Consider the following 288,358-nt stretch of genomic DNA (forward strand, 5'->3'; position numbering starts at 1 on the left):
TTTAAAAATATTGTGTGATGGTCACCAATGTCATCTTGTAGACATTTGTTAAAAGAGGTGGACATTCTGACAACTGCATCACGGTGTATGTATTCCCTCATGGAGTTTGTTGTAAATAATCCACTACAATTCAAAAGAAGCAATGGTGTAAATAACTGATATATCAGAAGGAAAAATTATATTTATTACTCAGCATGAAGGTTGTCTGTAGCACAAAAAGGAAGCACAATGCTGCAACTAAAGTTTGATCACTTACTCAATGATATAAAATGTCTAATAGGCAGAAATGTAAAATTTGAAAGCAAACTGAAAAAGTTTCTTGTTGATAACTCCTTCTATTCTGTAGAAGAATTTCTACAAGCATCAAAAAAGTTTTGCATCACACCAGTTCCCAGAACTCCTGAAGATAGATGTTGGCTGTGGATATTGTATCACAGGCACAGTCCCTTTGACTGTTCAGAGATGTCACTAAACCTGATATTGTATCACAGACACAGTCCTTTTGACTGCTCAGAGTTGTCACTCAACCTGCCCAAAGATGTATACGACCATACATGAGCAGTGCCTATGAGTTGGAGGGGGTCTGATAGCCAATCAGTTCCTGTCATTCCACAAGGAAAGGAAGCAGGTACATGGCTCATGTTGTCTGCAGTTAAACCATGCCTAGATGGTCAATACTGCAGTTCAATTCCATCCACATTGTTACTTTGTGCCAGGAAGGGCTCTCAACAAGGCAAGTGTCAAGGTGTCTCAGAGTTAAACAAAGTGATGTTCAGACATGGAGGAGAGACAGAGAGACAGGAACTGTTGATGACATGTTTCACTCATACTGCCCAAGGGCTACTACTGCAGTGGATAACCTCTACCTACAAATTATGGCTTGGAGGAACCTTGAGAGCAATGCCACCTTGTTGAATAATGCTTTTTGTGCAGCCACAGGACATCATGTTACAACTCAAACTGTGCCCAATAGACTGCAGGATGCGCAACTTCACTCCTGGTGTCCATGGTGAGGTCCATCTTTGCAACCAAGACACCATGCAGCATGGTACAGATGGGCCCAACAACATCCTGACTGGACCAACCAGGACTGGCATCATGTTCTTTTCATTGATGAGTGTCCCATATGCTTACAACCAGACAATCGTTGGAGTCACGTGTGGTGGCAACACAGTCAGGCTGAATGCCTTAGACACACTGTCCAGTGAGTGCAGCAAGGTTTAGGTCCCCTTCTGTTTTGGGGTGACATTATGTGGGGCCAACATATACTGCTGGTGGTCAGGAAAAGTGCCATACGGCTGTACGTTATGTAAATGCCATCCTCCGATTGAAAGTGCAATGATATTGGCAGCATATTGGTGAGGCATTCATCTTCATGGACAACAATTTGTGCCCCCATCATGCACATCTTGTGAATGACTTCCTTCAGGATAATATCACTCGACTAGAGTGGTCAGTATGTTCTCCTGATATGAACCCTATCATACATGCCTAGGGCAGATTGAAAAGGGCTGTTAATGGACGACATGACCCACCAACTACTCTGAGGGATCTAAGCCGAATTGTCATCGAGGAGTGGGACAATCTGGACCAACAGTGCCTTGATGGACTTGTCGATAATATGCCATGACAAATACTGGCATGTATCTATGCAAGGGGACATGCTACTGGGTATTAGAGGTACTGGTGTGTACTGCAATCTGGACCACCACCTCTGAAAGTCTCACTGTATGGTGATACACCACGCAATGTGTGATTTTTGTGAGCAATAAAAAGTGCAGAAATGATGTTTATGTTGATATCTGTTCCAATTTTCAGTACAAGGTCCAGAACTCTCGAAACCGATGTGATGCAAAACTTTTTTTGATGTGTGTATTATTGTGTGAAAGGTGGGCAGTAGGAATTACTCAGATATGTATATTTAACAATAATAATAATAATAATAATAAGCCTTATAAACATTCAGCATGCAAAATAATTTGCAATATGAATGTAAGATAACTCACTCCACATTATTACAATTGAGCATGAAAATGATTCATGGAAAATGAAACTAATAAACTGTCTCTCAATCAGCAGCTTTAACAAGTCTGGTAGTTCTATTTGACACGGGAAAGATCCATTATAAACTGAAACATGTAAGATTTACTACACTGAGCTAAGTTATTTAGACTATTATATCATAGACAGGTAAACTAAATATTACTATAAAGGAGAAGATTAAGCATTTGCCAGAGCGTAAGTTAAACAATGTGGTTAGAAAACTGCAAATGACATAAGAAACACAAATAAAAGGCTTTACTCTATTGGATTTAGTGAAACAAGCAAATGTCACAAATGATTATTAAATGGTACTACAGTTTATAGATTCACATGTGGCAGTCTTATGGAAAATTGGCAAAAAATGAGGAGAAGTATAACACTCCCTAAGATAATCAAAAGGAGCCCACATACAATCATTTGAAGTATGGTATTCTAACCTTAGGAACATTTTCCCAAAGAACCAAAGCAACATAATAATGTGGCTAACAGAGCACTCTGTAACTTATATGGTTAGTATGAAATGAACAATTTCATTCATTTTCAGCTACATATTGAAAAGAGTATTACAAACTAATATATGTCAAGGATCGAAAGAAAACATGTTGAACATTATTTTCACTAAACGGGAATAGGATAAGCAATTGTATTAGGGAAATCTCAGGAGCTTGATAATAAGACATGGGTTTAGAATGATCACAGCCAGTTTAAGGCACAAGTGATGTGAACTGCCATTGGAGTGCTAAGCTGAGAGCAGCTCCAGAGGCACCACAACTCTAAGATTTCTATACAGGTTGTATCACCATTAGTAGTGGCTGCTTGGGGCACCAAAATAAGAGAGCACCCAAGTGCAGGATTTTTGTACTCTGTGTATCACAATTAGTAGCAAAAACTTACACAGATTAACGTATATGAGGGAAAAGGGGGTACCAAATATTATGTTGCTTATGTGGAGAAGTTGTTCTTGAATTAGTTCTGAGTACAGTGAGGACTCTGAGGGTACCATGGCTGCTACAGTGGCCATAAAGGCCCACACTCAACTCTGAAAATGGGAAAGAGGAATTTGTAAGGGCAAAGTGATAATGCAAACTGATAATGCAAACTGATAATTAACAAGAACTGAAAATTTAATATACTTCTGTGCATTTCAAATATTGTTTTGTACTTAATATTTGATTCTGTTCTAAACATTCATGTTGATAAAACCAAAGAAGATGAGTTGTCTCAAGAGACAACCATTGACAATGTTCATATAATAATAGCTTAAATCACATCACAGAGCCTAAGGCATGAAATGACTAAAAATGCAGAAAGGTCTAAAATGAAACATAACAAAAACTGCCATCTGTATGACATCAGCCACCAACACCAAGACTGAGGTCTAGAGGAAATTTTCTGGGCAGTACAAATTCTTTATATACTATTTAAAGTGCATCTTGATACCAGCTATGGTGAGCTAGATTCATCAACCTACAGAACAGTCTGTTCTAACACAGCTCTAACATGAGTTGGTAACATGGATTGGAAGATTGGGAAATCCCTTATCTTAAGTAGCAGAGTAAGAAGTACAAAACTATCTATGATAAGATAGAGCCTCCATGGTGACCAAATCAGTCTGCGAGTCTGCAGAGAGCTGCAAACTATCCAGCACTTGTTTTACTGACTGTTTTTGTCTGACAATGTGTATAACTGGGAGATCATCCTCTTGCCTAAGACAATGATTTTTACTTTGAAAATTTCTGATCCTAAAAAAATTAATAGTTTTTCACATGTTACTTAGCACCAAAGTTTTAAACATTGATTTACTAGTGTCACTAACCACTTTCCTAAACATTTTCTTGACACTGTTTAAGCACTCTGGCACATGTGTAAATTATAATTGAAATACTTATTGTCTTATATTAATACAAAATATAATCTGTAAAGCTACTGTATACAAAATGAAATCAATCAAAGTATTACATACATCCATTGCCTGCAAAGAAATGTCTACAAACAGAGAGACTGGAATATTGTTCTATCCTTCATTTTTCACTTCAGTGATTATTTTCCAAAGTGGGCATGTTACTTCAGCAAGCCTTGACACATGATGATGTGTCTCCAGATTTAAGTTTTTATGACATATCAGCTAAACACAGCTTCACAGTTTTTTGCAAATGCCTAACAAATATGAAGACATTTAGAACATATAACTGAAATGTGTCTTCTGATTAACAGCAATGAAAGAAGACCTAAAGTTAATTAAGTTTTTACACTGCTCATAAACTAGTGTTAGATTGTTTTAGGAATGTTAGATGACTTTAGATATATGCACATTGTTTCATAAACTATTGTTTGTTAGAACTGAATCTTCATTTAAAAAAGTTACTTCAGATATGCATTCTACATATTAGAGAGATGTGTCATTCACAAGGAATCCCAGCAATAGCTTTATATAATGATACTTAAATAAAATTTATTTATTGGAAATGTTCTACAGTGTTTTAATTTTCTTTCATCAATAAATGTTTCAGTTATAAATTAAGGCACACACAAAGTTAGAAATACATTACATTTTCAGTGACTGCATTTCACTCTATAGATGTTGTGAAAGCTAGTTTCCATTTGTTACTATGTATACCAGTTCTTAACTCAAAGAAAGTAAATATTTCAAGCAACTATTTAATCATGTGTTCCTGTAATCATCTTAGGTATCATTTAGTTTTTTTGTTGACTGCCAATACTGAAACATCATCTTCTGGTACAACAAGGGAATTGCATTTGCTGATGTCTTATCATTGGTTTTCTGTCCTCAAATGTTCTGCAGCTCTATCATAAAGAGAGTTTGGGAAATTAATAGTAAATTACAAAGATGAAGCAATATAGAATCTGTGTTGAAATTTTTATACATTGCTAATTTTTGGTTTAAATGTAAATACTAAACTTGTTCCCACTTTTGTAGTGATTACTGCACAATTTACAAGAATCACTGATTTCAATGCAATTGTGTTCTGTACTTACTACTATAAAAAAGTAATCTTTTTCACTAACTGCTGATTTATAGCTGCAACTGAAACAGTTTTAACAGTTTCACCAAATTTAAATTTATATTTATGTTGCTATATTTCTACAACATAATGGCCTGGTACTACACCACTGTTCCATTCTTTGCTTAAGGCAATGTTGATCCGTAGTGTTTAATGGGGCTTTGAACAGAAAATGATCTCCTAAACATTAATGTTCATTGCCAGTTGTCTGCATTACATTGAATCCATGTTGTTCATCCTACCAGTGGTGGTACTGGTCCTTGGTCCTTTGTATGTTAGTCACACACGCTGACTATTCAGCATGTAGACAAACTTGAAATTTATATGTTTCACCAAATTCTTCTAACTTACATTATTGTGTGTCTAGCTACAATCCAACATGGCAGATCTTGCACTGCTGACTGAGTACTTCTTGATAACATGAGTTATGCACCATGAAACCTATCTTATTGTCAAAATTTTACATATTATAGTCTCTTTTACAAGTACATACCTAGACCTTTTATTTTAAAGCAACTTCATGGAAGATTTCTTATGTTGGTTAACCAGAGAAGGATATGCTTCTTTCTCTGTCTGAGCTTCTTACAATGTGTTCCTCTCAATTTCTTTCATTTTATAGTGTATTTACAGTGTTTGTTTTGTTGTCTTTTATGAATAAAACAAGCAGAAATTATATAATGTGTAAACAATTAAAAATTTAATATTTGGCAAGAGCATTCTTCATGAGAGTGGATAAAAATAACCATAATTATGCCATCTGTGTTGTCTGATTAACACATTCACTACATATTTTTCTATAACTGGAAACATCTCTCAGACAAATACAAGGATTACAAACAATGACACTACCTTTGCAGCATCCTAATGATGTTGACATGACAGTTCAACAACTGTTAATTTTATCTTGAACTGTAAAAAATGCAGATTTATTAATTACAAGCATGTACTTTCTTGAATTTAATTCACAGAAGTTGCAAATATCTTGAAATAAAAATAAAAACAGAGCAAGGCAATGGTCATACCACTGACATTTAAAGTCCAAGAATGTTACACTAAAACCTTGAAAATGAGAGAAAATTTCACTGCAGTATATAAAAAGCTCTGCACATTCACCACACATTTAATCATTTCATCGAGTTTTTCACACTTGTCTAGAGATCTTTGTATGTAAATGACCAGATTTTCTCACTTGCCTCTACTCTGACCAATCTTAAGTAAACATGTTGGCACAGGTTGTAGCACAGTTATAATTAACCATACAGCCAGACAATCTCGATGTGTAGCCTAAACATACTTGAAGAAATTTTTACAGCAGCAGCATGTGTGTACGCAGAGGGAGGGGGAGAATCCCACCCACTAGGAATCATCACACTGCTTCAATAACATTTATCATCATGCTTTAAACTATTAAGAAATGTTCCCTTTATTTTAATAATCAATGTAATACTCATATCAAAATTATAATTTTTGTGAATGGGCCTATAAGTACTTTTGTGGCATTTGAAAATATCAATTATTTACAATAAACGTTAACTTGGAAGCATTTCTATCATAAATATTTCCAGTTTTCAGGCATTTAAAAAACTATTATAATTTGTGATCAAAGAAAGCTGAATGATTACTGGCATTTATCACAAGCAAAATGCCAAAGGGCTCTGTAGCTATTTTAAATATGTTTGATACTTTCAGCCCACTTTTAAGAACTGTGTTGTTGGAAATATTAGCTGAATATATAATTTCATTACTTTATCAGACAAAATTCTTCACTAGTTATTCCCATGCTACAAGTACTTTTTTGTGCATTTTTAGTTGGCTACTCATCAGTGACACATATGCATGACATTAGCCACCCTATCTTTCTTCTAATACACTTTATGCACAAGTTCAGAACTGAACCTTGATTTCATATGTTTCATTCACAAAGACAATGATAAAATGGCAATATATATCTGCAGAAGGTTCATTATTACTAAAATAATAATGTCATCTTTTTACTGCTGGCAAGCCACCTCACACTACCAGAACAGCATTGACACACCTCCAAAAGACTAAAAGAGCAAGTGTAGCTACAGCATATTTGAATCATAACTGGTGCATTATGGCAAAATTCTGTAACACTACATTTCAGCCACTTTATGTGAAAATAAACTATGACAGACACATTGGATAAACAGCACAAGCAACCACTAGGAAATGGTGGATATTTATTCACTCATTTCTCTGTAACATTCTTAATACATAACCTGACTTTCTCTTCCTTGTGGCAATATCCATGGAAGTGATGTGTTAATTAATAAGTGATAACTGATCCAGTACATTAGATTAAACAGATTTGGAATTGAGTGATTCTTATTTTTTAAAAAAATGGTTCCTTTTGCCACTGAATAGTTTCATTTCTTAGCCTAATTATTATAACATTTTAAAAATATATATTTTTAACTAACTGAAAGTTTTGCTAATGTCACATTATTAGTCTTATCCACATCAAAGAACACTAAAAAATTATTTTAAAATTAACACTAGGATGAAAAAAAAGCAATATAATGTATTCCCTAAAAAGTGAGAAAAGCTCGTGTGTTAGTGTAATGATTTTCCTAACACACAAGCAAATTACACTCTTTAAAAAATTATTTACAAACATTGGAAATTAGCACATTTACATACTTTTATATTTAGAGTACAAAGAACACTTATGTTCAACCACATATCACAGATACCTACTTTATTAACTTGCGTTCATGGTCATTCTGCAATGAAGAAAGGACTGTATCCATTTAATGGATCAAGAGTTTTTGTCTCACAGAATATTTTGATAGGAGTGGGTGCACCCCGCACCTCCCCCCCCCCCCCCTCCCCCCCCCCTTCCCCACATACACACACACACACACACACACCACACACACACACACACACACACACACACACACACACACACTTTTCTGTTGTTAGAATTGGTCACCGTAGACCAGTGTCAGCAGTTTTCAACACCAACGGGGCAAACACCATGGTTTTCTCTTTTGATGCCATTTGACAACCAGTTCACAGATCCAACTCAGAGCGCATAACAACATTGCAATTGACAATACATGAATGCACAGCTGATAACTGCCACTGCCATCTCTTAGGATACCTGTGAAATTAAAGGAGTAATAAGTATACTGGATACAGTGTTCAAATTTTTGAAGTTTATAAGTACAAATAAATATTTGATGCAAACAGTAAAGTTCTTTTTGGCTTTTGGTTATGGTTTTCTGGTTTAGTACTGTAACTATAGTTTTTGTTGATTAGAAATACTGTGTTCAAACAGGTGAGAAAATTTGTGATTAGCCATCAGTGCAACTAAAGAGGAAGAAAGGCAAATGAGTTCAAAAATATTCCCTTGTAAAATGTCTTCTGCACTGGACATGTTTACAGAAAAAGTCAATATTGTAGTTTCAAATATGTGTGGAATGCAATAAGACCATTTAAAACAAAAACTGTGGATTCTTAAGTACAAACTTTTGAGAGAAACAATAAATGCTGCTCTCAAGTGCTGATATGTGTAGGTATATTCTTCAAATCACTGGGAAATGGTGTGACTAATGGAATACATTAAGCATTCTTCATCCACAGATGTTGCATGCAAAAAGTGAGTATTTGCATGCCTATCTTCTGCTTCAAATTATTTAAAATCATTTTTCATAATTGCTACAGAAGTGACTGATATAGAGATGCAACCAAGAAAAGTTGTAGTACTTAGACCCCAACAACAAAATATTTTTAGTAAACGTTTGTGAGATTATTTCATGTCTACGAACATTTCTGTTTTTCTGTAAGTTACTATACCCTAATGTAACTTGTGATTACTCATGTTCATATTCTCTGTGCATTTTACATTTCTGCTGAAAATCCACACACATTTGTCAATTATTTCAGAAATGCAATACAAATATTCTAGACCCATGTTATCTATAAATGAACTCTACTTTTGGAATATCTTGCTAACTTAAGCATAAATACATCTATATTATTCCTTCCGGGATGAAGTGAAATTTTTAATATTAAATTACCAGACATAAATTATGTGGATTATAATTATATCAATTATCTGCATAACATTGTTTCAAAACATTCATTTACATGTATGAGGCACATTCAGAAATGTAGTCTACCAATGTTGTTTCCTTTAAAGTAGATGTATTTAGCTAGAAAATTGTGCAGATGCAACAGATCTATGATGTGACAATCAAATGCTGGTCAGATAGATCCCATCTAGTGCCGGTATTGTGAAAGCAGTGTCCAAAATGGTGTCTGTTACTTATTCTTCTGCTCCCTGTGAGCTTTGGTCAGTCCTTTTCATCTTTTGGATACAGTTTGACTACAAGATGCATTCCCCCAGCATATTACTCCATATGAGTGTATGGCATCATTGGCTGGGAGCCCCCATTCGGGGAAATTTGGCCGCCAAGTGCAAGTCATATTTCATTTGACACCACACTGGGCGACTTCCACATCAGCGATGAGGATGAAATGATAATGAAGACAACACAACACACAGTCCATGAGTTGAGAAAATCTCCAACCTGGTCGGGAATCATACACAGGCCTGGCTGCATGGGAGGCAAGCACATTACCACCCAGCTAAGCAGGCAGAAACTCACTGGAAATATGCATAGTATGCTCTTCCTGTTGTTTTTTCAAAGTTTTGTCACATGCTTATAAAAATGCAGTTTTGTAAAACACAAAAAACTTTTTCAAGTCAAATACAGGGTGGTGCACGAAATGTGTTACCATTTTGTTTTTGAACATGAACTTTATTGGGGCCAATTTTGTCCATTATTGAAGCGACCAGGAAACCTGGGTGAAATGATCCGCACGTCGAAATGCTCATGTAAAAACTCCAACACAGGCTTTGCAGTATGTAGCCTTGCTCCATCTTGCATGAACCACTGAATGTTGAAGGTCAAGGCAGTAGCTAGAAGCTGTGGAATGAAGCTATTGCAAAGCATGCTCAAATAATGCTCGCTGTTCACAGTTTCTTCAAAGAAAAAGGGTCCAATAAGTCTGTGACTGGAAATTGCTGCCCACGCTGTAATCCTCGGAGCATAGTGTTGTTGTTCATGAAGCACTTGTGGGTTCTCAGTGGCCCAAAAGTGCACATTTTGTTTGTTAATCACACCATCTAAATGAAAATGGGCCTCGTTTGAAAACCAAATGTTGTTGAAAGTTTTTTCCCTATCCTCCACCCACTAAGCAAACAGTAGTCTCCACTGCTTGTGTTCTTGAGTGAGCTTCTGTGCACAGATAATCTTGTATGGGTACATATGAAGGTCACTTTTAAGAATGTGTTGAATGGAGCGTCTGGATATTCCCAGCTGCACTGCTGCCTTTCTTCACGATTTCCCGGGACTTCTCTGTACAGCAACTCGTACCACTTCAATATTCTCCAGCGAACAAACAGGCTTAGGCTGAGGTTGCTTTGCTTCCAACACTGTTCCTTCATGTACAAATTTTATCATACAACCTGTGGATGGTCTCCTTGCAAGGGACCCATTGTGTGTTAAACTGTTGTCGAAAATGCCTCTGAGTCACAACAAGGCTTTTCGTTTCATGTAAAAGTAACACAATTGCAGATCATTGTTGTGTCGTCAGTCTTCCATTGTCAGCCATTGCTGCTTACTAGTCTCCTAGCGGCAGTATCATGAATTACACGTCATTTCATAACTCATTTGTTTTTCCAAGCTCTACTGGTACTGCTGTAGAGATCCCAGTGGGATATCTAATGTGCATCATAAATTGTGAAAGAAACAATTGGTAACACATTTTGTGTGCCATTGCTATTGTGATAGTGTTTAAACTTTTTACCATCACAAGTATAATTTACAGACTATTTGAGAACCAAAAGTGCACTTTGTTTATTTCCTTTCACTGTTAATAAGTATTGGATATTAAATATGTAAATTATTTTGATAACATCATTCCAATACATTCTTGAACAACGCAATTTATTATAAATACCAGGACTTGGCACCAAAATGAGTGCAGTCATATTTCATATTTATCTGAGTGACATATTGTGTTCTTCACTCTCTTTGTTATGCAACAGTTTCAGTATTGAAATGCTTTGGAAGTACTTTGGAATTTTGGAGGTAAGAAATGTTGTTGAGACTATGTTTTCATCTACGTAACCCAATATATTCTGAAAACAATCAATTGCTATCTTTTGCATTTGATATTAAAACAGCCTGAGGATCTCAAGAATCACCTTGAAGACAATGACTTCCACAAAAAGATTAAAAAAGATGAGTATTTTATTTTCTGCTTTGAAATGGTACTCTTCAGTATTTCCATAAATGTAAAATATCATTGTTGCTGGACTGAGGAACTGCGTGAGTATCAATGATTTAACTTACTTTATTTAAACAGCTGGTAACAGTCTCATTTCAACTGAATGTGAACTTTTGTGGGAGACCATATCTGACTGCAGTCTTTTCTAATACCTATGTTGTTCATAAAATGTTTTCAATGGTTATATCTTCTTGAAGAACAATTTTTTGTTGCCATTTGGTAAGACATGATGTAATCCATTCATTTGGAACACCTCTGATTCCCTACATTGCCAATGTATTTAGTAAAATAGCATGATGTATACAGTCAAACAGTTTGGATAGATCCAAAAATATTACAGTATGGTAGCCATTTCATTTTTGTATATAGCTTTTAGGAATGCATGCAAGTATTCATAGACTTAGACACAGTTTTTTTTCTGCATCATCAGCCTTCTGTTTGGACTGGTTTGATGTGGCACACCATGAATTCCTCTTCTGTGCCAACATCTTCATCTCAGAGCAGCACTTACAACCTACGTCCTCAATTATTTGCTGGATGTATTCCAATCTTTGCCTTCCTCTAAAATTTTTGCCCTCTACAGTTTCCTCTAGAATCATGAAAGTTATTCCCTGATATCTTAACAGATGTCCTGTTACACTGTCTCTTCTCCTTGTCAGTGTTTTCCACTATTCCTTTCCTCTCCAATTCTGCAGAGAACCTCTTCATTCATTGCCTTATAAGCCCACCTAATTTTCAACGATTGTCTGTAGACAACATCTTAAATGCTTCAATTGTTTTTTGTTTCAGTTTTCTCACAGTCCATCTTCCACTACCATACAATGCTGTGCTCCAAACGTACATTCACAGAAATTACTTCCTCAAATTAAGGTCTGTTTTTGATATTAATAGACTTCACTTGGCCAGGAATGCCTTTTCTGCCAATGCTAGTCTGCTTTTGATGTCCTCCTTCCTCCATTTATCATTTGTTATTTCGCAGCCTAGGTAACATAATTCCTTAGCTTCATCGACTTCTTGACCATCAATCCTGATGTTAAGTTCCTCTATGTAGTCATTTCTGCTACTTCTTATTACTTTAGTATTTCTTTGATTTACTCTCAGTTTACATTCCATACTCATTAGACAGTTCATTTCATTCAGCAGATCATGTAATTCTTCTTTAGTTTCTCTCAGGATAGCAAAGTCATGAGCAAATTGTATCATTGATATCTTTTCACCTCGAATTTTAATTCCTCTCCTTAACCTTTCTTTTATTTCCAGCATTGCTTCTTTGATGTACAGATTGAACAGTAGGGGTGAAAGACTACATTCCTGTCCAATATCCTTTTTAATCCAAGCACTTTGTTCTTGGTTGTCCACTCTTATTATTTTCCCTCTTGGTTCTTGTACATAATGTACATTACCCATCTCTCTCTATATATTACCCCTATTTTTCATAGAATTTTGGACATCTTGTAGCATTTTAAATTGTCAAATGCTTTTTCCAGGATAACATATCCTAAGAACATGTCTTGATCCTTTACCTTTCCTAAAGCCTAATTGATCATCATCTAACACATCCTCATTTTTTTTCCATTCTGCTCTGTAGTATTCTTTCCAGCAACTTGGATGCATGAGCCAGCTCTTGCAGCCTTTGGAATTGTGTGGATGATACTTTTCTGAAAGTCAGATGCTATGTCACCCACCAATGTGAATTTTGTTGCCACTTCCCCCAATGATTTTAGAAATTCTGATAGGATGTTATCTATTCCTTCAGCCTTATTTGATTTTAAGTCTTCTGAAGCTCTCTTAAATTTTAATTCTAATACTGGATCCTATATCTCTTCTAAATCAACTCTTTTTCTATCACATCAGACAAATCTTTCCCTGCACAGAGGCCCTGAATGCACTCTTTCCACATGCCCACTCTCTCCTCTGCATTTAACAGTAGATTTCCCATTGCACTCTTAATGTTACCACCCTTGCTTTTAATTTCACTGAACAATATTTTGACTTTCCTACAGGCTGCGTCAGTCATTCCAACAATCAATTCTTTTTTGATTCCTTTAAATTTTTCATGCAACCATTTCATTTTAGCTTCCCTGGACTTCCTCTTTATTTCATTCCTCAGTGACTTATATTTCTGTATTTCTGACTTTCCATGAACATTTTTGTACTTCCTTTTATCATCAATCAACTCAAGTATTTCTCCTGTTACCCATGGTTTCTTCACAGCTACTTTCTTTCTACCCATGTTTATGTTCCCAACTTCTGTGATTGCCCTTCTTAGAGATGTCCATTCCTCATCAACTGTACTGTCTACTGAACTGTACTGTCTACTGAGCTATTCCTTATTGCTGTATCTATGGCCTTAGAGAATTTCAAGCATATCTCGGCATTCCTTAGTACTTCCGTACCTCACTTCAGTGCCTATTGATTCTTCCTGACTAATCTCTTAAACTTCAGCCTACAGATATACAACAAGCAAACTAATACTTCTCAAGGGGCAAGAGTGTGGGTGATGTGAAAAGTGGGGGGTGGGGGTTGGCTGTCGCCACCCTCTACCTTTTAGGGAAAGTGAAAAATATAATGTAGTCAGGTGTTTTTCTTTCAAGAAAAGGACTTAAAAGTCAGTATTATGTAGGTTTTTAACAGGGTTGGAACTATAACTTCTTTATGCTTACTTACAAATCACCATTTGTCTTCCAAAATGTTACAAACAGTCCACACTCTCAGGTCTAATGATCCCCCAGCCCCCACCCCTACTTCATAAATTTACAGAATGACACCTTTCATTTCATTACATGAGGCATAATAATTTATTGTTGTAATAACAATTTATTATTATACATCACATAACAAAGTGAAGTGTGTCATTCTGTAAATTTATGAAGTTTACAGCTCTGGACGGAATGAACTTTCATGACTTACACTGTAGTTACGTGTCACACAATAAAACATGATATCAGTTGGTAAAGCCAAATACAAGTAGTATGTGAGAGGTGGAAGTTGGAAACCTCTTACTCAAATATCTGGTGAGAGAGAATGAGGATGCTGACATATTAATGGGTTACAAATGGAAGCATACAAGAAAGCTCTATAGAAGTGCTTTGAGAATGGTAGACACTTGGTGTCTAGTGGGAGACAATGAGAACACTGTAATGTTTATGGGTTACACATGGAAGCATACATGAAAGCTCTATAGAAGTGCTATGAAAGAATGGTAGACACTTGAGCCCCACAGTAAATGATATTCCTGATCATGTAATTAATGATATCAATATAATAGAGGGAAACATTCCACGTGGGAAAACTCTTTGTCTTTTAAATATGTCTGCTTGTGTCTGTATGTGTGGATGGATATGTGCGTGTGTGCGAGTGTATACCTGTCCTTTTTTCCCCCTAAGGTAAGTCTTTCCGCTCCCGGGATTGGAATGACTCCTTACCCTCTCCCTTAAAACCCACTTCCTTTCGTCTTCCCCTCTCCTTCCCTCTTTCATGATGAGGCAACAGTTTGTTGCGAAAGCTTGAATTTTGTGTGTATGTTTGTGTTTGTTTGTGTGTCTATCGACCTGCCAGCGCTTTCGTTCGGTAAGTCACCTCATCTTTGTTTTTATATATAATGCCCCAAACTCTTTGTCTTTTAAATATGTCTGCTTGTGTCTGTATGTGTGGATGGATATGTGCGTGAGTGTGAGTGTATACCTGTCCTTTTTTCCCCCTAAGGTAAGTCTTTCCGCTCCCGGGATTGGAATGACTCCTTACCCTCTCTCTTAAAACCCACTTCCTTTCGTCTTCCCCTCTCCTTCCCTCTTTCCTGATGAGGCAACAGTTTGTTGCGAAAGCTTGAATTTTGTGTGTATGTTTGTGTTTGTTTGTGTGTCTATCGACCTGCCAGCGCTTTCGTTCGGTAAGTCACCTCATCTTTGTTTTTATATATAATGCCCCAAACTCTTTGTCTTTTAAATATGTCTGCTTGTGTCTGTATGTGTGGATGGATATGTGCGTGAGTGTGAGTGTATACCTGTCCTTTTTTCCCCCTAAGGTAAGTCTTTCCGCTCCCGGGATTGGAATGACTCCTTACCCTCTCTCTTAAAACCCACTTCCTTTCGTCTTCCCCTCTCCTTCCCTCTTTCCTGATGAGGCAACAGTTTGTTGCGAAAGCTTGAATTTTGTGTGTATGTTTGTGTTTGTTTGTGTGTCTATCGACCTGCCAGCGCTTTCGTTCGGTAAGTCACCTCATCTTTGTTTCTATATATGATCATGTAATTAGTTAGTTGATGATTGTAAGCAGCTGAGAATCACCCTGACTACTGTTGAGCAACTGGAAGATGCCACATATAGTTGTGTTGGGAAGGCTACCAAGGATCATGTACCAGATATACCAAGGTACCTCAAGTTCTATCCTCTCCTATGGAAATCTACCACTATTTGTCCACTTGAGTGTGAGAGGCATGTCAATGGCTGGTCTAGACATTACGTACAGGTGAGGCAGGGTGAAGGAAAACTCAGTAAGTTACACCATCTCCCTATCTAACAAGTTCGACATCCTGCCTTTCACTGAAACTGAAAGTGAAACTGTTAGAAAATCTACTGTATCCCGTGTTAATGGGAGGCAAATGTAAAAGGTTGGGTTTGTTAATCATTCAAACATATGGTGAGCAATGGTACCTCTTAGGGAAATGGCTACAATTGATGGGAAGTAACACCAAGTGCACTCATTGAATATGCCTGAGTCCAACCGACTGAGAGTTGTGCATGGCGGAGGGAAAAATATCTGTTGTCTGGGTTCCAACATCATCAATACAGTGACCGAGCAAGATGACGCAGTGGTTAGCACACTGTACTTGTATTCAGGAGGACGATGGTTCAATCCCGCGTCCGGCCATCCTGATTTAGGTTTTTGTGATTTCCCTAAATCACTTCGGGCAAATGCCAGGATGGTTCCTTAGAAAAGGCATGGCTGATTTCCTTCTCCATCCTTCCCTAATCCGAGGTTGTGCTCCGTCTCTAACGACCTCATTGTCGATGGGACGTTAAACAGTAATCACCTCCTCCTCCTCCATCATTACAGTGCTAGCCGATAAGTCTGAGAAGAAAAGCCTTGCTCATGGAATTTCAACAAAGCTCTCAATCTGCAGTATTATCCTCAGAATTGATCATGTGCCCCTGGTTCTGACTCGAGCAAATAGCTTGGATCAGATATTTCAAAGTTTCCGGATAAGCTAGTCTGCAAGATTATTTGGGTGTGACTCAGCATCAAGGATGGATGTAAACTTGCAACTGGATATTTGTACTGACCAACAGAAACACTCCAAGATAATCAATAACTTTTGAGAAAACCTCAGTTCGCTAGCAAGTAAATTCCCCAGTCAACCCACCATCATTGGAAATTTTAATCATCCAACAGTCATATGGGATGGTTACTGATTTGTGGGTGGTGGGCAAACAAGACGTCCTGTGAAATATTACTAAATGCCTTCTCTGAAAATGATCTATAACAGGTAGTTTGGAATTCCATTCATGATGGAGGTATATTTGATCTAAGGCAACAAACAGAGCTGATCTGTTTTAGGATGTTCACTCTGAGACTTTAATCAGTGGCCATGGGGCAGTTGTAGCAACAATGGTTGCCAAGGCATAGAGGGCAGCTGAAACAGGTAGAAATATTTGAATGCTCAGCAAACTAGATAAAGAGTCAGTCATATCATATCTCAGTGATGAAACCGAAACATTTTGATCTGGGCATGACATTACAGAAGAAATGTAGCTTAAATGTAAAAGTAGTTGACCATTCACTTAATAGACATGTACCTACTAGAAAATCTGATGATGGGATGGATCCTTTATAGTATACAACAAACTTCTAAAGAAACAGTCAGTACAGAATAAAGGTGTGAAATGAAGCAGAGTGATACCAAATGAAATGTGTTTGGTTCTCAAAAGGGTATTTCCCAAATTTATTTCATCTACCACTGCAAAAATGAATGAAATATATGTTAATGGCAGTGGCATTAAGGAATGGTTGGAATTGCTAAGCAAAGATCTAGGCTCTACTTCAATTCCTAGTAGATTCTATGTAGAACTTGCAGCTGAGGTATGTTAAGACTTACAAAGATAATAGCAAACAAAACAGTCCATGTGCATTAATGAAATTTCTTCGTTGTTTGCTGTTTTAATAATGGGTGAGGACTATCATTCCTTTTCAGTCTTGTGGATTACAATACATATAAATCCAGAAATAAATGTTATGTTCATGGCAAAAGGCTTTGTTGGATACTTTACTACAAGACACACTTGCAAAATACTATATTTTGAGAGCCATAGATATCAGTGTTAAAAGCCATGTCCTTATCTGCAAAATGTCTAAGGAAATGTATGATACACTTAATGAGGTATATCAGAAGAACACAGACCAGCAAAAGACTCCATTACTTGGAGGGATTTACAACTTTGAACATGACAGGAATCTGAACATGATGTATAATATTGTTTAAGTTCAAACTCTAATATTGAGAATGAACTGCCTGAGGAAGGATATTGATGAAACAGTACTGATGACAAGGATAAAAATAAGATTGTCTGACTGATATAAACATTTTGGAAGTGCTTGAGACTTAAGTTCTAAGAAGGAGGAAACATTAAAAAACCTGAAATCAGTACTTCAGTCAGAAGAAGATAAAATGAAGAAAAGTAAAGAACAAATACTTGTTGCATTCAAAGCTGCAGCCACAATATCAGAATAAGAAAAATCATAAACCAGTGAAATGCTTTGGGTTGTAACAAAGCAGGGTTTTACACTCCTTCAGTAACTTTGTTAAGCAAGGAACTTTTATTTTTTTTTCATTTTCACTATTCAGATTACGACTACAGATTCTGTGGCCTTCAGCCTCATAGTACAGAATTCAGAAATAGTTTAAATAAGATTCCCCTAGTGAAATCTATTATTTCAGTACATTCTAATGTCTATTCTAAAAGTAATGAGCTAATTCGTTTTATTGGAAATGCATCCTATTAAAAGTTATGAACAATGACGTATATTGGACAATACATATTAAGTAAAACTCTAGTGAGCTAATAGATTGAATTCAGCTATAAGAATGCATCCAAAAGAAAGCCTAAATTTTACTGATTCCAGCAAAGTGTTTAAATTAACCTAAAGTCTATTAGTTAAATAGATATTAAGACTTGAAATCTGTAGCCTGTATGACTTTCAATTCAATTCAAAACTTTCAGTGCCTATTGTGACCAAACTACTAAATAATTCTGAGATCTGTTTCGATACCTTTATTTTTCTACATAAAATGACTCCAGTCCAAACTTTGAAAGTTCATTAATTAAGAATTAAGTAAATTTGAAAAAGTAAAAATTATGGTTCAGGAGGGCTGCCATGGTTATAAGTCGGGAATTCCCACTGCGGATGCATAAGTTAGTGCTGCGTATTTAAATTGATACAGCTCACTCATGTTATTTAAGTAATAAAACCCAATAGTTAACTTCAAAACCAATTACAAAGGATCATTTTAACCTTAGGAAATTATAAACTATATAAGGTCCGAGCTGGTGCAGTTCTCAGTTAGTTCTCAGTCAGATTCTCATGGAGCAGAAGTGTGGCAAGTTGGTTAATTTTTCCGGTCGGCACATCATCCAGCAGAAAACTGTCATTACAAAGATGAATATGATAAGATGAAGAAAGCACCAAAAATAGTTTTCCTTTCAGAATTACTTGTGACAGAAAAGCAAGAATAGAAGACTGGTAAAACAGATACCAAGATTGCTGTAGACAATGGAAGTAATGAGCACATGACACGTGAAAGAAAAATGATGTCAAATGCAAAGAGTTGTGAAGATACTAAAATTAATATTACAAAAAAGGGGGAGTGGTAATACTGACACGAAAAATATGATGAGTGTAAGAGATGGAGATACTATATTGAAGGGCAACAAATCAGAGAATGGACTATACATAATTGAAATCAGAAGTGACAGGGGAAAAAAGAGAGAGAGAGAGAGAGAGAGAGAGAGAGAGAGAGAGAGAGAGAGAGAGAGAGAGAGATTAGCAGCACAAAAAACTACATCTGAATTTCAGTTTCCTAAAGAAAATACCAGAACTGTGTGGCAAAAATTGTGTTAGAAGAGGACATGGCTTGTTGTGAAGTATGTATCATGGCAAATCAAATAACAAAATTATTCAACCCTGTGTGGTACAGAGCAACGAGATCTCTTGAGATTATACACACTGATGTAAGCTATGTGGTAAGGTAAGCCCACCAACTTATCTCAATAAAGAAAATTGTTTAACAAGTCTTGACACAAAAGATGAAACAGAAGACCACATCAATGAATATGTAGGTGAAAGTGAAGCTAATTTCAGTCTCAAGACAGAAAAAATATGATCTGACAGAGGGACAGAGTACAAAAGTACTGACTTCAAGGAATGCTGTAAAAATAAAGGTATAGCGATTGACTACACTATTTCTCCTTAACTGAATGGTAAGGCAGAAAGAACAAATCTTACTATTTGTTAAGTTCAGAACTTGGAAACAAAATCTGGGGTTATGCAGTTTTGACTGCAGCTTATCTCAAGAGCAGAAGTCCTGCTACAGCTGTTCATGTGACTCCAGTGCAAGTGTGGTGTGGCAGAAGATCAAATTTGTCAAGACTGGGCATGTTTGGATTTGTAGTGTCTATAAAATGACTTGGGTATTTAAAAAGACTGAGCGTAAGGATCAAAAGAGATGTTCTTGTAGGATATGCAGACAATGGCTGTGCCATATAAAATCCTAAGACTAGAACATTTTCTGAAGCAAGTGGTGCTGAGTTTACTCATCAATAAGGAGGCAAAATTAATGAACCAAAGAAGAAGGGATACATCTAACGGTAAAAAACAAGATTTTTAAGAAATAAAAGAAAATCCAAGAGAAGGAGAGAAGAACAAGAAGAAGAAAGAAGAGAAGAACTGGAAGAAAAACTCCAAAAGAAGATCAAAAAATGTATCAGAAGCAAAGATTTCAAACACATTTGCTAAAGAGATATGATGATAATGTCAGCCTCACATACAAGGAATGTGCTGAAAGCAAAGACAAGAAAAATTGGATAAAGGCTATAAATGAAGGAAAGAATCATTTAAGAAAAATGAAACATGGTCTCTGGTGGATAAAGAAATTGTTTATGGAAAAGAAAGAATTACATGAAAATGGGTTTCAGTATATAGGCTAGTGGAAAGTACAAATCTAGGCTAGTTCAAGGGGACGTATACAAGATCAAGCAAAACTGGATTTTATTGATGTTTTTAGTTCTGCTGCGCAAACCAATTCTGAGAGATTCCTATTTGCACTTGCTGCACAAGAAGCTTTGATAATTATGACATATGATGTCATAACAGTCTTTCTTAATGGTGATCTAAAAGAAAAAGTTTTCATGGGAGTTCCAGAGAGATACAAGAAACCTGGCAAAATTTGGCTGGTCAAAAAGGCACCACATGTTATGAAACAAGCTTCTTTGCAATGGAATAAGAAACTGGAAAAGTTTCTAAAAGTGAAAAACTCCTCCAACTGAAATTTGACTGATGGGTTTACAAATCAGACATTGAGGAGAAAATGTATTTTACAGTACATGTTGACAATGACATTCTAGTTGGAAAAGAAATATGTCAAATGAAAAACCTCCTGCTAAAACTGAAGAAAAACTTTGAGATTACAGTTGATGAAAAATCAACAATATATCTTGGATCTGAAATTAATAGAATGAAAGAAGGTATGTTTATTCATCAAGAAAAATATACTAAAGAAGTAGTGAAAAGGTAAAAAATTGAAAAATCAAAGCTTTAACAAGTCCAGTTTCAACACATGGAGAAACTGAAGAAATCAAGGTAGCAAAGTCAAATTGTCCATAGTGTGGAGTGATAAACAGTTTGTTGCAATTAGCATTTTACTTGCGTAAATGAAATGTCAGCAACATGTATAGATAATATTTTAACCATATCTAAAAACAAAGATGATGTGACTTACCAAACGAAAGCACTGGCAGGTTGATAGACACACAAACAAACACAAACATACATGCAAAATTCAAGCTTTCGCAACCAACAGTTGCTTCATCAGGAAAGAGGGAAGGAGAGGGAAAGACAAAAGGATATGGGTTTTTGAGTCATTCCAATCCCGGGAGCGGAAAGACTTACCTTAGGGGGAAAAAAGGACAGGTATACACTCCATCTGTCCTATGGCCTTCTTCACACGTCCGTCCACATCAAACCCACCAACAAGCAACAGTACCTCCATTATGACAGCTGCCACCCATTACACATCAAACAGTCCCTTCCCTACAGCCTAGGTCTTCGTGGCAAACGAATCTGCTCCAGTCCGGAATCCCTGAACCATTACACCAACAACCTGACAACAGCTTTCGCATCCCGCAACTACCCTCCCGACCTGGTACAGAAGCAAATAACCAGAGCCACATCCTGATCCCCTCAAACCCAGAACCTCCCACAGAAGAACCCCAAAGTGCCCCACTGGTGACAGGATACTTTCCGGGACTGAATCAGACTCTGAATGTGGCTCTCCAGCAGGGATACGACTTCCTCAAATCCTGGCCTGAAATGAGATCCATCCTTCATGAAATCCTCCCCACTCCACCAAGAGTGTCTTTCCGCCATCTACCTAACCTTCGTAAGCTCTTAGTTCATCCCTATGAAATCCCCAAACCACCTTCCCTACCCTCTGGCTCCTACCCTTGTAACCGCCCGCGGTGTAAAACCTGTCCCATGCACTCTCCCACCACCACCTACTCCAGTCCTGTAAGCCGGAAGGTGTACACGATCAAAGGCAGAGCCACGTGTGAAAGCACCCACGTGATTTACCAACTGACCTGCCTACACTGTGAAGCTTTCTATGTGGGAATGACCAGCAACAAACTGTCCATTCGCATGAATGGACACAGGCAGACAGTGTTTGTTGGTAATGAGGATCACCCTGTGGCTAAACATGCCTTGGTGCACGGCCAGCACATCTTGGCACAGTGTCACACCATCCGGGTTATCTGGATACTTCCCACTAACACCAACCTGTCAGAACTCCGGAGATGGGAACTTGCCCTTCAGTATATCCTCTCTTCTCGTTATCCACCAGGCTTCAACCTCCGCTAATTTCAAGTTGCCACCGCTCATACCTCACCTGTCTTCCAACAATATCTTTGCCTCTGTACTTCTGCCTCGACTGACATCTCTGCCCAAACTCTTTGCCTTTCCAAATGTCTGCTTGTGTCTGTGTATGTGCGGATGGATATGTGTGTGTGTGCGAGTGTATACCTGTCCTTTTTTCCCCCTAAGGTAAGTCTTTCCACTCCCGGGATTGGAATGACTCAAAAACCCACATTGTTTTGTCTTTCCCTCTCCTTCCCTCTTTCCTGATGAAGCAACCGTTGGTTGCGAAAGCTTGAATTTTGTGTGTTTGTTTGTGTGTCTATCAACCTGCCAGTGCTTTCATTTGGTAAGTTACATCATCTTTGTTTTTAGGTATATTTTTCCCACGTGGAATGTTTCCCTCTATTATATTCAAAATATTTTAAGCAGTTATACTTATAATGATCATTGTGCTCTGTTTATGGAGTAACCAAAAACAGCAGAACCTTGCACCAAAAAGACCTACACCAAACGCCAGTTCAGCACAGGAAATATGAACTTAGTTCCATCATAGGTTAAACGAGGTGGAGTGGGCTATATATCATAGTATTTAATTTTGCTACTTTCTTTGAAAACTTTCTACATGTTGTATGAAACTTTCCCTTACTGTACATCATAAAAAGTATGAAATAAAGTGAAGTAGTGAAGTATATTTCTGAAGGAACAAAAGCATCTAGTACAAGAAAAAGAAAGCTACACAGGAAACTAAAACATAATAAAAGTCCTGATTTTGTTACCCAAGTAAAAAATTACAAAAATATGTTTAAAAAAGTTGTAAAGACAGCAAAAGAACTGACAAATAATAGAATTATTTTGGACACTGAAAACAACTCAAAGGCATAGGCACGTAAGTGATCAAAGTGGAAACAGGTGCCCCAGCTAGAGGCCATGATATATCTGAAATCAAGATAGAGGCCAAAACCATTGTAAGTCCTGCTCAGATTTCAGACTCATTTAGGCTAATGAATTCTTTATAAACGCAAACAAATCAAACATCAATGTACAATATTACCCAGATAAGGTAAATTTCTTTAACACCAAGCAATTTGAAGGTGAACTTTTCATTATATTCAGAAAAACTACTGAAAAGATATAGAAAAGTAAAACATCAGCAGGATGGGATGGGGTACCAATAGAAGTGTTAAAAACAATCTCTAAAATAATAGCACAGCCATTATCTACAATAGTTAACCAGTCCCTTCAAGAAGGTTATTTTCCAGAGACATTTAAGTAGGCATTAGTTAAGCCACTACTCAGAAAAGGCACAACAGAGCATGTGGGAAACTATCACTGAATCTCTCTTCTTCCATCACTATCAAAAATATTTGAATACATAGTCACAATACAAATTCAAAATTTCTTAAAAAACATTTACAGTAATCTCAAAAAATCAGTATGGATTTCAAAAAGGCAAAACCACAGTGTCTGCAATAAACCATTTTGTAGATAAAATTAGCTCCTTTCTAGAAAACTCACTGCATGCTACAGGAATTTTTGTGACCTATCAGAGGCCTTTGACAGTCTGAATACTCCTTGCTACTCCATAAACTGGAAAAATATGGAATTTGGGGCACTGTATTAGAATGGTTTAAGTCCTGCCTAAACAAGAGTGGTTATATCATCACAGTGAGAAACTTATACTTTGAAATGGAAAATCATTTCACAGGGAGTGCCCCAAGGTTCTGTCTTAGAACCCATTATGTTTCTGTTTTATATAAATGGCCAACCACTTAATTTTGAGTGTCACTCAGTTTTATTTGCAGATGACATATCTGAAATCATTGAAAGGACAAGTACTGACCAAATTTCTCAAACTTTAGAAAACACAGATACCTGGTTAAATTTAAATGGGTTAAACTCAAACATGGAAAAGACACAGTTAATGTAGTTTAAATCAAAACAAGCAAGATTTACAGGAAGCTAGCTGTGTGAAATTCCTAATGCAACTGGATAAAAAGCTATCATGGGATTCACAAATATAGTACCTTTCAAATAAATTAAATAGCCTGGCATTTTCAGTGAGGATACTGTACAATGCTACCAGTATGGACATAAGAAAAACAGTATTGAATTAGTAATAAGGTACGGAATTGTATTTTGGGTTCACTCAAACCATATGTATTTAATATTAGAACTTCATGAAACCATCATTAGAAATATGCACAACCTAGGCTGAGGAAAATCATGTTGCCCACTCCCAAAAAATCAAAGTATATCAAATGTTCCCTCAATAAACATCTATGAGCTAATTATCTTTGTACATAGTAACCCTGATTTATTTGTAGCCAATCATTTTCAACATGATTACAGCATTTATGCTGAAACTCCACAGTATAAGGGTATAAAAATTTATCAAAAAGAGAATTGCTTAATATATAATAAGAAACACTGAAAAATACCTTAAATGAAAAAATAGCACAGAAATATTACTATTCAGTAGAAGAATTCATGAAAGACAACCTGAAAATTTGTGCAGGAGAGAGCAAGTACTTAGGACTGTTAATTTATAAAAGTTGGTCATGTATTAAGAAAAAAATTAGTTGCATATTAATTACACATCTAGTGCAATATATTGTATTACAAGAAAAATAGTAAACCAATTTTAGAGTTTTGACAAGTCTCCTGTAGATTGCGTTAGTGAGTTGAAATTTTATGTTATTAGACAATAAACTTTTATTCTATCCTTGCAAAACTAGACTAGATTTGGCACATGCAATGAACTATGATAACAGATCATCGAGTGATCCAAATACTCAACATCCAAATTCTGAAGAGAACTTTAAGATATCTGAATTCAACAACAAGGAGTGCAATATTCTGCTCATGAAGAAAATGAGAAATAGAAATAATGGATTACAGTGATGCAGATTTTGCAGGTGACAGGAAAGATCAAAAAGCACAACAGCTTTTGTATTTCTGTACAACAATGGTCTGATCACTTGGTCATGCAACAATCAGTGCATTGTTGCACTATTTACTACCAAAGCAGAATACATATCTACAGATCAGTGTTACCAAGAAATGAAAGTTTTGAAGAATTTCATGGAAGAATTGCTGAATAAAGACATGAAAATTACACTTTGTGTGGACAACCAGAGTGCAATAGCAATGATCAGATCTGGTCAAATGTCAAGAAGTAAGCACATTAATGTGAAATATCATTTAATCAGTGATGAACTAAATCATGGATGATTCAACATACAATACTGTGAAACTCAAGAATAACTTGCTGACATTCTAACTAAACCTCTCCAAAGTATTGCTTTTGAAAGACAAAGATAAGTCAATGTTTGATTGAAATTAAAATCTTTTGTTTGTTTTTATTAATTCAGAGACTATGGTGAAAACTGTATTGTGAAATACCATATTATTTTGTTTAAGAGAGTGTGTTGAGATTCACAAAGATCATAGTAAACAAAATAGTCTGTGTGCATTAACGTAAGATCTTTGGTGGTTGGTGTTTATAATAATAGATGAAGATTGTCGTTCTTTTTGGTATTGTGATTTTGCGTACTCTCTTAAAATACAAATAAAAGACAATCCACAGAATTTTCCAAGTTATCGTGTCAAGATATCCCCTCAGTTAACTGTAGGCCTAAGCTGCCAGTGCTGTAGATCACTCGAACAAAATAGCGTGCCCAGTAGTCGGAACAAAGCAGGTGTCAAACCTGTCTGCAAGAAGGCTAGGTAATAGAAGTGATCCACAAAACTACCATCCAATATCCTTGACATTTGTTGTAGAATTCTAGAACATATTCTGACTTTAGGCATAATGAGGTATCTCTGTATAAACACCTCCATGTTAACTAGCACTGATTCTGAAAACATTGGTCATGCAAAATACAATTTGTGCTTTGCTCACATAATATCCTGAAAGCCATGGGTTGAGGCAGCCAGGTGGACAGAGTATTTCTTGACTTCCAAAAGGTATTTGTCTCAGTACCAGCCGTATGATTATTATTGCAAGTAGGATCGTATGGGGTATCAAGCAAATTTTGTCATTTGATTAAGGAGTAGTTGGTAGGGAGCAAGAAGCAAGTTTTCATAGATGGAGAGTCATCAATAGATGTAGAAGTAACTTACGCTGTGCGCTAGGGAAGTGTGTTGGGATCCTCGCTGTTCATGTTGTGTATTAATGACCTGGCTTGTGGACAATTTTAACAGTAACTTCAACCATTATGCAGAGGATGCAGTTAACTATAATGAAGTAGTTGCATATCTATAATGAAGTAGCTGAATAAATATTCAGTCAGAGCTTGATAATGCTTTGGTCATAAGTAAGGGAAAATGCTACAGATGAATTTCCTTAATATTAGAAGTACAGCTAAAAGCACCATAAAAACTGAGTTAGGAAACTATGCTATTGTGCAAGCTCCATCCACAAAATTTCTAGCTATATAAGAGGATGACGGGGTGGCTACTCAGGCTTGGAAAAAAAATCCCTGAGAATTCCAGGTGTAAGGAGGAATATGGTGTCAAGAAGCTCCTGATAAATTAATTGGTTTGGGGAGGGGCGGGAGCTGAGGGGAGTTTGGAGGAGGCACCATGCCACAAGCCACAATAATGACTTTCCTTTCCTCTCAGTGGAGCTACATACCACATAAGCAGTAGTTTAACAGTAGTTTTTAATCATCAGTCATGTATAAGGAATGGTATTCATAAGACTAATACACTTTGAAATATTGAGTACTATAAAATTTGTTATTTATAAAATTCAGTTTCAATGCCAGGTTAAAAGTGTTGAATTCCCTGAGATTTTATGAAATTCCCTTAGATATCCCTAATTTTTCCAGGTAAAGTGCAATGCCTTGAGAATTCCAGGTTTTCCAGAAGAATTACTGCCCTGGATGAGCTCTTGAGATGGGAGAAGCATCTATAATTTTTGAATAAAAAAATAAGTAAATGATGTTATGTGCTAAGAAGGCTTTGGGACTGCTGAAGCACTGAATCATTTCTGAGTGCCTACTACGCTTAAGTGAACAGATCGCTTAGCTATGACATGATCTTGGGAAATACAGGTATAGAGACAATGAGAGCGATGCAGGGAAATACAAGGTGTGGCACGTAAAACCAGCAGTCATACACAACGATAATGTTCCAGTGCATGCGTGTGAGCAATAAGAATGTAAAACGAGAAACGCAGTCCAAACAGTCGTGCACGAACTAACCATTTCCTCTGATGTACCGACACTACACGGAACTTTATTTTTGTAAAAGGCAGCTGCAACCATAGCCAGTGAACTTGAAACCAGTCGAGAAAAAGGTCTCGTTGTGTAAAGCTGGGTTAGTGTGAGTGTGTGATAATGCCGTATTCGTTACCCGAGAGTGCTGCCATTGTTGAACCATTCGTTCAGAGTGGATCTTTTGTGAAAACAAAGAATTGGTTTCAGGAGAAATTTCCAGGATGTTCTGTGCCAGCAAAAAGCATTATACAGGAGCTGACTGAAAAATGGTAGTGTACAGGACTGGTTCAAAATACTCACCGGAACAGACCACCACCTGGCTGCACACTTGAATTAAAGAGGCAGGTGTAGGAGATCATGACAAGAAGTCCTTGAAAGTCAACCAGGAGACTGAATCAACAGGTTTATGTGAGTGACAGAAGTTTCAGACGTGTTGTAAGGGGACTGAAGTTAAAACCGTACTCAGTAAATGTTGTGCACAAACCGAAGGAGCCTGACCTGCAGAAGAGACTGAATTTCTGTTCATGGCCGCTAAGAAATGTTGCCAGTGGTGTGTATTGGTCGACAGAAAATCTTCATGTGATCCTCCAGGTACCCTTGCATGACGAGAAGATTGGTGTTTGTTGTGCCATTTCCACCAAACGCGTTATGGGGCCCATATTCTTTGAGACGACAATGAACAGTGATGTGTATATGGGAATCCTGGAGGAATTTTATTCAAACTTGACAGAAGATGTGCATCTGTTATGTTAATGGGTCGGTTTTATGAGCCGCACCCTGTATTTAAAGAATTTAAAATAATGTCACTTTTTGGCATATACATTTATGAATGTTTGTGCTTCCTGAAAACTCATTAGGAATTTTCAACATTAAACAACCAGATTCATAACTACAGAACAAGAAACAGAAATGACACCCACAGAGACCCCCCACAAAAAAACCTTAAAAGTGTGCATTATCAATCAAAAATGCTTTATAGTGCATAGTCTGCTAAGATAAATAAAAATCGAAGAATTTCATAAATTCAAAGTAGAGCTAAAACACTTTTTAATAACTAACAGCTTTGTCTTGAAGAATATCTGAATATGAAACAACAAAATTATTTACAGATACTGATGTAAGATGATTGTAGTTCTGTATAAGATTGTAAACAACTTAGACATAAGAAATTTTATTGTAAGTAGCCCTGGCTATGAAGTGACTACATCCATAAAATGTAAATTGTTAATAGATGAATCAGTAAACTCAATTGAATTGACCTGATAAAACTTGTTGCCTATGCCTACAACGTCAGTGAGTTGCAGTTGGAAACACTCTGCATGGATAAGTACCTGGCTTTATCAATTTGTGGGGATATAATATGGAAAAATCACATAGGCCCAGTTGTAGATAAACCACACAGCACACGTTGCTTCATTGGTAGAACACTACAGAAATACAATCGTCTGCGAAGGAGATTGATTACAAAACACTCATGTGACCCATCCTAGAATATCAGACTACTTTTAAAATATTTCTCAATTATGTGGGACCTGCATTAACTAGGACTAACAGGGGATACTGAACGTGTACATAGAAGGGCAGCACAAATTGTTTCAAGTTTTTTTGATCCATGGGAATTCGTGATGGAGATGAAGAGAAAACTGAACTGTGAGACGCAAACTATTTTCAGAAAGCCTATACACGAAATTTATGCGATGAATCTAGGAACATATTACAACAGTCTACATATCGATGCCAAAGGAATCACAAAGACAAGATTTGCCTAATTACAGCTCGCGCAAAGTCGTTTAAGCAATAATTCTTCTCATACTCGATACCCTTGAGTGGATTAGGAAGAAACACTAATAGCGGGTGAAATGGGAATTAACTCTTTGACACGAACTTCATCGAGGTCCACAGAGTAGAGATGTAGATGTAGAGCAACTATCAGACATTCCAAGCGATTCGTACATTTAGATACGTGCTACTGTTGAGAAATTGTTGCAGGTAGAGGCATACTGTTTCAGCCCAATCAACTTCCTCGGGGAAAATATTGTACTTAATTTCAGTAAATTGCCACAGGCGTATTCCTTACCGACGAGTGGCCCAAGTATGACAGTGATGAGGCCGTTGATAACCATGTACAGCCCGTAGGCGGCAGGGAATCGCTCGAGGCTGCAGTATTCTGCGACGGTGAGGGACAGGTTGACGACCATGGCGCCCCTGAAGAAGCCCACGACGCCAGACATGATGGCAAGCCACGTGAACCCCGTCACTGACACGAAAGCTGTGGATGACACAACACAACAGCCCACATGAAATCACTCTCTAGGGGTGACCGAATTTAATCAGCGAAGGAATGATTAGGTAAGGTATTAAAGCACAGGAAGCATTTGAGGTAAGAAATAAGATTTCTGTAATTAGTGGTTAATTTTATTATAAATTTTATGTGTGATGCAAGGGCAAACGAGAGATCCTAAATAATTATTGATAATATACGGGGTGAGTCACGAAGGAATGCAGATATTTTAATATGTTATTCTACAAGTAAAAAAAAAAAAATGGTTCAAATGGCTCTGAGCACTATGGGACTTAACTTCTGAGGTCATCAGTCCCCTAGAACTTAGAACTACTTAAACCTAACTAACCTAAGGACATCACACACATCCATGCCCGAGGCAGGATTCGAACCTGCGACCGTAGCGGTCGTGCGGTTCCAGACTGTAGCGTCTAGAACCGCTCGGCCACCCAGGCCGGCTACAAGTAAAACTAAAGAAAACGTTCATATAATCATAGGTCTGGTTACTGAATTATGGCTAATAAAAGATTTTGCCTGAAATTTAGCAACTTCGCTAATAAGAAGCTATCTCAAAACTGTACAAGGTTAAAGTAAAGAACGATTTCCATTTATTTTGTTGTTATTGATCTGGTGAATCTAATAAAATATGTCCCAGACGTTTATCCGCAGTAGTTTTCCAGAATATCCAGAGAAGCAAAGAAGTAACTTCATAAAATTTTTAATTTATTAAATACTTGACCCAGTTTGTTTTTTAAATTCCATACAATTGCACAAAGTTTTCAACTGGGAAAAATGAGGGTAACAGCGTTAACTGAAACTGTATGAATGTGTCAGATAATCTGCTTTTGTTAACACCATAACACACATGAACTAATGCTAAACTGGAAAAAACAAAGCTCAGTGTTAAGAAAGTTGTACTCGCGTACACACAATTTCACAATATATTCACAATAAATGTTCCAAAACGTTTCCACCGAGTTCAGTGCGATTAGCTGCACGTGTATGAACAGATTTTGTTGCTCGTTTCAGTTTCACTGGGTTGTTCTTAATTACTTTTGTTGCATTCATAATGCGAGCAAGTAATGCCTCACTTGTATTGATTTTGTCCTCATAAACTAAGTCTTTTCATCCATCCCCGTACGCAAAAATCCATTGGTGTTAAATCGGGTGATCTGGGTGGCCACGACCAATCCATTTCTGGGGAAAATGTTCATTTAAATGTGTAGTAACGGCGCTGATGAAATGTGGAGGCGCACCGTCATGTTGAAAATACATTTGCAATTGCGAAGCAAGCGGAACATCTGCGTGCAAGCGGGGCATTTCTTCTTGAAGGAATTGTAAGAACGTCGCGCCAGTTACACGTCCTGGGAAAATGAATTGTCAAAAAAATGTGTCTGTTGATTATTACACACCACATATTTATGCTAAATCGCTACTGGAAATTGCGTTGCACTGTTGCATGTGGGTTTGCTTCATATCATTCGTGTGCTCGTTATGTAAATTGTTTATACCATCCCGTGTAAACTGGGCCTCATCAGTAAATAAAATGTATTTGTGTAACTGCCGATTGCTATTCAAACAGTTTCACAACTGCCAGCGAAGAACAGGATCTCCCAGATGTAAATGATGCATTTTTTGTTTATGGTAAGGATACAGATTATTGTACTTGAGTGTACGCCGTACCTTGGATTGTGAAATGCCTAATCGTTGAGAGGTACGTCGTGTACTGGTACCCGGACTACGTTGAACAGCATCCTTAATATCCTCCTCATTGTCTTCACGTATCGAGCGCCCGTACTGATTATGAACACTAGGTAGAGAACCTGTCTCCCGTAACATTCAAAGTACTCCACTAATGGTTCTTGCATTCGCAGTCCTCCGAGTTGGATAACGTACGCAATATTCGTTAACTGCAGCAGTAGCATTACCAACACATTTGCCATAAATAAACACCATATCGGCGTGTTCCTCTGTCGTACATTTGAAAGGCATCCCTATTTCATAAATAATCTACAGGCTACAATACTTACTATGTGGTTTCGGTTAAATACAGTTGTTATTATGTTCTTTCACTGAACAATATAGAAAACAAACTCGTTTCAAGGCTAGGAAACGACGGAAACAACTCACTAACGGTTGCCAACAATGACAAACGTTTTTACATTCTGCAGATACACGTTTGGGACATGTTTTATTAGATTCACCAGACCAATGTCCGGCCCCGGTAGTTGAGTGGTCATCGCGAGAGAATGTCAATCCTAAGGGCCCTGGTTCGATTCCCGGCTGGGTCGGAGATTTTCTCCACTCAGGGACTGGGTGTTGTGTTGTCCTAATCATCATCATTTCATCCCCCATCGACGCGCAAATCGCCGAAGTGGCGTCAAATCGAAAGACTTGCACCCAACGAACGCTCTACCTGACGGGAGGCCATAGTCACACGACGACCAGACCAATAATAACAAAATAAATGGAAATCGTGCTTTACTTGAACCTCGTACAGGTTTGCGATGGCTTCATATTAGCGAAGTTGCTATATTTCAGACAACGTCTTTTATTATCCATAACTAAACATTTGCGGACCTATTTTTACGTGCACTTATTTTTTAGTTTTACTTGTAGAATAACGTTTTAAAATTTTTGCATATCTTCGTTATCACCCTGTATACGTATAGAGGTATTTACCTATAATTTTTGAGTATCATTATTTCATTCAATTAGGAAGGTTATAATTTTCGCCAACATGGCGTTTTCCATTAAATGTAAACCCTTGTTGATGCTTATTCGCGCATGGATACACCAGAGAGGCGGCTTCAGCCGTTGAGAGGCAACAGTGTCGGCAACCTGACGGGTCTAAGCAGCTTTTCCGAAGTCGCGGCTGTAGGAAGTAGCACCCTTTGAACAGTCGAATTTTTCCTTTGAGTTTGGAGATTTTAAATTGCACCCTAAGCTAAAGATCGGTCTTATTTGTTGGTTCGATCCTCTACAGGCAACATGAGTCTTCTATGGTTAGTACAGGCAGCCTCTTCGCTACATGGACTAAGCTTTGGTGCCATGTTGCACCAGTTTACCAAGTACGTAAGGGCTGAGAACGTCAGGAAAGGTGCGACTTTTGTCGAATAAAACAACTTACGATCTTGTTGCTCTCTACTTTTGACAATTAGATATACCGGAATTACGGTGATAACTCGCAATTACGACTACATGCGGACCAGAAATGCCATTCTACTACCGTGTACCATCATTAGGCAAAATCTCTCTTGCTCGGCTTCAGTTATCATATTTGATTTCTGTATTAGTATATACTGACGAGCCAAAACATTACGACCACCTGCTTAACACTTGAGAGTTGGGAGGCCGCCAGCGGACACAGCAGAGATGAACAGCATATCTTTGGATCAAATACAAGTATATGATTTCAGAGACCTTTTCAAGGCTCCAAAATCTGTGCTATATACTTGAAGACTGAAGCAACAAATGCAAATTTATATAAAGGCCGGGACTCGAACCTGATTCTCCTACTCACTGCGCAGATGCGCTAACCACTACACCACCTTGGCACACTGGCTTCGCACAGTTGCACGAGCCACTCTAGCACGCCTCCCTCCCCAGTCCAAATTCTCATTCACGCCTCAGCCCACTTGATTTTCTCCCTAAATCAACAGCACAATAGAGGAACTCCAGCTGTGTTGGAATAGCACCTCAGCATCAACTGAAACGAGGGATCCTCCAGTCTAGCTTTATACATCATAGACGTTTAAGACTTAAAGAGGTCTCTAGAACCATACCATTTCATTTGATTAAAGCACCTTTGTGTGGGTTTCAGGCAGAGTCCACCGTTTCGTTCGATGCTAAAGTGCTGTTTCAATACTAATTGGAAGACTCTGCAGTGCTGCTCTAGATTAGGAGGAATGCCAAGTGAGCTAAAGTGTGCAAAACCATTGTGCCAGGGTGGCATAATGGTTAGCACATCTGGCTAGAGAGCAGGAGACCTGGTTTTGAATCCTAGCCTTGACACAAATTTTCATTCGTCGCTCCAGTCTGCACGTATACATCATATGTTTGGAAGCCGGCCGGAGTGGCCGAGCGGTTCTAGGCGCTACAGTCTGGAACCACGCGACCGCTACGGTCGCAGGTTCGAATCCTGCCTCGGGCATGGATGTGTGTGATGTCCACAGGTTAGTTAGGTTTAAGTATTTCTAAGTTCTAGGGGACTGACGACCTCAGAAGTTAAGTCCCATAGTGCTCAGAGCCATTTGAATCATATCTTTGGATAGCATGTAAAGTTGCAAAATAAAGTTCTAAACGTTGACCAAGATATTGTACCTGATTTCCTGGACAGCGGCGTCAACGCGATTAAGAAATACAAATCAAAGCACAGTGCTGCACTGAAGACTGTACTAAACATAGGAGACCCAGTGGCATTCAGCTGGCACACTTTGCCAGGCATTAACTTATGCTGTGCTTACCGGCGGCAGCTTCGTGACAGTCGATATGTTAACAGCGTCTTGGTCCTCCTTTGGAACGCAATACAGAAGCGATTCTCCGTAGCATGCATTCCACAAGTCATTGGTAGGTTTCTGGTCATATGCAGCACCAGGTGCCAGCAATTACCGTAAATTATGAGTTGGTGGTTTGTGAGCGCAGAGCTGGCGACTGACTGCGTGCCAGATGTGCTGCATCAACTCAGGTGAGTTCGGTGGCAAAAATATGAACACGGGTTCACTATAATGCTCCTCAGAGCACTGTAATATGATTCTCGCTTTGTGGTAAGGACAGTTATCCTGCTGGAAGGTGCCTTCACCGTCGGAACGACATCAAACATTAAGGGATGCAGATAGTCGACAATAATGTTCACGTAGCCCACAACTGTCATGGCACTGTCAGTTACTACCATAGGTCCCAAGGAAAGCCAGGTGAATGTCCTCCATAGCATAGTTCTACCCCCACTTTCGCGCATCATGAGACAGGGTGCATGTTTCGATCAGCCATTCACCTGGGTGACGGCTAGTCCGGACACAGTAATCGAGCTGGTGTAACAAAGATTTAGGCGACATATCGCCGTCCTTACATAGTCCAATGCCTGGCAACGTGTGCCAGCTGAATGCCACTGGATCTCCTATGTTTGGTACAGTCTACAGTGCAGCACTGTGCTTTGATTTGTATTTCTCAATTACGTTGACGCCGCTGTAAAGCAGGTGTTGACAGATGTGAAAATTACCGAACTATCAGTTTAATAAGTCACAGCTGCAAAATACTAACGCGAATTCTTTACAGACGAATGGATTGTAGACTTAGAGAAAGCTGACTGGAATACTCTCTTTCAAATTCTAAAGGTGCAGGGGTAAAATACAGGGAGCGAAAGGCTGTTTACGATTTGTACAGAAACCAGATGGCAGTTATAAGAGTCGACGGGCATGAAAGGGAAGCAGTGGATGTTATTCAAATGGTTCAAATGGCTCTGAACACTATGGGACTTAACATCTGTGGTCATCAGTCCCCTAGAACTTAGAACTACTTAAACCTAACCAACCTAAGGACATCACACACATCCATGCCCGAGGCAGGATTCGAACCTGCGACCGTAGCGGTCACGCGGTTCCAAACTGGAGCGCCTAGAACCGCACGGCCACACCGGCCGGCGCGATGTTATTCAATCTGTATATTGAGCAAGCAGTAAAGGAAACAGAAGAGAAATTCGGAGTAGGAATTAAAATCCATGGAGGAGAAATAAAAACTTTGTAATTCTGTCAGAGACAGCAAAGCAGTTGGAAGAGCAGTTGCACGGAATGGACAGTGTCCTGAAAGGAGGATATAAGATGAACATCAACAAAAGCAAAACGAGGATAATGAAGTGTAGTCGAATTAAGTCGGGTGATGCTGAGGGAATTGGATTAGGAAATAAGACACTTAAAGTAGTAAAGGAGTTTTGCTATTTGTGGAGCAAAATAACTGATGATGGTAGAAGTAGAGAGGATATAAAATGTAGACTGGCAATGGCAAGGAAAGCGTTTTCGAAGAAGAGAAATTTGATGACATCGAATATAGATTTAAGTGTCAGGAAGTCGTTTCAGTAAGTATTTGTATGGAGTGTAGCCATGTATGGAAGTGAAACGTGGACGATAAATAGTTTAGACAAGAAGAGAATAGAAGCTTTTGAAATGTGGTGTTACAGAAGAATGCTGAAGATTAGATGGGTAGATCACATAACTAATGAGGAGGTATTGCATAGAATTGGGGAGAAGAAGAGTTTGTGGCACAACTTGACAAGAAGAATGGACCGGATGGTGGGACATGTTCTGAGGCATCAAGTGATCACAAATTCAGCATTGGAGGGCAGTGTGGAGGGTAAAAATCGTAGAGGGAGACCAAGAGAGGAATACACTAAGCAGATTCAGAAGAATGTAGGCTGCAGTACGTACTGGGAGATGAAGAAGCTTGCACAGGATAGAGTAGCATGGAGAACTGCATCAAACCAGTCTCAGGACTGAAGACCACAGCAACAACAACATGGTACAATCTTGATTATCCAGTGCCCACTGGAACCGTAATTGACAGTGTCGTTGAGTCAACATGGCAATATGTAGGAGTCATCTGCTGCAGATCCCCATGCATAACAATGTGCTCTGAACGGAATGCACTGAAGTACTTGTGCCTATACCAGTACTCTGTCGTCATGTCTGTCACAGATCGCGACCTACTCTACAGTGTGGGCAGGCTCCGACCTCCATGTTCTGTCATGAGGTGCCGAAGTCCAACTTCTTGTCATCTGCTCATACGTAGTTACATCATCCTTCAAACACTTTATGTTGACAGTCAACACAGTACCTAGCGAACAGCCAGCTTCCTTCGCTGTTTCCAACCAGCTTATTCCCAGTCCGTGGCTGTAACAATTTAGTCTTCTTCAGAGTCGCTTAAGTAAGTGGATTTCCCCATTTGCGGCCAGGTAGCACAGTCACTGAGTGTAGGGAGTTAAGAAGAATGGGGTACAGCGGTCGTGCAGCTCCTCATAAGCTTGAGATGGTCTATAGAACGATGGTCTACAGTGAATGAATGGAAACGAGTGGCGTGATGTTATGAATCACCCAGCGGCGTTTGCGTAGAGTTGTCAGTGCTAACAGACAGGCAACATTTCGTGAAATAACTGCAGAAAGCAACCTGGGGCGTACGACAAAAACGTATCCGTTAGGACAGTGCCGCGAAATTTGCCTTTCTGTAACAGCACAACATTGCCTGCAGCACCTCTCCTGGGCTTGTGACCATGTCAGGTGGACTCTAGACGACTGAGAAACCGTGACCTGGTCAGACGAGTCCTGATTTCAGTTGGTAAGAGCTGAGGGTAGAGTTCGAATGTGGCGCAGACCCCACGAAGCCTTGGACACAAGTTTTCGACAAGTTTTTGTGAAAGCTAGTGGTTGCTCCATAATGGTGTAGGAAGTGTTTACATGGAATGGACTGGGTCCTCTGATCCAACTGAATCGATCATTGACTGGAAGAGGTTATGTTCGGCTACTTGGGAACCATTTGCAGTATTTATTTAATTTATTTAATCGTATGGCTAGGGCCCTCCTCTGGGCAGGATGTTCGCCGGGTGCCGGTCTTGCAATTTGACGCCACTTCGGCGACCTGCAGTCGATGAGGATGGTAGGATGATGGTGAGGACAGCACAACACACAGTCCTTTGGCGGAGAAAATTCCCCGACCCAGCCGGGAAACGAACCCGGGCTCAGAGGACTGACAATCCGCCACGCTGACCATTCAGCTACCGGGGGCGGACAGCCCATTTGCAGTTATTCATGAACTTTATGTTCCAAACAATGATGGAATTTTTATGAATGATAATGCGCCGTGTCACCGAGCCGCAATTCTGCACGATTGGTTTGAAGAACATGCTCGACAGTACGAGCGAATGACTCGGCCACCCAGATCGCTTGACGTGAATAGCATCGAACATTTAATTCAAGAGGTCAGTTCGTGCACAAAATCCTGTACCGGAAACATTTCCGCACTTTTGAACAGCTGTAGAGACAGCAAGGCTAAATATTTTTGCATGGGCTTCCATTGACTTGTTGAATCCTTGCCACGTCGACTCGCTGTACTACACTGGCCAATAGGAAGCCCGACGCGATGTTAGAAAGTAATCCATGACATTTGACACCTTAGTGTATAGTGCACTCCGTCATAAAGCAGCAGTCTGTGAAGCAGCGATCTGTCGACAATAACTACAAACTGCGAATGGATTGGCCTGCTTATAGTCCCGACGTGAACCCTATGGAACACTTTTGGGATGACCTTGAACGTCGACTTCGTTCCAGAACGCAGTGTCCAACGTCGCTACCTTTATGGTTCGGCTCTTGAGGGAGAACGGGTTCTACTCCTCCACAGACAGTCAAACATCTCATCGTAAGTGTCCCCAGAAGATCTGAAACCATTACAAATGCCAGGGGTGGACACACTCCAATTTAGCGTCCACTAACAGGTGTCTGGATACTTTGATAAGATAGGTTATTCTTTAAAGGGTAGGCTATTATTAAGCATTTTCATTGTCAACACAGTTCTCAGTCAGAGATCATTCGTAAGTACTGTTCACTTTTCACGCAGGTCAGAGGTATGTCGATGTCAGCAAGAAAAATGTCTTTTTTCTGTCATCTTGGGAAATGGATGAGCTACGCAGGATAATTTAAAATGCCTCTGATGTTTCGGAAGGTGGCTGTGCACAAACTACAACTCATTCAGAAAATAGGCATATCAGTGGATGTGTCATCTCTTCAAGTTTTTAACTCACGTTACTGGTGCTCAATGTGGGCACTGTTCGTGATGTGTCAAACGGCTGTACGATATCAAAGTCTTATTGTACACATTGCAATGCGTCACGGTCAGTTTCAGTGACCACTTTAATTAGCATTCCTTGCAACTCTTCCAAATTAAGCGGCAGTGGAGGCAGATAAACGCACTCTTTGACACAAACTGATAAGCAGAAATCACATTGAGCTAAGTCAGGTGACCGGGGGGTGGGGGGGCAATGAAGAGGAGAGTGTTGACGGGAAGCATGTCCAGTCCAACGCTTTGACACAAACTGATAAGCAGAAATCACATTGAGCTAAGTCAGGTGACCGGGGGGGTGGGGGGGCAATGAAGAGGAGAGTGTTGACGGGAAGCATGTCCAGTCCAACGCTGCGACAGTTCGACGCTGAGGCAATCACGAACGCCTGAAAGCAACTGTGCTGGAGCAACATCTTGTTACAGGATAAAATCTCCACTGTCTTGCACTAGTAGTGACATAAGTTACTGCTGCAGCTTGCCCAGGTACACGAAACCAATCGTAATTTACTCCGCAAAGAAAAATGGTCCGTGAAGTTTTGAAGAGCCCGTGGCACGAAAGACATTAACTGTAGGTGTTCCACAATTACATGCGAATTCTCTGTGCTTTAAAATAGATATTATTGTAATTCACCTTTATAGATACATGCCGCGAATCTTTGTCGCTGGAAAACAACTTCTGTGAAAGACGATCCTCTATCAGCACCCACTACAAGTCATTGCAAAAATCAGAACGAAGATCATTCTCCGGAGTAGTCAGTGCAAGCAACAACTACAATAGGATGCTCTAGACAAGTGACTGCAGTATCAGCAGTTCCCTCCTCGCACGTGCCGTCTATTTCTTCAGGTTCCTGATGAATAATAACTATACACTGTGGACCTTTTCCGCTGACACCCCCGACCAGTCTGTTTTCTCTGCACCACATAAACAGTGAGTCATATGAAATGTGTTGTACCATCTATGGGCTGTATTGTCTGTTAGAGCTTTTATCCGATATTTGTTATGAAACTGTCGCTGAACCACCGCAAGTGATTCACATTTAGCGAATTCTCACAGTTAGCGAATTCTAAGACGAAACGCACACACCGGTCTATTATGCGGCATATTCTGACGCGCCTGCTGCGTATGGTGGACTCTACAACGACGCCATGGGGCAAATCACGAATAGAAACTTAGACAGATACTCTACTCACTTATAAGTGTCTATTTTCTGTATGTCTTGCAGTTTTCTTGGAGTCAGCTTCTGAAGTCCCGGAGGTACTTACCAATAACCGTGTACCGAGGATCTGACGTGAGGGGAGGGCAGGGCGTAAGCGGGATCTTGGAATACTCGTATTATCCGCGCAGTGAAAGACGAAATAGCCCCTGGCTACACTTAATACAAATCAATGTCGATTACATGATCTAGTGAATAAAATGAAATGAGCGTATGGCATCGTTGGCCGGGAGGCCGCCTAGTGCAAGCCTTATTTTAGTCGACGCCACACGGGGCGACTTGCGCTCCGGTGATGAGGAAGAAATGATGAGGAGGACAACACAATACTGAATTGATACGACTATTTGTTAGATAGGCAGGCTAATAGTTGAGCTTTTTGGGGGGAAAAAAGTTCTGAGTCGAGCAGGAGAGTGGATCTTGAGACAGTTGCCCTTCCCTGCCAGTCACCAGGAACACCATTGCTCAAATACATTGGGAAAAACTAATCTCACAGAGTGTCAGGCGAAAAGTCTAATCGTGTTGAGTATATTATCTAAATACCACAGTGATGTCCGCCTGCTTGGATGGGTGGTAACATGCAAGTGGGCCCGGGTTCGATTCCCGGCCGTGTTGGAGATTTTTCTCCACTCGTGGAGTGGGGGTGTTGTGTTGTCCTTATTATCATTTCATCCTCATCACCGGCGCGCAAAGCTGCTTGGCCTCTGTAATAAAAAAAAAAAATTGAATGGAGGGATCAACAAACGAACTTGAACGGATGTCGTGTGGCGTCCGCAATGACCAAACACAACGATCAACAACGAACAAAACGCAAAAAAAGGAAAAAAAAATGTGGCGTAGAATGAAATCTGACTTGCACACTTGGCGGCCGAACTTCCCTGGATGGGGCCTCCGGCCAGCGATGCTGTACGCTCATTTCCATTTTTACCCAAACTGATATGAAGAATCTGCTTCTTGAATTGAATGAGAGACAGAGACGTTTCTGGTGACTAGGCATAGGTAGGACTCACAGTCTGATCGATGGGACGCTTCATCTCCGAGGTCAAGCTAGTACTGGGCCAATCGCCGTGTGAAAGCAGTACTGTCAGTAAATCAACCGACAGAATAGCAGCACAGCCAGGTTAAGTGCCGTGGGCAATTATACATTAGTGGCTCATCAGTTGAGATAGCAGATTGGACCCTGTGCAGCTCCACCTACCCGAAAATATCCGTGGCGGTAAGCGGGCCCGAGCTCGGGTCTCCTGATTGGCAGCGACGTTCAGTGACTGGTGAGCCCTGGAAGTTTGTGAGCGTACTGTCAAACCACCGGCTGTTGAAAATGCGCCATACAGAACACAGGCGAAGTACGAATCAAGGACTCCCGATTGAAAACTTATACATTGTACGCAACTCATTTGGATCCGACAAACAAATTCCATCCATGTCAACATCTGTGAATCCACAAAGTCCCAGACAAATGACAACGCCAAACAGAGCCGCTACTTCAGGTGCAATGTATGCCGAACTCATAGAAACAATATCGTGCAGATTACACCGACCCATAGGAAGACTCTGACAATGACAATTCATAATTAATGAGCGACGCAGAGGTTGAAAAATGGAGCGCACATCATCACATTAGCAACTGACCGACTGACGGCTGACTGCAAACAGACGATAAAGTGACATCTGCAGACTGCAAATAACCATAACCGTGCTAGCTTGTGACCTTGGTGAACGACATCATAGATGCCGCTCTATGCCTACAATAGGCACGTTAAACTAGATACAGGTAGAAACGAAATATAGTAACCACACACATAGGACAATACAGGGACTTAGATCAGTTAGAATAGAGTACAATAGAATAGTACGTAGGCTTACGGCAGCGGCTCACGTTAACTTAGAGATGCTTCTTTACAGTCAGCGAGTCAATCACTTTGATTAGAAATCGATACGCGACACAGAGCCGAATGGCTTGATGTGTACTACATCTTGAATGGCACCGGTTGAGGGATCTTACACATTCTATAGGGTTTTCTTTGTTTGTTTTCTTCCTTATCAGATTATCTCTATGGTATAATTACTTTTCTGGTTTCTCAGATTGACGTTATTTTTAAATTTTTATTTATTTGTTAAGGTCATAAGAACGAGGGGCTTCCAAAGGTAAGTTACAAATGTCGTCCTACGATAAGGTTCAAAACAATGCTTTTACCTGTACATATTATTTACTGTAAACTTGTTAAACCTTACGCGGTTTACGTGAGTATGGAAATAAATTTACGTGTGGAGATTGCCATGTCGCGCATGATAGCTTGTAATGTAGTATTAGACAACTAGCCTAATGAGGCATGTTATTATATGTTGTTGTTGTTGTTGTGGTCTTCAGTCCTGAGACTGGTTTGATGCAGCTCTCCATGCTACTCTATCCTGTGCAAGCTTCTTCATTTCCCAGTACCTACTGCAGCCTACATCCTTCTGAATCTGCTTAGTGTATTCATCTCTTGGTCTACCCCTACGAATTTTACCCTCCACGCTGCCCTCCAATACTAAATTGGTGATCCCTTGATGCCTCAGAACGTGTCCTACCAACCGATCCCTTCTTCTGGTCAAGTTGTGCCACAAACATCTCTTCTCCCCAATCCTATTCAATACTTCCTCATTAGTTACGTGATCTCCCCATCTAATCTTCAGCATTCTTCTGTAGCACCACATTTCGAAAGCTTCTATTCTCTTCTTGTCCAAACTATTTACTGTCCATGTTTCACTTCCATACATGGCTACACTCCATACAAATATTTTCAGAAATGACTTCCTGACACTTAAATCTATACTCGATGTTAACAAATTTCTCTTCTTCAGAAACGCTTTCCTTGCCATTGCCAGTCTACATTTTATATCGTCTCTACTTCGACCATCATCAGTTATTTTGCTCCCCAAATAGCAAAACTCCTTTAGTACTTTAAGTGTCTCACTTCCTAATCTAATACCCTCAACATCACCCGACTTAATTCGACTACATTCCATTATCCTCGTTTTGCTTTTGTTGATGTTCATCTTATATCCTCCCTCCATTCCGTTCAACTGCTCTTCCAAGTCCTTTGCTGTCTCTGACAGAATTACAATGTCATCGGCGAACCTCAAAGTTTTTATTTCTTCCCCATGGATTTTAATACCTACTCCGAATTTTTCTTTTGTTTCCTTTACTGCTTGCTCAGTATACAGATTGAATAACATCGGGGAGAGGCTACAACCCTGTCTTACTCCCTTCCCAACCACTGCTTCCCTTTCATGTCCCTCGACTCCTATAACTGCTATCTGGTTTCTGTACAAATTGTAAATAGCCTTTCGCTCCCTGTATTTTACCCCTGCCACCTTTAGAATTTGAAAGAGAGTATTCCAGTCAACATTGTCAAAAGCTTTCTCATCATAGGATATTGCTATGATGGCTATTATTATTTCAGGATCGCACATGTAATCCTAAAGCCCTCTCCCTCTACATCTACGCCTGTCTTGCCTAAAGTTCTGCGGACGGCCACGGTTAGCAGTGGCTGGTGGGAGGCTCCTCGGCTCACCTGACCGGGCGACGGCCGACGTGATGCAGCCCAGCATGTACATGTTGCGCGCGGAGAGCTTGCACAGCGCCGCCAGCCAGGGCAGCACGAGCCTGGCCACCACGTCGGTGGCCGCCGCGACAGACAGGCACGTGGCGATGTCGCCGCCCTCCAGCCCCTCCGTGTTGAGGAAGAAGGGCATCAGCGTGAAGAAGTTGGCGTCGCTCAGGAAGGAGACGGCCAGCCCCAGCGCGATGTTGACGTAGGTGGGGTCGCGCAGCAGGTCCAGCTCCAGCGCCTCGGCCGCCTTGCGCAGCCACTTCCTGGAGCGCGGCGCCGCCGGCTGGATCATGGCCTGCGTCGACGCGCGCATGTCCTCGCTTTCGTCGTCCGGTATGTCGTTCAGCAGCGATCGCTGCTGCTGGTAGAGCGCTGTCGTCGGCCTCGACAGCTGAAACGGAGCCAGTACCTCCAAGCTATCAATCAAAACATGAAAGCACGCTCTGTTGTCTACAAAAACGCCACCTCCAGTTCTTTAAAGAATCGAACTCCCATGCATAAAAGCTTCGAACGTCTGATTACCGTACAAATGAGCTAAAAAACCTTAACGATTGTAGTAGGAAAATGCTAATTATACTCCTTTTATTACACAGAGCGATAAAATTGAAGACCCACTTTCTCGAAACCCCGTAACAGCCTCTCATTGCAACGCATAGATTGTATCGCCAGAAATTTCTACACCGGGAGAGTCTTGCGGCTGCTGTATCGCCTGAGGGTTAGGCAACTACTTCAACACCCCTTGGGAGGGGTTTGCCTACATTCAGGCGATAGAATTGCTGTCGAAGTTACCGATAGGTACATTTTCAATGCGAGCAACAATGTTGCGAGGAAGGTACCGAGGGTGTTGCCATACTGGGGGGTCTCACATGGAACCTCTACCGTTTTATTCACGCACATGTTAATATTGCACTCCAGCGTAAACATTATGAAAAATCATAATACCCTTTGCTCCTTTGGATCACGTTCAAATTTCGTCGAATAGTTTTGAATGGTCCCTAATGGTTGCAACATGTACAAGAGAGCAATAATTGCGGCTACTCTGCACTCCAAATGGGTGAGATGACGTTCATTGCAGATGCAGCCTCACAGTGTCCTTAAAGGAGGGTTCAAACGTCCGAGGGAGTCAGCTGTGTTAAATGTTGTCAAGAACATCATCGTGGTGCTCATCGCACTGCGAAATGTCGATTTTCACCGAGAAATACGAGGGTTGTACAGAAAGTAAGTTCCCATCGGGCGACATGGAAACCACAGTGAAAACCAGAAACGTTTTATTTGCAACAGTTAGGTACACCTTCCACCTACTTCTCTACATAGTCGCCGCTGCAACTTCGAGTTTTGTTGTAGTGTTGTATCAACTTTCCAATATCCTCGTCATAGGAAGCAGACGCCTGTGCTTTCGTCCAGTTATCTGCACTGGTCTGCAGCTCGTTGTCTGTCGAAAAATTCTGTCTTCATAACCAGCGGTACTTGCTAGCTGAGATGAGACTCAGGGGGAGCCAATTACGGACCGTATTGTCGGTGATCAAACACTTCTCATCGGAAACGCTGCAGGAGCATCTTCATTGCCCCTGGAATGTGCGGCCGAGAATTGACATGAAGAAGGAACTGCGCGGCAGTTGTGTTATGTGGGCTGCATGACACAGGTGAAATCTCTAACTAGGCCCTCATACTTGGGGGGAGAGGCTATTCGCTACTCATCTTTACGTGCTCATTATTCACTCAGAACTGAAAAGAGCGACGCGACACGATCGACGGGCATACTAGAGACACTGTCCAACACATCTGTGCAACGCTTTACCGGATTTTCCCGGTGGTTTTCATTTCGCGACCGATCGGACCTTACTTTCTCGACAACCCTCGTATGTGTGAATGAAAGACCCAGTGAAAGGGGTGGCTTCATTGACACCCGTTATGCCATCCCCTGAGACTTTCTCGAATCGACTCTGATCGGTGGTGTGTCTGAATTGTTTTCCTCGGCCACCCATAGGAAAGTCGCGAGATTTCCAGACTTTGCGTCGCGGTTCTGATCTCCACCGCAGAGACATCAAAAGAAATGCTGAAATTTGGGTAAGAGGAGCAGTGACGACCTTCTAAGCGCGTGTCAGGTCCACGGTTGCGTTGGGCAGAATTGTGGTGAAATTTGGTGCCAGCGTGACGTCATTAACTTACCTTACAGCTCACGTGAATTTCCGAGCTGCGACTTTATTTTTTTATTTATTTCGCCGCATGTGACGACACCTCGCTGTTTGACGCGTCGCCGACCTCAAGTGTGTCGTCTCAGGGCGCCATGCTTTTGCACCTTTATAGAGGAACGCTGTAGGCTCCTTTGAGTCAAATTTCGAACTTTGGCCTATGTGTCACAATGGGAGGCAGTTACGGGGTTTCGAAAAAGTGATCCTTTAATTCTTTTGCTCTGTATAGTTTCGTATTATTCAACCAAAGACTAACTAAAAAGTTTTGAAAAGCTTTGAAATTACATGTAAAGTTTGTTTTAGTTCGCTAAATGCTCCCATTGACAGATATTGGATAACTCTGTGAGTTACGCTGTGTCGAGACATATACACAGTTCGTAATTTTAACACTTGTCTTATTGTATTAAACCTTTAACGCAAGATTATGCCTTTCTGTGAGTAGGTTAAAACAATGTTTTAATTTTTTTCATTCCGTTAGTAATGATAGGTAATGCAGAAAACCAAATTTTTATTGCCTCTGAAAACCGTACTATAGGTAACACGCGGCTGGGATCGTGCACCGAGTTCCGTGCACCACTTTAAGCATGTAATAGTACTGACAGTACTGGATGCCTACCTAACAGCTTCCTGGGGAACACAAAATTTAATTTTATGCACTACATGCAATTATTGGCCTTGTTTTAAAAATTTAAAATGCCGTCATACTCTTTAAGAGGTATAGTTTTACGTTAAAGGTTTAACACAATAAGACAAGTGTTGAAAGTTAGAAAGTTGTATACGTCTTTAGGCAGCGTAACTAATAGCGCGTAAATTATCCAGACTATATTCATCAAGTGTTTGAGAATGAGAACACTTGGCGACTTCCAACAAACATAGCACATAATTTCAACCTTTTTCTAAACTGTTTCATTACTCTGTGGGTGAATAATGTGAAACTAATGACACCAACATAATTAGGGGTTTTCATCTTCAACGATGAAGGTTTTACGTGATTAACGTCAAATATTTAACACATTAACTCATTTTTGAGGTTTTAAGTAGTTTTATACATGGAGATCGATTTTTTAAAGAACTGATGATGTGGAGGTTATTGGTGTTGTTTTAGTATAATTATTATTATTTTATTTTGGCATCTGACTTGGACTCATTCAGCTATCATCTTACATGTAAGGTTTTACACATTGGAGAGCAACGTACACATTGGATTTAATACGTTTCACACAATCATAAGCATAAAATTTCACTAGAATGATATCAGAAGTTTACCCGCTCTTCCAACAAAAATACATATAAAATGATACATGTTTTGAAGTATTTCAAGCAGCGTGGTATGGTGAGAAACGTCAGAAAACATCAACAGACGGTGACCAGACGTTGTAGGTGTCTTGTAGCGTTGTATCTGTTCATACAGCCCAGAAGATGTGGCATTCTCTTCTTCACCATATTCGCACTGTAGCGATGCACCCAGCACAACAAAATTTAGATGCTCCCTCCAACAGCCGTGGTTGAATGTGAGGCGCCTTGTGGTGTTCGTGAGTCTTCTGCAGAACCGATTTTTCTCGTGCTAGAGGTTAGGAATCAGCACCGGTTTATTTTGGCATAATTTTTGCCTTTGTGTTTGGAGGTCTCTTGCAATTCTGTGTTCAACTTTTCTCTCATTGCTGATTTCGTAAGATTTAAAAATCTGTGGCTGTTGATTCCACGTGTCCCCTCACTCCTTCATAGACGGCTGTTTTGGCTAGCTTGTCTATTGTTTTACTGTCAGGTATGCCACAGTGTGCTTTTACCCAGCACATGCTAACTTTCTGATTCCTATTTTTGATCTGTAACATCAGATTCATGATGTCATATGCTATTGGACAGTTGGACCTTCGGCTGTGCTGATGTCTTAATAGTTCAAATGCTGATCTGGAATCAGAAAGGATAACGAACTCAGAACTCAAGTGCTTCACGGGATATTAAAGGACTCGAAGAATACTCAAAAACTCTACTGTCATACGCTTGGTTTCCTTAGGGAGCTTGAATTTCATTCCAGGAAGCCAGCTGCTATGCCAATACTGGTGATGTTTTGATGAAAAATTTACCAATACGTTCATATCTGCCTGAGAAACATTGCTGTCAGTGTATGACTGCATGAGTCAATGTACGAGTACAAGGTCTCTACGACGATACGACTGAAAAAAAAATTCAAGGTTTCAGGTACACAAAACATTTATACATGGTCTAGTGCTCCTAGACAATCGTCAGACTGTAATTGACCGCCATGTACTTTTGTTTACAGGGTGCGCATAAAATCACTTGGTCCATATTTGTGCAGACGGCGCAGAAGGGAAGAGAAAATGGTGGTAATGTGGCCTTCTTTGTGAACGATACCTGTGAGTTAGGGAGGGTGTAGTTCGACAGCTGAAGCCTACACACAAATGTACGAGGTGTGTGAGAAAAATTATGAGACTAACACCAAAGCGAGGGATCTGGCAACGCTGCGTTGTTCCACTTATCTAGACGGTGTATTCATTTATTCCGGAAGCTCAATCCGAGTTTCAGCTGCGTAAGGCTATCTCGTGATTTTTGAGAGCACCGTCAGTGAAGTTGTATTTCGTTGTGTGGTACGAAAACGGAACAGTGGAATTTAGAACAACGTTATGCCATCAAGTTTTGCGTTAAACATGTGGAAACGGCGATTGTGACCTTTGAAAAGTTGAAACAAGCCTGCGGGGAACATTCCTTACCAAGAACACAAGTTTTTCGCTGGCACAAATCATTGTTGGAAGGCAGAGAATACGTTGAAGGTGAACCTCACTCAGGGAGACTTTTGGCTTCAAAATCCGACGAAAATATCGGACGTGTCGAAGATAAGACAGAAGTTTAACAATAAGAATGGTGGGAGGTCTGTCAAACAGTTTCACCGTACATCAAATTTTGGCCGAAGATTTGTACATGTGAAAGCTTTGAGACAAAATAAATAAAAAAACTTAACAACTGAGCTGAAAGGCAGTCGAAGAAATATGTGTGTTGACCTCCTTGAGAGGTTTGCTAATGAGCACGAATGTTTCAGTCCTGTGATCACAGGCAGTGAATCCTGGATTTTTGATATGATCCTGTGACAAGGCAGCAAAGTGAGGAGTGGCACATTGAGACATCCCTTCGACCGAAAAAAAGTTCGAATGATCAAATAAAAGATCAAAAGAATGCTGGTTTGCTTTTTTGACAGCGGGGGTACCTTTCATACGGAATTTGTTCCTCCAGGACTAACTTACAACCAGGTCAAGTCTCAGGAAAAGGATGAATCGAGTGAGACCGGACGTTGCAGACAAGCGGATGCTGCATCATGACGACGCACCATGTCACACGGCCACTTTTCAGTTACACTTTGATTCCCTGTAAGCCTCACATGGAGCCGAGCGTTCGTGAAGTGTTGTGGACAAGGCGACTAGTGCGACGTCACAAGTTCGTTGCAGTGGTGACGTCACAGCCAGTACCACGGCTATACACTGAGGTGACAAAATCATGGCACACCTCGTAATGTTGTGTCGGACTTCCTTTGGCAGGCGTAGTGCAGCAACTCGAATTGACGTGGACACAGCAAATCGTCTGGAGTCTCTTGGAGAAATATTGAGCCATGCTGCCTCTACAGCTCTCCATAATTGCGAAAGTGTTGCCGGTGCAGGATGTTGCGCACGAGCTGACCTCTAGATTACGTCCCATAAATGTTCTGTGAGGTTCACGTCGGGTGATCTGTGTGTCCAAATCATTCATTCTAATTGTCCAGAATGTTCTTCAAACCAGGCGCGAGTAATAGTGGCCTGCTGACATTACGTCGTTGTTTGCTAGCATGACGTTCATGAATTGTTGCAAACGATCTCCAAGTAGCCGAACATAACCTTTTCCAGCCAATGATCAGTTCAGTTGACCCAAAGAATCCAGTCAATTCCATGTAAAAACCATTATCGACCCACCACCACCTTGCACATTAAGTTGTTGACAACTTGGCTCCGTGGCTGCGCCGTACTGGAAACTTACCATCACCTCCTACCAACTGAAATCGTGGCTCATCTGACCAGGCCACGGTTTTTCAGCCATCTGACGTCCAGACGATGTGGTCACGAGCCCAGGAGAGGCGCTGCAGGCGACGTCGTGATGTTAGCAAAGGCACTCGCGTCGGTCGTATGTTGCCTTAGCCCATTAACAACAAATTTCGCCCCGCTGTCCTAACGGATAGTTCATCGTACGTATCATACTGATTTTGTGGTTATTTAACGCACTGTTGCTTGTCTGTTGGCACTGACAACTCTACGCAAACGCCGCTGCTCTCGGTCGTTGAGCGAAGGCCGTCGGCCATTGCGTTTTCCGTGGTGGGAGGTAATACCTAAAATTGGGTATTCTCGGCACACACCTGACACAGGGGTTCTCGGAATATTGAATTCCCTAACGATTCCATGAATGGAATGTCCCATTCGTCTAGTGCCAACTAGTATTCCACATTCAGTCTCTTAATTCCCGTTGCGCGGCCATAATCGCGTCAGAAATCTTTTCACAGGATTCCCCTGAGTACAAATGACACCTCCACCAATGCCCTGCTGTTTTATACCTTGCGTACGCGACACTGCTGGCATTTGTATAAATGTAAATGGCTATCTCATGATTTTTGTAGCCTCATTGTATAAGAACTACAGCAGCAACTACATGGCGGCAGGTACACTTTACGTGTCGAGCAAGCTATGTAAGTTACTCAGAACAACTATCTATTAATGCACATCCATACACACTAGGCTTCATATTTTTTTGAATCTTTATCCACTGCCGCATAGGTCGCTAAAATAACTGTTACCCCGTTGTTCAGAATTACTTTATTGGTGCGTTTCGGACATTGCCCATCACCAGAACATCAAAGATAAAAACGAAATCTTTATACAGAGTAATGGAGTCATGTGTATCAGCCATCACCAAATGAACTTAACCGAAGTTAAGTTCTAATGCGGTGGTGTCAGTTGATTGTAACGTTCATGATGATGTGCAAGTCGGTCATGGAAACGAAAATTTTGATGGCGCTAAGTAATAATAACTTTAGGCAACAAAATGAAGCTACTAAATATGCTACTGTGAAATGTTATGAGAATCTCTCACAAAAAACTGATACGATTTTTCAGAAACATAATATTAAAATTGGCTATCAAGCTGTCAACATATTGGGTTTAAAATTAGGCACAATATTGTGGAAGGGAAGAACTACTTGTAAAATATGGTGTACGAAGGATAATTTGCTACAGTATGGGGACATAGGAGGCTTCTTATTTGAGAGAGGTTTTGGGGGCATACATACTATAATGTTGTCGTTGTTAGTTTGACAATAGTACGGAGACTCTGCACTTAGCCCTGAACAGTAAGACTTCTATATGTGGGTGAGAAGTTTGAGATATTTATAGGAACTATCATACATTTATTATATTTATAGGGTTCATTATACAACTAGCTGCGCTCGCATATCAGTAGTTTTGTTGGGATGAGTGATGGAAATTAAGTAAGCTACTGAATGTGCAATAACATCAGCTGCCCTCACTTGTCTGCCTGTTTGGATAAGAGCAGCTCGTTATGCGGACTCCAGCTTCCCAAGCTGTCGCAACACAAGATGCGTCGGCATGCGCAGTGTTAGTGGCGTGCAATGCGTACAGAGGGGCATAGGCGGGAGTGCGCATCTATGCATCTTGCTACTGACGTAACTATACGTTTGACAATGTGTACATTATGCAACAAATAGTGTGGAACTATGTTTTAAACACACTGGAGATTGTAGAAGCATTGTATTCATTATCTTGAATGGTGTCGTGTGCCACATTTCAAACAAGACAAGCATTTTCACGGATGTTGTAAAGTTCAAAAATGTCAGGAGTAAGAACAAATGTGTTTCCCTAATTTGTGTAATATTCTTCGGATCAGTAAGTATACTGTACTACACAATTTATAACGTAGGCTATGTTCATCCTCAGGGTTCAACGTATCTCCAAACCCAATTTCCCTGGAATCGATTCTGCGGGTTAGTAATAATAAATTAAAACGTGGTGTATAATGCGGTAGTTTTTCATCCATCTCAGTGTTTATGATGTCATATTTGGTGTCACCGCAAGGCACCACACTTGCTGGGTAGGTGGCTTCAAATCGGCCGCGGTCCGTCAGTACACATCGGACCCGCGAGTCGCCACTGTCGACGCTAGCAGACCGAGCGCGGCCACTCGGCTTGTCTTACGAGACAAGCTAGCGCACTGGCCAGTTACAAAGCCGACTTTAATGGGAATGGTTCACTTGTTATAGCTTCAGAGATCTCATTTGCAGAGACGCTTGTCAGCAAAGCCTTCAGCTAAGTCAGTAGCTGCGACCTAGCCAGGCGCCACATACAGTTTATGCATTGACAATTGATCTATATACGTGAAGCAATCAGAATTGTAAAGAAGTATTCGCAGTTCAGTCTATAACTGCACTTGTAAATATTATTGTACAAAGGCAAGACCGACGTTCATCGCTGATGCTGAATTAAAGCTAAGTATTTAATTGTATTGCTGTCTACTAACTTTCTAATCACCCAAGATGTTCCAGATACATCCCGTCAAGTATAGTTAATTGATCCTCACGTCAGCGTACGTGATCAACGCGTGAAATTAAATGCCCACACCTCGTGATCAGACTAAGAGTCAAATTACGTGACTCAGCTGGGTCACCCTTTCTCCATGAGGCCCATTTCCTCCTCGTACATAACATCATATATCTTGAACAATGTGTCACATAATTTTGCAGGTACATTCAGTGGTATATGTGAACACTGTCTATAAAAGTGTCAGGAATATAGTTAGTAGTAAAGCAGTCATAAAACGTCAGGCTTTTTTTACTGTACGAACAGCTAAAGTTTAGGGAGCGATAACTTTCTTCCCTTTATAATTTTTTTTTTGGGTGGGGCGGGGGGGGGGGGGGGTATGGGGGGGGTGTCAGTGAGGAAAAATTTAATAAAGGTTTGCAGTTACTTATTGGATGTCACTAAGTGCTCTCGTTCTCAAATACCGGATGAATAAAATCTGGGTATTCGAGCGCAAAGGCCTACACTTTTTTTAATCCCCAGCCGCACCGATTCTATGCGTAGATGGTTCTTACTCCAGAGAGTTTCATGCCATTCACCAAGTGATACGTGTACCAAGTTTAGCTGAAAACGATCCGTTAGTTTCCGAGGAGATGTGGAACATATAGATATATACGAGTGTATACATTTTTGTAATCTGCAAGGATATAATTTTTCCCTAGCCCTGTTTCGATGAAATAAAGCCTATACGGTGCCCAGAACTATGCTCAAGCTACCTTCGAAAGCCCGACCGGTTATAGTATGAAAGCTTTCACGACCGGATGACATATCTTCTGGTAAACCTCTCAGACGTCCGACCCGTCAGTCGGCAAGACTCACCGGAGGAGAAACACCCCTCTGAAGATGTCCAGAGCAGCTCTGGACGAAACGTTAGGAGCAGAAGAGTTTCATGGACCACGACCTTACGTCCGAGCCGAGAGGTCTAATGCACGGCTTTCCGGAGCGGGAAGGGGCGCGTGGTCTCCGGCACGAATCCTTCCGGTGGACTTGTATCGAGGTCCGGTGACCCGGCCAGTTTGTGGATAGTTTTTAGGCGGTTTTCCATCTGCCTCGGCGAATGCGGGCTGGTTCCCCTTATTCCGCCTCAGATACACTATGTCGGCGATTGCTGCGCAAACAAGTTCTCCGCGTACGTGTACACCACCATTACTCTACCACGCAAACATTGGGGGTACACTGGTCTGGTGTGAGACGTTTCCTGGGGTGGGGGGGCGGGAGGGGGGGGGGGTCCACCGGGAGCCTAACTGCGCAATAACCCTGGGTTCGGTGTGGCGCGGCGGAGGGATGAAGTGGACTGCGGTAGTCGTCGTGGGGTTGTGGACCACTGTGGCTGCAGCGGGGACGGAGCCTCTCCGTCGTTTCTAGGTCTCCGGTTGACATACAACATACCTTCGAAAATAGCTTTGGAGATTATCGTATTCAAAGATGAGCAGACAGACACAACAGTTTTACAATTTGTTATTAGTATACACAATTTTCTGAGTATTGCATACAGAACAACTGATGAAAGCTGAAGGAAACATGTGGCTAAGGAAGCAGCTCACCCTGCGGCGGGAGCGCCGCTGCATGATCTGGACGATCTGCTGGTCGCTGGAGGCGGCGTCGGCGCCGGTGAGTGCGTTGTCGAAGGCGACGACGCCGCTCGCGAAGTTGGTCAACGACACGGAGGGCGGCCGCCGCGGCGCGCCCGACGCACGGCGCAGCTCCGGCTCCGCTCCCCTGCAAAGCGACGACGTGACGCAGGCGCTCAAGTGCTAGTGCCGACAGCCTCGCCACGGCAGCCACAAAGCTCCCTAAAGACGCTTGTCGCTTACCTTTTATGTCGAACTCAGTATCTGTTTACCAAGTCGATCGTAATCACTATTTGTTTCTACGACGTTCCTATTATAGAATTTTGCCATTTGGAAGACCCATATATCTCCTCAACCATAAACCTCTTGTCTGAACAGCACAGCTTAAATACTTGCTCTAATCATAGCAAAATCTTTTCTATCCCACTTCATCACTCAATCGATGTCGTCCATATTTGTGTTACATGCAGTGTTTGACAAGAGATGAAAGTGACATAAAAGGGAACTCTAGATGGCCAAGCCGCGAGTGTCCTACAGGGACCATCCGACCGCCGTGTCATCCTCAGTGGAGGATGCGGATAGGAGGGGCGTGGGGTCAGCACACCGCTCTCCCAGTCGTTATGATGGTATTCTTGACCGAAGCCGCTACTATCCGGTCGAGTAGCTCCTCAGTTGGCATCACGAGGCTGAATGTGCCCCGAAAAATGGCAACAGCGCATGGCGGCCTGGATGGTCACCCATCCAAGTGCCGACCACGCCCGGGCCAAGCCTTTAGGAAAAAAGAAAAGGTAGCATTTTTGCCGTGAGTCGGGCGATGCATAAGCCATTCATGTTATCATTGTTCCTAGGCAGCGGTTGGAGTAGCAGAAAGAGTACAGAATAGTATTCTCAGATTCATCGGCTTCAGTCTTTTTACGGAAACATTTTTATTATAAATTTTTGCTGTGGTACATTATGTTAACTACTTAAGCCCCATCTTATTCCATTATTTGCTCCTTTGAACGTGAACTCGTTAAGCAGGTCTCGGAGTCACTCATGTCCATCTAGAAACTATTTACTGAGGTTAACGAAGGCGATGTTGGCCTGATGTACTCGACGATGCCCCTTAGCTGCACTGTCTAAAGGATCATCCTAAGAAATACCAAATTAAGATCAACATGAAGATGCCTAAATAAAGTGAAACGCGAAGTTGATAAAAAAACTAAAATTGCAACCAAAACTGTTTTCAACTAATACTACTAAATACTGGTTTGCTGATTCATGCCACAGATGGATTGGAAGAATAAGTTTTTGCGTTACTGACGCTTAAATACACCGTAATAATGGTCAATATATTGTATTTATTAATATCTTCGTAAAGACTCGCAAGCAAAGGCAAAGGAAAATCTGGGATTGCAAATGGATTTGTAAGAAAGGATTGTAATTGTAGTGTACAGGACTTCGTATTCGATTAGTCCTCGGCAGCTGCACGTGAACAGAAGGTTCCTCGTGCAAGTAAAATCGACCCATAGAGAGAAATAACGAAATCATATTCCGACAGGAGTGGATCAACAGCTATGCCCGCCAGTATTTAAGGAAATGATACGTTACGCGTTGTTTACTTCCAAACTTTGCAATGAGAGAGAACCTTTATGAAAGGAAACCAGGTTCATTTTCCCATAGAAAGTTAACCATGTAACTGTAGAAACGCGGCGTTTATAACGTGTGCCGAAACAGTTACAGCTTCCCCTGTTTTAACGATGACTATCACCTCAGCGCCGGCCGCTGTGACCGAGCGGTTCTGGGCGCTTCAGTCTGGAACGGCGCGACCGCTACAGTCGCGCGTTCGAATCCTGCCTCGAGCATGGATGTGTGTGATATCCTTAGGTTAGTTAGGTTTAAGTAGTTCTAAGTGTAGGGGACTGATGACCTCAGATGGTAAGTCCCATAGTGCTCAGAGCCATTTGAACCATCACCTCAGCACGTGTAAATCATCAACTGTGAAAAATAAAGGTATCTAATTTTGTACAAGAGGTTCTCGTGTACGCCCTACAGTTCCTTCCCTGAAACCTATTTGCAATCCTTGATTTTCCTCTGTCTTTCCTTTTCATGATTTTTATGAAAATATTAATTAATACAGTATACTGAGGATTATATCAGTTCAGTAACCGTGTAAGTAACATAAAAATCGAACATTAAAAAATATAAAATAGTTTCTTATACAGGGGCATATACCACGAACCTCAGATTACTATCTTCTACTCTTTCCTCTGCACCAACAGCTACCTCTTAACTAGGCCAACATATGTTCTCCGCGCGTCCCCCGATACACCGCAGAAACGCTACTTTTTCATAACGTTTGGCCATCTGGATTTCCCATTTTCGCCACTTTCATTTCTGGACAAGTCCTGCGTCTGGACGAAGTCACATACGGCGACTGAGCGCGGTCGCCTTGTAAGCTCTTTTCAGCAGCGGGAACAAGCTCTGGAATGATCTCCCTCAATACACGAGAAAGAGGAAAAACATACCAACCTTCAAAAGGCAGTTAATGGCATTTCTACAAAAGCAACAAATCATTCGTCTGCTTTTGATCTGTACACACCCCTTACAGCTAAATACCTGCCTTTCCCACTAAACCTCCCTCATTTCCCGCATCCCTTAGCCGAAGCAGTCAATCTAAATGACTCTCTCTTAGAACAAACTCGCTGCGGAAAAATATCACTTTTGTACGCCCATCTATACGAGCGGACTTCAAAAAGTAATTTATGGATTTTTAGCTATGTCATGTGACTTGATGTCGTTGCTGTCACAGTCGACCGAAAGATTGAAATGCACTCTATGACAGTGAATTTAAAGGGGCTGGCCGCACCGCGAGTGTCCGACGCTCGGACCTTCGAACTCGAGATCCACTGGGCGTTTCAGGTGACTCTGCATCAAGGGTGTGCTGTGACAGCCTCGATTCGGGTAAACCGTCACCGAGAGTGAGCTGTCTTGGCCATAAGCGTCTTAACGATAGGGATCAGTACAGAATATCGCGGACTGTAATTGTTCAAATGGTTCAAATAGCTCTGAGCACTATGGGACTTAACTGCCGAGGTCATCAGTCCCCTAGAACTTAGAACTACTTAAACCTAACTAACCTAAGGACAACACACACATCCATGCCCGAGGCAGGATTCGAACCTGCGACCGTAGCGGTCGCGCGGTCCCAGACTGTAGCGCCTAGAACCGCTCGGCCACTCCGTCCGGCCTGTCATTGTTGATAGACTAGCCAATTCTGTCATGCACGACATCATGCGGCGATCTGCCGCAACAGCCACAACCTTCTTCGCTATGGAGTACTTCTGATGGGACAACTGATTGGTCGATTGTTTTTTTGTTCAATCGGTTTTTTCCGTCGAATGCAACAATTGAGTGGAAGTAGTCTCTATGGCCATATTACCTACATGCTGTTTTCACTCATTCACCGGGTATGAGTGGTTTCACTCAGTGCGCGACAGCCGAAACGGTTCAAATGGCTCTGAGCACTATGGGACTTAACTGCCGAGGTCATCAGTCCCCTAGAACTTAGAACTACTTAAACCTAACTAACCTAAGGACAACACACACATCCATGCCCGAGGCACGATTGGATCCTGAGACCGTAGCGGTCACGCGGTTCCAGACTGAAGCGCCCAGAACCACACGGCCACACCGGCCGGCCGAGACAGCCGACTGAAAGAAGTTTCCATCGGTTGCTGCCATTATATGAATGTACTCACTCACTGACCGGGTTTGACTTCCAATCGAAACAACCGACTGATACAAGTGTCTGCCGTCTGAGGTCGTTATATGAATGTTTTCACTCACTCATTTGGTTTGAGCGGTTTAATTCACTGCAAGATATCCGACTGACAAATATCTGTCGGTTCCAGCCGTTATATGAATATTCTCACTCTCACCTCGAGTTTGAGTGGTTTTATTTACGTACTATTTCAACCTTTTCGGCTACTTATGAACCGTGATTAGGATTGACGACTTTTTTACAGATAAATAAAGAACGAGTATTTTATTTCAAGGGGATGTGAATAAAACGTATATTTATAATAATATTTTCAAAATGTATCTATTTACTTAGCTAAATACAAATTTTCGTACTTGTGGTATTAAATATAACTTTTTGGTTTGTTTTTAAAGTGTAATATATGATGCTGAAATATATATATATATATATATATATATATATATATATATATATATATATATATATAGGGTGGTCCATTGATCGTGACGCCGGGCCAAATATCTCACGAAATAAGCGTCAAACAAAAAATCTACAAAGAACGAAACTTGTGTAGCTTGAAGGGGGAAACCAGATGGCGCTATGATTGGCATGCTAGATGGCGCTGCCATAGGTCAAACGGATGTCAACTGCGTTTTTTAAAACAGGAACCCCAATTTTTCTTATTACATATTCGTGTAGTACGTAAAGAAATATGAATGTTTTAGTTGGACCACCTTTTTTGCTTTGAAAGAGATGGCGCTGTAATAGTCACAAACATGTGGCTCACAATTTTAGACGAACAGTTGGTAACAGGTAGGTTTTTAAAGTAAAATACAGAACGTAGGTACGGTTGAACATTTTATTTCGGTTGTTGCAATGTGATACTTGTACCTTTGTGAACTTATCATTTCTGAGAACGCATGCTGTTACAGCGTGATTACCTGTAAATACCACATTAATGCAATAAATGCTCCAAATGATGTCCGTCAACCTCTATGCATTTGGCAATACGTGTAACAACATTCCTCTCAACAACGAGTAGTTCGCCTTCCTTAACGTTCGCACATGCATTGACAATGCGCTGATGCATGTTGTCAGGCGTTGTTGGTGGATCACGATAGCAAATATCCTTCAACTTTCCCCACAGAAAGAAATCCGGGGACGTCAGATCCGGCGAACTTGCGGGCCATGGTATGGTGCTTCGACGACAAACCCACCTGTCATGAAATATGCTATTCAATACTGCTTCTACCGCATGCGAGCTATGTGCCGGACATCCATCATGTTGGAAGTACATTGCCATTCTGTCATGCAGTGAAACATCTCGTAGTAACATCGGTAGAAAATTACGTAGGAAATCAGCAACCATTGCACCATTTAGATTGCCATCGATAAAATGGGGGCCAATTATCCTTCCTCCCATAATGCCGCACTATACATTAACCCGCCAAGGTCGCTGATGTTCCACTTGTTGCAGCCATCGTGGATTTTCCGTTGCTCAATACTGCATATTATGCCGGTTTACGTTACCGCTGTTGGTGAATGACGCTTCGTCGCTAAATAGAACGCGTGCAAAAAATCGGCCATCGACCCGTAATTTCTCTTTTACCCAGTGGCAGAACTATACACGACGGTCAAAGACGTCGCCATGTAATTCCTGCTGCATAGAAATATGGTACGGGTGCAATCGATGTTGATGTAGCATTCTCAACACCAACGTTTTTGAGATTCTCGATTCTCACGCAATTTGTCTGCTACTGATGTGTGGATTAGCAGCGACAGCAGCTCAAACACCTACTTGGGCATCATCATTTGTTGCAGGTCGTGAATGACGTTTCACATATGGCTGAACGCTTCCTGTATCCTTAAATAACGTGACTATCCGCGAACGGTCCAGATACTTGGATGATGTCGTCCAGGATACCGAGCAGCATACATAGCACACGCCCGTTGGGCATTTTGATCACAATAGCCATACATCAACACGATATCGACCTTTTCCGCAATTGGTAAACGGCCATTTTAACACGGGTAGTGTATCACGAAGCAAATACCGTCCATGGCGGAATGTTACGTGATACCATGTACTTATACGTTTGTGACTATTACAGCACCATCTATCACGAAGCGAAGAAAGTGGTCCAACAAAAACATTCATATTTCTTTACGTACTGCACGAATACGTGATAAAAATGGGGGTTCCTATTTTAAAAAAACACTGTTGATATCCGTTTGACCTAAGGCAGCGCCATGTAGCAGGCCAACCATAGCGCAATCTGGTTACCCCCTGCAAACTAGACGTGTTTCGTTCTTTGTAGTTTTTTCGTTTGATGCTTATTTCGTGAGACATTTGGCCCGGTCACTATCAATGGACCATCCTGTATATACATATATATATATATATATATATATATATGAACAACCACTTTTTAACACGGTTTTATTAGGTCGGTTTTCCTGTCTAGTCGATACAAATTTTGGAGTTGATTTTGAAGTAACTTCCCCATAAGCTAGACACTTGAAACTTTCAACATAGCTGAGAATCGGATGAGAATTTAATATTAACTCGCTTTCGAGTCTGAGGTTGGCGGAGGGTATTTTGTTTTTCAGTCTGTGTGTTCGGTACAAATTTTGCAACTAATTTTAAACTAACTTCTTGAGAAGGTAAAGACATGAAACTGTCAGATTAGCTCAAAACAGGAAGACAACCCCTATACTAAATCGCTTTCTGTTCTGGTATGTGGTGGGAGAGTACTTGGTGTACTGTTGCTATTCCCCTATTTTCCTATTCCAGTCGCTAATATTTCACAGTTAAGAACGATTGCTGCTAACCTCCGTGTGGCCTTGATTTTCTCTAATTTTTACATTCATGTTCTTTTCGAAAGTTATACGTAGGAGGAATCAATATATTGTCTTAGGCAACTGAAGGGAGAACGAAATAAACCTGAAATTCACCACATGTCTCTGTTATCTCGTCAAAATGTTTTATATAAATTGTACAATTTCACACACACGAGACTAAAATGCAGAAAATAACTATTTAAATAAAAAACTTTAAAATTACACGTTTTTAAAAGGAACTAAAACGTGTTACATAATCTCTCCTAGCCCCATAAAGATTCCTAATGCCATAAAGATAGACCTGAAAATTTATGCTTGTCAGTTTTTAACAGCTATGACAATACTTCTAAGATTGAAAACCATAACCATGGGGTGCATGCTACATGTAATAGTAAGGAGTGTAGAGAGTGACTGTCGTTTATAAACTCACAGAACAGTTCATGTCATTTGAAGTGCATTCAAATTTTTAGCGACTTAGGTGAACTGTTGTTACATCAATTACCTATTGCATGCGTCCCACCATTTTCATTTTAAATTTTACCTGCATTGTCATAGCTATTAAAATTCACAAGCACAAATTTTCAGGATTATCTGTGGCTAGGACATAATATTTAATAAATTTTAGTCATTTTAAAGACGTGTTATATTAAAAAATTTTTACTTAAATAATGATTTTCAGTTTAAATTTCTTGAAGCTCTATCTCTCTCTGCCCACCGATTACCACCCAAAGTCGATTTCTTTTTCGGTAAACGCTAAGGTGACTCGAACATAAACCACATAAATACAATTTTTTGTTGTTGGTGATTGGATCAGTTGCATTTTAAGCATATATTGCCATTTGTGTGAAGTACTTCTAGAGAAAAATATTTGTCATCGTTAGTTAATATGATCTGAATTTCATTGCTTAGTGTAGTTTCATAATATGAATAATCCTTGCTGGCTGGCAAAACAGGTTCAATGTGACGGGAAATCAAACCGAGACGCTTCTCAACTTCCGAAGTCTGACATACATATACACTTCAGATAATACCTTCAAATTACTTAGTTGAATTATATTATAACGTCTTGTGCCCATGTTGAATAAGCTGAAAGAGTACGCGCTCAATGTTACCATGGTCGCAAATATATTTCAGTTAACTGGCATAGACAAAACTAATAATTTTGCAGCACTAGTTTTGAGGGCGTTCAGAGGCATTCTGGAGAGGTTTTTGTACTACTGTCTTGGGTAGACGCCGATCTTTTTCATGTTTCGGGAAATTTGACTGATTGGAAATAAAAAGAGTGTAATAAATCTTAGATAAAATCGATTAATGAGGACCGGCCCGTTGGTGGTTCCTTCGTTTTTGTCTATTAAAAACGCAGAGGCTAGCACGATTAGACGGTCTCTTATACACACATGATGTTCTAAAATGATCTTCATAACTTTGATCACGTATGTTTCAGATGTGGGAATAGGTAGAAAGGTGCTGTATGCGGCATAATGCTCACACACGCCTAAACCCGTTTTTTATACATATATTTTATTTTTACATGTTAGTTATTGTCTGACCAACCCCCCTCACCCCCGGCCCCCAGCAGTTGGCAATGTTTTTGGAACGGTTGGTACAAATCAGATCTGACACCCAGATCCTGCGGAAAACCGTTACATTTCTTTCCTTTGGGCGGGCCCTGTAGGAACTGTGAGCTCGCATCAGAGCAGCAACAGCACACGTTAACGAGGACAAGCTAGGCCGGATATGGTACGGCAACATCCCTTAGACATCCTGTGTGCTATTAGATCGCGCACACATTTATGGTGACAATCTGCCCCCCTTCGCCCACCCCACCGCCCCCTTCCCCCAACGCCCTTACTTTTTTTGTGACAGTCACAGTTTTTCTAGCTCCGTCCCGAATATTTTCAAAAGTAGTTCGGTACATCTACTTGTTCTGGATTTAACAGATTTGAAATGATTTATCCTAAGTTTGAATTCATTTCACCTCTATCAGTATGCTGGTACTGAAATGGTATTTTCCCATACAACTAATGTATGAAACAGTGACAAAACACAGTTTGTTGTAGAAACTACGAAAGCCATGTTAGTGACTATGACTTATGATGAAACTTGAGTTGAATGTTTTCATACTAAAAATACGAACATGCTGAAGAAAATTTGCAGCACTGATAAGAACAGTACGTCTGCTCGCACTCTTTCATCTTAGAAGGTACTAATAAAATATAAATTAATGGACTTTTGTGACAAATTCAAGTAATCATTTACATGTATTACATTTAATTAAGAGTTTTTTGCAGTATCAAAAAGTTGTAAAGTGTCCCAAATTTTGGTCTAAAAACATGGTCACTTTAACACGCTGAACAGAGTGGCTACGAGAATCTTACATGTGTATGAACATCACGGCGCAAACTGCAAGTTTCTAGTTTTTCCTGTTTCTGAAATATATGTGATCAAAGTCGTAAAGATAGTTTTCGAACACCCTGTATCGTTCATACTTCTTTATTGAGACAATTAGAAGCCACCGACAATCGGAATAGCGTATACCGCGAGGCCGCCTTGCCCGCCAGACAAATAAATTTTTTAAATGACATTTGCCATTTACTCATTAAGCTGTATTAAAACTGACTTAATTTATGTTCATATTTCTTACTGCAAATGAGTACTACGTTTGATCATGGGTTTCTCTCTAATGCGCTTTCATAAATGCTTGTTACTCTCGCGTGCAATTTACATCTGTTGATCGGTAGGAGGCGCGCGCCCGTTGGCATTGTCAGCACTGAAATGCAGGTGAGGAAACATTGCCCCTCTCACGACCCGCTCCCAGCGATACTTATCTTCTACAGACTGTGTGTGTCCGGGAAAATAATCCGATTTGACCCAGATGTCTGAGATTTTCAAAGTTTTTGTTAAGTGATGGCAGGACTATCCCACCGATAGGTGACCTTAATTAGTTACACGTTAAAGGCACCTGGTACAACTTAATCCACAACAGTATATGAATCAGTTTTAAATTATGAAATGAAAAATTACTCCATTTAGTACATAATTAAATTAACATGTATAATGCTTATTTTTAACTCTGACGTACCCCCTGAGATATGTCTTCACTAACCGTGGGGGTAGGGCTGCACTCTGGCTGTACAGTGTAGCACTGCTTTAGTTCAACTAATGAAGAAATTACTACAGGGTGGTTTCACTCCGAAGTGTGAATGGGTAGCTCAGTCTACTATAACCCTAAAGAGTGGTTTCAGCTGAAAGACTGAATTCATGGTTCAACCTACAGAAAAAGAACTGACTGTTTTCACTTGAAAAGAAAGAATTTAATCAACATGTAAGGTTCAAATGGCTCTGAGCACTATGGGACTCAACTGCTGAGGTCATTAGAACTTAGAACTAGTTAAACCTAACTAACCTAAGGACATCACAAACATCCATGCCCGAGGCAGGATTCGAACCTGCGACCGTAGCGGTCTTGCGGTTCCAGACTGCAGCGCCTTTAACCGCACGGCCACTTCGGCCGGCAACATGTAAGGCATACAACAGTGTCGAATGCTTTCATTCGATTGCTCCCAAAGACTGGTTTCATTCAAATGAGTCACTGAGTAGTCCAACTGACTGAATCGATTGTTTTCATTCGGTTGCACCCATAGACTAGTTTAAACCAAAAGAACAAATTAATATTTCAACCAGTATGTAAAACTACAACCGAATGAGTCGATTGTTTCCCAACAACCGAGTGAATCGATTGTTTTCATTCGGTTGTTCCCATCGCTACGGAGTACAGAAGCCACCTCTACTCGCAACAAGCCACAGAGAACGCTCGAAACATGAAGAAAGGTCATCGTGCAGTAATGAAACGTGTTTATTTCGCTGCGTGCTGATGGCAGGGAGTAAGTTTTAGAAAAACCTCGTGATTTGAAGATCCCGCTTGGTGATATGTTGCCATCTCGTATGTGTTACAGACATTGTCATGCGAGGGATCTCATTACAGATAAAATAAAGGTGGTACACTATTATTAAAAAAAAGTCAAGCTGAGTAGCGTCCAAAATAAGCATCAGAAAGACTGCATGCCGCAAAATAAAGGACATCCACTGGCGATGATGCAACCCTGGCGAAATATGCAACTAAAGCACAAATAATCTGGTTTTGCAGCGGCTGATCTTCACCAACACATTTAACTAGAAATAATGGACGAAACAGTTAAATCTCTTTTGATAAACTTTACTACAGGATGTAATACAGAAAAGGCTGGTATACTAAAACGGGGGACTCGTGCGAAACTTCCACACTTTTATAGTTTTAAATATTGACATTATTTAGAATAAGTAGAGTCGTTATGGAATAAATGTAGTGGCGGGAATGAAGCCGAAACACCCTGAAAAATGAAGTAAGCACGTTAGACCGTAGTAGCAATAGGTAAACAACAATTCAAGGCGACAATGACAAACATATTTGTCGTTCCGGACAGTATATTCGTTAGAACAGTCATCTTGCACAAGGGGCAGAGATGATGGACTAACGCTTTGTTCATGGTTATTATCTAAGATATATTTGTGATAAGATAATATTAAAAGAGAGCCTCTTATTCGTGATTAATAAGTTAGCTTCGAAAAATATAGGTATGAAGCTGAGCGTCCGTTATGCCTTTTTCCTAAGATAGTTAAAAGTCTCTTTTACGTTAAAATTTTCCGCAAGTAATATTATTGCGCAAAATCCTTATTGAATGTTAGAAGCCGGTTAATAAAACTTTCTAACAGTACCTCATTCATCCCTGAGCGATTAGTATGTGTTGAAAAAAGGTGGTGTTAATTTGAGAAATAACATATTTGGTCGAGAGAGTATAATTAATTTCAGTTTCAGAATGAGTGCCATCTACAATAAGGCGACTTACTTATGGCCTATCCAGAATCAGAGATAATAGCTGACATCATCTTAACTATTTGAAAATAAAGATGGAGAATCATATACTGGTACAGGTATACACATGGCATTATCTTTCTGAAAAGTGAGTAACAAGTGAAGATAAATTTTACGCAGTGATATTCAAATGACGCATGAAGATAAAACTCTCAACACGAAAAAAATTTAAAACAAAGAAAATTGCGTGACATGAAGATACAAGAGTAGCTTGCAAACATTCTACAAAGATATAATATCAAATATAAGGTATAAAATGAAATATAATCACCCTCACCATCAAAAATTAATTCCACTTAAATTCATGGTACATAGAGCAAAATTTATTTCACTCAGTAATAAGATTAGAAAGTGGAAATAATGGACAGCCGTATTGTAGTGATGAATGTACTGTAGTTAAGTCCCGTATTGTTAAGCTAGTTGATGAAAATTATTAATTACAATTTTTTCAATAGTCTTCTGCCTGGTTTGATTCGGCCCACCACGAATTCCTCTCCTCCGCTATCCTCTTCATTTCAGAGGAGCAGTTGCTTTGTACGCCCTCAGTTATTTACTGGATCTATCCCAATCTCTGTCTTCCTCTACAGTTTTTACGCTCTGCAGCTCCCTCTAGTACCATAAAAGCTATTCTCTGAAGTCTTAACAGATGTCCCATCATTCTGTCCCTTATTCTTGTCAGCATTTTCCATATATTTCTGTCTTCACCGATTCTGGGAAGAACTTCCTCATTCCTTACCTGATCAGTCCACTTAATTTTCAACATTCTTCTGTGGCAGTAAACCTCAAATGCTTCAATTCTATTCTATTCTGGTTTCCCCGCAGTCCATATTTCACTATCGTACTATGCTGTGCTCAAAACACACATTCTCAGAACTCTTCCTCAAATTAAGGCCAATGTTTGATAGCAATAGACTTCTCTTGGTCAAATCTTTAAAATTCTCACTCTGTGTTATACGCATGGACGCTAAAGTTGGCAACACTGTAGTCATATAGGTCATTCGTCCCCGACTACTGCAGTTGAATTCTGTCAGTGACAGCGTAAACGCGTCTGCTCTGCTAATAGTTTACACCAAGGAGGAACAGTGAGCAGTGCCAACAGCAGGCTTTCGCCACAATACCGGAACAGGGCTGTGTGACGTGAGAAAGCTTGTCGATCGAGATGTTTGAAAGTGGCCGGACGAGCAGTACACATTAAAAGGGAGCAGGACTCCCGTCAGCATGGTCCAAAAGATGCAACATGCGCAAAAGATGGCTTTCAGCGGATAGGCAAGTTATCATCGATATGGTAGCCTCTTCTTTTGAACATCAGTCACGGTTTTGTCTATCGAATCATCATCGATGGACTCAGCTTCCGATGGGTACCGAAACAATTCACTAAAGAGGAGGTCAAACGTGTTGACATCTGCCAGCACTAATTAGTCAATTTGACTTTTCCCTGGGATAGTCGCCCGTGATGAGACGTGGGTTCATCACTATGAGATAGAATAAAAACACCTCGAATCACCAAATACAAAATAATTCAAGACTTTCCATCGACGGGAAAGATTATGTTAATTATTTTCTGAGATGCAAATGGACCTGCACTGGAAGAGTACATGACAAAGGGAACGACCATCGACAAAATATTGCAGTGAATTTTTGGTAAACATGCTAGAGAAAAGCAATTCGCAGCTGATGACAAGGTGTGTTGTCAAAGATAGTATTGCTGTAGCATGAGAACGCACGCCCGCACGCGGCTACCACACAATTTAAACCATCAAGATATCGGGTTTTGAGCTGCTGGAAGACCCTCCCCGCTGATCGTATCTTGCTCCATACCTCTTTCATTTGTTTTGGTTGCTCAAGAATGTTTTGCAATGTCGTCAATTTTCCTGGGACACGAAACTGCAGAAAGCACTACGAAAGTAGCTTCGCGACCAACAGAAAGCCTTCTTTTTGCGCGGAACACGTGAGTTTGTAAGACGCTGGTCCCCCAGCGCATTAGCCGTGCGGGGTAGCCGCGCGGTCTAGGGCGCCTAGTACGCTCCGCGCGGCTCCCCCCGTCAGAGGTTCGAGTCCTCCCTCTGGCATGGGTCTGTGTGTTGTCCTTAGTGTAAGTTTAAGTTGGCTTAGGTAGTGGCTAAGCTTAGGGAACGATGACTTCTGCAGTCTGGTCCCATAAGGCCTTACCACAAATTTCCAATGCAAGGGATAAGTCCCTGCAGTCGCACTACCCTTTGTGCCCTCTGTGGCTCAGATGGAGCCGGCACGGCAGCCCAGAGTGTTCGGTCAGAGGGCTTAAAAAACTGAGTGAGCGGATCAACGAACAATCAGAACGGGTGTCATCGGCCGTCCGCCACCAACAAATTCGACGAGCAATATAGATCAAAATGAGATAAAAAAAGGTGGACAGAGCGTCTGCCATGTAAGCAGGAGACCCCGGATTCGATTCCTGTTCGGGGCACGCATTTTCAACATGTCCCCAATGATGTATATCAACGCCTGTTTGCAGCTAGGGTGTCGATTTAATCATCATTTCATTCTAGAGAAGCTACACAGTCATCAATGGTATCTGCTCTTCCGGGATCAGATACTACCTTCAAACAAAAAAAATTAATCAGAAAACTATATTTTTTCGAGGTGATCAGTAGAACTTTATTATTATAACTCGTACCTTGGAAAATCGGGTGATTCTTTTTAAAACAAAATCTCTGTAGTTCTAAGAGAGGGTAAAAATTTTAACCATGTTCGTTGTGAAATCGATCTTGCTGGAACACCCTGTAGCATGCTAGGGGCCATCTCTGGCTGTATACGGTAGTGGGATGGATACATACCCGTTGGGGATGTCCACAGGACTGTGGGCAGTGGCTGAGCCCTCCTCGTCCACCGGCATGAGTAGCAGGTGGGCTCGTGAGTCCAGCATGGACGACATGACCAGGCTGCCGCGCCGGCTCACCACGACGCGCTCGTCAAAGTCCGCACCTTGCGTGGACACCGGTGGCGTCGCACCCTGCGACACCTGCCGAAAGCCGCAGGTTGCTGTTACCTTTCGCTAAAGCCTGGCTGACATCTGTTAGCCTTATATCTTAAAATAACGTATGCAGCGTCCGTTCCTATTAGTTAATTTCATGTTCCATGGATTACGTGCACGATGAATCTTAATGATGTGGAACGAGTTATATTACATTGAGAACACAAATTAATTTGTGGTCAAGGAGAAACTTTTTCATTTTGTTTTCAAATACTACTTTGCTGTCTATCAGACATTTTATATCACTGGGCAAGTGACCAAAAATTTTTGTTGCTGCATACAGCACCCCTTTTAGTGCTAAAGACAACATTAATGTGGAATAATGAATGTCATTTTTCTTTCTGGTGCTATAATTTTGTGCAGTGGATTATTTACAACAGGCTTCATGAGGAAATAAACATTATACTGTGAAGCAGTTGACAAAATGCCCATCTCCTTAAACAGAAATCTACAAGATGATCGCGTTTGAGCATCACATATTATTATTACAGCACGTTCCTTAGCAATGAAGACTTCCTTTCTTAGAGATGAGTTACCCCAAAACATAATTCAATGTGCCATTAATGAATGAAAATTGAAATATGATTTGTTTCTCTCCAGGATTTGCTGCGATTCTGAGTTCAAATGTCGGTAAACTAAACTGTTTTAGGAGTTCCAAAACGTGCTACAGTTTATTCCTCATCTGGACACATAAGAATTTTTAAGTTTCCAACTTCTGTATTATTTCGTCACGATGTGTCACACTTATCATTGGTATAGTACTCCGAGACGTGCAGAACTCAATGTGTTGCGGCTTTTTAAAATTGAGGGTGAGACCATGCTCATAAAACCTGTCAATGATACTTTTAAGAACATTATTTACCATTTCTTCTGTTTCTGTGTGAATGCTTGGACTGATTACATCACAAGTGTCATCTGCAAAAAGAATTAACTCTGCTTGTTGTATATTCCACTGAGGATCGCTTACGTATATGAGGAATGATAGTGGATCTAAGCTGAGCCTTGCGAAACCCCAGTCCGAATAATGTCACTGGACTACATTGGGTGAATGACTGAGTACAACTTTCTTCATTATTTTAATTAGATATGACATTTTCCATTGGCTGGCTATACCATCAATCCCATAAAACTGCAAGCTGCCTAGGACAATACTGTGATTCATACAGTCATACCGAGCGAGGTGGCGCAGTGGTTAGCACACTGGACTCGCATTCGGGAAGACGACGGTTCAATCCCGCGTCCGGCCATCCTGATTTAGGTTTTCTGTGATTTCCCTAAATCGCTCCAGGCAAATGCCGGGATGGTTCCTTTGAAAGGGCACGGCCGACTTCCTTCCCCGTCCTTCCCTGATCCGATGAGACCGATGACCTCGCTGTTTGGTCTCTTCCCCCAAACAACCCCTCCCAAACAGTCATGGCATTTTACATAGGTCGCAGAAGACACCAAACGGCGCTGTTTCACTATTTAATGCTTTTAAAATGTGGTGACTAACCATGTAAATGGCATTCTCAGTAGAGCAGGTCTTCTGAAATCTAAACTGTGGTTTGCTGAGGGTAATATAGTAGCTCAGTTGAGATACTATTCTACAGTACCTCACCTCCTCATAAATTTTGGAATTTGATGTCAGCATGAAAGAGGTCGTTAGTTATTGATATATCTCCTATTACCTTTCTTAAAGTGGGTTCTAGATGCAACGCTGTAGTTAAACTTGCTAACATATTAAGAAGTCCATTGGTTCGATCTCTATTTATTCATACAATATTTTTATATATCCTTGAATTCCATTTTTACCATATTTTCTGCGTAGTTTTCTTCATTTGATTTTTAAATTGCAAGTAACCGTAAATGGTTAGATGAGCGAGACTACAGCCAGAAAACTGACATCTTTAGAGACCATAAGAAGAAAAGCAAGGAGGTGTTTAGTCTCAACATATCAAGTATTACGAATTTTGTGAGGAAACATTCTCTGGTAGTCAGCGTGGCAGCTTCGTCTTTTTAGAAACAATGTTGCCATTAAGTCCCTACTCATCATCTTCAGTCGGAGCACCTCTGCAATGTAGTGTTTTATACCTACTGGATGACAATTTACTCTATCAAGGGAGTATTGAGCAGGCTAATCGACTGCCTCCGGAAGACACGGGTAGGAGGGAAGACTGTTGAACTCTCGGTTCAAAAAAGGTAGTAGAAATTAATGTGTCTATTAGAAGATAGATGCACGAAACATACAACTTTCACCGCTATACTTTAGCGAAATACCGTGACGAGAAGCCAAGAAAATTCTAGCCCTACATAAACCAGTAAGTGGGAACAAGGCTTCTATCTAGTCACCCTTGAACAGTGTGGCGTGGCAGTACGAGTAGAACAAAACAAAAGAAAACATTTAGGTTTAAATTTCGGGTTTCGCAGGAGGATAGTACAGATGTATAGGGCGTGGACAACAATATGGAAACACCAAACACACAACACATTACCATGCCTCATACAGTGTATGAAAACCGTTGGCATTCAAAACAGCTTCCACTCGTCTCGGGAACTATAGATACAGGTCCGACATGGTTTTTAAGGGAATCTTATGCCATTCTTCCTGCAACATACTCGCAAATTCAGGTACCGATGATGGAGGTGGGTGTGATTACATACCCTACTCTCCGACGTAGACCACAAATGCTCAATAATACTGAAAACTGGTCACTGTCGTGGCCAGAGGAGATACGAAAATTCATCCTCATACTCACAGCAGCAAACCGAGACGGATCGAGCTGTGTGAACAGCGATCCTGTCGTCTTGGGACACAACATCACTAATGGGGAGCAAACACTAACGATGCGATGAACCTGATCAGCCAAAATAGTCACACAACCTTTACTAATAATGCGACCCGGTAAAGTAACCATGGAGCCTACGGAATATTACGATAAGGCTGTCCAAATCATCACCGAACCCCCGCCATGTTTCACTCTTGGGACGTAAACGAAGCCAGAAGATCGAATTGTGTGAAGAAATACTCATTCGACCAAATGACTTTCTTCCTTTGCTCCGTAGTCCAGGTTTCCTGGCATCGGAACCACGTTTTCTTTCTACGGGCATTTCCATCACAGATGGGCGGATTTGGAATTCCGGCTCACCCTGCACTTGCCAGCTTATGGAGCTCTCTTCGTGTTGTTCTGGTGCTGACAGAGTTGGCGTGTACGATATTCAGTTCTGTAGTGACTTTTGCAGCTGTCGTCTTCTTATTTTTTGTCATAATCCTCTTCACGACAGTCTGTCACGATCGCTCAACATTCACTATCATCCGCATTGTGACTTAGCGGATGAAGTTTCCCCGATTTCCATGTATCGGCACCTCTTGAAACACCAAGCCTTTCGGTTACTTTGATTGCAGAAGCATCCACCGTACGAGCGCCAACGATTTGCCCACGTTCGAATTCACTGAGCTGCGTCATAATGCACTCCCAACTACACACAACACTGTTCTGACCACAACTGACACTTGCAAAGAATTGAGGCCACTGCACAGATGCAGTTCATGGACAAATACAAGAATACCTGCAGGCTTTTCTAGTATTTGTGTTTATGTTCAAGCATGCATTTCTAGCAGTGTTTTCACAATTCTATCCATCCCTGTACCATCGTTTACACGGTGACACAGACTTCCATATGGTCGACATGCAATACATATTTCTGGCGCTGACAAGGAACTGAAAGAGTTGAAAACAAATGAGTCGGCAGGTTCGGGCGGAATACCGAACAATTTTTTAATAGATTAGTACTCGGGAATGACCTACTACTTAACTTGCATCTACCGCAAACCTCTCCTCCATCGCAATGCCCCAAGCGACAGGAAAAGTGTGCTGGTGACTTCTCTATATAAGGAGGGTAAACGAACGGATCTGCAAAATTACATACAAATATCCCTAACTTCGGTTTTCTGCAGAATCCTTGAGCATATTTGTAGTTCGAATTAAATAAATTTCCCTGAGACAGAGAACCTGTGTTTGCAAAACACCCTCGATTTAGTAAGCATCACGCGTGTGAAACTCAACTTGTCCTTTTCTCGCTCGATAGCCTGAGAACCACGAATGAAGGGCAATAGGGCAGATCTCATCTTCCTAGACTTGCGGAAAGCGTTTCACACAGTGCACCACTACAGACTGTTAACGAAGGTCCGAGCATACAGAATAGGATCTCGTATATGTGAAGGGCTTGAAGATTTCTTAAGTTAAGAGAACCGAGTTCGTTATATTGAACGGCGAGTGTTCATCAGAGACGAGGTTATCTGCAGGACAGTGCCAGGAAAGTGCGATAGAACCACTGATGATCGGTATGTACATAAACAAACGCATAGCTTGAGCTGCAATATGAGGCCAGCTGGAGTGGCCGAGCGGTTCTAGGCGCTTCAGTCTGGAACCGCGCGCCCGCTACGGTCGAATGTTCGAATCCTGCCGCGGGCATGGATGTGTGTGGTGTCCTTAGTTTAGTTAGGTTTAAGTAGTTCTAAGTTTTAGGGGACTGACGACCTCAGCTGTTAAGTCCCATAGTGCTCAGAGCCATTTGAACTAATTTTGCAATCTGCGATTGTTTAAGCTGCAGTGTACTGGAAGGTGTCGTCGATGAGTGACTGCAGGAGGATACTAAATTACTTAGATAAATATTCCATTTGGTCTGATGAATGCAAACTTGCTTCAGATGTAGAAAAATATAAGTTACTGCAGATAAGTAGGAAAAAGAAACTTGTAATGTGTAGATACAGTATTAGTGGTTTGGTAATAGATCTGCAAATAGACGCAGGCACGCCGATTAAATATGTTAGTGTAACGTTGCAAAGAGAACAAGTAAGTAATATCAGTAGTAGGGAAGGTGAATGGTCGACCTCAGTTTAATTGGCTGAATTCTGGGAGAGAGCAGCTCATCCATAATGGAGATCGAGTTTAGAATACTAGCGCGACCGATTCTGGAGTACTGCTCGAGTGTTTGTGATCCGAACCAGGTAAGATTAAAGGAAGACATCGAAGCGATTCGGAGGCGGCCTGCTTAGATTTGTTACCGGCAGGTTCGATCAACAAGCGAGGATTACTGAGATGATTCGGGAACTCGAATGGGAGTCCCCGGACGGAAGACGGCACTCTTGTCGCCGAAAGCTATTGACAAAATTTTGGGAGCTGGCGTTTAAGACTGACTGCAGTAAAGATCCTACTGTCGCCAACATACGTTTCGCTTAATGACAGTGAAAATAAAATAAGAGAAATAAAGACTTTTATGGAGGCATATTGACAGACGGTTTTCAATGTCAGAGAAACGTATATTATTTACGGAAAAATTTTAACTCAACAGTTTTCAATGGCTCGAATGAAACTTTTGTGAAAACTATCAATTACTTCAAGAAAACTTTCGGCTGTCTTCTTACGGTAACTTGAAACGTAGCAAGGTGCTGCAGCTCCGCGTTCTATAATCCTACTCCTAAAATATATTCTTTCGTTTTCTGATCTCTTTTCGTTGTTAAGTTATATATCAAGAATACCTAAAATTGCTAAACTCGTTTCCGCCCTCTGTTTCATTGAACATTCTTATTCATATATGAAGACAGTAACTGTTCTCGAAAGAACAGAATACTGTTGATGACCGTGCAGCTTTTACCTGGAAATAAATGATGACTAACTGAAATAACTGAAACCCTCAGCTGCCGACAGCTGTTGTTGATATACCTCGATGTGGACAGCTGAAAATGTGTGCCCCGACCGGGACTCGAACCCGGGATCTCCTGCTTACATGGCAGATGGATAGAGCGTCTGCCATGTAAGCAGGAGATCCTGGGTTCGACTCCCGGTCGGGGCACACATTTTCAGCTGTCCACATCGAGGTATATCAACAACACCTGTCGGCAGCTGAGGGTTTCAGTTAGTCATCATTTATTCTTATTCGTGGTACAGTCCTTAAGAGTACTGATGGTAACATTAGTTTTGGATAAAAAAATTATTTACTTTATAGTCACATACACTTCAGAATTTGACTTCGTAATTATTATTTGTTTTCGGATTGGAATACCTATTTGAAAGTCCTCATTCTCCTCTTATAAACAAACGTTTTACTTTATCCCAGAAGTTGGTATTTTAAAACACACTGCTACTCAAAATTTTCGTATTCTAGAGTATTCGAGGAGGAGGAGAAGATTAGATTTTAACGTCCCGTCGACAACGACGTCATTAGAGACGGAGTACAAGCTCAGATTAGAGAAAGATGGGGAAAGAAATCGGCCGTGCCCTTTAAAAGGAATCACCCCAGCGTTCGCCTGAAGCGATTTAGGGAGATCATGGAAGACCTAAATCAGGATGGCCGGCCGCGGGTTTTAACCGTCGTCCTCCCGAATTCGAGTCCAGTGTGCCACCTAGCTCGGTCTGCAATTTTCGAATCTTAAAATGTGATACTGTCCTAAATCCAGTGCTATAATTTTCGTATTTTTTTAACTTCCTGGCAGATAAAAACAGTGTGTCGGACTTGGACTCGAACCTGGGTGCCCTTTCTTCCAGGGGTGCTAGTCCCGTAAGATAACCGGGAGAACTTTCGTGAAGTTTTGAGGGTAGAAGAATAGGAACTGGCGGAAGTACAGCTGTATAGGCGCAGGGTGGTCCCGAGTCGTGCTCCTATAGCTCAGTCGGTAAAGCCCTTGCACGCGACAGACAAAGTTCCCAGGTTTGAGTCGCGGCCAGTGCGCTGTTTCAATTTCAAATGAGCGCACACTCTGCTGTAGATTGAAAATTCGTTCTGGAAATGTACATTTTCTGGAATGAAGTAGAAAATTTAAGTTTCCAGAAAATTTAACCTGCGGCTGGAAATCCTAGCACCCATTATAACCCCCACCTAATAAAACAGAACCTTTGTTTTTCGTAATTTAAGGATATACATACAATAGTTAAAAGAATTTAGAAATTGATGAAATGTATGACGAGATAAAAGAAATTATTCAGGTAGTGAAGGGAGACGAAAATTTAATAGTCATGGGTGACTGGAATTCGTCAGTAGGAAAAGGGAGAGAAGGAAACATAGTAGGTGAATATGGATTGGGGGGAGAAATGAAAGAGGAAGCCGCCTTGTAGAATTTTGCACAGAGCATAACTTAATCATAGCTAACACTTGGTTCAAGAATCATGAAAGAAGGTTGTATACCTGGAAGAATCCTGGAGATACTAAAAGGTATCAGATAGATTACATAATGGTAAGACAGAGATTTAGGAGCCAGGTTTTAAATTGTAAGACATTTCCAGGGGCAGATGTGGATTCTGACCACAATCTGTTGGTTATGAACTGCAGATTGAAACTGAAGAAACTGCAAAAAGGCGGGAATTTAAGGAGATGGGACCTGGATAAACTGAAAGAACCAGAGGGTGTATAGAGTTTCAGGGAGAGCATAAGGGAACAATTGACAGGAATGGGGGAAAGAAATACTGTAGAAGAAGAATGGGTAGCTCTGAGGGATGAAGTAGTGAAGGCAGCAGAGGCTCAAGTAGGTAAAAAGACGAGGGCTAATAGAAATCCTTGGGTAACAGAAGAAATATTGAATTTAATTGATGAAAGGAGAAAATATAAAAATGCAGTAAATGAAGCAGGCAAAAAGGAATACAAACGTCTCAAAAATGAGATCGACAGGAAGTGCAAAATGGCTAAGCAGGGATGGCTAGAGGACAAATGTAAGGATGTAGAGGCTTGTCTCACTAGGGGTAAGATAGATACTGCCTACAGGAAAATTAAAGAGACCTTTGGAGAGAAGAGAACCACTTGTATGAATATCAACAGCTCAGATGGCAATCCAGTTCTAAGCAAAGAAGGGAAGGCAGAAAGGTGGAAGGAGTATATAGAGGGTTTATACAAGGGCGATGTACTTGAGGACAATATTATGGAAATGGAAGAGGATGTAGATGAAGATGAAATGGGAGATATGATACTGCGTGAAGAGTTTGACAGAGCACTGAAAGACCTGAATCGAAACAAGGCCCCGGGAGTAGACAACATTCCATTAGAACTACTGATGGCCTTGGGAGAGCCAGTCATGACAAAACTCTACCATCTGGTGAGCAAGATGTATAAGACAGGCGAAATACCCACAGACTTCAAGAAGAATATAATAATTCCAATCCCAAAGAAAGCAGGTGTTGACAGATGTGAAAATTACCGAACTATCAGTTTAATAAGTCACAGCTGCAAAATACTAACGCGAATTCTTTACAGACGAATGGAAAAACTGGTAGAAGCGGACCTCGGCGAAGATCAGTTTGGATTCCGTAGAAATGTTGGAACACGTGAGGCAATACTAACCTTACGACTTATCTTAGGAGAAAGGTTAAGAAAAGGCAAACCTACGTTTATAGCATTTGTAGACTTAGAGAAAGATTTTGAAAACGTTAACTGGAATACTCTCTTTCAAATTCTGAAGGTGGCAGGGGTAAAATATAGGGAGCGAAAGGCTATTTACAATTTGTACAGAAACCAGATGGCAGTTATAAGAGTCGAGGGGCATGAAAGGGAAGCAGTGGTTGGGAAAGGAGTGAGACAGGGTTGTAGACTCTCCCCGATGTTATTCAATCTGTATATTGAGCAAGCAGTAAAGGAAACAAAAGAAAAATTCGGAGTAGGTATTAAAATTCATGGAGAAGAAGTAAAAACTTTGAGGTTCGCCGATGACATTGTAATTCTGTCAGAGACAGCAAAGGACTTGGAAGAGCAGTTGAACGGAATGGACAGTGTCTTGAAAGGAGGATATAAGATGAACATCAACAAAAGCAAAACGAGGATAATGGAATGTAGTCAAATTAAATCGGGTGATGCTGAGGGAATTAGATTAGGAAATGAGACACTTAAAGTAGTAAAGGAGTTTTGCTATTTAGGGAGCAAAATCACTGATGATGGTCGAAGTAGAGAGGATATAAAATGTAGACTGGCAATGGCAAGGAAATCGTTTCTGAAGAAGAGAAATTTGTTAACATCGAGTATAGATTTAAGTGTCAGGAAGTCGTTTCAGAAAGTATTTGTATGGAGTGTAGCCCTGTATGGAAGGGAATCATGGACGATAACCAGTTTGGACAAGAAGAGAATAGAAGCTTTCGAAATATGGTGCTACAGAAGAATGCTGAAGATAAGGTGGGTAGGTCACGTAACTAATGATGAGGTATTGAATAGGATTGGGGAGAAGAGAAGTTTGTGGCACAACTTGACTAGAAGAAGGGATCGGTTGGTAGGACATGTTTTGAGGCATCAAGGGATCACAAATTTAGCATTGGAGGGCAGCGTGGAGGGTAGAAATCGTGGAGGGAGACCAAGAGATCAATACACTAAGCAGATTCAGAAGGATGTAGGTTGCAGTAGGTACTGGGAGATGAAGAAGCTTGCACAGGATAGAGTGGCATGGAGAGCTGCATCAAACCAGTCTCAGGACTGAAGACCACAACAACAACAGTTAAAAGAACAGCGTTCATGCATAACCTTACCATTACCAACGGGTGGGAGGGTCAGGGGGGAGGGTTTCGTACCTTCACTGACTCAATATTCGTATGTTGTATCTACGTTCTGATGTGTGAACTTGTTCATTACTGCATTTACAATTGAGTGATTGCGGAACTTTTTAGTTAAGATTCATTTTTTTGATATTTATTCTCCACGGGCCTTCCAAGCCCCCCCCCCCCCCCCCCAACCCCTGCCCCCTGGCTCCGTCGTAATTTTTTATTTAATAAAATTGCAGCCAAATATACATATACAGTTACTTTGCTTAAAATTTTACATTTACATTTTACATTTTTGCATATTCATTTATAGATTTCACTCTTTTACTGCTCAATTCTATGTGATATCGTTCACAGGTTTCGTTACACAGTTCACACACACATGTTGTGGTTGGATCGTGGTAAGTTTTGTTTTTGCAAATTGGTTGATGAAAGCTGTGAATAGAAAAGCTAGTTACTACATGTCGCCGTTCGAAGTTTGGTGCTGTCCATGAGCGGTTCGTCATTGCTTCGGTGCGATAGAACTCCGGCCATACTTTCTCTTGTTTATGCTCCATGATCTTCAGTTGATTTCTGGATGCCCTGGTGTGTGGCATCATATATCGAAGTTTGATGTCTTCAATTAGGAATGTCTCCCTCGCTAACAGGTACACTAGTCTAGATCTTGTCTTTGAGAGATCTAGTGCTCTTTTTAGATAAGTGTTTCTAGATTTTTTTCTGTCAGGTGGTCTCATATAACCTCCATCCCATAGGCCAGGATTGGAAAGATTTTTGCTTTGAATAATTCCATGGCCGTTTCTAGACCGAGTAGGCGGATGCCTTTGATGTCCTTTATTGCTATTATTGCTTGGGATGCTCGATCTGTTGTATGTTTTGTGAAGCATTTGGTTGTTGGTTGCAATGTCACCCCTAGGTATTTAAAGTCTGTTGAGATTTTTATTTTTTGTCCTCTGATGTTGATTTCCGCATTCTTGGGTGTTTTGCCTCCTTTTCTGAAAATCACCATTTCTATCTTTGGCTCCGGCGGTAATACCAAGGAAAAATTTCAGGCGCTTGAGACATTGGTTTTAATTATTTGAAACGAAATGAGGTTTTGCATTGAAATTTCCAAACATATTTTTATGAAGTAGACCGGTTTTATTTTCATTTTTTCTGCTGCTGTTGAACAAGTAACATGAATGGACAACGTTTGGGTGACAGGTCTGTTGAAAGAGTGGTTAAAGAAGTCTTGAACGAATCACATTTAAATGAAAGTGAAGTGGATGATGTTGTGGAAGAAATTGGAACTGATTCACCGTCCGAGAATTATGCTCGCTTGTAGGATAGGCAACTTTCAAGGGTAGTAATATGGGCCAAAACAAAAAAAAAGTGGGATCTAAAATGTGTACCTAAAGAGCTAAGAGAACTTGTTAATCTTTTATACTGTATAATACATATTTTCTACTGTAAGCTCTTTGGTTTCCTTTTGGAAGAGGTAGTACGGAAAAAAACAACAAAAAACTCTAGTAAATATTTCTAAAGTGCGTGCCTCAAGAACCATGGTACTTCAGTAGAAGAGATGTGATTCACAGCATCAAAGATGTACAAGTGCTTATAGCTCTTTCAGTATGCGTTTTATAGCATATGTTTACTAGATCTCTTTTCTTGTTTTGGTCTACACTACCACCTCCGAACGTTGCCTCCCCTTCAGTCTTAGCAACAACAGTGCCGGTAAAAGTTTTCCACTGTCAGAGGCATTAGAAAGATTTCACTTATAACTTCTACTCGGTTGTTTCCAGACCAGGGTCCCTTGCCTCAAATTGATGAATTTGCCTTTACCCATCATCCATGAAAGTTTGTAACATCATCACGGAATCACCCTGCAGATTACGTCCACTACGCGTTACATGTGTCAACATCGTCAGCTGTATGTCCTCCTGATTTAGTCCGTGTATTACACTAGTAGCGCGTGTCTGGCAGTGTGAGGTACCTGGGCGCGCCCGTTGGGCACTGCGCGTCCGCAGGCGAGGTCGTCCTCCTCGGCGGGCACCACGTGCATCGACAGCCGCTGCTCCTCCACCGTGACCGGCCGCGTCTTCAGCTCGTGCATCGGCCCGCCTGCAGAACACACCAAACACGTCACTCTGTGTACAACAGTCCAAGTGAATTGTTTTCCCTGCAAAAGAGGTATCCAGTACTAAAGTATTTCAGGCAATCATACATTATTTGAGAAGGTTGCAAGCATGACTTTCGCCTGTACACTTATTTTTCTGCACAAAGAGCTTGTTAGAGAATGTACAAAGTAATGAAAGAGCATTTCAAACGCACATGAGTGCAACACACAGCATTTGCTATAAATTCATAATCTAATTAATTAGAAAAACCGCCCCATTGGAGAGCTCTTCTGTCATGACTGCGAATGGAGGGGTAGCTATAAAGATTTAATTATCACCTCGAAATATTCAAGCCTCGGCCATGAAACTCAGTGATGGTGTTAGTCCTTCTCTCTATATATTCAGCCATCAACTGACACATTTCTTACCACCAATGAGTGACTCAGAGAAGATCTTACTTGTAAAAGTCTGCAATTTGACTGTTCAGGAAACATGAATACTTTTGGAGCGAAAGGAATGGAAAGGAAACGAGATAGGAAAAAGATAAGAAGGAAATAATGACTTCTAGCCGCTCAGTGCACTGTGACAATTGAACAGAGAGAGTTGAAAATTTGTGCCGATCTGAAACTCGAACCCAGATGATCCGCTTTCCAAGAACGGTTGCCTTATCTGGCCACGCTTTCGGTCAGAGACAGATTCCCAACTTCCCATCTACTCCCGCCCGTTAACTCACTACTCGCAGCTTTCTGATTCCCAGAGGAGTTCGGACGTTGGTCGTGCCTCGACACTAAAAACTTTTTCATTGAACAGAGGTCGCGCCCATACAGTTACAGATATTAGTAACATCTTTTCCGTTGGATGTGTCTAACGGAACAAACGTCACTCATATCTATAATTGTGCAGGAAATGCTTCACCTCTGGAATCACCTCGTCGTCATTTTGCAAATTCTTCATGGAAAGCATAGACGATGAAGTCACTGGGTGACATCTCAGCAGTGGGGGGCTTGGCGAGGAAAACTTTGATAGCCCGAAGAGGCAGCCCGTGTGTGACGATGTGTAGACTCAGCTGAGGAATTGTCGTGGAGCAAAAATAAACAAATAAATAAAGCTGTAGTCTCATCAAGAGATGTCGCTAGTATGCTCCTATAAGCGTACTAGCATGTAAGTCCCAAAATGTAGTCACCAATACCTTGCCCATTAGTGGTTGAGTCTTCACTCTTCATCTGTTTCAGCGTTGGTGAATCCACAAGTTTCCATTGATCCCTTTGCTCCTTTGCCTCGGTATCGTAACGATACACCCAACACTCGTCCATGATGATAATGCCGCTAAAGAAATCTGGATTAGCCTGGAAAATGTATGCTGATGCTTGGGTTCGGTAGGCTTTTTCAACATGTGAGAGCAGTAGCAGATATCAGTCCACGACGTCGTTTCTCATGTTCAAAGTGTCGTTCATGATATTGGTATCTGATCTATGGCTGACTTTCAGTTTATTCACTAACACATCGATTTTGATACGCCGGTTATAGAGCACAAAAGGTTCCACTTATCTTGTGATTCCTGATTCTCAGAATTGTTTGACCACACTAGAAACATCCACGTCAGAAAAATACTGTGTCGAGAGGGAGGGAGGGGGCTTGGGGGGGGAGGAGTGATGGTGCAATGTGTTTCCATACGCTTCCAGCATTTCAGCGTTGTTCCCTTTCAGCTGCAGAAAACGTATTTCCATGCGGTACTCTACTTTATGAATAGCGTGCGCAATTTTGTTTTGGATCCCCTAGCGGCGTGCTGCGGTACTATGGCGAGGGGATTTTATCGTGTATCAGAACTAGCGTAATCTACCTTCAGACAGACAAGAAACTGATATAATACAGTACAGCGTGTAACGTGATCTGGTGGTCGTGAGATACGTACTTAGCGTCAGCGTGACAGTAGGTTGTAGGATGATCAAGACAAACATGGTAAAAGCGTTTGATAATAGTTACATCGTCGATGTCCGACACATACAACATTCCGTTGCGCTTCGTTGTCGTACGTGCCGAGCATTAGGAACGCACCATAATTACAATGACAACGGTAAATCGCCGTCGCTACAGTCTGCTATCAGGGCAACAACGACAGTAGTCGCCACCGATCCCTGCCGGTTATAATAGTGGACAGAAAGGCCACTGTGCAGTAAGTGACTTGTGAATTCAGTCGTGGACGACAATAACTATTGAACAGCCACTCTATCTATAATAAATTCTTCCCCACTCCTCGCCTTCCCCACTATGGGATAGAAGCCTCCTCCATACTCGTTCACCTCTGGTCACCTCTCGTCAAAAGTCATTGCGATTAGCACTGGCGTACGAATACCGCCTCTTGACAATCAAGGCACTGAAGAAATAACGAGCTGCGGTACAGGTTCAAACTTTCCCGTGGCTGTGTACAACTATCACGAAAATCTCAACTTCCGATTCATTTCTTCTGACAACAGGGCGCCATTTAGATAGGCGGCGAAGTATTATCCCATGGGGATCGTTTACATGGAATGGGATTGGGATTCTGCGACCGTAGTACTAGGGAAAGATACAGGAACTTACTAGTGGTTTTTTTTTTCGGGGCGTAGTAGAGTCCAGGCGCTAGCGGCTGCTATATGCTAGTCGCAAGATATCATTAATTCGTTTGAACTGGAATGTTTATGCTGCAATAAGAAATAGAACATACCACATGTTTTACATTCATTCGTAGATTGTTGATATACAAGGCGTCCCAGACCTGTTGGAACCAAATTATGAAGATGACACAAGGGCCAACATTGAGAATTTTGACGTTAACTAACTAATGGTCAGAAATGAACAGGCGCAACTCGTGCTTTCATAATGCGGAAGGTTGCGACGTATAGCGACAGGAAATATGGTCCAGGGCTCAATAAAAGATTTACGGATTGTGTTTCCTATCCTTTTCAAACTCAACTACTAAATAAAAACAAAGCTAAATTCAACATAAACTCTATAGGCAGTAAGTTTACAGGCCGACGTCATGTTACTTGATACTTTAACGCAACAAACTATACTAAAAATGACGCGTTTTGGAGGGATCTTGTTTCACTTAAACTGCATATTTTTGTAATATGCAAGTATAAAGAGGGAAACCACCAAATACCGCACTATAACTTGAATGTTTTTCGTATTTTCAGTTCTGAACTTGAGATGCTTAACCCTTTTCACGTTGATGAGTTTACGTTTATGACTTCAGGCTACGACGAAAAGCCGATTATGTCTTATTTGTCAAGGTAATTCCAGCAATGTGGTTGCGGTAGGCAGTTGTTACTTAATACAGCATAAGAATATAGCCCCACATGGCTTAACATTACCATTTTCACTATGGTGGTAATGTCACTTTTCTTGTGAACTTATCGCATGTAATTGCTGAGCTAATGATTATAATCATTTTCAGCTGTGTCAGTGATAACTACCCTGCTATGTTATCTGATATATCTACCTGTATTATTTTTTAATACCCTGGATGATATTTTTTCATTATTTTTCTTGTAAATCTGAATATGGCCTAATCTGGCCAAAACGATTCATAACAATAAAACAGACTGTACTTCATCTGAGGAATGTTTTTGATAATGTTATGCCGTCTTTGGTCACAATGTTTCCTTTTATTGTTTAAATCGAACATTTCCGAGCTACAACTTCTACTTCAATGACTACACTGACGTTTTTCAGTGTTACAACCAATTCAGTAATGTAGCAACATTCAAGGCAACACTGACGCTAGGACTTGTTTTAGAAGACAGCGTGAAGAGAGGTACACCTACGTTTACAGCATTTACGGATTTAGAGAAAGCTTTTGACAATGGCGACTGAAATACACTTTTGGAAATTCTGAAAGCACTAGTGATAAAATACACTCCTGGAAATGAAAAAAGAACACATTGACACCGGTGTGTCAGACCCGCCATACTTGCTCCGGACACTGCGAGAGGGCTGTACAAGCAATGATCACACACACGGCACAGCGGACACACCAGGAACCGCGGTGTTGGCCGTCGAATGGCGCTAGCTGCGCAGCATTTGTGCACCGCCGCCGTCAGTGTCAGCCAGTTTGCCGTGGCATACGGAGCTCCATCGCAGTCTTTAACACTGGTAGCATGCCGCGACAGCGTGGACGTGAACCGTATGTGCAGTTGACGGACTTTGAGCGAGGGCGTATAGTGGGCATGCGGGAGGCCGGGTGGACGTACCGCCGAATTGCTCAACACGTGGGGCGTGAGGTCTCCACAGTACATCGATGTTGTCGCCAGTGGTCGGCGGAAGGTGCACGTGCCCGTCGACCTGGGACCGGACCGCAGCGACGCACGGATGCACGCCAAGACCGTAGGATCCTACGCAGTGCCGTAGGGGACCGCACCGCCACTTCCCAGCAAATTAGGGACACTGTTGCTCCTGGGGTATCGGCGAGGACCATTCGCAACCGTCTCCATGAAGCTGGGCTACGGTCCCGCACACCGTTAGGCCGTCTTCCGCTCACGCCCCAACATCGTGCAGCCCGCCTCCAGTGGTGTCGCGACAGGCGTGAATGGAGGGACGAATGGAGACGTCTCGTCTTCAGCGATGAGAGTCGCTTCTGCGTTGCTGCCAATGATGGTCGTATGCGTGTTTGGCGCCGTGCAGGTGAGCGCCACAATCAGGACTGCATACGACCGAGGCACACAGGGCCAACACCCGGCATCATGGTGTGGGGAGCGATCTCCTACACTGGCCGTACACCACTGGTGATCGTCGAGGGGACACTGAATAGTGCACGGTACATCCAAACCGTCATCGAACCCATCGTTCTACCATTCCTAGACCGGCAAGGGAACTTTCTGTTCCAACAGGACAATGCACGTCCGCATGTATCCCGTGCCACCCAACGTGCTCTAGAAGGTGTAAGTCAACTACCCTGGCCAGCAAGATCTCCGGATCTGTCCCCCATTGAGCATGTTTGGGACTAGATGAAGCGTCGTCTCACGCGGTCTGCACGTCCAGCACGAACGCCGGTCCAACTGAGGCGCCAGGTGGAAATGGCATGGCAAGCCGTTCCACAGGACTACATCCAGCATCTCTACGATCGTCTCCATGGGAGAATAGCAGCCTGCATTGCTGCGAAAGGTGGATATACACTGTACTAGTGCCGACATTGTGCATGCTCTGTTGCCTGTGTCTATGTGCCTGTGGTTCTGTCAGTGTGATCATGTGATGTATCTGACCCCAGGAATGTGTCAATAAAGTTTCCCCTTCCTGGGACAATGAATTCACGGTGTTCTTATTTCAATTTCCAGGAGTGTACAAATAGCGAAAGGTTATCTAAAGGTCGTAGAAGCTGCAGCTGCAGCTGTAAGAGTCGAAAGGCATGAATTGGAAGCTATAAACGAGAAGAGAATGAGAGAGCGGTGTAGCCTTTCCCAGATGTTATTCACCCTGCACAGTGGGTAAGCAGAGCAAGAAACGAATGAGAAATTTGGAGGCGGAATTAATGTTCAGGGAGCAGGAATAAAAACTTTGCTGTTTGTCGATGGCATTGCATTTCTGCCGCCAGAAGCAAAGAACTTAGAAGAAGAACTGAACGAATTGGATAGTGTCTTGAAAAGAGGTTACAAGATGAATGTCAACAAAAGTAAATCAAGGTTAGTGAAATGTAATCGATTTACATCAGGTGATACTGGCGGAATTACCTCAGGAAATGAGACACTATAAAAAGTAGATGACTTTTCTATTTGGGGTGGAAGCCGAGCGGAACTAGCCGAGCGGTCTGAGGCGCTGCAGTCATGGACTGTGCGGCTCGTCCCGGAGGAGGTTCGAGTCCTCCCTCGGGGATGGGTGTGTGTGTTTGTCCTTAGGATAATTTAGGTTAAGTAGTGTCTCACCTTAGGGACTGATGACCTTAGCAGTTAAGTCCCATAAGATTTCCCACACATTCTTTTTTTTTTGGGTGGAAAACAACAAAATGGGCGAAATACAAAGTATATAAAATTAAAACCAGTAATAGGACGAAAAGCGTTTTTGAAAAAGATAAAGACGTTAATGTCTTTTATTTTATATTTGTATCTATATTTATATCAGTGTATGTCTGTACGTGTACGTCGGTCTACCTACTGTTCTATCTACCTTCTTCTTCTTCTATAGTCTATAAACTGAAGCCTCTCGCTGCAGTTTCTGTCTGTATGTTCGGGCTATTCTCAGGAGCTACTGTAGGGATTTTAATGTAGTTTTCACTAATATAAAGGCTTATCCACAGGAAAGTTTCTGAATATAGCTTATAAATATTTCGTGTAAATTGGTTGAACTATGATGAATTGGTATTAGCCACTATAAAAGCGGTGCCATGGATATCTAGTGACGAATGGTAGAACTGCTTGGAATCAACCACAGGAGACAGGCATAATTTGGCCCGACTGCAGAGCCTGCCCAATGCAAGTTACCGCTACTGGAGGCGCAGCGCAAACTACCAGAAAGTTTCAAAACGACCTGCAAAGAAGGACATATCAGGTATTAAGCTCATAATAACACATTTTTTTGGTATAAAGTTAAAGGCAAGGGGTGTGAGGGAAATGTGGTAGAAAGACACAGAGATTAACAGTGGCAGAACTCCTTGCAGTCATTCACAGGTGTTAGGCTGGAGCGCAAGGCTGGTGTGAGCTACTCATCTGAGGAGGTTGGCACAAGCTACCCATAACCGTAAGGCTGTCCGAATATAGCACCAGGCCGGCATAAGATATTGTTACCTGGAATGTGGCGCGAGCTACTGCAGACTTCCTCTAGTTGAATATGAACATGAGTGTCACAAACTGTTTCCTGAAGCCATTTGTATGGAGTGTAGTCTTGTAAAGAAGTCTAAAAATAACAAGCTCATACAAGGAGAGAATAGAAGCTTTTGAAATGTGGTACTACAGAAGAATGTTGAAACTCAGATGAAATAATTAATGAGGAGGTACTGATTCGAATTAAAGAAGAAATAAATATGTGAGAGAACATGACTGGAAGAAGAGATGGGTTAGTGGAGTATATCTTGAGGCACCAAGCAATCACCAGTTTGCTAAGGGGGGGAAGTGTGGGGAGGGGACTGGAGTAAAAATTGTAGGGGGAGAGAAGGAAGCAACACAGTAAGCATGTTCAGTGGATGCATGATGCAGCAGCTATGTAGAGATGAAGAGGTCTGCACAAAACAGACCAGTGTGGAGAGGTGCATCAAACCTGTCATGGGTCTGACGAGCACAACAACAAGTAGTTTACAAATTCATGGTTCACACGTGTTGCTCAGTCAAGACTAGACAGATGTGACAGAAGTAATGGGATACCTCCTAATATCATGTCGGACCACTTCCGGCGTGGAGCAGCTCGACGTGGCATGGGCTCGACAAGTCGTTGGAAGTCCACAGCAGAAATACTGAGCCGTGTTGCCTTTATAGCCGTCTGTAATTGCGAAAGTGTTGCCAGTGCAGGGTTTTGTGCACAAACTGACCTCTCGGTAGTGTCCCATAAATGTTCGATACGACTGGTATGGGGCGATCTGAGTGACGAAATCATTCGTTTGAATTGTTCAGAATGTTCTTCAAACCAGTCGCGAACAACTGTGGAGGAGAGACATAGCCCGTTATAATTCATAACAATTCCATCGTTGTTTAGCTGCAAACGGTCTCCAAGTACCCGAACATAACGATTTGCATTCAACAACGGGTTCAGGTGGAGCAGAGGACTCAGTCCACGGTCCACACCGTTATGGAGCCATCACGAGTTTGCACAGTGCCTTGTTAAAAACTTGGGTCGATGGCTTCGTGGGGTCTGCGCTACACTTGAACCCTACCATCAGCTCTTACCAATTGAAATCAGGTTTCACGTGACCAGCTCACTGTTTTCCAGTCGTCTAGAGTCCAAACGATGTGGTCACGAGCCCAGGAGAGACGTCACAGGCGATGCCGTACTGTTAGAAAAGGCACTCTCGTCGGTCGTCTACTGCCATAGCCCATTAACACCAAATTTCGCCGCACTGTCCTATCTGATACGTTCGTCGTGCGTCCGATATTGATTTTTGAGATTATTTCAAGCAGTGTTGCTTGTCTGTTAACACTGACAACTCTACGCAAATGCCGCTGTTCTCGGCCGTTAAGTGAACGCCGTCGGGCCACTACGTTTTCCGTGTGAGAGATAATGCCTGAAATTTGGAATAGTCGGCACACTCTTCACACGTGGATCGCGGGATATTGAAATCGCTAACGATTTCCGAAATAGGATGTCCCACGCATCCAGCTCCAAGTACACTACTGGCCATTAAAATTGCTACACCACGAAGATGACGTGCTACCGACGCGAAATTTAACCGACAGGAAGAAGATGCTGTGGTATGTAAATGATTAGCTTTTCAGAGCATTCACACAAGGTTGGCGCCGGTGGCGACACCTACAACGTGGTGACATGAGGAAAGTTTTCAACCGATTTCTCATACACAAACAGCAGTTGACCGGCGTTGCCTGGTGAAACGCTGTTATGATGCCTCGTGTAAGAAGAGCAAATGCGTACCATCACGTTTCCGACTTTGCTAAAGGTCGGATTGTAGCCTATCGTGATTGCGGTTTATCGTATCGCGACATTGCTGCTCGCGTTGGTCGAGATCCAATGACTGTTAGCGGAACATGGAATTGGTGGGTTCAGGAGGGTAATACGGAACGCCATGCTGGATCCCATCAACCTCGTAACCCTAGCAGTCGAGATAACAGGCATCTTATTCGCATGGTTGTAACGGATCTCGATCCCTGAGTCAACAGATGGGAACGTTTGCAAGACAACAACCATCTGCACGAACAGTTCGACGACGTTTGCAATAGTATGGACTATCAGCTCGGAGACCATGGCTGCGGTTATCCTCGACGCTGCATCACAGACAGGAGCGCCAGCGATGGTGTACTCAACGACGAACCTGGGTGCACGAATGGCAAAACGTCATTTTTTCGGATGAATCCAGGTTCTGTTTACAGCATCGTGATGGTCGCATCCGTGTTTGGCGACATCGCGATGAATGCAAATTGGAAGCGTGTATTCGTCATCGCCATACTGGCGTATGACCCGGCGTGATGGTATGGGGTGCCATTGGTTACACGTCTCGGTCACCTCTTGTTCGCATTGACGGCACTTTGAACAGTGGACGTTACATTTGAGATGTGTTACGACCCGTGGCTCTACCCATCATTCGATCCCTGCGAAATCCTACATTTCAGCAGGATAATGCACAACCGCATGTTGCAGGTCCTGTACGGGCGTTTCTGGATACAGAAAATGTTCGACTACTGCCCTGGCCAGCACATTCTCCAGACCTCTCATCAATTGGAAACGTCTGGTCAATGGTGGCCGAGCAACTGGCTCGTCACAATACGCCAGTCACTACTGTTGATGAACTGTGGTATCGTGTTGAAGCTGCATGGGCAGCTGTACCTGTACACGCCATCCAAGCTCTGCTTGACTCAATGCCCAGGCGTATCATGACCGTTATTACGGCCAGAGATGGTTTTTATGGGTACTGATTTCTCAGGATCTATGCACCGAAATTGCGTGAAAATGTAATCACATGTCAGTTCTAGTATAATACATTTGTCCAACGAATACCCGTTTATCATCTGAATTTCTTCTTGCTGTAGCATTTTTAATGTCCAGTAGTGTACCATTCGTTCAAAGTGTGTTAATTTCTGTAGCGTCGGAAATCTTTTCACCCGAATCATCTGAGTACAAATGACAGCTCCGCCAATGCATTCCCCTTTTGTACCTTGCGTAAGGAATAGTACCGCACATTTCATGACTCTTGTCGCCTCAGTGTTCTTTCCCTTTCCTTGAAGTGCCTTTAGGGTCACGTAACACCTGAAACGTCCATTTCCGACCAAGTTTGCAACTCTCTACCACCTGCACGGTATAGATCCTAATAGTTTGGGACTCCAGTTGAAAGAGCGTTGCTGGTAGGTGTCGAGTGCTGACCGTTGGCGAGGCGTCCGTTGGCGCTGTGGGGCCGCGGCGCCGGCGGCCTGCGCTGATGCCAGCGCACCGGCTGGTACAGCACGGCACCCACCACCGAGTGCAGCCCGATGCCGCCCAGCACCAGCATGGCGCCGCGGAAGCCGTAGCTGTGGAGCAGCGCCTGCACCACGGGCGGCGCGCCGATGAAGCCCAGCCCCACGCACGCCTGGCACAGGCCCATGGCCAGCCCGCGGCGCTCCAGGAAGTACGAGTTGAACGCCAGGTACGACGCCGGCACCACCAGCCCCAGGCCCACTCCTGCAACAACCGAAACACCGTGTCGGTCCGTGGTTTAGGAACCAACTAAAGCATTTCTAAAAACTAATATGTTGTTGTTGTGGTCTTCAGTCCTGAGACTGGTTTGATGCAGCTCTCCATGCTACTCTATCCTGTGCAAGCTTTTTCATCTCCCAGTACCTACTGCAACCTACATCCTTCTGAATCTGCTTAGTGTATTCATCTCTTGGTCTCCCTCTACGATTTTTACCCTCCACGCTGTCCTCCAATACTAAATTGGTGATCCCTTGATGCCTCAGAACATGTCCTACCAACCGATCCCTTCTTCTGGTCAAGTTGTGCCACAAACTTCTCTTCTCCCCAATCCTATTCAATACTTCCTCATTAGTTATGTGATCTACCCATCTAATCTTCAGCATTCTTCTGTAGCACCACATTTCGAAAGCTTCTATTCTCTTCTTGTCCAAACTATTTATCGTCCATGTTTCACTTCCATACATGGCTACACTCCATACGAATACTTTCAGAAATGACTTCCTGACACTTAAATCAATACTGGATGTTAACAAATTTCTCTTCTTCAGAAATGCTTTCCTTGCCATTGCCAGCCTACATTTTATATCCTCTCTACTTCGACCATCATCAGTTATTTTGCTCCCCAAATAGCAAAACTCCTTTACTACTTTAAGTGCCTCATTTCCTAATCTAATTCCCTCAGCATCACCCGACTTAATTAGACTACATTCCATTATCCTTGTTTTGCTTTTGTTGATGTTCATCTTATATCCTCCTTTCAAGACACTGTCCATTCCATTCAACTGCTCTTCCAAGTCCTTTGCTGTCTCTGACAGAATTACAATGTCATCGGCGAACCTCAAAGTTTTTATTTCTTCTCCATGAATTTTAATACCTACTCCGAATTTTTCTTTTGTTTCCTTTACTGCTTGCTCAATATACAGATTGAACAACATCGGGGAGAGGCTACAACCCTGTCTTACTCCCTTCCCAACAACTGCTTCCCTTTCATGTCCCTCGACTCTTATAACTGCCATCTGGTTTCTGTACAAATTGTAAATAGCCTTTCGCTCCCTGTATTTTACCCCTGCCACCTTTAGAATTTGAAAGAGAGTATTCCAGTCAACATTGTCAAAAGCTTTCTCTAAGTCTACAAATGCTAGAAACGTAGGTTTGCCTTTCCTTAATCTTTCTGAAAAAAGTACATCCTTCTACATGCTTCCACGTCACTCAAGATTCATAGCTGCAACAGCGCACATGGAGTACATGAAATGATTACATTTACAGATCAATAGCACAAGCCGTTCTGAGGTACCAGGTATCGACCCGAAATCGTGCAGACGGCGAATAGCGTCGCGTTATTCCACGCCTGTGAGCCGTAGTTGTGTCCGACTCTTCGAAAAGCGCGCCAGGCGGAGTGCTTTCGCTTTGCGTCTAGTGTTTGCGGTGGCGCTTTCGGTTTGGTGCGCTGTTTAGATCGGTACCGCCCTCTGGCGGTAGGTGGAGCAAGTGTACGGTAGCGTGACGATCGAGGAGGACGTACTGGGCCGTGACCGAGAGAGGAGGTGGCGCGAGCGGGGCCCTGCTGTTAGGGGTCGTCAACTTCTCGCCACGTGCTTTGGCCGAACTCTTGCCTGTCAGGGGCTACGTCTCCCTTACCAGCATGTACGTGGCTTATGAAGCTTAGATGCCGTGGTGCAGGAGATCAACGCGTAGGACCGTATCTCTTCTTATCGTCCGTTGAAAGCACTGGCAGCGGTTGGCTCTGACGAGCATCTGGAAGTGCGACGTGTTCCCGGCGCTGGGGTGGAGTGTAAGAAGTTGAGTACTGTTTTTATGTAACAGAGTTTGTTATATATAAGTATATGTATAAGAGAAGGTTTTCAAGTTCTAGCGAAGAGTATGAGTTCCTTCACCAGTGGTTTTGTTGGGGTCGTCCCACCACAGTTTTCGTTTGCCTGTCCGTGGGAATGTGTTAATTGCTTCTTGCTCGGGCCGTTTTCGTTCACACCTCGGTTGGGTGATTTACGGTCGGTGTCGCGGGTCTCTGTGGTTCGGAGTCTGTGCGGGCAATGCCATTGCTACATCTTCTGGTTTTGAGTAACTCGGGGAGGTGGCGGCTTGTAATGGAAGTTTTGGGGCTGATCTGCTATGGCCCTGTAGACCACCAGTAACTATTCCGCCTATTGTGATTTGGGCCCGTTTACACCTGTCATTATCTCACCGAGCTAAGAATTTTTTTTTGGGGAGCTGCCTTTAATGTGGATGTTTGTGTGCTGGCTTATTCACATTTATCTTGAAACAAATATAAGTTACGTAACTGGCGAGAGAGAATTATTTTTACTTAGTACAAGATAGCTACTTAAAGTTTTATTTTAAATTGTTCCCTTATTGATATAACTAGTTTAAAATGTTCTTATTGTTAACGTCTAACCTTGCAACATCCCTTAGATAGAGCTATTTTTAAGAGTTTTTTAACTGTGTGTGTGTGTGTGTGTGTGTGTGTGTGTGTGTGTGTGTGTGTCAAGCTAAAATCTCATTATTGGCAAGTTGTTAATGTCATAAGTGGTAATCTCCTTTTCATAATGAAAATTGTCAAGCTATCTGAAATTGTTTTTGAAATTGTTTTTTTAATAAAAAATGCCAGACTTAAAAAAATATTATTAAGTGTTTTAAAATAAAAAGGTATCTTTAGCAGTGTGTGTTGTTTCACCAGCACCTCCTGGCCCCTACTTCCACGATAACGTTTCGGAATAACATGTGTACTTGAGTTGCCGGCGTCTAGTGGCCGAGCGGTTCTAGGCGCCTCAGTCTGGAATCACGCGACCGCTACGGTCGCAGGTTCGAATCCTGCCTCGGGCATAGTGTGTGATGTCCTAGGTTTAAGTAGTTCTAAGTTCTAGGGGACTGATGACCTGAGATGTTAAGTCCCATAGTGCTCAGAGCCATTTGAACCATTTTGTGTACTTGAGTTGTTACTAGTGAACCGCCCTAAGTGACGGTTCAGCCTGCTCGACCTATTCACGTAGTTCTGTAAGAGTTGTTGGTTGACGAGTCACATGAGTCACTTCTCGTCCCATCTTATCCCATACATGCTCGATTGGAGTTAAGTCTGCAGATCGCGCTGGCCTAGGAACTTGCTGCAAGTCCTGCAGAGTATGTTGCGTTTCGCAGGCAGTGAGTAGGTGGGCATTATACTGTTGGAAAGACGCATCACCCTCGTGTTGTGAAAACGGTAATGAACGGGTCTGACAACATTCTACACATACCGAGCGCTGGTTAGCGTCCCCTCCAGAAACACCAAAGGTGAACGGGAGCTGTAGCTTATCGCACCCCAGGCAATTAGGGCTGGGGCGTGGCCAGTGTGTCTTAGACGAATGCACTTTACGGAACAGAGCTCACCAGGTCTGTGTCGTACGCACAAATGACGATCACTTGCATGCAGGCAGGATCTGCTCTCATCGCTGAAAACTACGGAGCACCATTCCAAGTGATCCTCTGACGCCACCAGTCGAGCCGTGCACGTCGATGCGGTGGCGTGAGTGGAAGACGGAAAACATGTGCGTGCCAGTCGTCCCACTGCTAATAATCGGTTCACAGAAGTTCGTGTTGACGTGTCTCGACTCACAAGCCCTCTTGTCTGTGCTGTGGTAGCTGCACGATGTTCCATTGCCGCCCTTACATTACGACTACCCTGGGGGACGACTGTGCCGCGTGGTCGCCCAGTACCTCGTCTACAGGCGTGAGAATGTTCACGTGACCGCTGGTACCAGCATCGTCGCACAACTGGTGCACCTTGTCCAGCTTATGTGACAGTTCTCCGAAAGCACCATCCCACCACTCGGAAGGCCACTATTTTACTCCCTTTAAACTCGCTCGGTTGGTGGCAGGAAGGCCGACCGCGCTCCGTGGCAAGGTTGCCTGCTTGCTTCACGCGTTTGCATCACATTGAGCCGCCTGGCCATGAGTATTTCCTTTTAAAGGGTAGACACAGATGGCGCCCTGGCAGCTATGCTACTACACTATATATTGGTGGATAATGTTCAAACCATTATCAGTACATGTAATATCCTCCAGGCGGTATATGCCGTTGTCGTTACAGGTGTACTAAATTTTTTCCACCGTTTATTTATGTGTGAGGGAAATTGTTGTCAGTTGTGGTCTTAATGTGTTCTCCAGAGTATTGAACTGACGTAAAGTTCTTGATTTTCTAGCAAAATTTTCCCGCTAATCTCTAATTCATTGAACACTAACAACCGTATATATACATTCAGTCCATACACACTACCAACAAAACTTCAACAAGCTCCTTTTCCTGACAGTGATATCTCTCCCGATATTTATCCATTCTGTCAGTTCCAACTCTTTCCTCCTATCCACCCCACATTAGAGCTCTTCGATTCTAACTTTCCCTATTTCTTTCCTATTTGTACCATGGGCTGGGGTCACACACCCAGTTCCCTATTCCATTTCTATCTCCAATCATCACCCCTTCCACCTAACTTCATCTCCTCAGTTGCAACACATCAGCAATGTTTACTTCCTCATCCTATCTACAGGGCATCTAACCTCATTCATAGAACTCAGAGTTGATGATGACTCCAGTTGAAACGTCCCCTTTGAAGAATTATACATGACTGTGCCTAAACTGACACACAATATTTTTTTTAGCGCAACGCAATCTGACTTTCAATAATCCCTACAAAAGAATGGCCCTGACTATCATTAACCTATACCTTTCACAAATCACTTACCTCACAAAAATCTTCGTTACTCGAACTACTGCAATACGGCGAGCGCCACTACTGCCAGCTAAATAAAAGATTCAAACTACTGAAGGCACTAACTACTGATAGGGATAGTTAGCAAATGAAAGATATTAATAGAGAACAAACAATGCATTTACCTTAATATCATCATATATATATATATAGCAGTTCATGACAAATTTCAAAACTCCGCCATCTCTCTCTCGACATCCACCACTGCTGGCGGCTCACCTCCAACTGCGCAACGCTACGCGCTGTTCACATCCAGCTGCCGCTGCCCAACACTACAATGGCAGACAACAATGCAAACTAGCCACAGAATGCACACAGCACAGCCAGTGATTTTTATACAAAGGTGGCGTTACCAATAAAAAAACCTAAACAGCCTACTTACACAGTTAATTCTAACTTCGTTGAACTATCAAACCTGTAAATGTATTATAAATTCATTACACTTTATAAAGTGGATCTGCAGTGATGTTCTTTAAGTTTGTATTAATCACATGATTGATTCCTTTACCTGCTATACTATGCAAAGTTTTTCTTTGAATGTCACAATGTTTAATGTTTAATATTTTTACATTTATGAAAAGAAAGTATAGAAGTACTGGCTTTAAAAACTGCACCATATTCATGTCCTACGTACAGAGTAACCACAATTTAATTTTACCTCAAATTTCTCAATTTCATGGAATGTGCATTATTGTTTTTAAGGTTTTCTCCTTTCTGTGCCACATTTTCATGTTTCTGATTTTTTACTGCTATTTTGTATAAAATTATTCACTTTTATCCTCCTACACAAGAAAATTATGTTTTAATAATTCTGAAAGCATATGTAACTGTCTCTTCTTTTCAGTTATATTGTTTCTTTTTTATGTATTTTAAACTCATTTACTGCGAGAGGGATGAAACAACAATAAAGAGAAAAAAAAGCCACCGGGTTAAGTTTATCGAAATTGTGCTACATCTCACTTCGCCTGACCGTGACGGGAGTGACGCTCATCCACACGTCACGTCATTTCCAATAGTTCACACGGGTGGGGATCCGAGTATCTATTATTAATTTTTGATAGCGGAGAAGTGAATTCATTTTCCTAACAACAGAATCGTGTCTTCATCGAAACTGCGTTCACAGGATTTAGTATACTACACTCCTGGAAATGGAAAAAAGAACACATTGACACCGGTGTGTCAGACCCACCATACTTGCTCCGGACACTGCGAGAGGGCTGTACAAGCAATGATCACACGCACGGCACAGCGGACACACCAGGAACCGCGGTGTTGGCCGTCGAATGGCGCTAGCTGCGCAGCATTTGTGCACCGCCGCCGTCAGTGTCAGCCAGTTTGCCGTGGCATACGGAGCTCCATCGCAGTCTTTAACACTGGTAGCATGCCGCGACAGCGTGGACGTGAACCGTATGTGCAGTTGACGGACTTTGAGCGAGGGCGTATAGTGGGCATGCGGGAGGCCGGGTGGACGTACCGCCGAATTGCTCAACACGTGGGGCGTGAGGTCTCCACAGTACATCGATGTTGTCGCCAGTGGTCGGCGGAAGGTGCACGTGCCCGTCGACCTGGGACCGGACCGCAGCGACGCACGGATGCACGCCAAGACCGTAGGATCCTACGCAGTGCCGTAGGGGACCGCACCGCCACTTCCCAGCAAATTAGGGACACTGTTGCTCCTGGGGTATCGGCGAGGACCATTCGCAACCGTCTCCATGAAGCTGGGCTACGGTCCCGCACACCGTTAGGCCGTCTTCCGCTCACGCCCCAACATCGTGCAGCCCGCCTCCAGTGGTGTCGCGACAGGCGTGAATGGAGGGACGAATGGAGACGTGTCGTCTTCAACGATGAGAGTCGCTTCTGCCTTGGTGCCAATGATGGTCGTATGCGTGTTTGGCGCCGTGCAGGTGAGCGCCACAATCAGGACTGCATACGACCGAGGCACACAGGGCCAACATCCGGCATCATGGTGTGGGGAGCGATCTCCTACACTGGCCGTACACCACTGGTGATCGTCGAGGGGACACTGAATAGTGCACGGTACATCCAAACCGTCATCGAACCCATCGTTCTACCATTCCTAGACCGGCAAGGGAACTTGCTGTTCCAACAGGACAATGCACGTCCGCATGTATCCCGTGCCACCCAACGTGCTCTAGAAGGTGTACGTCAACTACCCTGGCCAGCTAGATCTCCGGATCTGTCCCCCATTGAGCATGTTTGGGACTGGATGAAGCGTCGTCTCACGCGGTCTGCACGTCCAGCACGAACGCTGGTCCAACTGAGGCGCCAGGTGGAAATGGCATGGCAAGCCGTTCCACAGGACTACATCCAGCATCTCTACGATCGTCTCCATGGGAGAGTAGCAGCCTGAATTGCTGCGAAAGGTGGATATACACTGTACTAGTGCCGACATTGTGCATGCTCTGTTGCCTGTGTCTATGTGCCTGTGGTTCTGTCAGTGTGATCATGTGATGTATCGGACCCCAGGAATGTGTCAATAAAGTTTTCCCCTCCTGGGACAATGAATTCACGGTGTTCTTATTTCAATTTCCAGGAGTGTAGTTGTAAATGATAATTCCTGTCTTTAGCAACTGTAATAAAAGTCTTATTAAGACCAGACGCGTTTCGCTTTATTTTAAAGCATCTTCAGGTGGTCTGTCTAACAATATGGTTTTTTCTTGCAGTTTTGTTTGTTGTGATCATTACAATTGACTCTTGTCTGAATGTCTTACGTTTGTATTCGTCCGAAAAAAGTCAGTGAAAGTGACCACTGGCAGGTGTGCGGAATTTTTAATGCCAGCACACGAGTAATGTCAAAAGCAAACTGCACAGGTACAAGAGTCTTGTAGGTAAGATCATTACAGCAGCATCTGGAGTCAATGGGATATGACAACACAAATGCTTACTGATAGCATATCTATCTGAAACAGTGTTTATCAAGGTCGTGCAAACGTATTATTAATAATCTATTTTCTGACTACCTAAATTTTTATCTTTTCACCTCTACATAGATACTAGTGACTCTTTTCCACATGTCACGCTTTTTGTTCAGTTCGTTCTCCATCGTGAAAATGTTCCGCATAATATTTTTTTAACGATCTGTTCTTTCTAATTCTCTTTCATTTTGTATGTTTTCGACATACATTGCGCTCAGAAAGGGAAACAAATTTGAACGTTACAAAGAGTTTGTGTGCTGTATTGTATGTTTCCAACATAAACACCATGGCGATTGCGACATCTGTCGTAAAGGGTTACCCAGTTACCTCTTTCTTCTGCAGCGCTGTACTGTCTACTTCCAACATAATTACCATGGCGATTGAAACATCAATCGTAATCGGGTATCCAGTTACCACGTTCCTCTACAGTTACGCCTATTGGTCGGGCCATGTCATAAGCGTGTGAAAACTTTGTACGGCGAGTAAAACAAGTTGTTCAAGACGGCCGTAGATTTACAATTTATGAAAACACTAGCGACTTATAGGAAATGTTCAAGATATCATTCCACGGCATTTGGACAGAGGCTGTTTTATACATAAACTTTTTGCTAGGTCAGTACCCAGAATGATGACTGGCAACCAAATGCCTCGGGCAAATGGGGTCGGCGTTGATATTTCCGTTGCATTAAGAGGAAATAAAAGGAAAGTTAAGATTTAACGACCCGTTGCCGACTAGTTCATTAAGTATTTACAGACACAGTACAAGCTCGAATAGTACAGAGACAGAGAAGGCTCTTTTAAAGGAAAACCTTGTCGAACGAAGATTTGAAAGCTGTTGCACCCATATCCATCCCAGTGCTTTACAAACACGACGATGAGAATTTATCCAACAAAACTGTGACAGGCGTAGAAACACGGGTATTTTAAGAGAGAAGTAAAAATCTCATCCACAATAGTGGACACTCACTGACTCCCCAAACAAGGCGAAATAGTTCGTGCAAACATTCAGTAGTAAAACGTTTATAACAACAGCCTTTTTAGACAAAAAAGATACTTTTATTGTTGACTTTATGCCGCCAGAGGCAACGATCAATGAAGCTGTGTGCTATGACGTAATGCGAAAGTTACGAAGATCCATTCAAATCAAAGGACGAGGCATGCGGTTGACAGGTGTCGTTCTGATACGCAACAACGTTCGATCAGATGTGTTGCATTAACTTAACAACTTCAAGGGGCGAAATAGGAAGTGACTGCCCAACTACATACGTTACGTATTTGGTAAAAAGCGACTTTCACCTTTTTCCTGAGATAAACAAGTGGTTGGTCAGACGACGCTGCAGCTCCAATGAGGAACACGTGGGCTCTGTTACGACATGAGTTGACAAATAGGCGGGACACTGGTTGTGGATGGTATATGATAGCTCATTCATGGTCACAAAGAACATTTCAAAAACTGTGTTAGTTACGTTGAAAATAGTTATTGCGTTCAGGGGATAGCAACGAAGACAGGCCACTTGAAATGTACACAGAACAATTAAGCATATGGAGGGGCGGTTTTCACTAACAAGGGAAAATTTACAAATGTTAATAACGATTTTGATGAAACTTGACGAGTGTGCAGAAGGGACGAAATAGTGCAACACGCATTTTTGTTTGTTTGTACCCAATTTCACTCTTAAGGGGTAAAACACACTCCGAAAGGTAATTTGGCATTGTAGGTTTAGAGGGGGTATCTCCGAAACAACGATATAGAAAAAAATGTTTTTAATATAAAAGTTAATATGTTCTTTAAAACTGCTATGATCAACTTTTGTAATATCGAAATTTTTCAAAATACCCCACCACCATTAATTTATTTTGAAAATGGGAAACTTTTGTTACAACATAAATTAAAGAAGCTTTCAAGTCACATTCATCCCTGTGTAATAAAGCTGGTTTTTGAAATACCAGTTTTGGAAAACAAGCTGTACGCGTATGTGCTATCGGAATATTTTCATAATACCTAATTAATATTTCAAACTTCATTACTATTCTAATTATTTATTTTACTCATATTTGTTACATGTTTTTAGTTTTTATTTTACGTTTTACATTCACGCCTTTTTTTATTAGTTTACTGTTTCACAGACGCGTATTTTGTTAACGGAAAGAAATAAGCAATTCATTATTACTATAGAAAATAATTGTAATAAAGTTAATCTGTAAGGAAATGCTTAAAACATGACTTCTTTTTTACACCACACTCATAAAATGAAGTTTCCTCGCGTAATATACATGGCAGAGAAGCCAGTATAAAACAGTAGGATTTCAGGCTGGCACAGGTGATCCTCTATATATTGTCATTTGTGTCACCCATATTACAGTATATTGGTAAGCCTTTGCGAAGAGAATCGATTATGTACTAGTGACTGCAGGTTGATTGTACTACTTCTCAAGCGGAGACTGGCATCATAATCATTCAACAGAACTACGTCTGAAAGTCTACTCACAAAGTTCTTCCAACATCGAAAGCCTTGTACGTCCCACGGGTGGACCTATACTGTCGAGCTCTTTGGGGCCGTCACATGAACAAATTCCTTGTTCTCAGGTACGATTCTCAAAAATAGTGGTCGTAAAACGGAGCCCTGCGGGTCTCATGCAGCCCGAATCAAGTTTTCGTGTGGCCCGCGGTTCTCAGCCGCATTCTGAACTAATATGCATCTAGCAACTAATGGCAGAGCCTAGAAACGTCAACTAACATTAAGAGCTCCTGAAGAGTGTGTTTTTCTTCCCCAGTAACAAACAAAACCACTTACAGAGACAGTAACATTCTAAGATGTTATTAATTTTCATTAACGTTCGTGAATTCGACTGTGAGCTAGGACAAGTTTGCCGTTTACCTCAGGAGCAGAGTCGTATGCAGCGCAGCCACTGCGGTGTTAATAGCAGTGAGAGGAGAAACATTTTATTCTTTGTATTCCAGTGGTGACAACTCACGAGTCTGCTCAACTCGCACCGATCAGTTGCTAAGGTATAAATTTCAAACGGAAGTAAGTGGATTCGAAAATGTGCATCATAGAGACTGGTATCTTCGAATGTGGTTCATTTTTGTTGCAAGTAACATGAAATGAAATTAAGACTGTTGTAATACAACGCAATGACTCGAAAAAATGAAATTCTAAATATTTAGTAAACATTAGTTATAGTATCTCAGATTACAGCTACTGTTATTAATAACTATAACGTATTAATGTATACAGATTACTATCTACTGACTCATCATCGCCCAGCCAAAACCGCTAAGGATAGAAACTCGAAATTTGGAGAGGGTGTTGATCTTATACTATAGGCACCATTTAAAAAGGGATTTTTCGACATTCTAACCCTAAAGGGTGAAATAGGGATTGACAGGTTTCCTAAAAATATGTCGTTGTTAAGGCAATTTCGAAGCTAGGACTACGAAACTGGTATTTGATTTCTCATTCAGAAACGAAAAAAATGGAAATCCGAGTTTCAAGGGAATGAAATAGGGGATGAAAAATTTTATGAAAATGTTTCATAATGAAAGGGCCCAGGATAAGAATGAGCTAAGTTCAATTTTATAAATTTTGCAGAACATTAATATTCCTATTTATATCTTTTCTTGATCTTATGATCTTATAGTTATGTAACGATATACACAATTAGAAACCTTAAGAAATATTTTGTAAAAATATAACAATATTATATCATATTTATCCAAACTTACGATGCTACATAAAAATTTGAGTAAGGGTAACTTATTCATTGAAAGAAGTTCCTCAGTCCATGGCTTCATGGTAGCACAAGCATTGCTTATTCCTTCAGTACTTGAAGTAAGAATCAAACTATATTTAAAAATAAAAAAGAAATGGTTCAAATGGTTCTGAGCACTATGCGACTTAACTTCTGAGCTCATCAGTCGCCTAGAACTTAGAACTAATTAAACCTAACTAACCTAAGGATATCACACACATCAATGCCCGAGGCAGGATTCGAGCCTGCGACCGTAGCGGTCGCTCGGCTCCAGACTGTAGCGCTTAGAACCGCACGGCCACTCCAGCCGGCTTTAAAAATCAGTTCAAGATGGGCTATTCTGATTGTGAAAACTTCAAGCAGCAGGAAAACTGCCATAATATTCTAGTGTTTCTGTCCCACAGAAATCTTCCAAAATCTATAGATCCAGGTATTTCTCATGAGAGAATGGGTTAGTCTGAAAATATAAAGTAGAAGATTTTATAATTTGAAATTATATCATAGTAAAAAAATTAACCAGATTTGGAGATTATCTTAGAGTCTTAGCGGTCTAAGACAACTCAGGCAGATCAAACTCTAGGCCATTGGATCCTTCAGCTGGATGAACCGATTTCAGAGCAGCACTCTCCCTTGCTCCATTGTAAGTCATTCTGAGCCTTTTTACAAGCCCTGGGTGGGTTTTGTCTACGAGGAGTTCCTTAAGTGGACGTGTAGTAAAAGGATACTTCACGTGTACAAGGGCTTCAGATATGCTGTTGATTGGCGAAAAGTTTCAGATGTAGCTACAACAACCCCAAATGGTGAAGCTTTTGATCGAGCTGACATGAACACCTCCGTCCAATCTTTGGGAGCTTCCTTGTTTACAAGTCCCATGTTTTTATCGCATTCCAAATAAAAATGTCCTCTTATTCGAAAAGTTCCTTTCACAGTGTCAAACCTTTTCTCTTCTGTAACTAAACTGTGCAAAAATCGAATAAGCGTAATTCTCATTCTGACCAGATCGTGAATCACAAAATATGTCCAGATATTTCACAGCAATGCCAAGGTAATTCTAACAAAACGTATGAATCATTGAGGAGACGTCATCATTACCGGTTTTCTCAACACATTCGAGGTACAGGAAAAATGTACTGTTTGCACTTGATAAACAGTGTATGTTGAAAGCACACATAGACAATTGCCGTTTACACTACGCAACGTTAGTTGTAATGTTAGTCAGAGGCAGATTGTTTCCAAACTTCATACACATGCCTTCCTTTTCCATGGTCTTTGGACTTTCCTCCTTAGCTTTTTCTTCCTCTCACAAAATGTGCTGGCTTGCAATTTGTGATAATCGTGTAAAGTTTTCAAATTCTTCAATTTTTTTCAATATCTTTTACTTCTGCTACTTCGGTGCACTTTTTTTCCACTTCCAGGCATTTCATGTTGGCTGTATATTCGTTACGGATGCGCTTATATCCAAAGGAAATATTGAAGTTCGTATTAAATATGTGTGTGTATGTTTCATAAGAGGCCTTAACTGTTGAGTAAGCCTCTTTGAATAAATTGAACATTTCACTTATACCTACTACCTCTGCGAAGTATACTTTACTTGATTCTTTTAACGCATAATGACTGTTTCTACTCGGAAAGAAGCAATATGTTGCTTAATGGTATTAACTGTTTCATCAATCTTTATGACTGGATGTAGTGAGTTGAGGTTAGTCAAGAATGCCTTTAAGGTGACAAAGACCCTACTATCACGTAATAGGTCTACGAGCAGCTGGATGTCCTTTTTCCGATATTGCAGAAAGACATCGCAAGAAAGTAGTCATTGTACATAATTGCTGCGAGCGTTAATCACGGGAATGTGCAATCGTAAGAAGGCCAGGCTCTGGACGGCTACGTGACACTAACGAGACTGAAGACCGTCGTGTACAGTATATGGCTCTGCCGCATCCTACTGCAGCTGCAGCAGCAGTTTGAGCCACAGTTGGCACCACAGTGACACAAAGAATTGGTACAAATCAGTTTCTTCAAGAACCGATTCTAGTCAGATGTCCTGCAGTGCGCATTCCACTGACTCCAAACCACAAACATTTGCGAATTCAGTGGTGTCAAGTGAGAACTCATTGGAGGGCAGGGTGGAGGTCTGTTGTGTTTTCTGATGAAAGCCAGTTTTGCCTCAGTGCTAGTGAAGGATGTGTGTTGATTAGAATGAGACCAGTTGGGGTCCTGCAACCAACCTGTCTGTGTGTTAGACACACTGGACCTACACCTGAAGTTATGGCCTGGGGTAGGATTTAGTATGACAGTAAGAGCGCTCTCGTGGTTATCCCACGCAGCCTGATTGCAAATTAGGGCGTCAACCTGGTGATTAGACCTATTATGCTGCCGTTCATGAACAGCATTACAGAGGGTGTCTCCCAACAGGATAACGCTCGGCTGCAAACTGCTGTTGTAAGCCATCATGCTCTACAGAGTGTCGACATGTTGCCTTACCCAGCTCGATCAGGCATGCTTGCGTTCGAAATTCTGGCGAGTACACCGTCTGTTAGTGTACAAGCATTTCACACTCGCAATGGCTTATCTCATATTTAAATTAACCTGAGACCTTGCAACATTAATCAGTTAGAGATGTTACCCAGAAATGCCATTACTCTACATTAATTATTTCTTGGTGCAGCGATTTTTTTCATCAGTGTATTTCTGTAGCTCAAGGAGATTCTTCTACATTTTCATCTACATACATACTCCGCACTCCACCATACGGTGCGTGGCGGAGGGTTCCTCGTACCACAATTAGCATCTTCTCTCCCTGTTCCACTCCCAAACAGAACGACGGAAAAATGACTGCCTATATGCCTCTGTGCGAGCCCTAATCTCTCTTATCCTATCTTTGTGGTCTTTCCGCGAAATATAAGTCGGCAGCAGTAAAATTGTACTGCAGTCAGCCTCAAATGCTGGTTCTCTAAATTTCCTCAGTAGCAATTCACGAAAAGAACACCTATTTTCCTCCAGAGACTCCCACCCGAGTTCCCGAAGCATTTCTGTAACACTCGCGTGATGATCAAACCTACCAGTAACAAATCTAGCAGCCCGCCTCTGAATTGCTTCTATATCCTCCTTCAATCCGATCTGATAGGGACCCCAAACGCTCGAGCAGTATTCAAGAATAGGTCGTATTATTGTTTTATAAGCGGTCTCCTTTACAGATGAACCACATCTTTCCAAAATTCTACCAATGAACCGAAGACGACTATCCGCCTTCCCAACAACTGCCATTACATGCTTGTCCCACTTCATATCGCTCTGCAATGTTACGTCCAAATATTTTATCGACGTGACTGTGTCAAGTGCTACACTACTAATGGAGTATTCAAACATTACGGGATTCTTTTTCCTATTCATCTGCATTAATTTACATTTATCTATATTTAGAGTTAGCTGCCATTCTTTACACTAATCACAAATCCTGTCCAAGTCATCTTGTATCCTCCTACAGCACTCAACGACGACACCTTCCCGCACACCACAGCATCATCAGCAAACAGCCGCACATTGCTATCCACCCTATCCAAAAGATCATTTATGTAGATAGAAAACAACAGCGGACTTACCACACTTCCCTGGGGCACTCCAGATGATACCCTCACCTCCGATGAATACTCACCGTCGAGGACAACGTACTGGGTTGTATTACTTAAGAAGTCTTCGAGCCACTCACATACTTGGGAACCAACCCCATATCCTCGCACCTTAGTTAGGAGTCTGCAGTGGGGCACCGAGTCAAACGCTTTCCGGAAGTCAAGGAATATGGCATCCGTCTGATACCCTTCATCCATGGTTCCCAAGATAGCATGTGAAAAAAGGGCGAGTTGCGTTTCGCAGGAGCAATGCTTTCTAAAGCCGTGCTGCTGCATGAACAGAAACTTCTCAAGGAAATTCATTATATTCGAACTGAGAATATGTTCGAGAATCCTGCAACAAACCGATGTAAGTAAGCGTAGGCTACGGTAGTTTTCTCAGTAGCTTTGATCAATATCGTACCAGCGTTACCTATGTGTTAGGTGTGTTGCATACTTACTAGGCTTCTTAAGTAGGGCTCCACAAAATCAATACAAAAAGTCTTCTATTAAAGCTGTTATATGTATAAAGCAAAGTGTATATGCCTATGTGTATATCCTGAATCTCCTCCCTAAACTCTGAGTGGATTTCAACCGATTTTGGTACAGAATGGGCAAGCCTCAAGAGTATCAGCATTGTGTGGTTTATGATCTCCAAGCTCCAGTGGTAGTGGCGATAATGACAAATTCTTTTTTGCCACCTCTGGCGTATATGCTGACCTGAATGACAGGCATGTTGTCTGGGAACTGTATCGATCTACCAAATCAGCCCGCTTTGCAGGACAATCAAGATGCAGGGACAATATACGGTTTTCTGGACCCTGACGTATTTGTTACTGTACATGACACGCATAGTGGAGTAGTATTGTCTTACTTTATTGAACTAATGCATGGGCTACAAGAGCTGATGAGCATGGCTGGAGGTCGATTGAGATTTATAGAGCAGTTATAGACTTAGGGGAGGAGGAACTGGACAGGGAGAGTGGAGGAGCAGACAGAGAGACATAGAAGTGGGGAGGAGGAAATGGTGGATAGGGTTGGAAGCATGAGGTCGTCAGACAGAGAAAGGAAGAGGTGGCTACAGAGAGAGAGGAAGGAAGAGATATGTTCAGTATAAGCGTAAAAAGCGTACGCAAGCGAATCTGCTCGGAAAAGGCTAGTAAAACAAAAAAATCCAACCTTTGTGATAATATACACAACCAGCCCACAAAATGAACAATTTACAATAACCAGTCATCAAATGCGAAACAATTTCTACACTAAAAGTCAAGATGACCTTCAGACTTAACTAGGATCATGACATACAACTACACAATGGTCTACTACTACTACTACCACTACTCTCACCATACTGTTACCACAAAAATCTACACACAACTCTCAATCAAACTATCTAACTGTATATCACAATACATTCTTACACAGCGACACAAACAACTGATTATTCACGTAGAGCAAAAAAATGGTTCAAATGGCTCTGAGCACTATGGGACTCAACTGCTGAGGTCATTAGTCCCCTAGAACTTAGAACTAGTTAAACCTAACTGACCTAAGGACATCACAAACATCCATCCCCTAGGCAGGATTCGAACCTGCGACCGTAGCGGTCTTGCGGTTCCAGACTGCAGCGCCTTTAACCGCACGGCCACTTCGGCCGACCACGTAGAGCAAGTAACAAGGTGCATTCACTTCAGTCACTCTCAGACAGTAGTTTAAACGAAACACGTTAGTATTAATATCATTAATCGCGCTCGCAGTATGTAATTAACAGGCAGATCTGCTCTAGATCACAGAGCACGTAACTGTACTCCTGTGTGTCATCAGTAAACAACAGGAACTTGTTACACAACAACCACAGAGTTTCGAGCAGGATTTGTTGCCAATAAACCCGCCTAATGGACCACTCTTATACCACGCACTACACTATATCAACCACAAAACCATCACTGTGAAACCGTTAGTTGGAAAAGACTCAAGTAGTTTTCCTCTTGATATGCAGAATCCCTTTCTCCACTTCGGGATCTGTCTGACAGGGAAAAGACACCAACGCTCCACCAGGCTGTTGTGTCCTTAAAGCGGCCATAATCGGCGTAGACCTTAGTGACGTCTAGCTGATGGTACCGCAGCACACAAGTTTCTCGATGCCCTCGCTGTTGGTTCTGCACAGAAATCGCTCGTTCGTCTCCGTGCAGCAAGTGACTCCAACACCTTCAGACTGTATGGAGACCTTAGTCGCCGCGCTAATCTGGCTTTGACGACGCGCCTCAGGCTGTCCACATCACCGACGGCGCTGTCTTCTAGGAGACGGTGGGTCCTCTTGCTGCAGCTGGTTGCACAGTCAACTGGCCGTACTTGCTACCAGACAGGTCACAGTGGCGCACGCGACAGTCACATTCCACGCCGTCCAGGCTTCCGTGGCTTCATCGCGACGCTCTGCTCAAAACGATTGCCTGGAGGCGGGGAAAACAACCGTGCCGTTAGACACGGCACGAGGGAAAACCGCAGCTCAATGTATTCATCGTTTTGGATGTACACTGTGCAACAAAAAACGGCCCTAGGCTACCGCTGACTATAGTAAGTAAGCGTGGGCTAATGTAGTTTTCTCAGTAGCTTTGATTAGTAAATATCGTACCCGCGTTACCTGCACGTTAGGTGTGTTGCATACTTATTGGGCTTTATCTCATGTTGATCGCTTTGTTTGCGTATGCGATAAGTTTCTTACTAAATTCTCTTAGAAACCGGAAGTAGAGAACCGAATGCGAATATATCAACGCCCCATAATCTACGGAACATTTTTGCTCTCATAGTTATTCTCATCGCTACTACTTAAAAATAAACAGTTTTTATAGCAAAATTGAAATTATTGTTTAATTCAGGTTTTATTCGAAAATTGTTGATTTGTAACGTGGAACAGAGGCAATGTCCTAGTAAAAATACAAAAATATACTGATTTATCATACAGAGCTAAAGAAACACAATCTCTTCAAAAAAAGGTAAAATTAAAACAAAATCGAAAAGAAAAGTATCAAATATCGATTCAATACTACGTCGAGCTTATATAAAATATATTTCAGTTATTTCCAAACAACTTTCGAACTTATTAGTTACAACAGGAAACTTTTTGTCCCGATGAAGATAGTTCTGTTAATTACAAGATAATAACGATAATTACATAGATTTTTTTGTGTTTGTGCCTCTCAACTGTACTTGCATCAAAAGTGTTTTGGTTACATAAATGCGCAGAAGTTACGCGAGCAGCCAATATATATATATATATATATTTTTGCTTATAAAATGCAATTTTTTGTGGATATAACTACATGGAAATGAGCGGAGAAACTCCCCGACCCAGCCGGGAATCGAACCCGGGCCGGTAGGACGGCAATCCGTCACGCTGACCACTCAGCTATCGGGGCGGACGATATAAGTACATAATGGACTAACAGTGAATGATGCGCGGTTCTAATCATGCGCAAAACAGATAAACAGAAAAAACAAAGAGAAGTCGTCGGTTTCCAATTTCTCACTCACACGTTCATATTTCTTCCTCTGCTAATGCTGCTAGTACTACCCGTATCCTGCCATTTACTACGTCATTTATGTACTGTACCAAAACTACCGATCTGCAGTTTTGGTAGAGCGCAACTCTAAACACAATTGAAGAATCATATTTTCGGAACCTCGCAATTATCTTCCATTGCGACGCATAAGTTTGAAATCTGGCTTAAAGGTGCCTACAATCTTTCTCTGTAATGGCACAAAAGCGTAGTGTCCAGCGACGTCATCCGGCGACGCTCCATACAGCAAGGTGTCGACATATGCGAAAAAAAGGCCAGAGCTCATGAGTTTATGCGATGTGTAAGGTGGGTTAATGATGTCATACTGGCACCAAATTCCACCACAACCCACCCCAACGCCACCGTGGATATATCACACGATGGGAAGGTCGTCACACTCCATCTCACACACATTTCACACCATCTTTTGACGCATCTCGATAGAGGTCAGAACACCGACGCTGAGCGTTGAAATTACGCGGTCTTCTTACGGGTGGCCGAGGAAAATATTTAAGACACACTGCTGCTCAAAACCGACTCAAAAAGGCCTCAGGGGTGGTAAAAGGGCGTCAATGAAATTATCCTTTCCTCTGAGGCATTGATTTCCATACATTTCGCGGTCAGAAACGACAGTTTGCAGTGCGATGAGCAACAGGCGACGTTCTTGACAATCTTTGACACTTATGACACCTCCAGACGTTTCAACCCTTCTCAGAATTTTATGGGCCTGCAACCACTTGGAAGTGCACTGCAACAACAATTTTTGCTTTCGTCTACACATGGAACCTCCACGGACCGTGCAAACCCATTCGACAAAATCTGTATGTGATTTGAAGGACAAATGCGCACTTATGCTAAAAGCAAAACAAGGACAATGGAGCGCAATCAGACAGCGCAGGTGAAATATTATGAGAAAATGTTACCGTAAAAGGTGTTGACTAGCTTTGATATTCGGGCAACAAAGTAACTGAAAGTAAAGCAGAAGTAAAAAGGACATACAATTTAAACTGGAAGTAGCTAGAAAATCTTTCCTGATAAGGAGAAATATGTTAAAATGTGTTGAAAAGTCTTTCCTGAAGGTATTCGTTTGGAGTGTAAGTTTACACTGACAAACAACAGTCATGAAGAGAATAGTAGCATAATGGTGAAGAGGAATGCTGAAGATTTAATGCACAGATCGAGTTTTATTTATTTATTTATCAATTTATTTCTGGTCTTCCACCTGATTTGATGTGGCATACCACGGCTTCGTCTGTTGTGCCAATTTCGTCCTCTCACAGTAGCACCTACACCATATGTCTTGAATTATTTGTTCCGTAGTTATATTATAATTTTATGCAGAGGACCTGGATTAGATTCACGCTACTGCAAGGGATTTTTGTTTTGTTTGCAGGATTGTAACGTTGTGCACTCTACCTCGTGACGCAACTGAGAAGCTATTTGAGTGAGAAGTAGCAGCTCCAAGGTATAGCAAGCGGACAACAGCTGAGAGAAGATCGTGCTAAACCTGTGCCCTCCCCCCCCCCCCCCCCCCCCACCACACCTAGAGGTGTAAAACTACTGTAGGCTACCGTAAACTGTCGTAAGTAAGTGCAGACTATGGTAATTTTCTTAGTAACTTCGGTCAGGTGAACTTTTACCTGCATTACCTGCACATTAGAAGTGTTGCATGACTGTCAGGCGTCGTTACCTCATAACGATCGCTTTCTTTGCATACGTGATCAGTGTCTTCCTTGATTCCCCTAAAAACCAGAAACGGTGTGCCGTCTAGAAACTGAGTAAGGATGTACTGTATGAAGGACCAGGCAACCTAGAGAACATTTTGTTCCACACAGTTATCCTCTGGTGTTTTACTTAAAACTAACAAGTATTTATAGCGAAATTGAAATTTTCAATGTTTAATTCAGATTTTATTTGAAAATTGTTGATTTGTAAAATGAAAGATAGGGATGTTGTGGTAAAAATAAAGAAAACAATGTAATGTTGTCATATAGCTCTAAAAATGCCATGTTCTCAACAAAAATGTAAAACAAATGAAACCGCAAAACAAAAATATATCAAACATCGCTTCAAAACGTTTCTGTTATTCATAAAAAACTTTCGTGTTTATAAACATTAACAGGAATCTCATGCCTAAGATCAGAATGAAGAACGTTCTACTGAGCACGAAATAACAATAATTATATATATTTAAGTTTGCATATGTATACTCTACGCATCTGCATCAAAAGCAATTTCTTTGGTAATATAAAAGCGCAGAAACTATGCGATCAACTAATTTTTATTACTTATAAAATTCAGTCCACATACTGTAAGAAATTAAGATACTCAATGAACTAACCTGAATGATGTGTGGTACTAATTATGCGTAAAACAAACAACCAAATAAACAAAAAGGCTAAGAGAAGTCGTCGGCTTCCAGTTTCTCTTTTACATATTCGTTTACGTTTCTTTCCATACTAGTGGTACCAATACTACCGGTAGTCCTATGATGTACTACGTCATTTATGTAGTTCACCAAAACTATCGAACCGTGTGTTAGCTAGAGCACAACTCTATCCATAGTGCATCCCAATGCCGCCATCTGCAGAGGATGACACGGGGATGGGTCCGTCCCGATCGGACCATTTGGGCCAATACGCTGAGCTCTGACTTGATATTCTAATCACACGACATATTGTCCTGTCCCTTTTTGTAGTTGGTGAATTCCCTATGTTTCTTTCCTCGCCGTTTCTACTATTAGCCTCCTCTATTCTTATCTTATCTGCCCGTCTAATTTTCTGAATCCTTTTACAACACTAAACATTTTCTTCTTTTCAGGCTAACTAATAAAGAAGTATTGAATCGTGCTGCGAAGAAGGCTTATTGGTGTAACTTAACAGAAATGTGGCATGGGTTGGCAGGACACTTCCAGAGGCAGCGAGAATTAGTTAATAGGGTAATGGAGAGAAGTGTGTGTGTTTGTTTTGCATGTGATCTGTATGGAGCATTCTTCCGGGTAAGTGCTATCATTGTACATTAAAATAATTGAATGTGATTTTAGAAGAGATTGCTACATACAGCTCAAAATATTCTTCGTGTGCATTTATTTAAATAATTGGTTGTTTGTAATTCATTCGGTACTTAATTTCATTCTTAGCGATATTAAGGTAATTTGGACTATTAGTTTCTTATTTCAGGACAATTTTTAGTATCTCGTTTTCGTTTGTAGATATGGATTTACCTGTTATGATGAACCTGGATGATTTGAGAGAGGCTATGGGCATGGACATGTTGCCCATGATTTGTTTTTTACAAATGTGTGGTCTCGTTGGCGAGTATGTTCGATGTCGTGAGTGCGGCGAACATATGTGCCTCACAAGTGTATCTCGTCGCAGTACTCACGACTTATTCGTATGGCTATGCAGCAAAGATCGGTTATGGAGGTCCATTAGACGAGGGACATGATTCGAAAAATCTAAGCTCGCCTTGAGAGACATTATGAAACCACGTACTGTTGGTGTTTGAGATATCCTGTGTGGCTGCGTGTCCATGAATGTCGTCTGAGTAAGCGTACAGTTGTGGATTGGTACTCTTTTTGTTGACAAGTTTGTGGGGAATACATGAAATATAGGGAGCAGTTGGGAGGGGCGGGGGGCGGGTGTTATGGTTGAAATTGACGAGTCGCATTTTGGCAAAAGGAAGTACAACAGGGGGGAATCTCCGGTGGTTCAAAAATGGCTCTGAGCACTATGGGACTCAACTGCTGTGGTCATCAGTCCCCTAGAACTTAGAACTACTTAAACCTAACTAACCTAAGGACATCACACACATCCATGCCCGAGGCAGGATTCTAACCTGCGACCGTAGCAGTCGCGCGGTTCCGGACTGAAGCGCCTAGAACCGCATGGCCACCGCGGCCGGCAGTTAATCACAATATTGAGTTCAGATAATTATCCACAGGGGTTTGCACAAATAGCGTAGAGGGTTATTGGTCAACTGTGAAATCTCTTGTAGGGGAAGGGGAAACGCTGGATTTCCACACCTCAAAGTCACTTAGACGAATATTCATGGAGGTGCAGTATTCCCCAAACATATTGCCCGTTTAAATGTTTTGTTAAACGTGTTGGGCAGATGTACCGTTCGAAATATGTTAGCTAATTTCACATTAGAGGGGGGGGGGGTGGTTGTATGTGAGTGTCTGTGTGTGTGTTCATATGTTCATAATGTTTTGTTTGTTGTGTATGTGGGTATGTGATTTTTGTTGATGTCTTTCTAGGCGAGCTTCGGTTCTTTTAAGAAGTTGCCGTGAGGTAAGTTCAGTTTCCCATTTTGTTTTCTTTTGCTGCATTTGAGTATTTTGACGTATTTCAATGCTGTATTACACCATTACGTATGTTTTCGTGTACTCCAGTACGTAATAGAAATTTCGCAGCTGTTGTTCTTCTTTCGTTTCCCAGCACTAGCATCAGTACGATTTTTTCGAATCTGTACTAGCAATATTACAGGCGAAACGCCCGACGCAACTGAAATTTGTATCCCGTCCTCCAGTTCACCTTTACATTGACACTACCTATTCGAAAAGAACGACATACGTAACATTGATGAGATTTACCTATATATATTAACTGGAGAGCAGGATACAAACGTTGTGTATAGCTATATAGCTCAACTAAAGAATGGGATACTATTGTCACTGGCTGCGATCAAAACTATAACTTTCAGTCGATACTATTTGCATCGAAGGCGAAAAACAATTATACCCCATAGTGAAGTACGTGATAGAAATTGTGTGTGTGTGTGGCGTCTTATTGCCTCTTTGCGTAGTTCAACTGAGGCACAGGTTGCATATGTAACATACGTCCATTTCCATGTTTTCGTTAGCAGTGTACATGTATATAGGTCAACAAAAGTATGGAATACAAATATTATGTGCGTAGCTCCTCCTGCTATCGTTAGTACAACTGTCTACGTAAGAGCATAGTATTAGTGGTAGCGGAAGCGAAAGAAACAACACATGTAAAATTTGAATCCCGTGCTTCAGTTGACCCATATATATATATATATATATATATATATATATATATATATATATATATATATATATATATATATATATATGCTACAAATACTTCCATCCATTTTTCCCCTTCATTTTCCACAGAAATAATACGACACAAACACGCGATATCCTTAACGTAAAAATACTACTTGCCTTGATATATGTCAACTATATTTTTCGTCCCTCGCATTCCTTTGTTTCTGAACAGTCGTGTCAGCTCTTTCATCTGTGTAATAAATACTCTCTGGCCAACTCTGACGTCATCGGTCAAAACCGACGGGTTGTATCCCCTGCTTTACTAGACCTCAATTTTGCGCGGTAGCGTAGTCCATTTTTTTCTCAACAGATCTTGGCACGTGTTTTCCAGCAGATGACAGTGCAGCAATAAATGAACTAAGATTGTCGTTTGAGCAACGCAAGTCCGTACTGAAGTGGTACTGGAAACGCGAAAACATGATGGAGTGCAACAGCAATGGTGTAATGTATACGGAACTAGGCCACCGACACTTGTAACAGTATCATATTCGGGATAAATTTGAAGCCGACGGTATTGTTCACGGTGTGCATAAAAAAAGGTCTGGCGTGTGCAAATGAAAGATTTTTCCTACACCAAGATGGCGCGCTCAGATCACAACCACAGAGATGTCAGAGTCTACTTGGGTGAAAATCTGCCTGGACGAGGGATAGACGGAAAAGAAGCTGTCGAGTACCCACCACGGTCTTCAGACCTTATACCTCCTGACTTCTGCCTATGGGAGACCTTGGAAAATGAAGTTTATCAACAGAAGCCAGCTACACCGAAGGAGCTACAAGGAACCGTTGAGGTGTCATACGCGTCTGTCACACCAGCAACACTGACAGCTGTAGTTCAATCAACAGTCCAGCGGCATCGGCGTTTGGCTGCTAATGTGGGTCGCTTTGAACACATAAACTTCACGTCGTGTAAGAATTTTAACGGTATGTCATTTTGTTCCATTAATATTGACTATCAGAGAGTGTCTACATTTTTCTGGACCCATCTGTATAAAACTATAGACCCAGTTTTAATTAAAGCAAACCAATGTTATGAATGTCTCATTTAATAAAAGATACATTTTCTCACAGACAGAAACTAGAACAATAGATTTTATCTCATGGAAAATATAAAAGATATACACTGGAGAGAGACTTGCCTGCGATGATGCTGTAGGTGATGACGATGTGCGCCATGCTGCGGGCGAACACGGTGAGCATGACGCCGACCGTGAACATGAGTCCGCCGATGACGGAGACCATCCGGTACGTCATGGAGCGTAGCAGGCGGTTCGTCACCAGGCCTGCGGGCAGATGCAACGGTACTGGACATGTCGTAATGTTACAGTTCAAAAATATGGCGCGTAATTCATACACTCCCTGAAAAAAGTTGACATACACAGAAGGCACGGATGTCAAAATAACTTCATACACGTACACACCGTAAGTGGGTAGGTAAATGATAAGAGTTGCAATTCCCTGTGACAGGTAGAAGGGCCATCAAAGTGCATTAGGGCTCGTATTTAGCGTTGTAACTAAGCAGGGTATATGAGGGTCGTGGACAGCGTTAGATGTCGTGTGATCACTGCGAACGACACGGAGGTGCCGAATACTCCTGTGAGACGCCGCTATCAGCACCAGACGGAGCTTGAAAGGGGCCCCATTGTGGGTCCCTATTAGGCTGTTTGTTCGAATCGTGCAATATCCAGATTTGGAGGGCATTCGGACGCGTCAGTGGCTGGATGTTGGACTGCGTGGAATGTACGGGCAGTCACAGACACCATCAAGGTTCTGGTCGACAGCATCTGACAACCACGAGAGAGGGACACCGTGTTGTGCAGCCCCTTCACACCTGTGGTTGCCATCCGAAAATAAATAATAGACTCCTTGCAATTTCTGTGTCATCCTGCACCATTAGTCGAAGAATAGCAGCAGACGGACTAGGGAATTACCATCCCATGTGTAGACTGCCATTAACTTCACAATAGGAATGCGGCTGCGTTTGCGATAGTCCCATAACCAGAACACATGGACGGCAGATGGTTGGCGTCACATTGTGTCCAGCAATGAATTGCGGTTCTGCACTACCTCACATGACATCGTCGGCGAGCGTAACGGTGATCTGATGAGATGTCCCATTCTCCAATTTTTTGGAGAGGCACAAGTCTGTTACTCCTGTGTTGGAAACCATCAGCCCTCAGGTATCACCTCAGGTCACGGACGTTAGCTATTGAGGGGGCCCTGACGGGACAACGGTAAGCTACAGACATTTTGCGTCCTCACCTTTTACGTCTGATGCGACAGTATTCTGATGCCATTTTTCAACAGGCCAGTCCTCGTCCACACACAAAAGTACGTCTATCTTTGATCTGTCTGCGTGGGACAGAGGTACTCTCATATCCAGCAAGATCATCTCGGACGTCAATTCCACTCCATCCCATTGCCAGTATGCTTGATGTCAATGACCAGTTACAACAGTTGTGAGCCACTTTGCCTCAGGAGAGAAACCTTTCACAATGTAATCAGTGCATCATCTAGATCAGCTGCAACATTGTACTACAAAGTGAGCTGTTTTGCCAAATCGTCTGAAAACAAGATTCGATTCTGTAATCACTGAAATAACATACGCTCTCAACCTGCGTAGTTTCATTTCATTTCCTCCTCCACGGCCGCGCGAGGTAGTCGTGAGGTCTTGGGCGCCTTGTCACGGTTCGCGCGGCTCCCCCCGTCGGACGTTCGAGTTCTCCCTCGGGCGTAGGTGTGTGTGTTGTCCTTAGGGTAAGTTAGTTTAATTTAGATGAAGTAGTGTGCAAGCTTAGGGACCGATGACCTCAGTAGCTTTGTCCCATAGAACTTACCACAAATTTCCAATTTTTCTCCTCCACTTCTGGGTGTCTCATTTATTCGTGAGCCAGTGTATATACAGGAAGGTGTAATTTGATTTGGATGAGAAACGCTTTGCAGTAGCAATTATCTCGTCACTTGCCTGGAATACCTTAGGTAAATCATGGAAAACCAAAATCAAGAAGGCCAGATGCAGTTTAGAGGTCTCCAAGGCCGGCCAATTTAAAACAGCGCAATCTCATAACGTAGAAAGCTAGTCCAACACTGTTCATTCACTCTCATCAACATTGACTGATTACACTACACTCAGAATACACAGACTATTTTCTGACATTAGTACCACGACAATGATGTCTGATTTCAGTTGTGTGTACCGTAACTTCCAGTTTACGTGGCTAAATAACTGAGTGAGCATCGTCCTCTAATGAGTGAGATGTTCGTCTCGAAAAGCAGATAAGATATTAGCATCCATTGCAGAGTTTTGATATGTGATTTTTCAGGAACAAAAACAGCGTGAAAATGTGTTGCGAAGTGACAGATCTACCTTAACCTTATTATTGTTTCCGAGTACTTGTGTTTCACGTGTTATCCATCTCCTACTTTGCGTTATCAAAAAATGGTTCAAATGGTTCTGAGCACTATGGGACTCAACTTCTGAGGTTATTAGTCCCCTAGAACTTAGAACCAGTTAAACCTAGCTAACCTAAGGACATCACACACATCCATGCCCGAGGCAGGATTCGAACCTGCACCCGTAGCTTTGCGTTATCCTTCACAGCACTGAGTGTGTGGTCAATAGGTACTTCTTAACTATATTTTTAAATAGTTTGATTTTAGTAATCTTTTTAATCTCCTTAGATAATTTATTGTACAAATTTATTAGGAGAAAATGCTACTTTGAGTTTATGTAATTTCTTTATTCCTAAATGCAAGTTCGGTCTAGACCTTGTTTCACACTCACAGGCAGAGCTGTTTGTGTGGTAATTATCAGCGTTATTTTTGACGTGCATAACTGAATCGTAAACAACTCACGTGCTGTACTTAAGCATTTTGGACATATCTTGACAATGGGAACAGATACTATCGTTATTATGACTATTTTCTGTAGTTTGAAAACTACACTGCCAAGTCACATTAACGTGACCATCTGTGAAAAGCGTGAATAACTACCTTTTGCCTCGAGAGACTTGCAGAAAGAGAGTCAATGAGGTTGTGTAAGGTACCGACAGGGGTGTGCAGCCATGCCGACTCCATTGCCGTGGCCGGCTGCGCTAGGTTACTCGTTTGAGGATCCATGACGCGAACAACACAATCGAGATGGTCTGACAGATTATCGATTGGGTTTAAATTCGATGAGTTTGGTGGCCGGGATGCACGGTAAACTCGTCCTGGTGACCTTTGAATCACACAAGTACACTGCGAGCTGCGTGACACGTTGCATTGCCTTGCTGGTAGATGCTATCGTGCCAAGGAAAAAGAAACTGCATGTAGGGGTGGACATGGTCCCGAAGGGTAGATGCATGCTTTTGTTTATCCATTGTGCCTTCCACACTGACGATATCACCAAGGGAAACCCACGGAAACATTTCCCAGACCATAACGCTCCGTCTTCATTACAGGCTGTTTGCTTTCAGACATTTTGCGACGTACACGCCAAAGGCCATCTGTCCGATGGAAAATAAAACTTGATTCACCAGAAAAGGCGACCTTTCGCCATTCAGTGGATGTCCAATTGCCGTATTTGCACGCAAATTCTAGCCTTCCTCGTCGATGAACAATAGCCGGCATGGGTGCATGAACCAGGTGCCTGCTGTGGAGGTCCATTGCAGCATCTTTCGTTGAACGGTTGTTGATTACACACTTGGCCCGAAAGCCAATGATCATGCCCTTTTGGATGTCAGATAAATCGGTCCACTTCAGCGTTACGAAAAAGACTGCACTGTTTTCTGCTTCCGGCCGACACGCTTTATATACACTCCACTGCTAGTGCTATCACCTGCCATCTGTGATGTTGAACAGAGGCGATGGACAGTTTACTGTGACTGGACTGTGTGTATTCAAATTTGTGCATTTGTTCTTAAAAAATATTCCGTATTTAATTATAACACGTTGTTGACGCTGCGTTTGTTCATACAGTTTGCAAATCGCACCATCAGTCGAATGTACAAAAATGTCACCAAACACTGAAAACTACTGATCTGAATGGCTACTCAGCTGGAATCTGTTGCTTAAATTGTGGATGCTTCTAAATCCGGTTTTTCCATTTCCAGAAACGGCTTTTTCATTGCTTTTGGCCTCCCAGATCACCAGATATCACACCTAGCGATTTTTTTTTTTCTGTGGGGGTACATAAAAGACAGATTCCTTGTCCCACCTACAGTAACCAGTCTTCACGAGCTGGAAATCGAATGGTTGAACCTGTCGATTCCATAAACAGGGATCTGGAATGAAGTGGACTAGCATTTCGATGTTTCTCGAGCAACGCACGATGCTCATGTCGAGTGCATGGCATAGTGTCTATTCGAATATAAAACTTTGGTTAAAACAACAGTCCAGATTGCAATAACATTTGTTTCTTATGACCGGTTTCAGCTTACGTTAGAGCCATCCTCTTCGGCCCTCTTTGCCTGGTGCTGGTGCCTCCCCGGTTTTTCACGTGACACCAGGATGATTCACAGTACAAACTGTACGATTTGTAGAATCGTGTAAAAAGTCATAGAGAGCTCAAGAAATACGAATGTGGCTTTAACGTAAGCCAAAACCGGTCATAATAAACAAAATTTATTGCAATCTTGACTACTGTTTTCATCAAAGTTAGCACCAGTTCGCTGCACTCCACAGACAATGTTGTCTAAATTTATGATGAAACTTTGAACCGACCTCTATCCAATGACATGTGCAGTTTGTTTCTATCATTCATAGTTTGTAATAAACAAGTGAAACCTAATCTTTTTTTAAATCAACCTGTGTTTTTCGAGGAGACAATTAAAACTGTTCCTCGTATCCAGGCAGAACGGATTCAAGTCCTTGCTCCTATGTCCATCTTGTGTTTTCTTGGTTTCACCAAGACATTTATGGGTTCTTTAACAAGGCCACAACCGATTTCCTCCCATAAGCTGTTTCTTCTTATCTAGCACTACATGTATAATGACCTGGATTTTGCTGCGATATCAGACACTTACCCCTCTATGTTTCGACTAGACGGACGGTAATTTCCTGAGGAGCCAGTGTAGTGGAAATATGTTAGTAAGAAATTGCTGTAAGGTATTGTCAAAAAAAAAGTGTGTGAAATCTTATGGGACTTAACTGCTAAGGTCATCAGTCCCTAAGCTTATACACTACTTAACCTAAATTATCCTAAGGACAAACACATACACCCATGCCCGAGGGCGGACTCGAACCTCCGCCGGGGCCAGCCGCAGATATTGTCGAAGTGGTAAATTAACACGATGAAAAGATAGAACGGAAATCACAGTGGAAAAGCAAAATGAACCGGTCTGTACTGCAAACCTCTGCCAGTGGTTCCATGGTGGGTAGTGAGGTGTCTGCTTGCAATATGCAGCAGACTGGACGACTTACCGGTGAAGTTGACTGCGGCGGACAGCATGTTCATGATGAGCGTGGCGCCCGTGGACTGCGCACCCAGCTGCTGCAGCACCCCGTCAAACAGCAGACCGAACGAGCCGTACTGGCCCGTCGTCGAGATCTGCAAAGGCATGGGTCGTCTGTCAGTATAGAAGACGTCACTGCTCCTGTATAGTAAATGTTGTTAAAGGTGGATGCAGTGAGACTCTCCATACTGAAAATCAGCGAGTTATTTACATGAAGCTCTAGAGCTCATCACAGGATAGTCATTCATAGCATTCCATGGAATCTCTACAGAATACTACATAATGAGTTTTGCTTCATGGAGGACTCTAGTCATGTAGAAGTTTTTGAAATAAGTTTCTGCCATTCGACAGTAGATTTGTATTCCTTTATTTCACACAATCATGATTTGCCTCTGTAGCCATTCTCACGTGTAATTTGGAATCTCAAACATTACCCGACCCTCCTAAATGATATATATTCTTAGTACATATATATAGTTAAGGCTCACCGGCCACTTGACCATCTTCTTCTTCTGTGCGAATGCCGAATGCACAAACAGTGCCCGAACTCTTACGGGAATCGGCAACGCGCCGCGAGTAGTGAGTATAATGGGCAGGGGCACTACGAATGTAGTGCAGGCCAATACACTGAGAATGTGGGTTTCGCGGGAGGCGCGACAGTGATAAATCCCTGCAGTCGCGCCATTTTCTGTGTCCTCGGTGGCTCAGATGGATAGAGCGTCTGCCATGTAAGCAGGAGACCCCGGGTTCGAGTCCCGGTCGGGACCCACATTTTCATCTGTCCCCGTTGACGTATGTCCACGCCTGTAAGCAACTAAGGGTGTTCATTTCATTGTAATTGCCTCCTAAATGACATAAAATCGAATAAGTAAGACGAGGCAAATTTTACGTCGACGATGACATGTTATTTAGGCAGGTTGTACAGTTTTTTGAGATTCGAAGTTGCAGATGAGAATGGTTAGAAAGCCGAAATTACGATTGTGTGAAATAAATGAATACAAATCTACAGTCAAATGCCAAAAATTTCTTGAAAAATCTTCCTAATAATGTTCATTACTACATATGGTCCAATAAAAAACGCTTAGGTTGTTTCATCAGTGGTTGCCCTCATTCCAGTAACATATTTTATAGTTTTTTAATTTCAGAATACAAACGCAAAAGTCTCCAGTCGCTGCTAAGATATATTCTGTCATTTATCGTTTCTTCGAACTTGGGAAATGGTTTGTCAATATGAAAAACGCCAAGTTTCACAATGGTCACTGGTCCACGTTAAAGGCTAGGTCTGGCTGTGATTGTCTGGATACATCAGTTCTAAGGTCAGAATGACACAGGACCATAACTCGCAACACGCTGTGGTGTTTTGTCCAATTTTTGGGTTACAGACAGCTTCACTCATCTTCGTTATTTCCTAAATTTGTGGGAGACTCTTTGAAATGAATTATTCATACTAAAATTTAAAAAGATAACAGGTGTTAACGATGATAACCCTGTTGCCGCTACCTTGAGAAACCGGCACATTATATTTCAGAACAATTTTTCTTGCATGATATTCGATCGTGAGGGACTCGGTATAGTCCTTAAGTCATACACTGTCTCATCAAAAGTATCTGTACACCTGTATATAATGCGAAATTGACCGCTAGATGTCACGAGTGGCGGTCGCGCTAATATACACTACTGGCCATTAAAATTGCTACACCACGAAGATAACATGCTACAGACGCGAAATTAAACCGACAGGAAGATGCTGTGATATGCAAATGATTAGCTTTTCAGAGCATTCACACAAGGTTGGCGCCGGTGGCGACACCTACAACGTGCTGACAAGAGGAAAGTTTCCAACCGATTTCTCATACACAAACAGCAGTTGACCGGCGTTGCCTGATGAAACGTTGTTGTGATGCCTCGTCTAAGGAGGAGAAATGCGTACCATCATGTTTCCGACTTTTATAAAGGTCGGATTGTAGCCTATCGCGATTGCGGTTTATCGTATCGCGACATTGCTGCTCGAGTTGGTCGAGATCCAATGACTGTTAGCAAAATATGGAATCGGTGGGTTCAGGAGGGTAATACGGAACGCCGTGCCGGATCCCAACGGTCTCGTATCACTAGCAATCGGGATGACAGGCATCTTATCCGCATGGTTGTAACGGGTCGTGCAACCACGTCTCGATCCCTGAGCCAACAGATGGGGACGTTTGCAAAACAACAACCATCTGCACGAACAGTTCGACGACGTTTCCAGCAGCATGGACTATCAGCTCGGAGACCATGACTGCGATTGCCGTCGACGCTGCATCACAGACAGTAGCGCCTGCGATGGTGTACTCAACGACGAACCTGGGTGCACGAATGGCAAAACGTCATTTTTCGGATGAATCCAGGTTCTGTTTACAGCATCATTATGGTCACATCCGAGTTTGGCGACATCGCGGTGAACGCACATTGGAAGTGTGTACTCGTCATCGCCATACTGGCGTATCACCTGGCGTGATGGTATGGGGTGCCATTGGTTACACGTCTCGGTCACCTCTTGTTCGCATTGACGGCACTTTGAACAGTGGACGTTACACTTCAGATGTGTTACGACCCGTGGCTCTACCCTTGATTCGATCCCTGCAAAACCCTACATTTCAGCAGCATAATGCACGACCGCATGTTGCAGGTGCTGTTTGGGCCTTTCCTGATAATGTTCGACTGCTGCCCTGGCCAGCACATTCTTCAGATCTCTCAGCGATTGAAAACGACTGGTTAATGGTGGCCGAGCAAGTGGCTCGTCACAATACGCCAGTCACTACTCTTTATGAACTGTGGTATCGTGTTGAAGCTGCATGGCCAGCTGTATCTGTACACGCCATTCAAGCTCTGTTTGACTCAATGCCCAGGCGTATCAAGGCCGTTATTACGGCCAGAGGTGGCTGTTCTGGATACTGATTTCTCAGGATCTATCCACACAAATTGCGTGAAAATGTAATCACATGTCAGTTCTAGTATAATATATTTTGTGGTGTCACCGCCAGACACCACACTTGCTAGGTGGTAGTTTAAATCGGCCGCGGTCCATTTAGTACATGTCGGACCCGCGTGTCGCCACTGTGTGATCGCAGACCTAGCGCCACCACAAGGCAGGTCTCGTGATACGAACAAGCACTCGCCCCAGTTGTACGGACGACCTAGCTAGCGACTAGATGTACGAAGCCTTTCTCTCTCATTAGCCGAGAGACAGAATAGCCTTCAGCTAAGCTAATGGCTACGAACTAGCAAGTCGCCATTAGCCTTACAGTGATTGTAATTAAAGTCTCCTGTATATAGTCAAGAGCGATGTACCCTATGATTGATTAAAGATAAGTATTAATCCAGCTACATACTTTTCTTCATAGCATTAATTACGTAGCCTGTTCCAGACTTGACGCCCGTCGGCGTGTGTGTACGCGTGCCTATCCTACCGGCTACCTCAAGTGGCGTAACAGTCTTGTTACGTCACAACATATTTGTCCAATGAATAGCCGTTTATCATCTGCATATCTTCTTGGTGTAGCTATATTAATGGCCAGTAGTGTAAAAATAGGCAAGGAGCGTTGTGTTTTAACTAAAGAAGCAAGAACAACAGAATGGATCTGTCAGGATAGCTCAGTGACTTCTAACGTCCAATGATAACTGGATGTCACATGAATGCCAAATCAGTAAGGGACTTTTCAACTGTCCTAACCTGCCCAAATCAACTGTTGACAATGTGATTGTGTAGTGAAAACGCGAAGTAACAACCACAGCTAAACCAAGACCAGGCAGACCTCATGTACTGATGAACAAGCAACGTCGAGCGCTGCGGTGGGAGGTTGTAAGAAATGGCATGCAGTAAGTGCAAGTAATAACTCGTGAGTACCAGAGTGCTTCCAGCGTTCCAGCCACCACAGCGACTTTGCGTAGGGAGTTAAAAGCAATGGGGCACACAGCTCCTCTTAAGACACACATTTCAGCAGTCTGTGCTAAGCGACCCTTAAGGTGGTGTAAAAAGAGACGCCACAGGACAATGCATGACGGGGAACGAGTAGTTTGATCAATCACGCAATGTCCTGTGGCAATCAGATGGAAGTATTCGTGTTTGTCGAACCCGTGGGCAATGTTGCCTGCCATCATTTGTAGTGCCAACGGCGAAATACAGAGAAGGTGATGCTACTGCTACGGTAGGGGAGTGCTTTTTGTAGTTAGGACCTAGACCACTCAGTGTGCTTAAGAGAAGTCTAAATCTGGAAGGATCTGGGCAGTTTTTGCGGCACTGTGTACTGCATGAAGTAGAAGAACAGTTTGAAGGCGATTTTTACACTACAATCTATAACGTCATAAAGCAATGATCTGTGGAAAATAACATTTCTGAAAAGGCCGGGCCTGGCCTGGATCCCGACTGAGCCCAATACAACACCTTTGGGCTGAGTCAGAATGTCGATTTCGCTCCAGACTCCAAAGTCCAGCGCTACTACCTTCCCTCGGTGTGGGGGTTGCCATTCCTCCACAGACGTTGAGACATTTAACGGAAATTGAATTCAGCAAAGATGAATTTGTTACCAAGGTAAATGATGTATTCATTCCATATTCATGTCTGCTAACAGGTATCTGGATGCTTTTGGTCGCATAGTGTGTTATTTGTAGTATGTTCGTTTTCCACTGAGTCGATAACAGTTTCTCTTGCAGTTCATAGGTACAAATAGTGATTTTTTGGTTTAATTTAGGACACCAGTGTATTTACTCACCACTTTTTTCATGCATTTTGTTTCAAGTCATTCACAGAACTTTAAAGAAAAGCATTTGTCTGTTTTCCCTTGGCTCTGAGTTCATTGCAATATTTCATTATCCTGTTTCGAATTCTCGACATTCAAACGACGTCGTGTCTTCACCTTCCTCTGTCAGTGTGAGATAGCTAGGGACCATGTTAAGTCCCGTAATGGCTGCATCCTCTGCCTGTTTTTCCTGTACATTTGGCTTCAGCTGATGAATATGTTGATTACTATGTTGAGTTTGTCCCAGAGCTCTGGTCATTATATGGCAGGGTGTTACTCAATTTCTGCCTTAGATGCAACAAGCTTTCCACTTACATCTACCACATTATGCCGGGTTCCATTTATTAATCAGTATTCCGCTGCTTTCCAGTGCACGTTTAGGTCTGTCGTTTGCTACCTAGGACTATCAGGTCTTTAGTTGGTATTGTCTTGTATGCCCCACTTAGTCACAGAAGCACTCGTATTTACATTCTACGCAGAGTCGTTTCAGTTTTACAACGTTTGGGTGTATGGTGGTTATCTCTTAATCAGCTGGTCATGAGTGTATATCGCAATGTACTTTTCCACTGTAGATTTCGTTTAATACATCTATCAGCAGCGCAGCTCGGTCGTAATAGCTTTTAGGACAATGCTTGCCATGTATGTTTTCTTCTCTTGATGATTATATTTCACTCTAAATGTTCTATTCGTTACATTACCTGGATCACAGTATCTTTCAGTTTGGTAGAGGATAAGTTTTGGTAGGCGAAAACGACCGTGAACAACTTGTTGATAAAAGGAGTTGCTATCGATTATTAACAGCGGTCAGACGGAATAGAGGGCAGCAAACCATTCACTAGTTCGGTATTGGGCAACAAAAACTCGTGAGCTGCCAAACTATCCAGAACGACCTTTCCTCTAAGGGATGCAAAAGCCTTGTTAATGGACTATGTTTCTTAGGATTATTTTAAAGCACTACTGTACTTGTTTTTACGCAGTGACGGAAATCCTTGAATACTTTGACTTATTCTCTTTTTTAAAACCTACTTGAAGGTATTACATTTAAATGGAATACATCTGCAGGTATTATAAGATACATGCTTATCTTTTAATTCAAAACGTATCCTAAAAGCACGTGAATACGTCCTATTATCTGTTTCATACGTCGTGCTCTATAGCAGAGATGATCCGTATACAGCATTATACGCAAATATTTTTTCCAACAACAAAACATATGCTCAAGAAAGCTACAATCCCGATATGACATTAGTTCAGCACATCTTTGTATAAACTATAGCAATTGTAATGACAGATGCGGAAGTTTCTCAAAATGTTGATGATGAACTGACAGAAAATCATAGAGGTCACAGTTACTCAAACACGTATTTACACTAATCTCCACACTTGCTTGTGTTGTTCTCTTGACTGCATGAAATATGCAACCAGAGTTCAGAGTTTATTGTTTAAGATAATGGATATAAAAGACATGGTGAATGCCTTTAAGTTCTTCGTCACATATCTTACTGTCCGATAAAACCATAGAGGTTACTGCAAGTGATTCATAATCTAGTAACTTAATTGTCAGTCATAAGGTATCAACTATTCGGAAATGTATAGCTTCAGTAATACATTATGTTTGAGGTAACGTATTGATGAGATACAGAATCGACGTATGCGCTTTATAAACGGGAAGCAATGTGAAAGCGGTGATTAAATTACCATGTGTTTAAGTCCACGGTGACAGGTCAAGCAGCGCAATGATAATTTTCTAGTGAGGACGAAGCACAGGGGATAAAAAATATACGATTATCAAAACAAATCAAAAAATTTAAAAGAATGGCTTGTTACTATTAGCTTTTTTACTTTTTAATTACCAGCGATTCCAAGCAATCAGTATGAGGGCGTGCTGAACAGTAATTCCACAGAACTTTTTCTGTGAACACTCTTAAAACTGAACAAACGTTACTAACATTCCACATCTGCATACTTCACCCCTGCATATATGCAGCCTTCTGCAACTGGAGGTCTCCACATTGTCGTCTGTAACATGGCTGTGTGTAGCGTAACTATGTCTGTGCGTGAGAAACACCGTGCTGTAATAGATTTTCGCATTCGGAGAGTTCATCAGCATCCCTCTCTTTCAGCATGATAACGCCTGAACACCCACGAGGGCAGCAACGGCTGCAGCAATCCGCTTCCCTTCACTGTCATCCATCTTCCTGCTTGTAGTCCCGACTTGATCCCACCCGATTTCCATTAGTTTCTAAAACTTAAAGAACACCCTCGAGGACTTCACCTTGTTAGTGATGAAGCGCTGCAAGCAGAGGTGCTACTGTGACTATGTCAACAATCAAACATTCTACAGTGACGATATCGCTCGGAGAAATGAGTTTCGTCGTCAGGGTGACTATGTTCAGAAATAAATATGTTCACATGAAGAACAAAGATGTAGAATGTGAATAAAATTTTTTATTTAAAAAGCTTTAAGAGATTTCACGTTAAAAAAATCGGAGGCGTTATTTTTCAGCACGCCCTCGTACCAACCATTAGAGGAACTGGAAATATTTTCTTATCTGTTGTGTACGAGTGGCCGTCCCCTGGTGAGTAACCTCAGCAGAGACAGTTTACGTTGTTTGCTGAACTGTTTGCGTTATAAGAAACTGAAGCTGTGCCTTTAGCTTGCAAATTTTACTGAGACGTCTATTTATCAGGTGACTTAAAGTAACAGTGGTGTTCAATGCCACATTGACACAAAGAGTCTTGTCTCGGAAATATTAGTGCACAATATTGTTTGCAGGTACGACAACTCTGTCAACGTTGACATATCTGCGTATTTCCATTGCTGAAATTGTGCTTTATTGTAGCCACGCCGGATTAGCCGAGCGGTCTCAGGCGCTGCAGTCATGGACTGTGCGGCTGGTCCCAGCGGAGGTTCGAGTCCTCCCTCGGGCAGGTGTGTGTGTGTGTGTGTGTGTGTGTGTGTGTTTGTCCTTTGGATAATTTAGGTTAAGTAGTGTGTAAGCTTAACTTAGCAGTTAAGTCCCATAAGATTTCACACACATTTGAACATTTGCTTTCTTGTAGCTCTAGTCTTCTGATTTCTTGTAATCGTGCAGTAACTCCAGCGTCTAACGAGCACTCAATTCAGTCGTATTGAAATTTTCTCTGACAACTGTCGTATCAGAACAACTCTTTAGGTAATTACGACTATCTTCCTCGCAGTCGTCCAAAGTTTTACACATATATCACACGGGCGCACCACGGGCACCAAGTCTGTTCCTTATCCTATTTTTAAAACCTGCTTGATGATGTCATACGTAACTGGAATACACCAAAGATATTGCAATACACACACTCAACTATTCGAAACTTTCTTAACAGGTTGAAACAAGGTACGGTAAATTATAACATAAGAAAATAATTAAGATATGCTTTTCGTATCAAAAAATTGGATTATTGTTATTACAAAGAACCGCATGCACTCTCACATGGAGATAAACCACATGTTTTCTCAATGTTCTTCATCTGAATTCTCCGGGGTGTCATAGCTATCCATATTTCATCTCAATAATAATTTACGCGTTGCATACAGTTCAACACTCCTCAAATCACTACGTAGAGCTTGGCAAAGGATAGCTTTTGTTGTATCATCCAATGCCTGACAAAAAAGAGTGAAGCACCGACAAAGTACGGTCGGACCACAGCGTAACTTCGTTATCGGCGGATATGTACATGATTAGACATGCAGTTCGCTATGACAGGAGGCGCGCCACCAGCGAGCATTAGTTGAGTTTTGTTACCAGTTCGAGAGGGATTTGTAAAGGACGTGAATAGCTTCGCGTGATGAGTGATTACCGTGAAGGACACGGAGATGCCGTGCGCCCTTGTGATACAGCATTATCAGCACCTGACGGCGTTTGAAAATTTCGCCCTTCTGGGCCTTCATTTTGTCAGCTGGTCAAATCGTGTAGTATCCATATTTGTGGGGCATTAGGATGTCACAGCGATCCGACGTTTACGTTTCGGTCGAGCACGTCTGACCACGACAAAAGAAGGACGGCGTACTGCGCATCGCGGCTGTCTTAAACCGTTCATACGTGCACCTGCCATTCGAGAACAAGTAATCTTGCAATGGACTCCGTGAAAAATTTTTATCATCTCTCACCACTGGTTGGAGACTGGCAGCACTAGGATAAGGAAACAACTGTCCCACACGTCGGTTGCTGTTGACACCACAACACAAAGGCCTGCGCTTGGAGTGGAGTCGTGATCAGGAAGCATGGCTGTTGCTTAATGGCATTGTAAAGCACTCATCGGGGAATCGCAGTTCTGCCCTACCCTGGATGACAATCGTCTTGCGATTACTGCGACGACATGGGGAAAGAGATCCCATTCTCTTGTTACTTTAGAGAGGTACAACGGTGCTACTCCTAGCGTCATAGTGTGGCCATCAGGTATAATTTCAGGCCACGCCTGATAGTGACTGAAGGAACTATGACGGCACAATAGTAATTCACAGACATCCTGTGTCGTCATGCGGTACTTCTCATATGACAGTATCGTGGTGTCATTTTTCAACAGGATAATGTTCGCCCACGCATGGCACCTGTCTCTCTCAACTGTCTGGGCTATTTTGGGCTTCTCCCATGGCCAGCAAGACCTTCAGATCTGTCTCCCATAGAACAAGTGTGAATCCAGCTCGGACATCAACTCCGTCCCAGTGTCAGTATCAGGACATCAAGGACAGTTACGACAATTGTGGGCCAGTATGCCTCACGACAGTATACAACAGCTTTGTTACACCCTTCCCAAACGAATCAATCCACGCACCCAGGGCAGAGTGGGTGTAAAGTCATACTGATAACTGGGCTCACGGAATTAACGTCACATCCCCTCTGAATCCTTGAAGTTTCATTTCGTTTCCTCCTCCTCTTATGTGTACTTCACTTTTTTGTCGTGCATTATATATATTGAGCGTTAATAATCGTCTCACACTTCCCACAGGAAAAACTGAAATTACGTTTCTGGCGACTAAAACTGCGACGCTATAAAGGATAACAAATAACGAAGTCTTATTTATTGTGCGTATATATTATAGTGGGAAGAATACATTATTAAATTTTTAGGTGATTTGGAGGGGGGGGGGGGGGGGGGGAAACATCCTAAATTCAGTACACGGCTTTGCCACATCTGGAGGTTACAACACCACTAACCCTGCTGGGAATAAACTTGGAAGGCAGATATGAGTACGTCACTTTACGCTGATTTGTCTCTGTTAGAATTCATCAGTCACAGTGACTGAAGAGTGATAATTGCGTCTGTCGCTTGACAACCCAAGACCAAATGTTTTCAGTGATTGAGAGATGGCGAGAACGTGCTAGCCATGGCACTAATCGAACATTCTCTGTATCAATGTAGGCCAGGACAGCACGGGCAACAGGGGCTCTTCTTTTATCTTGTTGAAAGGAAACGTCACAGAGACCTCGACCACAATACAGAGCCACCATACCTAACACGTTTTAAATGTAGAAGTTTCTGTCCAAACCACTGGACATGCAAACTAGAGGTTCTCAAGCTGTGCTCTCAACGGCAACCCGTATTATCAAACCAGTTGCTAGATCCATATGAAAATGACGAATGCGATATGACAACATCCTTTCCCTATGGAGCATCCACATATGAATACGTCAATTGTGATGATGTATGCAGAACCGGAACTCATCTGAAACGACGGTGTGGTACCACTCCTGGTTTGGTGTTGGCGTTCGAAATGCCACTGTCGATGCACCTCTCTCTGCTGCCACGTCAAGGGAAACCACAGCAATGGTTACGTCAATGACAATGCATGGTATTCAGACATTGTTGCCGTTTCTGTTTGGATACTTGTCTTGCTACAGACGATTCCCCGTCTCTTGCCATGATCCTGCACAGGCGAGCTAACATTACGTCTGTCCTCTTGCCGGGAAGGAGGGAAGGAGGGGGGGGGGGGAGGGGGCGTGTAGCATTGATATCCTGCACTGTGCTGAGTATGGCCCTCCTGAGTCCATTTATTCCATATTGGTGTGACAGTCATCGTAGCAATATGTGAGCAGCAGTATCATGGAACGATAAATCAATCTCGATAGGCCTCTATCCCTTCACTGTCGAATTCTGATGCGTGTTGACATCTCTCTTTCTTTTATGAGGTACGACAAAATGTTCTCTCAAATGACCATCATTAAGATGTGAAAATCCCTCTGCGTATTTTTTCCTTGTATATGGTGATTCATCTGCCCCTATCTATGTGTTTTATGCAACCTAAGACTCCTTCAAAACGTATGCATGAGATTTTCATGAATTCTTGCCCCGTACATACAGACTGTTAGACCTGTAAAAAGAAATGAACAGGACATTGTTGTAGGAATTTTAATGTAACTAAATTTTGTTCTGAGTTATGTTTTCGCTGGAGGCAACAATTGCCGAATAACACAAGAAAAACGAGTTTTAAAGTCACTTTTGTGACATTAAATTTTCTACAAAAAGGTCCTGTTCATTTTTTCTGTAGGACTAATAGTTCGAAAGTGGCGAGCAAGAGAACATGAAAAATCTCGTGTATGATATCTGAAGGTGTTGTGGGTTGCACAAAACCCATAGGCTGGGGCAGCTGGACCACTTTGTATATAGAACTTAGATGGCATTGCTCCTACGTACTTTGTGAGGTTAACCTGAAAAGCTAATCATTTACATAGCCAAGCATGCCAAGTCGATACTTGTTGCATGCCCTCTTAACAGTGTTGCAGTTTTAATGGCCAGCTGTGTACTTCTGCATCTACGAGTGATTAACCTTCTAAGATTAGGTACTATGTTCGGCACATCAACAACTTTTCGTTTCAGACATGAATTTTTTCCCTTATCACTCGTTTATGTGGTACTGACCCTAAAGCTTTTCGAAAGTCAAGAAAACTGAATCCAACTGGTTACCTCTACTATGATACTTACTATACCGTTTGTAAAAAGTACTAATTGGTATTCTATTGTTAGTGTTTTCGGAATGAATCTAGTTGTTTTGGAGAATGTTATTATGGTTGAACTCAGTTTATGTTGAAAAAAAAAAATTAAAAATGGCTCTAAGCACTATGGGACTTAACTGCTGAGGTCATCAGTCCCCTAGAACTTAGAACTACTTAAACCTAACTAACCTAAGGACGTCACACACATCCATGCCCGAGGCAGGGTTCGAACCTGCGATCGTAGTGGTCGCGCGGTTTCAGACTGTAGTGCCTAGAACCGCTCGGCCACTCCAGCCGGCCCGTTTATGTTCCAGAAACGGATTTTAGGAGTCAGTTCTTTCTATTCCTTGGACATAAATGTGATTACTGTTCTTTTCAAATTAACTGGAACAGTTCCATGATCTAAGGATGTATGTTAAATTTTTGTTATGAGTGGACCTAATTCACATTATTTTAAGCACATGACAGAAAACCAGTTAAACCTCAGGGCCATATTTTGTTGTAGTGATTTCATCTGCTTTCCAACACTATTAGTATTACTAACTGCTGACAAGTGCAATCTAGTTGCTTCTATGCAAGACATTCAGATACGCACTACGAGCTGATTACTGAATGATCAATGTGTTCGATACTGTACAGGTACAGATTCCCATACTGTAGCTGTTTTGTTCCAGGTAATTCATAATATTTAAACTCAGATTTTGCTCTAGGAATGTGCTACAGTAGGTGAGAGCAATGTATGCTGAAAGTACTATGAAGTAGTTCTTCTTCCTTTTTGTAAAAGGGTATCATTTGTGCTATTTCTCAATCAAGGGTCTATGTATCCGGTCAACAGATCTATTCTAGATTATAATCAAAACTGGAGCCAACTAACTCGCAAATTCCACATAGAACACGATAGGTACTCCATTTGACCATGGGTTTTCCTTGAATTTTTTCACATTAAGCTGCTTTTCACCACTGCTTGTACTGCTCACTGTGCCAATCATTTCAGCATCAGTGTGGCTGGTGAACGATAGTACCTTCATTTGATATTCCTTTATGAGAAATTATTTGAAGAAATAATAAAATATTTCGACGTTTTCTTTGCTTTTTTTTGCTTTCTGTCTCGCTCAAAAGTGTCTAGACACTGATTTTGGTGTCATTCACAACCCTATTGCAATGGAACAAAGGCAGTTCAAGCACAGCCTGCAGTGTTGCCACATTACCTGTCCTCTTCCACCTCTCTTACCTACTCTCTATTCCTTCCTTTTCCCCCTCTCCCATTCCCTATCCCTCCCACATCCCCTTAGTTCCAAGGCCAATTGAATGTGGTGTAACTGGTGGAAATTCGAAAATGTGACAGGAGGAATTATCCTGTTGGCTGAGGGTACTAGCCCACTCTGCATGATGGCCAGTTTTAATCAAGTTGTTGGATCTAGTACAGCTGACAGAATTATGTCACAACCAAACATAGTGGATTCAAAATGGCAGAAGGTCACCAAGATGTAAAATGTTGCATGGGTCTGCTCAAGATCGTCCCTATGATGTTCAGTGTAGAAATAAGGCAGGAAATTGGAAAATACATATACAGTATATTAGGAACGTTTCTGCTATGTATACAGCAGTATTACATTAGAAGAACACCATAGATATTGTCAGCACTGTGCTAAATATAAGATGGAGGATACTAACATTTAATGGCATAATATAACTTTTTAGCGTTGTTAATCATAGTGCACATACTTTTAGAAACGTAAATTCTGTAAGGAATTTATGTAGGGCATGTGTATACCAACATTGCACTAAAAACATCCAATATGTCACACATAAGACACCATTAAATTACACTGTTGAGGTGGATAGCCAGACTACACTGATATCACACGATTTCACATTTAACAATTACCACAGGTGCTTATTTATGAGGTCACCCCACAGCACCCAGTGTAGTAGGAAGGAACCAATTACAACATCATTATTACAAACAATCACAACGACCAGCAAGTGTGAGCCCTGTGTCATACTGTGCTGTATCAGCTTGATACAGCCGCCACCACTGGCTTCTACCAAGCACCTTCTGTGAAGTGAGAATTGCATCAGAATCCCTGCTGACGCCCAACATCCTCTTGCTGCATCTTCTTGCTGCACCTTAGGGGGAGGGAGAGGTAGGGCTGATGGGGAGGAGAGGGAGTGGGAGGGTGAAAGAGATCTGGTAACAGTGGAGGTTGTGCTTGTACATGCTTTGTTCCGTTAGAGAAAATTTTTTACGATTTTCTGAAAGAGCTATGATAAAATTTGGGTATGTTAGTCATTGAATGCTTCCTGCTTTGACTTTCAATTAACATCTGCCTATCTGCGGATTTACGCCTCCTTTTGTAGATATTGTGCAATAGATGCTCTTCTTAGCATGCTTTCTGATATTGTCTCAGACTTTTAGCAGCTATCTACAAAGAATTACTAACTGAAAATGAAGTCTTCTTGAATATTGTGATAGAATATTCTAAACTTTCATGTGGTGTGAAAACTGACAACTTTCTTCAAATCTTCAGAAATGTAAAATTACAAAAACGCAAAAATTTAGTGTCTTATTTGTAAAATAACTTTTTTTCACCTGCAGTCACATTTATTTTTTTCCAGCGTCTATTAGTGCGACATGTTTCATTACTTCGATGCTATTATCAGATGAATAACTCATATTTATACATCAATTATTAATTAAAGTTTGCCATAAAATGCTAAAAGGTTGTTTGCTGTGTGTGACAGTGGGGTTATATCCCAAGATAATGTTGCCCCACCCTGAAAGGATAATATATGTTAGTGTGCACCATTCTGAGTGTCGTATAATTAAAATGATCTCAGCGATATTTTTACTTACACGTAATGTGAAAACATCCATATGTGGCACACAAAGCGAAAGATCTGGGCCGGACGGTGTGGCCGAGCGGTTCTAGGCGCTTCCATCTGGAACCTCGCAACCGCTACGGTCGCAGGTGTGAATCCTGCCTAGGGCATGCACGCGTGTGATGTCCTTAGGTTAGTTAGGTTTAAGTAGTTCTAAGTTCTAGGGGACTGATGACCCCATATGTTAAGTCCCATAGTGCTCAGAGCCATTTGAACCATTTTTTTGAAAGAGCTGGCAACCATCAGTCCACAGTTTCTCATACAGTTCTGTATAGAGAAGTGGCTAGATGCTTCAACTGCTAATAAACACACTAAGAGTGCAGACATTTGTTGTACAAGCACACTAGTGACCCGCCTCGGCTTTGCGCGGCTAGCATTAAGTATCTACAACTGGATGACTTGTCTGAGACTTTCGTAATTTTGTTTATGAGCTACTGCGTAGAGATATGATTAAAAACCAGGGAACAATGTTACTTACTGCATATTAACTCTAAAGTCTAGTACTGATCGTATTTGTGTAGAAAGTCTAACAAAACATGTTGCACTTAGCTTCCAGAAGAAGCCCTTACCCTATTGTTTATATATTAACTGTGCCCCTGCAGTTATTTTTATGTATATCAAATATTTCTTTGTATACTATATTGATAAGCTCTTCAGGATGAGGTGCAAAAAGGAACAGATTACATTATGGATGTCAGACGTGGCAGGGCCAAGCGCAGCTGACTAAGCGAAAAACGTAGACTAATTCTAGCAATTTTGAGCGCCTGACCCTGTGCTTTCTAAATTGTCATGCCAAAGGCGAGTTTAATGGAGGACGCGAGTCGTTTGAACCGGAAAGGTAGATCTATGCGTATCATTGGTATTCGACGTATAAAAACAGTCGGTTGGTATTTTGAACTCGACCAAAACATGTTTGAGGTTGGTTATTCGGTGTCTTGTTCCTTTGGAAAGTCGAGGTGTGTTTAAATTTTTCAAAAAGATAAATAAATAAATAACGAGGCCACCTACTTTTAGTATTAATTTATATAGCAGAATTTCAGGCAGCTTTAATGAATTCAAAAATTCAGTAAGGTAACGTGCTGCTTTCTTCAACAGAGTAATAAATTTGCAATGGAGCTTCAAACGTGGTCAGAATGAAATCCTTTATTTTATTTTGCTCATTTGAAGGTGGCAATCTAGCCCTTTTCTGAAATCGGTCAAATGTCTTAGTTGACACGTTGTTCATATCTGGATATAAGTTTGCACTTAATCTCGAGACATTTATTACAAAAAAAAATTATTAATACTTATTTTACTCTTTTTTTGCTTTCTGTCCACCATTTCCTATTTTGAGCAAGCTATTAGCAAAATGTATATTATCTTGCCCAGATGATTTAATCTATTATATGGCGTCATGGATATTATCTTTTCCAAGATGACTTCGTCTGCCCTCATCCGTCTTGAGATTGCTTGAAAGATTTGGAGGAGGTCTCCAGAGAACAAGATGATGGAGCTGTCCATAGGGATATTGTTGTTACGCAAATCTCGCGTTATTCTATATAACGCTCTACCGCATGTTTCATAGGACATCGAATACTTATCCCAAAATGCAATGACGCATCAGTTTACCAGTATTACTTTGCTGAGAAACATTACAGATGCTGTACCTGTCGTCGCCGTACAATTCATGGGGAGTTTGAATGTAGAATGAGCAGTTCGGTCGCCTTCTGAAAGTGTGGCAGCAATGCCAGACGATGCTACAGCCAGGGCAACTTTTCCACCAGTTCAGACTTTTCCAAGTACTTAATTAATTTTAAATGTCTTTCCAGTGCCTCCAGGCGTATCTAAAAAGCCTTTTGCCTTTCGTTGATGGTTCACTGATGACATTATCAGAGCTTAAACATTCTTTTGTTCGTGAAAGCGAAAACCATTTTGAACGGTCTGTAAAGATCGATAATGATCGTTTCTCGCAAATACTCCGTATTCGTTGCTGTGCTTATACTACGCAAAACAATTAAACAGTCACTTTTTCGAAATTCCGTATTTGTTTGCTAATGCGACCCAGAATCTCAAAATTTGGCTCAAAGGTGCCTACCTCCTTCCTCTGTAATGGTACCAAAGCGTGACACCCTGAGACCTCACCCTTCGGCCCGGCAACGTTTCAACCAGGGGTCGACACATGCGAGAAAGAGGCCAGAGCACAGCAGTCTAAGTGAGGTGTAACGTGGGTTAATGATGTCACATTGACACCAAATTTCACCATACTTCCGCCCAACACCACAGTGGACGCGTCATGCACTGGAAGGTCGTCACACCCCCCTCCTAACCTATATATCATCCCTTCTATTGATACCTCTACAATAGATGTCAGAACTGCGATGCCCAACGTTGAGATTACGCGACTTTCTCATGGGATGACCGTGGAAAACATATCAGACACACTGCCGCTCAGTATTGATATGAAGAACCCTCAGGTGGTTGTATAAAAGGCATCAATGGGTACACCCCTGCCCTTGGGGCGTTGATCCCACACCTTTCGCGGTCGAAAGTGACAGGTACCATTCGGATGAGAAACAGGATGATGTCCATAACGTTTGACACTGATGACACCCCTTGATCGATTCAACTCTTCTCTAAGCGGATCGTGGACTGCAATCCCACTGAATATGATTGCAGTGCTTTGGAATGTAGTGCGATCGCGATTTTTGCTCTGGTGTACAGGATGAAACAACTAGGGATCGCTTAAAACCAATCAGCGAAATTTGAACGTGATCCTCGGTCCTTCTCTGTTTCGCGTCCTCCTGTGGCGCGTGCTTATTGGAGGGGGGCAAACATGTGTCCCCCCAAGAGCCACGTCCAGGCCCCCCCACCCCTCCCCCCGCTCCCCACCACTTCGGCGACACTATCTCTGACCTTAACTGGTCACTTCCAAAATGCAGTAATACTGAGAGTGGTAGTCACTGATTACTAGGCATCAGCGTCACAGGCATTTCTTTAGACATAGCTAGTGAAATGCACTCGAATTAATTCAGAAAATGAGACAGTAAAAGTAGTAAATGAGTTTCCATATTCGGCCATCAAAATAACTGATTGTGGCTGAGTTAGAAGGTATATAAAATGAAGTTACAAGTAACGCATTACTGAAACTAAGAAATTTGTGAACATATAATATGAATTTAAGTGTTAGTGTGTTAGTAATACTTTCTCTAGTTGAGTGTAGTCTCGTGAGGAAGTGAAACGTCAGTGATAAATAGTTTGGACAAGAGGAGAAGAGAAACTTTAGAAATGTTGTGCTGCAGTAGAACTCTGAAGATTAGGTGAGTGGGTCAAATAACTTATGAGGAAGTACTGAACTGAAGTGAGGAGAAAAATAAGTTGTAGCACACCTTAACTAAAATTAGGGATCGTTTAATAGCACACATCTTGAGTCGTCAAGCAATCAATCGTCAGTTTCGTAAGAGAAGGAAATGGGAATGGTAATTCAAAGGGAAATTAAGGCTTGACAAAGGTTACAAAATTCAGACGGATGAAAGCCTGCAATAGCTATGCAAAGATTTGGAGGACTGCACAGGATAAACCAGCGCGGAGAGCTGGAACAAGACCAGAACAGAAAGAAGTTCATGTGAACCAACTTTGGGCAGTACGAATGGCGAAACGATTGTTTGTTACAGGTACGAGCGTCATATAAATGCTGAAAAACCGAAAGTGACGCACACTTGAAGACAGAAGTCAAGTACCTCGCTAAAACCTACTTGCACAGTTTCAAGAGTCAGTATTAAGTATGGAAACTAGGATTCTACCGTAGCATCCAATGTATCGCTTCTGCAGAAACCGTGAAGACAAGATTATACTATATGCAGCGCACACATAGGCAAATCCATCCTACGCTCCATAGGTGAACGGAAAAGGAAGCTCTCCTGAATTTGGTGCATTGGCAAATGCACTTCACAGTGGTTTACAGAATATGAATATAAATGAGGGTGTTTGAATTTCACACACAATGAGTTATGTATGTTAACAAAATAATGGCAACTGTGGAACCTTACATGAAGGAAATATATGAACATTTTTCTGGACACTACAGGATCGATAGTTAGAAAAGTTTCATCAGATTTTGCAACGATACTTAGCTGACAACTCACATATTATCTATGTGAATCGATAATTCAGTTTCAGAGTGCAGTTTATTCTCGTACCGCTCGGAGCAAAACAATTACACTAAAGAAGAGACTGCCAAGGAGTGCACGGAATTAAAAGGCCGTATCATACAAACTGGTGGCGGAAGAAAAGAGAAGAAATTAGATAACTAAAAACAGTGAGCCTAAGCAAATATGCAGCATACCACAATTCCGACGCACTACGTGCGGACCTCCTTACGTAAGTGTGCGGCTCACCTCGGCGGCAGACAGACCCGCAATGACAGGGGCTCACCCGTCACCCGCCCCACCTGACAGCAGACAAATAGCCGGAAACGGCCGTGTGACAGCCTCTTCGGCAGCAGCATCCCGGAGGCGCTATCCACGTCTAAAGCACGAGCGGCCGTCCAACATGGAGTGTGCTGCATCGTGCTTACATACACTGCCGGAAAAAGATCGCAACACCAGGAAGGAGTTGTGCGACATAAACTAAAGTTGGTAGACGTGTTTCTACATCTGAAATATGATGTCAATTCAACTTTCACACCAGTTGTATAAGAGAGGCGCAAGTGGCTTCATTACGGGGATGTAAATAATGTCTGCTTTAAACAGACGCAGTAACGGTCGTGAGCTTTAGCTACCCTTGAGATTGGACATGGTGAGTTGGTGTCTACATGTACATCTACATGATTACTCTGCAATTCACATTTAAGTGCTTGGCAGAGGGTTCATCGAACCACAATCATACTATCTCTCTACCATTCCACTCCCGAACAGCGCGCGGGAAAAACGAACATCTACACCTTTCTTCTCGAACTCTGATTTCTCTTATTTTATTTTGATGACCATTCCTACCTATGTAGGTTGGGCTCAACAAAATATTTTCGCATTCGGAAGAGAAAGTTGGTGACTGAAATTTCGTAAATAGATCTCGCCGCGACGAAAAACGTCTTTGCTTTAATGACTTCCATCCCAACTAGCGTATCATATCTGCCACACTTTCTCCCATATTACGTAATAATACAAAACGAGCTGCCCTTTTTTGCACCCTTTCGATGTCCTCCATCAATCCCACCTGGTAAGGGTCCCATACCGCGCAGCAATATTCTGACGGAGGACGAACGAGTGTAGTGTAAGCTGTCTCTTTAGTGGACTTGTTGCATCTTCTAAGTGTCCTGCCAATGAAACGCAACCGTTGGCTCGCCTTCCCCACAATATTATCTGTGTGGTCTTTCCAACTGAAGTTGTTCGAAATTTTAACACCCAGGTACTTAGTTGAATTGACAGCCTTGAAAATTGTACTATTTATCGAGTAATCGAATTCCAACGGATTTCTTTTGGAACTCATGTGGATCACCTCACACTTTTCGTTATTTAGCGTCAACTGCCACCTGCCACACCATACAGGAATCTTTTCTAAATCGCTTTGCAACTGATACTGGTCTTCGGATGACCTTACTAGACGGTAAATTACAGCATCATCTGCGAACAACCTAAGAGAACTGCTCAGACTGTCACCCAGGTCATTTATATAGATCAGGAACAGCAGAGGTCCCGGGACGCTTCCCTGTCAACAACGCCTGTAACGCGACAAAGACGTCACTGAGTTTGAACGAGGTCGCGTAATAGGGCTACGACAAGCTGGATGTTCCTTCTGCCATAATGTACAAATACTTGGTTGGAATGTAGCCACTGTACATGATTGCTGGGAGTGGTGGTCACGAGAATGTGCGATCTCAAGAAAACCGCGCTCCGGATGGTCGCGAGAAACTACCGAAAGGGAAGACCATCGTATTCGGCTTATGGTTCTGGTGCATCGCACTGCATCTGCAACAGAAATTTGAACAGCATTTGGTACCAACTGTTACAAGCCGGTTGCTACATGGCCAGCTCCGAGTCAGACGCTCTTTACCGTACATTCCGCAGATCTTAAACCACCGCCATTTACGACTTCAGTGGTGTCAAGCGACAGCTGATGGAGGGCGGGGTGGTGGTCTGTTGTGTCTTCTGATGAAAACTGGTTCTGCCTCGCTGCCAGCGACGTCCATGTGTTGGTTAGTAGCAGGCCAGATGAGGACCTGTAACCAGCCTATCTGTGTGTCAGACATACTGGATCTACAACTGGAGATATGGTCTGGGGTGCGATTACGTATGAAAGCAGGAGCATCTCGTGGTTGTCTTACGAACCCTGACTGGAAGTTTGTGAGTCAGTCTGGTGATTCGAACTGCAGTCATTAGTAAACAGCATTCTTGGGATGTTTTCCAACAGGATAACGCTCACCCACAAACCGCTGTTGTAGCCAAACATGCTCTACGGTGCATCGACATGTTGTCTTGGCCTGCTCGATCACTAGATCTGTCTCCAATTGGGCATATATGGGACGTCATCAGACGACAACTCCAGCGTCACCCACACCAGCCTTTGCCGTCCCTGTACTGACCTACCAAGTGCAACAGGCATGGAACTCCGTCCCACATACTGACATCCGGCAGCTCTACAAAACAAGGCATGCACGTTTGCACGCTTGCATCCAAGATTCTGGCTGTCACAGTGGTCATTAATCCACCAATATTTGACATTTGCAATGGTCTACCACGCACTTACATTAACTTGTGATCTTGCAATGTTTATCACTTACATATTTTATCTAGACAAAAGTATTCTCGAAATTTCATTACTCTACATTAATTATTGTTTGCTATTACGATTTTTTTCGTCATTCTGTTTACGAAGTTGTTTTTCATACTTTGAGACTCGTTCTCAGCAGTAGCCTTCTTTAAGGGGTGGACAAAAATGTGTAAACACTACAAAAACGACACATTACCATCCGTAATAAGGTGTAGGTAGCACGTTAGCATTCAAAACGGCTTCCAATTATCTCGGAATGGGTAAATATGGGTGCTGTATGGTTTTCAAAGGAATCTTATACCATTCTTCCTGATGGATGTGAAAAGCAATCACACATCCTCCTCTCTAAAGTAGACTACAAAGGCTCAACAATACTGAGATCTGGCTACTGATTAAGAACCATGTGCCACAGTTTATAATCTCCAGTGGACCACATAATTGGTGGTGATTTCAATTCAAGTATTGTCTTTGAAAAAAAGTGTCATTTCTGCTGCTCTCATTACGCTTTTCTTTGAGTTACCGTCTATACTATGCTGCAGCACTTCTATCTGTGGATGTTCCAAATTTCATTGAGTTACGTTACTTGACAGTGACACATAATGACAAACTTACTTTCGTCCTTAAGTTTTGCCCAAGTGTTATATGATAATTCCGTGTTCGATTGCTCTGGATGGTTTCTTCGAGATATTTTACGGTAGTTACTGTTTCCAGTGATATCTTCGCCTATTTCCTCGACGAGTTAAGTATGCCATACAAACCATTAGAGTCAAAATTATGTACATAGTAGTAAGGAAGTAAGGAATTAAAGGTCCACAATGAATTTGTGTATTTTGAGGCTTTCACGGTCACTTCTTGGTGTGTTGCCCGTTGACGCTGGGTTCTGGGACTCGGGCGACGATCGTTTACTGGTTTTTATGACGTTTCGCCAGCACAAGTTGTTAGCAGTGTCAAAGATTAACCCTTCATGCTGTACCACCATCAGTGGAAGATAAAGATTAACAATTGTAAAAGAAACCAAAGAGAAGTTTGGAAAGGAAAGTAAAGTTCAGGGCGAAGAAATAAGGACTTCGTTGTTTGACAATGATGTTTTAATTCTGGAAGAGACTGCAATCTATCTGGAAGATCAGCTGAAGGAATAGACAGAGCCTTGAAAAGAATTTCTAACATGTTTATCAATGAAAGTAAAACACAGGCAATAGAATGTACTCTAATTAAATCATGCGATGCTGACAGAATTGAATCAGGAAATGAGAAACTGAAAGTAATAGATAAATTGTACTATTTGAACAGGAAAATAAGTAACAGAGGCAGAAGCAGAGAGAATATGAAAAAGAGACTGGTAACAGCAAGAAAAGTATATCTGACAAAGAGGAATTTGTTGACTTGGGATGCAGGGAGTCTTTCCAGAAGGTATTTGTATGTAGTTTTGTCTTGTACAGAAGTAAAATGTGGGCGATTAGCAGTTGAGACAAGAAGAGAATAGAAAGTTTTGAAATGTGATACTAAAGAAGAACATTGAAAATTAATCTGGCAGATCGTACTATTAATAAAGAGATACTGAATCTAACTGAGGGAAGAAGAAATCTGTGGTACAACTTGATTAAAAGAATAGATCGTATGATAAGAGACATATCTGAGGCATCAAGGAATCGTGATGTAGGTGATTGAAGGAAGTATAGGAGGTAAAAGTTATAGAGAGAGACTACGCTAGAATACAGTACGGAGATTCAAATTGAAATTAATTGCAGTAGCCGTTCAAAGATGAAGAGCCTTACAACGGATAAACCAGCATGAAGACATGTATCAAACCAGTCTTCGGACTAACAATAACAAAAACAACAAGGCTTAGATCTTATGGCAACAACTTAAGCTCATTGCAACTGTTCAGAGTCATGACGAACAGTCAACTTACGTAATCCATTGACTGAAATAGATTCCAGATCGAGGATCATTTATCCCCTCCCCCCACCCCGATTGCTGACTCACGTTTTTTATGATGTAGGAGAAATTATTGCTCTGCTAGCATTCTGCACACTGCAGTCTTCGAATTTCACTCGCAAGTTGATTGTGTTTATCCAAAACTTCTCCTTCACGATCCAAACGCATCTACTGAAATTCTACTCTGTAGACTGTTCTTTCTTGAGAATCTTGGTCAGCCTTCGGCGGCTTGAAGGATCGATCAATCCACATTTTATGTCTAAGGCAATGCATTTCACGATCCAAACGCATCTACTGAAATTCTACTCTGTAGACTGTTCTTTCTTGAGAATCTTGGTCAGCCTTCGGCGGCTTGACGGATCGATCAATCCACATTTTATGTCTAAGGCAATGCATTTCATCCTCATAGCAGAACGCCTTTTACGAAAATTTTCTCTGTACATTCCTTTGATTTCTTGGTCAGAAAACCTGCTGCACGCATTCATTATATTCACTACTGCAAGTTCCTGTAACGAGTTATACTCCGTCTACAACAGCCAGTCGTGAACTGGAAAACGGTGGTTAACTCCGCCGTGGACACATCACAGACCGTTGTGTTTCGAGGTGGCGCCAATCATTCAATTCTCCACGCCAGCTGAAATATTAATTTAAGTTCTCTGGTTTCTGATCTCAAACATTCAGTTTAGAATGCAGTAACGTCTTATGATATTGACTGTAAATGATTGGGATGCCAGGAATGAGAAATTTAATTTAGTTATAAGACCACACAAACAAGTTATCAGTTTAGAGAGAAAAAAATCGTAATTTGTTCAATTATTTATCTGTCAAGATTAGGGTCTTTGGGAATCGTGATTATCTGTCAGATTGGGTCAGTTCATAGTAATTGGCGGAAAGTCATAGAGAGAAACAAAGTGATATCTGGAGTCCCCAGAGAAGTGTTCTAACCCGCTGCTGTTCTTAATTTACGTCAACGATTTTGCAAATGATCTGAGTAGACCTCTTGTAATGTTTGCATACGATGCTGACACTTAAATCTAATAAGTTAGCCAAAAGATCAATACGAATTGCAAAATACGTTGAAGTGCAGTTATGGTGTATCAAGCTCTTCCGCTGCGCATGACTGCTGGCAGCTTCTGTCCGTTGCTTGTACCCAATATTGAGATAGTGTATGGTAGCCAATATGAATCGCCGACTCTAATGATTCGTTTCGGCGTAAGATACAATTTCACGAGATCATTACTTCTGTTTTAGGAATGGAGAGTTCGAGATTGACAATTACTGATATGGCTTTTATTGATTATAAGATTGGCTACTGATTTTCGGAATACGACGGGATTTCTTGGGATATAATTTCGTATTCCAATGCAGTTGCTGTAATTTGCAGGTCCAGGTAGTGCAATAGTGTATCAATCGTGGTTTCATTGAAAAAAAAAACCATGTTCTGCACGAAGTGTTCGTGGTCAATGAAGCTTGCAGCCCGGGAAGATGGAAGCGATGGCGTCGGTGGTTGTGCAAACGAGCTTCTCATATTTGAGTCGGTCATTGCAGGAAGATCATGAGTCAACTTTTTACAAACATGAGATTTAGATTGAAACTTGGATTAGCACATACAAGGAGGGCAGTGCCAAACATCAAATGGGTTAAGTTTGACAAACTGTAAATGTCCGTTTAGTGGTTCACTTCAGAAGGTTCAAAAAATTTGCAGTAAAGTTAATGAAATTTCTGAACTCAGTGAAAGGGAAAATTTACTTGTAAAAGCATAATATTTTTAACATACATAATTTGAAAAGAAAGGACTCACAGTTTTTCGGTTACAGTGAAGACGAAACCAATAAAGTTGGAAATGAAGTTGTAACACTATTATCGATATTACCAATAATTCTCTTATCTAATTTCTTTGACTGTTTTTACCTAATATGAGTTCTGTATAATCATTCTCTTTGATGTAACATCCATGTAAATTTTTTATTCAATATTTATGATAACTTATGCAATAGTAATTAATCTATGGATGTAATTTGAAAAGTAATGTGCTGTAAAAGAATGGAAAAGTTAAAACTTTACTTGTAATACTGGTTCATGCATAGATCGTGTAGGTTTATAATCTTGTAAAACATGGAGGGAAGCCCCTCTGCAAGGAAACTGGCTTGACAGCAACAAAAAAGGTGATATGGCGGTAGAACTGCAAACAGTGCGCTTCTAGTGAACCAGACGAGAAGAGAAGAACTGCAGCACTATATAATATACCCTCGGATGTGGACGTAATTTGGTTTATTATTCATGGCATACTTTGGCTGGCTCTGTACTACAAAATCCGACTCTAGAAAGAGAATTTTCAGAGCTAGTTACACAGCAAGAGCCATGGATACTTTTTCCATCGTTTATGAATAGCACAGTAGACCGACACTGCCACCACCTTCACCTCAAATTACCAGTTGAGTACTACATAACTTCATGGACCAGTTATGCGGTTTCTTTTTCGACAATAAGTTTGTATTCTGTAAACTTTGTGTCGAGCACCCGTATTTTATCCTTAGTCATTTATCTAGACAGAATCCTATCACAAGTGCTACTACATTTTCCAGTATCCTATTTTATTGATCTGAAAAGTCATTTCATTAAATTTTCACTAAGGCTGATAAACTTCGTGGAATAGTAAATTTTACAATTATTCAGTGAGCATAAGTTTTGAAATCCTGCACGCAATTTTCATAAAAAGACAGCTAAAATTTCGTCAATGTACAATTACTAAAAAAAGATTTAAAGTATTCAATTTAAAGATTCTTCTTATTGAAATACCAGTGTTTATTATTTCATTTATTATACAGTTAACAGTGTTTCTAACATTATGTTGTATCTCAGCCTAGCTCCGATTCCAATGATAGACAAGTTTCTGGGTCCCCATGTTAATAGTTGAGCCATATATGAATTTCATTTTACAATAACAGTACGCAAGAAGTACAGTTTTTATTCCTGTAACTTGTGTGTACTACAGGAAGCAAATAGCCACAACTATTCAAATTACAATAGATTCCGGTATCATATGTCCCCTCTGAGTTAAACAGTATAAGGAAAGTGTGTGCTCCTTGAGTATGCAAATAAAAATCAGTACAAAAGATAAAACTAATTGAAAACTGTTTCAGTGGTAGTAATTTCCAGTAACCAAACTGACAATGTACCCCATGCCCAAGTTAGTAGTGCCCCACCATTAGTAATAATTTGCCTATAATATCATTAGTTTCCTACTGTAACATACATACAGCAAGCGTTACTCAGAGTCGAGTTGTTGCCTAAACATATTAATACTCCTGTGCAGTTCATGTCAAACCATTGATACATTGCTTCCTAAATTGCGCTATTGTCTTGTATCTTTATAGCATAAAAGAATTTCAGAATCAAGTGAAGTCCGTCGTAACAGTTAACTTGCTTTATGTACAGTGCCTGTACTCGGCACAACTTGCCTAGTCAGACTGGCGACCGTTTCCACCCACGTAATTTAAGTTTACTTTCTTACTAATAAAACCTCCGTTCGATTCCTGTTTGTTTTGTTAATGTTTCCTCTCAATAGGATTTTTTCAGCAGCAAAAAACAATCTGATACCTTTCCATTACACACAGTCACGGTCACAAAATATAAATACTTTCACATGAGTGTATTGATAATTTAATAGTAGGGGATAGTGTAATAAAGTTCGCTCATTTCTATACTATTATCTCCAGAAACACATTCCAAAAGATGTGAATGAGCTTCACCTGTTCTCCAACGGGTATGTCGGTCAGATTAACAGAATTACACATTTTTGTGTAACATTTATATAACTGGGATACTTAAGGCGATGAAACATTACTTACCTATACAAGGCCATAGTTTTTTTCCCAAATGACATGGAAGGGACTATAAGGAAGAGGGTGAGCTATCATAACGGGACCTACAAACTTGGAGAGTATGAATGATGTAAAAGGAAAAAATTAAGTTCACAGTGGAAACTTGGCAATGATACGATATTTGCATTTAAAAATTGGAGGCATGTCTATTTTAAAAAGTCTTTCCGCTCTGAAACAAGTGCGGGAAAATTTACTAAGAAACATAACGTTGCTTTTTGTCCTTGTAAATGGATCAGACTGAATGTGATGCGCATTATCATGCGCAAGTGAAAAACAGAGCAGTTCATTGATGGTGCTGGAACATATGTATATCGTCTCTAAGCTTCTCTCAGGAGTCTGTACTTCCCAGAGTAGTTGCATGACAAAAAAAACAAGATATATTGAAAGTGAAAAGGTATATTTCAGCTATGTGGAATTTTATGAGGAATTGCAAGAATGGCCAATAACATGGGGATTAAAGAATCACGATGGCGATCAGGAAGATTAACATTTTTATTACGTTTTGCTTCACCATTGTTATAACAAGCACAGCTACAGTTCGGAATAGAAATAAAATAGTTAGAGTCTCATTTGAGTTGCATTTATCATATTTGCCAATTGTATAACAAAATAACCTTGTTTTTCCAAAGATAGCAATCATTCAGTGCAACGAATAGTTGTTCATTGCAAAAAAATTTGTAAGTCAGCAGTTTTTAAATTTACTTTTATATTACACTATACGTTACAATACAAAAATACACAAAGCCACTCAGTAATTGAAGACTCAATAACCACTGGTATAGAAATAACAACAAATACACAGATGGTCTATGGAACATTTTGCTTTTGTGACTAACGACCTTTTCGAAAAGACTAATTCATTTGTCGAAATATTATTCGACATAAAGGTTGATTTGCAGGAAGCAGACTAACTACGGGAAACGTATTAAAAATAATTCATTAGTAGGCGCAAAACTGTAATACGACTTTTATTGCAGTTGCATTTATCAAATCATACTATCGTTGACTGGAGCAGCTCTAGTTGCAAAGCTTCTGCTGTTCACTTTGTGAAGAATTACGCCATACTTGGAGGTGTTGGTTGTATTGTAGGGATCGATGAATTGATGTCTGGCAAGAGAAAGTTTGCAAGAGGTGATAATCATATTTCCGGAAAATGGGAAGTAATTCTATGAAGTTGTTGGGAAGAGAACAAAAAGTGTTCTTCCAAAAGTGAGGAAAAAGATGTGTTACCTGGCAGAACAGGAATATCACGTTTGCTTCCGATCACACAAGTGATTTTCTCAAGAAGATTTCGTGTCCTTAACCGTGAACAGTTTTTATTCTTGCACATACTATCTAAAGCACGAGGTCGGCTACAGAGAGTTCTCTGCATGTAACAAATCAGTGAAAAAAAGTTTAATTGTTATTTGTTTCAATACAAGTGGATAAGGAAGTGGAGTCAGAAAAGTGATTTATTTATGAAGTTCATGGAAGCTGTTTCCAAAATTTACAAGTCTGAAGAAAGTTTAAATTTTTGTTCTGTATTGATCTTTTCGGTTACAACTTCCATTGCAGTGACAACTTTCTAGGCTAAACCTAAGTACTAGTACTGAAGGAAAATTGCTAACAGTAATTGAGGTATGAAGTAGCAGCTATAGCAAGCTATGTACAAACAAGTGTCTCCAACTAATTGAAGTAACACCCATTTTGGTACATTGGTACATATGCAAACTAATACAAAAGATAGCGTAGGTTTTGACAAACTGATCTGTACCATTGCCCAAGGTCTAGTTTAGGTTTAAATTTTCAATTTGATTGTGAGTTTCTGAAGCCAAGGAACGTGTCTGAAGGTAAGCTAACTGCGGTGATCGTCTGATCTGTACCGTAGCCCGAGGTTAAGGTTAGGTTCAGATGTTGGTGGTGAGCTGCCAAAGCCAACGAATGTGACGAGAAAAACGGACCGAGGTTACGGGCTTACCTGTAGCGTTACTTTAAAACGGAGGTTCCCAACCTTTCTTATACGATTACCCCTGAGCGCAACCAGACGATAGCTAGTACCCCTGCCCTGCCCCCTCCCCCACATTATCAGCAACTTCAGCACTTAACTAAACTGTAGAATGAAATACTTTTCATGGAACACTTTTATTTTTAAAATAATAAAAGATGAGAAAGATGTATGATACTTTGTGTGTGTGTGTTAGAATAAAGATGAAGCAATTTACGGTTCATCGTAAGTGCTAACAACAATTCTTTCTCTGGTAAGAAAGCAAACTATCCACAGTGGGGGTAGACACTTGCTACGAAACATTTTCCCTGCATTACTCCTCTCCATTATGAAATTTGGTTGGCCTGCTCACTGCGACCCTATTTAAAACCAAGCAGCCTTATCTAGTTACTGCTGCGTCGTGCTGTCAAGTAATTCATTTATCAGTTTACAAGCGAGTGATGAAACAATTTCTGGACGACTGCAGGCACTATATACAACTCTACAACTTGGAGAAGATATTTTCTTGAGATATTTAGTATTTGTTACTTATATGTCTCACTTTTATCATCAGCAATCTACGGGCAAAGCACAACATATGTGTGTAGTGAGTGGACTATGTGAGGAACCTGTAACCTCCACCGGATTAATCTACTAACTGAGAAAAAGTAATTACTGATAATGTATATAATTAACATTAGAGTCATTCGAAATTGTGATAATAATAACAATCTATTGAAAATAATTTAATTTCGTGACTGAAACAGATTCATATCGTTTAGTTTTTACGCCTCACAAAATTTCATTTTACCCCTCAGGGGGTAATTACCACCAGGTTGGGGACCACTGCGTTAGAATGTGTGTGTGGTTGCTGTATCTCAACAATCACATTTCCAGTGATATAGTCAAAAGCGTCGTATGGTTTTTTCATAACGTTCCTATTCTAGAGGTGGTGATTAGCCAGGAACCTAAGAATATAGTTTAAAATTGAGGAATAAGGTTTGATATGAAAGAGTTATGTACAGCTGTATAACATTACACCGCCATGAAATTTAAAATACACCCTAATGATGGTGTTGATCCAACGCCATTTCCTCGTTGGTTGCGCCATCTTTTCTAATCGGTCAACACTACCAGTTTGCTTCTGCCATCAGAAATGGTTCAAATGGTTCCAAGCACTATGAGACTTAACATTTGAGGTCATCACTCCCCTAGACTTAGAACCACTTAAACCTAACTAACCTAAGGACATCACACATATCCATGCCCGAGGCAGGATTCGAACCTGCGACCGTAGCAGCCGCGTGATTCCGGACTGAAGCACCTAGAACCGCTCGGCCACAAAGGTCCGGCATTTCTGCCAGCCCGTAGTTCACTTATTTGTGTTATAACATAACTATATGGGGATTCGCGTGATTTTCATAAGTAAATGCACTTCCGGTCTACGTTTTAGTATCCTATATCTACATTGAAGAGCCAAAGAAACAGGTGCACCTGCCTAATATCGTGTAGGGTCCCCGCGAGCACGCAGAAGTGCAGCAACACGACGTGGCATGGACTCGACTAATGTCTGAAGTAATGCTGCAGGGAATTTACACCCCATGAATCCTGCAGTACTATCCATGAATCAGTAAGAGTACTATGGGGTTGAGATCTCTTCTGAACATCATGTTGCAAGGCATCCCAGTCATGCTCAATAATGTTCATGTCTGTGGAGTTCGGCAGCCAGCGGAAGTGTTTAAAGTTAGTAGGGCATTCCTGGAATCACTCTGTAGAAATTCTGGATGAATGGGGTGTTGCACTGTGTTGTTGGAATTGCCCAAGTCCGTCGGAATGCACAGTGCCATGAATGGATGGAGATAATCAGACAGGATGCTTGCGTACGTGTCACCTGTCAGAGTCGTGTCCAGACGTATTAGGAGTCCCATATCACTCCAACTGCACACGCCCCACACCATTACAAAGTCTCCACCAGCTTGAACACTCTTCTGCGGAGACCATGAATTCATGAGGTTGTCTCCATACCCGTACACGTCCATCCGCTCGTTGCAATCTCAAACGAGACTCGTCTGACCGGGCCCATATCGATTATGTTTCGTTGAATCGTTCGCACGCTGGCACTTGATGGCCCAGCATTGAAATCTGTAGCAATTTGTAGAAGGGTTCCACTTCTGTCACGTTGAACGATTCTCGTCAGTCGGCGTTGATCCCGTTCTTGTAGGATCGTTTTCCGGCCGCGGCGATGTCGGAGATTTAGTGTTTTACCGGATTGCTGATATTCACGGTACAATTGTGAAATGGTCGTACGGGAAAATCCTCACTTCATCGCTACCTCGGTGATGCTGTGTCCCATCGCTTGTGCGCCGACTATAACACCACGTTCAAACTCACTTAAATTTTGATAACCTGCCATTGTAGCAGCGGCAACCTATCTTTCATCTACGTCAGACACTTGTTGTCTTATATAGGCGTTGCGACCGCAGCGCCGTATTCTGCCTGTTTACATATCTGTGTATTTGAATACGCTTGCCTATACCAGTTTGTTTGGGGCTTCAGTGTATATTATTAAAACACTATCGCAATTCCCGACACCAGTTGCAGCCCAGGGGTCAACAGATATGCTATTTTCAATAATCCGAGTAATTGCTGACCGAGTTTAAAAATTGGAAATACTCTCAAATTTACTCATTACGAAATACCGTCTTATACCAAAAATTTAACACAGTATGTCAGGCATTACGGGTACAAACTGTGTATTTGTCTTTGAGACAGTGTAACAGACGGCGCGCAAAGACACGGACTTGTTTGGTCGAGTATTTGAAAATGAGATAACTTAGCGACATCCAACAAAGTGTACAAATAATTTCAAACCTTTAACTTTTTCTCGGTGACAGCCCACACAAAATGACAGAAGGAAGAAAGTTCATCGGTTACAGCATTTTCGCTGTTCATACATCGTATTTCATCGTCAGGCATGACATTTTTTTTTATTACTACTTTACTCCTAACTCTATTCGCATCACAGTTTGTAGAAAGATTCCAAATGTACCACTGAATGGACCTGAAAAATTGTGTCATTGTACGACACATAGTTCAGGAAACATGACGTCGTAAACAATAAGAAGTGTGCTTACTAGCCTTTGCTTAAAATGGAGGGCAAATTACGCACTTTATATTCATCCAGTGTTTCACAATGGGAGCACTTACCGACTTCCAACAAACTTAAGACATAATTTCAAAACTCTTCTGAACTGTATCTCGCTTACATGCTAGAGGTCCTATATCCTAACACATGAATTCATTTGTAAAGCAATCAGACGTCTGAAGCTGTTTTGTACTTGTTCATGGGATTTATTCCTTTGAAGAATAGGTAGTTTACTGGTATGTTTCTAATGTATACCACCCTCTTTTAATTACCTATGTATATGTTCCGAGGTATTATGAGTTATTATGTTATCATGTTGACACTGAGAACCATGTTTTCCCCGAATCTGTGAACGTTTGGGAAAACGTGGCTAGAGTGATACCTAGGAGCACAATTTTAGCTGCTGTAATTGAAACATTTATAACATTGCCTCTAACAAATATTTCGTTCTTTATTGCATGTTAAGATATCTGACACTGTGGTTAGAATGATACCAAAGAACGAAGTTTAAATTGCTAGACTGAAATGAGTGGCAATAGCATTTACAAACGCTTCTGAGAAACATTTTGCTGTTTTTTCGAGTGATAACATTCGCCATTTCTGTTGTTGCAAATATTTCGGTACATCAACTCTGCCCATTATTCATTGTACAATTACCAACTGCAGCACGCTACGGTAGACCCAGGTTCACTGTAACTGAAATTATATTTATTTATACAAACTATCTACATTCTGGAAACATCCCCCAGGCTGTGGCTAAGCCATGTCTCCGCAATATCCTTTCTTTCAGGAGTGCTAGTTCTGCATGGTTCGCAGGAAAGCTTCTGTAAAGTTTGGAAGGTAGGAGACGAGGTACTGGCAGAAGTAAAGTACCGGTCGTGAGTCGTGCTTCGGTAGCTCAGTTGGTAGAGCACTTGCCCGCGAAAGGCAAAGGTCCCGAGTTCGAGTCTCGGTCGGGCACACAGTTTTAATCTGCCAGGAAGTTTTAAACTATCTACATGGTGCGAAAAGTGGCAGGTGACCCTGAACGACAATTATTACCATTTTCGTTCTGCGTAAAATCATGAAAATTTAAAAGTTGTTGATTTAACTGAATGCTTGGGATTAAACTTAGTAACAACTTAAATAGGACCCATCATATAGAAAATGTTGTCGGGAATACAAAAATACATAATGCTACACAGACATTGAAGACTCTATAACCACTGATATCGAAGACGAACCAAAGGCTTTATTGATCAATACTTAGAAAAAATGTTCTTAAAAGACTGCCTACGCTACTCTTGTCCGTCCTCATCTGGAGGATTACTGCAAAGTAAGCGGTTCTCGCCAGATACTATTGATGGAGAGCACTGAATAAATTCAAGGGCAGCTCGTTTTATATTATGCCAAAACAGGAGAGTGAGTGTAACTGACATGAAAAGCGTGTCATTAAACCAAAACCGTTTCTCGTTGCGGTGAGATATTTTCATGAAATTTCAATCGCCAACTTCGATCTCTGAATTCGGAAATACTTTGTTGATTTCTACCTTCGTAGGGGAAAAGAAATGTGATAAAATAAAAGAAATCAGAGCTTGCTAGGAAAAATTTAGGTATTCATTTTTTGCATGTACTACCCGCACTTGAAACTCTCAATAAATAGTCTGAAAGTAGTTCTACACACCCTCTTGCAAGCACTTGAATGTGTATTGCAGTGCAGTCAAGTAGATGCTGATGTGTCAGTAGTTCCTTGTGGTGGCATTTTCGTAGGAGCTATGTAGGAATTTGCAGCCCATTGCAACTTGTGTAGATGTTCGTTTTAATGTAGTCACAATGGGAGAGTTTAATACTAGAGCCTGTGACGCTGAAGATGTGTCTACTTTTTCCCTGTCGCCCTCTCTCCCCCGGGAATGGGATTTCGATATGCCATCTGTCTGGGTCTACTGTTATCCCATGTGAAGTTGCGTATTCGTTTTCGTAATGTTCTCGAATCGTGAATGTGTCCAATTAATGTTTAATTTCCGTAAGGATGAACGAAGATTAAACATGTGATATTAGAAACTATTAGTAAAAATATTTCATGGCTCTTTGATCACTAACGGTTAATTTTTTTTACTAAAAACAGTCTTGACAGCTAAAATAATTTATTTTTAACTTAAAAAGTTACCGCCTTCGATCTGTGTGAGATCATCTCAGACCAGTTACTCCATGATGAGTGTTGGTAGAAGTGACACGGAGCAGAAACCGCTCTGGGAAGGAGCGAAGATCAACTTCAACAGAAGTTCTACAGAAGTTGATCTTCGCGCCTTCCCAGAGAAGTTTCTGCTCCGTGTCACTTCTACCAACCCTCATCAAAGAATAACAGGTCTGAAGATGGTCTCACATAGATCGAAACCGGTCACTTTTAAGTTAAAAATAAATTTTGAGCGGTCAAAGCTGTTTTTAATTAAAACTATTTAATAGTGCTTGCTACGCTGTTGTTTATATCAACAATATTTCAATTTTTTTTTCTAAATTCCATGTGTCTCGGGATGATCTTATTAGGCGTACTACGAAGCTGTTTCGCAATGCCGCCATATCACGTTTTATTACAATGTAGATTCTGCAATACGATGAAATGCAGTTGGAAAACTAAAAAATACCAGTAGCTATCCATAGTTTTTTTTTAAAGAATTGCACAAGACGAGCTGTAATACTTGTCGAAAACAAGCAACATGTCCTTGCCTTTATTTCTTCAAAGATTTATGCTAAGGTGATTTCAGATGTTGAACGTAAATTGTTAACATGCATTCGTATCAAGTGTATAAAACCCACAGTATGTTTGAACAGTATCTATCTGTACTATCGATCAGATGGCATTCTAAATCTACAGCACGCTTGTAGTCAGTCATGACACGTGACGATGTATGCTGGCGACAACAAATTCTGTTGTAAGCAGTCTGAAGCCTCACCTGATAGTCATGCCTACTCTATGGAGACTGCTGATAATAAGACAACACCAATTTGGTAGTAACTCTGGATAAAAAACAGTTTGAATCAGCGAAATTTCATAGTAGAGCATACGCGACAAATTGTACCGTAAATTCAATTAATTTCGTAGTCATCTGCAATAAATTACATGTCTCACAAGTCAGAGATCAAATTGTACTCCGTAGCTCTACCGGAGTACGGCAATCGTTTTCTTAATTTCGTTTGTCTACATTTTAAGTATTAATTGAGGCACTGAAAGTCTCCAACCTGTTGCCTTTTCGTCATCATTCAGCTTCATGTAACGAAGCATTTGCTTTTTACTTGTAATTTTCAAATAATAATACTGATATTTAAATACATTTTGTGGTGTCACCGCCAGACACCACACTTGCTAGGTGGTAGTTTAAATCGGCCGCGGTCCATTTAGTACATGTGGGACCCGCGTGTCGCCACTGTGTGATCGCAGACCTAGCGCCACCACAAGGCAGGTCTCGTGATACGAACAAGCACTCGCCCCAGTTGTACGGACGACCTAGCTAGCGACTAGATGTACGAAGCCTTTCTCTCTCATTAGCCGAGAGACAGAATAGCCTTCAGCTAAGTTAATGGCTACGAACTAGCAATGCGCCATTAGCCTTACAGTGATTGTAATTAAAGTCTCCTGTGTATAGTCAAGAGAGATGTACCACAATGATTGATTAAAGATAAGTATTAATCCAGCTACGTACTTTTCTTCATAGCATTAATTACGCAGCCTGTTCCAGTACTTCACGCCCGTCTGCGTTAGTCTAGCGTGCATTTTCAGCCATCTCTATCTACAAGGTGTTGGCCCAGCTGCCGACACATCACATTTGTACTTTTATTTAGTAGCCATCTAGTATAAATCCCTTTATTGACGATGTATTCAGAATTTATTTACGTTGGGATGTGATTGCTTTGGAGACGTGTCGATTTCGCGCAATCAGCTCACTATTAAATGCACATCAATGCTTTTTACAAGTAAAGCCTTAAATGTGGGAGTCTCATTACGAACTCTGATTTTTTCATTTTGTGTTACGCAAATTATTTGATGCATTACTCTTCACAACTTCACGGTCCGCCGTCATCAAGCTTTTCTGCTGCCAAATGACGTCTCTGCACTTGTCGCTAAAAGCAATCTAAAAAATGCAGGTAGGGGAGCCATTTTCGGCTAAGTAGGAGTTGTGTAACTACTTAATATTTCAAATCAGATCATTAATATTCCTTAAATATGCTCTTGCTGTGGTCACTGTGATATATCTCGCTTCAGAACAATTAGCCTTCGGAAGAATTAAGTACAACCATTTCACCTTTTTTAAAGGAATTCTCTGATCCGTAGGAGCCATATGAAAATATGGCAATCGTTATTTAACTCACTGCTACAATGAGTGGCTTGGTATTATTGTATAAATTTGCTGCGTTTAAATAACAGAGTAAGTAGATAATCATTATGAAACTCGGTAAGAAACAGTACGCCAATTTTTTAGTTCAAATGAAATAATTTAGTTGTGTGGTGACCCATTGACTTCTATTATCAAATGTCGCATTTTATTTGGCCCTAATCATATCTTAAGTTTAGTAATAGCAGGTACTATGCCCTCACTGCGTATGAGGTATTACTTTTAACATTGTCAACTCGTGTCATCACAACCGTACGCCTGAAGGACTCTACCGAGTGGAAGTGGTAACGTTTCATCTGAAAAATATACGACCAGCGCAAAATGGTTCAAATGGCTCTGAGCACTATGGGGCTTAACTACTGTGGTCATCAGTCCCCTAGAACTTAGAAATACTTAAACCTAACTAACCTAAGGACATCGCACACATCCATACCCGAGGCAGGATTCGAACCTGCGACCGTAGCAGTCGCGCGGTTCCGGACTGCGCGCCTAGAACCGCTAGACCACCGCGGCCGGCACGACCAGCGCACCTAGCTATTTTGTCTTGGTAGGAAGTATAGAACACTGATATGGATTGGTGTTACTGAGTGTAAAAATCAAAGAGAAGGCGTAATTAAGTAGTAAAAATTTACCCCAGTCTGGAAGACTCAAAAGCTTAGGGAAGTCTACCGGTTTATAAAGCAATCATTTTCAGCTTACTACTACTACTCGTCGAGTGGTAACAATTCGTTGGCTAAATCAGCGATGTCAACATGAATATACGAGCGTCACCTAGCCACGAAATAATCTTTTCTGTAGTTCAGGTAACGCCATATGATCTACTTGTACTATTGGCTTTGTAACATTACTGGAGAATTTGTTTCTCCAGCTCGTTTCTTTATCGAAAGATTTTATTTACCCGTGGTGTTCACTATCTAAACAATATCTGCCACATTTATTTTTGTACAGAAGGTTAATGAAGAAGCAGTCATCGCTAACGACTTCAGTGCAATCAAACTGTTTGGTCGTTGTGCTTTATTTGTATGTGTTTTAAAGATCAAAACACATACTTTATGTAAGTAAGAGTATCACCCTTATGGGAGTGATGTCGTAAGCTCCAGTCCTCTTCTATGATTCTAAGTGAGGCGTTAATCACGTCAACTGTAACTGAGCAGAAAATCTGGGCTTAATTTCACTCTGCCGGTAGGCAGTGAAATCTCGTGCTTGGAGGCATAGTCATCACCGGAAGCTAAAACACTAGTTCTCACTTTTAGCAGGACGTAACTGATCACAGGGGACAGAATTGCCGCTAATGTGGCGAATTGTAAACTGCCATTTTACAACGTCACTATTAGTCTTACTTCTATATTTTTTGGAATGCAGATTGTGCTAACAGACCGATCTGAAGCAGAGCCCAAGGTCTAAGTTATGTTGAAATGTAATTGTTTGGTTATGAGTTGGTGAAGCTACAGCTTTGCAGAAAGACAACAAGTTACACGACCCAAATAAATGTAAGCGGACACCCCTATGAAATGAGGAACTGACCTCTAGATGTCATTAATGGCGGAGAGTGTCGGGGTATCAGTAGAGCCAGGACGTATATTTGTCACTGGATATCACATGAGCAACAAATCCATCGGGGATATCTCAGTCATTGTTACGTGCCCAAGTCGATTCTTGAAGATGTGACTGTGAAATGGAAACGCGAAGGAACACCACAAATCTACCAGCACACCAGCTAGCACAATGACTGTGTCTATGGCATTAAAAACAATGGGGCACAACGCTCGAGCAGCTCCTCATATGCCGCTCATTTCTGTAGTCAGTGCTGAGCGACGCTTGAAGTGATACAGAGAACGAAGCCATTGGACAAGGAATGACTGGTAAAAGTGGTTCGGAGAAACAAACCACGCTATATCCCGCACGGAATCCGATGGAAATTTCCGGATTTGTCGAATTCCTGGAGAACATTAGTCATGTGTAGTTCCAACAGTGAAGCACGAAGGAGATGGTGTTGGCATGGGGGTGTTCTTCGTTGTTAGTTTGTGGTCTCTTTATTTCGCTTAGGAAAACGCTTAATGCTGACGGATATGTGCACATTTTAAAACATTATGTACCGGGTACAGTAGGGAAACATTTGATGATTGTATCAGCATTACAATGCACCCTGTCAAAGCAGCGTCTCTGATACAATGGTTTATGGACTATATAATTCCTAAAATGGGCTGGCCAGAATCCGGACCTAAACCTACTGTGTAGGCTTAATATCACCCTGCCATTAGGCAGTGAAATCTCGTGCTTGGAGGTACAGACACCACCGGAAGCTAAAGCACAGAAGGTCGAGCTCACTGCAGACCTTACCATACATCGGCACGATCCACTATGGTTTCGGCTCTTGAGGAAGAATGTGTTGCCTTTCCTCCACAGACATCCAGACACCTTACTGAAAGCGTCCGCAAACGAATTCAAGCTGTCAATAAAGGCGAATGGTGGGCACACGTGCTATTAATGTTCGCTATTAGGTGTCCGGATATTTTCGATAATATGGTGTATTTTGTGAAGTGAACGTTGTAGTGGGAGGATGATTTATAGCATGGCCCGAGGTCTAGCTTAGATTGGACCTTAACTGTTAGACTGCGAGTTAATAAAGCGACCGAATTCGCATAACGAATCTTGTTGTGTGAACGGATTCGTAGCCCAAAGTTTAGGTTAAATTGGGTTGGAAGTTCACTTTTTGTTCGTGAGTTGGCGGATAGTAGTACAGTCCCCACCCCAATCGACCTCCGAATGAGATTAAGTAACAAAAATGGTTCAAATGGCTCTGAGCACTATGGGACTCAACTCCTGAGGTCATTAGTCCCCTAGAACTTAGAACTAGTTAAACCTAACTAACCTAAGGACATCACAAACATCCATGCCCGAGGCAGGATTCGAACCTGCGACTGTAGCGGTCTTGCGGTTCCAGACCGCAGCGCCTTTAACCGCACTGCCACTTCGGCCGGCGATTAAGTAACAGCCCATAGCTCATTCACTAGTACGACTGCATCTGGGGCTCACTGAGATAAATGGATGATAGATGATCGCTAGATTTATGTGAATCGACGGCTCCTGATCGATAGTAACTGCTTATGTTAATCAAAATATTAACTGCAGCGTGCTCTGCGTCTTAGTCTCGATTTTACTTACACAGTTGAAGAGCAGTATTTCAATCGTTGACCGATTCCATAACTCAAAGATGGGTGAGAATAGCAACACAAATTCTACTATTGGACTGGTCATGGAAAAGAATTTGTGAACACGGGAAACCTGATAAAAACTACGACCCTGTGTCATCAAATGTGGGCCATATTTTTCCTATGCCCTGGTCTGGTTTAAAGCCCAAGCAACTCAAACGGTCGCTTTGGGTGCCAAGCTGAGAGGATACCAAAGGCTACTAAGTGCAAAATTTGTATGCAGGGTGTATCACATTTAGCTGCGAAAACCGACACTGATGAAATTAAACGATAGTAGGAGGGAAAAAGTGAAATTGAACATGGGTCTGCAAACGATTCGATTGCGAGAAAATTGCGGTTACGACTCGCCCTTGACTTATCCCTATTCTCTAATTTCTCCCTTTGTCGGTGGACGTTAAAGGAATATTTTCGTATTCGGAGGAGAATGTGGGAGATTAAAATTTCATTAAAAGATCTTGCCGCATCGAAAACGGCTTTTCTGTTTATGATTGCCACCCCATATCGCTTACCACATCCGTGTCACTCTGACCCCTATTTCGCGGTAGTACAGAACGACCTGCCATTCCTTGAACTTTTCGATTAAATCCTCATCTAGCTGGACAAAAATGTCTCGGAAGGTCTACCTCAACGAGGAATTAATACTACCACAGCACGTTACATGTTATGTCTACAGCTCTATCTACACGATTAATTTACAATTTTCACTTAAGAGCCTGGCGGGTGGCTCATAGAACGACTTTCACACCATTTCTCTGCTGTTCCACTCTCGATCAGTGCGAGGGATAAACGAACACTTAAAACTTCCCCTGTGAGCTCAGAGACTTCTCATTTTATTACGACGATCATTTCTCTCTTTGTAGATGGGCGTTATAAAAATATTTTCATATTTGGAGGACAAAGCTGGAGAGTGCAATTTTGCGAAAATATCTCGCCGCATCAAAAAACGTTTTTTCTTTAATAATTGCCACCCCAACTCCCGTATCTAATCCGTGACACACTCTCCTTAATTCGCGATAGTGCAAAAGAACTCCCCTTCTTTGAACTTTTTTGATGTACTCTGCCAGTCGTATCTGGTAAGAATCCCATATCGCACAGCAATATTCAATGAGAAGACGGACAAGCGAAGTGTAGACAGTCTGTTTAGTGGATTTCTTGCATCTTTTAAGTGTTCTATCAATAAAATATAGTCTCTTGTTCACCTTCCCCACAACATTATCTATGTGATCGTTCCATTCTAAGTTGTTCGTAAATGCTAGCCCTACATACGTAGTTGAATTGACAGTCTTTAAATTTGTGTTATTCACAATGTAACCGTAATTTAAGGGATTCCTTTTAGAACTCATGTGGATAACCACACACCTTTCAATAATTACAGTCAGTTGCCACTTTTCGCATCATACAGATATCTTGTCTAGATTCTGCAATCGGTTTTGATCTTATGATGACTTTAGTAGACGGTAAACGACAGCGTCATATGCAAACAATCTAAGAGAGCTGTTCTAATTGTCTCCTAAACCATTTATACAGATTAGAGGAGCAGGGGGCTACAACACTTCCTTGCGGAGCGTCAGATATCACTTCTGACCACTCTATGACTTTCCGTCAATTACTATTAACTGTGACCTTACTGACAGGAAATCACGAGTCCAGTTGCACAATTGATATGATACTCCTTAGGCACGGCATTTGAACGGAAGCCGCTAGTGAGATCTCCAGTATCCCTTTTAGGAATTCAGAAGTTTAGAACTATGGGATCAGTTTGTGATATTATGTCGATAGCGCCCATTACTTCATGAAAACATATAACAATTTGAGTTCCACAAGAAAATATATTTTCCGAATCCTTTCTGACTGTGGGCGAATATATCATTGTCTTCGAGGTAATGTATAATGTTCAAAGACAGTACATGTTCCAAAATCCTACCGCAAATCGACGTCAGTGATAGGGGACTGTAATTCAACGGATTACTCCTATTGCCTGTCTTGATTGTTGGTATGACCTGTGCAACTTTCCAGCCTCCAGGTACGGACCATTGGTCGAGAGAGTGGTTGTACAAGATTGACACGCTTGTAGTTATTTTATCAGAATACTCTGAAAGCAATGTAATCCCTATACAATCTGGAACGGAATACTTGTCCTTATTAAGTGATTTGAGTTGCTTCGCTACACCGAGTATGTTTAGCCATGTTACTGTTGTTGGCATTAGTTCTTGTTTCGAATTCTGGAATATTTACTTCGCCTTCTTTGGTGAAGGAATTTCGGAAAATCGTATTTAGTAACTCCGCTTTAGTAGCACTGACTTCTGTAACATTACCGTCGCTACTGTGTAGTGAAGGTATTGATTATGTCTTGCAGCTAGTGTGCTTTACATACGATCAGAATCTGTTTGGATATCCTGCCAGATTTCTAGGCAGAATTTTATTATGGAAACTAATAAAAGCATCTCGCATTGAAGTTCGCACTAAGTTTCAGGGTTTGGTAAAACATCGACAATGTTGTAGATTTCAGGATATTTTAAACTTGGCATGCTTTTTTCCTTGATTCTGACCTGACCTGACCCTGGGGTATCAAGCTATATTTGGAATAAACCTCTCTATTGGCGTCGACACTATTTCTTTGGATGTGAGCCACATCAGGTCTACCTGCATATATGAGGGCTTGCTGTGAAGTAATTCCTCCGAATCGTTTATGTGAGACTTCTTTTCAATAAAAAAACTTTGCCAACATTATACATCTTTATTCTCGATGTCTAAATATTTGTTTCGCAACATAATCACCTTGTGATCAAGACATTTCTCCGGAAGAGAGACCAGTTTGTTGATACCGTCATTGTAGAATGTCTGATTTTGTTGACGGAGCTCCAACATCATCTCTGCCTGCGCCACTTCATCACTATCAAAGTCAAGTCCTCGAAGGTATTCTTTAAGTTTTGAAAACGGATGAAAAACAGATGGGGCAAGTTGGGACTATATGGAGCGCTCATGTGTGGTCTTGCATTGTCATGCTGAAGGAGCGGGTGTTCCGTGTGTAGACGAACTCTCTGAATTCGTGCTTTCTATTTTCTGAGGGTCTCTCACGCACCGACTGAGCTACATTACACACTGTCACGTAACACTCTACAATTTGGAGCCTCCTAGCCCTTTCAGACCTGGATTTTTTCTGGAGGAAGGAAAATTTTTCCCTATATGTTAATGCTCTTATGTGATTTTTTAATGATTTTAGGCGCAAAATATACACAAAAATATGTACCCATTTTCAAACCATACTTTGTACACTTGGTTTCATTCTGTGGACTAAAATAACTAATTATGAAATTTTCTGTACTGTAATAAAAAGCAAAATAATCATTCAACAATTACCATGCAAAATAACAATAAGAATATTAAATTATACGGTGGAATATAGCCAACCAACCATATACGTGTATTCTGGTGGTTTAGAGCTGCTGCGCACTGTATATTGACTTGCTGATATTTTCATAGTGCTAGCGGCATACGGTTGCAAAATGTCAGCGAAGCGGGAAAGTCGACCGAGTAATATGCGTGACACTAATACCTCAACCGATATTGAGAACAGAATAAAAATTCGGAGGTGTTACTTTTCAGCACGACCTCGTAGTCAGTTCGGAAGGAATATAAACTGTGTCTTAGGAAGCCATTAAGCAAATTTTCGTCTGCTTTTTTGAATAGATATATTTTACGTTTATTTGAGGTGGGTTTGAATGTTACGGAATTCAGTTTCACTACAGCGACCTCATTATCACTAATACCTACATACGTCACGATGCTCCCTGTTCGCTGAGGTCATCGGTCCCTAGATTTACACACTACTTAAACTAACTTATGCTAAGAACAACAAACACACCCATGCCCGAGGGAGGACTCCAACCTCCGGCGGGAGGGGCCGCGCGATTAGTGACATGGCACTTCTAACAGCGCGACCGCTCCGCGCGGCCTGCTCGAAATTATTTGTTGTCGAAGAGATCAAGTAAGTTTTCGCAACCATTTACATTTCGAGTGGACTCTTGAACTAAATGCTGAAAATATTTTTTGGAGTAAGCAGCAGTGCAATTTCGGGCAGTGATTTATGTCTACTACTGGCTTTGAACATGTATTCTCGCCAACATATCGACATATTGACACACTGATGTCACCTCTAACTCCAATTGTATGGATGGCTTACCTACTAGAGACGATACTCAAGCTTTCTTTGAACCTTACAGTAACTGTATCATCTGAATCAGGGGGTCGTGAAAGGAACCAATTATCGGTTTATTCCGGTTGTCAAGTGTAGCTTCACCATACAGTAACTCAAAGAAAACGTGTGTTTCAATTTCGCTACGAGATAAACTACTTATGACAACAACAAGCATACCACTACGCTATTGATTCATGCTATTACATTGCTCTGTGTCCACTTGTCTATCACCTTTATGAAATTACTCTGTACTTGAATTGTCTTCACAACTACGAACCAATTGATCAAAATTTGATTGAAAAAAGAATGTATCCACTGCATATTATCGAACAATAAATGTCCAGGAAAGAAAGAAAATGAAAAACAAATTAATGTGATGAAAGACTTTTTTTCATCGCCTTCTATAAACAGCGAAAAAATTTTAAGGTGCTATTGCTTCAAACAGAAATACTGTGGGCTTAGGTGATTACCTCCCTACAGCTACAACTGTCTTCAAATTTTGGTGCATATAAGAGCTTATATTACTTACATATTGGCGAACTTACATTCTTGTTTCAAAAATGAAAAAAATACGAATTTCATGTGAAAAAATGAGGCTTGTTATTGCGATTATTTACTATTACAACCAGTAGATACGTTATTAATTAAAGAGTAATATGATCTTTAAGAAATGACGAGTGCATTGCAGTCACTACTGTCTGGCTCCAGAATGTCCAGCCGTCCCTACTGTAAAGCTGTCACGAAAACGCTGATTCGTGAAAATGCTGCAAGCAGGGTACCCCAAAGTATCTGCAAGCAAATGTCTTGCTTCATAAAAATGTGGATTTCCTCCTGTACCACATGCATCATGTCACGCTTCGTGTAAGTTAAACATTATAACGTCAATCTTAAAATGTTTTTACAAAGAGCACTAGGAAAGCGAGGTAATGTCTAAAAGAACGGGAGAGGCTGCGTTCAATAGATCGCCGCTTGTATGTAAAAGTTTTCTAGGACTGGCTTTTCTAGGACCGCCCCTGTGTATGTTAGCTCTCGCCCTTGAATCGTTGACTGTTTTAAAACTAACTGTAAATGCGGACTGTTGTTTCATTAGCAAATATTCCGCTGTGTACAACGAATCAAAACGTTCCTGCTACTAAATTATGTCGTAAGAATAACAGTATTTTTTGTTATGGTGCATGTCTTATAAACTTTACGATTAGGAAATGGAACACTTTCGTATAAGCGTGACGCTTATCGGATGCAATTCTGAACCTGATCCCTCCTTTTTACGTATTCGTACATCTTAATCTGTTGCCAACTGCTATCCTGTATTTCACATACTGTACTTTCACTTTTCCGTTATATGTTACGGTAAGTGTTATGATTTGAAGTAATAGATATATTTCTTGTTTACAGTTTATTATTAAATCTCTGTATTACGTATCTACTATTTGAGATCGCTTCGAAGTTGTACTTAAAATTTAGAAACAACAAGTTGTAGGAATATAACAAATTGAATGTAAATGCTTAGGAATGGGAATGATAAAAGGTACTTTTAATGCGTGCACTACAATTTTACTAAGTACCTGGTGTTTTACTGATATTGTTTTCGAAACAATAGAGAGTGGTGTGTTACGTCTGGTACTTGCCTGGCTGCGAGTAATGATTTAATTATGTTTAACAACGGACAAAAACACTAAATTTTTTGAATTATACAGTAAATTACTCACTGTAAGCAACTCCTATACGTTAGAGCCGGTCGTACTTATATACGTCACTTTCAAATATGATGAGTTTCTTTACAACAATCATGCCAGTACGATAGTTCTTATTCCTTTTGTATTACTGTCTAGTCAAAACAAGATATGAAATCAGCTACCAAATAGACAAGGACACGTAAATGAATGACTTGCAAGTTGAGAACGAAGATATTCCTGCGTCCAAAGTACTTCGGGGAGACGATGCAGAGTATTATTATCTGTCGTGAACTTTTCGAAAGAGTTTCGCAACAAAGGCGGCCGCTAATGTATAAACCGGTTGCGAGCTAAGTGGAAAATCGGAGCATTCCTCGATGAGCTAATGGGCTCAGCAACCTGTAGAAACGTCCATTATAGTGGATGATATTTTGCTGTTTTCCGGGTTGTGAAATACGCAAAACTCTCACATCCGTGTCAACTGTATATGTATCTCAAGGGTAATACTGTATGCAAGACATCTATAGTCGGCATAGTTCTCCTATGTACCGATTGTTTGAGTGCCTAATGTGTCTCGGGGAAACTGGGAAACCCACTACCGTATGACATCCTGGGAAATCTTGCTAGAGCTAATGAATCACCTAAACCGATCTGCTTCAAGTGGTTATCGAACAACATCGACATAATGCTTGATCTGTTTGACTATGGGCTTCTAATGGCAGTAGATAACAGCGCCCAGGCTACTTAATGTGTTCATTGACTTACGGAAGAGTGTTAGATACAGTTCTGCACTGTCGCTTAGCGATTAAAATACAAGCTTACGGAACATCGGACAAACTTCGTGACTGGATTAAGGAATTCCTATCAGAAAGGAAATTATAGCGAAATGAAAAATACTTGTAGAGGATCGGCGCTTAGCGCAGGGGCTGGCAGGTTACGCTCAACGTAAGGTGTAAAGACTCATTATTTTACGATTACGTTACGGGCGATATATTACTGCGTATGGTAACAATAGTAATACGTTATATGATTGCGTGGTATCTGTTCTTTCGGACACGTTCCGAAAGAACAGACGCCACGGAGAATCAGCAGCTGTGAAACATATATAAATTAAAGGGCTGCTGTCAGCTGCTGCGGCACATTATGCGGATTCAGCGGGGACGAGTAAAGGTGCACAGGACCGGATTCGAACCTCTGATCTCCAGCTTCCTAGGAAGATGCCTTAACCATTGCGCCATCCGGAGCACAGTGGTAACTGTGCGCATTATCTCGGCGCGGTTCGCGGCCGATCTACACTCCTATCGCGAACATGGAGTCAATGGACAGGGACTGCAGATAGGTGGCGCTCGGTGGGAGAGTAGATCGACTGTGAGGTGTCCGAGATAGTGCTCACCGCTTTGTCCCGTATGACGGAGTGGTTGACGCAGCTGCATAGTAAACAGGAGATCCTGAGTTCGAATCCCGGTCCGGTACACATTTTCACTCGTCGCCGCTGATCCCGCGTAATGTCCCGCTGTAGTTGACTGCAGTGATCCACTTTAATTTAGATATAATCGTAATACGTCCAGAGAGACCTGAAGTGGAACGTGCACATGAAACTTGGTATAGAAAAAGCAGGTTCCAGGCTGAGATTCATTAGAAGAACTCCATAACGTTTTAATTTACAGACGAAAGAATTGGCTTGCCAAGCTCTCGATAGACTGATATTTAACTATTGTTCAACAGTCTGAGACCATTATCAGGTACGATTAATAACAGAGATACAGATGATCCAAGGAAGGTCAGTGATTTTCGTTGCGGGCTCGTTTGCGAAACATCATGGAGATGATCGTGAAACTAAATGGCAGACTCCGAAAACAGTTTAAACAATTGCGTGGCATATTATACGAGGCTTGACCTGACTGGGAGAGAGCTCGTGCATTAATTTTTTCACATAGAACCATGAACGCACTTGACGAAAAATTACAATTTTGTTTTGGGCAGCTGAACGTATTCTCGACCTGTGGTTTTCAAACTTTGGTGGTCCATGGCCACCTTGACCTGGACATAAACATCTGCGGCTCTTTTCGCACACGACATTCGAAAAAGAGTTCAAATGTATGTGAATTCCTAAGGGAGCAAACTGCTGAGGCCATCGGTCCCTAGACTTACACACTACTTAAACTAACATACGCTAAGGACAACACACACACCCATGCCCGAAGGAGGCCTCGAACCTCCAGCGAGAGAGGCCGAGCAGTCCGTGACATGGTGCCTCAAACCGCCCGGCCACTCAGCGCGGCTACTCGACATTCCGCTCGAAGTATGGGGTAAATGAACTTACGAGGGTAATCCCAAAAGTAAGGTGGCCTATTTTTTATAAGTACGAAACTCTGTTTGTGTGGCAGTTGGTCACACTGTTATGAAGAGTGCTTCATGCGCTCTGTGTAAACATGCGCACGCCGCGCTGAGGAGCTCAGTCTTGGCTTGGCAGCCGTTAAGAATGGAGCTTCCGTTGAATGTTACCGCCAAGTGCGAACTGCGCGCAGTTATTCGATTTCTGAGCGCAAAGGGCACTGCGCCGATTGAAATCCATGGCCAATTGAAGGAAGTGTATGGTGAGTCGTGCATTTATGTCAAAAATGTTCGTAAGTGGTTTAGAGAGTTTGCAGATGGTCAAACCGAAATTCACGACGAACAAGGGAGCGGGAGACCGTCAGTTTCGGAGGAGACAGTGTTGAAGGTTGAGAGAAGCATGCGTGAAGATCGGCGGATCACCCTGTATGATCTCTGCACGTTGGTTCCTGGGGTTTCCCGAAGCACCGCTCACGGAATTTTAACGGAAACATTGAACTACCGGAAGGTGTGCGCAAGATGGGTGCCCCGCATGCTGAGTGAGGACCACATGCAGCAACGAGTTGATGCTTCCAGCGCATTTCTTCACCACCTTGCAGCCGAACAGGACAACTTTCTGGACTCGATTGTCACGGGTGACGAAACCTGGGCATAACAATTTACACCTGAGACCAAGCAACAATCACGCCATTGGCGGCATCCTTCTTCGCCAAAGCTGCGGGAATTCAAACAAACACAGTCTGCCGGTAAAGTCATGACAACCGTTTTTTGGGATCGGAAAGGGGTATTGTTGTCTACATTATGCCCACTGGGACCACAATTAACGCTGACAGGTACTGTGAGACTCTGAAAAAACTCAAATGGGCAATTCAGAACGGGTGAAGAAAAATGTTAAAATGTGTGTGAAATCTTATGGGACTTAACTGCTAAGGTCATCAGTCCCTAAGCTTACACACTACTTAACCTAAATTATCCTAGGGATATACACACACACCCATGCCCGAGAGAGGACTCGAACCTCTGCCGAGACCAGCCGAACCGGAGAAGAGGAATGTTAAGCAAGGGCGTACACATTCTCCACGACAACGCTCTCGCACACATCGCTCGGCAAACCGTTGCTCTCCTGCAACAGTTTCAGTGGAACACAGTCTCCCACCCACCATATAGTCCTGACTTGGCGCTCAGTGACTATCACCTGTTCCCTAAGTTAAAAGAACATTTGGCCGGAAAGCGATTCAGCTCTGACGACGTGATGAAAGAAAAGGTTCATAACTTTCTGAACAGCATAGCGGCGAGCTGATATGACATAGGCCTACAAAAACTGCCACAGCGTCTACAAAAATGCATCGACATAAATGGTGATTATGTCGAAAAATAGCTAAATGTTCAAGCTGTAAACTGATGTAAAGCATTGTAGAAATAAAGAGCTGTATGTGCTTATAAAAAAAATAGGAGACTTCTGGGATTACCCTCGTAAGTTCCGAAAGAAATGAATGAAAGTAGTTATTCTTTATTAACTGTTAACATAACACATGTTCATCAAACTCTGATGTTGTTATACTTCATTCGTGCACGAAAATCGATGGAACTTGCTTCTTCTTCATTAGTCTTCCACATCTCTGCACAAGACTGCGACTCGTTTCTCTTTCTGCACATCATTCGCGGTATATATTACATATTGATGACTGTCATTGCTGAAAAACCTTCCTCACATAGGTAGGTTGTTGCAAAAGTATCAAAACTCGTCAGGCCTTGTTACCTATTTGCGGACACTGATTCATCAAGCTTCAAAACTCAGGCAGTGATGGGGAAACGAACTTCGATTTCAGTGTGAAGTAACATCTGAAGTAACATCAGTGAACTGCTCTTCTTCCTTAACGGCAAGCGTTTATGGAGGTTCTGTATTGAAGGGATCGTTGCTCCAATTGTGTTGATGAACTTCTTCTTTAAACTACCTCAGAATGAAACAACTTAGTTCAGTTAAATGATATAAAAACACTCGCAATTCTGCGCTCAGCTGAAAGTCATTGTCTTCTAAAGCCGCGTGTAGAACAGGGAAACGTACATCTTTATCTTGCAGCTTCTTGAATCCACAACAGTAGTTTCTTTCTGAAGGTCGAAATTTTCTCTGACATTTATAGGATGCTGGCGTCATTACCTTGAAGGGATACTTTCAATAATTGAGTTTTCCAAAGATGTCACAAAGCTACGCCAATAAAAAACAAAGTCACAGCTAGGAACTCAACTGTTTCTCTTGAAAATGTTAAGAATACAGTTCACTGCTAAGTTCATGCACCCTTTTCAAGACATTCACACTAGAAAGACAAATAGACTTTAATAAAATAGGGAAATATGCTGAGACCCATATCAGTGCACACCTGTTGAAAACGTCTGGACGTACACTAAGGTGACAAACGTCAAGGAATGCGTCTTAATACCGTGTCGCACCTTCTTTTGCCTGAAGTCGTGCAGTAGTTAGACGTGGCATGGAGTCAACAAGTCGGTGGGAGTCACTTGCATAAATATTGAGCCATGCTGCCACTATAGCCATTCACAATTACGGATGTGTTAACAGTGCAGGATTTCTTGCACGAAATGGCCTCTCGATTATGTCCCATAAATGTTTAATGGGTTTCATGTCGGGTGGACAAATCACCCACTCGAAATCTCCGGGATGTTATTCAAACAAATCGCCAACAATTGCGGCCCAGTGACACGGCACTCTGCCATCCATAAATATTCCATCGTTGTTTGGAAACATGAAGTTCACGAATGGGTGCAAAAGGTCTACAAGCAGCCGAACACAATCATTTACAGTCAATTATCGGTTTAGTTCTATGTGAACACCGTTCACACCTTATGGAAGCTCCATCAGCTTGCACACTGCCTTGTTGACAACTTTTGTCCATGGATTCGCGGGGTCAGTGCCACACTCGAAACCTATCAGCTCTTACCATCTCAGATCGGGACTCATCTGATCAGGCCACGGTTTTCCAATCGTCTACGGTCCAACATATAAGTTCACGAGCCCAGGAGGCACGGGAGTCAGTCGTCTGTTGCCATAGCCCATTAACACCCAATTTCGTCGCAGTGTACTAAGGTAAGGCGTACGTCGCACTTTGAATTCTGCTGTTCCTTCACGTAGTGTTGCTTGTCTGTTAGCACTGACAATTCTTCGCATACGCCGCTGCTCTCGGTCGTTCAGTGACGGCCATTGGTCAATGTGTCGTCTGTGGTGAGAGATAATGGCTGAAATGTGGTATTCCCAGCATACTCTTGCTACAGAGGATCTCGGACTATTGAATTCCTAACTATTTCCGAAACTGAATGTCTCATGCGTCCAGCTCCACATACCATTCCGCTTTCAAAGTTTGTTAATTCCCGTCGTGAGGCCATAATCATGTCAGTAATGTTTTCACTAGAATCACATGGTTAAAATTGACAACTCCGCCAACGCACTGGCCTTTTATATGTTATGCATATAACACTGCCGCCATCTGTATATGTGCATAACACTATCCAATGACTTTTGTCACCTCAGTGTAAGTAACCGACTTTTAATGAAGTTTAGAACTTAGATTACTGATTAAAGAATCTCATGAAGGGCAGGACTCATCCTAATTGATGCCCATGCTTGCAGTGAATAAAACAGCGTGTCTAAATAGCGTGAGGAGCCTCGTTATGAATTATAGCTTGCATTCTGGCGTAACAGCAAGCCATGTTATGTTTTCCATCTTACAAATACCTATACAATTTACCCGATTAATGTTGTTTTTTTCTATAAAATGGTGTAGTATTTCAAAGAGGTGTGTTACTTTTGACCCAAAATTTATTTTACTTCAGGAAAGAAGATCTTCTATGAATTTGTTCTCGTGTAGGGGAACTCAGGCCTGAACGGGATACTTAATGTTTAATAATTTGTATAAAATAAGGAACCACAAGGAAACACTTCTTAAAGTTATAAAAAAACACCTTGTAGTGTCACCTAATGTACCTTATTTTAAAATTACTTAAAACGATACATTTTGCACTTTTTACAATTTTTTAAAGAAAGTCTTGCATATTTCCCGTTCCACCCCACCCACGGGGCAGAATGGGATAAGGTTATTTTTTGTTAAATTATTGCATAAACGTTGAATTTGAATTACGAATACCGTATTAAACTATGACAAAATGTTGTATAAAAGGCAATTCAGACTGAGGAATGTGTAATTTAAACAATTAAAAAGTCATTCTTCAATATAAGAAAGTATTTTACCGTCACTCTGAAAAATGTACAATGCTTAATAACCACCAAACCACTGACTACTAGTCCTTTCGACAATTGTCACAAACCAATATTTCCTCTTCATCTTCAATGTCTATGCCAACACAAGAATTGTGTGCCCACTTGAAACACCTCTGGCATGCCACCCAGCCCTCATTAGAAACGGAGTAGAAGTCCCCACAGTAGAGACACTCAGCATCCTCTCCCCCTGATACTCTCTTCTCCATCATCTTCTTCCTTCTATTTTTCTTAAGGTCTTTGATGTCCTCTGTTTTGGTTTTTTTGGGTGTACAGTTTGATATTTTTGCCTTAAGTTGGATTGCAACTGACGTCTCTGTCCTGACATTGTTCATATTTGTGCACCCTCCTCCTTTCTGTAGGCCTACTTTACGTGCGACAGCATTCGGCAGTTCCTTCTTATAAGGAGAATCTGTTAATACGACGGTTTTTCCTTTTCATCTTGTAGTCCGCCGAGTAAATTGGCAAATTAGTAGGATTGGAATGACAGCCTCGGGCGATATCTGGAAAGCTGAGTTGTTCGGCGGACATAGCTGGTTCGGAGAGCCGGGCATCCATGAACATCCAGGCTGGGGGTCAATGAATGAGTCTTGATCAGTGTTAGTCGTAGGCCTATTAGTGGCAGGTTCAGTAGACACTGGAGAGCCTGTAATCAATGTGTTACATTGTCCATCTGTAGAGTTTTTAATCGGACTTCCGCAGTTTTCGAACTGAATATCTGTTGGCGCTGATGGGAGGTAGTCTGCGTCTGAAAACACATTCAGGTCAGACGGCCATATTCCAGTTCTCTTAAAGTCGTTGCAGCACGTAAAAACGCGGTCCAAAACAGCGATGATATTGGGAAAAGAGTGACAACATTTCCTGGATGGCTCCATAGCCATTTTTTTTATCTCTTCACTGTAATAACAACTCAGGGGTTTGAAAAACGTTACGTCCAGGGGTTGTAATTTATGTGAAGTGTGTGGCGGTAAACAAAGGAGGACTGCACCATTGTCTCTAGCCATATCAAGCAGCTACAGGTTTTTAGTGTGATCTGAATGTCCATCAACAATTAGAAGCACAGGTGATTCTTTCGTGGCCTTAGAAAATCCCACAAACTTTCTAAACCATACTAGAAATAATTCGCTAGTGATCCACTCCAAGCGGTGAACTTCAGACTAGCCTCCTGGAGGCAATCCAAGCTCAAATTCTTGTTTCTTCTTCTTCCTTGGAAAGATAAGCATGGTTGGAATGTATAACCCAGATGCAAACATGCTGATGACCGCTGTAACGGTCTCTCCACGTTCTGAAGATGTTATCGGTTCTACTTGCCTTTTTCTACATCTACATCTACATCTACATTTATACTCCGCAAGCCACCCAACGGTGTGTGGCGGAGGGCACTTTACGTGCCATTGTCATTACCTCCCTTTTCTGTTCCAGTCGCGTATGGTTCGCGGGAAGAACGACTCTCTGAAAGCCTCCGTGCGCGCTCGAATCTCTCTAATTTTACATTCGTGATCTCATCGGGAGGTATAAGTAGGGGGAAGCAATATATTCGATACCTCATCCAGAAACGCACCCTCTCAAAACCTGGCGAGCAAGCTATACCGCGATGCAGAGCGCCTCTCTTGCAGAGTCTGCCACTTGAGTTTGCTAAACATCTCCGTAACGCTATCTCGGTTGCCAAATAACCCTGTGACGAAAAGCGCCGCTCTTCTTTGGATCTTCTCTATCTCCTCCGTCAACCCGATCTGATACGGATCCCACACTGATGAGCAATACTGAAGTATAGGTCGAACGAGTGTTTTGTAAGCCACCTCCTTTGTTGATGGACTACATTTTCTAAGGACTCTCCCAATGAATCTCAACCTGGTACCCGCCTTACCAACTATTAATTTTATATGATCATTCCACTTCAGATCGTTCCGCCCGCATACTCCCAGATATTTTACAGAAGTTACAGAAGTAACTGCTACCAGTGTTTGTTCTGCTATCATATAATCATACAGCAAAGGGTCCTTCTTTCTATATATTCGCACTAATGTGATTCGACGGCTCCTGAGCAATAATAAATGTTTATGTTAACTATTACCTACAGAGTTGCTCTGGGTCTAAGTCATCGTATCGATTTTACTTAGAGTGTTGAACAGCGGCATTACAGCCGCTGGCCGATTCCATAACACCAAGATGTGTCGGAATAGCAATACAAAGTCTAACGTTGGATTGCTCATGAAAAAGAATTTGTGAACACAGGAAACGTGACAAAAACTGCGACCGTGTGTCACCAAACGTTCGCCACATTTTTCCTACGTTCAGGGCTGGTTAAAGCCCAAGAGACTCATCGGCAGCTTGGGGCACCAAGCTGAGATGGGCACCTTCCATCATGTGTCGTGCCAACACTACCATTTTATGTTTCGTCTGTTGAGACAGAACAGTGTGCACAGGCATTCAAACACCTCATTGAAAGTGTCACCAGCAGACCTGAAGCCATCATAAAGGCGAAGCGTGGACGCTCATCTATATCTACATCTGCGTGATTACTCTGCTATTCACAATAAAGTACCTGGCACAGGCTTTAATGGACCACCTTCATGCTGTCTCTCTACCGTTCCACTCTCGAACGGCTCGCGGGAAAAACGAGCACTTAAATTTTTTCCGTGCGAGCCCTGATTTCTCTTATTTTATCGTGATCATCATTTCTCCCTATGTAGGTGGGTGCCAACAGACTGTTTTCGCAATCGGAGGAGAAAACTGGTGGTTGAAATTTCATGAGAAGATCCCGACGCAACGAAAATCGCCTATGTTTAATGATTGCCACTCCAATTCACGTATCATGTCTGCGACACTATCTCATCTATTTCGCGATAATACAAAACAAGTGCCCTTCTTTGTACTTTTTCGAAGTCATCCGTCAATCCCACCTGATGCGGATCCCACACCGCACAGCAATACTCTAGAACAGGCGGACAAGCGTAGTGTAAGCAATCTCTTTGGTAGAGCTGTTGCACCTTCTAAATGTTCTGCCAATGAATCGCAGTCTTTGGTTTGCTCTACCCGCAATTTATCTGTGTGATCGTTCCAATTTAGGTTATTTGTAATTGTAATCCCTAAGTATTTAGTTGAGTTAACAGCCCTCAGATTTGTGTGACTTATCGCGTAATCGAAATTTAGCTGATTTCTTTTAGTACTCATGTGAATAACTTCACACTTTTCTTTGTTCAGGGTCAATTTCCACTTTTCGCACCATACAGATATCTTATCTAAATCATTTTGCAAGTCGTTTTGATCATCTGATGACTTTACAAGACGGTAAATGACAGCATCATCTGCAAACAATCTAAGACAGCTACTCAGATTGTCTCCTATGTCATCAATATAGATCAGGAGCAATAGAGGGCCTATAACACTTCCTTGGGGGACGCCGGGTATTACTTCTGTGTTACTACAAACTGTGACCTTTCTGACAGGAAATCACGAATCCAGTCGCACAACTGAGGCGATACTCTGTAGGCACGTAGTTTGGTTAGAAGACGCTTGTGAGGAACGGTGTCGAAAGCCTTCTGGAAACCTAAAAATGTGGAATCAATCTGACATCCCCTGTCGATAGCACTTATTACTTCACGAGTATAAAGAGCTAGTTGTGTTTCACAAGAACGATATTTTCTGAAACCGTGCTGACTATGTGTCAACAAATCGTTTTCTTCGAGGTACTTCATAATGTTCAAATACAATATATGTTCCAAAACCCTACTGCAAATCGACGTTCGTGATATAGGCCTGTAATTCATCCCTTTTTGGGTATTGGTGTGACTTGAGCAATTTTCCAGTCTTGAGGTACGGATCTTTCTGTGAGTGAGTGGTTTTATATAACTGCTAAATGTGGAGCTATTTTATCAGCATACTCTGAGACGAACCTGACTGGTATAAAATCTGGACCGGAGGCCTTGCCTTTATTAAGTGATTTAAGCTGCTTCGTTACTCCGAGGATATCTACTTCTGTGTTTCTCATCTTGTCAGTTGTTCTTGATTGGAATTCAGGAATATTTACTTCGTCTTCTATGGTGAAGGAGTTTCGGAAAACCGTGTTTAATAACTCTGATTTAGTGGCACTGTCATCAGTGACTTTACCGTTGATATCGCGCAGTGAATGTATTGATTGCGTCTTGCCACTGTATGTATGTATGTATGCATGACCAGAATCTCTTTGGGTTTTCCGCCAGATTTCGAAACAGAATTTCGTTGTGGAAATTATTAAAAGCATCTCGCACTGAAGTAGGGGCTATATTCCAAACTTCTGTTAAACTTTGCCAATCTTGGGGATTTTGCGTTCTTTTAAATTTGGCATGCTAATTTCGTTGCTTCTACAATAACGATCTGACCCGTTTAGTGTACAAGGGGGAATCAGTACCATTACTTATTAATTTATGTAGTAGTGTCCAGCAGAGGTGCCCGGATGCTTTAGATGAGACAGTGTATAGGGTGAGCGCTGCGACAGCAGGCGACGTGAAGGCGGGCACATACCAGCATGAGCGCCATGCCCGCGGCGACGGCCCAGCCCCAGCCGCCCTCCGGGGGCAGCGGGTGGTCGGCCGGCGTCCCGCGCCGCTCCCGGGCCCGCGCCTGCGTCCCCATCTCTCCTCAGTCACCGCTGCCTTCTGCAAACAACAACACCAAGCGTAAGTTAAATTCATTTGTACTGCTTTTTCAATCCTCAACATACAAAGTCTAAGTGGTCAGCGTTGTTTGTCAAGACGGGGTCTTGTGGTAACCCCAATTTTTTTTTTCTTAATACGAGAGACATTTCATAAATAATGCACACTAATTTTTTTTTGCTTGCACTTTTTTTTCAATATCTCTTCACACTCCTTCAGTATAGTCACCCTGCTTCTCTATGACTGAATCCCAAAGTCTCGAAAGCTCTATTACTCCATCCATGACACCATTTGTATTCATACACTGATGAGCCAAAACGTTATGACCACTAAAAGTCAAATAAAAACAGTCTCCATCGCGTTTCCCGATTTTTTTATTTGATATCTACCAGTTTCGGCCGTTTCCTCAGACCATCACGAGACTTTTGACAGCCCGCAATATCGCATATTCAGTATAGAGAGATGGCTGAGCAACGCCTGCAATACAAGCTACAATAATTAAAAAGTACGATGTTATACCCATTGTGGCTCCTGGTAGCAGGAGACAGAGCGAGATCCTTAGAAGTAAGGTTGCCGCTGCTGGATCAGGCAACTCTGGACGAGATTATACAGGGCGTATCATAATTAATGGCGTACACGCATACAGTTGAAAGTACACGATACTAGAAGCAAACAAGTGCGAGTAAACATAGGGTCAAAAATGCATACCTTAAGAGCTATGAGCAATTTTTCATCTTCAATACTGTGAAACAAATCTCTTCTCCTGCAAGTTCTTTGCTTTTCATATTTTGGGAAGTGGTAGTATGGACCAAAATAAGAAAAAAGTGTCCAGCAAACATGTGCTCTAAAACGCGTACCTTAAAAGTTACGAGCACTTGATCATTAGAAGAGTTATGTTAGTTATGTTTCAAAGTAAAAAAAAAAAAAAAAAGTGAATGTTGTATGACTAGGGCCTCCCTTTGGCTAGATCGTTCGCCGGTGCAAGTCTTTCGATATGACGCCACTTCGGCGACTTGCGCGTCGACGGGGAGGAAATGATGATCATTAGGACAACACAACACCCTGTTCCTGAGCGGAGAAAAATCTCCGACCAAGTCGGGAATCGAACCCGTGCCCGTGGGATATTAACATTCCGTCGCGGTGACCCCTCAGCTACCGGGGGCGGACTGTCCCAAAGCAGCAAAGATGAACAAGTGCTCATAGCTCTTAGCTCTTAAGGAATGCACTTTAGAGGACATGTTTACGGGCCTTTTTATCTTGTTTTGGTCCATACTACCAGTTCCCAAATATGGAAAGCAAAGAACTTGCAGTAGAAGAGATTTGTTTCACAGTATAAAAGACAAAAAATTGCGCGTAGCTCTTGATATATGCATTTTCGACCCTATGTTTACTGAGACTTTTTGGCTTCTAGTATCGTGTACTTTTAACTGTATGCGATTACGACATTAATTATAATACGCCCTGTATAATATAAGCTCCGCCCACTGCCTACAGCATTACATCACTAATGACCAATCATGCGTGACATTTACTACATTGCTTCGTTTAGTCCAATTTAAAAGAAAAAATAGATACAACAATAAATATATACATTACATGTAAAAAATTTTACGTGTCTGATGCTCTCATAGTTGATTTAAGTAAAAGAAACATAATGACATGCATGCTATAATCGCTATTGTGTGCAGACTACCACCTGTGGGCATTTTTATGTACTCGCTGCAGCAGAGACAGCTGTATTTGGTTGCTGTAGCAATGACTTGCCAGTACTCATAGTTGCACTACAGCGAGGCCCCTCACAGATACCATGGCAGTGGGCGGAACGTTGATTCAGAAGTGACAACCTTACTTCTAAAGATCTCGCTCCGTCTGCCACCACCAGCAAACAGAATGGGTATAACATCGTACATTTTAATTATTGTACCTTATATTTTAGATGTTGTTCAGCCATCCCTCTATACTGAATATACTGTATTGCGGGCGGAAATGGCCGAAACCGGTAACAATCGAATAAAAAAATCTGGAAACGCGAGGGAGATGCTTAGCTGCGCGAGCATGCGTGATCTGGGTACATTGTTTTGTTGTGAGAGTTTGTTGTGTGGAGCACGTGTAGCTCGTGTGTAAGGCGGAATTCAGTTTTTTATTGTGTGTGTGAATTCCTAAGGGACCAAACTGCTGACGTCATCGGTCCATAGACTTACTACTTAAACTAACTTAAACTATCTTATGCTAAGAAGTACACACACACACATGCTTGAGGGAGAACTCGAACCTCCGACGGGAGGGGCCGAGCAATCCAGGTTTTTATTCTGAGATTAGTTAGTGGACCAGTAAAATAAGGAGCCTGCTTCTTCTACTGTTAGCAATAATTCGTGTTCAAGCATTGGGCTGTATTTCAATTGTGTGCTGTAGTTTCTTGTGTGTAATTCGCTGTAGTCAAGGATTTGGCTTATGTTGCTGTAGCGGCTATTGTAATAAATCTGCCGGCTGCTGTGGCCAAGTGGTTCTAGGCGCTGCAGTCCGGAACCACGCGGCTGCTACGGTCGCAGGTTCGAACCTTGCCTCGGGGATGGATATGTGTGACGACCTTAGGTTAGTTAGGTTTAAGTAGTTCTAAGTCCAGGGGACTGATGGCCTCAGATGTTAAGTCCCTTAGTGCTTAGAGCCATTTGAACCATTTTGTAATAAACCTGTGCCTGGTTATGTTATAAAGGGAAAATAAATTTAAATTAACTGTACGTTTTGAGAATTGCTGTGCAAGACGAAATTACGAACACCCTTTATGTATTCTTGTTTTTGCTGTGTTATTGTTTCTGACAAATACTGACTTTAGTATGTTATAACGACTTAACTGTAACTTGCCTACAAGTTGATCATAGCTTCAGGAATATGTATAACAAATTTTAGCCTTCCTCATGACCTTTCAGGACTTATAACAGCTCCTAACGTACTAAGGTCACCAATTCTAGGCACCCTACCTTGTCATCAAACCTGATAAGCAGACGCATATGCGCAAATCGATTCCGTGACATGGCAGAAGCAAAAACTGCACGACGAATATTTTTGTCTGTTGTCCATATTTCAGAAATTGATTCCTTTCGGCAGCGAAGAACTGCAACACTCAGTATCACACCAAAACATGCTGTCAGTTTGACAGATTCTGCCTATGTCAAAATTCACATTCTGATCAGTGTAGCATCGTCATTGTGATGGTGATCACCACCCGACGTATCAACACTGATATAGATGCGTATTGTACCTACAATTTGGTCATCAAAGAACTTGTCGAAATCTTCGGACATTGTGGCTGCAAGATCACTTGCGTGCGTTGGTTTGGGAGATGCTTATTCAGTCTTTTTTTTAATTGACGATAATGATTCACTGCGGACAATGAAATTGTCCGTTTTCGTCCTGACTTTGCAATAAACACATTTCTTCATCGGAGTCTCCATCAAAACTTTCGCTGCCAGTGTCTTCTTCTGAATTTATTTCAAGGTTATTTTACTATTCTGACGCATCTCGACGTAGAATAAAGTCATCATCAGGTTCGCCCAAGACATCTTCCATGTCACTGAGATCACAATCATCCACCATCCGAATTATGTCATCATCGAAGATTTGCTTGAGGGCCATTCTCGAAAATTTATGCGTTCACATTATGAAAAATTAAAAAAAGAACGTTAATCATCAAAATATATACCGTAGTATATTAAGCCGTGCCCTGCTAGGAGTCAAAGTATGTTTTCATTTTTATATACTACATATATTTTTTAACAAACGCATCATGGATCTAATTATACAGTATAAACAGGGCGATAATTACTGAACTATATAAAAAACGTAAATTAGTTACAAACTACGGCATGCACACTCTTTACTGAGCATGTAAACGTCACTATACACATTATGATTTAGGTTATGACATGTTCCATATGCCTTCTATCATTGCGGATGATGTGGTGCAGACGAATAGCGAAATTCTGCATGACCCTCTGAAGCGTCTGAACATCGATGCTGTCGATGACCTCCTGAACGGCTGTTTTCAGCTCAGCAATGGTTTGAGGTTACTGCTGTACCCATTGTCTTTAATACAGCCCCACAAAAATGAGACGCATGTGTTCAGGTCCGGAGAATATGGCGGCCAAACGAGGCGCTTACCAGTGGCCTCTGGGTACCCCAGAGCCAGAGTTCGGTCCCTATAGTGTTCCTCCAGGAAATCGAACAATCTCCTGTTCCGATGAGGTCGAGCTCCGTCTTGCATGAACCACATCTTTTCGAAATCAGGGTCACTGTGGATAATGGGGATGAAATAATCTTCCAAAACCTTCGCGTACCGTTCGGTAGTCACCGTGCCATCAACAAATATCACACTGATTATTCCGCGACTGGACAATGCACACCACACAATCACCCGTTGAGGATGAAGAGACTTCCCGATCGCGAAAAGCGGGTTCTCAGTCCCCCAAATGCGCCAGTTTCGGTTATTGATAAATCCTTCCAAATGAAAGTGGGCTTCGTCCCCAACCTAAACCATGCATGCGCATACTAATTCCCATCATCCCCCGCGGCCAACCGTGTACTTTGAACGTCCTGACACAATCCGTCCAGAAGTTATGATGATTTTATTTCACATAGTTCAATAATTGTCACCCTTTATCTTAAACAGACGCAGAACACATATAAAAAATCAAGAATAAATTGGTTCATAGAGTTGTAGCAGAATCACCAAACATCGCACCTTAGTGTCCGTAAAAGACCACACTTGGTATGGTAAGGGTTAAGGCAGTAGTTAGAAGAGCTGACCTGTCCGTATAGTTTAATACGCAGCGCTCTTTCTTGACCGTTAGTGAAGTGAGCCAGATACAGGTCGAAACCGTGCCACTGGTCGTTGATAAGCCGGCCAGCCTGTGTGTGGTTTTTAGGTGGTTCCCCATGTTGTTCGAACCTAATACCGGGCTGGACCCCTACCGCTTTCAAGAGCGTATTGTATGCAGACAGTTAAAACACGATAACACACAGACCAAACTAGTTATGTATCTACAAATATTTACAAGGCTACAGGGACATGTGACAGACGTCTTTCGACCCGTAAATTAACGTACTACTGTGGCGACAGAAAGGACGTCTGCTCACAAAGTTATGAGTAATATCAAGTAGATCAGCAACGAAAACAGTGGACACCAAACAGCGGCATAATCGCTATAAAAGATGTAATAATTATAATAACTTGGATAAAAAAATAACGTTCTTATATTTTCATATAGCATACTGCACTGAATTGCTTGCAATTTTCTTCGCTATGTGATCACAAATATCTGCCATTGCCAGAAAGAATTCCTACTTTCTTTAACGTTTTCTATCTCAGGCATCGGCACCGTATGTCTGAATACAGACACCCAAGTAACACGACCTGAAATGAGGAGCTTCCACCTACGGATACTTATCGGCAACTACAGTCGCAGTCACGAAAGTAGACGGCTCGAGGTCGCTCCTTACGAATCACCCCACCCCACCTCTGGCCCTTCATCTTGCCGTGTCGGGTACTGGCTGGTCTGTTATCACAATTCGCTATTTCTGCTTTACATACACTCCTGGAAATTGAAATAAGAACACCGTGAATTCATTGTCCCAGGAAGGGGAAACTTCATTGACACATTCCTGGGGTCAGATACATCACATGATCACACTGACAGAACCACAGGCACATAGACACAGGCAACAGAGCATGCACAATGTCAGCACTAGTACAGTGTATATCCACCTTTCGCAGCAATGCAGGCTGCTATTCTCCCATGGAGACGATCGTAGAGATGCTGGATGTAGTCCTGTGGAACGGCTTGCCATGCCATTTCCACCTGGCGCCTCAGTTGGACCAGCGTTCGTGCTGGACGTGCAGACCGCGTGAGACGACGCTTCATCCAGTCCCAAACATGCTCAATGGGGGACAGATCCGGAGATCTTGCTGGCCAGGGTAGTTGACTTACACCTTCTAGAGCACGTTGGGTGGCACGGGATACATGCGGACGTGCGTTGTCCTGTTGGAACAGCAAGTTCCCTTGCCGGTCTAGGAATGGTAGAACGATGGGTTCGATGACGGTTTGGATGTACCGTGCACTATTCAGTGTCCCCTCGACGATCACCAGTGGTGTACGGCCAGTGTAGGAGATCGCTCCCCACACCATGATGCCGGGTGTTGGCCCTGTGTGCCTCGGTCGTATGCAGTCCTGATTGTGGCGCTCACCTGCACGGCGCCAAACACGCATACGACCATCATTGGCAGCAAGGCAGAAGCGACTCTCATCGCTGAAGACGACACGTCTCCATTCGTCCCTCCATTCACGCCTGTCGCGACGCCACTGGAGGCGGGCTGCACGATGTTGGGGCGTGAGCGGAAGACGGCCTAACGGCGTGCGGGACCGTAGCCCAGCTTCATGGAGACGGTTGCGAATGGTCCTCGCCGATACCCCAGGAGCAACAGTGTCCCTAATTTGCTGGGAAGTGGCGGTGCGGTCCCCTACGGCACTGCGTAGGATCCTACGGTCTTGGCGTGCATCCGTGCGTCGCTGCGGTCCGGTCCCAGGTCGACGGGCACGTGCACCTTCCGCCGACCACTGGCGACAACATCGATGTACTGTGGAGACCTCACGCCCCACGTGTTGAGCAATTCGGCGGTACGTCCACCCGGCCTCCCGCATGCCCACTATACGCCCTCGCTCAAAGTCCGTCAACTGCACATACGGTTCACGTTCACGCTGTCGCGGCATGCTACCAGTGTTAAAGACTGCGATGGAGCTCCGTATGCCACGGCAAACTGGCTGACACTGACGGCGGTGGTGCACAAATGCTGCGCAGCTAGCGCCATTCGACGGCCAACACCGCGATTCCTGGTGTGTCCGCTGTGCCGTGCGTGTGACCATTGCTTGTACAGCCCTCTCGCAGTGTCCGGAGCAAGTATGGTGGGTCTGACACACCGGTGTCAATGTGTTCTTTTTTCCATTTCCAGGAGTGTATATTTATGAGTGGTGAAGAAGAGAAATTTTCGTACAGAAGATAGTCGTTAACCCACATTGTATCGGTGTGTACCAGGACTAAATGGATACTGTAAAACAGAATATACAGGGTGATTTTTTCCACCGTGTGTAAGCTCCAGGGATTTATCCATGAGAGGGTACGGAACATAAAAGGTCTAATGAACTTGTGTCCGGAAATGCATGTTTTCCATTCTAGAGACCATTTGTTCAATTGTACATTGTTACAGAGACTGCGGTCTAATACACACTGTACCGTGCAGCCACAGTTACAGTGCGTGTTGAAAATGGTTTCCATGTGCCTCAACGCATGCGTCTGCGCGCCGTAGTATGTTCTGTCTCACACGTTCACATCGGCCAGGTTGCATCCGAACAGTGTTCCAGTGTCTCAACATCTGGAATGGGCCCTGCATCACGATGCTTTTGAGATGGCCCTATAACCAGAAATCGCACGGGTTGAGATCCGGTGAACCAGCAGGCCACGCAGCATGACCCTCTTGTCCCATCCATCTGCTAGGGAAGACACGATTGAGATGCGTCCGGACGTTAACGGCGAAGTGGCAGGAGCACCACCATGTAGAAGCCACATAACCCTACGAATCATCAAAGGTAATTCTTCCAGCAGGGGAGGCACAGTCACCCACAAGAGACGCCCATAGTTCCAGCCTGTTAGGCGACGTGGAAGTAAGGCTGGTTCCAAAATACGATCGCCAATTATACCGGCCCACACATTGCGCCTGCACCGATGCTGACGATTCGCTGTCACCGTACCATGGAGGTTCTGTATACTATCCCAAACTTGAATGTCATGTAAGTTGAACGTACTACTCCGCCTAAAGGTGGCCTCATCTGTGAATAGAATGGATGACACGAATCCCGTAATCGTGGTTGTCTGGTGAAGAAACCAGTGAAAAAACTGCTGCCGATGTGGAAAGTCTGTCGCTAGTAAGCCCTGCACACTCTGTAACTGATAAGGGTAGTAACAATTATCATGGAGAATGTTCTACAGGATCGTCTGGCTTATCCTATACTGGCGGGCCAACTGCCTGGTACTGACACGGTGGTCACCTTCCACAGTGTTAATCACATTTTCCTCCAAGCCTGGAGTCCAAACATTTCGGTTATGTACTTCATAATTCATATAGAAAGTAGGGCTACATCATCATAAAAAAACCTTACTTACATGGGAACTTTCTCAAGTGTCAATATACGATCTTGATGAAACTAGGCGGGTGTTTGGGGGCATAGCTAGTGCAATAGGTATATTTTTATTTGTGCCCAGTTTCACTTTTAAGTGGTAAAACACACACCAAATGTAATTTGACATTTTAGGTTAAAAAGGAAATTTTCGAAACGATGATATGTAAAAAAATGTTTTTGGTGTTAAAGTTGATATGTATTTAATATTCTTGAAAGCTGTATAATCAGCTTTCGTAATTATTTGAAATTTTGCAAAATACCCCACCGCCTTAATTAACTCAGAAAAATGAAAACTTCTGTTACAACATAAACTAAAAAATCTTTCAAGCCACGTACATTCCTGTGTAATAAAGCTTGTGTCTGAAATACCATTTTCAAAAATAAACTGTATATAATGTGGTATCAACATTTTTAAAATTACCTAATTAAAATAACTAAACATTCATTACTATTCTACTTATTTCTTTTACAAACATTTTTTATTTTTGAACTATTATTTTACGTTTTTTAATGATTTTTGTTTGTTACTCAATTTACCATTTCACATACTTATATTTTATTAACTGAAAATAAGTTACTCATTATTAAGATAGAAAATAATCACAATAATGATAACCTGTAAAGAAATGCTTAAAACGTAAGTTTTTACGCCATGCATACAAAGAGAAAGAAATTTCATTTTGTCATATACATGGCGGAGAAGGAAGAACAAAACTCAGCAGGATATCAAACTGTCACGGGTGATCCTCTAAATATCCTGATTTGCATGAGGCATATTTCAGTACACTGGTAAGCCTTGGCGAAGAGAATTGATTATGTACTAGTGACTGCAGCTGGATTGTATTGTTGCTGGAGTGGAGATCGTCATCATAAGCATTCAACAGAAATAGGTCTGAAAGCCTTCTCACAAAGTTCTTCCATCATGGAAAGCCGGATACGTTCCACGGCTCTGTTTGTACCATCAAGGCCTTTGGCATCACCAGGTGTTCCTTGTGCTCGGGTACGACGCACAAAAAAAATTTTTTTATCGCATTGATCACCCGCCTTTTCATAGTTTTAAAGGAAACTGATGGTGCCTTTGGACCGAGAATTCTAGAATTTATTTTTGAAGCCCGAAACGTCCTTGTGGCAGCATTGTAATCTGGTAGGCAAACGTCTGACAAGTCCAAATGATATTTGAAAGATGTTTCCTTTCCAAGTGAGAGAGTATTCTCTGTGTTATTGTTAGATTTTTGCGGTGGCCATTTTGAAAGAAACGTTAAGAAGATCGTACCTAAGGACAAGAAACTTGTCCACATGGGCTCTACGGCACAGGTACAGCCTTGAAACGTATACAGCAGTTTATGTTGGAAGAACTTTGTGAAGTCAATCTACACTATAGAAAAAATATAATCTGCAGTCACTAGTAAGTAATAAATTCTTTTCCCCAAGCGTACCAATGTACTGAAATATGGCTGATACAAATCGGTATATATGGAGGATCCTCCGTGACAGTTTGAAATTCTGCTGAACTCTGTTCTATATTTTCTTCTCCGTAGTGTATATTACAGGAAGAAATTTCGTTCATTTTCTGTGCATAGTTTATTTTCTATTTTAATAATGAGTTAGTTATTATTTTCAATTAATAAAATATCCGTACGTGAAACGGTAAACTAAAAATCAGAAAATCCATGAATATAAAATGTAAAATAAAAGTTTAAAACATAAAATAAATGTAGGCTACATAAATAATTGGAATAGCAATGAAAGTTTTGACATTTTAATTAGGTATGTTGAAAAAAATTCGACAGCGCATTCTGTACGGCTTATTTTCCAAAACTGATGTTTCAGAAACCAGTCTTATTACATAGGGATGTAAGTACCTTGAAAGCTTCTTTAATTTATGTTGTAACTAAAGCTTTCATTTTTCAAAATTTGTTTAAAGTTGTGGGCTTTATTGATAAATTTCAAATTATTACAAAAGTTAATTTTACAGTTTTCAAGGACAGTCAACTTCAATATGCAAAATATTATTTAATTATTATCGTTTCTAAGATATTCCCTGTGAATTACTTTTCGGAGTGTGTTTCACCACTTAAAAGTGAAAATTACGTACAAACAAAAGCACAAAAATACGTATTGCGCTATTTTGCACCCTAAGCGTCCGCCAAGTTTCATCAAGATCGTTTACAGACACTTCGGAATCATCCCTTGTTGGACTGCTGTCCTGGTTACACAAGGCATAAAAATTGAAAATTCTGATCTATTTTTTGTATCGTATTTATAGAATACAATGAAAATAAATAAAGACTATAGTCATATGTTAGGAAAGTGTCACTGACAAAACAAGAGCGGTCGTGAATGGAAAGGAAGACAGTAAGCCACACAACTTCAAAATAAATTAATGACCCGTTCCATGAAGTTAAGGAAGAATGTTACATAGAACCCGAAATCTTAAAATGCGTGCCACATTAAAATCATCACCCACCAAAAGAGAAATTCTGTAATCAAATAATGTAACTGTTGTCATCCAGTCAGACTGTATTTATTTATTTTCTAATATTCGTCGATCATAGAAGGAATCATAAAATAATTCAGACGTCTAGGTTAGAATTTTTTAAAATAAGTAACATATAAATTAAAATTGAGAAAACGAAATACCTGCAACAGTATATACTAATAAAAAAACACAACATCTTCTAAAGTTCTGAACTACTACCCGGAATTCCTGTATACAGTAAAGGAGTGTGTCACGAGGAAGACTTTCAATGTAGACTTTATAATCTGGGGTACGTCTAGGGCTTTTCAGTTCTGCAGGAAAGCTACAAAATAGGATGCACCGTTCTCAACAGCAACAGTTGAGGAAGTGGTTTCCAGAATAAAGTTAAATGACACAAGCCATTCGTACTAGTTCACCCTATTATTGGTAAAGTATATCTGGAGAGGAATTAGAAATAACGCAGAAACAAGGTTAGAAGTGGTACTCCCTTGGTTTGTTAAACTGCATCATGTTAGTCCTCTCAGACAGCCATTCACTGCACCATTAAAGAAGAATCCTGTGCCTCAACACTGAAGGCATAGTAAGAACGAGGACAGTACACTCGCATCGCTTTTCGACGAGGATTCGTCAGTTACTACATTTCGAACTTCATTAACTGAATTTCAATTCTTCTCACAAAGACCAATTATACTTGCACGTAAGTCATTTTCCTACACGTGTAAATAATACACTAAAACTTTTGCCACGCAAACTCCAGAGTGCGACTCTTTCTTTACTGACACTGAGAAACTGCACACCACACGTCATTATAGAAGCAGACCTGAAATTCTATAATACGTCATAAACACGAACACGATGCCCGTTTGGTCACGTACCGTGTATGCGTCGTAGGACGGAAAGTTGATTTAGCTGACTTTTGGGTGCGGAACGTTCTAGAACGCCTGTGCCGCATGGACAGACAGTGTGGAGTCCCTGGGCAAGAACACCAGACGTTGCCGAGCGTCCACTGTAGCATATAACGCTCTCCGGTTCCCCTTTATTCCTTGTTGGACACAGGCCATTGTAGTCCTTTCAGAAGCAACTCGCGGCTTTCATGCCTGAAGTGTTTGTCATTCATTTCCATCGACGGAAATGTGCTGTGCGCTTATATCGAGAGTATCGATCGATCATCGCTCTTCAACGGCTGTCAACTCTGACGCAAGGAAGTCACACTGTCATTACTGTGCCGCTATAGCACAGGCTGATTCAGGCAGAATGTGAATAACGTTACGAATATGTTACCACAGAGAATAAAAGAAATGTACCGTTCTTAAAGCCCAACATACTGAAACGTCGTGTCTTTTATCAAACGGTTGTCGGCTTGCAATTTCCCTCAAGTTGATGGAATATCAACACGACGCTGCACTTCCTCCTGTGGTTTATACACGCTTTTATTAGCTTCACGTTTGTCTTCATCGTTCAAAAACTTTAATCAACACTTACTCCATTTCCTGTTACCCGATTAGACTGAAATAATGAAGGCATTGTTTGAAAAACCAGATATGTGTACATTTAGCCTAAAATCAGTTTTTACTACCACTAAACAGTTTGAAGCCGGCCGTGGTGGCCAAGCGGTTAAAGGCGCTACAGTCTGGAACCGCGCGGCCGCTACGGTCGCAGGTTCGAATCCTGCCTCGGGCATGGATGTGTGTGATGTCCTTAGGTTAGTTAGGTTTAAGTAGTTCTAAGTTCTAGGGGACTGATGACCTTAGAAGTTAAGTCCCATAGTGCTCAGAGCCAGCCAAACAGTTTGAATATAACAGTGGTATGGTACAAACAGGAACATTTATTTCAGTTTATCGCACTTAAGAGTTAGGGCAGCTTATGAACAGTTTCCAGTTCCAGTAACAGTTACTTCTACCTGTACTATGAGATTTGGGAGGCGAAGGTCCAAGTGAAATGATTAATAGTCTGCACGATCTCATTAACAACATACTTGGCAAAAACGTAGAAAATTTGCATAGCCTATATGTACTAAGAGCTGCAATGAGGAAAATGTTCAAAGGCCATTTCAAAACAATAACTCAAGCATTTCTTGTCCTATGTCACATGTATTTAATTTGTGATCGCAGCTTTGAGTTAGCTCAAAAAGAAAGCACAACGACTTTGTTAACCCTCCACAGATTTGACTTTTATTAGGGTATCCATTTTTTAAAAAATTTTCAAACGCCTCATAACATTCGGTTACCAATAAAGTGCAAACATTTGTAGTTTATTTAATTATTTGTTTATTTATTTGATATCAAATTCGTAAAACAAACTCGTCTCGTGCAAAAGAAAGAGAGAGAAGGAGACAAGTCAATTAAAAAGATGTCAGTAACTATCCTACTGAGGCCTTGTTTAGTTACAACGTGTTGGTGACTTAAATAAAGCTTGGGGAAATAAAGAGACCGATTACATTTTTCTTCCATCTTGTGGACAGATTTTTTGTGTCTCACTCGAAATTATGTCAACGCGACATATCTGGTTATTGCACCAATGCCTTCAGTTTTGTTTGCGTTTGAGACCAGATTGCAGTACAAAATTATCCTTCAATAAAGCATAAATTTAAGGGATTGGCTCCAAAATGATGCGCTAACTCTAACAATTCTTTTAGCTTTCACTTAAAAGCAATATTTCATCGTTTTCGGAGGAACGTTCACATGTTTCTGAGCATTACAAATAAGTACTTTCTTTTTAAAAAGATGTCAGTAACTATCCTATTGAGGCCTTGTTTAGTTACAACGTGTTGGTGACTTAAATAAAGCTTGGGGAAATAAGAGACCGATTACATTTTTCTTACAAATCTTGTCCTTAGTAATGCTGCATTGCTATTTCAAAAATACATTTTATGAGTGCATCAGCAGCAATTATGAATCATAAAAACGCCCCCCTCCCCCTAGAAGACCTTTTCGCCCCTACCACGCATCATTAGCAGTGAGTGACTGCTGAAAAATTAAGTTTTTACTTTTATTCAAGATGGGTGTGTTACTAGTAATGTAGATAGTAACTTAATGATGGATGATGCACCATTAACTAGACTCTTGTACCCACTGATGTTGTTGTTATTGTTAGTGTTTGGTTGTTTCTTCCTTTTCGAAACCCTGTCCCCCTATGTGTCTACAGCATTTTGTATAATGCGTTCAGTACATTGAAAATTCTCTGTATAAGAGTTGTTTTCAACTTCTTACGAACACAATACGAATTGTAGCCATTACAGCCCATGTTCAACATAGTGCGTTTCACAGAGGACATAGCACAGTGCTTACAGTTCTACAGTGCTATAGGTGATACACGTTCGCCACTCCGTACCCTCTACATTGAGATCATTAGACACGGAGTACAGGCTCGGACTGACTCTAAGACGAGGAACGAAATCGGCCACACCTTTTCCCTTTTAGGAAAATCACGGACAAACAAATCTGGACGGCTGGACATAGATTCGAACCGCCGTTCTACCGAACGCAAATCTACTGCGCTGATCACTGCACCACCTCGCTCTGTAGATTATTAGAAGCAAAGCACTGGTTTCGTTTCTACAGCCTTTCATTTGGCTGAATCTTGTAATGTGACATATATTTTTCTTTGTAAGTAGCACGTGCCTAAATACAATAAGCCACACCATCCCAGAAACATTCTGACTCTTATGAATGGTGGGCTCTATGTGGTTTCCAACTCGTGCAGCGACCGTAAACCATAAAATTAGCAAATATGCAGCAACCAGTCGCAATATCATGTTTTATTTTTCACTTTTGCAAATCGATTTTAACTTATTAACAGCCATCATCGGTGCTTTGACCTCTGCTTAAGACAATATTACTACTCAGGGCACATATTGGTAATTCTGACTCTTTCAATGTTTGCCGTTTAAGGCACTCACAGTAATTATAAGTCATGTAGAATAAATAGAGATTTGAACACGATTCAGCGAGGATTGGGTCAATAAATGATGTCATCAGAAAACTGTTAAGTTGCAATGAAGGAGTTCAAAAGTCTTGTGGTACATAACGATTTTTCAGCTAATAGTGCATAATAACAGAACTGTTACAGTGAACGTTTCTTTTTTTATTGAAGTAAAGCGATTCAACGTCCCACGTCAGACGAATGTTAGTGTCGAATAATCAATAATCAATAAAAACAATATCAATCGCCGCTGTACAGGTTTCTTTCTAGGCAACCAGTTTCGACGTTATACTATGTCATCTTCAGGTCTAAACTTCTCCAATCCAGTAACCTTTGTGTTAGAAATATAACAGTGACTTTAACTGGTCTCGTGATAGCTTTTACGGGCATACGTGCTTGCTGGGCAATGGAGATTGGCATTGTTTTTATTGAACATTAGACAGCCGTACTCCCATACTGCACTAGAAGATGGAGTTACATTCATTGAATGTTAGTGTCAGATCGCCAGCAGAAAAGGAGCTGATGACCGACGAGACGCTTGCTGAAAGCATCAAGACCAGGTTAATTTATCCATGGCTTCGCTGTCCAATACTAGCACGTCCGATAAAGGACATCTATTCCACAGGTCATGTACTCGAACCATGAAAAACGTTGTTGTTAGATTTCGCAGCGCTAATGTACCTCTGAGAAAGACAGAGAGGGAAGAGAGAGAGAGAGAGAGAGAGAGAGAGAGAGAGAGAGAGGAGAGCGATTACACAAGGTCAACGTACTTCAGTAAACCGACATTTAGCGTCAATTTGCACCTAGCGCATTCAGGCACCTTCAGGCTCTCGGACTCTACGAGTGAGCAAACAAGAAGACGCCTAAACACTGAGCGTGAGTGACGACAGAGAGTGCGGCGGAGGGGAATATGAGGTTCGATGGACGCTGACATCGTGAGTACCTTGCAGTTAGCGCCTCCTAACATTCTGTGTCTTGTGTTAACATTTACCCTCGTCTTGCGCGTTCAGTGTTGATGACACATTGGCTTCATAGAGAAAGCGTTCGATTGCTTTCACAGAAGATACAGGTTTATTCTCAAATGCCTTTCTGTAGTAGTTTATTTATTTTAGTAGTAGGTACTCTCTTTCAGCCATGGAATACTTCTTCTTCACTTCTTCAGTTGTGAAGTGTAAGGCAGAGTATGCACTTTATCATCTACCATCTTAGTTGTTATTTGATACTGTAAATCGGAAGACAGGCGATCTGTTATATCAAAATGTGTGAATAAAAATGGTACGTCAAGTTTGATATAACTTCTTTATTGCTTACCAGTTTCAGTTCATTGTCGATCCATATTCAGATCAGTAAAAAATATTATTTCATTCAGTGTGTATCAGACACCAGGCACTACATAATATGACAATCTGTTGAGCTGTATATCTCCTGTCGTGGTTACATATCATACAATATTAACCATGTAGGTTTCCATTGCTCATATTACCACACTTGTGTTTAAATGCATGGTGACTGACAGTTGCAACTACCATACAGTCCATAAGTGGATGTAAATGTGGCATATCACTAGCAAAGCTGCAGGAACAGGGAAGTACCTGTATTACGGTTGTCAGAGAACTGACTCTCGAAGTACATCTTTATGTTTGCTATAACTCCATGAGCATATGACGTCAGCTCAAAAAAGAAGTTCATTTCCCCAGCTTTCTCTGAGTGTCAATGATCGATACTGCATTGACACACCAGCATACCACAATGGGAATTCATGATGTAAGTCACATATTAATATAGCAGACCAAGCAACTTTTACTGAATGCTGAAATACACATCCGAATGAAATAGATATATGATACAGTTTTCAATATGGTCACCAAGTTTCTGTAAAACTTCTACCAAGCGTCCAATTTCTCGACGATTTGAGAACCGCTGTATGAATGTCCTTGTAAAATCAGAGGTTAGTGTGAATCAGTTCCTTGACTGCCTAGGCTTTGTAATCTGTGGGCGTTATGAATGGCCTTTCTTCCCGGTCAGCATAACCCACATCTACGGGGCCTTGGTAAAATTGTTGGCACCATTTCGCTGTGTCTGGACACGACGTTGCATATAGTCCAGATGTCGCCAGAATTTTACAGTGGATCTGTATGCAATTTAGTTGTTTTGCCCACAAGAATCGTACTGTCCTGCATATTTCAGTTTAGGAGTACTTTTCCAGTTGCAGTGTCATTTCACTCCCAGACTGTGAATTACCTGTTAACCATACTCCTGCGGAAGAGTGTCTGCAGTAAACTCAGAAAATGTACTCTCTTCTGACAATGCGCCACTGTTGTAGGGAAATGGTCTCAGTGTGGAAGGACATCTGTAGCATACTTTTTGAAGTCACTTCGTACATTGGGATTAAATTGAAAGAACGATTTATTGGTCTGTCTTTCTTCTTGCTTCAAATCACACACCAATAAAGTGCATAGATACCTACGAGCTGTTTCGACTGTTTTTATAATCCGTTCGTCGAATGTGGTCGATGAACTCTGAAACTTACTTGGCACTATTTTTGACGAGTGGGCTGTGTGCCGTTAGAGACTGTACCGTCTTCCTCACATTCGTCGTGATCAACAACACAAACATGATACTACACGCACTGACGATATCCATTTTCAAGGAGTTAAGCTGATAAAATCCTTAAAGAAAAAGAAAGTTTTCAGTTAGACGATTGAACTTACTCTCCGTCGGGCTCAGAGTGCAAATATTTCCGTAGTACCACCAAAAAATCTCTACGATGCATTGCACAGGGGCTGACACCTGTGTTCAATAAATGTGAACGGACATTGTGCCTGATGACTCATCATATAACGCAGTACTGGCCTGCTACGGCATATAGCTTCTAAATACGTATACCGAACCGATGATCAAAAGAATAAGCATATGAAACAAATTAGTTTGATCAGTCTTAGCATTATTAAATCAGCAAAAGTGAGTTGTTCATTTCATCAGATGCCTGTGTAGTGTAAAAACTATACCAGATGTTGAGTTATCGATTGCCATTTCTTTACCAGTGCCCATACAGCCCTGTTGTAGAATCCAGATTTCTGAGGTTCTAGCTTAGTTGATGTTGCTGTTTTTCTCCCTTATCCTTGGCCGTTGTTTGAATTCCAATGAAACTGTGGACAGGACGCCCTACTGATTCTCTCCCAACGCTGTCAAAGAATAAAACAGCCTCACAGAAGTTTAAGACCATCAAACCCAAAAATAAGTTATAAGCAAATAAAAAGTCGCAATGGAAGACACACCACCAAAGAACGCCTTAGTGGGTGCCTATGAGCTGAGAGAGAACTGATACATTTCTCGAAGTGGTTTAATGAAACTGAAAGCCGGATCACACTAATTACGAGGATTAGTCGGAAAGTAAGACTGAAGCGGTCGCGAAATGGAAGCCACCACGAAAATCCGACGAAGCTTTGTAGAGATGTGCTAGGCAATGTCTCTAGTGTGCCTTCGATCGCGTCACATCGCTCTTTTCAGTTCTGAATGCACAGTGAGGACACAAAGCTAATTATGGGCGCTTGGTGAGAGATTTCATCTGATTTCGTGCAACCCCACATAACGCAGTGTCATGCATTTCCATGTTCATAACAATTCTCGGCCCCACTCTGCAGCGGCAGATAAGGATGCTCTTGCAGCGTTTTCGATGGGAAGTGTTTATCACCCACCATATAGCCCGCTCTCTCTGATTTTCATCTCTGTTCACATGAACCGCTGGCTGTGAAGACAACATTTTGGAACAGACGACGAGCTGCAGACCGGCTTAGAGAAGTGGCATAAAGCACAAGTGGCTACCTTCTATGACGACTGTCATAAGATAAATGTCTAAGTTGGAGCGGCGACTATGTAAGGTATTACATGTATGGTGTAGCTAACTGTTGGAAATAAAACATCTTTAATTTTCACCGTGGTGTCCATTTCGCGACTGATCGGATCTTGCATCCCGATTAACCCTCGTACTTAAAATAGGCATGAATCCTCTGTCTCGGTTAATCGTATTATCTTCCACTATAATCTCGATTTCCTCATCTATTACACTGTCTCAGAAGTTCCGCTCCGGAGCTGTGTTGACGGTATCTTTGTATTACATTTCAAGCTTACAGGTACGGCAGGGCTGAACGATAGTTGATCAAGTTGGCCGTTTGAGTCTGGTGCAACGCTTTTGTTATTTGCAGTTTTCTTCAACAGTCCTTATATTCTGTCCAAAAGAGTATAAATCCTGCCACACTTGCACGATGTACACACGGTACGAAGGGTATTCTTTTGGGTTTTCTTGTCTCTACTTATGATTTTTTATGGATATGTCTTTTTTTAAAATTTCTATAAGACTGTTTTATTCTTTAATGGTGTCCGGAAACAAGCGCTTGGTTTGCGCGCAGCGTGTCCTTTGAGTAGTTTGGGTGGAGTCCAAATAGCGACCAACGAAATATGTTCTTGACCCTTGTAGAAGAAGTCGTCGAAATACCGTGAAAGGAAAATGACGCTATTAAGTCGGCTGACAGCCCAGAAGCTTAGAAATGATACAGTTTCCCGAGAAAGCCTGAAAGGTCACAAGTGAATGAAGTTGTGTGCGACTCACTTTCTTGAAAGCGTGGGTCCTTCGTCAGTGGTTCGCCGCCTCACGTGTATAACAGCTGGCCTGCGTGCACGTGTTGGCGCAGCCCGGCTGCGTCCCTGTCTTCCTTGACGTCAGCCTCACCTGTGCCTGACCCTTCACTGAAGCTAAGGCCGGCGCTGGCGAGCCAAGGACAAGACTCTTTTTCTTCACCCCCGGCAATTTAAGCGCGTGACATAGGCAATAAATCCGGTCCACGGTCCACATCTTTGTGTTTCCTTCTCAGTCGCACACAGTGACACTAAAAATAAACCTCGAAACTAGCTAATGCATTGTGCGAAGAATATAAACAAGACTTCACAGCTCGCGTGGTATTGGCGCAAAGTATTAGAGTGTATTTTAATTTTATGCGCCTCCTCTTGTGTAAGCGTCTATGTGTTTGGGTGAAGCGGAAAAATAATGAAAAACACTGATTAGCACAGGAATGCTATACTTCAGATACCTACGCAGTGTTTCCTTACGTCTTTACACATTTCATTCATTTAAATAATTCCTAAAGAAATGTGAACCTCTTAATTGAGAATCCTGTGTGTTATTTCATTGGACCATGGTTCTATTGTTTGAGCGTAACGGTTGTTACAAAAGTATTGTTAATCGATAACTGCTGGCCGCGGTGGTCTCGCGGTTAAGGCGCTCAGTCCGGAACCGCGCGACTGCTACGGTCGCAGGTTCGAATCCTGCCTCGGCCATGGATGTGTGTGATGTCCTTAGGTTAGTTAGGTTTAAGTAGTTCTAAGTTCTAGGGGACTGATGACCACAGAAGTTAAGTCCCGTAGTGCTCAGAGCCATTTGAACCATTTAATCGATAACTTATTCTTCCTCCCCCCCCCTGTTCCCTCCCCTCCACAGCGTCCTCAATGCCCACTATGCTCTATCGTTGAGTCATACAAGGAGATTACCGTTAAATACCTGCAGAATCCTTGTTTGAGACTGTTCGGTCTGACCACATGTACGATCGAAGCTATTTTCAGTTTCAGTCTTCCTCCGGCACATGATTTAAACTTATCAAATCACTTCAAGTGTGTGTTGGATGGCACTTTTTATTGTACTCTATGTTCTCGTTTAATTCTCGGACTGGACGACGGAAGAATGACTGTTTCATCTCTGTACGAGCTGTTACTAACACAATTTTACGGGCACGGTCTCTGCGGGATCCATGTGTAGGAGCTAATTAATATTCTTGTCACTGTTCTGTATGCTGATTTTTGCAATTTTCTAAGCAGGTACTCGTGATATATGTACAGGTTCCTTCTACGACTGTCCGTTAGGAAAAATTTCCATACGTTTCTGTTATACTATCCCGAAAGCCAACCGTTCATCGGACCAGGCTTTACGTTTCTATTCCTCCATGGTCCAGTCACGATGTTTTTGTGACCACTGCAATCGTAAACGACACTGTCGTTGGGTCAACATGGGAATACACAGGGGTCGTCCACTGCGAAGCCCTGTGTTCAGCAATGTGCGCTGGATGAACTGTTCCTAACACTTGTGCATGAACCGTCTTTGGTGGGCCAGAAATCAGAAATGTTTAATGCTCTTGTGCTGGAACAAGAAGCGACATGGAAGGCAAACAGGAACACGAAAAGATTCTAGCAGAAATTGTGTTCAACAGAAAAAGAATGGTATAACACAGAAACGAATATTCCTACATGCTTCTTAAGTGCTTCAAACTCTCTCCCTATTCTATCATTTTCGATGCAGACAGGGATTTGCTCCCATGTGCTTCTGCTTGCCCGGCGTAGCATTTTGGGAGTGGTCATTCTCGAAATTGTCATTCTCCCGGATATCGACATTTCAAGACCGGGAGCTAAGACACACAGCACAGTCATCTGTCATCATAAACTTACAGCGAGCCGCAAGTGATGGAAATGCTGCATGTAACTGTTCTAACAAATCATGTTGCGTATTCATTTAATGATCACTTAATTCATTGATGCTCCCGGATCGAAATGAATGGTAACTTTCTTTCGTCATGTTCTGGGAATGTTCATCTTGTTCATCTCCGCTGACGATTCCTTGTCGATTTTACTGGTGAAATGAAATGTCGTGTGACTAGGGCCTCACGTCGGGTAGACCGTTCACCGGGTGGAAGTCTTTCGATTTGAATTTAAGTGTTCAGTGACTTCAGTTATCGTTGTCAAATTTCTTGGGACTTCCAATGCGTGGTGGATCTGTCACAGACCCAATTGGAAATGACTTTCTTTCCTGTTTCTAAATATTACCCTCCGTTGGAGCTTCATTCCTGAAGCGATTAAAAACGTTTTCCCTAATTCCGTCATAAGTCTCACCCGTTCGCTCCTTTTCATGCACTCACGCGCTAAGAAAACGTTCTGCATTCGTGAATCTGCTTGTATCTGCCAGTGCAATACAAATGCTTGCAACAGTGTCACCCTGGTAGAAAACCAGAACACGATCACCTATCTTAGCATACGACAGAACCACAATCGAAACAATACGATTATATAGTGTTCTTTTTCATTGAATGATCCCATCACGACGACCTCTGTGGACGAGCGGTTCTAGGCGCTTCCGTCCGGAACCTCCCTGTTGCTACGGTCGCAGGTTCGAATCCTGCCTCGGGCATGGATGTGTGTGTTGTCCTTAGGTTAGTTAGGGTTAAGTAGTTCTAAGTTCTAGGGGACTGATGACTTCATATGTTGAGTCCCATAGTGCTCAGAGCCATTTGAACCATTACACTTGAACCATTTGATCCCAGCGTTGTTGTAATTTGAGAGACTTCTACCAAGAGACAGACGTAGTACGGGCGGGGAACACCATTTTCAACCTAGAATACACTTTCAGGTCAACTTAACTGCCAAACTATGTTTTAAGTTACTTGAAAGCTTTAAGATCGTGTCTTCTGTCACACCACACCCATTGTTGTCGCGTCTGTCATATACTGCCGCCTATCTTGCTTTAAAGAGTGGACAAATGTCCAAAATACACCTTCAGTGATAAAGCACGGACGTCCAATACCTTGTAGACTACTCATGTTTTCGCTTGAACCACTTATCACAGACGATGATGACAGCAGCATCAGAACAGCCGCGCATCTTCGCCATTTCCGAAATGCTCGTTCCCAGGCGCGCTGTAATCTACCCTTTATCAGAGTCACTTGTGTTAATGGATTATTTGCGATCCGTATTGCCGCTACAATGATCCCCATTCGTCTCAGATCCTATATACCTTTATTTATCGCGTCAAGTGCTCATGTCGCCACCAGACTGTAGGCTGTGGCCATAATGGTTTGGCCCATCAACCCAAATTGGCCACGTCCTCTCAGGCCGGACGTTTTAACAGAGAGAAGCTGCTTGTTTGTATGTCTTTCAAATGGATGAACTTGGATACCTCATCACCATACACTGAGGTGACAAATGTGTCGAGATACCTCCTAACATCGAATTGGACCTCCTTCTTTCCGGCGTTGTGCAGCAACTCGACGTGGCATGAACTCAACATGTCGCTGGAAGTGCCCTGCAGAAATTTTGAACTGTGTAGTCTTGCATAGCTGCGAAAGAGTTGCCGGTGCACCTCTAGATTACGTGCCATAAATGTTCGATGAGATTCATGCCGGGTGGTCTGGTTGGCTAATCGATCGCTTGAATTTTCCAGAATGTTCTTCAAACCAACTGCGAACACTTGTGGCCCGGTGACATTGTGCACTGTCATCCATAAAAATTCAGATGTTGTTTGGGAATGAATGGCTGGAAATGGCCTCCAGGTAACCTAAAATAGCAATTTGCAGTCAATGATAGGTTCAGTTAGACCAGAGGATCCAGTATACTTAGCCCATACCCTTTATGGAGCCACCAACGGCTTGCGTAATGCGTTGTTGACAACTTGGGTCCATGGCTTCGTGGGATCTGCGCTGCTCTTGAAGCCTGCCACCAGCTCTTACCAAATCAAACAGGGACTCATCTGATAAAGCCATTCAGTATCCAACCGATACGGCCACGAGCCCAGAATAGGCGTTGCAGGAAACGTCGTGCTGTTAGCGAAGGCACTCGCGTCGGTCGTCTGCTGCCACAGCCTACTAACGGCAAATTTCGCAGCAGTGCCCTAACGGACACGTTCGTCGTACGTCTCACATTGATTCCACTGCATTGTCCGTGGCGAGGGGTAACGCCTGAAGTTTGGTATTCTCGGCAGACTCTTGATGCTTTGGATCTCGGAACAAACGAATTGGCGCAGAGGTTAGCACACTGGATTCGTATTCGGGAGGACGACGGTTCAAACCCGCGTCCGTGCATCCAGATCTTGGTTTATCGTGATTTCCCTAAATCGCTCTAGGGAAATGCCGGCATGGTTCCTTTGAAAGGACACAGTGGATTTCCTTCCCCATCTACATCTACATCCATACTCCGCAAGCCACCTGACGGTGTGTGGCGGAGGGTACCTTGAGTACCTCTATCGGTTGTCCCTTCTATTCCAGTATTGTTCGTGGAAAGAAGGATTGTCGGTATGCCTCTGTGTGGGCTCTAATCTCTGATTTTATCCTCATGGTCTCTTCGCGAGATATACGTAGGAGGAAGCAATATACTGCTTGACTCCTCGGTGAAGGTATGTTCTCGAAACTTCAACAAAAGCCCGTACCGAGCTACTGAGCGTCTCTGTTGCAGAGTCTTCCACTGGAGTTTATCTGTCATCTCCGTAACGCTTTCGTGATTACTAAATGATCCTGTAACGAAGCGCGCTGCTCTCCGTTGGATCTTCTCTATCTCTTCTATGAACCCTATCTGGTACGGATCCCACACTGCTGAGCAGTATTCAAGCAGTGGGCGAACAAGCGTACTGTAACCTACTTCCTTTGTTTTCGGATTGCATTTCCTTAGGATTCTTCCAATGAATCTCAGTCTGGCATCTGCTTTACCGGCGATCAACTTTATATGATGATTCCATTGTAAATCACTCCTAATGCGTACTCCCAGATAATTTATGGAATTAACTGCTTCCAGTTGCTGACCTGCTATATTGTAGCTAAATGATAGGAGGTCTTTCTTTCTATGTATTCGCAGCACATTACACTTCTCTACATTGAGATTCAATTACCATTCCCTGCACCATGTGTTAATTCGCTGCAGATCCTCCTGCATTTCAATACAATTTTCCATTGTTACAACCTCTAGATATACGACAATATCATCAGCAAAAAGTCTCAGTGAACTTCCGATGTCATCCAAAAGGTCATTTATGTATATTGTGAATAGCAACGGTCCTTCGACACTCCCCTGCGGCACACCTGAAATCACTCTTACTTCGGAAGACTTCTCTCCATTGAGAATGACATGCTGCGTTCTGTTATCTAGGAACTCTTCAATCCAATCACACAATTGGTCTGATAGTCCATATGCTCTTACTTTGTTCATTAAACGACTGTAGGGAACTGTATCGAACGCCTTGCGGAAGTCCAGAAACACGGCATCTACCTGGGAACCCGCGTCTATGGCCCTCTGAGTCTCGTGGACGAATAGCGCAAGCTGGGTTTCACACGATCGTCTTTTTCAATACCCATGCTGATTCCTACAGAGTAGATTTCTAGTCTCCAGAAAAGTCATTATACTCGAACATAATACGTGTTCCAAAATTCTACAACTGATCGACATTAGAGATATAGGTCTATAGTTCTGCACATCTGTTCGACGTCCCTTCTTGAAAACGGGGATGACCTGTGCCTTTTTCCAATCCTTTGGAATGCTACGCTCTTCTAGAGACCTACGGTACACCGCTGCAAGAAGGGCGGCAAGTTCCTTCGCGTACTCTCATCTTTGACACAACCGGACCTTGTGCTCCGTCTCTAATCAGCTCGGTGTCGACTGGACATTAAACCCAATCTCCCTTCCTTCTTCCTTCGGAATACTGAACCCCCAAACGATTTCCGAAATGGAATGTCCCATGCAGGTAGTTCCAACTGTCATTCCGTGTTCAAAGTCTGTTAATTCCTGTCGTGCACCCATAATGACGTCGGGAACCTTTTTACAAGAGTCACCTGAATCCGAATGGCATCCACGCCACTGCACTGCTCTTTTATACCTCGTGTACGCGGTACTAGCGCCTTATGTATGTATCCCATGACTTTTGTCACCTCTGTGTAAATTCATTGCTTTTGGAGGTCTATTGCCAAAGAAATATTTTGTCCAAAGTTGATGATTTATAAGGAGGCGTCACAATAATTTTCAACAGTTAAGTAACTGGCAAATGATTTCCAACGTGGTCACAGTTCTCTAGAAGACGATCCACGTGAAAGATGTTCCAAAACTGCAACAGCAGAAGGAAGTTCGAGAAGGAGCAGAACATGGAATTTGAGGGTCAGCACTCCAATGTTCACGAAATACCTGACAGTATAGACATGTCGGAGCAATACGCTCAGTTTTACTTGAATAATTGACTATGGCAACGCTTTGTGAATCTCAGTGGCTTATCTGTTGAAATCTGATCAAAAGCTAACGCGGAAACAAACTTCTCGGCATCGTTTTGAGAGTCTGAAGGAGATTCAGCCTCTCCAATTTGTCACTGCCAGAAATCAATATAAATAAAGCACTGCCTGGAAGTTCTTAGCTTTGTACTAAAATAAGCGATATCGATTTTATTTGGTGGAAGAAGTTATGTTTGGAAATTTTCCGATATAAAATGTGTTTTCTCTTTAATGATTTCCTTGCAGGGATAAACAAGAAACTGCCAAATACTATGCACATTATACAAGTGTACAAAGAAAGATACCTGAGAAGGGACCTCGATTGCATCAGGATTCCTATAGGACAATGCATCTACTTACAAAGATGTTACAGCAACGGGGAAAAATATGCAGCATCAATGGAATAAATGGCAGGTTTCTGATCACGTCTGAAGAAACTGTGTGGGGTCACTTAAGGTCCATTATACTGATGTATACTGTCTAGCAGTCAGAAGAAAATGTTATTTACGTTCTTTGCATATTTACCGCACATGTGCAACATCGTTTCCAAATAAACTGCATGTTCCAAACTTACTAAGTCAATGTCATGATAAATGCGTAACTCATAGCTACGAGCACCACGTAAAATATTTCGAATAATATAGAAAGGAGTGTACCGTAACAGCACTGGTTTGTACTTGATGCTCATGTTGTGAAGATCGGCTGGAGAGAAAAACACACAGACAGAGATGACGTCCTTCTTTCCTTTTTTCCTATCGAGACCACGTCAAGAGAAGTTCACGGCAGTTGTCACAGAAGACTGCTTCCGCAGTTGCCAGAGGACATCTGTTTAAAAGTAGAATAGCGTCGTGAGTTTCAGCGAATAGGAAAAAGAAATGGATGTTTTGTTGCTCGAAACAGTCTTCGTTTACTGTCTCCTGTTTTCGCATTATTGATGTGATTTGCTTCCTGCTTAGTTCGACAAGGAATTTACGTACCCTCTTTAACAACGTATTGCGTTTATTTGAATACATTCGAAGTAATGATATTGATAATACACTGGCGTGCAAAATTTAAAGACTAAAGTAACTTTTGTGCGATGTGTCACGGTCAAGTAACGTAGTTCGATACAACTTCGACCATGCATAGAACTGCTACATTACAGCACAGAACTGAAGGTAACTGAAAGAAGCATGCAACGAGAAGAACAGAAATCACATTTTTATTCACTGACGATAATTACTATGAAATCGCCACAATTTGTTATGGTCCCACTAAAAAAGGCGGTACATGGCTCTTGACAGTGTGTGTGACCACCACTCCTCTTCATCACTGTAGTACCTTATTCGATCCCCATGTCAGTGGGTTTGTTCCGACTGCAAGTGTGGCTCTAGTGCTTCTGAGCTCCTTTTACAATAAACGATTGCGTGAATTTGTGAAAAAAACAGCATTCTGTGATCTGTTTTGAAACATTCTGGAAGTTTTTTTTCGGAAAATACTAGCAAATGACGTCATATTGCTTGTAGTCACGTATGACTGCGTAAGGTGGTTCCAGGATCGTGCTAACAGTAGAATGTTAATACATTTATAAGAGTCGAGGGACATGAAAGGGAAGCAGTGGTTGGGAAGGGAGTGAGACAGGGTTGTAGCCTCTTTCCGATGTTATTCAATCTGTATATTGAGCAAGCAGTGAAGGAAACAAAAGAAAAATTCGGAGTAGGTATTGAAATCCATGGAGAAGAAATAAATATTTTGAGGTTTGCCGATGACATTGTAATTCTGTCAGAGACAGCAAAGGACTTGGAAGAGCAGTTGAACGGAATGGACAGTGTCTTGAAAGGAGGATATAAGATGAACATAAAAGCAAAACGAGGATAATGGAATGTAGTCGAATTAAATCGGGTGATGCTGAGGGAATTAGATTAGGAAATGAGACACTTAAAGTAATAAAGGAGTTTTGCTATTTGGGGAGCAAAATAACTGATGATGGTCGAAGAAGAGAGGATATAAAATGTAGACTGGCAATGGCAAGGAAAACGTTTCTGAAGAAGAGAAATTTGTTAACATCGAGTATAGATTTAAGTGTCAGGAAGTCGTTTCTGAAAGTATTTGTGTGGAGTGTAGCCATGTATAGAAGTGAAACATGGACGATAAATAGTTTGGACAAGATGAGAATAGAAGCTTTCGAAACTTGGTGCTACAGAAGAATGCTGATGATTAGGTGGGTAGATCACATAACTAATGAGGAGGTATTGAATAGAATTGGAGAGAAGAAGAGTTTGTGGCACAACTTGACAAGAAGTAGGGACCGGTTGGTAGGACATGTTCTGATGCATCAAGGGATCACAAATTTAGGATTGGAGAGCAGCGTGGAGGGTAAAAATTGAAGAGAGAGACCAAGGGATGAATACACTAAGCAGATTCAGAAGGATGTTGGTTGCAGTAAGTACTGGGAGATGAAGAAGCTTGCACAGGATAGAGTAGCATGGAGAGCTGCATCAAACCAGTCTCAGGACTGAAGACCACAACAACAACAACATAGGCGTTGTTTGCTGATAATTCTGATACTGTCATGAACTGACAGCTTCTCTCGTTTGCTCACAGAATGAGAAGCTTGTCAGCTGTTAAAAATGTGTAGAAATTGTCAGTTTAAATTTCTGAGAATGTTCGTCTGAAGTACAGCTTTGTATGATAGTGAAACATGAAACTGTGAGAAAACTGGAACAGAAGCTTTTGAGATGTGGTGCTACAGACGAATGTTGATGGATGAATGTTGGTGGACTGATTAGGTAAGGAATGAGGAGGTTCTGCGCAGAATTGGAGACGAAAGGAATGTGTGGAAAACCCTGATAAGGAGAAGGGACAGGATGTTAGGACAACTGTTAAGACATGAGGGGATGACTTCCATGGTACTAGAGGGAGTTATAGAGGGCAAAAACTGTAGAGAAAGACAGAGATTGGAATACGTCCTGCAAGTAAGTGAGGACGTAGGTTGTAAGTGCTATTCTGAGATGAGGAGGTCAGCACAGGAGAGGAATTCGCGGCGGTACGCATCAAACCAGTCAGAAAACTCATGAACTCATGAAGAAAAAAAAAATTTACGTTACATCTTCTTTTAAATTGATACAGAGGATGGGGAAACACTCGCTTCCAAATGAGCTTTAGTTTCGAAATTCAGTAAATCTGCTGCAAACAGAAATAGTGCCGTCTCCGTAAGGAATGGAAGTTTCGGCCAGTAACGCTGCAGCTTTCGTAGAACGCGGATCCACAGGAATGCGCAGCCGCAAAACAAACCCACGCTGTTCGACTTGACGTATTCTCGAAGATTTCCTAAGCTTGATGTGAGTGCAAAAAGTATCGTTTCAAGTGGAGTGTAGGTGTTACACTTCATTTTGGCATTCAAACGCATGTCCCAAGAATGATTCAGCCTTAAGGTCACCGGGCCAGACTGTATGTGATTATTTCTTGTATGGGTTTATAAAAGACTCTGTTTATGTGCGTCCGTTATCAACAGCAGTGAATAAACTGAGACACCGCATAACAGCAGCTGTGGAAGCTGTAACTCAAGATATGCTCGGTGCAGTGCCGGAACAATTTGAATACCGCATTGAAATATGCCGCGCGCCTCAAGGGGGGCATATTGAACACCTATGAAGACGTATGGGAAAAAACGTTTTGAGTTCCCCGTTCACCAAAAAACAAAATTCATTGCATATGTTTATTGGTTTCAGAAATACACACGTGTCAAATCGGGTGATTCTTTTTGATAATACCTGTATTTTATTTCTCAGTTGAAGGAAAACGCCAAATCAAATGAGTCTACAGATTTGTAGAGATCTTAATTGAACGGACACTTGTGATGGAGCGAAGAAAAGTTGTTGAGAGATAGTTATAATCCTCGAAAGACAGTTTGTATATAGCTATTAGCTTGACAAGAAGCATCAGACTCTTAGAGTGGACTGCCACATGAAGGATCGCAATAGTGACGATCGGCGACCACTTTGGTATGATATACAGACAAAGAAGAAGAAGAAGAAGAAGAAGGCGCTGTCTCAGATGTACCTACTATAGACGAATATTTAAGTTTATACCTGGAAGTCTACCTGCTCGATACCATAAACATCTCTTTACGCCAAGAGCTCTTTCATTAGAAAAAATAGCAACCTTCCAATGGGGAGGCAGATGTCTTATGTGCACAGAGTTACAGCTTACAATGAAACTCCGCAGTGTTTATCGTCGCTGATTGATCAAAAAGATACGTTGCTACAAGGGAAACTTTTTCATTCTAAGGTTAATGCGAAAATCAGTATATTACTGACTACTTTTTTGTAACGGAAGACGGAAATCGTTCCTGTAGAAAAGCGTACGCTGTAAATGCATCCGGAGAGACGTTATTAGTGCGCTCTCCTCTGCTGCTTACATGTTTAGCGCATTAGTGGGAAGTAAGGTCGCGCGATGAAAAGTAAAACTTGTGGTGGGTGTCAGAGGTACACTGGTAATTTACGTCTTTAACTAGTAATTGCGAGAAAGAGTGAACAACGTTTTTCTTGAGTGTGTGACGGTTATGTCCTTGTCTACGGCGTGTTTGCGTCTAGCCTGTCAGTCATTTTCTTTGCTCTTGGAATGACTTTAAACGTCTCAAGCCAGCAACAGTGTAGCTATTAGCCGACTAAACCGAAGGTCTACACAGTTTTTTCAGGACGCATTGGTGTCAGATGAATGAATATTAAAACAGTACAGTACTGGATGAAAATCAAATAACTTAATTTTATTAAATGCCGTAAGTGTTCTTTTCCGTGACTGTAGTACATTCGACAAATAGAAAACAGACCAACAACCTTCATCGAAAAATCGTAGTTTTATTTCAATACGCGATACATTTCGAACCTTGGCGGCTCATGTTCAGGTTCTTGATCAGTCTACCTCATTTCTCGGATTTAGGTTACTACTAGTCCGTTTCCAGTAGTGATTATATTGTTCAAATGGTTCAAATGGCTCTGAGCACTATGGGACTTAACATCTGAGGTCATCAGTACCCTAAAACGTAGAACTACTTACTCCTAACTAACCAAAGGACATCACACACATCCATACCCGAGGCAGGATTCGAACCTGCGACCGTAGCAGTCGCGCGGTTCCGGACTGAAGCGCCTAGAACCGCTCTGCCACAGCGGCTGGCGATTATATAGTTTTAAAGCACGGCATGAGTAGACATATTTATACGTTTACACACACTTTTCACCTCACATTATATTATTCGTCTCAGATTATATTAGTAAATAAAATTCAGACACACTTGTTTGAATTTGTTTGCAAATGTGCAATAACATGAAAAGTGTGTGTGTGTATTTAAATATGCCGTGAGAATAAAAGTGGTTATATGTGGATAATGATGTTGCTCTTACCGTGCTTAAAAGCTGTGTAAAAGCTACTGGAAACAGATCGGTAGTAACCTGATTCAAGAAATGATGTAGACTAATCAAGCAGTTGAAGATGAGTCCCCAGGACTTTAAATCCATAGCGTCTCAAAATAAAAATCACGATTTTTACGAAAATCATATTCCAAGTTAGTCCTAAACAAAGGGCTAGGGTCAATGCACAGATAGAAAATCGATGGTAAAGCATTATAAACGACTATGTGAATTATGAAGAATGGATGGGAAATATGGATAAGGAATTCTGAAAAGTTTGATTGCTCTGTGCTTTTGACGAGCAGGACACACACGTACAAGTTATATGTCTGCCAGGTGGAAACTCCTGCTGTCGCAATCACCACACGCGGTATTGCTGGTCGGGCAATGACTTCCTTTACGTCACGCGAACCAAGAACAATACTTGTTAATAACTCTTTGTCCTTGAGGCCACTGAACCAAGGCTGTGAAGTATTCTGATACACTAGAGTTGGTATACACGCTACTTGTTCACTCTTTGTCTGAACACAAATTGACGCACAAATAATAAAAAATCCACAACCGAAACGGTACTCGAATCCAGCGCATCCACTTTCGAAGGCAGCAACGATATGTCCAGACCCTGGACGTTGATAACTGCCATCTGAACGCAAGAAGAAGTATCCGTCAGACAAAGATATGCAGAGTGTCTCACCCAACTCACCAGCTGCGAGAGCCTCGCTAATTTTGCTGTGACAAGAAAATGGTTCAGACAAAGGGCGTTTGGGTTTAGAAGGCCCATCTGCTTACGCTACACGAAATCGCTTGATTGAGATGTTACAAAAAATTAAGGCGATCAACAGTATTAAAAAAAATTGGGACAATAGTACTCCTTGCACCAGAACTCTTTCTGCCAATAAATCACGGAGTAAAAGAAAAGTTGCATTGCGAGGTTTTGTGCAGTTGTTCCAGCCATTTGAACTTAATGGAGCTCATCCCTGAAGTTCGTACGATTTCCCACTATAAATAGCGGTGCCGGTGGAAGCGACGCCTTATGTATATCGCCACTCTTAACGAAAATCATTTGTTGAACTGTGGTAATACATGTACTAGAAACCTGAAATTGTTTACAAAAGATATTTCTTATTAAATGTTGTATGCTAGTAAAACTGAAATGCCTGGTTCAACAGAGCCAAACAAATAGAAAACTTGTTCCAATCTACATTGAAGGCTGAAGTATGCGATCTACAGTCGTTTATTGTTTGTCATTTACTTTTTTGCGCTGAAGACTGTTGTATTCAGTTGCTAACGCTAATTGCACTCTGTGACACTCTAAGATTCTTGATGCCAATCATATACGCTCTAGGACAAAAGTACCACGTACCACGAAAGAATTATCCGAATGGGACGGAATTCGGTGGATGTGATGTACATGTAAAAATAAAAGAGTGATTACAATTTCAGAATAAATTGGATGATGTATTCAGGAGAAAGGACTTCACAAAATGAGCAAATAAATAAATCATTGGTCGACTTCTGGCGCTTATGCAAGCAGTTATTCGGCTTAGCACTGACAGAGTTGTTGGATGTCCTCCTGAGGGATATCGTGCCAAATTATGCCCAATTGGTGGGTTAGATCGTCAAAATTCCAAGCTGTTGAAGAGCTCTGCCCATAATGCTCCAAATATTATCAATTTGGGAGAGATCCGAATACACTGCTGGCCAAGGCAGGATTTGAGAAGAGCAAAGACAAGCAGCAGCAACTCTCGTCGTGTGCGGGCGGGCCTCAGTTTGGTGCAACGTAAGGACGGCCTGGAATCTCACTGATTGGAGTAGAATTGTCGTCAGTGTTGAGGCCAGCTTCGCACTGAGCCCCGACGACCAGCGAAGATGTGTCTGGAGACGCCACAGATAGTAGAGGGATACAAGCCTAACTGTCACCAGCCATACGGCCTGATAACCAGGTGTGATGGTCCGGCGTCTTCGTTGATCCATTATGGCCACCAAGAACTGATGCAGGACGATTGATTCACAGATCCAGTTATATGGCTCCTTCCATGTATAGCGATTTTACGACTATGACGAGTGGGGCCTGAAGATGGCATTAATTTAATGCCGAAACTGGTAGCACATAGAAGTTCACAAAATAAAATAAATTTCTACAATACATATGGCTGTTGGTAAATTATTGCATCAAGAAGATCATCTGCAGCACGTCAATATATTCTACGCCCCATTTTGTTGCCCTTCATGGAAAGTCACCCTGGGCTTATATTTCAGCAAGATAATGTCCGTCCGCGCACGGTGAGAGAGTTTCTACTCTTTGTCTTCGTGCCTGCCAAACCCCACCTTGTCCAACACGGTCGTGGGATCTCTCCCCAATTGGAGCATTATGGGTAGAGAACTCCAATCAGTTTGGGATTTTGACGATTTAACGCGCCAGTTGGACAGAAATTGACACGACACCCCCGAGGAAGACATCCAACAACTATCTCAATCACTTTCAAGCTGAATTACTGCTTGCTTAAGGACCGGAGGTGAACCAGCTTGTTATTGACTTGCTGAATTTTTGAAGCTGATTCTCTTGAATAAATCATCAAATTTTTCTAAAACTGTAATGAATTATTTGTCTGTACATGTGTATCACATGTACCGAGTTCCGTTCTATTTGCACAATACCTTTATGCAAATTGCTTCGTGGTGCATCGTATTTTTTGGCTTAAAGTGTATAAAATAACCTAAACATTATTTATAAGAGTTCCTTATAGCCGGCCAGTGTGGCTGAGCGGTTCTAGGCGCTACGTTTTGGAACCGTGTGACCGCTACGGTCGCAGGTTTGAATCCTGCCTCGGGCATGGGTGTGTGTGATGTCCTTAGGTTAGTTAGGTTTAAGTAGTTCTAAGTTCTAGGAGACTAATGACCTCAGATGTTAAGACTCATAGTGCTCAGCTCCATTTGAGCCATTTGAACCTGTTCCTTCGAAGATATTATTCAGTCGAGTAGGAGAAGTTACCCCAGAGAAATCTCTTTAAATCAGTCTAAAAATAACACTTGATATACAAACAGTCGCTCATCTTCTGTGAGCTGATCCACATACCGATTAAACAGTTTCTTGTCATACCAGTAAGCACTAACAGTTTAGTGAAAGAATTGTGTTACGATGCGGACATCAGACATCGCGCACCAAACGCCAGTCCTGAAATTATACAACAGCTCTTCAAAGTACAGATGATGATTTTCTGATGCATAGTGGCGCATGTTCTGTGAGTTCACACACAGAAAACCACTAGACCTCGTCTGTAGAAATGAAAAACCGGTGATCCAAAACTCTTGACTCCACTTCACTCAAAAACCACTACCAGAACTCAACATTTAGTCACGTTTTCCAGCGTTTTATGAGATGGACAGTTCTCCTGTTCATTTAAGAAGGGCCAGTGCTACGTCAGTCGTATATATATATTTCCGGGAAAGTTATATTTTGCCCATCTGTAATACAGGGTCAAGACGAATGGCCCTGGTTCGAGTCCTGGTACTGCCAAAAGTTATTCTTGGTGGTAGGACTGGTACAGGTTGCAATTACCCTCATGATGCCAATCGGGAAGCTATTTGATTGTGAAGCAGCGGCTCGAAGTTCCGGAAACTTAGGTAGATTACAACCTTAATTGTGACGCCGGATACCAAAAATTAATGAACAAACATCGTGCAATTACGATTTGGGTGCATATGATTACTGGTGTATGTGATTTTAAAAAATTAACTAATTTTCAATGCATATTTACAATCGCTAATGAGTTACGCAAACGGGCTTTGAGGAATCTCAACATACAGTGACAGTATTTTCAGAATACAGTAGTATGTTATGACAATTATATTTAGTGTTAATTCTAGAACATCCTCCATAAACCTGCTCAAAATACACCCCACTATACGAGATGTTTGACTATTACAGGTAGAAAAGAAAGGGGCGAGTAGTTGACAATGAAACAAGCAGATGTTTCCAATAAACATAAGTCCGGAAACCAACGGTTCCCCCGAGCGAACTGTTCCCAAGTGCAGTCATGCCATCGTCACAGCGCTGTTAATGTCTGAAGCTGCGTTGGATGATTTTCCTTACGGTGGAAGGAAGCGACAAATCACTTTCCAATGAAATGTAGTAAAGGACAACCTTTGCCCAAGGAGCGGGTACTAAACGTAATTACGTACATGGAAGATCATCCGCAGCATAGTAAAAAACATTTATGAACAGTTTTCGAATAAGTCCACAGTAGTATGAAAGTGTAGTGCATATGAAAAACTACGGATGTAGAACGGAGGACAAGGCACACTTGTTACAAAAACTGGTGCTTACGCATTCGAAGAATGCTCGATGCAATTTATCGATGCAATTTACAGGATGTGCATGACAGTGACCTATTACGTGATACACATCACAATTGTCGAGCGAGATAGATACAGCGATTTCAAGGGAAACTGTGGATGGTTGCATATCTTCAAACAGTGGAACAGAATTGGAAGACGTAAGACATCGAAATTTCAAACAAAGCGTCAACTTGACGATTGAAAGTAAACAGGCCCGAAGACCTGTAGATGCGTTAAAGACCTGTAGATGAGTTAAACAAACTTATCCCATCGTTCAGTAAGGAACTTGTTTTCAACTCCAGCCAGTCGGAATTTGAAGAGGAAATACACATGAAAGGAACCCTGGAAGTTATACGTACCAAGAGAATTGTATCAAGATCAACTAACGTCAATGCCTTAACGCGCTCGTATACAATTGTACCGACTGATAATCTGGGTGGTAAATTGGCCGGAAGTTTGTTTATTGTGCTACGAGAAAGTGGATGTCTCCGTCCTCTACGATTGTTTCTTGTGTGCGTGATCTTGCCAGGCCAGTAGGGAATATTTACGTCACAGCAATCAAGAGTGGGAAAATTGGCGTAAGAGAACTACAACTATGGTGTGCGTACTGCTTTTGGCCAATAGTTGGTCAAAAGAGCTTGTTTTTTCTTGATTCCATGTTTGCGTATGAGATCATACTCCTTTAGAGCGTACTACCCATCCTGAAAAGTATGTGACGTTGAAGTTCATTCCACCTTGAACCACTTGTGAAATTCAGCCAGTTTCACGATAGGCTCCGCGACACACTGTTTCGCATTCGGTTGCATTCCGTCAAATTCCATCAGTTATTATCACCCCGTCACGCCAACATGATTCTATACGCATTTCTTAAGTGTGAACATCTAGCTAAAGCTGAACGTCATGCACTGTTTGTATCTCCCAAGGAGTTCGCCTTCGATCTCGATGGTGCAGACCTTTGTGATCACTATGGCGCGCCGTTCTTCATTAGTTGTTTATGGTGGAAGTTAGTGGTTTGTTTTGAACATTTTTTAAACGTCTAGGTTGTCCATTTTGTGGAGTGTAGTACATTCATTCCACAGAAGGTTGATCTCTGCACCTCTACCTCTCTGTCACCCTCCTGATGTACATAGTGAGTCATTAGCAGCAAAAATATTTGTCATAATTGTTAACACAACACTTTCAAATGAGCCTTACTAAATATTAAACTTGCGACCTCGGACTCAAGGGATCCTATGAATAAAACCATGAAAAGAATCATTAGTTAAATAACTCAGTACGTACGAAGTTTGATAATTTTACTATTGATTTTATCATAACCACTTTATCATTCATTTTTAAAATATTTGATGACACTTAAAAATTCCTTTGAAGATTTACTATGAAGCTGAATTTTGTCAGCCTTATTTCCGGAGTTTTCTTGGAAAATCTGCCCACTAACCATATGTTGAAACCTTTACTATGCGCTGCTGATAGAATCTGTGATCTGCACTGGTTAGACTGACCGAGAGAGAGATCCCTTTGCAAGAAATCAGATATGGAAATAATTCTATTGTGCAATGGATTGAACAATATGACTGGAATGGGGCTCATAAATGAGTTCCATGTGTCTGTTCTCACAAAAAGTGTGGTGTCACCGCCAGACACCACACTTGCTAGGTGGTAGCCTTTAAATCGGCCGCGGTCCTTTAGTATACGTCGGACCCGCGTGTCGCCACTGTCAGTGATTGCAGACCGAGCGCCGCCAAACGGCAGGTCTAGAGAGACTTCCTAGCACTCGCCCCAGTTGTACAGCAGACTTTGCTAGCGATGGTTCACTGACAAATTACGCTCTCATTTGCCGAGACGATAGTTAGCATAGCCTTCAGCTACGTCATTTGCTACGACCTAGCAAGGCGCCATTATCATTTGCTATTTATCTTGTGATACATGTACCGTCAGACCGATGTTCACCAATTGATTAAAGTTAAGTATTCCAATGGCTACGTACTATTTTTGCTACTATAAGACGTTGACCTGTTCCAGACCTCAAGCCAGCCTGCATGAGCTTAAATGTGTGCCTTTCGGCTACCTCTCATAGTGACTTGGCTGTTGCCAAGTCACAACAACTTGGCGACGAGCTAAATCGCGTTTGTACCAAAACTGTTGCTCTGATTTACTTGTGTCATGGCTTCACCACCATCTCCAGATGTACTGTCCGAATTTTATCGCTTACAGAATCAGCAGACGCAGGCCTTATTGGATGCCCTTGGACAGCTCGTCCAGGGTCAACGTGCAATGCAAAACGATGCGGCAGCCGCCGCTCCACCGCTACCGCAGCCACAACACGCAGTTGCACAAACTTTTCGTCCTTTTGACTCGGCACTGGAAAGCTGGACGGAGTGGTCACGCCAATTTGGATTCCATCTCGCCGCCTACAGAATTCAAGGTAATGAGCGGCTGCTTTTTCTCCTTTCCGCCGTAGGCGTCCAGACGTACCGTGTGATAGTGAAGTTATTTCCCCGATGCGATGTAGCAACTCTGTCCTACGACGAAATTTTGTCTGCATTAGATGCATATTTCAAAGAATCAGTCAATGTAGTGGCCAAACGGTATACGTTCTTTCGTACAAAACATACGGCCGGTCTGACTAATAGGGAGTGGGTTGCAACTTTGCAAGGCCTTACTAGGGATTGTGCTTTTGAGTGTGAATGTGGACTCCCTTATTCAGATACTATGGTATGTGATGCTATTGCACAGAACGTTTCTGATGTTCGTATAAGGGAACAGATTTTTAAACTAGTCAATCCCTCCATTCAACAAGTGATAGACATATTGGATTGGTAGGACACACTTGACTTTGCTCAGGAATCATTTGAAACTTCACCAGTCGTGTGTCACATTAACCGGCCCGCCGGGCGCGCTGCACGGAACAGTAAACAGCCGTCGCGCCCGTCGGCGCAGCTGCCGCAAAGCTCTCCGCCACGAGTGCCGCGCCAGTATGCAAATGCAGTGCTAAAATCATGCCCGCGGTGTGCTACTAGACATTCACGTGAGAATTGCCCGTCACGCCAGGCTATTTGCTTTTTCTGTAATAAAAAAGGACATGTTCAAAGTGTTTGCCAGAAAAAGCTCAGAACTGACACTCACAACCATTCCAGGCCCTTTGCTTCGCGCCGGAATCGGAACCGAACCCAGAATACTCAGGCTCGTGAACCTTCGCCCATGGAAATTCATGTAGTTCATTCCACTCCACCCAGTGCCACTCTATCTAACAGTGACTGTGTTCGTCCCACAAATAGTGTGCGTCTACGTCGCCGGAAATCACGTCAAGTCGCAAATGATTCTGTACCAGTGTCAGTTCACGTTGCACGAGACAGTCGCTCTTGTCGTCAGCAGGACAATAAACTTTTTGTAGACTTGGACATTAATGGCAACGTGATTCCATTCCAGCTCGATACCTGTGTTCGGACAGTGCAGCCTTCTTGCAACATACGAGGGACAAACAAAACTTGTGTCATTGTACGCCCTGCGTTCTTCTTCTGCAGTGAACTTGTTTGGTTTAGATTTATTTCAGTTGTTTAACTTGTCTATAGTCAATCAGGTCCTATCAGTGAACCCGACTGTGCCTTCAGACAGTGTTTCTCGTCTATGTGAAGAGTTTGCAGACATTTTTGCACCAGGCCTTGCTGCGCTAAGGACTATAAAGCACATTTGGAACTGAAAGTAAACGCGCAACCGAAATTTTTCAGAGCGCGCAATGTTCCCCACGCATTGCGTGATGAGGTCGCAAGAACATTACACGATTTGGAATCACAAGGTGTAATTGAACGTGTGCAGGCTTCTCTCTGGGCATCGCCGTTAGTAATTTTGCAAAAGCCTTCCGGAAAATTGAGACTTTGTGTGGACTTCAAGGCAACAGTGAATCCACAACTAGTGACTGCAACTTTTCCTTCACCCCGCCCGGAAGATCTTTTTGACAAACTGTACCCGGGTAAATATTTTTCGAAGTTGGACCTAGCGGATGCGTACTTGCAAATACCGGTGGACGAAGAATCCCAGCGCGTTTTGGTGGTTAACACGCATCTTGGTTTGTACCGATTCAAACGACTGCCATTCGGGTGTGCATCCGCCCCTGCATTGTTTCAGCAATATCTACAAACTGTTTGTGCGTCGGTCCCTACTGCAGCAAACTATCTGGACGATATTGTGATCTCTGGAAAGACGGCAGAAGAACATTTAGCCAATCTCAGAACATTATTTCAGGTCTTGCGACAAAATGGTCTTCGCTTGCGGAAGGACAAATGTGTGTTTTTTGCTCGTGACTTACCCTATCTGGGCCATGTACTCAATGCCCAAGGCATACATCCGAGTCCAGAGCACCTCCGTGCCATACAAGACTTGCCTTCGCCGCAGAATTTGAAGCAGCTACAGAGTGTGCTGAGAAAAATCAATTATTATCGTCGCTATGTGCGCCACGCCTCTTCCATTTCAGCTCCGCTTCATCGCTTACGCCGTAAAGGTGTTCCGTTCGTCTCGACGACGGAATGCGAAAGCGCCTTTCGCCAGTTGAAATCGGCGTTGCTTTCCAATACTTGCCTTACGCCATTCGATCCCCGGAAGCCGCTTTTGTTGATGGTGGTGGATGCATCGGATTTCGGGATCGGTGCTGCGCTTGCGCACAAAGATGGATCGCACGATCGCCCTATTGCCTTTGCGTCAAAATTGCTCTCGTCTGCGCAAAGAAATTATTCACAGATCGAGAAAGAAGCTTTGGCTCTCGTATTTGGTGTTACTAAGTTTCATGATTTCTTGTATGGTTGTCACTTTACCATCATCACGGACCACAAAACTTTGACATCCCTCCACGTACAGCGCAGAAATTCATTCGCTGGTCTATTTTCCTCTCGCAGTACCGCTACGATATCTTGTATCGGTCCACTGCTAAGCACGGAAACGCTGATGCGTTGTCCCGTTTGCCTGTTGCTGACGATAGAGCATTCGATTCCTCCGAACTTGCTTGCATGTTCATTGATGCGGAAACCGATGACGTGGTCGAATCGTTTCCCATTGATTTTCGTCGTGTAGCTACAGCCACGGCTGCTGACTCTGTCCTTGCTACCGTTCTGCGTTTTGTTGCTACGCAATGGCCCTTGTCAAAGTCACGGATCGAGGATCCGTTGGTTCGCCGATTTTTTGCTCACAAGGAGAAACTTTTTGTACGACGTGGTGTTTTGCTGTTGCGTTCTAATAATGATCAGTCCAGGGTCCTCTGTCTTACGGCTTCTCCACCAAGGACATTGGGGTATAGTGAGAACGAAACAACTTGCTCGCCAGCACTGTACTTGGTTCGGAATCGATGCTGCGATTACGAATATGTGCTCTTCTTGCATAGCGTGTGCCGAACAACAATCCGCACCACCACGGAAATTCTTTGCATGGCCGAAAGCCACTTCCCCTTGGCAACGCTTACACATCGATTTTGCTGGTCCATGCTGGAATGCTCGATGGTTGGTTGTGGTAGATTCATTCAGTAATTTTCCTTTTGTTGTCCGGATGTCTTCCACGACGTCATCTGCCACCATCGAAGCGTTATCCACTATCTTTTGCATTGAAGGTCTTCCGCAGACTATTGTTTCCGACAATGGCCCACAATTCATGTCCGCAGAATTTCAGTCATTCTGCAAGGCCAATGGTATTCAACATCTGACGTCCTCGCCGTTTTCGCCGCAGTCAAACGGTGCCGCTGAACGTTTGGTCAGGACTTTCAATTCACAGATGTTGAAGTTGAAAGAGTCTCATTCTCGGGAGGACGCGTTATTGCTCTTTTTGTCCACGTATCGCTCTCAGCCCCGAGATGGTCGCTCGCCGGCTGAGTTGTTTCACGGTCGCCCTCATCGACCCTTGATGTCTTTGCTACATCCGCCGCATCAGGTTCCTGTGCAGCGGCAGACACCTGCTTTTGCCCCAGGCGACGTTGTCTACTATCGTAACTATCGAGGTTCACGGCGTTGGCTCGCAGGGCGCATTCTTCGCTGCCTCGGCCGCGCTATGTATCTGGCTTTCGGGGCCTCTGGTGAGGTGCGTCGGCATCTCAATCAGCCGCGCCTCTGTCGTCGCACGGGATCTGCCGCTCCCCGTCTGCTTTCAGCGGCGGTACCGTCCGGTCAGCGCCCTGGGGACCCATCTACTGGCTCGCCTCAGCCCCAGGTGTTACCGACGCTGCCTTCCATTTTGCCCCATGGCGACGCGCCGCCGCCTGTTCTCCCGCTGGCGACGCACGCAGTGGACGCGTCGCTGCAACCGCCGGGCGCCTCCCTGGGTCACGCGCTGCCGATCGCTTTCCGTGACCAGTTGTCCTCCGACATGGAACTCTTGCCGGCTCCGGACCACATGGCGTCTTCGCCCGTCGGGTGCCCCGACCCGATGGAGGTCGACCCTTCGGCCCCTCCTGTCTCTCTGCGGGCGCATACACCGCATGTTGGCGTGCACCCTGGACTAGGTTTTCTGGCGTTTCCTAGCTCCCCTCGGACCGAATGGCAGGGTGCGGGTGGCACAGCCTCGCCTGTTGTTAGGCTCCCCACCTCGTCGCATACGTCAACATGGGGTCCTCTCCACGGCGGGCGGAAGCCTTATGCCACAACCGTCCGCCGATTTGCGGGAAAGGGACGTGGTGTCACCGCCAGACACCACACTTGCTAGGTGGTAGCCTTTAAATCGGCCGCGGTCCTTTAGTATACGTCGGACCCGCGTGTCGCCACTGTCAGTGATTGCAGACCGAGCGCCGCCGAACGACAGGTCTAGAGAGACTTCCTAGCACTCGCCCCAGTTGTACAGCCGACTTTGCTAGCGATGGTTCACTGACAAATTGCGCTCTCATTTGCCGAGACGATAGTTAGCATAGCCTTCAGCTACGTCATTTGCTACGACCTAGCAAGGCGCCATTATCATTTGCTATTTATCTTGTGATGCATGTACCGTCAGACCGATGTTCACCAATTGATTAAAGTTAAGTATTCCAATGGCTACGTACTATTTTTGCTACTATAAGACGTTGACCTGTTCCAGACCTCAAGCCAGCCTGCGTGAGCTTAAACGCGTGCCTTTCGGCTTCCTCTCATAGTGACTTGGCTGTCTTGCCAAGTCACAACAAAAAGCATTAAAGGTTTATTAATTAGAAGAGGTCATGCAACTACTGAATTAAAAACCTTGGCCAAATTTGTGTGCAATTTATTGCAATTACTCTTCGCGGATACTTGCGTAAACAAGAAAACAATAATTATACACTAATATTACTCACGAAATACAAAGTAAAAGGAACTACTAACTATCAACACTGAAAAAAAATATGAACTGGAGCTGGGTTCATCTGACAAAGCGCGCAAGGTACAGGTGAGATGGGAGTGATCATTCTCGAAAAAGCTTGGATGCAGATGGTTTCACAGTGATTGCCCGATCGTGGTAGAACGACGAATGAAACACACATGCAAATGATAAAGCCTGCTCAGTCACGAATGAGGTCGGGAAGACGGTTCGCCTAGTGCAAGTTTTTCGGTATGACGCCACTTCGACGACTTGCGCGTCGATGGGGATGAAATGATGATGATTAGGAAACACAACACCCAGTCCCTGAGCGGAGAAAATCTCCGACCCAACCGGGAATCGAACCCGGGCCCTTAGAATTGACAGTCTGTCACGCTGACCACTCAGCTACCGGGGGCGGGCACGAATGAGGTGTTAAATGACGAGACCTGCTCAACTTTGAAAGAAACGCACTAAAAAACGTGTACCTGCACTCTTTCCTGGATAGTCTGTGCTGCAAGATATTCTTACCACAATTGACGAGACGGAGAGCGAAGTTGTGAATTTGGCGAGGCCTGCTGCCAAAACCTACTCATCAGCCTCAGAGTAACAAGCTGTCTATCAAAACAGCAAATTAGCCTTCTGCCGTATAACCAAAGTCAGGTGTTCTCTTCCTCCTCTCGAATCCAAAGCCATCTGCCCATGTCTCCAAAAGCCGAGCGTCCCAAAAATTCTATCTTTATTTTCTGCTCTGTACGAAATCCGTGCAAAAGATACTTCACCAATGAGAAGGCTGCGCCAAACAATGGCCAGCGATATTTCTTAAAACAGTGGTCCAACACCTCTCCTAGCAAATATTTTATAAATTATTCAGTGGGCTACCATCTGCTTATAGAACTTTGAGAAAACTCACTTAGAAACTCCCATTTCTCGGATATCTTTTAATGTCGCCCAATGAGCTGTTTTCCTGCATATCAAATGTCTAGGAAACGGCGTCCTATACCTCTTCTTACAGATATCCTTTTAGATCACCAATTGACCTACCTTCGCGACTCGAGTGAGAGCGAAAAAATTTTTAACAATCCACAGATGAATGTCTCTCGACCAACCTGGTACCCTCCAGGTTTCTAAGAAAGGCTTTACAGGCGAAAACAATATTCCAACAAGTCTTTCTTCGAGCAGAGAGGCTGACTTCCAAAGCAGCACGTTTGCTTTTACTGGGATTTCTAGCCAGAGTCCCGTACTTCACAGTTTGTAGGTCACAGTTGTGGAATCTTCATCACATGTGCCCAGCCAGCGCCAGAGCGGACAATAAGGTACCCACAAACTTCTACCTGGCCGTCAATAGCCGAGTCGTCATCCCCTGCTCCAAGTAGCCTAAACTTTAGATGTTGGCTGTTCTACTCAGGGAGGTCTGGGGACTGGTCACCAGCTGCCCTATCCCCTCCAGCAGTGTAGCTCATCCAAGGTTCTGCCAGTGTTGTACAACACAACAGATATGGGACATGCAATTAATGTATAGATAGATAGAAATTAAGACGAAAATCATCCATATTATCAGCATCAGAGATTCATCAGTCGGTAGATACGTGATACGCATCGTGACAAACTGAATCAATAGCAATGATATAGTCCACCACTTGACTGACGCGTCTCAAAGTCAGTTATTAAATGTGGCAGTATTGAGACTGTCTTTGATCAGCTCATGAAGGAACAGACACTGTTTTGACGATTCACAGATGTTGTAAGTATTATAAACTGGACTCACAATTTGGGAATACATATTGACATCAACTGTATTCTTTATTAATGACAACATGAAATTTTGTCAGACTGGAACCAAAACCCGTATTTCCCTCTTGTGGCGATTGGTCGCCTTATCCGCTTCGCCTGTGTCTGCACACAGACCCAACCCTCCATTTCATGTTGTCCGTACGATAATAATAAAAATTTGACTCTCTCTGTGTGAGAATCCCAAAGTGCGAGCATTTGGGAAACGGACAACATGGCATACGGAAATCTCAATCTGTTCAGGAGGCGTGCACGAATAGAAAAACTGGATACGGCGACCATTCGCGATATCCAGGAAATCCGATATCTGATCGTGGTTCAGCACAAGTTTTCGTGTTTCATTAATAAAATATAGCCAGCCGGTGTGGCCGATCGGTTCTAGGCGCTACAGTCCGGAGCTGCACGACTGCTGCGGTCGCAGGTTCGAATCCTGCCTCGGGCATGGATGTGTGTGATGTCCTTAGGTTAGTTAGGTTTAAGTAGTTCTAAGTTCTAGGGGACTGATGAACTCACCAGTTAAGTCCCATAGTGCTCTGTCATCATCTGTTATACTTCATGCTCAGTAGAGACTTATTTTGATTTTTCATGATAATTTGATTTCATTCGAGCCATGGAAAGGAGCATTTAATCTGCATTTAATCTGTTTGCAAAGGTGACTATGACTGTGTTCCGGAATACACGATAGTTTTATCTATTTCACAAATCCTTCCATTCTTCAATTCCTTCCTAATTTAGAACTGCTTTAATTTATATTTATGTTATTCATCCTGATATTAGACGTCATGGTGGCCTGATAAATCATTAACTACGAAAATTCCACTACAACTTTGCAGTGTCGACGCATCTATAAAAATGTTTTAAATGGTAGTGTTGCTGATTTCCATAACTCTTGTTGCAATTTGCTTGAAGGGAATTAAGATATAATAACCTGATAATAAGTTCAGAGCAGTGCAGGGAACATCGAATCGAACAAAGCTTTCCCGATAACCATGGATCCAAAATACACTTGGGGCGATACGGCCATAAAACGACAGCCAATCATCGACGAGTGTGCAGACGTTTGCCCAGTAAGCGCGAAGGTTTCTAACAATGTGCTATCGTTAGACTAACCCGTTGGTGTGTTGTGGTGAATTGGTTGTGCTCTGCTGCACGTGCCATATGCTGTACCGAACCAGAGTCACCATGAATAAAGATGGGGTAGGTGACACTCACAGTGCTTGTGGACGCGAAAAGATTGTCTAGTGAATATCTCATAGATGGAAAGCTACCAGCAATCTTCACCTCTAGCAGTGCGGGTCAACGTTCGAGAGATACGGACATGTTTGTATTCGAAAATGTATATACAATATTGTCTGTAACGTCATTAATATACAACATGAAGAGAAAAGAGCAAAAAAATGCTCCACTATGGCACTACATCTGTTGATGATTGTCGGTTGAGGAGGCATCGATAGATGTATAACTAACATCGGACGTGCCCCAGGAACGTGTGTTGGGACTCTTGCTGTTCGTGTTATACATTAATGACCATACAGTAATGTACTACAGTCCCCTAAATATCCCCCCTGTAGGGATCATGACGGGATTAGATTAATTACAACATGCACAGTGGCATTTAAACAATTACTCTCCCTGTGCTCCATGCGCGAATGTAATGAGAAGAATGATGGTTACCATGCACTTCACAGTAGTTCGCAGAGTATTCATGCATATATAGGAACGTGACGGTGAAGAACAGTGAGGACTATGGAATTTGAGGAAAACATCGTCTGGCATCTCGATACAAATTCATTCAGCAACAGAGCAACAGTTCATTATCTCAACGTGACTCATCAGCTTGTCTGCGATGGCACAAAGGAAAACTTATAACATCCACCAAAAGATCCAGACTTTGAAAGTAGATCATCCAAGGGCGTGAATTTTCCCTACTTCATCCTCCTTACGGATGAAGCTATTTTTCCTAAATAAGCAATTTGTAACACTCACAACGAACACAATGGGCGTATGAACATCTCCATTGCGCTCAAAAACTTTGTCAGCAGGAAAGGTTTTCGGCGAATGTTTGGGGAGAAGTTGCTGCTGCCCTTACTGTTATAAGACGTTCCTCTTCACATAGACCAATGTCGAAGTATTTTATTCCAACAGGATGGATCTTTGCAACATTCCACTGTGGCAGTCAGACCATGTTTGAATACATGTTGGAGCACTGTTGGGTTGGGCATCATGAACTGCGAGAGTGGACTGCCAGGTTCCTTGATTTTGTGTTTTTTTATGAGAAGCTGCATAAATCAGACACCAGTCAATACTCTTGAAGAGTGGCCAGAAAACATTTTTGAGGCCATGAAAATACGCGGCTAGCCCTGCAAGTAATGCACCGCATTTTTGTCTTCAACAGTTCTTTATTGAACATAATGATAATTACGCGCGCGAAAGAATGGTGCTTTATCTACCCACCCTATTTCTCCGGGTAATCTGCATCCCGTTCCAAGGCCTTCCTCCAGCGCGAAACAAGGGCGTGTATGCCCTGTCTGTACCAATCCTTGTTCTGGTGGCGGAGCCAGTGCTTCACTGCGTGAACTTCCTTTGCTGCTTGACAGATGCAGCGCCAACTGCCGAGTCACAATGTGTCTGTCTTCGTGAATGACATCATCAGCTCGCTGCAAAAAGTCAGGTGTGACAGCCGTGGATAGTCTCCCCGACCGCTGCAAACCCGTGGAGCTCCGCCGAACCGTCCTCTCATGACCTGAGCCTCCGTGTCCAGCGACTAACTGTGCTTCTGTCGACAGCAGATGCTCCATAGACTTTGCACAAGTTTTTGTGAATATTCCGCAAAATTTCCTTCTCTGCAGTGATAAATTCAATGACGGCACGTTGCTTGTAACGTACATCACCTACAGACGTCATTTTGAAACTGTCCTTCAGCTACGCTATCTGTCGGAAGTGACGGAAACCTGGCGCGCTCACTCACGAGGCTTCAAATAATACATCCGTAACGTTTCGTATCCGTAGCATTGTTTTCGGCTCAAGAAAAATGCCGTGGATTACATTCTGGGCAATCCTCGTATTTCGCAACATGTCAGGAATGTTTGAGAGGATGCACCCGTTATTTCTTTTGCAATGTTGGCTGGGTTGCGATGATGGATAACGCAAACTTCGAGTATTTGCTCTAAAATGTGATTTTGGGAATAAGAAGTGCTTAAATTTAATTCAAGTCGTCCCTCGTACTCCATCCAGATCTAATTCCTAGTAACTGAGTGCTAACTATATCCATATTTTTTGAAGATTCCTATACCAATGGTCAAATAATGTTCGGATACATGATGTGCTGATTGCAGTTCAAGAGAACAATCAAATTACCTGATGTTATTTGTCAACCTTCCTACATTTTGGCATATTAAGTATACTTCAACATTATTTTTATTTTAAAATGTTTCAGCATCAGAGGTTTCAGTTATATTTGCTTCATTTCATACTGGTAGCCTGAAATGTGAATCTGCACATTGAAAGGGGCTGCTCTCACACCACTCACATTTACAGACAAAAAATTGATATAATTTTAAAAATGAATGATATATTCAAGAAGAAGAGCTTCACAAATTGAGCAAGTCAGTAATGCGTTGGTGCACCACTGACCCTTATGCAAGCAGTTATCCGCCTTGGTATTGACTGATAGATTTTTTGGATTTCGTAGAGAGGCATATCGCGCCAAATTCTGACATAGGGATACACCCATGAGTGACATTGTCCCGCCTTTCCGCCCCCCCCCCCCTTTCCCTCTTTCTTGTAGATTGAGACATCAACCCATCAACTTTCTTTCCCCAGTCCCATCTGAGACGTAATCCTTACCTCTTAAAGTTCGTATGACAACAGCATAAGGATAAACGAATCCTATGTTCGACTCTTGGACTGACAGAAGCAGTCGATCTAACTCCAACCATGTTGAGTTGGCTCACAGAGCTGTTCATTTGACTCTGACCGTAGTGCCTGAAGACGGAGATAATTTAAATATTTGCATGGTTCGTTGCTGAAGTTATTTTCACAAGATCGCTCTTTTTGGCAGCTCTGATTCCAGTCAGCGCTCTTCTCTACTTCACTCATTATTACAAAAGGATCCAATTTTCGAAAATCTTTGCGCAAATAATCTATAAGAAACTTAAAGTAATGAGCCGAAACATTATGAAAAATACCTATCGCGAATCTGAATGCCACCTAGTTGGTGATGCGAGCAAGTAGCTCGATGAGGACACTACACTCTAATTATTTTAAAAATAAAAAAAAAAACGACGCATCACGAAGGAATTATCCGAACCAGACGGAAATTGGTAGATGTAATGTACATGTATAGATAAACAAATAATTACAATTTTAGGAAAATAGAATTGTTGGCCTACCTCTGACCTTATGCAGTCATTTGGTTTGGCATTGCTTGATAAAGTTGTCCAATTGGCTCTTGAGGAATATCGTGCCAAATTTTGTCCAATTGGCGCATTAGATCGTCAAAATCTCGAATTGGTTGGAAAACCCTTCCCATAGAATTGTTAAATGTCCTCTTGATGGATATCATACCAAATTCTGCCACCTCAGACCGTTACGCATGGTTGTCGGACCATGCTGCAGGCGACAGTCGAGGTGGTATCCAACCTCTGTCTGGGGTGTCTCCAGACATGTTTTCGCTGGTCGTCGGGGCTCTACTCCAGTCAATGAGAATCCAGGCCGAAGACGTGTCTGGAGACGCCCTGAACAGTGGTGGGATACCAACTTGACTGTCTCTCGGCATACAGCCTGACAACCAGGAGCGATGGTCTGGGGTGCCATTTCTTTTCATAGCAAGACCACTTCGGTTATCATCCGTGACACCCTTACAGGACAGCGGTACGTTGATGATATTCTACGCCCAGATCTGTTGGCCTTCATGGTCAGCCATCCTGGATTTACATTTCAGAAAGATAATGCCTTCCCATACAAGGCGAAAGTATGTACTGCTTGTCTTCGTGCTTGCCAAACACTACCTTGACCAGCAACGTCGCCGGATCTCTTTCAAACTGAGAACATTTGGAGCATAATGGGCAGGGTCCTCCAGCCAATTCGGGATTTTGACGATCTAATGCGCCAATTGGACAGAATTTGGCACGATTTGTCTCTTGAAGACATCTAAAAAATCTGTCAGTCAATACCAAGGCGAATTACTGCTTGCATATGGGCCAGTGGTGCACCAACGTATTACTGACTTGCTCAGTTTGTGAATGTCTTCTTCTTGAATATATCATTCATTTTTTTAAAAAAATTATAGTAATGTTTTTGTCAGTAGATGTACATCAACCAATTTCCGTCCCATATCGATAATTCCTTCGTGGTGCGTCGTTTTCTTGGGTGTATATGAGTTGAGCAGGGACGAATGACGAATTATTGCGCCGCTACAGGATGAAAATGGAGAAATACACTGATACAAGCGACTCTTACAAAGGGCAGTTTGATATGGCCCAGCGCCTGGGGGCTAGAGTCTCGCAAACTGTGAAGCTGGTCGTCAGCGTGCTACTGTCCTGACTACCTTCGGAAATTGGTCGAGAGACGGTGAAACCATGAGTAGGAGACAAGGTGTTTCTGTCTACACCTGATCATAGAATGTGGAGCTCGGAGCTTCGCCCGTACTGTACAGTAGGGTAGTTGGCGATCTGAGGCAGATATGACGGCAAGGGACAATTCTGAAGCAGGCACAAATGTTTCCAAGCACACATTCATCGAATATTATTGAACATGGGGCTCCGCAGCAGAAGACGGTTCAAATAGCTCTAAGCACTATGGGACTTAACATTTGAGGTCGAACTACTTAAACCTAACTAACCTTAGGACATCACACACATCCATACCCGAGGCAGGATTCGAACCTGCGACCGCAGCAGAAGACTTCTAATACTAGTTCCCATGTTGATCCAAAGACGTCCTGAGTTACATTTGTAGTGGGAGCGAAATCGTCGAGTCTAGAAAGTGGATCAATTGAAACATGTCTCTTAATCGGAAGAATTAGGTTTATTTTTACATCAAGGCGATGGTCACGTCCAGAAACCGCGTCGTATAAGCGAAACATACTCCGCGCACCCTCACAGGATAGTGGGATATTAATATTTGGTGGAAACTTTAGTAATCGAAAGCACCGTGACAGCTTAGCTTAGCTATGTTTTGTGCCAGTTACAAAGATCTCGGATACTGTTCTCTTCCTGTAGTTCCAGTTGCCTGCTACCACTATATATACATATTACCTCTCTTTCCTCTGGACCTTTCCACTGCTTTCCTAGCACTGTCATGGTCTGCATTAAGGACGCTACGTGTTCCATCTTTAACCCCTTTCGTGCAGAGACACTAATATACCTTGGAAGAGTCTCACATACATCACCATTTCTTACACCACTACATTACGCGTATCATCTATCAAACAAACGCACTCCATCGCATCAGAACAACAGCACTCCATCCCAGAACTTACTTTCGCAAGGCAGCTCAAACGCTTCACACTCGCATTTGTTTACAAACAATATAAGACATAAGTAAAACTCTAATGAAAATAAATTGTTGTACAGTACAGTCAACACTCATATATTGCATTTTACAGTTATTTAGCAACAAGATGAATAAAAGGCGGTTCAAACTTACACATTTCTGAAACGCCAAATTATAAGCCTACAAATGGTAATATATGGATGGAAATTCAAACAGTGTCATCTTTTAAATATTTCGGCACGTTGTCTCTTCTAGTACAGTAGGTATACCGCGTCCTTTACTTGTAGAGGCTGTTTTTATGTGCTCGACAAGTAAAATAAGCGATAAAATTTCTACAAGCTGTGTGTTTCGTTCTTTATCATGCCAAAACAAAACAAAAGATAGCACTGAACTTCCATCAGAATTTCAGTAAGGAAAACATCATTGTTATCAGCGTAAAAAACTGTTCCACTAGACATGTGGCACGTGAGACACGCATCATGCATCTACCTGTGACTGCCACATACTGACCACCATCACTTGAGGTGGTCACTTAACCAGTAGCTCGTGACGTCACTGCTCGAGCGCCAGTGACAAGGTGAATCGTAAGTCAGTTATTAATTCATTTACTGAAGGCCAATTTCATGTGTGATCAAGCGATTTGCAATGTAAAAGGGAGCCTCTCAGAAAATGTCGGTTCTGTATGCAGGCGAATCAAGTTTATAAGATAGTTATTGAAACTGCTTACAACAAAAAATATCAGGAAACACGAATGAAATGTATCACAGTATCACGAAAATAGAAACTGCATCAAATGTCATCATCATCATCCACATCAAACAACGGCATTTGATCTGTGTGAAAGATTGTGAAATGAACGTTCGTCTAAGCAACGAATTATCCACTGTTTTCATTTGTGTATATTAATTAAAATGTTGTCTTGTGTGTGAACGTACGAGGCTTGTTCGAAAGTAAGGTCCATTCGCTGGCGAAATGGAAACCATAAGGCAAATCAGAAATGTTTTATTACAGTTAGTTACAACTTCCTGCTACTTCTCTACGTAGTCGTCACTCCGACTTTGACATTTGTCATAGCGTTGTTCCAACTTTCCTGTACCCTCGTCGTAGAAGGCAGCCGCCTGTGCTTTTCGTCAATGCTCTACGCTGGTCTACAGCTCGTTGTCTGTGCCAAAATGTTGTCTTCATAACCAGAGGTTCATGTGAGCAGAGATGAAACTCGGGGGAGCCCTTTACGGGCTGTATTGTAGAAGACCGAAAAATGCCCATCGAAAACGCTGCAGGAACATCTGTATTGCCCCTGCAGAGTACAGCCGAGAATTGTCACGAAGAATGAAATTCTTGGCAGTTATGTTATGTGGGCTGCTTGGCACCAGGCGACATCTAGACCAGGTCTTCTTTTTTGGAGGGAGACACTATCGTTCATGCATCTTTATGGGCTGTCTGTGTGGTCGGAACTGAAAAGAGCGACGTGACGCGATCGACAGGCATACCAGAGTCACTGTCTAATATGATTGTATCGTTGCAAAGTTTCATCGGATTTTCTCTGTGATTTCTATTTCTGGGCCGATCGGGGCTTACTTTCAGAACAGCCCTAGTAGATGTTTGAATAGAGATATTTTGACTTCCTGCTCGATTCATATGGTTAAATTATTTCAATAATCTGTTACAAAAAAAAGTATCTAAAATGGAATGGTGCAGTGGTTTCATTGTCATGTTACATCACTGTGAATGGGCAGTGATTCAGACTGCCACTAAATGTTAAGAACGTTATGTTTAATTTCTAAGGAGAAGAAAATAAAAGGCCAAAAGTTGAATCATATGAAGATACTGAGCAAATAAACATGTGTTACGTAATTTATCTGGAAAGAGACAGGAAATTTGAGGCAATTTTATCTTGAAATCACAAGGTACATTATGTTTCATCATTATAAACAAAAAAGTTAAGTTCATGGAACAAGGAACTTTAGCTCATAAGCAAACTGTCAGAAAACGATAAAGTGTCTGCTGTTTATCTCTGACTGCAGGGGAGAATGAATTCATGACGCTTGTGTCGAAATTGGGAGATGTTCAAGTAATCGACAATTTGAAGTACGCTGTGGCACTAATAATATGGTGTAGAAGGCAGGGTGGCAGTTATGGTGAACGATGTGTTCGGTGGAACGTAGGGATTTCCTGGAAAGCAATTGGTCAGTATTGCCGGCGCACCGCGTTTCTGGTGTGAGCGCTGGCAGTCGGCATTCTCCGTGCAGAATGATGCGACTGTCGATGTACAGCGATGAACCAGCCTACTCCTGCCCTAGCTGTATTTGTTCGCGCAGTAGCCGGGTGCCTCCCGAAACTTTGGCGCCATTCGGTGAAGGCCACTGGTAGGAACGCCTTCATCACAGGATTTAGCTGGGTATCGAGTCAACTCCTTCTTCGGGTACCTTTGACGAGGCCTTTAAGAGACCGGTTCTGCTTCCTTATGCTTATAGTCAGCGTCATTTTTATGTTCTCCAGAGACTTGTTTCCGTTGTCTGATGTTGGTTGCGTCTAAAGCAGCTTGGCGCTGGCCTTCCGCTTCGTTTCTCACTCTTTCTTTTTTTTTTTTGTTTTCAGGTGTGCAGCGCTCCCCCATCTTCAGTTTAATATGATTTCCAATGGCTTTTGGCACGTGCTCAACTCTCTCCCGAAGGCAAATTGGCTTATGCCTAGAGTAATTGTTATTAAAAAAAATTTTGGGCGGCCCAATGCAAGTAAAGTGCAGACTGTTGTTTTGGTGATATAATTTTAAGGCCTAGAGGCCTCTGCCCAAGTCATGTTTTGTCACTATGTTGGTCTTAAGAAAAAAGGTCCGTTTTATTTAGTTGCACTGACTTGTTTCTTGCGGGAAGTAAGTTTCTTTTCCCCTCACATACAACAACAAAAGGTTCAAATGGCTCTGAGGACTATGGGACTTAACATCTGAGGTCATCAGTCCCCTAGAACTTAGAACTTCTTAAACCTAACTAACCTAAGGACATCACACACATCCATGCCCGAGGCAGGACTCGAACCTGCGACCGTAGCGGTCGAGCGGTTCCAGACTGAAGCGCCTAGAACCGATCGGCCTACAACAACAACCTTTAAGACAAATAACTGAAATATTTTTTATGATGCTTAAAAGACGCTTGCCTCTGTTAAGTTATATATAAAACTGTGTTAAAAACAATTTCATGACAGCTCTGAGGACAATTGAAGCTCTTGGGAATATCTGGTTTGGCCATTACGCTAATAAAAGGTCATTTTTATACGTTGGGTTGTGAATATTAGCTTGAAGGCTGCTTCTGTATTCTTTTAAGATAGTAGTGACATTTTTTAAAGAAGACACTAATAACTTTTTTCCCTTGGCCGGTAGCAATTCCAGCTTTGAATGTGTACCTCCCTCTAAACTGTTAACTTTGAGTAGCATCGCGAGGCGAGTTAACATTCAGTGGAGCTTTACTCTTAACTTAATATTAGTTACTAGATTTCCTGTAAAGGCGGAGTAAAGGCTTTGGTTTTATTTCACCTGTTTACTGCTTAAGAAAGCCTTGCCGTACATTTTTTAGTGCACTACGTATTTTATCTCAGCTTGCTGGCGTCGCAGGGCTGAGTCCCGACGTCTACGTCATTGTCTTTTGTGTCGTCTGTGGGTTTGTGCCCTGACCTGACGTGGGGACGCTCTATTACTCCATTGTAATTTTCAGGTTACGTTGTGCCTCAACATGACTTTCAGTGTAAGTTATTAATATTTAATGTTTTGATAAATGGTAATTATTTAAGGAACGCCCAAATTGTTTCACTTCTGGTATTTGAAGTTTAATGCATTTTGTCAAGAGTTAGAGCTCAAATTTAATGTTTAATGTGTTTTTGAAGTTTAGCCTTGTACCTCATTGCCGTTCGAGCCAAAGAAATTATTGTTGGTTGATAAATTATTTTAATGGGAAGTTGGTAACAAATGATGTTCAATAGTTCTCCCCAGCCCTTCCCCTACGACCTGTTGGTTGGTGTTCTAAAGTAAAAGCGTTTGTTGCCTGTATGAGTCGCTTTCGCATAGAGACGAACCGGCGACCGGGAGTTGTTGTAAGTTTGTGTACAGACGAGAGCGAGGCCAGTGGCGAAATTCCGGCAGGGTCGTCCACCAGGACGTGCTCTGTGTGAAGGAGCAGCCAGCAGGCCGCCCGCAGCCGTTTGTGCGTCGTCACCGCCGTGTCACCGCGCGGCCACGCAGCCCGGGTACAGTGCAACACCGCCAGGTCATATCCAGCGCGACGTACGGCCGCGGCACATCTTCGGGCGTCAGTTTGATCTGATTTCCATTAAGCAATAGGGGAGAAACAAGACAGTCTGTGTAGACTGACGTATAGACCATCAGCAGATTTTTATCCATATTCACATACATAATCCTGCAAGTCACCTTCGTCACCTTCCGAGGTGTAACGGAGGGTACGTGTGACGCCACTATCCTTTTCTCCCCTCCTCCGATTTCTCGTTCCACTCGTTAGTGCAGCGCGGGAAGAATGAGTGCCGGTACATCTCTGAATCAGCTCCAATTTATCTGATTTTCTCGATGATGTCATCCCACTAGACCTGTGTGAGAGAAAGAAGTACGTAGATCGACCCGTCTTCGAACGTACACTCTCGTAACCCCAACAGCAAAACACTCGGTGGTACACTACGCGGCTTTCGTAACGTCTGCTACTTGAGTTTGGTGAGTACCGCTGTAACGCTGTGGCGCTTACTGAGCAGTACCGCGACAAAACGAGCCGTTGGATTTTCTCTCTTGTATCTATTTATTTTCTAACTTGGTAAGGGATCGAGATAATCGAGAGTTGGTACAACGAGTGTTTGAAGCCCCTTCTTTCGCGGATGAATTCCAGTTCCCTATGATTTTCCATTGATTTCCAGCCTGCTATCTACGCTCTTGAAGCTATGTACTTTAGGTCGTACAAATGGTTACTACTAAATGTTTTATTGCTTGTAGCGATTTGTTGCCGATACCATAATTTAAGAGTTGTGGGTAGATTTGCCCTCTACCTAAACTACGGTGTGGTATCGATAGTAACGATGCCACATAGTTTCTCAAGTTGGCACTACGAGAAACACAGACGACAGCGCCCTCTAGCCGGTTCTGTCGAGGTCTACGAGCTCCGCGACTATTTCAGCTGAATTCATCAGGTGCAGCCAGCCAGGAAACTTCGCTTCAGGTTTGCTCTACCGACGGCGGGGCAACGACATGATTGTTATTATTATTATTTGTATGCCTTACCGCCGTCGGTAGAGCAAACCTGAAGCGAAGTTTCCTGGGTGGCTGCACCTGATGAAATCGGCTGCAGCAGTCGCGGAGCTCGACAGCACCGGCTAGAGGGCGCTGTCGTCTGTGTCTCTCGTAGTGCCAACTTGAGAAACTATGTGCCATCGTTACTAGCGATACCACAACGGTTCCATAGTTTTGTACATAAATGACGCAGTACATGGTATGACTACCATTTGTATTGGTGGCAAAGGTAGCGAAAGAAACAGAAATGAATGTGTGACAGAGAAACTGGAAACCGACGACTTCTCTTTGTTTTCTTGTTTGTTTTGCACATAATTAGAACTGCATATTGTTCAGTGTCACTCTAGTAAGTAGTTTATTTCCTTAAAAAATATAAACTGCATTTATAGGTAATAAAAATTAGTTGATAGCGTAGCTTCCGCGTTTTTATGCAAATAAAGCAATTACTTTTGATGCAAGTGTAGTTTACCTGCAAAAACGTAAAAGAAGCTATATAAGTACCGTAATTTTATACTCAATAGAACTTTCTTCATCGTGTTCAAAGGTAAGAGTTTCTTTTATTATTGATAAGTGCACAAGCTATTTACGAATAACAGAAACATGTTTGATGTAAGCTGGATGAAGTATTGAAGCAATGTTTGATAGGTTTTTGTACTGCGATATTTTATTTCGCCTTTTTTACGAAATTACATTTTCTATCGCTATATAATAAATACTTTTTTAAATTTTATTTTTAGTACAATATCCCTCTGTTCCACTCTACAGATAATTTTTTAATAAAACCAGAATTAAATATTGAAAATTTCAGTTTTGCTATACATATTGTTTGTTTTTAAGTAACAGAAAGGAGGAAAATTAATTACGTAGAACAAAAACGTTTCATAAATTCCATAAATTACATGGAACTTTAAGGTTCGCCGATGGCATTGTAATTCTGTCAGAGACAGCAGAGGACTCGGAAGACCAGTTGAACGGAATGGACAGTGTCTTGAAAGGAGGCAACAAAAGCAAAACGAGGATAATGGAATGTAGTCAAATTAAGTCGGGTGATGCTGAGGGAATTAGATTACGGAATGAGACACTTAAAGTAGTAAAGGAGTTTTGCTATTTGGGGAGCAAAATAACTGATGATGGTCGAAGTAGAGAGGGTATAAAATGTAGACCGGCAATAGCAAGGAAAGCGTTTCTGAAGAAGAGGAATTTGTTAACATCGAATATAGATTTAAGTGTCAGGAAGTCGTTTCTGAAAGTATTTGTATGCAGTGTAGCCATACATGGAAGTGAAACATGGACGATAAATAGTTTGGACAAGAAGAGAATAGAAGCTTTCGAAATGTGGTGCTACAGAAGAATTCTGAAGATTAGATGGATAGATCACTCCTCTCCTCCCCAATCCTATTCAGGAGATGCTGAATAGGATTGGGGAGGAGAGGAGTTTGTGGCACAACTTGACTAGAAGAAGAGATCGATTGGTAGAACATGTTCTGAGGCATCAAGGGCTCACTAATTTAGTATTGGAGGGCAGCGTGGAGGGTAAAAATCGTAGAGGGAGACCAAGAGATGATTACACTAAGCAGATTCAGAAGGATGTAGGCTGCAGTACGTACTGGCAGATGAAGAAGCTTGCACAGGATAGAGTAGCATGGAGAGCTGCATCAAACCAGTCTCAGTACTGAAGACCACAACAACAACAACAACAACAACAACATGGCCCTGGCCCTTTAAATATCATTATACAAACGTTCCGTAAGTTACTCACTCCATTATATAACCTCATTCAGTTTCTATACGATTCACCGCTGCCGGTTGCTATGTAACCTAATAAAGGACTGATCATATAAGCAAACAAGGCGATCAAACTGAGGTAGCACCCGATAGATATGGAACACACCTCATGTACAGGTAACGCGGTTTCGATCGTAACAGACCGAAGCTACTAGGAAAACGGCCGCAGTCTGCGTTGACTTAGGTCCAAAGTAGCCTACGGTAATCTTACAACCCTACTGGAGCATATTTTCACCTAATTGTTGGAATTACGTTAATTTACACTCCAGGGTCAATTGCACCAATCTTCAATCATATGTAGTCTTCTGATGTTGCAGCCTTGCTGTGGAGAGCATCGTCCAAGGATAGCACCATACAGTCTTCCACTTTATGCTGTGGAGTGTAGATCATCAATGTATGGGGCACAATGTTTATAAGCTCAGATATTTCTATTCGTGACTGGTATGGTGTAGTGAACAACATTACATCAATATTTACATCATTTTCATACTAATACTTATAGCTATTAGAAGTCTTATGTTTCTAAGTTGGTCAGTACCTCCAAGCACATGTGGCAAGAGCAAGTCATCAATGATTTTTTTGCCCTGGGCAGCAGGTCAGGTGTTACAGTGTGGACGCCTAGATGCAAAACGGTTGATCTATACTGGCAGCAGTAATTTACTTAGTGGTTCAGCTACCGTGCATAAAACATCAGGTAGTAAATTGTGTGACTTTTTGCAGGAATACTGTTGGACACAGATGGAAAACAACCAACAAGCTGATGTGTGTTTATATTAAGGTTCCTCATACAACAATATTTGCACTTGTACTCATTACACTCTGCGTACTGTAAAAAGTAACTCCATTTTAACACTCCGTAGGGGTGATTCGGATATTACCTTTACCTCAGTCGAATTGGCTTTGCTATGCGTGACGTGTTGAGATCAGTCTCGAAGGACGTACAACAACCAGTCACAAAACTGCTCCATCGCTTCGTAAACTCGTATTTTTGTGTAAATTGAAGGTGGTGGGGGGAGAAAGGAACTGATGATATCAGCTGCATCGCAAATTTATGCGGAATCAGAGGCGACGAGTGAAAATGTGTGCCAGACCAGGACTTGAACCCGGGATATCTTGCTCACTAGGCAGTTGCTTTAACCAACTAGGCGATTGCGTTCATCACTGCACCACCCAGCCACAATGCGTGAAATGTCTCAGCACGCTCCTCGGCCAACCTACTTTCCCACCTAGTGTCACCACTTATCAGCACTCCACATCCATGTCCTCCTTGCTCTCTAATTTTTGATTCCTGCTGGAGGAGGTACGTAAATGTGCATCTGGACTGAAGGCTATGTATTTATTGCCCATTGAGGCGTACGAATTATATGAATGCGTGAAGTCTGTTCTTTGTGACGTATCCGAAAGATCATACGCCATGTATTCATATAAGCTCGTACTTAGTTCGCTAACGCGAATTCGGAACTGAATTGAATGCCTTCCGTAAGTCAAGAAACATGGAATGAACTTGTTCGCCTTTGTTATGGTGCTGTGGAGCTCATCAACGAACAGAGCGAGTTTAGTTTCACAAGATCTCTGTTTGCGGAAAGCATCCTGATTTTTATAAAGGACCTTCTCGTTCTCCATAACGCATCAGACAAGATCAATAATTCTGGAATAGATTCACGTCAGCGATATAGGCATGACATTACATTCGCCTCTTCGTCTATCGTTCTTCAAAACGAAAATGACCTGCACTTGCTTGCCTTCCCTGCTCCAGCGGTCTGCAACAAATTGTCGATAAAAGGAGAGAAAATTATTTCGTATAATGCCTGTAGAATCCCACAAGTTTCTCATCCGGTGCAGATGCCCTTCCAGTGTTGAGCAGTTTCGGATGATTTTCTGTTGCGTGAGGACTTATCTCAGCACCTGCCATTCCTGCGTTTGTGTAATGATTAAAAGTAAGGACCATATTATGATCTTCCATGGTGAATCAGTTCCTGAAAATCCTTGAGTACTACGCTTTACTCTCTGTCATCTTCCGTTTCGGTGTCACTGGGCGACTGATTAGATAGTTTGAAACCGCATTTCTAGACTTACTTCATAGGAAATTCTTAAAATGTTTTTCATACTGCACCAGAAAATCACACAAAGAGATTAGTCTAGCTTAACATAGATACTTTGCGTCATCTTTCTCTCATATTCTCCTCTTCGCATGCCCCCGCCCGTTCCCCTGCAATACTCTCCTTTCGTAGACTTCGTGATACTGATACGCATAACAAATGTGTACTACCGTTGATACTACAGCATTTATTCGCATTTAAATCGTAAATTTGTTTTTATGACATTATAAATGGTGTACGTACGTGCAGAATTAACCTTCCAAATCAGCCACTCACTCTCACCCTATAAGTAACCTCAAATCTTCAACCTGTCAGTACTTCTAGCATTACTAAAATTTCTCAGATTCTCCTCCATAATAGGCTTATCTATCACCTCTGGGACAAATCGTGCACTATTTCTAGTTTCACTGTAGTTTGATTGCATGCTGATGGACCGATTCTGTCAAAATAGTCTTACTGAAAACTGAAACCTGTCAGAATTCTAGGAAATACGAAATTTAACCAGGAAAATTTTCTACAAGTAAAAGCATTAAAATCGCTCTTTCTGACTTCTGAACAGATAGGTGCCTGGGAAATTATAAATATGGATTGATATGTAACATGTCAACATCTTAGTTTCTAGCAAATGCCCTAAATGATTCTAAAGCAAAATTTTTTTGTACCGATATGACTAAAAGCCCTAAGAAAGTTTGGTCGTATATAAAATCAGTAAGCAGATCGGAATTACTTATTCAGTTGATCAGTGAACCTACTGGTACCCACAGAGAGAAGACCAACATACTGAATTCGGCCTCCTGACATTATTTCACCATGCAAGGTCATAATACGATCATTTTATTTCTTTCCATCTTCACACGAACTTAGAAATGGCAGATACTGAGGTAAAGGATCTGTCAACAGTGAAAAGCCTTCAGTCCCGGATGAGGTACTTCTGCGCAGGCTATGTGTTGCGAACTTCTTCTCCTTGTGGTAGAAGTTTATTGCTGGGGGAGCAAAGGATACCATACCACACACAATTAAAAAAAAAGTGAGCAGATGCTTCCCATTTACAAGAAGGGTCAAAGGTCAAAGGAGAATTGCACAAAATTATATGGTGCATCACTGACCTGACGTAAATATGTGGTAGAGCTATACAACAGTCTTAATGCTTACTTGTTTCACGTGTTTGGAGACTGAAAATCTCCTCAATAAAAACCACAATTGATTCTGTAAACAGTGTTCCTGCGGTACACATCTCTCTATGTTCGGCCAGGCGATCCAGAACGCAGTAGGTATGGTCCCCCAGGCTGAACATATATATACGTGTAACGTATTACGAACAAACAGGCGATGAGTTCTATTACTGTTCGAATACTCTATCGACAACAAATCGCGAGCAACAGTAACAAGCGTAAAACAACTAGAAGTAGCCGCCCGGAGTGACAAAGTGGAATGGCCACATAAAACTAATATTATGGAACAAGCAGAGGCCAGGCTAAAGCCGTTTGCGTGCATGTCAATGTTAACTGCCTCGTCCCGTGTACAGACTGGATATCCAACGTCAAGAGAGACAGTGCCGTCGCCACATGGGACAAGGTTCTTAACGTGATTTTGCGCTCTCAGGGCTCTCCGGCGGCAGCTGTCTGCTTTATTTGGCTGCCAACCAATACAGTTTTTTCACGAAAATGGACGTCTATAAAATTCCTGCTTTAGCTTTATTAAAATGCACATTTCCTCCCTTGTCCATATGCTAGTTACATTGTTCTCTCTGCGGTATGCATCAATAAAAACGTCAATATCCGTGAACATGTAATAAGACAAAAAAAAGATGCATGTCCAGTCAGTAAGGATATAGCTTATAAAAGTTCACCAAATTGTACAAACTCACTTCTAGCAGAGTACGCACTTATATTTACCTAACTTCAATTACAAAGAATATTCCAATTAATTTCGTAAGAAAGTCCCTCGACCTTTTTGAAAACTGAAGGTGAAAAAAAAAAATAGCATCAGATACAGCATGACTTTAACTCTTCAGTGACTGAAGCTCTGCTCCACAATACAGCACCTCTACTCACTACACTATGCCGTAGCTTGGCAATTAGGAAATTCGTACTTTATGTTACAGTCTTTTATAGGCTTTGATCGTCGAAACATTATTAATCTACATTTAATTATAACAAATCCTAACAAGAACTATACGTTTTTCATGACGCCTTAAAACGACTTTATCTCCTAATACGTGAGTTACTATCTTGTTATAATAACTAAATACAAAAATTCTTGAACCACTAATATGGCGCTTTCTGTCGTTTTGTTACAACAGATCGTACTCATAACGATTCCTTCTCGAGAACTGAATATGCTGGTGCTTAGAGACAGCATATATTCATGGGGTGTAAGGTATAACATAAAACCCACTTCTACTGAGCATAACAAGTATAATATGGCGTTTTACGTAAACTGGAGGGGAAGAAAGAAGACGAAAGGGAAGGAGCTGCACCGGAACTTTATGCGGAATCGGCAGTGACGAGTGTTAAAGTGTGCCGGCCCTGGACTTGGGATCACCTGCTTACTTGGCAGTTGTGTCAGCCACTGTGCGATTCGCGCACAGCGTTTATCGCAGATGCACGCACTATCTCGGAAGCTCCCCAGCTGACCCACATTCACACCTAGAGCCATCTATCCGCACTTACCGACCATGTCTTCCATGCTTGTGCATCCACATTGTAGGTTGTGGATTCATTGCGCACAGAGCTGACTCAATTACCTGACTGTGTGGTGTCTGTTCTTTCAGTCATATCGGAAAAAAACAGAAGCCACACATTCATACAAAATGGCGACTTGCTATCTGCGGGCCACACATATTTTGCTTGTGACGTAGGGAGCGTTCTCACTTCCTATTGGTTCCACTTTGTGTGGCCCGTTGCCAAAACTTATTCTGTTTCGAGAGACGAAGTGGCTTCTCAGTTTGAAATAGCAGGAAGTGACGTCACAAAACTCGTAGAGCGCCTCATCAACGTTAGGTACCTCATCCTGTGTGTCGACGACTTAAGACTGACTGCGAAAAATGTTAAGCAAATATACTGACTCACGAAAGTAATGACTTACAGGATACTTGTTCTACAGAGTTTTCAGTATTTTCTCAGTTGCGTCGCACCATCCTGGCTTTAGATTAATAGAAAAGATCCAGCGAAGAGTAGCAAATTTCGACACAGCACCAGTTCGTCTGTTGTTCGAAATTTATATTGAAGAAGTATTAAAGAGTTCTAGATGTAAATGTAGTCCTATTTGAATGTCAATGCCTGATGATAATTGTCGAAGACAGTGACAACTCTACCTACATTCTAAGGAAGCTGTCTGATGTATATGACAGCGAGTTTAAAAACAGACTAAACAATAGAAAACAGACTAAAATGTAGTGGGCAGTCAAAGTTCCCTCATTTAGATGCTGTGGATCATCTGTTAAATATGTAACTGTAACTGTACCTGCGAATGGTAAAAGCGTAGAGGATATTAACAAGGAGATTAGCCTGGGGAAATGTGTTACAGATATTTAAAATAAATCCTCTGGAGTAAGATCACAACTGAAATTATATTGTATACAAAACGATGTAGAATGCATATGTATATATAGGTCAGAAGTTTGGGAAATAAAAGAGAGAGAAAAAGATCAGCTGCCACCCATGGAATTGGTTATTGGATTACTGAATACGAAGTGTTAGAATCTCACGATCAGATCATACCAGAATTGAAGAAATCAGCAAAAAAATAGGAATGTACGATAAAATTATGCAAGGTCCTGAAAGGAAGCTTACTGCGCTACGGGTAGTTACAACGAATGGATGATAAAATACGGCGGAAGAAGATATGGTAGTTAATCACAGGGCTAAAAAGGAAACGAGGCTGAGTGCCTGGAAGATGGTATACATTCATGGAAGCTACGGACTCTAGAAATCTGCAACAGGGGGACTACCAGTGACCTAGTGATTGATTTCCGAGTACAGAAGTATTGCTATCAGGCGTAGTTAGCACATCGTATTCAATGATCGAGACTTCTTGCGTACAGGGAAGTATGAAGTGTAAATCTAATGTTTTTACCGGCAATAGGCATGTGAAACTACTTCCGCAAATAGGAATTAACTATCAGACGCTGTTGCTGTTTCAATCTGATTTCTTGTTGAACAGAACACATAATATTAATCGCGTATCAAAAAAGATAAGAATAGGGACGACGCCCGTCCGGTAGGCCGTGCGGTCTAACGCCCGGCTTTCCGGGCGGGGAGGAGCGCCTGGTCCCCGGCACGAATCCGCCCGGCGGATTAGTGTCGAGGTCCGGTGAGCCGGCCAGTCTGTGGATGGTTTTTAGGCCGTTTTCCATCTGCCTTGGAGAATGCGGGCTGGTTCCCCTTATTCCACCTCAGTTACACTATGTCGGCGATTGCTGCGCAAACAAGTTCTCCACGTATGCGTGCGTCACAATTACTCTACCACGCAAACATAGGGGTTACACTCGTCTGGGGGTCCACCGGTGGCCGAACCGCACAATAACCCTGGGTTCGGTGTCGGGCGGCGGAGGGGTGAAGTGGACTGCGGTAGTCGTCGTGGGGTTGTGGACCACTGCGGCTGCGGCGGGAACGCAGCCTCTCCGTAGTTTCTAGGTCCCCGGTTAACACACAATACAATACAATACAATACAATAGGGACAACACTCTATATGTTAGCTACTCGACTAACTGATAACTAGGGGCTAGGCGTGGAATTCACCGTATTATTGAAAAATTTTTGTTAACAAATGGATATGTTCGAACAATTTGATTCTACAATCCTTATTCCTCCACTGGATGCAAGAACATTAATCCATTATGGTTGACCATCAAATGAGCAGCTGTTCATGCATGGAACTGAATACTCTGTCACTTATGGTACTATAACCTTAAAATCCTTAGCTCTTATTTTGAAGCCACAAACGTGACAGATCAAAACCTGTTGGACAAAACTAAAATATTGTGACAACTCAGACTAGTGATTACAAATTTAATTTAGTTATACTACCTGACGCGGCCATTCTCTAGTCTTTAGTGGTACCGCTTAATATTTCGAACTCATCCATAAGAATATGAATTTTAATTTCAAATCTGACCAGCAACGGAAATATCTGAGGTGCTACGGATAATTACTGTAGCCACTTTATCTTTCACGTACAAAACAAAGCAAAATCAGATTTTTTAACACATATAAGTGAAAAATGTGGCTGCTGTAACAGTGCCATTAAGGAACACGTCTAGGGCACTCACTGCCAAACATTTATGTGAGTCTAAGAAAAGAAGCGCTTACTGAGCTTTACACTTTCTTGCCACGGCCTATTTCTTTTATTTTTGTTTTGAATTTGAGCATAAGACAGACAGTACGCCATAAAAGGTGTCCAGAAGAAATGTTTCTGCTCTATCTGACATTGTTCTCGGGTATTCTGAAAACGAAGGGTCCGTAGCCGCGGCTGATTTCCGCTTATTTCACTAACGAAAGCGTTCCACTAATATTGACATTACGCTGTCGTCATGTTTCGGTTATAGCCGTATGAAAATAAGCCGCGAGTGTGGCTCCAGACGAGGAAGGAGGAAACTGCTGCGCCGAAATTTGAAGCGCTTTTACTGACGTGCACAGAAGCCCTGCCAGTCAGGCTCAGTAGCTGCTGGGTCAGCGCGGAAGATTGCTAACCAAAGGGACCCAGGTTCGAGATTTTTCTCCGCACGGGGACTGGGTGTTGCGTTGTCCTTATCTCCGCACCGTCGTAACTGACACAAAAATCGCCCGGATGGTGTCACATGACAAGCCTAAGCCTATGTAACCAGGGCACGGCTTGGCCCTAATGAATGTTCTGAATTGTAGAAACACATTGTAGTACTTTCCACTGTTGAGATGGCTGTAATGGCACTCCTCGAAGGCCAATAAAAAATAAAAAAAGAAAGATGACCATTGACTGATACAATACAAGGCAGTCATTTAATTTTTTTTTCATAATGTGGGGCCACGGTCATAATATATTTCTTTAAAGTCAGTACCGCCATTAGACTGTTTTTTATTTGCAGTGTTACATTTACTCGATCATGATTTCGGCTTTAAAGTGCCATTATCAAGTGTTTTAATGTTATTCACTGACTAAGATGGCATACTGTCGTATTTAAAATACACTATTAGACACGAAGTCCATGCCTACTACAGTAGTACAAGTTTATTTGCCACCTAGCTCCGCAGATGACGAAGAGACTGATGAAATGTATGATGAGATAAAAGGAATCATTCAGGTAGTGTAGGGAGACGAAAATTTAATAGTCATGGGTGACTGGAATTCGAGAGTAGGAAAAGCGAGAAGCAAACATAGTAGGTGAACATGGATTGAGGGTAAGAAATGAAAGAGGAAGCCGTCTGGTAGAATTTTGCACAGAGCATAACTTAATCATAGCTAACACTTGGTTCAAGATCATGAAAGAAGGTTGTATACATGGAAGAATCCTGGAGATACTAGAAGGTTCAAAAATGGTTCAAATGGCTCTGAGCTCTATGGGACTTAACTGCTCTGTTCATCAGTCTCCTAGAACTTAGAACTACTTAAACCTAACTAACCTAAGGACATAACACACATTCATGCCAGAGGCAGGATTCGAACCTGCGACCGTAGCAGTCGCGCGGTTCCAGACTGTAGCGCCTAGAACCACATGGCCACTCCGGTTGTTCATACTAGAAGGTATCAGATAGATTATATAATGGTAAGACAGAGATTTAGGAACCAGGTTTTAAATTGTAAGACATTTCCATGGGCAGATGTGGACTCTGATCACAATCTATTGGTTATGAACTGTAGATTAAAACTGAATAAACTGCAAAAACGTATGATTTAAGGAGATGGGACATGGATAAACTGACTAAACCAGAAGTTGTACAGAGTTTCAGGGAGAGCATAAGGGAAAAATTGACAGGAGTGGGGGAAAGAAATACAGTAGAAGAAGAATGGGTAGCTCAGAGGGATGAAGTAATGAAGGCAGCAGAGGATCAAGTAGGTAAAAAGACGAGGGTTAGTAGAAATCATTGGGTAACAGAAGAAATATTGAATTTAATTGATGAAAGGAGAAAATATAAAAATGCAGTAAATGAAGCAGGCAAAAAGGAATACAAACGTCTCAAAAATGAGATAGACAGGAAGTGCAAAATGGCTAAGCAGGGATTGCTAGAGGACAAATGTAAGGATGTAGAGGCTTATCTCACTAGGGGAAAGATAGATACTGCCTACAGGAAAATTAAGGAGACCTTTGAAGAAAAGAGAGCCACTTGTATGAATATCAAGAGCTCAGATGGAAACCCAGTTCTAAGCAAAGAAGGGAAAGCAGAAAGGTGGAAGGAATATATAGAGGATCTATATAAGGGCGACGTACTTGAGGACAATGTTCTGGAAATGGAAGAGAATGTAGATGAAGACGAAATGGGAGATCAATACTGCGTGAAGAGTTTGACAGAGCACTGAAAGACCTGAGTCGAAACAAGGCCCCGGGAGTAGACAACATTCCATTAGAACTATTGACGGCCTTGGGAGAGCCAGTCCTGACAAAACTCTACCATCTGGTGAGCAAGTTGTATAAGACAGGCGAAATACCCTCAGACTTCAAGAAGAATATAATAATTCCATCCCAAAGAAATCAGGTGTTGACAGATGTGAAAATTACCGAACTATCAGTTTAATAAGTCACAGTTGCAAAATACTAACGCGAATTCTTTACAGACGAATGGAAATTCTGGTAGAAGCCAGCCTCGGGGAAGAGCAGTTTGGATTTCGTTGGAACACATGAGGCAATACTGAACTTATGACTTATCTTAGAAGAAAGATTAAGGAAAGGCACGCCTACGTTTCTAGCATTTGTGGACTTAGAGAAAGCTTTTGACAATGTTGACTGGAATACTCTCTTTCAAATTCTAAAGGCGGCATGGGTAAAATACAGAGAGTGAAAGGCTATTTACAATTTGTACAGAAAGCAGATGGCAGTGATAAGAGTCGAGGGGCACGAAAGGGAAGTAGTAGTTGGGAAGGGAGTGAGACAGGATTGTAGCATCTCTCCGATGTTATTCAATCTGTATATTGAGCAAGCAGTAAAGGAAACAAATGAAAAATTCGGAATAGGTATTAAAATCTATGGAGAAGAAATAAAAACTTTGAGGTTCGCCGATGACATTGTAATTCCGTCAGAGGCAGCAAAGGACTTGGAAGAGCAGCTGAACGGAATGGACGTTGTCTTGAAAGGAGGATACAGGATGAACATCGTCAAAAGCAAAATGAGGATAATGGAATGTAATTTTATTAAATCAGGCGATGCTAAGGGAGTTTGTAAATGAGTTACTTAAAGTAGTAGATGAGTTTTGGTATTTAGGGAGCAAAATAACTAATGATGGTCAAAGTAGAGGAGATATAAAATGTAAACTGGCAATGGCAAGGAAAGCGTTTCTGAAGGGCAGAAATTTGTAAACATCGAATATAGATTTAAGTGTCAAGAAGTCGTTTCTGAAAGTTTTTGTGTGCAGTGTAGCCATGTATGCAAGTGAAACATGGATGATAAATAGTTTGTACAAGAAGAGAATAGAGGCTTCCGAAATGTGATGCTACAGAAGAATGCTGAAGAGTAGATGGGTAGATCACATGACTAATGAGGAGGTATTGAACAGGATTGGGGAGAAGAGAAGTTTGTGGCACAACTTGACTAGAAGAAGGGATCGGTTGGTAGGACATGTTCTGAGGCATCAAGGGCTCGCCAATTTAGCATTGGAGGGCAGCGCGGAAGGTAAAAATCGTTGAGGGAGACCTAGAGATGAATACACTAAGCAGATTCAGAAGGATGTAGGTTGCAGTAGTTACTTGGAAATGAAGAAGCTTGCACAAGATAGAGTAGCATGAAGAGCTGCATCAAACCAGTCTCAGAACTGAAGACCACAACAACAACAATTAGACACATTGTCTGAGGGTCAATAGTTCTGGGAAAAGCCTATTGCTTAGTTTTATCACTGAGCATACCATCTTGACTGAATGACCAGTGATGGTATGATTCAGCCAAGATGTTATACTCAGTGATAAAACTATGCTGTATGCTTTTACCAGAAATATTGACCCTCAGAAAATGTGTCTAATAGTGTATTTTAAATACAACAGTATGCCATCTTAGGCACTGAATAACATTAAAACACTTGATAACGACACTTTAAAGCCGAAATCATGATCGTGTAAATGTAACACTGCAAATAAAAAGCAGTCTAATGGCGGTACTGACTTAAAAAAAGACAAGGTAGTCACTTTGCTAATTATGGAAGAGGTCCTTCTCCATGTTTCATGTCAACTATTAATACCATTTCTTGTGAACTAAGCAAAGTTAGTGTTGATATCCATCTAACCAGTTGTGTGCCTGCCGCTGTGACCGAGCGGTTCTAGGCGCTTCAGTCCGGAACCGCGCTGCTGCTACGGTCGCAGATTCAAATCCTGCCTCGGACATGGATATGTGTGATGTCCTTAGTTAGGTTTAAGTAGTTCTACGTTTAGGGGACTGTTGACCTCAGATGTTAAGTCCCATAGTGCTTAGAGGCATTTGAACCATCTTACAAAAAAAAAAAAAAAATTCGCTCTCTTGAGGAATCGCGGACCCTTACTTTCCGCTTACCTGGCGATCTTCTAATCGCGTCATTTATTCATATACAAAGAATGTTGCGTCCCGTCCATGTTGCCACTTTAATGTCATCATGCAGGTAGTTTACACGATTTCTTACTATTGATTGTAAGTATAATTCGACAAAAATTGTAGCGAGCTGATGGTACGGTACGACTGTGGCGCAGACCCTATGAAGCCACGGACCCAATTTCTTAATAAGGCACAGTGAAAGCTGGTGATGGCTCCGTAACGGTGTGGGCTGTGTTTACACGGAATGGGCTGGGTCCTCTAGTTATGTTCAGTTGCTTGAAGACCATTTATTCATGGACTTCATCTTCCAAAAAAAAAAAAAAAAACAAAAAAAAATTATGGAATTTTTATGTTTGCCACCGGGCCATGTCACCGGTCACAGTTTTTCACGACTGGTGTGAAGAACAATCTGGACAATTCATGGGAATGATTTGGCCACCTTTATGGCCCGACATGAATCCTATCGAACATGTATCGGTCATAATCGAGAGGTCAATTTGTGCACAGAATTTTTCACCTGCAACGCTTTCGGAATTAAGGACGACTGTAGAGGCAGCGTGACTCAATATTTCTGCAGGGGAGCTCCAATGACTTGTTGAGTCCACGCCACGTGGAGCTGCTGCACTACGCCGCGCAAAAGGAGGTCCGTCACGATATTACCTCAATGTGTAATTAATGTCTTATTTTAATCGTGATAATTGAAAGATCTTAATTTTGTACAATTGTGTTCCGTAAAGCGTAAGAATTTTAAGGAGTCGTGGTCCAGAACCAGCAGTTTCTAGAAATAAAACGATTATGACGTTGCGGGAACGTGACCCGGTGACGAAAGTATAAAAGAGCAGCAAAGCGTAAAGGAAGATCATTTATCGACGGTATGGGTAGGAAATGGGGAAATCCACTGACATAAGCTAGCTAAAGCACAAGAACAACAGTGAGGTTAAGACATGTAGTTGTTGAGTCAGTGATGTCAACCTAAGGAAAAGAAAAAGAAAATTCCCTTTACTTACTGTCTTGTCCACATAACTGAATGATACGCATTCACGTCAGGTTTTCTACACCTTTTTAATTTATACAGTGCCTTTTAATGTAAATAGTACGATCGATAACACTGCAGGCATGATGCCTTCATTCGCCAATGAGGTCGGTCTTGGCGCCACCGGGCCCCAACGGTGGCCTTTGGGTCGGTAAACAAGGCGTTGTGTGGCGCCAGATGGGCGCCCCTTCGAACGAGCGGCTAACTGCGATGCACAGCCCGCGGGCCATGGTCCGGAACCGCTAATTTGCGACCAGACGCCAAAGGGTGAGCAAGACCTTAGCGCGCTCGTTAGGTAGCAGGGCCGCTAATGACTTCCAAACTGACTTTCCAAGTCGCGCGCTCTGACTGCTGTAACTTGGCTGTTTATTGGTGTGTGCGGTGACTGCCGACAGTGAAATACGCACTTAGTGCGCCGAGGTTAATTCTACAGACAATCGCAGCTTCGCATTACGGGAGGCTGGTAGCTCATGAGCAGTAATGTTCAGCTTGTACTCGTGGAATGACAAAAGGAAGACAAGAAGTAATTAAACTTTCGCTACTTGAGAGCGCCACATGAAAAACAAGTGATCGTAGTACAATGAAACTTTGTGGAACATTTGTAAGGACATGCGAAAAGAAATAACGATGAAGCCATTGAAAATAACACATTTTCATTTCCACATGTTTGGGTAATATCTATTAACTGCCTTCTTTTTTATCGCATCAGTGTAGAAACGTTGCTCAATGTGACGGTCGATTGCATCCACGATAGCCTGGAACCGCGCCAGAGACAACATTTCACTACTGTTCGCAGCAATGTTCACCTATCGTAACACACCTCGCGCTCTTTTTGAAGATCGCACATTGCCTCCCTCGTTCTCAGACATGACAACAATAGCTTCATTATCAATTTGTCGCGCAACTGATCCGAAGCATCTCCAAAATCGCGAGTTAAGGGGAGTAGAACGTCAAACGGATTTGGAGCAGGAGAGGCACCATAGAACATTTTAATTTCCACTGACTATACTTTTACAAATAAATTCATAAAACTTTGTCAGTATGACCGGGAAGGATTACGGATTCACACTCAAGTTAAAAACATAGTAAAATAAATTTTTGTTAAATGTGAAATTTCATCAGTTTTCACTTACAATTGGCTGCATTTGTTGCTATAGGTACACTTTTCATCCTAAGTAAGAGAGATTCTTAGATGAATTTTGCACAGCATACAAACCACGCTTACAGGCGTATGAAACTTTAGAATTTTCCAGATCTATTAAAAACTGTGGTAAACATTGAGATAATTAACTATAAAATTTGAGTTTTTTTCTAAACATGAAGTTTAAAATGTAACAGTTCATTCATTTTTTCATAAATTAAATAAATTCCTGAGTTTCATGCACCTGTAAGTACGGTTTGTATGCTGTGCAAAAATGATGAAATTTCACATATAAAAAAATTGTTTTGTTATTCTTTTGAACTTCCACTGCTATGAGTGTGAATCACGAATCCTTCATGTTCATGCTGACAAAGTCTTATGAATTTCCAGAATGAGATTTTCACTCTGCAGCGGAGTGTGCGCTGATATGAAACTTCCTGGCAGATTAAAACTGTGTGCCCGACCGAGACTCGAACTCGGGACCTTTGCCTTTCGCGGGCAAGTGCTCTACCATCTGAGCTACCGAAGCACGACTCACGCCCGGTCCTCACAGCTTTACTTCTGCCAGTATCTCGTCTCCTACCTTCCAAACTTTACAGAAGCTCTCCTGCAAAGGTCCCGAGTTCGCGTCTCGGTCGGGCACACAGTTTTCTTATGAATTTATTTGTAAAAGTACAGACGGTGGAAATTAAAACGTCCTTTGATGCCTCTCCTGCACCAAGTCGGCCCGTTTGACGTCCTACCTCCATTAATTGAAATTTCCGAAGCATGTTCTTCACACACGTTGCAGATGCCTATGTCCTACGTGGCTTCACCAGCATCATCACTTAACGGCAAGTCACAACACTAACACGACAATCAACGCAAATCCGAACATCATTCCTATAAAGTCAAGTACCCAAACAATAAATAGTTTTCCGTGTACACTGGATCAAGTAGCCAAAGTTTAATTATTGTAAATGCAAGGGAAATAAATATCAACAGCGTGGTTCGCAGATAACGCAGACTTAGAAGATCTGTTAAGAGAGATCTACAACATAAAAATAAACATCGCAAAATATGCATGTCGTAACTGCGTAGAAATTAACAAAAATATTAGTAGATAGGAAAAGATGTAGGACAATATTAGACCAGTGGAATAGCTGACGACTTAAAAAGGAATCGTCTAGCGACCAGAACGTGGTTTTCCATAAGGCCTGTTCCACACTGCTGGAACTCATAGATAAAATTTTACATAAGGACGTGTGCCTGGTATGAATCGTTGCTTCAAGGAAGAAAGAAATTACATTTTTGATCCCCTTACTGATATCGCTGTTCCTTTGGTAGTTCTTCGGTATAGAAGCCTGGTGATAATGAGTACCTGCATGATACAATTGTTATTTACTAACAGACATACCTGGCATTGCCAGGGTATTCACTTTGCCAAATTAGAAACGAAAACAAAAAAATTACTGTGTTTGTTGCGTGATATCAAAAAAATTCATTTCCATATATTCGTGAAAACATCTTAAATTATTAAAAAGTCGTAGAAAGATCCGGAAGACTTTTTGTACGCTGGGCGGAGCTACTTTGCGCGTATAAAAAACTCTCTAGACTTTTGTTTTCGCCTACAATTGTTTGCAGTTCCAAGCTGAAAACTGTCAAAAGCGCTGCCAGGTGTCAGAGATTTCCGTGAGTTGACTAGAGCGTAGAAGTGTCTTAGTAGTAAAGAATAAACGTATTAAAACCTCATTCATGATGCGAAACTTTTCACGCACCGCAGTGTTTATGGCGTCATATCTGTTGAACTATGTGTCGTTGAACTATGTGTCGTAGAAAGATATACGTCTGTAGGTACAACAGCGGCACATGTTGATACTTTTTGCGAGATATGTTGCGAACAGAGTTAGTAGCAAAGAATTAACAAATTTAAATGTTGTGCACAACGCGGGAGTTTTTCACGCATATCATTCTTTGCGAAGTCATGTCTCCTCAACTATGATGGGCAGGTCGTTCTTACCCCCATAGCGATTGTTACATGAAAGTAAACGATATGTGATACTACGTTTGGTTGAAATCAGTCCAGTAGTTTAGGAGGAGATGTGAAATACACACACATTCACACTCCCATTTTTGTAAAATGTATGGATTATTAATTATCCATTGTATAAAAGCCGTTTCATGAATCGATCGCATCTCCACGATACACTGTGGAGAAAAAAAAAAAAGATGATCACCTTGGATGAGGCTGACCACAAGATTCACCGTAGTGATTCCTTTTCGAATTTTTGTTTTGTGTATACACGAGGAGTACACAGTATTGCCAAACGAAGACCTGGATGCATAGGTTATGCGTGCAGCAGATAGAATTCGTCATACACCAGGCATTTTGGACAGATATAACAAAGATACGATTTGTGCTCTGCAAATTCCGACCGCGTGACCGCTACGGTCGCAGGTTCGAATCCTGCCTCGGGCATGGATGTGTGCGACGTCCTTAGGTTAATTAGGTTTCAGTAGTTCTAAGTTCTAGGGGACTGATGACCTCAGAAGTTAAGTCCCATAGCGCTCAGAGCCCTATTTTTTTTTTTTTTTTTTTTTGCAAATTTCGTTTATTTCGTTTGATCCGTCGAGCAGTATCTGTAGTTAACTACGTAACAAACATCAATATTAATGGAAGTGATAAACCGGAGAATCTATTTCTTTTCCCTACTGCATGGAAATTAGTCTTTTCCGGGCCGAAATACGTTCACATGTAACACTTCATCTACCAGTACCAAGCCCCCAACTTCTAGAAGTATGTAAGAAGAATTGTGGGATACCCTGTGTTAACATTTCTTGACGACTAATTGCGTGTCAAAATGGCTCTGAATACTATGGGACTGAATATCTGAGGTCATCAGTCCCCTAGAACTTATGACTAAGTAAACCTAGCTAACCTAAGGACATCATCGACATCTGAGGTCATCAGTCCCCTAGAACTTAGGATTAAGTAAACATGACTAACCTAAGGACATCATCGACATCTGAGGTCATCAGTCCCCTAGAACTTAGGACTAAGTAAACCTAACTAACCTAAGGACATCATCCACATCCATGCCCGAGGCAGGATTCGAACCTGCTACCATAGCAGTCGCCCAGTTCCGGACTGAAGCGCCTAGAACCGCTCGACCACAGCAGCCGGCACTACGTGCCGATGAAGAGGTTATCTTTCCCTCATCTTTGAAAACCTGTACAGAAATTAAGAAAAAAGTAGAATATCTCCGTTCGCATTGGATATTCATCTAAATCGCGATCAATAATGAACAACTGTATGTCAGACGGTACCCATTGTGAAGACTGTACTTGGTCTTATTATTCAACATGGTACATTTAACACTCTCGTCTTGGCAGGCCTTCATTGTTGTGGTTTGCCATATGCTTTGCATCTATGAATCTGAATTACGTGACAGATGTGTAGCTCTACACAAGGGCGCTCACATCCGGGAGCAAGGCGTGGCCGCAACTCCCCCTCCCCCGCTAATGCCACCACCCAATAGTCGTGAAAGGAAAACATACAGCGTGGTCCGGTGTTTGTCTTTCAAGAAAACAATTTAAAAGTTAGTGTTGCACAGGTTTCTAACAGAGTCGGAACTGAATCTTCCTCATGGCTACTTACATGAAGTCGTCATTCATCTTCCAAAATATTAAAAATACTGTACTCCATATCATAAAGTCTAGCGAATCACCCCACTACAAACTGTCGTACGGTTGGCCTTGGCTCTATACTGTGGGTGACTGTGATGACTTTTGTAGCACGGTAGGGTGAGTTTATAATGTTACCAAGAGGGAAAAAGTATAGAATAAAATGAAAAGCTTCAAGTAGGTCACCGAGAGGAAGTTTACTACCGGTGGACAAATCACTATCAATAGTGTCTCACACCCTAGTTTCTTTCGATCCACCTACCAAACAACAGAACTCATTATACCTAATAATTTTTCAAACATCAATTTCATGAATTGTGTGTCATCGGGCGTACAGAAGTTTTGTTTCTGTCACCCTCAGAAACATAATCGAATAAGACCGATAATTATTTCTATTTATTCAGTATCCACATAATCACTTCGCGTGAGGTCGAACATAAATTAACACGTTTCATAACAAAAAGATTTTTTAAGACCTGAAGAAGTCAGTTGTTTTAAATAAAGAAATGTTTGGGTGATCTTGCCATTGGAATGTTTTTGGCAAGTAAAACAGATCTCTCTGTCTTCTCAAAATGAGAAAATTCAATCCTATTCATTGTAAGCACAAACATCTCGCCCTCTCCCTCTCCCTCCCCCCCCCCTCCTCTCTCTCTCTCTCTCTCTCTCTCTCTCTCTCTCTCTCTCTCTCTGTCTCCGTCTTGCACTCGCGCACGGACAGGTGTTTCTCATAAAGTCTAGTATTGTCTTCGATACCAAAATCTTGCTACAATGCTGTCGGAAGTCTCAAGGTCACAAATAAACATATTGAAAGTTTTTCTGCTGTCAAATGCCTACAGCAATCCAGCAATCACTTCGGTATTTTATTTCATGCTGTTTACGTTCACTGAAATTCTTGTAAACACGTTAGGGAATCGATACCAATAAAGAACTTTCTCACCGCAGTTAACTGTCATCGCTCTCAGTTCTCTTGGTTACCAGTTGTTTCGATTGTCAGTTTCCTAGTTGTAATGATAACAAGGTGACATCCCATTACCGTAGTCCCGAAGAAGTTCGACATTCCTAGGTCCACTGTATTAAGTATGTATTGTGATTACGTAGTGGGAGGCACTGTCATGCGCAAACGATGTGGCAGCGCCGTCGTCTGGAGCTTAATAAACATGATTAGCAGAGTCTGACTGCAACTTTCGCGCTAAAAAGCAACGCGTATCGGCTAAGATGGCTTTGAGGCCTGTGGCTCCGGACCAACTGTACTACTTTCTATAGCTCCTCTTTAATGATCAGCAAGAAGATCCAACAGAATCCGTTTGTCAGGAGACTACATTCTACGAATTTGCTACATCATAACTGTCTTCAGGAGAAGCAGTAACGTGTCATGTGATGTGGACTTCATATCGGGTCATCGAATAAAAATTACTCGTTCTTATAGACACAACAGGTTTGAACGAGATCTCGAGCTTTCGATGATTTGCTTCGTCGTCATTGTCAGCATCTGAGAGTCATAACTGAATATGTAACAGTCTTTTGTATCTAAGAGTCAGCCGTATTACATGATGGTGACACCACGCAAGGGTTCAGAAGTTAGCATGTGCTACCACGCATGATTTTTCGTAGCCGCCATTCATCACCGAGCGACTGTTTCCATGCACCACTAAGGTTATAGCCATTCTCGCGGTGAAAGTTATTGCATGAACTGGGTTCAATGGATTACTGATAACAGAATTTCAGTAGGTCAGTCCATGGAATGATTTTTGTCTCATGAAACATAATTCTCTACCTGTCGCAAGAATCTGCTAGGATCTCGATATTTAATATGGCAGCTATATTCTGCGCTGTAGATATGGAGTGCTCAATACAAGTGTACCCACACTCACAGGACTGTTACAGAATCCAAGGTTCCTGAGACCAAGACTGTCTTTACCGAGTATGCTCTCCTAGTCTTCTTCGGCTGTCTAAAAATATGAGGGTGTGCTGAAAAGTAATGTCTCCGAAATTTTTATTTAAAAAATCAAACCATTTTAAACGTCATTAACACTGTATACTTCTATTCTCCGTGTCAACATGTTTGGGGCCCTCTGGCGACAGAGGACTCGGAGCTGTTGTGTGTAACATGGCAGTGTGTAACGCAACTCTGAAGTGTGTGAGAAACAGCCTGCTGAAATCGAGTTTCAAATTAGAAGAGTTCATCCATACATGTAGCACCTTCTCCTTCTGCATGGTAATGCCAGACTATTTACGACCGCTACGACATTTGCAACATTCCGACACCTTGGTTTCGCTGCCGTCGATCACCTTCCGTATAATCCCGACTTGGCTCCATCCGGTTTTCATCTGTTTCCAGTCTTAAGGAACACCTTCGAGAACTTTACTTTGATAGCAATGAAACGGTGCAAGCAGAGGTGAGGTTGTGGCTCCGTCAACAAAGTCAAACATTCTACAGTAATAGTATCAACAAACCGGTCTTTCATTGAGGGAAATGTGTTCATCGCCACGGTGACTATGTTGAGAAATAAAAATATGTAGTCAAGAAGAATAAAGACGCAGAATGTTAATAACATTTCTTTTATTTAAAAAGCTTTAAGCAATGTCAGATGAAAAATTCTTTCAGCACGTCCTCGTATGTTGAACAATTTTTAAGCTCAGAACCTGCTTGGTTTTTTCTTTTTTCTCTAAATGTCGCTCCGCAGAGAAGGATGAGCGAATAGGATATTCTTGTTATTGTTGGTGTTTCTTTTGCTTAGCGAACTCTGATCTAACGTCCAGTCTTTCGTATTCGTTATTTCGTAATACATTAAAGATGTCTAATTCTGGAATCCAAGTGACCCTAGTCTGAATCGCTTTTAGTTCTATTTCTCAGCGTCAGTAATCCTCTTTATTCTAGTAAAGATGACGGAAGTTTTACCCAGAGACATGTAAGTCAATGCAACAAAGTACTAAGTGGCAGTGCATCTGCAGTCTTTGCGGTGTTTGGAAGCTGGTCCTCAATGATGGGACGCTACACATTTGAACGGCTGCCAGACTGTTGAAATAATTTTAGAAGTAAACAATATTGAGGAGTCACTCGTAATAGTTCAGCGGAACATGGGGATAGAAGTTCGGTGTTTGATGTATGCCTCTCGAGGATTCTGATCTGGAGATATGAATTGAGGAGACGGTGGGTGCAACAGCGGAACGAAGTTACTAGCAAGTCAAAGCGGTCATAACCAGGCGACCTCGTGCACGTTTATCAAATCTTGTAAGTTTATAGGGCAGATCTTATAGAGAGACAAACACATTTTCCTCTTACTGGAGAACACACATCGATTAACATTTATGCAAAACCAGAAACTATCTGTAGTGAGCACGATACTATCAAGTATGTTATTCGTGTCCGTGTCACCCTTCGACTCAACTTTTAACTTGTAGGCTTCCTTACCTTTAAAACACAAGACTAAAAAATCAGAGTAGGAACATAAATGAGTAGGAAAGAGTGAGTATTTCTTACTTTGGCGCTGTGAACGCAGAAACGGTGTTGGGGCGGGTACTGATATACGTCTTTCTGTGTAATAGATCTTTTATTTCCCACTTTAGTAATATACTAGAGTTCTTGCTAGTTGTCGTGATTTTCTGTGTTTACAGTGTACCCTAAATTTTTGGCATCAACATTAAAAAGATGGTATAGGATTTTAAAACGTGTACTTCGAGACAAGGACCTAGTTGTCGGAAAGCATTAGTTAGATTTTTATTAACATGAACAACCAAAATTTTGGAGCAATTACGTCCTCTCATAGCAAGCGTTCAGAGTGATGACTGGTAATCTCAGTGCATGATTTACATTGATGAAAAGGACTTCTGGTCAGTAAATCAGTTGCCTGCACACGTTGTTCGTAATAAGAGAGTAACTAGTACTCTCTATACTATATCCTTTGAAAAATGCATTTGAAGGACAATAGGTCGCGTCCCTGCTAACGAATTTTTTCGTATACCATCCAACACAATTCTCTCAAATGCAGCTGAGTGAAAAATCCTTTGCTTTTTATTATTTTATTTTATTTTTTTATTCGCTAGGATTTACGAGTAAGACTCACCAGGATAGACGCACGTGTCAGTACTCGGCTTCTGGGATTCGGGGAGGCGCTTTGGCCCTGAACCGAATCAGTCCTTCCCATTACACAGGCCAACGATGGAAAAATTTTTTGCTGAAAATACCTTATTCTTATGTCTTTTATGGTGGGAAACCCAAATATGATACTTAAAAAACTGCATCATCCACCATTTCTTCACATTTTACAGTAAAATTTATTAAATTAAGCGATTTTTTAAAGAATTTAACAGATTTTATATGGTTAAAATAATTTAAAAAGGAGGTGTAATGAATGTAGATGACGTTGGTAACACTTCTGAAAAACATTTTCTGACAAAAATGTGTCGATTCTAATTTTGTGTTAACAGATGGTGTTTTGTTTACTGTCAACCTAACCTCACTTTCCCATTACCTGTACATGTGCTCAATACAATGTCTAATCGTGGTTGTTAAAACTCTGCTGACAGTTTTTGTTGCATTTGTGGTGAATTTGTGATAAAAAAACACCAAAGAAAAATTGAAGACTTTGTGAAAAAGGTTTATCTATCATACTTTGGATCTCAACTTGATGATCAAGATAAATCTTGGACGCCACATAAGTTATGTTACGTGTGTGTTGAAGATCTGAGAAAATGTTCCAAAAAGGAGAAAAAAAAGCCTTTAGATTTGCTGTTCCTGTGATATGGAGGGAGCCAAGAAATCATTCCAATGATTACTACTTCTTCAGTGTTGATATTACTGGTCATAATTCAAAAAACAAGAGGGTAATAAGCTATCCTAATCTCTCGTGCGCCATCCGACTGTAGGGCACGGTGTAGATTTTCCAGTTCCTGAACCACCAGATGATTTAAATTCTATTCCAAAAGAAGTGTTTTCTGATGTACAATGTGATTTAGATGAAACAGACGATGAATTACACTATAATACAGAAAGTATAGAGCCCTAAAAGGTTTACTCCGACCGAGCTTAACGATTTGCTCAGGGATCTGGGCTTAACGAAAGAAAAAGCTGAATTGTATGGCTCTAGGTTAAAAGAAAAGAACTTACTGGCAGTTGGAACCAGCATATACGTGTATAGAAAGAGAGAGCAGCAATTTTCCAAGTTTTTTTTAACAAGAAGGCGATTTAGTGTCCAACTCAGACATTCCCAGTCTGATGAATGAGTTTGATATTGAATACAAAAAGGAAGAATGGAGGCTGTTTATTGATTTATCCAAAACTAGTTTAAAGGTTCTTTCATTACACAATGGAAACATGTATGCATGTATACCTGTTGGACATTCTGTACATATGAAAGAAAGCAATGAAAACCTAGAAATAGTGTTAAATAAAATAGGCTATTCTGCACATGGTTGGATGATATGTGGTGATCTAAAAATAACATACATGCTCCTTGGTCAGCAAGGTGGCTTTACCAAATTTCCATGTTTCTTGTAAGAATGGGACAGTAGGGCTAAGGATCAACACTGGTGCAGAAAGAACTGGCCTGTGAGGATGTCTTTAAAACCTGGTGAGAAGAACATTCTACGCAAAAACATTGTAGATGCGAAAAACGTACTCCTACCACCTCTACATATGAAGTTAGGCCTAATTAGTTTGTAAAGGCTTTGCCTAAAGATGGTCCATGTTTTAAGTATCTCTGCCAAAATTTTCCATACCTTCCAGAATCTAAACTAAAAGAAGACGTCATTGTCGGACCTGGCTTTAGAAAATTGATGTTTGATGTTAACTTTGAGTTCACAATGACCTTAAATGAGAAAGAAGCATGCGTATCATTCAAGCAAGTCGTTCTTAGGATATGAAAACGACCCAGAATTTGTTTCTATTTTAGCTACAATGTTAAAGAAGTTTAAAACTTTAGGATGTTTAATGAGCCTGTAAGTTCACTTTTTGAACCGTCACCTTGATTACTTCTCAGGCTATATGGGGGATGTTAGTTAGGAGGAAGGAGAACGTTGTCACCAGGACATTAAAGTGATGGAAAAGCGATACCAAGGCCACTGGAACACCAACATGACGGGGGACTACCGTTGGTCACTTCACCGAGAAGTTCAGCAAGCGACTCATCGTAGAAAAAGCTACACAAGATGCTTCAAAGAAAAAAGAGAAAGAAAATACAAATCAATTCCAGCTGACAAGTGAAACCTCTATTAACACATATCATTGTTTTAAGTAGTTTACTGTAAATACAAACCATGCTTATGTTGTAACAAACTGTTTCATTAATTTCCTCGTTTACCGTACAGCACAGGAATTTGATAGTATATAATAAAAATTATATTGCTCGGAAACTATGGGTGATGCAGAAAAATTATGGCTAGATTTGGATTCAGCTCATAAAAATCTATAAAGATCAGCTATCAAAGTAAAAAAAGTTATCAAAAAAATTTTTCGTTTGTCTATGTTACCAATGAGCCTGGAAGTGGTTTTTAGGCGGTTTCTCACTGCGATTAGGTGAATACCGGACTCATAACAACGTCCTGCCTCAGTTATACGATTCGCAAACATTTCTAAAACATTCACACACTTTCACATGGCACAACACTACACACAGACAAATGGATACACAAATTCCCTCCAAGACGTGAAGGAAGGCTACCTTGTTACCCTCTAAAACTAACATTGCCAGATCTATTAATTAACTTGTCGACAACGTGAAGATGCGGAATAAGGCCAGTAAAAAAATCTGGGATTTACGGACACTGTATCTTTCTGCATGATGAAATGTATTCATGTCTGCTTGTAATACTCTGTCTCTGACAAATAACCATAATCTATAAACAGCGATTAACTTCGCTGTCAACACATCACTGACAATTCTGTATTGTTTACACATACTTGCATGAAACGAGACGCTCGTTCATGACTTGATATATAAGTTGCCTGCCACTATTTCTGTTCCTCAAAATACAGTACTTTGTTTTGGATCCATTGCTGCCTGTATTTTAATGACTGCCATGTCGTGAGCGACCGTAAATACCTCCTCATAAATGCGTCACAGAAAGGGTAAAAGGATGGATAGGAAACGAGATGACACAAGAAATTAAATATAGGAGAGTGGTCAGACATGGTTGTTATCTTTCATCTATCCAGTTTTGTATATTAGGACTTCCATTAATGGACGTTAACAAGAGGTGTGTCCACTGTTCGGCTTCTTGATTTCTTAGTCTCTGCTTGGGACGCTTTGAATGTGGTGTCTGTACGTCTTTGGAAGAATGACAGCCCATTCTTCCACAAGAGCCGAAACGAGAGAAGGCAGCAATATTCCACCCTGTGGTCTGGAGGTAAGTCGTCGTTCTAGCTCACCCCAAAAATGTTCCATTAGATTCAGTTTCAGGTTCTGGGCAGGCTAGACCGTTCAAGAATGCTTTTGTCTACGGACCTTTGGGTCACAGATACTTCCTTACGACAGGCCGTTGACACGAACAGTTATTGCCTTCGAACTGTCCCTGAACTACACGCTATACACAATGCTGTAAAATGTTTTCATATCCTTCCACGTATAATGCTTTCTTAAGCTCAATAACAGGCCACACCCTTCTTTTGTCATCAGTCTTCTGACTTGTTTGATACGGCCCGCCACGAATTCCTCTCGTGTGTTAACCTTATCACTTCAGAGTAGCAATTGCAACATACTCCCTCAATAATTTGCTAAAGACGAAAAAAATTCCGACAACGCACCAACTTCTAATGTGTACTTCACTCTTGTCCCTATACTTGATGGCAGGTAATGTTTTGCTGGCATTTGCCAAATCCAAATCCTTCCGTCAGATTGCCACAGCATGTAGCGTTATTCTTCACTCCAAATCACTCATCGACTGTCCAGTGATATCGCTATTTAAGCTACCTAAAGCGTCGCTTAGCATTGCCTACAGAAATGTGTGGGTTCCGAGCTGCACCTAGACCATTGTATCCCATTCTTTTCAACTCTCCGTCCACAATCACTGTGCTTGCTACCACACTACTGACAGCACTCTGGAGCTCGTGAGTTATTCCTTTCACTGAGTCCACGCGCTTTTTTTTCCGACCACGCTCCAGCCGGCCGCAGTGGCTGAGAGGTTCTAGGCGCTACAGTCTGGAACCGCGTGACCGCTACGGTCGCAGGTTCGAATCCTGCCTCGGGCATGGATGTGTGTGACGTTCTTAGGTTAGTTAGGTTTAAATAGTTCTAAGTTCTAGGGGACTGATGACCTCAAAAGTTAAGTCCCATAGTGCTCAGGGCCATTTGAACCATTTGAACCTCGCTCCGCAATGGTAAACGGTTCCTGTCTGTCGGAACATGAGATCTTCTTAGTCGTGGTGTAGCTGCGGTTGTTTCTCCGCGTTTCCACTTCGTAGCCAAATCATCAGCATCGACTTGGACAACTTCATACGGGTTGAAATGTCCCTGATGGATTAGTTACTAAGGTGCCATTCAGTGACTGGTCTACGTTGAAAGTCAGTGAGCTCTGGTGACTGACCCATTCTGCAGTTACAGCTCTTCTACAGACAGCACAATACTTCCCGGGGCTTTTATAGTGGCGGGAGCGCCTCTCGTAATGTGTAGTGATCCATTTTGCGTTACACAGGGGTATCTGGATAGGTCTGATCAGATAGTGTACTTATATGGCTTGCTTCAAAACTGCTTCCAGTAAAAGTATTGTGCAACAGTAGGAGGGGAGCTAATATAATGTTTAAGATTTGCTGATGACATCGTATTACTGAATTAAAATGAAGGGACAATTATGAATATTTCAGAACGAAGTTTTCACTCTGCAGCGGAGTGTACTCATATGAAACTTCCTTGCAGATTGAGACTGTGTGCCGAACTGAGACGCGAAAAAGGGATCTCTGCCTTTCTCGGTACGGCACAAAGTATTAATCCCCCAGTAAGTTTCATTTACGAAAATATTAAAAGAACTGAACACCAGCTGTGAGGAACAGGTAATGAAGATGAAAGTGAATAAGGCTATCATAAGACTTTTACAACGCAACTAAGGGAAAAAATTAGAGGCAGTACGGCTCTCTATTTCTGCAGGGGACCTCCAATGATTTGTTGAGTCCACGCCACATCGGGTTACGGCACTACGCCGGACAAAAAGAGGTCCGACACGAAAACGATATTATGAGGAACCTTATGACTTGTTCATTTCAGTGTATTCCATTATGTGACTTGTTGTTAGCGGTATTGAGTCATTCAGAAAAAAACGGTGTCAGTCTTTCAGTGGATGTCTTGGACAATATTTCCTTAATAAATCTACAGAAATGTGTGCACTGTTCGACGGGTTTAATTGTCAACAGGCTTACAGAAGAACTGAAAAAATTAAGTGCTAAATAAGTATTCAAATCCGAGTTCAAAGCTTTCCTTGTTTCACACACGTTCTATTCTGTACAAGAGTCCCTCAGTGTAATTGAGACCGTACTATGTAATGTGTTATTTACTCGTATTCTTTCTCTTTTTCCGTGCTTTTTTGTTACTTTAATTCTTCGTTTATAAAGTCTGTAATCAGCATACTGTAAATTATTTGTAGTGGCTTGTTTCATGAACAAGTAACTTTGGCTCGCATGGACCAACGGACGTGATAAAGAAGTATTTATATAGCCAGTATAACCTTGACATTGATGGCCTGGAATCTTGCATCTGTCATCTAATGAAGAGAAGAGACTGACGAGAAATGACAATCAATATTCGACAGAACCTACTTGTGATGATTGTAGCGTGCATTCCCATTGTATCATGGGGTTTTGAAGTGACTGGCGACCCAGTAATCTAAATTAATACTTACAAAATCCAAGCAAGTGGTTTTGTTAGACATGGGCATGGAGGTGGGAGGTGTAGTGGTTGGTTGCAATAGCCCAGTCTAGCAGTTAGTATGACTAATTCAAAACACGACGGTGACTTATCGCTAGCGGTAGCAGACAGTGCGTAGAGATGGTAAGTCATAGGCGACTAGTGCAAAAACTGACGACTGGATTCGAACAAGAGTTGCACCCTGTAAATCTACGGTAGTTTGGTAAATGACGTAGTGAATGGTATGATTACCGGTACCATTGCTGGCACTGGTATGGAAAGAAACATAAGTGAATGAGTAACAAGCCACGCGGGATTAGCCGAGCGGTCTGGGGCGCTGCAGTCATGGACTGTGTGGCTGGTCCCAGCGGAGGTTCGAGTCCTCCCTCGGGCATGGGTGTGTGTGTGTTTGTCCTTAGGATAATTAAGTTAATTGGTGTGTAAGCTTAGGGACTGATGACCTTAGCAGTTAAGTCCTATAAGATTTCACACGCATTTGAACATTTGAGTAACAGAAAGTGGCAGTCGACGACTTGTCTTTGTTTTTTGTTTATTTGTTTTACATATAATTAAAAGACACATCGTTCAGTGTCAGTCTGTTGTGTATTTTATATCCTTACAAAACACAAATTGCATTTTGTAAGTGATAAAAAATTGTTGTTCGCGTAATTTCTCCACTTTTATGCAACCAAAGCAATTACTTTTGATGCAAGTGCAGTTTACGCGACCAAACATAAAAAATCCCTATAATTATTGTTGTTATTTTGTTCTCACTAGAACGTTCTTCAATATAATTAGAGGCAAGAGTTTCTTGTTATTATAAATAAGTTCAAAAGTTGTTCACAATAACAGAAACATGTTTTACATAAGTTCGACGAAGTACTGAAGCGTTGTTTGATACGTTTTTGTTTTGCGTTTGTTTTTAATTGTATCTTTTTTGGGGGGGAAATTGCGTGTTCTGGGTGCTATATGATAAATTACTTTTTTAACTTTTACTACATATCCCTCTAATTTATGTTACAAATTAACATTTTTAGAATAAAACCTGAATTTAAAATATTGGTATCTTTAGTTTCGCTATACTTTTATTTTTAAGTACCAGAGCAGAGGATAACTATGTAGAACAAAATAGTTCCTTGGTCCACGCAGCGCTGTATATATGCCCACTCAGTTTCTAGAAGGTTCACCCTGCCGTTTCTTGGAGAATCTATTGAGATACTTCTAATTGCGTTCGTAAACAGAACGATCGCAATAAGATAACGCCCAATAGGTATGCAACACAACTAGCATACTGGTAACGTGGTAACGATCTAAACTGACTAAAGCTAGTAGAAAAACTACGGCCGTATACGGTTACTTATGATAGCGGTAGCATATGGTACTTTTACGACTCTGATTTAAATTTTATGCTCACAAAAAGCTAAAAGGCTCCATATTGCTTGGTTATATCATTGTCAAACACCGTAATCCCTAACAACCATAGTCCCAAACTACAAATCTGAGTGTAGCTGTGGGTAACAGCAGTTGAGGGAAATCCAGTGCCACCGTAAAGTGTTCACAAGCGACAGCTGAAAGTACACATGGACTCCGTTCGCAGCGTAGTGGGTGGGCGGCTGGGCGTTTCGAAGCTTCCGTAACCTGCGAGCTCCCTAACGTAAGTTGCACCCTTTCGAGAATGACCTACTTGAAATAGCTACGTTAACTGTCAATGATGTTCAGAAATAAATATGGAAGAAAATTGCATAGGGCTCAGTGTATTCAGTCTTTTAATGTGTTGATAAAAGCATCAAAGATATTCCATTTTCTCCAAAACAAAGTTTCAGCTGCCAAATAGCAGATTTGCACATACACGTATAGCACTGCTTTTAATTACCAATGCTCAGTTTCTCACCACTTTGTTATAACACATCGTACCAAAAACGAAGTGTCTTTTATTTACATATCTTTAATACGCCGCTACCTTCAAATAGTACATTTGCATAGCTGGAAGGGTCTAATGCAAAAACTACAAAATATACAGAATTCTGCACTCCAGTAGCGCGTCTTCTCTGTTCAATCTATAACGTAGAACCTGAACTTTCATAACATCGATGCACGTTACGTAGCGCGTTATGAATATCCGGCTGTGTTTATTCGAGTGTCACGCTACTAAACGTTCGGTAACGAAACGTAATATGTTCTTACGTCAAATATAACTTTCTGTTCCGTACCCAAGTTCGCGTCCATCTCGCGTGTGTGGGACGTCTTAGGAAATTTACAACAATCATGAATACGATCATTTATCGCAACCTGCACACCGCACCCTAGTGTGACACTGAAGCCGTAGGGAACTAGATGGGAGTGGTTAGGTGATGGACCAACCAACATGTGTATACTTAAACAGTAGCTTATTATCAAAAAAACAGTTGAACACTTCACATTTATTAAAATACACAATTTAATAGTGGTAGCATTGATGAATAGTAAATAAGGCAATCAAGTCCAGGACCCACCATGTCAATAAATACCAATTCTTAAAATCCATGAGCGCAAGATGATAATTTAAACAACAGATCGTAGACAGTTGGCGGACACGAAATAGAATCCCCTTCCTTTTCTTATGAAAATAATTTAAAGTACTAGCAGTTACAGCACGTATTATTAATTGACATTCGACGTTTCTCGGTAACAGACGATTACAGGTCAAGAACTTCAACTGATCAAACAATTAACCACATCCAGCAACAGCGCCAACCGCTTAAGGCCCAATGATAAATGCCTATCAAGGCGAAGCCCTTTGAAGTAATGAAATTTTCCATACATGTTTCATTGAGCTACAAGATGTCTCACTCCTAAAGACCAGCTTACAGCAACACTGTCCACTCTTAAGTGAACAAAATTTCACTACTCAAAACAACATTTAAGACAGATACGGGATAGCGGAATCAACGATTGGTGACTGAGGAAACAAATTTTAGAATGGGCGAAGGTGGTTTAGGATTTACGATAAATTTAGTTAAGAACACAACATGCCCATTAGAAATTATTTTAAAGCACGTTAAGCTTAGGTACGAACATATCTCCACGGGTAGACCGGCTATCAGGCTTATAAATACAGTGAGCGTTACGCACATTGGCCAGTCGAAAACACTAGGTACGGGGCGTGAAGTTCTCGAGACTTGCGCAGCAAATTGCCTAGAATATAAAGGGTGTTGCATACGGGGGAACCAAACTTATACGGTACTAAAAGCCGCCTCTAGACGGTTTTGCTTAGACTTATTTATGCAGGATTTAGAAGCAGTCAGCTGCAGTAAATCATAAAGGCAACTATAAATATACACTGATCAGCCAGAACATTATGACCATCTATCTAATTGCCGGTGTATCTACGTTTGCCACGGATAGCAGCGGCGGCGCGTCGTAGCATGGAAGCAATATGACCTAATTCCCATAAATTCCGGCGAAGGGGTTAGCTCTGACGCTAAGTTTATCACATCCCAGATCGGATTCAGATCTGGCGAGTTTGGAGGCCAGCACAACAATTGAAACTCGCCACTGTGTTCCTCGAATCATTACAGCACACTCCTGGCCTTGTGACATTCCTCATTATCTTGCTGAAAAATGCCACAGTCGTCGGGAAACACGATCGTCATGAAGGGCTGTAGATAGTCTGCAACCATATACCTTGGTCGTCGTGGTGCCTTGCATGTGCTCCACTAGGTTCATGGGTGCTCACGTGTATGTTCCCCAGAGAATAATGGAGCCGCAGCCTGCAGTACAGGTGTGTCAAGGAGCTATTCCCCTGGAAGACGACAGGTTCGGACCCTGCCATCGGCATGATGAAGTAAGCATCGGGATCCATCAGACTATGCAATGCTTTACCACTGCATCAACGTCCAGTGCCGATGGTCACGTGCCCATTTCAGTCGTAGTTGCCGATGTCGTGGTGTTGACATTCGCAAATGCTTGTGCCGTCGGCTGCGAGGACCCGTAGTTAGGAATGTTCGATTCACTATGTGTTCAGACACACTTGTACTCTGTCCAGTATAAAAGTCTGATGTTAGTCCGCCACAGTTTGCCGTGTGCACTATTTTACTAGTCTGCTCATCCTACGACGTCCGACATCTGTAATGAAGCGTGGCTGCCTAACCCCCCGATGACTGGACGTACTTTCAGCCTGATTTTGCCACTGTTGATGACACTCACCAAAGCACTCTTAGAACACTCGACAAGCCGTACACTTTGCAAAATGCACATGCTGAGCTTCTGGACCATCACAATCTGCCTTCTCTAGTGGCTAGCGTTGCTGCCTCTGGATCACGGGGTCCCGGGTTCGATTCCCGGCCGGATTGGGGATTTTCTCTGCCTGGGGATTGGGTTTTCGTGTTGTCCTCATCATTCCATCCTCATCATTATTCGAGACAGTGGCTAGATTGGATTTTGAAAAAAAATTGGACTGCGAAAAAATTGGGACTTAGTTGGGGCGTTAATGACCGCGCAGCTGAGCGCCCCAAACCAACCATCATCATCATCACTATCTGCCTTCGATCAAACTCATACAGACCGCGTTTCCTCCCCATTCTACACACGAATAGCACGCTCACTCATACTAAATGCACCTACGTATGTCTGACTAGCAGCCATTCCTCGCCAGGTGACGCTGCTGTCGCCTTGACGAGTCCAGAAAAGACTCGGTCAAATGTTTTGTCAAATCATTTGTCGAAAAGTAGGAAATAAAGTAGATTAGAGTAACAGTTGGCATGCATCTGAATGATGATCGACGTCTTGTACAGTAAATGAGGTGCATCAAATGTTTCTCTAATCTATCTTGTTTCTTACTTTGAGAGAATACATTTCACAAAATATCTGCCCGATTTTTAAACTTTTTTCCTACACATTTGAAGTAAACTAAATTTTTTGACATTTCGAGGAAGTTGCCATTAATCATACTAAATAGGAATTCTGATCAAGTCATGATCAGTTATCCCACACTCACTCAACGACGACGCTTTCTTGTACACTACAGCATCGTCAGCATATAGTCTCATGGCGCCTGCATCCTGAGAGGCAGTACATCTCATGAGATCACCGATTTTGCAACACAATTAGTTATATATATTCAAAGGCGTTTCAAACAGTAGCCACCTCACGAGGTGTGCTAAAAGGTAATGCTGCTAAAAGGTTCTGCTTGTATCCTGGGACCATTGTTTCTTTCACCGGCGAAAAAAAAAAAAAATCCACGCAAGAAGTAGTTGTGTGAAATAGAAGAAAGTTGGTAAGCCTGTTTCTACATCTGAAAGATGATATCTATGCAGATGTCGTTCCAGTCGCATAAGAGTGGCTCCAGTAGAGCCACTATGCTGGTGCAAATCAGGTTTCCTTTAAATAAAAACCGTAACGATTATGAGGGTTAGTTATCTTTGAGATTGGACGTTGTGAATTGATGTTGGTCAAGAATGCATTTAAGTCGACAAAGACGCCATTATCAACACCTCATTGGGTTTAAATAAGCTCGTGTAATAGTGTTATGAGAAGATGTATGTTCCTTCTACGATAATGCAGAGAGCCACTGTACATGATTGCTGGCAGCGGTGGTCACGGGAATGTGCTGTCGCAAAAAGACCGGGCTCCGAACAGCCACTTGGCACTACCGAGAGGTATGGCTCTGGCGCATTATACTGCGTCTGCAACGGCAATTTGAGCAGTAGTTGGCACCACAGTGACTCAGAAAACTGTTACGAAATGGTTACTTCAAGAAAAGCTCCAAGACAGACGCCTTGCAGTGTGCATTACAAGGCTCCCAAACAACAGCCGTTTGCGAGTTCAATGGTGCAAGCGAGAGCTCATTGAAGGGCGTAGTGGAAGATCTTTTGTGTTTTACGATGAAAGCCGGTTCTCCCTCGGTACCAGTGGTGGCCGTGTGTTGGTTAGAAGAAGCTCAGTTGAGAGCCTGCAACGAACCTGTCTGTAGCGTAGACACAATGGACGTCCATCTGGAATTATGGTCTGGGTTGCGATTTCGTATGATAGGAGGAGCACTCTCATAACCATCCCACACACCCCGAGTGCAAATCTGTACATCAGTCTGTTGATTCGACCTGTTATGCTGACATTTACGAACAGCATTCCATGGAGTGCTTTCCAACAGGATAACGTTCAACCACATATCGCTGTTGCAACCCAAGATGCTCTACAGAGTGTCAACATTTTTGCCTAGGCCTACTCGATCACCAGATACGTCTCCAGTCGAGCTTGTATGGAACATCATTGGAAGACAACTCCAGCGTCATCTACACGCAGCATCAGACGTCCCTATACCAACCGATCAAGTGCAACAGGCATGGACTCCATCGCATAAACTGACATGTGGCACCTGTACAACAGAATGCAAGCACTTTTGCATGCTTGTATTCAACATTCTGGCCGTTACACCGGTTATTACTGTACCAGCTTTTCATATTTGAAAAGGCCTATCTCGCGCTTGCATTAACCTGTGATCTTGGAACGTTAACCATTTAAATATTTTGCCAAGACAAATGTATTTCCGAAATTTTATTACTTTGCTTCAATTATTTCTTGCTGTTAAGAGTCTTTCGTCAGTGTATTCCGTCGTAGAGCGTACAGTTTCTCATTCGAATGTCGAATGTCGAATGTCGAATGTCGAAAGGGCCAGATACGGCCGCGCCCTGGTCACTTGCTGACTCTGCGTGCTACATTTGGAGTAACAGAAGGTTAGCTGTCTTACCGAGAACCCAGAGTTCCTCAGCCTGTGGTGACGAAGTGCCCGGGGCGAAGTGGCCCAGCGCGGCAGCGAGTCGTCCCGCCGCTGCGCGCCTGGTTGGCGACTCGTCGCGTACTGTCAGCGGCGCTATTAGTCACGGGGCAGCGGTGAGCGATCGCGTGCGTACGCGCCACGCGGACTCGTCTCAGGTAGGCGGCAGCGGCGGCGGCGGGCGGCCACAGCTGTGGGTCGCGCGCGCGGCCACTGGCCCCTCTCCTCTCCCTCACATCCGTCTTCGCCGTCTTGTCACTGCCGTGGGAGGCGCGTGGCACCCACGTGGGGCCCCTTGAGCCATCCTCACATGGGGCCTGAAAGCGGGCGTGTACGCAAAACTAATCGAGTTTTGTGCCGTCAGAACGTGGAATTTCACACTGAGGATTATTCCCGAGCATGAATGCAGAATCAGATTTCTGCTTCGTAGAGAGGAACATGGCCAGTGAGATGCAAGATCGCTTTCTACGTCACGAGCGGAGCTTAGGAGACGCGACGCCGGACTATGTCGTGTAGTGCTGAAGCCCGTTTTTGTTGTTTTTTAGATTACGCTTGCGTGCTTTGGATATGTGCTTAGCACCATGTCCCTTCGAATCTTTCGAAAACGCAACTGAGCGAGGTGGCACAATATTTAGAACACTGGACACGCTTTCTATAGGACGTCTGTTCAAACCCGCGCCCTGCTGTCGTGATTTAGGTTTTCCGTGATTTCCCTAAATCGCCTCAGGCAAATGTTTCCTTTGAAAGGGCAAGGCCGACTTCCTTCTCCATCTTTCCCTAATCCGATGGGACCGATGACGTCCCTGTTTGGTCCGCTCACCCCAAATGAACCGACCACCCAATCGAACGCACGTCGTATTTACTAATAGTTAAACGCTTTTCGAACTTTAACTTGTGCGCCATCAAAGTGCCCCTTTTTCGAGATTTATCTTACATCTTACATGCTGTTACTATACACTATCTGGTCAAAGGTGTCCGTACACGTATTGATGGATATTAGTATGATCAGAGTCTGTCCATCACCTTTATGAGGGCTTGAACTCTGCTGGGGACGCTTTCAATTTGGTGTCTGATTGTCTGTGAAGGAATGACAGTCCATTCTTTCTCAAGAACCGAAAGCAAAGAAGGTAGTGATGCCGGGCGCTGGGGCCAGGAGCGAAGTAAATGTGTTAATTCATCTAGAAGAGTTCTATCGGGTTCATCTAGGGACTCCTGGCAGGACAGTCCAGTTCAATAATGTTCTTGCCCACAAACTATTGCCCCACAGGTGCTTTTTTATGACAGAGTAAACTGTCACGTTGGTAAAAACAACGTACGCTGTACACGTATCTATCCACATAAAGCGTTTTCTTACATTCAGTAAGAGGACCACACCCAAACCACGTGAACTGCCCCATCCTCTAACATAACCTCCTCCACACTTCGCTATTGGCACTACACATGACTGCTGCTAAAGGATCTCCAGGAATTTGCCAAACCGTAAGCCTTCCATCGGATTAACATAAGCCGATCAGGTTAAATAAATAAATAAATAAATAAAATAAATATAGCGTGATTCATCACTCCATTTCAATAATCCATTATCCAGCGCCGTCGCTCTTCACGCAACTCGACAATCGTTTAGCGTTGACGACAGAAATGGTGATTTATGAGGAGCTGCCTGACCACTGTGTCCCATTCTTTTTAACTTCCCAAGCAATCATTGTGCTGGCTGGGCTGCTGGTGGTGAATTGGGCATCACATACGGCTTCCGGATACTTTTCGTCAAGTAGTGTGCGAGGAATGCTCATATCGTACGCGCCAGCACACTGAAGATCTCTGACAAAGCCGTCGCTTTTGATACAATTTGTTATAACAACACGGTAGGAAACAATATTGGTGATTAAATGTTTTTCAGCTTATAACCTGTATTACAGTAAAGTACGCCGTTGCAGGATTTACCAAAATCGCGTGGTTTTCTGAGCATTTTACAGTTATGAAATGTCAGACAGTGCCAAATCGGAGGTTAAACACTTCAGGGCATCGGAACATCAAACTGGTAACTGCAGCGTAGTGGGGAGAAATGTGGAGTAGAATAGTGAAAGATCAATAGTTCGTAACCTATTTTCAGCAAGTATTTTTTAATTGATCTTTGTTTTCTACAAGACTCTCTTATTAATTTGGTAGAAGTACGATCTGGAACGAGGAGAATTCTATAAGTAATGCAACACTTTTTTTCTGAAAGCGGGTTGGTTATATTGAGGACTCCAACACACCATAGTATTCCCAACTCTTTTGGCAACAAAACCTCATTTTTCAATATAATCTTCGTTCAAATCGGTGGCCTTACGCCACCTTACTGGGAGGGCCTATGTGCCTACAAGGCACCGCTCTACTGGTTGACGTCGGAGCCAACTTCTTGCTGCATCAACAACCTTCCCATTACACACGTGGAGCGCACCTGTGTTCGGCCAAACGGATAGGAGGTGCGAGATACGGGCTGTAGGGTGGATGAGGAAGGACAGTCCAATGGAGTTCTGTGAACTCCTCTCGTGTGTGCAGCCTTGTGTGAGGCCCAACGTCGTCGTCGTCCGCATTTTTATGGCGACGAACAACCGGAAGTCGTTTCTTCAATTTCCTAATGATAGAACAAACACGTCAGTCACTGGGATCTGCGGCCTATCGGCATGTGGGAGACAGGACAGGTTTGCGCAACCTTGTTGCGGTGATTATAGATCCCTCGTCCTACGACTCACCATGCTTTTGTTCACCGCCAGGCCTCCTTAGACCTTTTGCGAGCGCCTACGAATATCTGCGATACTCTGTTTGTCTGTCAAAAGAAACTCAGTGGAGGCTTTCGTCATAGAATCCACCTCAGTTCCAGAAGTCATTTTGAAGGCTACGTATAGTGCTGCCACCTACCGGAACTTCATGAAACTACAGGGGCCGAAGCGAGAGTATTCCACAACGTCCCATAGCAAAGTTCGAATTTTTTCAACCGAAAATGGCTGAGAAAAGAATGTGTTGTATTACCTTTTGAACGCTTGTGGTATATGTGACTTTGTTCGATTTTGTAAACATGTCGTCTACGTCACAGTATGAGGCCGCAGTTCAGTATGTTTGTTATATACAGACAGAAAAACGCCAGTATATCGACTTTTTAATGGGCACATTGAAAGAGGAGCAGTGTTTGTACATTGTTAAGAGTAAAAATTACAGCAAAACATAGTCGAACCGAGGCGTTTTCAAGTGTATTTGAAAAGATAGAATCGGTAGGACGGACTCAAACGAAATGCCTCAGCGAATGTTGAAATATGTATTGCATTTTGTTGTTCAATCGATCTACGAGTACACAATCGTCTTCGCACTTCACTTTGCTCATCTGTGATGGTCGCTGACAGAGCTAAAGCCATCCTCACACGGAAACTGTAAGCGAACGTGGACGAGGAGATGGTGACGTCAGAGCGTGGCATTCCACGTTCCACTAGACTGCGAGGCATCAAATGAAGAATCTGGCATGAAAGATTTTCCATCGTGTAAAGGAAAAGAGATGCGGCATCGGTGTTAAGTCATAAGCACGATATAGGAGACCTAATATTGTACGGAGTTAAACAACATATATGGTAAATTTTTTATTATAGAATACGTGGCATGAATATAAACTGTTTCAAAGCATACGATTTGTTACCATAAAATAACGGGAATCTTACAACTTGAATGCTACGAAACTATACCGTCAGCACAATGATCTATAAAAAGGGCGTCCTTTTGTCATAGGCAGATATCAATAATAACATTTGGAGATACAGCAGTTGCTGTATTGACTTCGTACTGTAGTTGATAGCGTCGTAAAGTTTTAGGAGAAACATTGCGGGTTCGTGTGTTTTTTATTTATTTATGTATTTTTTCACCTTCTGTTCTCTAAAAGGCACTAAAAGACTTTTAATTAAATCCATATATTTATGCAATAGTCGATGTCGTTTACTACAAATGATGCCCTTTATGTATGTAATTTCCTGGTTTGAAGGCAGATGCGTTAACCACTGCACCATCCGGGACATAATGTCATCGCAACTGCGCGGTCTATCTCCGCACGCCTCACGGCCGACCCACACTCCCACCGAGAGCCATCTGTCCTCAGTCACTGTCCAGTTCCTCCATGCTCGCTACTTTGAGATGCCTGCAGGAGGTCGGACGTATTTGTGCATCCGCACTGAAGAAGGTCTATCCATTGTCCATCAAGACGTATCATCATATGAATGCGTACCCACAGTGGAGCATCGGATGTTCGTCGTGGAAAGTTACTTGGAAAAAGTACTTTCAGTTGTTTGCTGAGAAGTTTAACAGTGTCAAAGTGCCAGTACAGAGTGCCAAGCAACGCTTAGTCCGAAAATGGTGTTATACAGGATCTGTTTTGAACGTGTCAAAAATGGGTCAAATGGCTCTGAGCACTATGGGACTTATCTTCTGAGGTCATCAGTCCCCTAGAACTTAGAACTACTTAAACCTAACTAACCTAAGGACATCACATACATCCATGGCGGAGGCAGGATTCGAACCTGTGACCGTAGCGGTTACGTGGTTCCAGACTGTAGCACCTAGAACCACTCGGCCACCCCGGCTGGATGAACATGTCAAAAACATTCTGAAACATGCCCGCACACCAGAAAATGTTGCAGTTCACCAGAAAATGCTCCGAGTCATACTAAAACAACCCGACGTCTGTCGCAAGAGACCAGCGTATCATGTCGACCTTGGACCTGCACACCGAGTGTCTGTTGTTCGTAGGTTAAATCCAGAAGATGCTCCTCAGCGCTTCCAGTTCTGTGAGCGGCTGTTCAATGAGGTAACAATGACTGGCTTTGACATGGCTCTGTTCTTTATGCCATATGAGGCCTGGTTTCTCCTGAGTCAACTCACATAATCACAGTTTCTCGGCATGATCAGAAAGTTCGGGTTGGTGTGCAGTGTCTGCACGCCCTATTATTGGTCCCATCTTCTTTCATCAGACACCGACTTCGGATTTTACATTGGCAACATTTTGAAATGTTCAAAAAAATGTGTGTCAAATCCTATGGGACTCAACTGCTAAGGACATCAGTCCCTAATCTTACACACTACTGAACCTAAATTATCCTAAGGACAAACACACACACCCATGCCCGAGGGAAGACTCACACCTCCTCCGGGACCACCCACACATTCCATGCCTGAACCCCCTCAGACCGCTCGGCTAATCCCGCGCGGCATTTTAAAATCATTTGTGGCAGCGTCAACGGAGGAGGAAAACACCTACAGTTACTTCCAACAGGATTTAGCAACTGCACATACAACCGGCCGAAACTTGAAGCACAGTTACACAATCGGCAACCCTTACAGAGTTGTTAGCACAGGTCAGTCTGCCCGCGGCCCTAGCTGGCCACCCAGGTCACCTGATTTGACAGTGTGCGATTACTTTGCATAGGAGGCCTCAAGTCTGACGTGTACCGCAACAGCCCTCACAGTCTCCAAAAACTGCAGAAAAACATTTCGGGTGAGACTGCAGCAATTCCAGCAACCAGCTTCTATCTGCCTTCAGCAACTTGCTGATCAGGGCCCAAAAGTGCCAAGAGATGAATGGTGGCCAACTTCAACATCTTATATACTCAAATTAGTACTGTATTTCCTTTCTTCTGCTGTACCTGGAAGCCTGTTCTCCAGGCCACATTCATTTACCACAACTTGTTTGTGTTTTATCGGTATAAATCTTGTTCAGTGATGGTGAGCAGCTTCCAAAAAATCTCTTCTTGAATTTTAATGACATTACGAAACGAATCGCGATCTTGAAACCTGTGTGAAATACACTGATGTGACAAAAGTCATGGGGTGCCTCTAATATCATGTCGGACCTCTTTTTGCCCGGCGTACCGCAGCAACTCGACATGCCATGGACTCAACAAGTCGTTGGAAGTCCCCTGCAGAAATAGTAAGCCAGGCTGCCTATATAGCCGTCCATAATTGCGAAGGATTCCCAATGCATGATTTTGTAAACAAAATGACCTCTCTATTATATCTCATAGGTATTCGATGGGATTCATATCGGACGATCTGCATGGCCGAATCATTTGCTCCAATTCTGTCGAATGTTCTTCATACCAACAGCCAACAATTATGGCTCGGTGACATGGCGCATTATTGTCCATAAAACTTCCATCGTTGTTTGGGAACTTGAAGGCCATTACCGGTTGCAAATTGTCTCCAAGTAATCGAATATAATCATTTACAGTCAATAATCGCTTCAATTGGACCAGAAGTCCCAGGCCATATCATGTAAACACAGCCCACACCGTTATGGAGACACGAACAGCCTGCACAGTGACTTGTTCGCAACTTGCGTCCGTGGCTTCGTGGGTCTACGCCCCACTGGAAACCTGGCTTCTGCTCTTGCCAAATGAAATCGGAACTCATCTGACCATTCAAAGGTTTTCCCGTCCTCTAGGGTCCAACCGAAATGGTCACTAGCTCAGGGGAAGCGCTGCGGGCGATGTCCTGCTGTTAGCAGAGGCAGTTTCGTCGATCGTCTGCTGCCATGTCCCATTAGACAAATTTCGCCGCACTGTCCGAACGAATACGTTCTCTGAACTTCCCACATTGATTTCTGCGGCTATTTCATGCACTGTCGCTTGTATTTTAGGACTAACAACTGTTCGCAAACGCTGCTGCTCTCGGTCGTAAAGTGAAACCCGTCTGTTGCTGCGTTGTCTGTGGTGAGAGGTAATGCCTGAAATTTGGTATTCTCGGCACACTCGTAACACTGTGGATTTCGGAATATTGAATTCTCTAATGATTTTCGAAATAGAATATCCCAGTCGTCTAGCTCCGTCTACCAATTTGCATTCAGAGTCTGTCAATTCCTGTCGTGCGACCAAAATCACGTAGGAAACCGTTACACACGAATCACCTGAGTACAAATGACAGATACGCGAGCCAGCTGCTCTTTTATTCTTTCTCCATGCGATGCTAATCCCATCTGCAGATGTACACACTACTATACCATGACTTTTCACCTCAGTGTATGTTGCTTCAGGGTGATAGTAGTTAATATAGCACCGAGAATGTGGATATTATACGTGCGTAATCTGACATTAGATACTATACTTTAACTGCAATTTACAACAGAAAATAAGATGGAGAGTCAGCTGAGTTAGTGAATAAATTTCGCTAGTATCTATCTCAGATCGCTGTACAGCATCATGTGGTGTTTCTCTACCGGCAATTCGCTGTTCAGGCCATCGACGAATCCAAAATCTTTTTCGTGAGTTTCTCCACTCTGCTTCGATGTCACTAACAGAGTTAACGCTAATCTTTTAAACGCGTCCATTTTCGTAAAGACTCTGTGCGATTTGCGCATTGGTGCAGCCAAGAACTGTCGCTGAAGGTCGCTGGGTTCGCGAATCACGATGACGAGCAAGTTTTGTGTGATGTAGCAGACCGATGCAGCAACTGCAACACACACCACGTCCGGTGTGCTTCGCGATGAGAAACTTGTCTCATGTGAGGACGGTTTAACCTAGCTTTTTTACACCCGTCCATTTTTGTTAACAAACTTTGTGTTTTGTGCGCCAGACATAATTGGGAATTATCGCTAGAGAGCACTGCGGTTACAAAACACGTTGAGGAATACGTACTGTGTGATGTACCAGTTCGTTTCCGAGCTTGCGCCAACCACGTTGAATACCACGTTCAGCGTGCTCCACGACGAAAAGCACGTCCCATGTTAAGATGGTTTCAATCTGTGGCTGTGGAATCGGCGTGCACAATACTCTATTCAAAATAATTTTAGATATGAAATTTCGATAGGCCCACGTAAAGACGCCGATCATACGCTAATTAGCCAGAATAACAGCGGCGAAGCGTCGTGGCCTGGAAGCAATGAGACTCTGGTAGGTCGCTGGTGGTATTTGACAACGCATCTTCACATACAAGTCACTTAATTCTCGTAAATTCAGGGGAGGGAGGCGATCAGCTCTGACTACACGTTCAGTCATATCCCAGATGTGAACCATCGGGTTCAGATCTGGCGAGTTGGGGAGGGAGGAGGGGGGGGGGGCAGCAAATCAATTGGAACTCGGCACTGTGTTCTTCGAACTACTCCATCACTCTCCTGGCCTTGTGACATGGCGCATTATCTTGATGAAGATCGCTATTGCCGCTGAGAAATATGATCATCATGAAGAGGTCTACGTGATCCACAAGCAGTATACTATTATCCTTAACCGTCATGGTGCCTCGCACGTGGCCGACCGGTGTGGCCGAGTGATTCTAGGCGCTTCAGTCTGGAACCGCGCGACCGCTACGGTCGCAGGTTCGAATCCTGCCTCGAGCATGGATGTATGTGATGTTCTTAGGTTAGTTAGGTTTAAGTAGTTCTAAGTTCTAGGGGGCTCATGACCTCAGATGTTAAGTCCCATAGTGCTCAGAGCCATTTGAACCATTTTTTGCCCCGCACGAGCTCCATTGGACCCACGGATGCCCAAGCGAATCACCCCCAGAGCGTAATGGAGCCGTCACCAGGCTGTATCCGTCCCACAGGGTAGGTGTCAAGGAGCTATTCCCCTGGAAGATTTCGGATTCGCACCCTCCCATCGGCATGGTGAAGAAGGTATCGGGATTCAGCAGACCATGTAACGCTCTGCCACTGTGCCAATGTCCAGTGTCAATGGTCACCTTGCTCATTTGAGTCGTAGTTGCCGATGTCGTGGTGTTAACATTGGCAAATGCATGGGTCGACGGCTGCAGGGCCAGTCGTTAGGAGTGTTCGGTGCAATGTGCGTTCAGACACACTTGTACTCTGCCCAGCATTAAAGTCTAATGTTAGTTCTGCCACAGTTCGCTGCCTGTCCTGCTTTGGCAGTCTGCCCAGCCTACGACGTCCGTGTCAAAAACGTCTGAAGGTGTTTTCACCTTTGTTTCGCCTCGCATGGAAGCCACTCACCACAGCACACTTCGATCACCTGACAACTGCACAGTTTTCGAAACGCTCGTGCCGAACCTCCAGGCCATCACAATCTTCCCTCGGTCAGATTCAGATAGATCGCGCACCTGTTCCTTTTTACACACGGACAGCACCCTCACTGATACTATATGCACCGTGCGTGTGTTTGGGTAGTATTAGTTCCTCATGGGGTACGCCGCTATCGCCTGGACGGGTTTATGTCGAAAGCAGGTCAGTGGTCATTATGTTATGGCTGATCAGTGTAGTTATCACATCTCGCACACGGCACATGCGTAGTCTAAAATTTCATTCAACTCGTTCAAACTCGAAAACTATTCAGACTACAAAAATGTTACTATTATCGTAGTGTTCTTTACGCCAGCACTCCGCTTTCATTTTACTTCCGTTCATGGTAACAAGTTTTTCAGATAATTTACAGAAAGTTTACGAAAATCCATTTCCTGACAACGATAGCGAATTTTCGATAAGCGAAAATTTTTTATGTTAATGAAGTTTGGTGTTCATATTATGCGAAAGATATCTTAAGAATAAATCATATTTTTTTCTGCTGCGAACTGGAACTGTGTAGGAGATCTCTAAGACATTTTAATTCACAAAGGGTCTCTAGAAAGTAAGTCCCAATCGTCCGCTAAACGGAAACCGCTGTGAAATTCAGTGATGTTTTATTTGCTACAACTAGCTACATCCTCCAGCAATTTTCTTACATAACCGCCACTCCGACTGAGTCATCTATCGTAGCGTTGTGTCATCTTACCAATACCTTCGTCATAGAAGGCAACTATCTGCGCTTTCCAGCAATTCTCTACGCTGGTATGCAGCTCGATGTCTGTGCCTGAATGTTGTCTTCATAGCGACCGGTTCATGTGAGCAGAAATGATAATCAGAAGGAGCCACGTCCGTGTGTGATCAAACACTTCCCATAGAAAACGCTGCAGGAGCTTCCTCATTGCCTCTCCAGTGTGCGGGGGAGAATTGTCACGAAAGAGGAAATGCATAACAGTTACGTTGCATGAAACGAGAATTCTCTCAGCAGGCAACCGTACTTGGCGGGAGACACTGCTTTCCAGACACCTTAACGCACTCAGTGTACGCTAAGAACTGAAAAGAGCGGCGTGACGCGGTCGGCAGGAATACTAGAGACGCTGCCCAACATGTATTTGCAAAAATTCATTGATTTTTGTCTGTGGTTTCCATTTCGCAAGCGATGGGAACTTAATTTCTGGACACCTCTCGTAAATATGACGCAAAATTCCCCTATCAGCTGTTTAGCCGATCCCCCTTTGGGTTTTATGCGAGAAAGAGATCACCAGCTTTACAATTGATCTGTTACTACTTTTTCTGATCAGCCATACGTATATGTTCCTTCTCCATCAACATCTTATGGCTAGATTAATGTCCACATTGAGGCCCCATGTTGTGGAGAACTGGAAAGAATGATGTGGCACTGTCTCGAAAAAGGTCTTCTTCTTCAAAGATGATAATTTTCTTCAAAAATGATAATTTACTTTTCTGCAATGTAACCATCAATATGATGTATCACATCATTAGCAAAGAAAAAAAATCTATTCTGACAATCCACTTATCGATAGAACGGTTTTTCCGTAGCTTCCAGGTTCAATTTCCTTGAGACAGAGAAGTTGCTGTCCATGCATCAGCACGGCTTTGCATCCACATCTACATCTACATTTATTCTTCGCAAGCCACCCAACTATGTGTGGCGGAGGGCACATTACGAGCCACTGTCATTACCTCCGTTTTCTGTTCCAGTAGCGTATGGTTCGCGAGAAGAACGACTGTCTGAAAACCTCCGTGCCCGCTCGAATCTCTATAATTTTACATTCGTGATCTCCTCGGGAGGTATAAGTAGGGGGAAGCAATATATTCGATACCTCATCCAGAAACGCACCCTCTCGAAACCTGGCGAGCAAGCTACACCGCGATGCAGAGCGCCTCTCTTGCAGAGTCTGCCACTTGAGTTTGCTAAACATCTCCGTAACGCTATCACGGTTACCAAATAACCCTGTGACGAAACGCGCCGCTCTTCTATGGATCTTCTCTATCTCCTCCATCAACCCCATCTGGTACGGATCCCACACTGATGAGCAATACTCAAGTATAGGTCGAACGAGTGTTTTGTAAGCCACCTCCTTTGTTGATGGACTACATTTTCTAAGGATTCTCCCAATGAATCTTAACCTGGCACCCGCCTTACCAACAATTAACTTTATATGATCATTCCACTTCAAATCGTTCCGCACGCATACTCCCAGATATTTTACAGAAGTAACTGCTACCAGTGTTTGTTCCGCTATCATATAATCATACAATAAAGGATCCTTCTTTCTATATATTCGCAATACATTACATTTATCTATGTTAAGGGTCAGTTGCCACTCCCTGCACCAAGTGCCTATCCGCTGCAGATCTTCCTGCATTTCGCTACAATTTTCTAATGCTGCAACTTCTCTGTATACTACAGCATCATCCGCGAAAAGCCGCATGGAACTTCCGACACTATCTACTAGGTCATTTATGTATATTGTGAAAAGCAATGGTCCCATAACACTTCTCTGTGGCACGCCAGAGGTTACCTTAACGTCTGTAGACGTCTCTCCATTGACAACAACATGCTGTGTTCTGTTTGCTAAAAACTCTTCAATCCAGCCACACAACTGGTCTGATATTCCGTAGGCTCTTACTTTGTTTATCAGGCGACAGTGCGGAACTGTATCGAACGCCTTCCGGAAGTCAAAGAAAATAGCATCTACCTGGGAGCCTGTATCTAATATTTTCTGGGTCTCATGAACAAATAAAGCGAGTTGGGTCTCACACGATCGCTGTTTCCGGAATCCATGTTGATTCCTACAGAGTAGATTCTGGGTTTCCAAAAACGACATGATACGCGAGCAAAAAACATGTTCTAAAATTCTACAACAGATCGACGTCAGAGATATAGGTCTATAGTTTTGTGCATCTGCTCGACGACCCTTCTTGAAGACTTGGACTACCTGTGTTGTTTTCCAATCATTTGGAACCTTCCGTTCCTCTAGAGACTTGCGGTACACGGCTGTTAGAAGGGGGGCAAGTTCTTTCGCGAACTCTGTGTAGAATCGAATTGGTATTCCGTCAGGTCCAGTGGACTTTCCTCTGTTGAGTGATTCCAGTTGCTTTTCTATTCCTTGGACACTTATTTCGATGTCAGCCATTTTTTCGTTTGTGCGAGGATTTAGAGAAGGAACTGCAGTGCGGTCTTCCTCTGTGGAACAGCTTTGGAAAAAGGTGTTTAGTATTTCAGCTTTACGCGTGTCATCCTCTGTTTCAATGCAATCATCATCCCGGAGTGTCTGGATATGCTGTTTCGAGCCACTTACTGATTTAACGTAAGACCAGAACTTCCTAGGATTTTCTGTCAAGTCGGTACATAGAATTTTACTTTCGAATTCACTGAACGCTTCACGCATAGCCCTCCTTACGCTAACTTTGACATCGTTTAGCTTCTGTTTGTCTGAGAGGTTTTGGCTGCGTTTAAACTTGGAGTGAAGCTCTCTTTGCTTTCGCAGTAGTTTCCTAACTTTGTTGTTGAACCACGGTGGGTTTTTCCCGTCCCTCACAGTTTTACTCGGCACGTACCTGTCTGAAACGCATTTTACGATTCCCTTGAACTTTTTCCATAAACACTCAACATTGTCAGTGTCGGAACAGAAATTTTCATTTTGATCTGTTAGGTAGTCTGAAATCTCCCTTCTATTACTCTTGCTAAACAGATAGACCTTCCTCCCTTTTTTTATATTCCTATTAACTTCCATATTCAGGGATGCTGCAACGGCCTTATGATCTCTGATTCCCTGTTCTGCACATACAGAGTCGAAAAGTTCGGGTCTGTTTGTTATCAGTAGGTCCAAGATGTTATCTCCACGAGTCTGTTCTCTGTTTAATTGCACGAGGTAATTTTCGGATAGTGCACTCAGTATAATGTCACTCGGGTGGTCGGTAAAAGGAGCCAACTGTTAACCTAGCTCGGTTATTGAGTGTAACCTCCACCCATAATAATTCACAGGCACTATCCACTTCTACTTCACTACAGGATAAACTACTACTAACAGCGACAAACACGCCACCACCGGTTGCATGCAATCTATCCTTTCTAAACACCGTCTGTGCCTTTGTAAAAATTTCGGCAGAATTTATCTCTGGCTTCAGCCAGCTTTCTGTACCTATAACGATTTCAGCTTCGGTGCTTTCTATCAGCGCTTGAAGTTCCGGTACTTTATCAATGCAGTTTCAACAGTTTACAATTACAATACCGATTGCTGCTTGGTCCCCGCATGTCCTGACTTTGCCCCGCACCCTTTGAGGCTGTTGCCCTTTCTGTACTAGCCCGAGGCCATCTAACCTAAAAAACCGCCCAGTCCACGCCACACAACCCCTGCTACCCGTGTAGCCACTTGCTACGTGTAGTGGACTCCTGACCTGTCCAGCGGAACCCGAAACCCCACCACCCTATGGCGCAAGTCGAGGAATCTGCAGCCCACACGGCCGCAGAACCTTCTCAGCCTCTGATTCAGACCCTCCACTCGGCTCTGTACCAAAGGTCCGCAGGCAGTCCTGACGACGATGCTGCAGATGGTGAGCTCTGCTTTCATCCCGCTAGCGAGACTGGCAGCCTTCACCAAATAAGATAGCCGCCGGAAGTCAGAGAGGATTTCCTCCGATCCATAGCGACACACATCATTGGTGCCGACATGAGCGACCACCTGCAGATGGGTGCACCCTGTACCCTTCATGGCATCCGGAAGGACCCTTTCCACATCTGGAATGACTCCCACCGGTATGCACACGGAGTGCACATAGGTTTTCTTCTCCTCTCTTGCTGCCATATCCCTAAGGGGCCCCATTACGCGCCTGACGTTGGAGCTCCCAACTACCATTAAGCCCACCCTCTGCGACCGCCCGGATCTTGCAGACTGAAGGGCAACCTCTGGAACAGGACAAGCAGCCATGTCCGGCCGAAGATCAGTATCAGCCTGAGACAGAGCCTGAAACCGGTTCGTCAGACAAACTGGAGAGGCCTTCCGTTCAGCCCTTCGGAATGTCTTTCGCCTCCAGCACACCTCGAGACGACCTCCAACTCTACCACAGGTGAGGGATCAGCCTCAATATGGGCAGTATCCTGGGCAGCCACAGTCGTAGTCCGATCGGGAGATGCGTGGGACGAGCTGGCCGTCCCCGACAAACCCCCATCCGGACCCCCACAGTGATGCCCATTGGCAACAGTCTCAAGCTGTGTGACCGAAGCCAACACTGCCTGAAGCTGGGAGCGAAGGGATGCCAACTCAGCCTGCATCCGAACACAGCAGTTGCAGTCCCTATCCATGCTAAAAACTATTGTGCAAAGAACGTCTGAACTAATCTACAGAGAGCACAAATAATTCGACACAAAATTTAAACGGTTATTAAAATACAAGATTGCCTAATAGATGCAGTAATGCTGCTACTAGCGCACTGCTGACACACTGCTCGGCGGCGGAAGGAGACTACGCGATTTTACACTATTCAGGTACTAAAACGCGATACTACACTCTCAAGTACTATAATACGCCCGAAATTTATGAATTAAACAATGCAAGTACCAAAAACACGCAAAGAAATTAAGAATTAAACTATGTAACAAATAAGTGAGCTAGGAGTATACGACTTTCTGCTGGCAGCTGCTTATCCAACGGCGGCAGGGAGCTTTAGAAAGCATTGCTCCTGCGAAACGCAACTCGCCCTTTTTTCACATGATATCTTGCGAAACATGGATGAAGGGTATCAGACGGATGCCATATTCCTTGACTTCCGGAAAGCGTTTGATTGGTGCCCCACTGCAGACTCCTAACTAAGGTACGAGCATATGGGATTGGTTCCCAAATATGTGAGTGGCTCGAAGACTTCTTACGTAATAGAACCCAGTACGTTGTCCTCGATGGTGAGTGTTCATCGGAGGTGAGGGTATCATCTGGAGTGCCCCAGGGAAGTGTGGTAGGTCCGCTGTTGTTTTCTATCTACATAAATGATCTTTTGGATAGGGTGGATAGCAATGTGCGGCTGTTTGCTATTGATGCTTTGGTGTACGGGAAGGTGTCGTCGTTGAGTGACTGTAGGAGGATACAAGATGACTTGGACACGATTTGTGATTGGTGTAAAGAATGACAGCTAACTCTAAATATACATAAATGTAAATTAATGCAGATGAATAGGAAAAGAATCCCGTAATGTTTGAATACTCCATTAGTAGTGTAGCGCTTGACACAGTCACGTCGATTAAATACTTGGGTGTAACATTGCAGAGCGATATGAAGTGGGACAAGCATTTAATGGCAGTTGTGGGGAAGGCGGATAGTCGTCTTCGGTTCATTGGTAAAATTTTGGGAAGATGTGGTTCATCTGGTTAGGAGACCGCTTATAAAACACTAATACGACCGATTCTTGAGTACTGCTCGAGCGTTTGGGATCCCTATCAGGTCGGATTGAGGGAGGACATAGAAGCAATTCAGAGGCGTGCTGCTAGATTTGTTACTGGTAGGTTTGATCACCACGAGAGTGTTACTGAAATGCTTCAGGAAGTCGGGTGGGAGGCTCTAGAGGAAAGGAGGCGTTCTTTTCGTGAAACGCTACTGAGGAAATTTAGAGAACCAGCGTTTGAGGCTGACTGCAGTACAATTTTACTGCCGCCAACTTATATTTCGCGGAAACACCCGACAGATGAGATAAGAGAGATTAGGGATCTTACAGAGGCATATAGGCAGTCATTTTTCCCTCGTTCTGTTTGGGAGTGGGACAGGGAGGGAAGATGCTAGTTGTGGTACGAGGTACCCTCCGCCACGCACCGTATGGTGGATTGCGGAGTATGTATGTAGATGTAGATTCTCTAGCTTCCTCTTCTTTCTCGAATATTTTCGTAACAATCGTCACAACGGTATTTTTATTTCTATTCAAAGCTGCAGCAGGTCTTTCAAAAAATGGTTCAAATGGCTCTGAGCACTATGGGACTTAACTGCTGTGGTCATTAGTCCCCCAGAATTAGAACTACTTAAACCTAACTAACCTAAGGACATCACACACATCCATGCCAGAGGCAGGATTCGAACCTGCGACCGTAGCGGTCAGCCAGGTCTGTCACTCATATTATTAATGGAGATAAATGGGCCTCCACTCCTTTTCCTCGACTGTAGGCCTGTAACACATGAAATATATCTCTCGACTTACACACATCGGTTCCCTGATCAAGAGAACGACCACGAGTATTTCCGCTGATAACAGTTGATGATCTTGGCAGCAGTATAGATTGCCTTACTGTCCACCGAAACTGGTGTTATAGTAACTACCACTGTCATGGAGACGGACAACTACGTGGTTCCCACAGACCAACACACTCATTAATGCGTCTGATTTATGAGTGATCCCGTTGTTGTCAAAAATGTATTCATGCCACACTTCTTGGTAGACAGTTTATAAAGAAATTAGCGAATCAACTGAGTTCCTGCTCTTAATGACGTCCGGTTCCCAATGGCGCAAAAATCCTGCCAACCAGACATCGCACATCCGTATCTCACGACTATGAGGTTCTGCATTGAAGTCCTGCGAAAGTGACGCGTATATTATATCTTAAAGAGAAGTTTCCGAAGGCGCTACTATGTAACTCGGACGTTAACGATCTCGCACCAACACCAAACACGATAGCTGCCATTTACGCTGATGACACAGCAATCCCTGCGCCGCTCTGAAATACATCGTAAATTACCTCACGCCTATAGATAGCACTGGAGACGGGCGGAGGTGTGAAACCTCCGCTCTAGCAACAACTCTCACGAAAGACAAAGAAAAGAAATCGAATCATCACAGCAGACGCTTTGACCTACGTCAGCATCTAGAAATGTAATCCATAAACCACTCGACAATGTTAGAAGGTAACTAATACTGAACAATATGTCTCTTATCTGTAACAAAGCACTTCGCACTGTGGTTCTGCTACAGAGTCTAGCAGTTTTAGGACTGAAGATAGATGTTACATTCTCTTGGAAGCACTAATCGAGTATCTTGTTTCGAAAAGGAAACTCGCTATCTTGTCTGTTAGAATCATCTGCAATGCCAAAGAAATGCTAAAATTTGTTTATTTTGCTCATTTTCACTCCATTTTATCCTGTTAAGCCAGATACTGGTCGGTTCCGTTCATTGGGAAAGAATATTTTAACCAAGTAAAGGGCGGTCACAACAATTTGCAATGCAACTTTTCTGACTTTGTGGAAGCATTCATCGAATACCTCGCAATTATAACTATGGAACACCTGTACATACAGCCCCTTTTGGAATTAGTTCTTAACTGGCTGACAAATCTGGTATTCATTTTGCCAATTTTCTATTAGAAGCGAAATCTTATATGTACTCGTGCAGTAGGCTCGGCGTGAGATAATCCCTGGCAGTTTCCGTATGGTGGACGCACCTGCTTCGCGTGTCTACAACGCGATTTGGTAAACGTCTCTATTTCATCTCCTTTTTCACCGCTCTGTAGAGGGCTGTTGTTTTCGCCTACCGCCGTTTGCGCTTCGCAGTTGGAAGCTGTCAAGAGCTCTGACAGCTGTCAGGGATTTTCTTAATTTGACTCGACTCTAGGACTGTCCTAGTGGTAAAGACTAAATGTATTAAAGCCTCATGTATTATGCGGAAATTTTCACACATGCCAATATTTATGACGTCGTGCCTTCTGATCTACATTTGTCATACAATGATATAATTTTGTTGGTACATTCAGTGGAATATGTGGATATTGCCTGCAAAAGGTGTAGAGAAATAGATTTACTAGCAAAAAAAATAATAAAATTATACGCTATGCACATCGCAGTGGTTTTTCATGTATCTCAGTGTTTATGACGCCATATCTCCTGAACTCTGTATGGCTACCATGATATAATTTTGTTGGTGTATTTAGCGGCGTATGTGGACTGACTGCGAAATGTATTGTGAAAAGAGTTAGTAGCACAGAAGTAATAAATTTAAACCTCAAGCATGATGCGGCAGTTTTCAAGCACCTTGCTGTACATGACGTCATACACTTTGATAGGTAGGTGGTTCTTAAACTCACAACGATTATTGTCTGAAAGTAAGGAATGTTCGTACAATGTTTGGTTGAAATCGGTCCAATCGTTGAGGAGTACATGTTGAACATTGGTACACAAATACATTAATCCATTTTTATAGCATATATGGATATCATGGATGCAGTCAATGTTCAAAAATGGTTCAAATGGCTCTGAGCACTATGGGACTCAACATCTATAGTCATCAGTCCCCCAGAACTTAGAACTACTTAAACCCAACTAGCCTAAGGACAGCACACAACACCCAGCCATCACGAGGCAGAGAAAATCCCTAACCCCGCCGGGAATCGAACCCGGGAACCCGGGCTTGGGAAGCGAGAACGCTACCGCACGACCACGAGATGCGGGCATGCAGTCAAGGGAACTACGGCATTCACTCTATGAACAATAAATAAAAAACGATTTTAACCGGGAGTTGGAACATCATGGAGCAATTTCAGTCAAACTAGGCACATAAACAATTTGCA

At 42.1% G+C, this 288,358-nt stretch overlaps 1 protein-coding gene and 1 non-coding gene across 2 annotated transcripts; one reads left to right on the top strand and one right to left on the bottom strand.

Annotated features, from left to right (window-relative positions):
- Positions 1–7,937: 7,937 nt before the first annotated feature.
- LOC124788653 lies at positions 7,938–177,481 on the bottom strand (the record flags this gene model as incomplete). The annotated part of the gene is made up of 10 exons (XM_047255929.1): positions 7,938–8,196; positions 29,815–30,006; positions 43,604–44,033; positions 54,001–54,175; positions 68,336–68,520; positions 79,990–80,117; positions 90,104–90,400; positions 115,240–115,383; positions 120,503–120,629; positions 177,407–177,481. Coding segments are annotated over 10 exons (1,902 nt in total), but the record flags the coding sequence as incomplete, so codon positions are not given.
- Positions 121,227–121,301, top strand: Trnat-ugu. The gene has a single exon. It is a non-coding gene; the product is annotated as a tRNA-Thr (tRNA).
- Positions 177,482–288,358: the final 110,877 nt, after the last annotated feature.

Source organism: Schistocerca piceifrons, chromosome 3 (assembly GCF_021461385.2).
Source record: "Schistocerca piceifrons isolate TAMUIC-IGC-003096 chromosome 3, iqSchPice1.1, whole genome shotgun sequence".
NCBI lineage: Eukaryota > Metazoa > Arthropoda > Insecta > Orthoptera > Acrididae > Schistocerca > Schistocerca piceifrons.